The sequence below is a fragment of the Mobula birostris genome, chromosome 10 (genome assembly GCF_030028105.1).
Source record: "Mobula birostris isolate sMobBir1 chromosome 10, sMobBir1.hap1, whole genome shotgun sequence".
Taxonomy (NCBI): domain Eukaryota; kingdom Metazoa; phylum Chordata; class Chondrichthyes; order Myliobatiformes; family Myliobatidae; genus Mobula; species Mobula birostris.
Window position 1 is genome coordinate 19,414,484 of NC_092379.1, and position 250,957 is coordinate 19,665,440.

The 250,957-nt window shown below is 44.8% G+C and overlaps 2 protein-coding genes, 1 long non-coding RNA gene and 2 gene segments (V, D, J or C); 1 reads left to right on the top strand and 4 right to left on the bottom strand.

Moving 5' to 3' along the window:
- Positions 1-9,084: 9,084 nt before the first annotated feature.
- Positions 9,085-24,630, bottom strand: LOC140203880 (Ig heavy chain C region-like). The segment is given in 7 exon segments: positions 9,085-9,785; positions 10,439-10,759; positions 12,109-12,426; positions 12,515-12,817; positions 16,361-16,672; positions 23,270-24,332; positions 24,442-24,630. Coding segments are annotated over 6 exon segments (1,677 nt in total).
- A 49,491-nt stretch (positions 24,631-74,121) lies between these two features.
- Positions 74,122-157,685, bottom strand: LOC140203881 (immunoglobulin heavy constant gamma 2-like). The segment is given in 4 exon segments: positions 74,122-74,143; positions 154,522-154,664; positions 156,631-156,954; positions 157,038-157,685. Coding segments are annotated over 4 exon segments (744 nt in total).
- A 3,268-nt stretch (positions 157,686-160,953) lies between these two features.
- On the bottom strand, positions 160,954-169,966 carry LOC140203882 (uncharacterized). Of its 2 annotated transcripts, XR_011887408.1 has the most exons (3): positions 169,566-169,966; positions 168,475-169,456; positions 160,954-162,241 (listed from the first exon to the last, which is right to left on the bottom strand). XR_011887408.1 is itself a non-coding variant. In XM_072270029.1 (2 exons), the coding sequence occupies exons 1-2, from the start codon at positions 169,609-169,611 to the stop codon at positions 168,822-168,824; spliced, it is 681 nt and encodes a 226-aa protein (XP_072126130.1). In that variant the 5' UTR covers positions 169,612-169,966; the 3' UTR covers positions 168,143-168,821. The 2 variants fall into 2 exon arrangements, 1 of the variants encoding a protein (XP_072126130.1); XM_072270029.1 differs by lacking the exon at positions 160,954-162,241 and having other exon boundaries at positions 168,143-169,456.
- On the top strand, positions 166,172-224,284 carry LOC140203883 (uncharacterized). Its single transcript, XR_011887409.1, has 3 exons — positions 166,172-166,258; positions 175,044-175,123; positions 221,630-224,284. It is a non-coding gene; the product is annotated as an uncharacterized lncRNA (long non-coding RNA).
- LOC140203878 (uncharacterized) lies at positions 199,440-241,501 on the bottom strand. 4 transcript variants are annotated; one of them, XM_072270024.1, is made up of 18 exons: positions 241,321-241,501; positions 240,461-241,212; positions 234,594-234,893; positions 233,429-233,728; positions 229,620-229,922; positions 229,215-229,532; positions 227,245-227,547; positions 226,840-227,157; positions 224,843-225,145; positions 224,438-224,755; positions 220,542-220,844; positions 220,136-220,453; positions 214,886-215,188; positions 214,480-214,797; positions 206,177-206,479; positions 205,770-206,087; positions 202,513-202,655; positions 199,440-200,075 (listed from the first exon to the last, which is right to left on the bottom strand). In XM_072270024.1, the coding sequence occupies exons 3-18, from the start codon at positions 234,697-234,699 to the stop codon at positions 200,064-200,066; spliced, it is 4,287 nt and encodes a 1,428-aa protein (XP_072126125.1). In that variant the 5' UTR covers positions 234,700-234,893; positions 240,461-241,212; positions 241,321-241,501; the 3' UTR covers positions 199,440-200,063. The 4 variants fall into 4 exon arrangements, with proteins under 4 accessions (XP_072126125.1, XP_072126128.1, XP_072126127.1 ...); XM_072270027.1 differs by lacking the exons at positions 229,215-229,532; positions 229,620-229,922; XM_072270026.1 differs by lacking the exons at positions 226,840-227,157; positions 227,245-227,547 and having other exon boundaries at positions 199,441-200,075; positions 241,321-241,500.
- Positions 241,502-250,957: the final 9,456 nt, after the last annotated feature.

Genomic DNA, 250,957 nt, shown 5'->3' on the forward strand with positions numbered 1-250,957 from the left:
GACTTTCGAATCTCCCATGAAAAATCTCTCTTTTCATTTCTGTAACTTGCCTGCCCTAGTCAATGATCTCACTTTGTTCCAGTTGTCCTATTCACTTCATCTATTTCCATCTCTACACTTTAAACCTCCCTGCCATTCTATTTCCTGTGGAGTCTGCTTTTCACTTGCTGGACACTCATAGACATGGCTTTGTGTCCCATCATCCACATCATTAGTAATATCAGTGAATAGTTGCAGGGCGGACAAAGATCATTGCAGGGCACTGCTCACGATTAAATCCTGCTGAGTTCAGTCCCCTGTCACATGACACAGTGATAATGGAGTTGTTGATGAATGATTGCAAACAATTTCAGTCCATTAGTCTACAGCAGATCCAGGCATGGTGTGGGGCAGCCACCTCAGGCCAACATCGGGCAGTCACTGGAAGAGCTGAGCGCCGTGATCAGTAAACACGAAATAGCACACCCGGATATGAACCAGGACATCTTGAGGAAGTCTCTGAACAATGACCACTCACATATCTCCTGTGGAACCAGACGAGCCAACACTTGACCACTGTGATACCACCATCAACAACGGTTACCGTGCCAGCACATGGCCACACTTTGGTAAGGCTGATCACCTGGATGTACTTCAACTCCCAGCATATAGGCAGAGACTAAAGACCACAGCGTTGGTAGCAAGGACCAAGAAGATATCGTCAAGGAAGACAGAAGTGCGCCGACAGGACTTTTGAGTTGGTGAACTGGATAATATTACTGCACAACAATTTTTTCAAAAATGTTGCTTCCTCAGAGTTTTTTTTATTTATGATAGACTGCTTGAAGATGAACACAAATATAATTTCAGACTACTTGGATCACGTAGGAATTTGGAGAAACAACAAATTAACTTTTATTGAATATAATGTGTTTAATTGCATAATGGTGCTGATGCTTTGCAATAGTTCAACTAAGATGAAAATATTTTGTTAATGATTTTCATTTGTGCTCAATGTCTGCGGCTTCTTGCTTAACTGTCCAAAAATAATCCACCAGCATTGATGGATTCCAGTTGCCCTGATATCTTTTCTCCATGACCGCAACGTCCTGGTGAAACCTCTCACCATGCTCGTCACTAACAGCACCAAGATTTGCAGGGAAGAAGTCTAAATGGGAGTGGAGAAAATGAATCTTTAGTGACATGTTGCATTTCAAGGTTTTGTATGCTTGAAGCATGCTTTCAACCAGCTGCATGTAGTTTGGTGCTCTATAGATACCGAGAAAAGTTTCAACAACTTCCTTGAATGACTTGTGATTTTCTCCGGTCCCACTAGAAATTCTTCAAATTGCCTGTCATTGATGACCTGTTTGATTTGTGGACCAACAAAAATGCTTTCCTTAATCTTGGCATCAGTTATTCTGGGAAGCATCTGTCTCAAATATCAAAATCCTTCATAGAAATGTTTGTGCCTGGTGATAGCAAATTCCATCCTTACAGTCCTGAACCCAAAAATTATTACTAAAACCTGTCCTGCCATGCAGCAGCCGTGCCGCCTAAGCATGCCCAAGCATGCCTGGACAAGATAGGAATCTTTCCAGCTTACATTGTAGGCAACATTTTAATTGACTTGAATTATGAATTGAAATAATAAACATAAGTGACTTCAAAAAATGGTGCGTGATAGGGAAATTTCATGATGATTTTCATGATCGGTAGCCCAAAATTCAAAAGATACAGCTAAAGGTATTCAGGAAGCAAGATCTTTGTTGTCCAGTGTATTCAGAGACTTATCTTCAAATCGGAATGAATATGCCACAGTTGTCACCAACTTTGTCAAACCCTGTGTGGATAAGTGTGTGCCTTCAAGAACATACCGGACATACCCAAAGCAAAAGCTGTGGATGGACCAGGAGATTTGTAGTCTGCTGAGGGCTCGATTTATGGCAGTCCAGGCTGGTGATCTAGCATTAGACAAGAAGCCCAGGTACGACCTGCGGAAGGCTATTTTAAGAGTGAATAAACTCATCTTGGTCAAGATGATGCCAGAATGCAATCCTCGCTCGGTCAACCTCTTCCAGATTGCTCATGAAGATATCCTTTTTTGGTCTTTTATGTCTGTTTTTCTCCTTAAATATGTTTCTGGGACTGTTAGAGTTAGAGACTGCGATTTTGATTGGAGATTGTTTCAGTGATCCAGTACCTTGCTGACTCTGAGAAGATTCTGAGCATGTACTCAGATCACCTCGATGCAATGAAACTTCAAGACAGGGTGCGAGCCGACGATTGACTCCATTTCGCCATTTAAAGCATTCATTAAGCGAGTGAACGTTTTGGCGCCGATGCCTGTCTTTTGATCACTGCTGGAGATGGATTCTGTGAGCGGCCTTTTGCTTTGTGTCTTGCTGTGACAGGCGGGTCGGCCTCTCTGCCTCGTGTGGTGTCCCTCTCCTGTCTTTCAATGAATGTCGGTGATATCGGAGATGGTATTGTGGTTCTGTATTTGTGGATTCGACTGTTGTGTTTATGGACTGTGGACATTTTCAGACTTATATTCTGTGTTTTTTATCGCCCGTTCCTTTTCTGTTTTGTAGTGTGACGGGAGGGTGTTTGGGGGTCGGTGTTCTGTTAGCTTTTTGTGTGGGGGAGGGGTTGTTTTGTGGGGTCGGTGTTACTGTTCTGTTTTGTGAAGGGGGGTATCGGGGGGGGATTGATGATTGGGATGCCATTTTTGTCAGTGGGGGGATGGGGTGAGTTTCATGTTTCTCTCTGAACGACTTTCATGTTCTTTCTTGTTTTCGTGGCTATCTGGAGAACACAAATTTTAAGTTGTATGTGGATACAGGCTTTGATAATAATGAACCTTTGTACAATTCCAATTGAACTTAGTGAAGGAATCAGATACCCTTCAGCTCTGGCAGACTTTTCAGGCCATTACTTCCTACAAGGTGAAACCTAACAACATGAATGGCAGTGATGCTTCATTCCCAGATGAGCTGAACACCATTTAAGCACACTTTGAAAGGGAGAATGAAACTACATGTGGGTGAATCCCTGCAGTGTCTGGTGACCCTGTCATCTCTGTCTCGGATGCCAACGTCAGAGCAGCTTTCAAGAGGGTGAATCCTCACACTGAATCAGGCCCTGATGCTGTGCCTGGTACGGAATTGAAAACCTGTGCAACCAACTGGTGGGAGTGTTCAGGAACATCTTCAATATCTCACTGCTGCAGTCAGAGGTTCCCATCTGTTTCAAAAGAGTGAGAATCATACCAGCGCCCAAGAAGAGCAGGGTGAGCTGTCTCAATGACTATCGCTCAGTTGCACCCACATCTACTGTGAGGAAATGCTTTGAGAGGTTGGTCACGGCCAGAATCAACTCCTGCTTAAGCAAGGACCTGGACCCCTGCAATTTACCTGTTGCCACAATAGGTCTACAGCAGATGGAATCTGACTGGCTCTCCACTCGGCCTTGGATCACCTGGACAATAACAATACCTGCTGAACATCAGGATGTTGTTTACTGATTACAGCTCAGTGTTCAACACAATCATAACCTCAGTTCAAATCAACAAACTCCAAAACCTGGGCCTCCAGACCTCTCTCCACAACTGGATCCTTGACATCCTCACTGGGAGACCACAGTCAGTGTGGATCTGAATGAGCATCTCCTCCTCACTGACAATCAACACTGGAGCACCTCAAGGATGTGTGCTTAGCCCACTGCTCTACTCTCTCTGCACCCACAACTGTGCGACTAGGTAGAACTCAAGTGGCGTTTATAAACTTGCTGATGAACTATTGTGGGCAGAATTTCAGGGTGATGAGGAGGCATACAAGAGCAGGATAGAGCAGCTGGGTAAATGGTATCACAATAGTATCCTTGCATTCAATGTCAGTGAGATGAAGCAATTGATTGCAGACTTCAGGAAGGGTAGGTTGTGGGAACACACGTCAGTCTTCATTGTGGGATCAGCAGTGGAAAGGGTGAGCAGTTTCAAGTTCCTGGGTGTCAATATTTCCGAACATCTATCCTGGGTCCAACTTATTGATGCAATAACAAAGAAGGCATGGCAGTGGCTATATTTTAATTGGAATTTGAGTAGTCTGGGTATGTTGCTAAAGACTATCGCAGATTTCTATAGATGTACCATGGAGAGTATTCTGATTGCATTACCATCAGGAAAAGCTGCAGGAAGTTGTAAACTCAGCCAGCTCCATCATGGACACCAACTTCCCCAGTATCAATGACACCTTCAACAGGCGATGGCTTGAGAAGGCAGCATTCGTCATTAAGGTCTCCCACCACCAAGGACCTGCCCCCTTCTCATTGCCACTTTCAAGCAGGAGGCACAAGAGCCTGAAGACACACTCAACATTTGAGGAACAGCTTTCTCCCCTCCTAAATGGACAATGAAGCCATGAACATTACCTCACCATTTTTTCTTCGTTTTGCACTACTTATTTAATTTATTTTTTATATTTACTTCATATAGGAATTTATTGCTTTTTATTATTAAGTATTTCAATGTACTGCTGCAGCAAAACACCAAATTTAATGACAAATGACAGTGATATTAAAGCTAATTCTGATTCTGGTCGAAGAGGTTGGTCACCATGGACTCAAAATCACCAACCACACCTCACGTCTGTACTTATGAAATACTGTCTCTCTAAACATACCAGCATTGTGGAATACTCACAATGATACCTTTTTGTATTTCCTCTATTCATCTTTGATTGGTAACACTGACACTTACACACACTAATCCTCTCATTGGGATGACCTGGGAGGAACATGTGTTCTCAGTCACCATCGGGAAATAACGTCTAATCTCTGACCCAACAATAAAGCTGCTGTGTTTGACTCAAGTGAGAAATACAAAACACTTTACACTGAATCAGAACTGGTGTCAGGGTTCCAGTCGCTTGAGCACAAACTGTGTGTGAGGAGTACAAGAATACAAGAGCAAGAATGTGATGCTGAGGCTTTATAAGGCACTAGTGAGGCCTCACCTTGAGTATTGTGAACAGTTTTGGGCCCCTCATCTTAGCAAAGATGTGCTGGAATTGGAGAGGGTCTAGTGGAGGTTCACAAGGATGATTCCAAGAATGAAAGGGTTATCATACTAGGAACGTTTGATGGCTCTGGGTCTGTTCTCACTGCATTTCAGAAGGATGAGGGGGGATCTCATTGAAACCTTTCGAATGTTGAAAGGCCTAGACAGAGTAGATGTGGAAAGGATGTTTCCCCATGGTGGGAAAGTCTAGGACAAGAGGGCACCCCAGCCTCAGGATAGAGGGGCGCCCTTTCAAAACAGAGATGTGGAAAAACTTCTTTAGTCGAAGTGTGGTGAATTTGTTGACTTTGTTGCCACATGCAGCTGTGGAGGCCAAATTGTTAGGTGTATTTAAGGCAGAGATTGGAAAGTTCTTAATTGGACATGGCGTCAAAGGTTACGGGGAGAAGGACAAGAGCTAGGGTTGAAGAGGAGAAAAAAAATGATCAGCCATGATTGAATGATGGAGCAGACTTAATGAGCCAGATGGCCTAATTCTGCTGCTATGTCTTATGGTCTTAAGGTCTTTTGGAGTTCCGCAAAATGTTAGGCATGTCGTGGATCACGTAACGTGTTCTGTGTCCTGCATAGAGTAAGGGTGATTTTGTTGAGACACACTGAGGTTGAGGTCCTGTTCAAAGGGCACCGACACCAATGATTCCTTTGAAGACCTCCCTATGTCTCTTTCTAGGTCTGTCTGTCTCTGCTTTAGCCACTCAGATTGTCCTCTGCCTTCTCTCTTCAAACATCCACACAGTTTTTTTATTTGCATAGTTCTGATCTCATCCTTTGTCTCTTCTTGCAATTCTCTCTGTCTCTGTCTCCACTGAACTCACAAGAAGAAAAGAAAACAGGAGAAAGAGTAGACCACCAGATTCCATGCTCTGGGCTGAGATTTCTGGGGATTCGTTCCCTCTGAGAGAAGAAATTTCTCTGCACCTCAGTTTCAAATGTCTGGCTCCTTATTTCGTAACTATGTCCCCTTGCTTGTGACTCTCTGATGGGTGACAATCTCTCAACATCAACCCTCTTGTGCCCCTTTTGTATCTGAAATGTTTGAGTCCAGAAATCCTGGATTCTTCTCAACTGCAAGCAATGCAGACACTGACAGTCTGGCCTCGGTCACTGTCTGACAGTCACTTCAGTTACAGAGACAGGCCCTTTGGCCCATCTAGTATTTAAACTGCCTAGTCCCATTGAATTTCACCTAGACCATAGTCATTCATACCCCTCCCATTCATGTACCTACACTCCAAATTTAGCCTCAGGAATGTCTTATACAACTTCAACATTACATCCAATCTCCTGTACACAATACCTAGATTTGTGAAGGCCAATTGCAACACATCTCACTTAAATTCCATCTGACATTTTTCTGCCCATTGAGTCATAAAGAAGTACAGCCCAGAGACAGGCCTTTCAGCCCATCTAGTCATTGCTGAGCCATTTAAACTGCCAAGTCCCATTGACTTGCACCCAGACCATCGCCCTCCATACCCCTCCCATCCATGTAACCATCCAAACTTCTCTGAAACATTGAAATCGAGCTTGCAAGCACCACTTGCTCTGGGAGCTCATTCCACACTCTCATAAATCTCTGAGTGAAGAAGTTTACCTCATGTTCCTCTTCAACATTTCACCTTTCACCCTTAACCCATGATCTCTAGTTGGCGTTCCTCCCAACCTCAGTGGAAAAAGCCTGCTTGCATTTACCCTATCTATATCCTTGATAATTTTGTATACCTCCATCAAATCTCCCCTCAATCTTCTACGTTCCAGGAAATAAAGTCCTAACCTATGTAATCTTTCCTTTTGACACAGTTTCTCCAGTCCTGGTAGAATCCTTTTAAACTTTCTCTGTACTCTTTCAATCTTATTTACATCTTTCCTGTAGGTTAGTGACTGCACACTGTACTCCCAAATTAGGCCTCACGAATGTCTGATACAACTTAAAGATAACTTCCCATCTCCTGTACTCAGAACTTTGATTTATGAAGACCAATGTGCCAAAAGTTTTCTTTATGATGCTATCTACCTGTGCCCCCATTTTCAATGAGTTATGAACCTTTGTTGTACTGCAATCCTCAGTGTCCTATCGTTCACTGTGTAAGACCTACCCTGGTTGGTCCTACCAAAGTGCAAAACCTCACGCTTGCCTGCATTAAATTCCATCTGCCATTTTACCATCTGGTCAAGATCCCACTGCAAGCTGTGATAGTCTTCCTTGCTGTCTACTCCACCTCCCAGTCTTGGAGTTAATTACAAATTTGCTGATCCAGTTAACTATATTTTCATCTAGATCATTGATTCAGATGACAAACAACAATGGACCCAGCACCAAGCCCTGCGAAACTCCATTAGTCACAGGCCTCCAGTCAGATAAGCAACTATCTACTACCATCTGTGGCTTCTCCCACAAAGCCAATATCCATTCGAAATTACTACCTTATCTTGACATATCTGTAGAATCCTAAAGGATTCTCCTTCACTTTGCCTGCTAGGGCAACCTCATCCATTCTTTTATCCCTTCTTATTTCTTTCTTAGGTGTTTTCTTGCATTTCCTATACCCCATAAGTACTTCATTTGTTCCTACCTGCCTGACCCTGCTGAGACTTCCTTTTCCTTCTTAATCAGGGCCTCAAGATCTCTTGAAGACCAAGGCTCCCTGAATCTGTCATTGTTGCCTTTTAATCTGACAGGCACATACAGCAATGTGCTCTCAAAATTTCATATTTGAAGGTTTCCCACTTACCAAGTACGCCTTTGCCAGAAAACAGCCTGTCCCAGCTCACACTTGCCAGATCCTTTCTGATACCATCAAAATTGGCCTTTCTCCACTTTAGCATCTGAACCTGTGAACCAGATTCATCTTTTTCCATATTTATTTTGAAACTAATTGCATTTTGATCAGTAGATGCAAAGTGTTCCCTTACACTATCTTCTGTCAGCTGCTCTGTCTCATTCCTTAAAAAGGCATGAAGTATTCCACACCGTCTTGTTGGGACCTCTCCGTAATGATTAAGGAAACTTTCCTGTGTACATTTCACGAGATCCATCCCTTTTATAGAATGGGAGTTCAAGTCAATATGTGGAAAGTTGAAATAACACACAATCACAACCTTATGTTTTTTGCAGCAGTCTGTGATCTCCCTACAAATTTGTAGCTCTAAATCCTGCAGACTGCTGGGTCGTCTACAATATGGCCCCATGAACAAGGTCATACCTTTCTTATTCCTCATTTCCACCCATAAAGCCTAACTAGAGAAGTTCTCCAGTCTCTCCTGACTGATCACTGCTGTGACAATTTCCCTGACGAGCAACGCTATCCCTCCTGCACTGATGTGTCTAAAACAATGGAACCCTGGAATACTGAACTGCCATTCCTGCCTCTCCTGCAGCCAAGTCTCACTAATGTCTACAGTATCAAATTCCATATGTTGATCTATGACATGAGCTCATTTGCCTTTCCTACAATAATACTTGCTTTGAAATATACGCAACTCAGAACATTACTCACACCATGCTCAACTGTTTAATTCCTGACATCTGTCTCCACAACCTCTCCACTATCTGTCCTGACTCTCTGGTTCTCATACCCTGCAACTCAAGTTGCATCCCCCACCCCCGCCATGCAGCACAAGCAAACCTTTCCGTAAGGATATTAGTCCCACTTCACTGCAGATGCAAACCATCTGCCCTGACAGACAGACGTTTAACTGCGAAGTTGCAACAGAACAGTTCCCAACAATGACCAGGTGAGGAGCAGCGAGGTTAGTGGGAACAAGGAACCCTCATACAGTGATCCGACATCTTCAACACTGATATGACATTTGGTCAGTGGTTTCAACTCTGAACTCTTCGTCAGATGGCCGTAGGTTCTAATTTCTCTGACCATTAGTTGACAGCTGATCACTGGGACTCATGATGCAGGAAGGGTTTAGACACCATAGATACAAAGACACCTATTTCTCCCCGAATGTGCGCCACCTACCACACCACATGTTGAAGGTTCCTTGTTTCCCGTCTCCAAAAATCACAGCTAGAACATTTTCAAATCATATTTATTGAACTTGGATCGGTACATTGACACAAACAAAGATTTATTACATTGTGGAGTCCCACACAGGGTTGAAATCCATTCAATCATGGCAGAAGAAGGTCTTAGGATGTACGTACAAACTCAGGGATTTGAGGTGAATCATGTTTGTTCCTTAATTTGGTTCTTGATCATAATTTCATTCTTAATTATTTTAAAAGGTCTAGATTTTAAACATGTTTTAATCAGCTAAATAATCCTCTGTTATAATTAATAATCATAAAACTAACAAAACTGGGGTTTCATGGATTGAATCACACAGTATTACACACAAGATTTAAAACTATCAGTCAGAATGAGTGAGACATTGACCAGGGTGGGTTTGCTGTGAGATTTATTGATGCTTCGGAACAGGTTGGTTGGGAGCGACTCATGACCCACCACACAGGAGAAAGTGGTGCCACTATTCCACTCCTCAGGAGAAACCTTCAGCTGACTGGTCATTGTGTTCCAGCCATTTCTGGGGTCCTTGGTCACTGGCTGATTCACAAACCCTGTCTTCAGAAGGGTGTCATTGACCATCCAGGCCACATAGATCTCAGTGGGAGAGAACTTGGTGACCAGGCACATCAAGGTCACAGTCTGATCGGTGACTACCTCATCCGATGAAGGGGGAAGGAGGTAGACATGAGGACGAGTCACAACACCACCTGGAACAGAGAGAATCTCAGTTAGAATGAATCTTACAATAATTCCCTACGTATCCAACACATTCTGGTCTTGCATCAACATGAACAATTTCTAAATCTGAGAGGTTTCACTTTATCTGAAACTAAAGGCTTTTCCCTTTCAGCTCGTCGTTGGGATTTGTGGAGTGGAAATCTTGAACCTGCTGCATTTTACAGCTTCCAGCGAGGTTAGTTTATTCAATTTAATCAACGGGAGTCACTGAACACAGCAACTCGACAGAAAGTGGAACTCAGCCCCTGGACTTGCATTATCCTGTGCTGTTTGTTCCATCTCCCCTGGAGCAGGGGTGGCAGTCTAAGCTGTGTACCTGTGAGAGGGAGTGAGAACCTGTGGAACTCTTTCCCACAGAAAGCACTTGAAGACATCATCTAATATATTCAAGAATGGGTTGAATATACTTCTTCGGGTGAATGGGTCAAAGGATACCTGGAGAAAACAGGGAAAGGGATTGAATTTGGATGATCAGCTGAGACCAGATTGAATGGTTGAGCAGATTGAGAGACCCAGTTACCTGCTCCTGTTCTCATTTTCTATAGTCTATCACAGTGCTGGATGTTGATAAATCTGTCCAGTTGCTAAGATCAGACTCACACTGAATTCTGTCTGCACGTACCTGAGTTCTTCCTGATGGATTTCTTCACTGGTGTTGGCAAACTCTTGTCCTCTATCACACATGAGTACTCAGCCCCACTGTTCCACTCTGCAGCAGGGACTGTCAGTCTGCTGGTGATCATGTCTTCACCTCCGTTGCTGTCTGGACCCAGAATCCTCACCCCATCTTCCCTCTTCCTTCCGTCCACCTGCCAGATTACACTGAATCCCTGTAAATCACTGTGAACCACCTCACACAGAATAGTCGCTGTCCTCTTTGTCCAGACCTCTTCGAAGGAAGGTTTGCTTAAAGTGACAGAGGGGCGGGTGTCTGGACAGTCATCTGGGAGAAATGTCACAATTATTATTTTACCATTCCCCAATGGACGAATTTCTCACTGACAAGACCAGCATTTCTGTTCATCTCTGGTCAACGATTTGCCAGTCCCATCAAGACGAGATGAGACCAATCTACATTGGTGAAGAAAGGAATCTCCCCTTTTGAGCAGACAGGGTAAACACCATGAGGGAACGTAAATGAACAAGATTGGCCCTTACATTGTTTTTGCAGTTTCATAGTCACTTAAACTGTTCCCAGATACTTATTAAAACAAATACAGAAAATCCCCAGTATTTCAGAGTGTGTCGGTGGCACAGGAAACAGAGCAAAGTTTCACATGAAAATCTTCCAGAAAATACACTTCATATTTCAAAATTTATGAGAAATATTTAGTTTCTGTCACAAATATTAAAATACACTCTTTTTCTCTATAAGGTGTAACGAAAATTTGCTGCTGCTTTGTCAGAACGTTGTGTGTTCAAGCTGCCCTCCAGAGGCTTCTACACATTGTCCAGGCTGACTATTCCCACACAGGAGCAGAGGGAGAGCTGCTCTGCTGGAAATTCAGTCACAACTGAGACACTGATTGGAGGCATGGGATAATGTTCAAAGGCAGATGGAGAGAACATTTTGAAGCCGCGTATCAGCGATTTCCAGAGTGCCTGTCCAGTGAAATGGTCGGGATTCTCCTCCAGTTATGAAAGTATTTTCTGGGATACTCTTATTTCTGTGGTGGAAGTGTGGATTATGTTGGTTGAGAGTGGAAAACAAACCCATGATTGGCCGTTTTAAGTGCTAAGAGTGATTAAAAAGATGAAGGCATTGAGGCTGAGTCAATGGACAAACCGGTATTCGGCTCACTTCTCGACGAGGCTTCACTCGCCTCAGCACTGACCTGACTCTGCAGCTGCGGCCTGCAGCCATCGGCACTCACCTCAGCACTGAGCCTGGCTCCACGGCCGTGGCCTGCAGCCATCGGTCTCCTGGACCGGCTGCAGTGCTGAACTGGCAACGTGGCTGTGGATTTACTTCAGGGGGCTCTGCGGTTCAGGTTCTGTAGATTGTTTGTTTGGATTTTTTTTATTGTTTGCACAATTTGTTCTTTCTCTTTCACGCATTGGATGTTTGACCCTGAATTCTATTGTATTTCTTTGTTTTGTGACTGTCTGCAAGAAGAGAATCTCAAAGTTGTATATGGTGCACATACTTTGATAATAAATGTGCTTTGTACTTTCAACTTTATCAGTTCACTCACAAAACTAAACCAGGACTGCACCGTGATTCAGTGCTGACCTTGAATTCATTGCACAATGTAAACAATTTCAATAATGGGTTGAGTCCCAGGACCCTACCTTGGACGTTCTTCACTTGCTTCTTGATACTGCTGTTGGAGGGAGGATGAGTCACTGTACAGCTGAAGACTGATTCTGTCTTCCACTCCTGTAAACTCACGGTCAGGAAGCGTCCGGCACTGAAAGTCCACCCCTGCTCCAGAGCGGTCGGTGTCGCGCTGGTGTTGGAGGTGATCACGGTGCTGCCTTTCTCCCAGGTGACATTTATTTGATCCGGGTAGAATCCAGAGACCACACACTCCAGTGTGGCTGTTTTCCAATTCTTTATCTCTTCCTGAGCTGGAGGCAGCAGTCTGACCTTGGGACTTCTTATCTCAACTGGAATAGAAAAGAAAACAAAGGAAATGTCAAACATTTTGACTCAGGTAACTAATGCTGGCCATTTAATCACTGGTCTCTTGCCCACCTTTGGTGCTATTGGTCCGTGCTGACACTGGGGAAGCTGAAGGAGATTCCTGAGCAGAGCACTCATACTCCACCCCACTGAACCACTCCTCCACACTGATCTGGAGTTCGCTGAGCACTCTGTATCGGGACCCGTCCCTCTCCGCTTGATGGGTGTGAATTCCTTTAGTTTTCTCCTTCCCGCCCACGTGCCAAGAGACGTGGATGTCTTCGGGATCTGTACAGATAACTGTGCACCTCACGGAAGCAGACTTGTCGATCCACATCTCTTCAATGTCGGGATTTTGAATAAATACAGACAATTCTGTGGGTTAGAAATGGAAATGCTCAGAATCTTACTGGAGATATTTCCATTGGTTGTGTTAGGTCCAGGGCTAAATCATGTGTCTCATAATCCTGTTAGCTTTGATTAAGAAGAGAAAATCAGAACAAAAGATGTGCTAACTAAATTTCGAATCCCTTTCTAATAACTGTACCAATCGGTTCACTGTGAGACGGAGCTCTGTGAGACAGAGAAGCATGCAGATTTCTCAGCAGAGACACAGCTCAGTATATTCTTTGCTTGGAGACTCAGTGCCATTGATTAGTAACAATGAACACTGTGAATCAATGAGAATTCCTTTCTCCATCTGAGCTGAGCCTGGGATTCACTCAGTTTAATAACTTCACATCCCGACATTCCAGTCTCACTGTGGCTGTGCCTCTCCTCATCTCTGCAACCTTCACCACCCACACAAGCTTCAGACAACATCGTATTCTTTCAACTCTGCTCACTCATACACCTGCACTACTTCTGCTGGTGCCTGTGGTTTTAGCATTCTTGCTGACAAACACTGAAGTCTCTGTCTCACTTGAAATGAGCAGCTGTGGTCGGAGTGTATCCATAAATTAGGGACTGATGAACTGGCAACAGGGGTTCAAATCCCAACCCGGTGGATGGAAGTTTATATTCATTTCATCAATGCTTCTTGGAATAAAAGAAGACTACAGAGGTATTTGTAGTGTTATTCTCTGTGGTAACTTCCGGAGAGAAGCCTCATCTGGTCTGGCTGGTTTGTGATTCCAGCAACACGGCTGGAGCTGAATCACCATCAGGAAGGAGGCAGCAAGTCCCTCAGTTCCAGAGAGATCAGTGATCGATGGGAAATGATAAATGAATAAAACAGCTCTTTGATCAAGTGTTGGGTCACCTGTACTCTGGTTAGAGTCAGTTTTGTGTGATTGCACTCAAGTGAAGTTGTTGAGGTCGTCTCCCAATGCACGATCGTCAGTTCACTTACATTGCAGCTCTCTGCACTTTGTGTTCACCATTTACACACTCGGTCACCTTCAGGCCCGTGGGGTGTTTTTGCTCTTTGACATTTAGTGTGGAGGCGGATTGTGTTTGTGTCATGGCTGAGACCTTCAATGAGACTATGAGTCACTGTCTTTGTCTGAAGAAAGAGCAGACGCAACACACACGGTTCCAGTCTGACTGGGTCGGATCATCCGACAAGGTATGATGTGTATTTCTTAACCTTTCTCATTTCAGTAAGATTATGAGCAATTTTCTTTTAAAACAGAAAGTCCGTTGGTGTGGTCCAGATGATCATTGTTGTCATGTAATATCATAAATATGCAAACCTAGGTGTACACTGAAGAGTCACTGAATTGTGAATCGCAGTTTAATCAGCACTGTGATGTTGTTAAACATGTTTTTTGCAGGTTTCTCAGTTATGTCCCATATCAGCACTGTCTTGATGTTCAGCAGTCACTTGGAAATGTTCCCTTTATTGCTGAATGCTGGTGTTATTCCACAAGAAGTATAGAATTCTGTCAATGCTTGAGTAATTCTAACAAAACATTCTCCTTTCTGATATTCCTTGGGATCACTGAGTTGCCCTCTTGGACTGAATTCAGTGTCCGGCACGTGGACCAATGTAACTTTAGCAATTTGTCTGATCCAGGATTTAAACACAAAGCATAACAGATTGGACAGGAGACTGGTTAGACCCCTGTGTCTTGTCTCACCGATTTGTCTTGTGCCCAACATTATCAAAGGGTCATCCGTCCTTTGACAGAGTCAATTTAGAATTTCAGCCCCGTTCACCTTCATCACCTCATGCCTCACAGCCATTGGGTGAAAAACAGGTTCCAGTTCTTGCTGACTGGAGTTAGACAACAGGGAATCTGGCCAAAGAAACTGGAATTGGGATCTGAGTCACACTGAAGCAACAATGTACACAAATGAATGAGTGTATGGACAACCAGAAACACAGGAGATTCTACAGATGCTGGAAATCTTGAACAACACACACAAAGTGCTGGAGGAACTCGGCAAGTCAGGCAGCATCTATGGATGGAAATAAACAGTCGATATTTTGGGCTGAGAGATTTCACTGGTACAGGAAAGGAAGTGGGCAGAAGCCAGAATAAGAAGGTGGGAGGAGTAGAGAGGAATACATTCTGTCAGATGAGAGGTGAGACCAGGTGAGGGGGAAAGTGTGTGGATGGGGGAGGCAGTATGAAGTAAGAAGCTGGTAGGGCATAAGTGGAAGAGATAAATGGCTGAAACAGAAGGAATCTGAGAGGACAGTGGACCATGGAGGGAAGTGCAGGAGAAGGGGAACCAAATGGAAATGATGGGAAGGTGAGGAGAAACGAAGGGATGAGGGTGTATCTAGTATGAGGAATAGAATAAAAGGGAGAATAAAGGAGTGGGGGATCATTACTGGAAGTTAAAAAATAAGTATTCATGGAATCAGTTTGGCAGGTACCTGGATGGAATATGAGGTGTTGCTACTCCAACCTGACTTTGGCCTCACCATGGCAGTAGAGGAGCCCATGGACAGACATGACAGAATGGGAATGGAAAGTCAAATTGAAATAGGTGGCCACGAGGATAATAGAAATGTGATTGGAGAGGTAGTCAGTTTCAATCGTGTTTTATTCTCTCTCTGTTAAACTTCAATCCCAATGGATACCAGAGGCAGGTCTAGAATCCAGTAAGTGGATAGCAATAAAATTCATTGATGAATTGTATACACAGCCAATCACTTTATTTCACACTTTCCTGCTGAACAATGATACTGTTGGGTAGAACCATCGGAGAATGTTGCATTGAGATTACTCTGGTAAAAGAACTTTGGCACAGGCTCCGAAAAACAGCTGGGACATTTTCCACCTGGAAATGGAAGATTCATAGATTTAAGTGTTAGATATTTTTTACCTTTTTTCCCATGCTTGGAAAAAAGGGAGCCCCACATATTCCCACTCTGTATCCTTTGTATGTCACATCCTATCAGGATGAGGTTTTGTCAGCCATGATAAATGAATGTGCTCTCTGAACCTGGTCAAGGATCTGAGGACACAAGGTCACAACATTCACTTGAGGATTGGGCATCAATTCAAAATTAATCCCGCCACCTACATTTCAGTGAGTGGACAATCGACAGAAGAGTCTCTCAGGAAACACTGGAAATAGACTCTGGAGACTGAAACAAATGCAAAATTGCAGAGATATTTTTTTGAGGAACTAACACTGAGAAGACAGTGAAAAGGGAACAGGGAGATTTTCTCTAGAAGGTAAAACATGGGACGTGAGCTTTGCTCACTAAATTATTTTCATTATAACTACAAACATAGACAACTAAAATTATTGAGACGGAATGGACAGGTGACCTGATCTTACACCTTTCCTGCCCAGTAGATGGGGTTAAAGCTGCTGGTGATATGAGTTGATTCAAAGTGCAAGACTCATCTGTACATCACTCAACAAGATCGACAGTAGGGACAGGAATTGGGTGGGAGTATCAGTTAAGTAGTTTAGTATTGTAAGATAATTAATTTTTCTTCAGACATCACTCACCCTCTTGATACGTCATGTTGACCTGACCACTGAAACTGGAAGGTGCGTGATTCACTTCACAAATATATTTCTGTTTCTTGGTCCATTCCTGCACAGGCACTGTCAGGTAAGCGATTGTTTCAAATCCACCATCAGATCTCGGAGTGGAAGGGAGAATGATGCCTTTTTGGGCAGATCCAGCTTTTTTCCAGGATACTTTAACGTTGTCAGGAGCGAATCCAGATATCACACAGCCCAGGACAGCATTTGCTTGACTGTGGATTGCCTCCCGGGATGGAACAAGGGAGCTGAGCTTCGGAGCTTTAGGAAGATCTGTAACACATTTAATATCTGTCAGTACATGATTGCTTTGCCCATGTTTTTGACTTCATTCTCCCTCATCCCAGGCAAGTTCCCCAATTCCAGCCCTCTCAAGAATGTTGTTAATTTACAGCTGATCTGATGATCTGATGGCTCACACCAGTGAGTGGGAGGGCTGGGTGTATAACTTGGGCCTCCCAGCAGTGTGTCCCACTGTGCTATGATATTGCAGAGAGGTGGGTCATGGGGCTGAGGTGCAGACCTGCCATATCTAATTGTTTAATGGAGAATGACTGATACCAGCTCCTGTGAGCAGCAGTACATGGTGTGGTACAGTTTCCACTGGCAAGTTTGGGAAACACAATTTTACTTTCAATGAGAAAGAAGAACAGATGGACAGGAGGAAATTATTTTTTTTTGTAACTGCAAAGGCTTGTTCAGATCTGTGAGAAACTGGTTAAAGAAGGGCAGTGGAGTGGATTCCTCCATCACATTCACAAGGGATTGCTTTTACCAGAAGAAGGGCAGCTGCAGGGTGGAGGGGGAAAGTGCGGAGGAGTGGGGTAAAGTTTAAATTGTTGTTCTGTGTGCAGGGGCACGATGGGCCAGCGGTCTCTGTATGTGTACAGGAGCTGATCTGTAGGGAGGGTTTAGTGGGAGGGGGTGGTGGAGAGGCTCCTGAAATTAGACAATGGAGCGGATACAATGGAGGCAGATCCTGATACTGAGTTTCACTGCCCATATTGACTGTTATACATTTTCTCACTGCTGTTGTAAGAGCAGAAGAAAGGAGTTAGTTGCCATGCTCCTGCATTATCTGACAAAGCTTCCTACTCCAGATTTATGCTCTGACATCAGTGCAGCTTTCGATATAAATTATTTCTGATACTAACGTTGAGGTTGAGGTTTCTGCCACTGCGATGTCACACTCCCTGCCTTGCAGGAGTAGACTTTATTCTTCTTCTAGTCCGCCGCAGAGACTTCAAGCAAGCTGCTCATTATGTACTTAGAATTTTGCCCCAACACCGCCGGGTATTTCTTATTTTTTTTTTAGCATGTCATACCAGACGTTCAGCCATTCTTGTCTGGCACGTGGTGTCAGGATTAACCGGGTCATGTTATGAACGTTCCTGACTTGACCCTTATATATTTCTTACGAGGCCAAGTGGCTATCTCGACACTCAACCGGGCACGGATGGACAGTGTGCTCGGGAGTGGGGAAAGCGTGCTAGGGAGTGGCCTAACCAGGATTTGAACTCGGGAACATTCGCTCCAGAATCTGGTGCTGATCTCACTGCGCCACCAGCCGGCCTGGAATTTCTTAATTCCAGTGGTGATGTCCCCACTGTTAGTGGACCATGTCTGACTGATGCTCTCAGGCTGATAGTCCTTGACCAGACAGAGGAGGCTGATGCCTTGGTCAGATTCTGTGTTGCAGGAAGGAGTGATGTAGACTGATGGTGCGGACTTGACCTCTGAAATGGAAAGAAATTCACAGGCGGTTCTCTGAATAAATGCATTACTGGCAGAGAAAGGAGACGTTTTATAAAGCAGTAATTTTCAAAATTATTCACCTCATGAAACAAAGCTGATATCACTTTAACACTCAGCTGTGAGTCTGTGTTGCTGAGGTAGGAGGGTGTGGATCAATCCCACAGTGGCAACTTGGACTCACAATCCAGGCCAACACTTCAGTGCAGGACTGAGGCAGTGACCCAATGTCCGATTGGTGGAATTTCAGCCAAAATACCAAAGTGACAATCTGTCTCTCCTCCAAATACAATTCCTGATTCTGAGAAGTCTGTTAGCACTTGATCAATGAAGTTTACAAAAAAAGTAAGATTTAGAAGTATCTTATGGAATAATTCTGATGTGTTCAGTGTTGCTGTTGATGAGAGGAGTGATTGGTGTGGATATAGTGGTACCCAGTCTCCAGCACCATGTGTGCAGTATAGTGGAGGTTGGGAAATGGACTCTGCTTCTGAAATTCAACTCAACAGACTACATGATGCAGCTGACACTGCCTCACATATTTACCGTGTGTGACTGAGCAAGAATTCCAACCCCACTGAGTCTGTGGAAACTACTGGCTAACTGGGAGGGAATGGTAACTTGCATCAGAAAGGACAGAGGAACTGTGGAAATACATTAGCCCAGACTCTGTGGAGAAGTGTCGGCCAACACAACCGACAGTGACGATGAGATTCCTGGGGAGATGGAGAATTCTCAAAGTGTTGTTAGATGTAGGTGATATTCTCACTGAACGACCAGCCCAGAGAGGAAATGCAGGTTGTAGCAATTCCCAACCACTTAAGGTGTGAAATACACTTGAAAGCACTGTTTCTTAATTCATTTCACAGGAAAAGGAGACGTGTTGACTTACTAAGGTAGGTAAAGGTGCGAAGATCAATTAGCTAATTGACCAATTGACAGCTTTGACAGGTGGATATGTGGTTTGACCAGTTGTCAGAATTACCTTGAACAGTGTTGTGGACGGGGTTTGTTCTGACCCACTGACGTGACATCATTCACCTCATGATTGACACTGTCAATGACAGATTGTTGCTGGTGGATGAGGTTAAAATCACCCAAAAAGACTGTGTGGACACAGCAGGAGCTCTGGGAGTAGGAGACTAGCGGGAGGGTATGTGTTAGACAGTGTGAATTGCAGTAGATGAGGGCTTTGTTGCCCAACAGTAAGATGGTCAACAGACACACACAGGCTTCAGATTGATTCTGCTATTGGAAGGGCAGCAAATTCAACATTTGGAGTGGAAGTGCAGTGGTGGGAAGGTCACAATTTCATTCAGGGGCAAAATAATGAAATATTCACTTCACAGTCATCACTCTGGGACAAAAGGCATAAAATATTGAAACCTGGGTTTCAAATAGAATGAATATAAATCAATAACTATCTCAAGTAGATAGGAATCGATATAATGTAACTGGTCAGTAATGACAGCTGCATTGTTTTGAACCATTTCAAGGTGACACTGGGGACTGTGAACTCAGAATATTTGCCTTCCTGAGTAAACACAGGTGATTCAGGTTGACAGGACAGGCAGAGCAGAGAAATGGTCCCTTTCTCATTCCTTTCAGACTGGGCCTGAAACAACCAGTGAAATGCTGACGTCAGACTCCCCATCGGGGACACAACTTCTGTCAAACAGTGGGACAAGCTGACCTGTGCTGTGATTGAAGTGTCACAGGAGAGAAAGCACAGGGCACGGTGCCAGCCGGACCATGTCCACACAGACCGGGCTGAATGGTGCTGGTTCAAACCTACTGGGACTCTCCCCACACTCCTAACACTGGGAAAGGTGGGACCTCACTGGGTTTCTGGATGCTGGCGGCTTGTGTTGAGGTGTATCAGGGCCTCAGCATTAAATAGCCTCAGACAACACCCTGCTGGGACTCTGGGTCCAGAACACCCTGATAGGAGGGCTTTGTCTTGTGTTAATGCTGTCATGTAATTTAACAGGTTCAAAATGACTTGGAAACATTAAAGTTAATGTAAATTCCTGTGGCAACAATTAACTTTGCATATTTTGTTTAAAATAATAAATCTGAAATGCATTAAAACATAATAATCAGACAGAAATCATTCCTGGATAAATCCCTTCCCAAGGCCCAGAATCCCCAGTCAGATGAATGGAAAATGTGATCCTTTGTCAGGTCCGGCCTGTGAGGGAAACGTGGAGGTGGATTTCCCAGTGTTACCCTGGGAATTCCAGCAGGACCTGGTGCCATGTGGTAGTGTGTGGTCACTGCTCTGGAGGCATATGTCACTCAGTAAATCCTGGGTTACAGTGGTCTGTGGAACTGTGAGATTGACTCCAGTGTAAGTGACTGAACACTAGTTGTCTCCTTCAGACTGCCAGCCACAACCAGCACCATTTCACCCACACTATCCTCAGCTTCCCAGGTAGACAGTACCTCAGGAAAGGGCTGGTCAGCTGTAGTCTGAGGAGCCTTACTGCTCTTTATCAGTGTCAACCCCTGACAGCAGGGGAATTGCTGGACCAAAGACTAGGGACCATATGGATGGCCTATAACTAACTAGTGTTTGTCTATTCATCTACTGCATAGTCAGAATTCAGCTGAGGACTTCTCAGTGGTGGGGAGCTTTAGGAATTGTAGGCTGAAAGTGACCATTCCCTTCCAACATCACCCAAACGGACGAGATTGTCATGTCGTAGTTCAGTTTGTGGGAACAAGATGCAGACAAGTTGGAGGTTTAGTCCCCCACATGAAGTGACACACTGCAGAAGTACTTGCTGGGTTGGAAAAGGCTCTGGGATGTTCTGGGGTTGTAGAAGTCAATGAAAAACAGATTGTTTTCTTGAAAATAAATTCTGTAAAATAACACTGGAAACAGCGTAGTTGCCAGAAATCAGACTGACGGAGTCTGGTGAAAGGTCACTGATGTGAAACATTCACTCTGCTTCTCACCCACAGATGGTCCCTGAGCTGCTCAGTGTCGGCAGTGCAGGAGGCACAATAATGTCAGTCGGTGAGATTTGCAGCTGAGGATCTTTTACATCCCGGGACCAGCAGGTGGTAAGTACAGTTCTGTCTGGATCAGTGTTCCTCTGGGTCTTTGTAAAAACACCCAACGAACTGACTGCAGGGTGCTGGGGTGAAGAGAGGAACTGGATCTGGGTGGGTCACAGGGTGCGGGGGTGAAGAGGGGAACTGGATCTGAGTGGGTCACAGGGTGCTGGGGTGAAGAGGGGAACTGGATCTGGGTGTGTCACAGGGTGCTGGGGTGAAGAGGGGAACTGGATCTGGGTGGATCACAGGGTACTGGGGTGAAGAGGGGAACTGGATCTGGATGGGTCACAGGGTGCTGGGGTGAAGAGGAGAACTGGATCTGGGTGGATCAGCTCAGAAGAAATTTGCAATGAAATAACACTTGGGAATTTGTACGAAATGATTGCCCAGAATCAGCAGATTGGGGGAGACTCAGTCTGATTTTAGTCTGTATTGTACTAAGTGGATAGAATATCGGGTAGTATGAACGAAAGGTGGGCAGTTTTATTTATTCATCCTTTGGGATCTGGGCTTTGCCGGTAAAGTCTGAATGAATTACGCATCTGAGCTGCTATTCAGAGGGCATTTGGAGACAAACACATTGATGGATCAGGAGTCATAAATAGGCTCGAAGGGTCAGGATGACAGATCTCCTTCCCTGAGGGACATCAGTAAAACTGAAGGGTCATCATTACCAATGATTGGATTTAAAAACAATACCAATTATTAAAATCTTGGAAATCCGACCACAGATCCAAATCTGTATTATGAACTGAGTATAAATTTGTCAATTTTGTTATGGTGGTATCCGTGGACTGTTCATCCATCCCTCTGCACTACTCATTTGCTTTGATGTACTGTCCTGTTTCCAATCACTCCAAATCCAACCTTGTGCCTGTCCATTGGATCACTGTGTCCACGGTGTCCTGGACAATATTTCTCCTTCAATAACATCACCAGAACAGACTGTCTGATCGTTCTCGCCTTGCAGTTTGTGGATTCTGCTGTATGCAGAGTGGCTCCACATTCCCGACTCTACAACAGGGCTGTACTTTGAAACAACTTCATTGCCTGTGAAGACCTCGGGGGCACCATGAAAGGTGCTCTGTAAATGTCAGCACTTTATCTCACAACCACTTTTACTGAATCACCAGCAACACTGGTTAACGTAGGAAAACACTTGTTAAACAAACCCAGTCGGGGGATGGAGGAGGACAAGAAATTAGATGAGTTGCTCTGTCTGTGAACTAAGAATAAACAGTTCATTTGAACAGTAAAGTTCAACTCGTGTCCCGTGAGTGTGTGATGGGACAGGTTGGGGGAAGCTTCACTCTGTGTCTAATCTCTGCTGCCCCTGTCCTGGGAGGGATGGGACAGTGCAGAAGGATCTTTGTATCTAATCCGTGGCTGCCAGGACAGGACATGGGAGCTGTGATCTGCATTTAACTCATGCTCTGTGTACTCTGGGGTGCTTGTTGGAATCCCTTTGAGGAAGAATTTCCCAGATTTACAAGATAAATACTGATTCCATTGAATGATAGAGCAGAGAGTGAGGCCGTTCATCCTATTGTTTCTGTGCTTCATTTAGCTGAGCAAACCCAATAGACCCATTGGTCTCTCTGCTCTTCCCTGTATCCCTACAAAAGGCGGATCTCATCCTGTTCCCTCTCCACACTCACTATTGGCCATCACCATCATTCAGGCAGTGTGTCCCAGATCACAAACCTTCATCAACAAACCTTCCCTTAAATGCTCCCCTATTACACATTATTGAATTGAACGCTTCCCTCCCCACCCCACCTGCACCACTCCCCACTCCCCCACCCAACAATGCAAGGCTGCCCGGAACGTGTGAAGGAATTGAGATTTCAGTTCCCCGCCTTACCTTTCCTGCACCACTTCCCCACTGCCTTCCCAACTCCAAAAATCTTCCCCACAGTACCCCACCTCCTCGCCCATCAGGGAATAAAACTAAAACCTCAATTCCATCAATTAATCCTGGGATATCGCCGATACTTTTGCTGTATCCCAGGACGGACCTCATGCCGGACATTACATGATGGGACTGACACCCACCTGTACCCTGGGGATATTGAGACATCAACCAGATCATACATGTGTACACCGTTCCCTCAGATTATGTCTGAATCCCATTACCTTCAACATGAAAGCAGCCGACAGTAAAACCCAATCCCAGTAATTTGACACCGAACAGATCCATTGTTGTCACTGACAGGGAACAAGTTCAACTGCACTGAAACGCTCAGCCCCTGAACGTGGCTTCAGTCGGTGCTGAGGATCAGAAGCCAGACTTGAACCAAACACTGAGCTCACTCAGCACAATCGGCCGGTGTCAAGGCACAGTCTGGTGACAAGATCCGACCCCATTCCCCTGAGCCTGTTCCCGGTCTGTGGACAGTGCACTGGTGGGTGGGGTGTGTACCCTTGTACTGTTACTGTGCTCTAGAGAAACCCGCCGGTTCGGGGAGATTCATGTACTTTCTCTAAATATCAACATGATCCCTGTCCGGACCGGGAGCAGCCGCTTCCAGGATTTCCATCCCAAACTCTGTCCTTGTCTCTTGTTGGCGTGTGAGTAAAGGCATTTTCACAATTTCCCTGTCTGCGGACACCGGCTCCCGCCATCCCCCAGAATCAGAGTCAAATCCTTTTGGGCTTTTAATTGTCCAGAAATGGGCATTTGCGCCCAGCAGTCCGAGTAAGGCTTCAGGGATTTGACTCTGGGAAGCAGCAATGCGGAATCCGTGGAGACAGACTGCGCTGCAGACGCTCCTTTGTCGGGACCAATTTCTGTTCAGCTCCCCATCACCGTGCTCCCACCCTCTCGCACAGTAATAGGTGGCAGTGTCGTCCAGTCTCAGGTTGTTCATTTGCAGATAGACGGTGCTGCTGTCCTTGGAAACAGTGAACCGGCTCTGGACTCCAGGCGCGTTGTACTTGTTACCACCACTCGATATGTCTGCCAGCCACTCCAGCCCTTTCCCGGAGACCTGTCTCACCCAGTCCATGCTATAGCTGCCGAGGCTGAACCCACTGACCGCACAGTCAGTCTGTGAGAATGTCCGGGCTTTACCACAAGCTGACTCGGGCTGTGTCAGCACGACGGCGGACCGCACGCCTGTCAATAAAAAAGAGCAGAAATTAATAAAATGTTCCACGGTCAGGGGTTCACAAAGCCTCTGAGAAACAGCCGGTCCCGGTTGAGCGACAAGCGGCGGGACACCCACCTGCCAGACAAGACAAGGGAAGACAGAAATAAGGCACGACCCCCATCGCCCTGAACACTGAGCCGGACTTGGACACTTTGAGATCGGCGGCTTCAGCTCAGGCCGGCTTTGTCCGGAGTCGCAGTGAGCGCTGTTTAGATAGGGACGTGGGCTGTGAGTGAGAGAGGGAGCCGCGGTTTGAACAGGCTCTCACACACTGAAACCAGAGGCGCAGCTTCCTGTCCCCACCCACAGCAGCGATTTCAATTCCCCAAAAGATGTTTGTCTCTGCAACAGGCGGCAGGTCAGCGGCAGTGACCAGATCCGGATTAAAGATCGGTCACTCTCTGTTCGATTCATCAATTTCAGCGATGAACAGTTTGTTTAAACTGAAACACACAGAATCCCAGCGAGAGAGAATGAGAGACACCAGTCAGTGGACGGATATCCCCCGGGAGACAGGGACTGAGAGACCAGTCAATGGACAGATATTCTCCTTAGAGACATAGGCTGAGACTGTCTTTGCAGGAAAATGTATGAAGCAACAAAAAGAGTTACCACACAATCTTCTCACTGCTCCCACACCACAAGAATCAATGCTAAACAGCGATTCCTGGTGGAAATGGGTGGAATTTACACTTATAAGGTATTTTCTCTTTCAGGGACTTGGCACCATGAATTTCAGTGCCAAGCCCTCAGCAGTTCTCCCCACAAAATCTTTTTAACCTGTTTCAGTGTGATACTGGTTGAGGGATCAATGTCGGAACAGATAGTGGAGAACTTTCCAAACCTTTTATGTCCACCTGACACAACAACCCCACCATGGCACCAGTCAAAATAGTGAAACTTCTTTTTACCCCCAAGAGGACCACAATCTTGTCAAAGAGTATCGTGGCTTGTGTGCCTCAGTGAACCAGAGATCTATGTTGGCTTACATCGGGGTCTTGTGCTTTAACTCTAGGTAGGGTCACCCATGCCAAACATGTTAAAGGATAGAGACTGAACAAAGAACGGTTCACCGTTCCTCCAGGTTTGGAGTTTCAGGTCAGGGTTAGTGAACCTGACTTATTATAAAGAAAATTGTAATTGTTACGAGATGCTCCCAACTGTGCCAGCTTCCAGGATTTAGACTCTCCAACTCTCTGGAGCACAGATAGCCGGTAGCAGCCCCTTTAAGGTTCAGGATGATCCCGCTAATTGATAATCATGTTTTGGGCACCAAGAATTGAGTATGAAAGAACACCTGAACTGATGTTCAGTGCTCAATGGTAAACCCTACTAGTGATATTGTCTAGCATTCGTTTTGTGCTCAGACCTGGATCCAGTTTGATACCGTGTCTCGATCTTTGTTTCGGATACTCCAGCATTTGGGTCCAAAGCATCTTCATCAAAGACTCTTGTCGCAATTACGGAAACAGCAATGAAGAATCCTTCTACATCTGAGTGTGATAGTGTTCCCTAGTCACCACCCGGGACTTGCATGGCTGACAGGAGTGAAAACAGAGAGGAAACTATGGGTATGGTGAAGGGAGCCATGAACTTTGCCAAGACCAAGACCAAAAATGTTTTTTGGAATTGTCAAACCATGTACAACACTGTCAAGCTAGCACAAATAACTACGGTAATGTGTCATTACAGCCAACGTACACTGGCATCAGTGAAAGCAGATGGTCAGGGTCTGGCAGACTAAAGGCAGCAGCTGGTGCAGCAGTTTTATATTCAGGAAGGGAAGATGGTCAACGTCATGATGGATTAGCTGTCATTTTGAAGAAAGGCATTGAGAAGTGCCCAGTGGAATGAAAACCAATCAACAGTCGGCTGGTGAGAGTCAGGCTGAGAGTGAAGCAAGTGAACATGACTGTGATCCAGTGTTATGCTCCAAATAACAATAGTGACATTGAAGAATAGGATATCTTCTACAAATGGTGGAGTTAGAGTTAACACCACGCCGTGACATAATCATCATCATTGGAGATCTAAATGGCAAAGTGGGAAATAACAACTCACACTTCATTAGGGCCATGGATACGCAAGGATATAGGATGATCAATAACAATGGTGTTAAGTCTGGTGGAATTCTGTGCCATGAACAATCTGGTCACAGGAGAGACCCTCTTTCCACACCATGAAATAAACAAACTGACATGGAGCTTACCCAATGGATGTGACAAGATCCAGATTGACCATTTGATGATAAATGGTATGTGGAGACGATCCTTGCAGGGTGTAAAGGTGAAGAGAGGAGCAGATACAGGAAGTAATCATCACCTTGCTGTAGCAGTGATGAAACTCATGCTGAGAAGCACTGGGACCACAGCACATGTACAAAGATGTTTTGATGTTGAGAAACTTAAGAACATCAGTGTGAGATCTGCCGTCACCATTCAGCTTAAGGAGGGCTTTCAGACATTGGCGGGGATGTGTCAGTGGACAAGATCAACACGATGTAGAAACAGATTGCATCAGTGTTCAACAAGAGCAGCGAGGCTTGTCTACATTACAGCGCTGGAAAAAATAACAAAGCATGGATACAGCAGGAAACATGGACAGACTTAGAAGAAAGATGGAAAATTAGGAAGAAAATGTTCAATGCAAAGTCAACACGAATTAAGGTGAAACTTTAATTGGCATTCACTGAAGCTAGCAAGAAAGTGAAGAGCTTCTAAGAGTGGATAAGAGAGTCTACATAGAAGACCTTGCACTGGCAGCCACAAGAGCGCCAGTCGATGTGATCAGGAAAATATATACAAGATTTCAAAACTGGTATGTGGAATGTTCCAAGCCAGATCCAGTAGCCCCATGAGAGGCAAGAAGGGTCTGCTTTTGACAAGAGAATGGAGCACGATGGACAGGGTATTTCAGAAATTTACTGAGTAGACGCAGAGGACCTCTGGAAGGCCCCCTGTTCAGATTAAGTCAAGCCACATCTCCGACAGGAAGCTGAGAAGGAAATATCCCAATATCACTGTCCAGTTTCACCCACCTGTCAAGAATGAGAATATGAAATGTGTTTCTAGTAAATCAACAGCTGCACACAGAGATCCTGTTCAAATTTATCCCGTGCACTGAGTGTCAGAAGGAGGTTGTTCAGCCCTTCCGTCTATTCCCTCCAAAGCTGACCTATGTCCGATCTCCATTTACCCTCCTTGGCTCATATTTTAATAATTGAACTCAAACAAAATTCTATTAATTTTGAAATTTCAACTGACACCTCCTCCCACCGCCCCTCACCCCAGTCTTGACCAGTTCCCAGGAAGAGATCCAGATTTCCAGTGCCCTGTATATCCTGAAGTAACAGATTCTTTGTGTTATTCTTCTGCACCATTCTTGAAAGTTTTTAAACTCCCCAATTACACTGGCCTTCAATTTTCCACACTTCGGGGAACAAGAGACCAGACCTAATATTCTATCCTAGTCCCACTAGCACTTCACTGGCCCTGGTCCACACAACCCCTTCTCCAAGGGGTGATGCCAAGAATCACAGCCAGTGCTTCAGATGTGGTCTAATTAGAACATAGAATACAGCACATTACAGGCCCTTCAGCCCACAATGTTGTGCCAACCCTTAAACCCTGCCTCCTATATAGCCCCCCACCTTAAATTCCACCACGCACCTGTCTAGTAGTCTCTTAAACTTCACGAATGTGCCTGCCTCCACCACTGACTCAGGCAGTGCATTCCACGCACCAACCACTCTCTGAGTAAAAAGCCTTCCCCCTTGAACTTCTCACCCCTTACCTTAAAGCCATGTCCTCTTGTATTGAGCAGTGGTGCCCTGGGGAAGAGGCGCTGGCTATCCACTCTATCTATTCCTCTTATTATCTTGTACACCTCTATCATGTCTCCTCTCATCCTCCTTCTCTCCAAAGAGTAAAGCCCTAGCTCCCTTAATCTCTGATCATATTGCATACTCTGTAAACCAGGCAGAATCCTGGTAAATCTCCTCTGTACCCTTTCCAATGCTCCCACATCCTTCCTATAGTGAGGTGACCAGAACTCCAATTGTGGCCTAACCAGAGTTTTATAGAGCTGCATCATTACATCGCGACTCTTAAACTCTATCCCTCGACTTATGAAAGCTAACATCCTATAAGCTTTCTTAACAACCCTATCTACCTGTGAGGCGACTTTCAGGGATCTGTGGACATGTACCCCCAGATCCCTCTGCTCCTCCACACTACCAAGTATCCTGCCATTTACTTTGTACTCTGCCTTGGAGTTCGTCCTTCCAAAGTATACCACCTCACACTTCCCCGGGTTGAACTCCATCTGCCACTTCTCAGCCCACTTCTGCATCCTATCAATGTCTGTCTGCAATCTTTGACAACCCTCTACACTATCTACAACACCACCAACCTTTCTGTCATTTGCAAACTTGCCAACCCACCCCTCCACCCCCACATCCAGGTCGTTAATAAAAACACGAAAAGTAGAGGTCCCAGAGCAGATCCTTGTCGGACACCACTAGTCACAATCCTCCAATCTGAATGTACTCCCTCCACCACAACCCTCTGCCTTCTGCAGGCAAGCCAATTCTGAATCCACCTGGCCAAACTTCCCTGGATCCCATGCCTCCTGACTTCCTGTACAAGCCTACCATGTGGAACCTTATCAAATGCCTTCCTAAAATCCATATAGATCACATCCCCTGCATTACCCTCATGTATATGCCTGGTCACCTCCCCAAAGAACTCCATCAGGACTGTTGGACATGATCTGCCCTTCACAAAGCCATGAAATCTCTACTCCACAGTAGTGTAATTTCCACCCCTCTGTATCCCTGTTTTCCCCATTAACTGCAGCACATTAAGACCTTTAGCTTAAATTCATCCTTAGGATTAATTAGAACCCAAACCTGCCAGTGGTCTCTCATCTTTCACATTCCCTCTCTGTCCGCTGGGATTGGTCATTCCCTTATGGAATCTGAGTCAGTCAGCTGACACAGCAGAAACAAGACCTGTCCAAACAACAACCTCTGTGACTGTGGGCAGTTTACCTCCTTATGTTTCTCACCACCCCTGAGTATTTTCATACGTACCTGCCTCGACCTAAAGAGAGTGGGAGAAGAACATGGTGAAGGAAAGGAAACTCAATAGATTTTGTTTCTCTCCCGTGACTCTGGTAGTACACAGAGTTAAATGAAACGTACAGCACAGCAGCAGATTCAGACCAATTATTTCATGCCATTGTTTATTTTCTGCAGGAACCTCCAGTCACTCCATCTTTGTGCATCTGGGTTAACTTCCTCTTCTGTTCCCTTTCACAACATTCACTTCTGTGGGAGAGATCTATATTCTCCCATCCTCTGGATGAATAATCCAAGTTGGATGATTAGTGATTATTTACAATAGTTTTAATCCCCCTGAAGACTTTCTCCTCCAACCTATCAGGTATTTTTCTCATCTGTGAGGTGGAAATATGCTTTACCCTTCAACCTTCTCATGACCCGCCTTTCCAGGGTGTATATGAGCATCTAAACCTCTCACATATTACTAATGAGTCCAACAATGTCCCCCTTTTTTCACAGGAAAGAGCCCAAAAGTCAAATCCAGTACATTCCAGCATCAAGGAGGCAGTGTCCCTGCTGGGAGAATTCCATGGGACTGGGTAAGAGGAGAGTACAGATTGCTTTTTGTCCAAGTTGAAGCACAGGTTTTCATGCCTGCATTAATCTGGGTGAAACTTCATGAACCCTCAGTTCTGGTTGCTCCATTGTAAGGATGTGGTGGATTTGGAGAGGATGTAAAAGATGTTCACAAGCATGTTGTCTGGATTAGAGAATATTAGCTGTAAGGAGAGGTTGAACAATCTTTGACTGTTTATTCTGGAGCGTAGGCTGAGAGGCAACCTGATAGAGGCTTATAAAAGTATGAGAGTTATTGACAGGGTCGACAGTCAGAGTCATTTTTCCAGGTTAAAATGTCATTTCCAAAAGGACAGAGATTTAAGGTGAGGGGTATAACATTCAAAGGAGATTTGTGGGTTGTATTTTTACACACAGAGTGATAGGTGCCTGGAATGCACTGGCAGGAGTGGGGTGAATCAGCATGATAGGACAGTTGAGATACATTTGAAAAAGCACATGACCATTCAGGATATGGAGGGATATGGATTCTATGCAGATAGTTCGGTTTAGATTAATTTGGCGTTGTGGTTGTCACAGTCATCATGGGCTGAAGGGCCTGTTCCTGTGCTCTGCTGTTCTGTGTTGTAGGTTTACTTGAAGCTCAGTAACATTTGTGATTAATAGCTGACAGATGTCTGAAACCCTGTGATAACATTAACACTCAGTCCTTACACTTCCTCTCAGGTTTCACAGGCAGGTTTAATTTGAGCAGGGGGCCCTCCCAGTGGAGCTGTGTTACTAAAAAGAATAAACACACTGCTTTACATATGGAAATACAATTCTAACGTTGTGCTTTGCACCAGCCTACGTTTATCACACAGAATGAGACAAAATGAATCGAAACCGAAGGGCAAAATATGCAGAGACAGCAAGACCCTCTCTTCATTACAGAGCATTTGTCTCGTGTCAGAAACAGGCTCACTGTAATGATGATTGACTGTTACTGATTGATTTATTGATTATGTTATGGGAATGAGCAGTTCAAATGTAGGTATACCTGCACTTTATGTTCTGAAGCAGTTGGGAAACTCCCACCAACAACTGAAAGTGTGTTTGCTCAGACTGAGCACAGAAGCTCATCCTGATGACTGTAGCTCAGGTGATCAGATGATTGTGAATTGGCAGCAATAAAGTGGAAAATAAGGAGAAACTAAAAGATGCCACGGACTGCCTTGTCAATGTTCCATCGATGGGCAGAATCTCGGTGTGACATGCTGGAGCTCACGTTTGTTGATGAGAATGAAGGCTGCCCGGTGAATCAACTTTAGACTGAAACAGCAACACAGACAACAATCTCCGTGGGAGCTGGGGGGGTGGGGGCGATGTTATCAGTGGCCTGGAAACTCTCAGGCCCTGAAGATCAGGGATAATCAACTTGCGTATTCAGAGAGAATCGATAATCTGTCATTGCAACATTGTCAGATAATGAGGTCTGCAATTATAGGTATCTATTAAACCTTTCTTTCTGTCATCTGGACAATAAAATGTGTAGTTTTATTCCTATAAGAGCCTTGGGCCAGTAGATTGCTATTTGATTTTTGTGATTACCTTGAATAAAATAACATCACCTGAATTGGATTTGTGTCTCTTTAAACTCTGATTGATAGATCTCACAATACCTGCAAATAACTGTCCTGAGGAGGGTAGTGTGATGGTACTACCTTATTATTTGGGGAATTTTGACCTTTCAGGTGTTGGATTGGACTGTATAATTGTTATTTGGCTTGTAGTTTAACTTTCTTATGTTTGTTTGTTTTTAAATAATTACCTACATAGATGTAACAGTGGGTTGCCATTCCATGCATCTCCTGGAAACTCCCAATTTCAGTGGCAGGTATCACATTGCTTGAATAGGGACTATCTCACTGATTAATTTAAGCAGTGGGATTTGAATGGAATGTCCGCTACCAGTTTTCAACAGTTATAAGCAATGGGTTTTAATGCCCCTTCTTGACCTCTGAAGAACTCTTCATCAGGACATCAGGACCCAACACAAGTTTAAGTTTTGATCAACAAATCCATCAGACAGGCTGGGGAATCCAGCATTTGGGGTGGCATGGTAGTGGTGAAGTATGTAAAAGGTTAACACCGTCAGTTAAGCATAGCAGGCTGTTTTCTCTGAAAGAACCGTTGATGATCGACAGATGTGCCATTCAATGCTGATCAATATTTCTTCTCGAAGTTAGCCAGCTGGTGTTTCAGGGTCCTTGTCCTTGTGCAATTATGTGCAGAGATAAGACCAGCCTGTTCTGTGTATGAGACCTTATGCCTATTCTGTAATTTGTCTTTCGGGAATGTCATGTAGTAGATAAGTTTGGCTCCAGCCTGTCTTGTGTGGGGGTATCTGAATGAATATACTCATGTTGTAAGGGGAATTGTGAGTTAGTTGGTGGACTGTTCCTGTTTGGGCGACTAACTGAGTAAGCCCTGGGTGCTTTGAATAAAGAATTTGTACTTATACTGTCTCTGAGTGACTTTATGCAGATTCCACTTCCACAGTAGTGTAGTGGTTAGCAGAATGCTTTCCAGTGCAGGTGACCTGGGGTTCAATTCCTGTCACTGCCTGTAAGGAATTTGTAATTTCTCCCCGAGAATGTGTGGGTTTCCACCGGGTACTCCAGTTTCCTCTCACAGTCCAAAGACAAACCGGTTGGTACTTTAATTAGTCATTGTAAATTGTCCTGTGATTAGACTAGGATTAAATCAGGATTCCTGGGCAGTGTGGCTCGAAGGGCCAGAAGGGCCTATTCCATGCTTTATGTCAGTAAATAAATGAATTAAATAATTTACATGGACTTTACTGACCTTTTGTCAGGAATTCATTCTGAAATGATTCGTGAGTTTCCTCTCACTCTCCTCCATATGGGAGTCCACTCTACTGTCAATTACTCTATCTGAGGAGCTTCCTTAACGAAGTCCACAGATTCATTCTAATGAATTTAAACCTGCAGTACTGTCTTTCTCTTCCTCTTTAATTTAAATCTATCTTATGGATGTCATTTCCATTCCCTTCACTCCTCCATCTCTCTATGTCTGATGTCTCATTGAGCCAGGAAATTGTGGTGCAAACCATTTCAGCACATCATCCCGTTGGACTGAGGCATTGCTTCCAGATTCCTCCTCTGACCAGACATTTCCTTACCTGCCATTCCCTCTCCTTCTATGATCTGACATCTGATTTATGCCCTGATGGGTCATCCCACACAGCAGTATCCAAAGAGGTGTACTTGTTGCTGAGGAGAATGGCTACAGCGGAACCTTGCAATGACTGCTGAATCCCCTTACCTCTTCTGTTGGTCACCCATCTACTGTGTGAAGCCCATACTCTGGGTGTGACCACCTCTTCAATAGTCTCATCTATAATGTCTTCAGCCTCCTGGATGATCCTGAGTACATCCAACTCCAGCTCCAGTGGAGTATTACACTGGGGTAAAGGAAATTACAGAGTCATGAGAGAGGAGTTAGCCAACGTTGAATGGAAGGGGACACTAACAGAGATGATGGCAGAGGAGCAATGACAAGTATTCTGGAGGCAGGATGACATTCCATGGCTGACAAGGGAAGTCAAAGACAAAGTATAAACAAAAGAAAGGGCCTATAATAGAGCAACAACTAGTGGGGAGTTAGAGGATTGGGATGCTTTTCAAAACCAACAGAAGGCAACTAAAAAAGCTGTAGGGAGAGAAGAGATGAAATATGAAGGTCAGCTCGCCAATAATATCAAAGGGGATACCAAAAGGTTTTTCAGATATATGAAGTGCAAAAGTGAGGCGAGAGTAGATATCGGACTGCTGGAAAATAACACTGGAGAGGTAGTAATGGGGGAACAAGGAAATGGTGGATGAATTGAATAGATATTTTCCATCAGTCTTCACTGTGGAACACGCTCACAGTTTGCCGGAGGTTTGAGAGTGTCACGGGGCATAAGGGAGAAGGTGCTTGGGAAGCTGAAAGGTCTGAAGGTAAATCAGCCACCTGGACTAGATGGACTACACCCTAGATTTCTGAAAGAGGCAGCTGAAGAGATTGTGGAGATATTAAGAATAAGTTTTCGAGAATCACTAGATTCTGACATGGTTCTAGAGGACTGGAAAGTTGAAAATGTCATTCCACTCTTCAACAAGGGAAAGAGGCAGAAGAAAGCATATTATAGATCAGTTAGCCTGACCTGAGTGACTGGGAAGCTGTTGGAGATGATTGTTGAGAATGAAGTTTCAGGGTCCTTGGAGTCACATGAGAATTAAACGGGAGGAGCAGATGGCAGCCCAGCGCAGCGCGCGCAGCTGTCTGGTGAAATGATATCGTATTTGTAAGTAGGATGCCGTGCACAATCCTGATTTGATGGAGACAGACGTTGGAAGGCACAGAGGAACATATGGAGAAATTTCTGAAATGCTCGGTTCGCTGCCGCTGCTACTGTGCGATCGAGAATCTCTGGAGGGAAGGCCCCAAAATCCCGGCTTTGCCTGCTGCTGGCGACCGTGGCTGGGGTCGAAGCGTTCGGCAGAGGTGGTGCTCGGTACTCGGTGTTGGAGGGCTGATCGGAGCTCGAAGTTTTCGGATGACTCAGAGTTGGACTGTGGTCAGGCATGGCAGGGAGAGTTTTCTTCCTTTTCCCATCTGTGTGAGATGTGGGACTTTCGAGAGACTTTGAACTTTTTTACTGTGGCATGGCCTGTTCTTCATCAAGTTATGGTCTTGTTGCACTGTTGTAACTATATGTTAAAATTATGTGGTTTTTGTTAGTTTTTCAGTCTTGGTCTGTCCTGTGTTTCTGTGATATCACACCGGAGGAATATTGTATCATTTCTTAATGCATGCATTACTAAATGACAATAAAAGAGGATTGCGTGTCCTCATGATCTAATCTAATCTAAATGGCCAAGTCAACATGGTTTCCTTCAGGGGAAATCTTGTCTGACAAACCCATTGGAATTCTTTGAGGAAATAACAAGCAGGATAGACAAAGGAGAGCTGGTGGATATTATGTGCTTGGATTTTTAAAAAGCCTTTGACAAGATGCCACACATGAGGATGCTTAACAAGATAAGAGCCCATGGTATTACAGGAAAGATACTAGCATGGATAGAGCATTGGCTGAATGGCAGGAGGGAAAGAGCAGGAATAAAGGGAACCTTTTCTGATTGGCTGCCGGTGACTAATGGTGTTCCACAGGGGTCAGTATTGGGACCGCTTCTTTTTACATTTGGATGACAGAATTGATGGCTTTTTGGTCAAGTTTGCGGACAATATGAAGAAAGGTGAAGGGGCAGGTGTTGTTGAGGAAGCAGGTAGGCTGCAGAAGGACTTAGATTAGTGAATGGACAAACAAATGTCAGATGGAATATACTGTTGGGAAGTGTATAGTCATGCACCTTGGTAGAAGGAATAAAAGCGTAAACTATTTTTAAACGGGGAGAATACCCAAAAATCCAAGATGCAAAGGGACTTAGGAGTTCTCGTGCAGAATTCCCTGAAGTTTAAATTGTAGCTCAGTGGTGAGGAAAACAAATGCAATGTTACCATTCATTTCAGAGGACTAGAATATAAAAACAAGGATGTAATTCTGGGTTTTTATAAGGCATTGGTGTAGTCTCACTCGGAGAGTTGAGAGCAGCTTTGGGCCCCTTATCTAAGTAAGGATGTGTTGACATTGGGCAGAGTTCAAAGGAGGTTCATGAAAATGACTCTGGGATTGAAAGGCTAATCATATTTGGAGCATTTGATCGCTCTGGGCCTGTACTTGCTGGAATTTAGAAGAATGAGGGGGATCTCATTGAAACCTATCGAATGTTGAAAGGCCTAGATAAGAATGCATGTGCAGAGAATGTTCCCCACGGTGGGGGAGTCTAGGACCAAAGGGCACAACTTCAGAATAGAGGGACGCCCTTTTAAAACAGAGATGAGGAACAATTTGTTTAGCCTAAGGGTGGTGAATCTGTAGAATTAGTTTTCACATGCAGTTATGGAGGCCAGGTCACTGAGTGTATTTAAAATGGAGGTTGATAAATTCTTGATAAGTCAGGGTGTAAAAGATTATGGGGAGAAGGTAAGAGAATGGGGTTGAGAGGGAAATGGATCAGCCATGATCAAGTAGCGGAACAGACCCAATCAGCTGAATGGCCAAGTTCTGCTCCAATATCTTATGGTCTATATGGTCACTGAAAGTGGAGTCACATGTAGACAGGGTGGTGAAGAAGACTGTTGGTATTGTGTGTAAAAATTGGGAGTACATGGTGGGATTGTACAAGGTGCTGGTGAGATTGCATATGGGGTATTGTGTTCAGTTTTTATTCGTCCTGCTGGTGAAAAGATGTTATTAATCTGGAAAGAGTGCAGAAAAGATTTACAGGGATGTTGCCATGACTGAGTTAAAGGGAGAAGCTGTCTAAACTAAGACTTTCCTTGGGGTGAATATACAGATTGCAGAACATATAATTTATTTACAGTTACTGAGGGGAGTCAAAATAACAGTGAGATGGATGTCTTTCTGCTACTGTACTTGATTATTAAATCTCTAGCAACCTCCAGCTTAGATCTGGTGAAAAGCTCTGGCTTGCAGGAGACCGAGTGGAGATTTTGTAGAGATGCAAAAAATGAAGAGGGCAATGGATAGGAAAAGTTCCCACAAAATGCTGTCAATGTGACGAGCTTGGATGGGCATCTTGGTCAGCATGGACGAGTTGGGCCGAAGGGCCTGTTTGCCTGATCCTTGACTCTCTGACTCTCCAAATGCAAGTGCAATTTACCGTGGGCAATTAACCTACCAACAATCCTGTAGGATGTGGAAGAAAGACATATTTCAATGTGACATATTCATCTGAAAAGCTCCGGCAGACTCAGGAACTCCCGATGGTCTGGAATCCTCCTGTGCACTGTTTTACCCACATCCTCCACACTCTCAGTCTGACTGATACACTGACACCCAGTGGCTGTCGGTCGGTATTACAACAATCAGTTTGACTGAAGCCTGAATATTTGGAGGTGTTCCTCTGACCCCCAGTGGTTACAGTTTATCACTGCAAGGTAACAAATGCTTCCCGTCAAATTGTCTTCAATCCAGACACAAGAGTCTGTAAATGCTGGGATCTGGAGCTACACACAATCTACTGGAGGAACTCAGCGGGTTGAGCAGCATCGGTGGACAGAAGCTGTGGAATCCCTGAATGAGGACAGTCCATGAGCATCTGGGTAACAACAGACAGAATGAAATTACCTAAGTAAAGAAAACCTGCTGATGTTGAAAATCAGAAGGAAAAACTCTTGGAAGCACTGGACAGGCAATATAGATTGTACATCAGTGGTGGCGGGAAAGAAATGGAGTGTTGGTGATTAGACTATATACATCTCCAAATATGCCAACTTATGTATGTCAGTCAATGATCATCAAAACAACTGTAAAATAGCAAAAGCAGAGTCCAATGAACAAGAGCTCAAATCAAGCTCTATTGAAGATACTGTATAAATGCAAATTATTGCAAGGTAATGATATATTAACAGAAAAAGCCAGCGAGGGAAAGCAGGGATTGTATAAAATGTCCCATCAGTGAGAAACTGATGAAAGAAAACCCTCTCCTTTCCCTGTCTGTCACTTTCAATGTGACAAATTCATCTGAAGAGCTCCTGTAGTCTCAGACCCTTCTGGCACAATGGAATCCTCCCGTGCACTGTTTCACCCACACCGTCCAGCAGTGTCTCTGTGCCTGACTGTTACACTGACACTCAAGAGACTATTACTGCAGCCAGTTTAACTGAAGGCTCAGGATCTGGAGGTGGTCCTCTGACCCCTAGTGGGTGTAGTTAGTATTGCAGGGTAACAAATTGTTTGAATCACGAGGAAATCTGCAGATGCTGAAATTTCAAGCAACACACATCAAAGTTGCTGGTGAACGCAGCAGGCCAGGCAGCATCTCCAGGAAGAGGTACAGCCGACGTTTCGGGCCGAGACCCTTTGTCAGGACTAACTGAAAGAACAGATAGTAAGAGATTTGAAAGTGGGAGGGGGAGATCCGAAATGAACTTCTCACCCTCTGAAACTTTTTGATGATTTTAAGTTCCCTGGCCCCCACCGCTTTATTTTCACCATGGATGTCCAGTCCCTATATACTTTCATCCCCCATCAGGAAGGTCTCAAAGCTCTCCACTTCTTTTTGGATTCCAGACCTAACCAGTTCCCCTCTACCACCACTGTGCTCTGTCTAGCGGAATTAGTCCTTACTCTTAATAATTTCTCCTTTGGCTCCTCCCACTTCCTCCAAACTAAAGGTGTAGCTATGGGCACCCGTATGGGTCCTAGCTATGCCTGCCTTTTTGTTGGCTTTGGAACAATCTATGTTCCAAACCTAGTCTGGTATCTGTCCCCCACTTTTCCTTCACTACATCGACGACTGCATTGGCGCTGCTTCCTGCACGCATGCTGAGCTCATTGACTTCATTAACTTTGCCTCCAACTTTCACCCTGCCCTCAAGTTTACCTGGTCCACTTCCGACACCTCCCTCCCCTTTCTAGATCTTTCTGTCTCTATCTCTGGAGACAGCTTATCTACTGATGTCTACTATAAGCCTACTGACTCTCACAGCTATCTGGACTATTCTTCTTCTCACCCTGTCTCTTGCAAAAATGCCATTCCCTTCTCACAATTTCTCTGTCTCCGCCGCATCTGCTCTCAGGATGAGACTTTTCATTCTAGGATGAGGGTGATGTCCTCCTTTTTTAAAGAAAGGGGCTTCCCTTCCTCCACCAACAACTCTGCTCTCAAACGCATCTCCCCCATTTCACACACATCTGCTCTCACTCCATCCTCCTACCACCCCACTAGGAATAGGGTTCCCCATGTCCTCACCTACCATCCCACCAGCCTCCGGGTCCAACATATTATTCTCCGTAACTTCCGCCACCTCCAACGGGATCCCACCACTAAGCACATCTTTCCCTCCTCCCCTCTCTCTGCTTTCCACAGGGATCGCTCCCTACGCGACTCCCTTGTCCATTTGTCCCCCCCATCCCTCCCCACCAATCTCCCTCCTGGTACTTATTCTTGTAAGCGGAACAAGTGCTACACATGCCCTTACACTTCCTCCCCCCGGACAGTCCTTCCAGGTGAGGTGACACTTCACCTGTGAGTCAGCTGGGGTGATATACTGCGTCCGCTGCTCCCGATGTGGCCTTCTATATATTGGCGAGACCCGATGCAGACTGGGAGATCATTTCGCTGAACACCTACGCTCCGTCCGCCAGAGAAAGCAGGATCTCCCAGTGACCACACATTTTAATTCCACGCCCCATTCCCATTCTGATATGTCTATCCACGGCCTCCTCCACTGTAAAGATGAAGCCACACTTAGGTTGGAGGAACAACACCTTATATTCCGTCTGGGTAGCCTCTAACCTGATGGCATGAACATTGACTTCTCTAACTTCCGCTAATACCCCACCTCCCCCTCGTACCCCATCTGTTATTTATATATAAACACATTCTTTTTCTCTCTCTCTCCTTTTTCTCCTTCTCTCCCTCTTACTATACCCCTTGCCCACCCTCTGGGCTTGTTTTCCCCCCCTCCCCCTTTTCTTTCTCCCTAGGCCTCCCATGATCCTGTCACATCCCTTTTGCCAATCAACTTTCCAGCTCTTGGCTCCATCCCTCTCCCTCCTGTCTTCTCCTATCATTTTGGATCTCTCCTTCCCCCTCTCACTTTCAAATCTCTTACCATCTCTTCTTTCAGTTAGTCCTGACGAAGGGTCTCGGTCCGAAACGTCGACTGTACCTCTTCCTAGAGATGCTGCCTGGCCTGCTGCTTTCACCAGCATCTTTTATGTGAAGTGTTCGAATCAAATTGCCTTCAGACAAAATTGGCATCTGAACTCCAACAGGAAGAATGAAATCATCACTGAAAGACAACTAACTGCACATGTTGCAAATAAGAGATAGAAACTACTGAAATTACAGGACAGGCAGTATCTGTGCATAGAAACAAACTAATATCACAAGCCTTTCATCAGAGCTGTTGAAATTAGACATTTTAAGGTTGAAAACTAAGTACAGTATCAGAAAAAAATCCACCTCACTCTAATGTCCGCTCTCCACGATGACCAAGAGACCATGGCACTGCTGCTTGATCTCCCTTAAAATTTGCTTGTCAGAACTAAACAATTCCCCTGGGGTCATGTTGGGGTTGGGGAGTTTGGAAAGAATGATGTGTATGAGAGGATCTGGGTAGATCAGGATGACAGAGAAAAGGGGACAGAGGAGGAGAAGTTGACCTGAAATTGGAGAATTCAATATTTGGGATATCGGACTGTAGGTAACTCAAGTGGAATATGAGGTTCTATTCCACTGGCTTGCTTTTAGCCTCTCTGTTGCACTGAATGATGCCAAGACCAGATGGCTTGATGTGGCAATGGCCAGAGGAATTAAAATGGCTGCAAGTGGGAGCTATCGATGGCCATTGTGTCTGGAGTGCAGGTGTTTGTTAAAGTGGTTCCCTAGTCGCTACTTGTGTCACCTTGAGAGCAACAACGGATGAGGTGCCTGGAAATCTGAGCCTCACTGGAAAGACTGTTTCGGTGATTGAATGGTGGTGAGGAGGTATAGCGGCAGGTGTTACACCATCATCAATTGTAGGGGAAATTCCTGTTGAAGTCGAGTTATCAACAAACCAGTGAATCACAGAGAGGGTGGTCCCCGTGGAAAGTAAGTTGGTGGGCAGGGGATGATGTAACTAATGGTGGGATCACATTGTAGCTTTTGGAAATGTCAGTGAATGAATTACTGGATGTGAAGGCTGGAGGGATGAAAGGCGAGGAAGCTCACTCCCTATTCTGTCTGAGGGAGATGGATTCAATGTAGAATTGTTGTAAGAGGAGATGTGGGTCAGGTCTCTATCAACCACAGCATGAGAGCGCGTTGAAAGTTGCTGTTCCTTCTGAAAAGACGACATTCCAGATGTCCTGCTTTGGAAGGCCACTTCTCGAGAACAGATGCAGCAGAGACAGAGAAACTGAGAGAAAGGAATGGCATCCTTACATGAATGAATTTGAGAGCAAGTGTTGTCCTGATAGTTATGGGAGTCAGTGGTTTTGTAGTATTCTAAATGGACCAAGAAAGGGGAAGTTGGTGCCGGAAATGGTCCAAGTGAATCTGAAGTTTTTGAGGGAAATGGGCAATCAACATTTTGGATGAAGGCTCTTCACCTTAACTGGAAGTGTAGAACAGAGATCACCAGTATAAAGAGGTGAGAGAGTGGGCTGGGACAAGAGCTAGTTATCTTTGTATCTCCTTTAGTGAAGTGAGGTCCCAGACTTCTGCAAAATTGCTAAATGTTTTTCTTTGTATAAGGACAATCTGTTTCTCTGGATCACTTACCCATACTCTCTATTACCATTGCAAAGTCAGAGCTACAGTGCCTCAAAAAATTTTATTCACAGCAAATTATAGGTCATGAGCCTCCCATGAAATGTAGGAAAATGATGGGAGAAGATTCTCAGGGACAGGATTGACTCACTTTTGGTGAGTATGGACATATGAGGAACCATCAGCCAGGCTTTGTGCATCAGAATTCCTGCCTTATGAACAACTGAGATTTTTTTGGGAGGTGATGAAGCTGATTGATGATGACAGGGAAATGGATGTTGTCTACATGGGCTTTAGTAAAGGATTCAACATGGTCACTCATGCTTGACTTATCCAGAAGATTCAGACACTTGGGACCCATGGAGACATGGGAGATTAGAGTTAAAATTGTCTTAAAACAAACTGCTGGAGAAACTGAACAGGTTTGACAACACCACTGTGGGGAATGTACAGTTGATACTGCAGGTCAAGATCCTGCATCTGGGCTGCAAGAGTAGAGGGCAGACAGAGCAAGAGCTGGTTAGTGATACGTGAATCCAACTGAGGACTGGTACAAGGCAGGTGGAGGGAACAATAGGGTGTACATGATGAAATCTGATAGGAATGGAAGGTAAAACCAAATAAGGGAGATGGGTGGGCAGATAAGAAAGTTGGGGGGGCGGGGAGTGAACTCAGTAGCAGAAGTGTGAGAGTGATGACAATTGGAGTAGGTGCAAGAGGGGATGGACACAGTGTGATCAAGAGTTGGCAGTGGTGTCACTGGCTGGATGAGTATAGGAGGATCTGGGTAGACCTGGAGGCCATAGAAAGGGACAGAAGTGGCTATATTAACTGAAATTTGAGAATTCAATGTTTATGCCGTTGAACTGTAGAATTTTTCTACCTAGGCATCTGTTTTATAACCTAATTCTGCATATATCCTATCTCCCTCTCTCTCTTTCTCCCTCCTTCCTTCTATGCACGTATGATTTATCTACCTCTACAATCTTTGCATTTTCATGCTAATTAGTGTCTAACACTGCTGACTAAATGAAGTGACATGAAGCAGTTTGCAACAGCAGGACTGCAAATCCAAGTCATCTGTCTCTCACCATTTCTCCGTGTTTTATCGGCTGATTGCAATCTTGTTGAAGGATGTGTGTTTTATGGATCAGCTTTTCAGAGCTGGGAAAAACAGAAACATGGAACGATTCTGGGAGAAGACACCAGTGCTGACAGCATAAAAGGTTGAAACTATGGCTGCAGTGGAGGGTGCAGGAGACATAGAAATGGGCAAGGGATCTGAGTTGAGGATAACAGTTGTAGTAAAAAGAGAACTTGTACTTTTGCAGCATCTTACTCAATCTCAGGACACCAACAGGACTTCATAGTCAAACACAGTTTTCTTTCTGAAGTCTCTTGCAGGATCAGAACAAGAAGGAATGACACTTTTCCCTCCCTGAATGGCAGAGTGGACCTGATAGATTATAACAATTCAGTGGTTTCACATCATCATTTTCCACAATTTATGGCATTTGAATTCCAGGTTACTTTAATGTACCAAAGCTAATTGTCCCCAGGTATGGTGGGTTTTTAAGCTGTTTCTGTAGATCACTTACCCGCACTCTCAATTACTGTTGCAAAGTCAAAACTACAAAGCATTAAAAAATTTTATTCACAGCAAATTCAAACTAACTGGAAAAACATCCAACAGTGAACTGTTATTTGCAGCCTAACGAACAAAGCCACCCACTGGTGAGGGGTTAACATACACACACTGAAGGATCAGTCCAGGTACACTGTGAAAGTCTGCAGTACCCTAGCAAGTTGCACAGAATCCCCTCACTTGACCTGATGGAGAGTATCCTGAGGAGGAAGCCCAAGAAATTCAAATCTCTCAGGGAATGGAGGCACACAACCTGTTTGTAATCCTGACAAATCATTAAGCAACACACACAAAATGCTGGAGAAACTCAACAGGTCACGCCCATTGATGCTGCCAGGTACTCACTACTCTCAGTGTAAAGTTAACCCTCAGATCTCTTATTAATCTCTGCCCTCTTATCTTCTATTAGTACCCTCCCAAGTTGGACTCCCAACCCTGAGGAAAAGCCTATGACCATCCACCATTCCGTACCCCTCATGATTTTACAAACTTCTGAGGTTGTCCCACATTCTCCTGTGCTCCAGATAATAATGAACCAGTATGGCTTACCTTGCCCTATAACTCAGGCCCTCTAGTCCAGGCAGCATCCTTGTACATCTCTTCTGTACCATTTCCAGCCTGACAATGCCTTTCCTATATCAGAGTAACCAAAACCGTACACAATACTCTAAGTGTGACCTCAACAAATAACGTAACTGCCACATAATCTCCCCACTCCTGAACTCCATGCCCTGACTGGTGAAGGCCAGCATGCTAAACACATTCTTCACCACCCACCCTGTCATCTCCTCACAAACTCCATCAGCACAGTTGCACCACAAGGCTGTGTGCTTAGCCCTCTGCTCTACTCGCTTTATACTCAGCATAACTTCAATGCCATATTTAAGTTTGCTGATGACTCCACTGTCGTAGACTGAATCAAGTGTGGTGATAAATCAGCATATAGGGGAGAGATTGAAAATCTGGCTGAGTGGTGCAACAACCACCACCTATCACTCCATGTCAACAAAGTCAAGGAGAGTATTTGCATTCAGGAGGAGGAAACCAGAAGTCCAAGAGTCCTCATCAGGGGATCAGAGGTGGAGAAGTTCAGCAATTTTAAATTCCTCAGTGTCAGTGTCATTATGAAGGCGGCATGGCAGCGTCTCCACTTTCTTAGCAGTTTGCAAAGATTTGTCATTTCATTGAAAATGTTGACAAATTTCTATAGATGTGTGGTGGAGAGTATATTGACTGGTTGCATTATAGCCTAGTATGAAAACACCAATCCCCTTGAATGGAAAAGCCCAGTCCATTATGGGTAAAGCCCTCCCTACCATTGAGCACATATACAAGGAGTGCTGTCGCAGGAAAGCAGCCTCCATCATTGAGGACCAATACACCCAGACGATGTTCTCTCCTCAGAAAAGAGGTGCAGGAATCTCAGGATCCGCACCACCAGGTTCAGGAATAGTTATTAACACTCAACCATCAGACTCTTGAATCAGCGAGGATATCTTCACTTAACTTCTCTTGCCCCATCACTGAACTGTTCCCTAAACTTTGGCCTGACTTTCAAGGACTCTTAATGTTCTCAATACTTATTGCTTATTCATTATTATATTTTTTATTATTTTTTTTCCTTTCAGTATTTGCACACTTGTTGTCTTTTGCACATTGGTTGTTCGTCTGTCCTGTTGGATGCAGTCTTTCATGGATTATGTTTTGTTTCTTGTACTTACAGTGATTACCTGCAAGAAAATGAATCTCTGGTTGCTAATTCTGACATGTCTGTACTTTGATAATAAATTTACTTTGTACTTTGAACTTGTGTGGCTGATTTCAGTGAACTGTGTACTTGGACTTGCAGGTCCCTTTTCCACAATACTCATCAGCGCCCTGTATGTCCTTCCCTGTTTGACCGTCAAAAAATGCATTACCTCACTTTGCAATTCCTTAGCCCGTCTCCCTAACAGATCAGGATCTTTTTGCAAATCAAAGTAATTTGCTTCACTATCAACAAGACCCCTTCATTTAGTATCATCAGCAAACTTAAACTGTGCCTTATATATATTCACATTCCAAATAATTTACACCAATCATGAATAACAGAGGTCACAACACTGACTAATCACTATCCTCCAGTCAGAGAATCGATCTTCAACCACCACCCTTTGCTTCCTCTCATCATTAAGTACACAGGTGATCATGATGGTCTCTCAAAAGACAGTCTCCCCATAGTCAACCTTTTACTGTTAAGGTAGCTGCAGAACCTCTGTCTGAAACTTGCCTGCCAGGTCTATCACCTACCCTCTTTTTGTCCTCCTGCTTTCCCTCTTAAGCCTGGTCTTAAAATTTTTATATTCATCAAAGGATTCATTCACACCCAGCTGCCTAAACACATTGTACAGTTCCTTCTTTTCTTTATCATAGTCTTGGTATCTTTTGCCAGCCAGGTTTTCCTGAACTGGGTGTGTCTACCATTCACACTAACAGAAACATGCTGCCCCCTGGACTCTCGATATCATTTTAAAATCTCCCACTTGCCAAATATTTCTTTATCTTTATCTTGTCAGCCTTGGTGCAGTTAAGGACTTTACTATTTGGACCTAGCCAATAAAAAAATGATAAATCCTATGGTTCTTTCTTTCTTTTCGATTACTATTTTAAAATTGGAATTCTAGAACTGTGGTCACTAGACTCCCCAACTTATACTTCAGTTACCCCACCTTTTGCCGAAGAGAAGGTTCAGTGGTACTCCTTCCCAAATACGGTCCTCTATATAAGGTATAAGGGAACTGTCTTGGACACTCCACACAAATTCTTTCCTCATCCAGGCCCTTTGCACTCGGGGTGACCCAGGTGACACCAGGAAATGTGATATTTCCTTTGAGCACTTCTCTACTATTCTCACAATTTCTCCATATGCCTGCTCCTCCAGTTCCCACTGACTACTGGGGAATCTGTAATTAGCCAGACCAGGGTGACTATCCTCTTCTTATTTCTAAGTTCTACCCAAATGCCCTTGCAAGATGACCCCTCAAGAATGTCCTAAGCACTGCTGTTATGTCCTCTGTTTTCAAAGGACAATATCCTCTCCAGTCTTATCTGTCCTCTTGCCCTGTATCAGTATCCCTGAACACTGAGCTGCCCTTCTCTCAGCCACATTTCTGTTATGGTCACAATATTCCAGTTACTAGAAGCAATCAACACTCCTCTCATTTCATCCATCCTACCTGTTAAGATAAGTGTAGGTGTAACCCTCAGGCTCAGCCAGCATGTGTTCATCCAGGGGAAGACAGCTTCTGGCCCTGCCAAACTAAGAAATCTCATTTGTGTGGATGTTGTGTGATGTGTCGCCCAGTTACAAATCCACACCGCAAAATTTCAGATAGTACATCATATGCAATTAAATGATTTAACTTTATAAATCTTAATCTGAATACAGGGTTAGTATAGAAAATAAAAAGAAAAAAGGTCCATTTTAAGGAAAAAGTCAAAAGTACACGTTGGAGCTCACTGAACCATTGACCTCCTCTGGGCGTCGCTGACCTTCGGACCCCCCGCTCCCAGTCCACTCCATCCAGCGGTCTACCAGCTTTCTCCACACGTATCTTCCTTCTTCCTCACTCACCGACAAGAGACCGCAAAAATCCCTCTTCCAGACCCACCAGAAAGAACAACATTCCTCTCATTGGATAGCCCCACATTCCAAAGCCCTGTTATCTCCAGTCATAACCCAAACATTGCTGCTACAGAGAAACCAGTAGATTAGCAGTGAAACATTACAGAGAGGCCATTATGTTAGCAGTGAAACCTTATAGCGTGTTACATATGGAACTAGATTCGGGCAGGTGGGACTCATCAACCCCGGGACGGCAGCCCACCTAGGAGAAGGAAAACTGATTTTAAACCCCTGCTACCTTGTGGCCGTACCCACCCATGGGTAAGGCTTCGGAACTAAATCCTGAGGAAGAAATCTGGAGCAGGGGACCCGAAGGCAGCTTGATGTTGTTTACAACTTCACTCTGGCAACCTCTGCGACAACACTGGTGCCAAGCTGTATCAGCGCTTGCCCTTCCATAAGATATAGGAGCAGAACTAGGCCATTCAGCCCATCAAGTCTGCTCCACCATTCAATCATGGGCTGATCCAATTCTTATAGTCATCCCCACTCCCCTGTCTTCACCCCATACCCTTTGATGCCCTGGCTAATCGAGAACCTATCTATCTCTGCCTTAAGACTCAGCCTCCACAGCTGCTTGTGGCAACAAATTCCACAGATTTACCACATTCTGACTAAAGTAATTTCTCTGCACCTCAGTTCTAAAAGGACGTCCTTCAATTTTGAAGTCGTGCCCTTTTGTTCTAGAATCCCCTACCATGGGAAATAACTTTTCCATATCTAATCTGTTCAGGCTTTTCAACATTCGGAATATTTCTATCAGATTCCCCCTCATTCTCCTGAACTCCAGGTAATACAGCCCACGAGCTGCCAGACATTCCTCATATGGTAACCCTTTCATTCCTGGAATCAGTTTCATGAATCTTCTCTGAGTCCTCTCCAATGTCAGTATACCTTTTCTTAAATAAGGAGCTCCGGAGGGGAAGGCCCCAAATCCTCGGCTTTGCCTATTGCTTGTTGCCGGGGCCGGGGTCGAAGCGCTCGGCAGAGATGGTGCTCAGTGTTGGAGGCTCGAAGTTTTCAGACGGACTCAAGAGTCGGCTGTGGTCAGGTACTTCCAGGGTGCTGCATCGGCAAGTTTGCGGCGCTGGAGGTTCAGGGCAGGAAGAGTTTTTTTCCTCTTCCTTCTACCGCCTGCGTGAGATGATGGGACTTTCGAGAGACTGAGACTTTTTTTTTTTTTTTTTACCATGCCCATGGTCTGTTCTTAATCAAATTACGGTATTGCTTTGCACTGTTGTAACCATATATTATAATTATGTGGTTTTTGTCAGTTTTTCAGTTGGTTTGTCTTGTGTTTCTGTGAAATCATTCTGGGGGAACATTGTATCATTTCTTAATGCATGCATTACTAAATGACAATAAAAGAGGACTACGTGTCCTCATAATCTAATCTAAAAATTGAACACAATACTCCAAGTGTGGTCTCACGAGTGCCTTACAGAGCCTCAATATCACATATCTGCTCTTGTATTCCCTTGGACTACATCAGTGATGTGGAGAGGGGGACTTGCTACATGGGCAACAGCTGGTTCTTCAAATCTTCCCACCCAGGCCCTGGAGAGGACACAGTCCATCAGAGGTGTGAATCCATGATCCCCTGGGATCAACAGCTACCTAATATGGAACTAGATATAATGTATATCAGGGGTCTTATCTGCCACTTCATGGTAAACATGCCTATCCTGATTGCTGGGCGAACACGCTTTGGTTGCTGAATATACCCCTGCCTTATCACTGACTTCACTCTCTTATGTCCCACACACCTGCCAATCTAGTTTAAACCCTCACTTGTTGTCACCATATACTACCCCAAGATTCATTTTCTTGAGGCATTCAGAGTAAATACAAAGAGAGACAATCATATCAATGAAAAACCACACACATGCCAGACAAGCAACCGATGAACAAAATACAGCAAATTACAAATAATCTTCTTCTTGTGCCTTGCGCGTTACACGCTTGGGCAATCATGGCACTCCACATCGAATGATCCCTCGCAGCGTCAATGATACCTCGCACACTTAGATCTGTTAGTTCTTTCAGTGTCCACATATTTTCTTTGCCTTCCTCTTCCGCATTTCCCAGGCATACAGCTTTGTAATGTAAAGCATTCTATTTCTCCCTTTCTGATGACATGGTCCAGGAATTTAAGTTTCCTCGCATTTAACGTTCTCATTAAAGATCTTTTTTTATGCGTACATTAGAGTACTAAATAAAAAAACAGAAATAATAACAATAACTATAAATAAATAAGCAAAAATATCAAGAACTTGAGATGAAGAGCCCTTGAAACTAAGAGCATAGGTTGTAGGAACAGTTCAGTGTTGGGGTGAGTGAAGTTATCTCATCTGGTTCAGGAGCCTGATGGGTGAGAATTAATAACTGTTCCAGGACTTAGTGGTGTGGGTCTTGAGTGTCCTGTACCTCCTCCATGAAGAGAACATGACTGGTATGGAGCAGGTCCTTGATGTTGGAGCTGCTTTCCTGAGACAGCACTCTTGTAGACGTGCTCAATGGTGAGGAGGGCTTTACCCACAATGGACCACGTTGTTTCTACTACTTTTTGCAGGCTTTTATGTTCAAAGGTATGTGTTCCCAAAATAGGCCATGATGCAGCCAGTCAGTATTGTGTCCACAGCACAGCTATAGAAGTCTGACAATGTTTTAAGATGACACTGAATTTTCACAGACTTCTCAGTCTTTTCAGTATCCTGTCCTGATGCCCAGTATGCCTGCATGCTCACCCTCTGAGCCTAAGAGCCAGAGACCTGACCAGTTCTGCTAGCCCTTAAAAGAACATCCCCCTCGACAGTATCCAAAGACATGTACCTATTAGTCAGGGGAATGGGTACAGGGGACCTTTGCATTGATTGCCTTCTCCTCTTCCTTCCCCATCTATCTGAAGTGTGTACTTTAGCTGTGTCCATATCAGTAACAGTCTCATCTCTGAACCCCTCAGCTTCCCTAATGATACCAAATACCTGCAGGTCCAGCCCCAGTTCCTTGACCTAGTATGCAAGGATGAACTGCCTACAAATGTAGACCATGAGGCTCCCTGAATTCCCACGTCTGGTAGGAGGAGGATTTCACTATCCTGCATTGACTGAAAAACGAAATAAAACTTTACCTGTGCCTTCTCAGTGAAGCCTTTTTAGAAATCTATTTTCATTCCCCAAATCTGAACCACTTACTCCACCCCTTCATCACAAAACCTCTTGAGTCAAAGCCTCTGCTCTCTTCCAGTCCACTGACTCACTGTCACAATGGCCATTCTGCTTGACCCAAACTTCTTGTATTGGCTGCTGTTAATTAGCTCATAACTAATCAACTATTAACTCACAAATTGTAAACGTTGCACTTTTGGAGCCATTTAAATGAAGCTCACCAGCAAGCCTTGGGACCAACCTCCTTTGGACTCTCAGGCTTCCTGCGCCAAGTCCCAGCTTCTGGTAAGTGAAAATCATCCAATTCCTTTCTGCAATTCATCATGAATGATAACTGAGTGCTCCTCTGTGATCTGTATACCCATGGAGACCAGGTTTGCATGAATACTAGAGATGAATTGTAGGACAGACTCATTGAGTTTGAGGAAGTTTGAAAACATAAAGAATGTAAGAGTGAATAACAGAAAACAGTCAGACATTATCACATTTTCTGCATTGAATTAACAGAAATTAACAGATGCAAAAGAAAACAAGATGAATTATACATCAAAACACAGTGAGAGAGATGTTGGGATTGGGCAGGGACAGTTGATGTACTTCCCTGGTGTTAGCTTTCCACCAAGAGTCTGAAATGGATGGATGCTGTGCTGGGAACACATGTATGTCCACAGTGCTTGGTTGTGGTGAAATGATTGTGAGCCGCCTTGGCCAGAGGTTTAGGATGCTCATTCACAGGTGTTTATAGTTACATCAGAAATCATGTAATCTCCATTTAATGTCTGGCTACCCACCATGCAATCAAAGTCCTGTCTTCAGCTTTAACCAACTCTTTATACTCCACACTAGTCCACCAGTCATACAATGACCTCTCTCAGTTCCACCCACCATGTCTGATTTCTTATCTATACATCAAGCAATCAGAACCTCCCCCAATACCACTCTCCAGAGTCCTTCCTGCACCACACCTACTATCTGGTGCCCCACTCACACTTCACCCACCATCCAGTCCTAACCTGCACACCACACAGACATTGACACAATCACAATCACCATCAAGACTTTCACTCTCATCAATGTGACCAATGTCCCACCATTCATTCCAGCAGACCATGGCCCTATCTACACATCACAGTGTCAAAAGCCAGTCAGCCAGAGCCCAATGCCCATCCCAGTGACACACACAGAATACAGACATAACCAGTCTAATGTCAATTCCACCATTAAACCAGATTCAATCCTCCCTTTCTACTTCCTGAAAGGATTCCATTACATTCTGTTTCCCTGGGTCCACTGTATTTGATCTGATGGTACCTTCATATCACTGTTTACAAGATGACCTTCTTTTCTCTAAAACATGGTTTCTCCTCCACTATAGTTGGCCAAACTCTCAACCATGTCTTTTCCACTTACAGCACTCCAACTCTCACTCCATTATCACCTCCCACTCATCAGCAGGTCCTCAAGCGCCCACAATTCATTAATTATTCTCTGTCATTTCCACCACCTCCCAGGTCATATCATAGAAAGATAAATCTTCCCTCCCCTTCCATGAAACAATCGATCAAGATTATTTCCTCCACAGCTGCTCAATTCACTGTTCAGCACTGATAAGCTGTTACTGTGTAATATTTGCTGTCCTTCTCACAAATGTAGGAGATCAAACAACTTCCTTTTTAACTTGTTCCCATCTCAACTCCCAGAGATGCAAAGGCTCCTTTTAGCTGAGACAGTGTTTCATTTGCACATTTCTGAATTACTGTAGTTGATTCCCTGCTCAAGATGTGGCTTCCTCTACACCCGGGAAACCAGAAACCCAGTAACAACTTTCAAAAATTCTTCATTCAGACACATTCCACTTTGTTCTGACATGCATTCAACACCCCACTCTCATCATCCTTACTATGACAACTCAAGATGAAGCTTGAGGAAAGGCATATCTTCCACCTTGGCAGATTACAGCCCCTGGCTCTGAGAGATGTCAAGACAGTCTCAGATAACCAACCATTCCAGTTTGTGACAGAACCGGCCAGGTCCAATGAAGAACATTCACCAACCTATAATATAAATTCTCTATCTCCACAGATGCTGCCCAACCTACCCTTTTCACTCCTATCACCCTTTTCTATGCCCGGCCATGCTCTGGACATTGGCTATTTCACACACCACCACTCCCATCATGTGCTCTATGACCTGCTCATCCAGCTCAAATTGCTCATACACCCTCTATGCCTGCACCATATTCGTCCACCCACAAACACTGCTCAAACCGCTAAGTTTATCCAGCAGACTACTTGTTGCCCCAGATTCCAGCATCTGCAGTATCCCGTGTCTCCTGCTCACCCTCATGTTGATTCCTTGTTTCTTATTTGTGTTCAGCTGATAGTCTGTGTTCGAGTGAACAGTTAGTTGTTGATGGACTGTAGTGTAGACCATGATCTCTCTTTGGGGGCTTTGCTTTTGTTTGTATGGTGGGTGGTGGGAATGCTGACGCTTTATGCTGGAATAAAAGGGGGGGGTGGGGTGGGAGGGTTGATGCTGCTTATGCGTGGGAGGGGCAAGGAACTTTGGGGCTCATGCTTTTTTTTGTCATTCATTCTTCGGGGGATTCTTCTGTTTCGAGGATGTCTGCAGAGAGTAAGAATTTCAGGTTATACGTTGTATATTTTGTGGTCAGGGGAAAAATACACACGCAGGACAACAAATACTTTTCCGGGTCTTAAATTCCTTTATCTGTTTTAGATGTTTTATTGCAGAAAGAGGGTATCAAAATAAAAACGACAAAATAAATTGAAAGTGTCCGCTATTACAAACTCAGTTTAACTTCAGACCACACCCTTGTAACGTATGCAGTATGAAAATAGCTAAAAAATATCCTAAACCAATACAGTAGAGACAAATCTAAAAAAAAATACAATGTTAGAATCCCACCAAGCCTGTACCTTATGCACAACATCAAAAATATGAATAAATACATCTCATCTCAACTAAGAGATATACTTACATTTGGAACACACGTGCTTAACTTCCAAACACATATAGGCTAGAACGTGAATTGAATTTTCCTTGCTCATGCTACATGAACAGAGATTAACACATTCACATTACTCCATTACATTCACATTTGGTCATGAAACAATAAAGAAAAACAAATAAACTTTTACTAGATATTGCCTTGTAATTGAATTACTAAAAAAAAATAACCTGGTAGGCCAGTTAAGGAACTTAGCAATCACACTATCCAGCACTGACCAATTTACTCACTACATTTGTTACTCACGAAAATTTTTCCTCATCAAACCTGGGAAAAGCATTCAAACGTCGTCCTTTCTAGAACATGGCAACTCTTCGTTCTACTCCACCCATGCAAAATGACACCACCGTTTTCTGCATTGGCAGCTATTTGAGCATAACCAAGCTGAAAATATAAGTGCACTTTAACAATTAAAAGATGCATATTCAACCACTACCTGGTTACATTGTCCCCTGCACACGAGTAAGCGTCCTCGATTACTCATTCACTGCAAAAGTACCTTTAACTCTTTAACTGCTTCTCTGAATAGGACTGAACTTAGACTGGCCAGTATCTGTGACACTGCTGCACGACTTATGGAGGCCACATCTGGAAGTGACCTTGGTTTGTGATGTGGGTTAGAGTGCGGTCTAGCATTTACTCCTTTACTCCTGCGGGATGCTGCAACAGGAAGATTAACAACATCTGACCCTGGATCGGCTGTCACAGGCACAATGGTCTCAGTTCCAGAAGTTTTACTGTCAAGACTAGGATCGGGATTCGGTACACCCTGTTCTGACACATCTTTTCCCAATATCACACCATTCTCTGAATCCTCAGAATCTGATTCATGTCCCGGGGAAGGACTACCCTGAATTACAGGAGCTTTCAGTCTCCTCTGAGGAACTGGGGTGGGAACGCTCTCACAGGGCCCGATGTCTACCCCGTTTACCCTCTTGATAGACCCTCCCTCCAAAGGATCAACAGTGTATGTGTTGTCTAGCACCTCTACCACTCTGTACAGTTGATTTCCAAGCATTCTAGATCTTACTACAGCCTACTGGTCTGTTCCAGAAGTAAACTAGTGCATTTACGTCAATCTGGGGACAATGAATTTTATCCTCCTGTCAGGCAATACGTTCTGCTGCCTTCTGTTCAGAGTATTCTTTTGCTCTGGCATGAGCATCACTCAGTCGTTTCTAGTGAACAGCTGACCAGTCATACCTCCTGTTCACAGACTGTCCTTGCCCCAGCAGAGCATCCACTGGCAAGTGGGGATCAACACCAAACAGTAGGTAATAAGGGGAATATCCAGTGGTTGCATGAAGTGTCACATTGTATGCATACACTAACTCGGGTAAATGCTCTGGGCACCTGTGCTTCTTTTCTAGAGGCAATGTACACAACAAATCATGCATCGTCCTGTTGAAACGCTCACACTGAATGTTGCCAGTAGGGTGATGGGGTATAGTACGACTTTTCTTTACCCCGTACAGTTTGCAAAGCTCATTTATGACCTCACTTTTGAAGTTACAGCCCCGGTCAGAATGCAACCTCTCAGGAATCCCATACTTCATAAACCATTCCCTCAAGAGTACCTTTGCTGTGGTATCTGTCTTTTGATCCCGAGTGGGAATGCTTGGGTGAATTTTGTAAAGGTTGGGGTGTTTCGTTACATCAGATCACTTACATCACTAGTACCAGCTTCAAGAGTTCAAATTTGCCTAACCTCACAGCTTTTAAGACCAGCTGTAACCAGTGACGGATTTAGGGCAGTGCCTTGATTGATCAGACTACAGATCACCACGGATCCGTCAAAGTCAGCAAAGTCAGCTGAGATAGGCTCAGGATCCCCTGCAAATGGCTGCCTAGAGAGGGCATCAGCCATAGTATTACTCTGACCTGGATGGTACTTTGTCTCTCCCTGTTGCTGGTATAAAACAGCTCTTAGTCTGTGACTGCTTGCATCAGTCTCCACTATGAAAGGCTGTGTGAAAGGTCTATCATTGAGAAAAACTGCGCTTCCCGCAAAGCATCAAAACTTTCATCAATCTGCGTGAGCGGGAACACATCCACTTCAGTCTTAGGATTCAGTCTCCGATAGTCTACACACAGCCTTAAGCTACCATCAGCCTTCCATACCAACAACACAGGTGAGGTATATGCACTATTGCTCTCCTGAATCACACCGTTCTTCAACAACTTTGAGATGTGCTCTTTCACTTCACTGTACTGATTGGGCAGAATGCGACAGTACAGCTGTGAAACAGGCTCATCCTCATTAAATGAATCTCATGCTTAATCTCGTTAGTTTACCCAAGGTCTTCATCTTTGAATGCACAGATATCCAGGTACTTAGCCAGTAAAGCTCTTAGCTGAGCTTGTTGTTCTTCACTACCCCCAATGTCGAGTTTGTCAAGAGTTGATTCTAACTTGGGGTTACTATCCTTCTCCTTTACACCAACAGTCACTTGTTCAATGCCAGCTGAGATCCACTGCAATCTTACAGCACCTTCCTGATCGCTATCTATGCATTCTACCTTTGATAGTATACCCAGCTGGATCCTAGGTGAGAGCCATACATCCTCTTGAGAGAGATTTGAAACCTGTACTGGCAGTGTACGGAAACAAGAGTCAATGAGCATGGGAATAAGTTCAAGACCACCCGGTAGAGGGGTGTTATGTAGCTCAAGTACCATCTTATGGTCAGTACCAGCATCTCCAGTGGCTTTCCTAGTCACAATGGTAACCACAGTAGGTATGTGCTCAGTATCTTTTCCCAATACTCGGACTATCACTTTCTTTTCAGTACTGTGCATTTGCACTTTCTGGAAAACATCTCTCCAATCAGAATCCAACTTTCCTTCTAGGGTCATGTCAAATTCAGCGTAGACGAGTTGTCCACATTGGCTTATAATGTTCATACCTGCAATGCATGGGACAGGTTGTTCAGTGTTAACAGAATCCCTGACTACTAGAAAGCCACAACTGGGAATCTTCATGCCCATTGCTTGAACCTCTAGCTCTAGATACCCAAAGTAAGGAATATCAAGACCGTTAGCAGCTGTTAACCTAAGCCAGCCAGCAGTGGACAACATATCCTCATCCTCTCCATTCAAGTATTCTCGAGAGAACTGCTCAGTCATGGTGCTCCCTTGACTACCTGTGCCTAACAGACAATGGGCAGAGACACCCGATATCTTAAGCTCAACAACAGGACATGTTCCTACGGTATGTTGCAACACATGGTCACAGGATGGCTGTACATTATCTGAGTCTGTGCGGTTCCGGCGAATTGCCCGTCTCACAGCAACCTGAGGGGTGGAGGATTCAGGCTCTACATCCTTTGCACTTTGCTTCTGTGGTCAACTATTTGCTACCTGTCCTCCCACCTGACACTTGAAACATATTGGTTGTCCATCCTTTGTGAACCTAGGCTATACCTTAGGTCTAATGCTAGTAGAATGTGCAACACCTCTGGATCACCATCACAGTTCTATGTCCTGGCGTCAGTCCCGAAGTCCCAGCTCGGGCTCAAGGCTCTACCGCAGTCTTGGTGCAATAATATGCTCTCCCTCCGGCTGTCTTGTTCTTCACCACTACTGCATAATGTAGTGTATATTGTTCTGCATACAAAAATCAAAAACCCTCGAAACTGGCTTGGAATTACCCCACTCCTGGTACCAAATTTTGTAGCCTGGAGAAAAATGCACACGCAGGACAACAAATACTTTTTTGGGTCTTAAGTTCCTTTATCTGTTTTAGGTGTTCGGCTGCAGAAAGAGGGTACCAAAATAAAAACGACAAAATAAATTGAAACAGTTCCCACTATTACAAAGTCAGTTTAACTCCAGACCACACCCCTGTAACATATGCAGTACAAAAATAACTGAAACAAAATATATAGAACCAATACTGTAGTGGCAAATATATACAGTATAAAAAAACAAAACAATGTTAGAATCCTACCAGACCTGTACCCTATACACAACATCAAAAATATGAATAAATACATCTCATCTCAACTAAGAGATATACTTACATTTGGTGCACACGTCCTTAACTTCCAAACACAAACAGGCTAGACCTTGAAATGAGTTCTCCTCGCTCACGCTACGTGAACAGAGACTTACACATTCACATTACTCTGTTACATTCATATTCGGTCATGAAACAATAAAGAAAGACAAATAAACTTTTACTGTATATTGCCTTGTAATTGAATTACTAGAACCATAGAACATTAAAGGCCAGAAAACAGCCCTGCTGTGCTGGTCCGATACACGAGGAAGCCAACGAGTTTCACAGCCCTGCCTCTCCCCTTACCCTGCAATGTGTTGTCCCGTTGGCCGCTGATCTCCCCTCCGGTGAGGCCCAGCCTCAGGCTCCTCCACTCACGGACTGCGGACTACCGGACACGAAAGCTGGGCGCTGGCGCCTCCTTTCTCCCGCCGCTCGCGGTTGCGCTGTCGGAGGGATGCGCGCGCTCGACGCCTCGTCACGTGCGCTCACCCGTCAACCAATCGGAGCCTCATTTTCTCGCGCTCTCCTCCCGCGGACCGGAGCCTTTTCCGCGCGCGCGCGCTCGTCCCTCGCCAGTCGCGCGGGCACCGGGAGACTGATCAGCGCTCAAAGCCTCTGACAAGTGCGAGTCGGAGGAGGCCGTATGTCACCTTCTGTCCGTCCCTCCAGTCAGAGCTTTTACCGTATCTCGTGTCCACAACCCCACTCTCTCCCCGAATCACCTCCTGCCGGCTGCCCCGACCTCCGGTGAGAACCTCGACCAGCCCACACTCGGGCGCCGACCATTGAGAATCAAATTCGCTGCTCGAACAGCTCCCGACCCCCCTCTCATCACGTGACGGCCGATCCTCCAATCACAGCTTGTCATTCTTCCCGCCCGCGCTTCGGCTGTTGGGTTTTGAACGCAAAATCCCGCCCCAGGTCATAGAAAAGATCGGTCGGTGTTTGGTTGGTGCTGCAGGGTCTGCGCTGACAGGACAGGCAGTGTCAGTAGTTCTGATATCCACAGATTTTCCAGTTGATTTACCGAAACAAATGCAATAATTCCTCAATGTAGTTGAAAAAAATGTAATGGGTAGCTGTAAATACCCCCCAGGCCATTCCTCAGAGAATTTACATCCACTTCTGCGATACCAGAGACAAGAGGCGCATGTGGCAAGAAACTCAGAGGATTACAGACCACAAGGCTACCCTGTGCGTCAGAGACCAGGATGCTTCACTCGCTGAGAGGCTGAGTGTCTCCTACGCCTGGTTTGATGGGTAGAACAAAGTTCTGACGAGGAAGGCACCCGTCCTCCCTCGGGAGCAGACGCTGCGTCTGGCTGAAGCTGAGATGCGGAAAACCGTGACCAGAGTCAACCCACGCAAAGCTGCGGGGCCCGATAGTATACCAGGTCGGGTTCTGAAAGACTGAGCAGCCCAGCTAACAGTGTTACTGACGGATATATTCAACATCTCTCTGGAACAGCCAATTGTTCCCTCGACCTTTAAGGCGACAACAATCATTCTAGTGTCAATGAAGGCAACAATAACCTGCCTGAATGATTATTGTCCGATGGCATTAACGTCAACCATCATGAAATGCTTTGAGCAGCTGGTCATGGAGCAGATTAAAGCCTTTCTCCCAGCTACATTGGACCCTTTCCAGTTTGCTAAATGCTCAATCGATCCACTGATGATGCAATAGCCTGTGTTGTCCACTCTCTCCTGTCCCACCTGGAAAATGGGATATCATCTGTCAGACTTCTGTTCATAGACTTCAGTTCGGCATTCAATACCATCATACACCAGAAACTGGTGGGGAAACTGTTCTCGCTGGGTTTCCACAACCCAGGGGCGGCACTAAGGTAGTGCTAGCTGGGGCTATAGCCCCAGCAGAAATTGCATATAGCATCACCATAGCACCACCAAGAAATTAACTGCAGCTGCTTTGCTTTCTCTATAGTTTTGAATATAGCTTGTTTCTCCAGTTGATCTAGTGAAACAGCACCCCCAATTACCACAGCACCCACGCAGCAATAAAGTTATAAACTGTCAGATTCACTCTACACTTCTGCTTATTTGTTTGTTGTCAATGTCTCGCCGTTGCTGTCCTCAGATCTGTTAAGCTGCTCTAAGATCACTTAAGGTGGTAATGTCACTCACTCTCACGCGAGAGATTGGTAGTATACATCCAGGCGCAGATCCGTGGTCTCGCGAGACTAACGGATGCCACACACACACATTGTGCTTTTACAAGCGAGCGTGGGCCTGACACGTGCATTATTTTGGCCGGTGTGAAAAATGGATCGATTTTTAGTCAGAAAACGACCTTATCCAGAGGAATCAGTGGTGTCTCAGAAAACGACCTTATCCAGAGGAATCAGTGGTGTCTCAGCCTGAGCATGTCTTAATTGAAAGTGACATGCAGAAAGAAATAAGTGGGGATGAGGGCAACAGCATTTCATCAAAGGAGTGTGAGGGTGAAGTAGAGGAACAAGAAATGGAGTGGGATTCGCAAGAGAACATGGATGAAGCTGCTCTTAGTGCGAGTGGGAATACTGTTAGCGATGTTAGCCAGCAGCCTGAGGAAGGACCCCTTTGGCCAGCATTGAAAAAGTACCCTTCGCAACAGTTTGGCAATCAGCAAAGGAGTTTTATTCGTGGCTGGTTTGACCTGTACTCCTGCCTGGAATATTCAATCAAAAGATGCTACATTCTGCTTCGCATGCAGGCATTTCCTCTGTGGAGGACATGGTTTCCATTCTGAGTCTACCTTCACTGTCACTGGTTACCGCAACTGGCGGAAAGCTACAACAGCTTTCAAAATCCACCATGTAAGTGTTGCTCATAAGTTTGCTATGGAGGCATGGGCCGAATTCAGATTGAGAAAATAAGACGGGTCAAGATTGGGAAATATGCTTGATAAAGGACTTGCAAAGATTGTCCAAGAAAATCGTGAGTATATGAGAGCAGTGGTTGAGTCTCTACGCTATACTGCGTGCCAAGGCATTGCCCAGTGAGGACACCGGGAGAATGATGGATCTGGCAATAGGGGAAACTTTGTTGAGTTGCTCAGTGTAATTGGGAAGTTTGATAAGACTGTAGCTAAAAAAATAGAGGACAATCCTGGAAATGCAAAAAACACCCATCACGATATCCAAAATGAAATTATGGGTATTATGGCAGATACGGTCAGACGTCAAATAAGTGCAGAAATCAAGGAGGCTGGGCATTTTACCATATGGTGGATGAAAGTAAAGACTTGAGTAAAAAGGAGCAAATATCAGTGCTGGTGCGGTATTTGAATAAGGAAACAATGCTTGAAGAATTCTTGCACTTCACTCCAGCAGAAGGGTTGGACGCAGAGTCGCTTCTTAAAAGCATTGACCAGACACTTGCCCAGTGTGTTATTGATAAGAACGCGCGTATAGGTCAGTGTTATGACGGGGCGGCAGTGATGTCCGGGTGCAATAACGGGGTACAAGAGAGATTCAGGAAAGAGGTCCCACAGGCATTATATATACACTGCCATGCTCACAGACTTAACCTTGTTTTAGTGGATGTTGTGAGCAATGTACAACAAGCAGGAAGGGTGAGTTTTTTGAAACTGTGCAGCTGCTTTACAACTTCTTTTCAAACTCTGTTGCCCACGATCTTTTCATGAAGAAACACAGAGAACTGGAATCAACTGCACAGCCCATGGAGTTGAAGAAATTGTCAGATACACACAGGGCATGGCAGTATACAGCTTTGTGGGCTATAAGGAAATCACTGCCTGCCATTCTAGCTACACTACAGGATATTATGGGTCAACCAAATGCACGGAGGAAAACGGAGGCCAGAGCTGTAAATGGACTGATTGACGAGCAGTTTGCTTTACTTCTTGCTCTGTTTGAGGATTTATTCCGAGTCACCAAGTTCATGTCAGGCCAGCTACAATCTCCCAGTTTGGAGCTTTCATCCGCTGTGGACTTGGCTCAGTCTGTTATCGATGCACTCACAGCAAAATGGGGAGAGGAATCATGGAGTGAAGTTCAGACAAGAGCTAGGGACCTGTGTGTCAAGGCAGGTATACAGAGCAGACCACATGAAAGGAGACAGGCCCAGCCACCCCGCCGCCTACATGATTTTGTTGTTGAGGCCCAAACTAAATGCACACCTGTCACATCCTCTGATGACCTTCGCAACCACTGTTTCTATCGGGTTATAGACAGACTTCTGACTGAAATGAAAAGACGGTTCTCAGTTGAGACTGGGAGTGTTCTCACTGGAGTTTCAGCATTGAGTCCCAAACACGAGTTCTTCCTTGACAAGAATTGTCTTTGGCCAATGGCCCAATACTGTGGAGTAACTGAAGTGAACCTGACTGCAGAGCTACATCAGGTTTGGTGTCTGCTGGAAGCAAAACAAAAGTAAGGACAGACGGTGAATGACACAGTGGAATTTCTAGCTCTAATTAGACCCTACTGCGATGCATTTATAGATTTATACAAACTAATCTGCATATCACTGACTCTGCCTGTTACATCTGCCTCACATGAACGGAGTTTCTCTTGCCTCAGACGCCTCAAAAACTACTTAAGGAATAGAAGCGGCGATGCTCGGAACAGCAACTTGGCCCTATTGGCCATAAACAGCCTGAGGACCAAAGCACTTGACATCCAGAAAATCATTGATGCTTTTGCCACCAATCACAACGGACGGATTATGCTTCTCTGAAAACATTAATGGTGAGTGCAGTTGATTTTTAAAAAATTTGGGCCAAGACTAATGCTGATTATTATTATTATTTTGTGGTGGATACCCCAAAGTCCTTATGTTTCCTGCAAATCCTAAAATATTACATTTACTGCTATTAAGCCTACTGGTTTTGCTTAAACTTCCAAGCGGTGATTCTGTTGATTTTTGTTTTAAATTCAGTAGCCAAATTAATTGAGGTATTGCATGGTCAGAGTACGATTTGTCCAACTCCTGATAAAGCCTTGCATCTGTTGTTTGCCTTATTTGACTTTAATAATGATGTATCTTTTGACATTGCTGTCTATGTAATGCAAATAGCAGTGGGTTCGTTTTGTGTTTTTCAGTTGAAAAGCATGCATTTGACGCCGATTGCGGGATTGGTGCGTGATTCACGTTGTCCACTGTTGCTCGGATGCTCTGCTTTTTTTTTGTTTATGCTCCATATAGCCCAGGTTGTCTCTGATGCTGTTGACACTGTAACAGTTCACTTCTATATTAGATCTATCAATTGCTGTTGCTTGTGAATCAACAGAGGCATTTATAGTAGGCACATAATGCTTGAAACTGACTTTTTAATGCCATACGTCTGGCCTTGCGAATACATATTACCATACAGTGCATCCCTCAGCACCATCACTGAATAATTCAGCCCCTCCGTAGCATCAGCAAGAAAAAATCTCTGGCGCTGCCACTGCCACAGTCCCTCAGCAAGTGGAAACTGGGCTTCTTAACAGTAAGGCCACAGTCAGTCCGTGTGGGCAGCAACATCTCTAGTTCCATTGTGCTGAGCACTGGCACTTCCCAAGGATGTGTGTTCATCCCACCGCTGGCGCAGGATCCAGCTCACCTGGGTCATCAAGTTTATGGATGATACAACAGTGGTTGGCCTCATCAAGAACGATGACAAGACCGAATATAGAGAGGAAGTGGAGCGGCTGGTGGATTGGTGTGAGAAGAACAACCTAAGCCTGAACGTGGAGAAGACATTGTGGACTTCAGGAAGGTGCAGACAAACCATCCCCCTCCCGAATACATGGCTGCTCCGTAGAGAGTGTTATGTGCACCAAGTTCCTGGAAGTTGACATCATGGATGACCTCACCTGGTCCCTTAATATCACTTCCCTGAGCAAGAATGCATAGCAGTGTCTCCAATTCCTAAGCAGATTGAAGCAACCAGGCTCCTCCACGTCTTAACTGATCTACAGGCGTACCATCGAGAGCGTCCTGACAAATTGCACCTGATATGGGAGTAGTCGAGCATCGGACAGGAATTCCCTACAAAAGACTCTGTGACAAAGGCTGAGAGGATCAAAGGGGTCTCCCGACCATCCATCGGGGGAATTTATCAGGATCTCTGCATACGCAGAGCCCTAAGTATTATTAATGATCCCACTCATCCATCCAGTATATTCCTTGACCTTCTACCATCAGGCAGGAGACGACGATGCATAAAAACAAGAACGGTCAGGATTTGTAAGAGCTTTCTCCCCCAGGCCATTCAGCTTCTGAGCTCCCTGTCGCATTGAATTCGAAGTGTCACTAGTTAATCTGTTCCAGTACAATATTTAATATTAATGCAATTTAGTTTGTTATTTATGTGTGATTCATCTGTAGATTTGATCCTTACCTTCATAAATCATCGCGTGTTATGTGCACTACTGTGATTTACACCCTGGTTCAGAGAAACGTTGTCCCATTTCAATATACATTATATGGTTATATACGATATATACATGTATATAGTTAAATGACAATAAACTTGATGCGACTTGATGAAGTGAAGTTGAGTCGCTGGAATGTGAGAACCCATGGAATCTCCAACAGCGAAAGATATGGGTGTCCCAATGTTGTTTTAGTCTCGAACACAGACATTGATGTTGCCACCCTAGTGAGGGGTTCAGGAGAAAGTCAGCTGAAGGAACAAGGTAACAGGTACACATTATGGAAGGGACATCTGGAAGGAAAACCTCTTCTACCTGGGTTTGGATTAGCTGTGAAAAATGAGATGTCTGTCCCAGTGGTGTCAATCATGTTGAAAGGCAGCGAATACAGAAACAACAGCATCTCGGGAACTCCAAGGAACTGCAAAGTGATACTGACTCAACAGAGACCTCTAGTGGCTTAAGTGATGATGGCAGTAATGAGGTAATTGGCCTGGCAGCCATGTCAGGACTTGCCCCAATAAAAACGAAGAGAGTGAAAGCACACAAGACTGATTGATGGTGAGTATGAAAGGAAACAGGAGGTCTGTCATTAACCAGCAGATCCAGAAAAAACTGATGAATGATCCAGGGAACTTCTTGGGCTAAACTTCAATAAATTAAGAGTATATACAAATTGTATCCATATGTGGGCATTTAAATTTTAGTTACTATGCTAACAACTTAGCAAATAAACAATTTGACATCATTTAGGAGAGGATAAGCAGAATTTACCAGCCAGTTGGGAAACAATTAAGGCGTGGTTGGAGGGACAAACCCCAAACCAGCTTGACTGGAAGACCATGAGACCATAAGACAAAGGAGCAGAAGTCGGCCATTCGGCCCATCAACTCTGCTCCGCCATTCTATCATGAGCTGATCCAATCGCCCATTTAGTCCCACTCCCCTGCCTTCTCATCATAACCTTTGATGCCCTGGCTACTCAGATACCTATCAATCTCTGCCTTAAATACACCCAATGACTTGACCTCCAGTGCCACCCGTGGCAACAAATTCCACAGATACACCACCCTTTGGCTGAAAAAATTTCTTCACTTCTCTGTTCTGAATGGGCGCCCTTCAATCTTTAAGTCATGCCCTCTCGTACTAGACTCCCCCACCATGGGAAACAACTTTGCCACATCCACTCTGTCCATGCCTTTTAACATTGGAAATGTTTCTATGAAGTCCCCCCTCATTCTTCTAAACTCCAAGGAGTACAGTCCAAGAGTGATCAAACGTTCCTCGTTTGTTGACCCTCTCATTCCCGGAATCATTCTAGTGAATATTCTCTGAACCCTCTCCTCAGCACATCCTTTCTTAAATATGGAGCCCAAAACTGCCCACAGTACTCCAAGTGAGGTCTTACCAGTGCCTTATAGAGCCTCAACATCACATCCCTGCTCCTATACTCTGTTCCTCTAGAAATGAATGCCAACATTGCATTCGCCTTCTTCACCACCGACTCAACCTGGAGGTTAACCTTAAGGGTATCCTGCATGAGTACTCCCAAGGCCCATTGCATCTCAGAACTTTGAATTCTCTCCCCATTTATGCCAAAGTGCATAACCATACACTTTCCAACATTATATTTCATTTGCTACTTCTTTGCCCATTCTCCCAATCTATCAAAGTCTCTCTGCAGACTCTATGTTTCCTCAGCACTACCGGCCCCTCCACCTGTCTTTGTATCATCAGCAAACTTAGCCACAAAGCCATCTATTCCATAATCCAAACCGTAAGAAGCGGCCCCAACCATGGAAACCATGCTGAGTATGGCCTATTTTGTCATGTGACCCCAAGTACCCTGAGATCTCATCTGCGATAATCAAATCCAACATCTTCCCGACCACTGAGGTCAAACTAACTGGCCTATAATTTCCATTCTTCTGCCTCTCTCCCTTCTTGAATAGTGCAGTGACATATGCGACATATGCAATTTTTCAGTCTTCCATTCCAGACTCTCGTGATTCTTGAAAGGTCATTGCTAATGCCACTACAAACTCTTCAGCCACCTTTTTCTGAAACCTGGGGTGTACACCATCTGGTCCTGGTGACTTATCTACCTTCAGACCTTTCAGTTTCTCAAGCATCTTCTCTCTAGTATTGATAGCTTCAAACACTTCATGACCCCGGATTCATGGAACTGCTAGTGTCTTCATCAGTGAAGATTGACGCAAAGTATTTGTTCAGTTCATCTGCTATTTCCTTATCTCCATTACTACCTTGCCAGCATCTTTTTCCAGCGGTTCAATATACACTCTTGCCTCTCTTTTACATTTTATGTATCTGATGAAACTTTTTATATCCTCTTTAATATTATTGGCTAGCTTACTTTTGTATTCATCTTAACCATCTTTCTGACATGTCTAGTTGCCCTCTATTGATTTGTAAAACCTTCCCAATCCTCGAACTTCTCACCAATTTTTGCTCAATTATATGCTCTCTCTTTGGCTTTTATTTTGGCTTTGACTTCACTTGTTCGCCATGGTTGCATCATCTTGCCTTTAGAATACTTCTTCCTCTTCGGGATGTATATATCCTGTGCCTTCTGAATTGCTCCCAGAAATTCCAGCTGTTGCTGCTCTGTCGTAATCCCTACCAGTGTTCTTTTCCAATCAATTCTGGCAATCAACTCCTCTATCATGCCACTGTAATTTCCTTTACTCCACTGTAATACTGATACATCTGACTTTACCTTCTCCTTCTCAAATTTCAGGTTGAATTTGATCATATTATGATCGTTTTCCCTAAAGGGTTCTTCTATCTTCAGCTCTCTGATCAATCCAGTTCATTGCACAACAGCCAGCCTGCCCTCAATGATATTGGACCTCCTCGGGTTCAGGTGTAACCTGTCCCTTTTGTAGAGGTCATACCTTCACCAGAAGAGATCCCAATGACCCATAAATCTGAACCCTTGCCCCCTGCATCAGTTCAGGACCTCCACAGAACCTCCTCACCTTGTCTACCCATGTCATTGATGCCAATATGTACCAAGATTGTAACTAGAGTCCTTGATGATGATGGTTTGGACTCAGATGCTGGGATATGCGAAGCAAAGTTCGAGACACGGTATCAAACTAGATCTGAGCACAGAACAAATGCTGGACGATATCACAAGTAGGGTTATGATTGAGCACCAAATCTCTGTTCAGCTGTTCCTTAAATACTCAATGCTTGGCACCCAAACCATGATTACCAATTAGCAGGACTATCTTGATCCCTGAAAGAGGCCAAGTCAGCTACTCGTACTCTGCAGAGTTAGATCATCTAAATCCCGGAAACTGGTGTGGATGGGAGCTTTTTATAATAGGAACCCCTGGCTGATTCCTCAATTCATGTGGGTACTTGCAGCTCGGAGAAGCGGGGATGATAATCATGGATGAGGGCCGGTTCTAAAATCAGGCACTCAGTAACTGGGTGGTGGCGGGGCTGATGGTGGTGGTGCTCAGGGGCTGATGCAGACAGGCTTTAATTTAAAGGTGTGGAAGGTGGGATTGATCTTTAGGGTCTCAGGGAGCTGCAAGGTATAAGCCACTGGGTTTACTTTCCTCAGGACTTTGAAGGTTCCCATGATCTTGGGTGGCACCCAGATTCCACCCCACCCAGAGATGCAAATCATGAGAGGACAGCCAGTCCCGGTGCTCAGGCTGTAAAGTGGGTCCTTATCTTATCTTTTGTTTCACCTTGGTTTCCACCCTCGGGGTAGAGGCCAGCAAAATTTCTCTTGCGCTATTCCATCTCTGTTTGCAGCATTGGATGAAATCTTCAGCTGCAGAGATCCCAACCTCGGCCTACTGTTCCAGAAAAAGAGGCGGAGGATAGCCAGACTGATATCCCATGTGCTGAATGCTGTAAGGTGTTCTGAGTGACCTCTGCCCACATCAATGGTCACAACACTCATCAGGTCTTTCCGAGGCCAGGCATCTTGGGTCAGTTCTTGTTTGGTCAGCTCGGTCTGACCATTGGATTGGAGTGAAACCCAGAGGAAAGGCTTACTGTTGCCCCTATCAGTTTACAGAATGCCCTCCAGAGATTTGATGTGAATTGTGGACCACGATCCAAGACAATGTCCACCGGGAATCTGTAGATCCTGAAGACTTGGTCCAGGACAATTTCATCCATCTCCACTGCAGATGGTAGCTTCTCCAAAGTAATGGACTTGCAGGCTTTCGAGAACCAATTGACAATTACGATGATGACTGACTTCCCCCTGGATGGTGGGAGACCCATGACAAGGTCCATGGAGATGTGTGTCCAGTGTCTTTCTGGAACAGGTAGTGGGTGGAGGAGCCCTTGATGTGTGGGTCTGCTCAATGAATATCCCCATTGGAGTACCTGGGACCAGACAGAATGTGGGACAAACAGCTGACCCAGAAGGTCATTCTCAGAAATTCCCCCCTGTGCTTTGGCCTATTGAACAAGAGTGTTGATTCCCCAATGAATTGGTTCTGCTACTCTGGCTTGTGGTAAAATGGTGGTAGGCTGCTCCTCTCGTTTGGTTCATCAAAATGACAGGACTGGGCATCTGGCTTCTGGTTCTTTGACTCTGGTCGATTGGTCAGGATGAATTCAAAGCAGTTAAAGAACAAACACCACCTGGCCTGCCTCGAATTCAACCTCTTGTCCTCCTGAATATAAGCCAGGTTTTTGTGGTCAGTCCAATTGATAAAAAGGTTCATGGTCCCCTTGAGCCAGTGACTCTATTCCTCCAAAGCTAACTTAACTGCAAGGAGCTCCTGATTCCCATTGTCATAGTTCCTCTCTGCCGGAGACAGCCACCCAGAGAAGAGTACACATGGTGCAGTTGACCATCCAAAGGTGATCGTTAAGACAAGATGGCACGCACTCCGATGTCTGAGGTGTCCACCTCCAAGATGACAGCAATGTCCGGGTTAGGAGACACCAAGGTGGAAGCTGTTGTGTGCCACTGTTTGAGCTCATCAAAACCAGCCTCTGCCTCAGCAGTCCTGACTTAAGGGTCTGTGGAATTTTTAATTAGTGACATCATCAGAGCTGCCACTGAGCTGAAGTTCCTGATGAACTTCCAGTAGAAGTTTGCAAACCCCAGGAATCTTTGGACATGTTTGATTCTAGATGGTGGTTGCCAGTCTCTGACAGCCTGAGTCTTGGTAGGGTCCATCTTGAGATTGCCATTGGAGATGATGAGCCCCAGAAATGAAACAGTCATCATGTGCAACTTGGATTCTCCAACTTGAAGACTCTTTAACATCCCTGACATGGACAAAATTCTCCTCCATGAACTTCGTGAAGATAAGGATATCATACGAGTAGACGACAGCATACTTATGTAGGGTATCATGGAGCATGTTGTTTATAAAGGCCTGGAAAATAGCTGGAGCATTCACAAGGCTGAAGGGCATAACCAGGTACTCGTAGTGCCCCATCAGTGTATTGAATGCAGTCCTCCACTCATCGCATCACTTATATGGACCAGACTGTATGTGATCCGTAGGTCTAGTTTAGAGAATACTCTTGTTCCTTGGAGCATCTCGAAAGCTATATTAATGAGTGGTAGGGCTTAACGAATTTTGGCCATTCGGAAATTTAATCCCCTATAATCAATGCACAGCTGCAGGGTCCTATCCTTCTTTTGTATGAAGAAACCTGCGCTGGGGGTTGAAGTGAGGTGGAGGGCAGAATGAAGCCTTTGGTAAGAGCCTCCTCAACATACTGTTCCATTATGCTTTGCTCTGGGCCCGAGAACGCATACAATCAACCCCACGGGGGACAAGTACCGGACAACAGATCTATCAGATAGTCGTATGGTCAGTGCACTGGAAGAGTTGAGGCCTTTTCCTTGCTTAAGACCTCCTTGAAGTTCTTGTAGACTGAAGGAGTTTCAACCTGTTTGTGTGTTCCTATCTCCTCCGGATCTTCCTTCGAGGATGACCGCTGAAGCTTATTTGGGGGCAGGAGTGATTCCGAAGACCTCAGAGTGCACTCTCTCAGCTCACAAAGCTCACTCATGGAAGTGGGGCAAATCAGAGTCCAAATCCTTGTCTGCATTCTCAGATGATGACAGCGAGGCATTATAGAGAGTTATTTCCCCCTGGAAATAGGCTTCAAGGTTCGGTGTAGAGGAGTCTTTTCCCTTCCTTGAGAACTGACAGCTGGATTCCTTAAGCTTGGCTAGCTTACTTTCGTATTCCATCTTCTGCTTCTCTTTTTAATTGCCTTCCGGTGGTTTTTAAAATCTTCCCATTCTAACTTCCCCCTGATTTTTGCTCTATTATATTAACTTCCTTCCACAGATATTGGGTTCAGAAGTCCATAGTTCCCAGCATTTTATTTTTAGCTTTAAGTTCCTCAGGGTCAATATCGCAAATGACCTGACTTGGTCCAACCAAGCAGAGTTCACTGCCAAGAAGGCCCACCAGTGCCTTTACTTCCTGAGAAAACTAAAGAAATTTGGCCTGGCCCCTAAAACCCTCACTAATTTTTATAGATGCACCATAGAAAGCATTCTTCTAGGGTGCATCACAACCTGGCATGGAAGTTGTCCTGTCCAAGACCGAAAGAAGCTGCGGAAGATCGTGAACATGGCGCAGCACATCACACAAACCAATCTTCCGTCCTTGGACTCACTTTACACCGCACGCTGTTGGAGCAGTGCTGCCAGAATAATCAAGGACACGACCCACCCAGCCAACACACTTTTTGTCCCTCTTCCCTCCGGGAGAAGGCTCAGGAGCTTGAAGACTCGTACGGCCAGATTTGGGAACAGCTTCTTTCCAACTGTGATAAGACTGCTGAATGGATCCTGACCCAGATCTGGACCGTACCCTCCAAATATCCAGACCTGCATTTCAGTTTTTTTGCACTACCTTACTTTCCATTGTTCTATTTTCTATTTATGATTTATAATTTAAATTTTTATATTTACTCATTTTTACTATTTTAAATACTTTTAATATTTAATATTTGTAATCCAGGGAACGGGAAGCACAGAATCAAATATCGCTGTGATGATTGTACATTCTAGTATCAATTGTTTGGCGACAATAAAGTATAAAGTATTTGCAGCCCTTCTTAAATTAAGGGGCAAAATTATCCGTACATATCACGTCTGTCCCAGAAAGCATGTGAAAGGTCCAGAGAACTGAATTCCTGCACCCTGTGCAAGGTTTCAGCAATGTACGATATGTTCAATTTTTAGCTCACCAGGACATAGCTCTGGGAATAATCCAAAGATTACCACTTAAATTATAGCCCTATAACTCCTGCCCTCAAACTTCTGCCCTGAAACTCGACCCCTGAAACTCCTGCCTTGAAACTCGACCCCTGAAACTTCTACCCTGAATCTCATGCCCTGAAACCCCTGTCATGAAACTCCTGCCCTGAAACTCGACCCGTGAAACATTTTAACTCTTTTCTAACTCCCTTTATTCACTCCGCAGCAGCACATCCATTTTTCTGCCTATTGTCATTTGAACCAATGTGTGCAACCACTTCTGTCTGCTCACCCTCCTCGCTGAGAATGTTCTGCAATCGCTCAGAGTCATCCTCATCTGAATTATACTCTATTTGTAATTCCTCAGCCCACCTACCCAGCTGATCAAGATCCTACTGTAATAGTTGCTAATCTTCTTCCCTCCCTACAATACCATCTATTTTAGTGTCACCTGTCATCTAATACTCGGGAACATGGGATTGATTCCCATCAATGAGAGGACTCCTTCATCCAGGTATCAGCAGTCATTTGGATAAATCCCCAGGATAAGATTCAAAGGAACAATTCTCAGTCCGTCTCTGTAGGAATACCCCCTAATTCTGTGTTGTGTGAAAATATAATTGGATCAGTTTTTGGAGACTCACACATTCACATAATGGAGGAGATTTCTCGTGCCAAAATACAGGTTGCAGAGCAAGAAGTGAAGTTCTTTGCCACGATATGGACATTTGTCCACTTGCCTGGCCTTAGAGATGGCAGAGACTCCTTCCTTTCCCCTTCTCTCCCTCTTACTCTGTGATCTCTCCCTCCTTGCCCTTCCTTGCTTAGCTCTCTCTCTACCTGTCCTTTCTCTCCTTCCAGCTTCCCTGTGCTCATTTTGGACTGTTAGAATTACAATTTGCTGTTTCATTTCTCCCCCCGCCCCACCCCAAAGTTCATGGAGTCAGAAGCTGGCTCTGACAAGCTGCCTGCACTTTGTGCAAACAGACTGTCGGAGCCATTAGCTGAGAGAGAGAGAGAGAGAGAGAGAGAGAGAGAGTAGCAGAGACACAAACAGGAAGCAGAAGGCAAAGCTGTTACTGTGAGCAATGGAGGATGTAAAATATACTGGAGGACTGGCAGCATGTGCTCATGGAGGGAAAGGAGAGGCCAGGCCTGTGTCAGGAATCGACACTTCTGGAAGGGAGCAGACTTCAGTGGCAAGGTAAGGTCCTCAGTTGTTGCACATCCTGGATTTGCAGATGGCTGAAATGTCAATGAAATTAATTCACTATTTTACTGTTTATTATTTAACATAGTTATGTTGTGATATTGTATTGAGTTGTTTCCATGGAAATTCCATTGATAATTGTTTCTAATTGTATAAAACTGCATGTGATAGAATTCCCCCAGATATGGCATTGGGAATGACTCTGTCAATAATTGTGTTGGTCAGTGCTGCTTACACATGCACTCCAGGTTATGGGCACAGGCGATCGCCTCCAATACGTGATTTTGGGTGCAGTCTTTAAAATCTGATCTGTATATATTTTCCCATATGACTGAACGTGGTGCATTCCCTGAGGTGTGGAGTTGGGAATCTGATTCTTGGATTCTTCCAAATAACGGATTTTAATTTTTTTTTCACACATGGGAATCACAACCTTTCCGAAGATCAATCACAATTGATTCAATTCAATTTACCACTATTTCTGGTCCTGTGAAGGGGTATTTTTCCCATTGTCTGGTCTTTCATAGTTTTCCCCAAAGTCTATTTCTAGGGTATATTCCTTCAATATCTGGTCCTGTGTTCCTTGGACTTACTCTGCTCAAATCAGCTGCTGGTGTCCGTTGTATTCTATTCTATTCTTGGTTTGCATTAATCTAGTACCTGTTTATGTTTTCTACTGGTGTGTTTTACCACAGTATCTGGTGTATTTTCCTGCATTGGAATATTTTCTCAAAATGATCTCTTGCTGACATCACCTTAAAACATTTACATGGTCGATATCCAGTTCTGTGTCACCTGTACTTGTACCAACACCTCCACACTCTCTGATGGGGGATGCTGCAGGATGCATAAAGTTTCCTTCAGCTAAACACTGGGAAGACCAAAAGGTTTGGTCCCCACAGTGATTTCTGTTCCAGGGCATTGATGCTGTTAAGTGCCTTTTCAGTGACCTGAGAACAAAAATTGAGAGTGAATTTGCTCACTTTACACCGCACACTGTCGGAGCAGTGCTGCCAGGATAATCAAGGACACGACCCACCCAGCCAACACACTTTTCGTCCCTCTTCCCTCCGGGAGAAGGCTCAGGAGCTTGAAGACTCGTACGGCCAGATTTGGGAACAACTGTGATAAGACTGCTGAACGGATCCTGACCCAGATCTGGCCGTACCCTCCAAATATCCGGACCTGCCTCTCGTTTTTTTTGCACGACCTTACTTTCCATTTTTCTATTTTCTATTTATGATTTATAATTTAAATTTTTAATATTTACTAATTTTTAATATTTTTAATATTTAAAATCCAGGGAGTGGTAAGTGCAGAATCAAATATCGCTGTGATGATTGTATGTTCTAGTACCAATTGTTTGGCGACGATAAAGTATAAAGTATAAGTAGTACAGAGGGACAGAGGTGCTGCCTTTCAGCTGAGACATTGAAGGGAGATTGTGTGTGCAATGGAGAAGCTCCTGTACCCACAGCTTTATGGGACGTGGAGTGTGGAGATTAGGATAATGTGTTGAAATTTGGGATTGGGACACTCATTGTGAAACATTCCATCAATATCTGGCTCTGGGATGCTCTGAGAAACTCTTCCAATGAGCCTCTGTGTTTTCCTGAATATCTTTCTCGGGGTGCAGCACCCCAGTATTCCCACTGTGGGAAATCCATTATGAACATGAGCAGTACGTGTTGGACTATACTCTTATAAAACAGGCTGGAAATCTCTCCGATATTTGTCCCGGGATGCATTACCCACTTGTTGTACTTGGAGGCAGGTGAAGTCACTGCAGTGATGAAGGAACTAAGGTGGGCTGAATGGCTTCCCTCAGTTTTATCAAATCCAGTCACTTAATTTTCTCATTTTCTTTGTTTTCAATTAATACAATTTCAAATCATGACATAAACTCCAATGGAAAATGGAAAGAAAAGCTATAGGCAATGTTTTCCACAACTTTTAATTTATAAAATTTGGCAGAGCAAGATACGAAATGCACCCTCCACCACACTCCCCATCCCCATGTCACCTTCAAGCTCCATAACAATCATACCCACTTCCTCACCTCCCTCTTCTCCTTCACTGACCACACCCCCATTCCCCTGTTCCCCATTCCCAAGCCTTAACCCTGCCTTCCTCTCCCCTCCTGTATACCCCCTCCAGTGTCACATATCCTGCCATTTTCCCAATGTATCATCCATTGCTGTCCCTCCGCCCACTGAACCGGCTCTGTGCCCCCATTTCCCATCTGTCATCCCCGGTACATTTAGAGGTTTATTTTCTGAAATGAGCAGTTGCAGTGCAGTAGCCTCGGATTACCGAGTGAATGAGATGGAGACTCCATTTCCAAACATCGCAGCCACACGGGGATCTCTTGACTGAATGTGGGGCGTGCGTCTGCTGGTCACTGCTGAACCTGAAATATAGACAGGAGAGTATGATATTGTGTGTGACAAGGTGCAGCACAGACATTAACCTGTGAGGACAGGTGAACTAAATAACAGACGGTCTGTCCTCATTCAAGGAGATGGAGCCCCATGAAGAGGTGTCTGTCAGTATTCTCCGAGGTCACTCCAAAACAAAAATCTGAGTATCAGTTCAGAACTTTAGGGTGATCCATAGTTTGGCTAATGTTTTAGGTCCTGAGTAAGACCATAAAATAAGATATAGGGGCAGAATTAGGCCATTTGGCCCATTAAGTCTGTTCCAGTATTTCATCGTGGCTGATCCAATTTCCCTCTCAGCCCCAATCATGTGCCTTTTCCCAGTATCCCTTCATGCCCTGACTAATCAAGAATCTTCCATCCTCTTCCTTAAATGTACCCAATGACTTGGGCACTACAGTTGCCTGTGGCAACAAAGTACACAGATTCTCCACTCTCTGGCTGAAGAAATCCCTGCTCATCTCTGTTCTAAATGGACGACCCTCTATTCTGAGGCTGTGTGCTCTGGTCTTAGACTCCCCCACCAGAGGAAACATAGGAAACATCCTCTCCATATCCATTCTATCGATGCCTTTTATCATTTGGTAGGTTTCAATGAGATCCCTACCTCATTCTTCTGAATTACAGTGAATACAGGCCCACAGCCACTAAACACTTCTCATATGATAAGCCTTTCAATCCCGGAAACATTTTTGTGAGCCTCCTTTGAAACTTCTTCAATATCAGCACATCCTTTCTCAGACAAGGTGCCCAGAACTGCTCACCATACTCCAAATGAGGCCTCACCAGTGCCTTGTAAATCCCCAACATTACCCAACATTTTATATTTTTGTGTCAGTCTTCATGGTGGAGTACACATCAAACATCCCAAAGAGAGATGTTATGGTGCAATAGGAGGTATAGACCTCAACACAATAGCTATCACTAATGAGGTAGTGCTGAGTAAACTTGTGGGCCTGAAGATCCCTGATGGAATGCATCCCAGGGTACTGAAAAATATGGCAGAAGTTATAGTAGAGGCTTTGGTGATGACTTACCAAAATTATGTGGACTCTGAGCAGGTCCCCACGGATTGGAAGATGGCAAATGTCATGCTACACTTCAAAAAAAGATGTAGGCAAAAGACAGCTAACTATAGGCCAGTTAGTTTAACATCTGTAGCTGGGAAAATGCTTAAAGCTATCATTAAAGAAGAAATAGTGAGGTTTCTTGAAAGAAGTGGATCCATCAGGCAGACACAGCATGGATTCAGCAAAGGCAGGTCCTGTTTGACAAATTTAATGGAGCTTTTTGAGGATATAACGAGTGCAGTGGATGGGGGGAACAGATGAAATTTATTTACTTGGATTTTCAGAAGTGCCACAAAACAGACTTATCCATAAGATAAGGATGCACAGAGTTGGGGGTGATGTATCAGCATGGATAGAGGATTGTTTAACTAATAGAAAGCAGAAAGTTGGGATACGTGGGTGTTACTCTGGTTGGCAGTCAGTGGTGAGCGGTGTGCCGCATGGGTCGGTGTTGGGCCTGCAACTGTTCACGATATACATTAACGATCTGGAAGAGGGGAGTGAATGTAGTGTATCTAATTTTGCTGATGATACTAAATTGACTGGAAAAACAAATTGTGCAGAAGATACGGAGAGTCTGCAGAGAGATATAGATAGATTCAGTGAGTGGGCAAAGGTCCAGCAGATGGAATTCAATGTTGGTAAATATGAGCTCATTCACTGTGCAGAGGGACTTGGGAGTGCTTGTGTGTGAATCACAAAAGATTAGTTTGCAGGTGCAGCAGGCTATCACAAAGGCAAATGGAATGTTGGCCTACATTGCTTGAGGGATTAAATTTGAGAGCAGAGAGGTTATGCTGCAACTGTACAGGGTACTGGTGAGACTGCACCTGGAGTTTAGTTATGGTCTCCTTACTTGAAGGAGGATATGCTGACTTTGAAGGTGGTGCAGTGAAGGTTCACCAGGTTGATTCCAGAGATAAGGGGGTTAGACTATGTGGAGAGATTGAATCGCCAGAGACTGTACTCATTGGAATTCAGAAGACTGAGAGGAGATCTTATATAAATTTATAACATTATGAGAGGGATAGATAAGATAGAGGCAGGAAAGTTGTTTCTGCTGGTAGGTGAGACTAGAACAAGGGGATATGGCCTCAAGATTCGGGGAAGTAGATATAAGATGGAGATGAGGAGGAACTGCTTTTCCCAGAGAGTGGTGAATCTGTGGAATTCTCTGCCTGATGAAGCAATGGAGGCTACCTCAGTAAATATATTTAAGACAAGGTTGGATCAATTTTTTGATTGAATTTTTTGAGGATGTGTCTAAACGTATTAATGAAGGTAGAGCAGTGGATGTCGTGTATATGGATTTCAGCAAGGGGTTTGGTAAGTTACCCCATGCAAGGCTTATTGAGAAAGTAAGGAGGAATGGGATCCAAGGGGACATTGCTCTGTGGATCCAGAACTGGCTTGCCAACAGAAGGCAAAGTATGGTTGTAGACGGGTCATATTTTGCATGGAGGTTGGTGACCAGTGGTATGCCTCAGGGATCTGTTCTGGGACCCCTACTCTTCATGATTTTTATAAATGACCTGGAAGAGGAAGTGGAGGGATGGGTTAGTAAATTTGCTGATGATACAAAAGTTGGGGGTGTTATGGATAGTTTGGAGGGCTGTCGGAGGTTACAGTGGGACATAGGTAGGATGCAAAACTGGGCTGAGAAGTGGCAGATGGAGTTCAACCCAGGTAAGTGTGAAGTGGTTCATTTTGATAGGTCAAATATAATGGCAGAATATAGTATTAATGGTAAGACTCTCAGCAGTGTGGAGGATCAGAGAGATTTTGGGGTCCGAGTCCATAGGACACTCAAAGCTGCTACACAGTTTAACTCTGTGGTTAAGAAGGCATATGGTGCATTGGCCTTCATCAATCATGGGATTGAATTTAGGAGTTGAGAGCTAATGTTGCAGCTATATGGGACCCTGGTCAGACCCCACTTGGAGCACTGTGCTCAGTTCTGGTTGCCTCACTACAGGAAGGATATGGAAACCATAGAAAGGGTGCAGAGGAGATTTACAAGGATGTTGCCTGGATTGGGGAGCATGCCTTATGAGAATAGGTTGAGTGAACTCGGCCTTTCTTCCTTGGAGCAACAGAGGACGAGAGGTGTCCTGTTAGAGGTGTATAAGATGATGAGAGGCATTGATCATGTGGATAGTCAGAGGCTTTTTCCCCAGGCTGAAATGGCTAGCACAAGAGGGCACAGTTTTAAGGTGCTTGGAAGTAGGTACAGAGGAAATGTCAGGGGTAAGTTTTTTATGCAGAGAGTTGTGAGTACGTGGAATGGGCTGCCTGTGACAGTGGTGGAGGCAGATACAATAGGGTCTTTTAAGAGACTCCTGCATAGGTACCTGGAGCTTAGAAAAATAGAGGGCTATGAGTAACCCTTGGTAATTTCTAAGGTAAGGACATGACCAGCACAGCTTTGTGGACTGAAGGGACTGTATTGTGCTGTAGGTTTTCTATGTTTCTATTTTTGCATAGATGGGATATTAAGGGTTTTAGGGAAAAGGCAGGTAGGTGGAGATGAGTCCATGTCCAGATCAACCATGATCTTATTGAATGGCGGAGCAGGCTTGACGGGCCTGATGGCCAACTCCTGCTCCTACTTCTTATGTTCTTATGTCCTCTCGAGATGAAGGCAAACTTCGCATTTGCCTTCCTTACCACCACTTCAACCTGCAAATGTACCTTAATGGAATCCTGCAGAAGCACTCCCAAGTTCCTTTGCATCTCAGATTTTTGAATTTTCTTTCCATTTAGAAAATAGTCTACACTTTTATTTCTCCTACCAAAGTGCATTACCATACAATTCTCAACACTTAGTTCTATCTGCCACTTCTTTGCCTATTCTCCAAATCTGTCTGTAGCCTCTCTGACTCCAACTCTACCAGCCCCTCCACCAATTTTTGTATCATCCACAAAGTTGGGCATAAAAGCCATCACTTCCTTTATCCAAATCATTGACATCTTACGGGAAAAGAAACAATTGCAACACAGACCTTACTGGAACACCACTATTCACCGGCAGCCAACCAATGAAAACTCCCTTTGTTCCTTCTCTTTGCCTCCTGCCAATCAGCCAATGGTCTATCCATGCTTGGAGCTTTTGCTGTAATAACCATGGGCTCTTAGGTAACACACAACAATACTGGAGAAGCTCAGCGGGCCAGGCAACATCTATGGAAAAGAGTAAATAGTAAACTTTTTGGGCTGAGACCCATCATCAGACTGATGAAGTGTCTTGGCCCCAAATATTGTTTGTTTACTCTTTTTCATAGATGCTGCCTGGCATCATCCTGCCTTTAGAATACTTCCTCTTTGGGATGTATCTGTCTTGTGCCTTCTATATTGTTCCCAAAAACTCCAGTCATTGCTGCTCTGCTGTCAGCCCTCTGAATGTCCCCTTTTCTCAAGAATCTTCTCCATAGTAATAGTATCTTCACACATTTCATGACCTCTGACACCTGGAGCTTGTACCAAACTGCTGGTGTCTTCCTCAGTGAAGACTGATGGAAAATATTCATTCAGTTCATCCGCCATTTCCTTGTCCCCCATTTCTACCTTCCCAGCATCGTTTTCCGGTGGTCCGATATCTACTCTCTCCTCTCTTTTACACTTCATGTTTCAGAAACACTTCTGATGTCCTCTTGGCAAGCTTACTTTTGTATTCCATCTTAATCTTCTTACTAACTTTTTTAGTTACCCTCTGTTGGTTTTTAAAAGCTTCCCAATCCCAATTTCAGGCTGAATTTGATCATATTGTGATCACTTACTCCGAAGGATTATTTTACCTTAAGCTCTCTAAGTAATTCCAGTTCATTGTACAACACCCAATCTAGAATAGCCAATCTGCCTGCAAGCCTATTGGACCTCCTCAGGTTCATGCGTAACTTGTCCCTTTTGTACAGGTTATACCTTCTCCAGAAGAGATCCAATGATCCATATATCTCAGCCTCTGCCCCCTGCACCAGTTCCTCAGCCAGGCATTCACCATCCAAATCATCTGATTCTGACCTTCATTGCCATGTGGCAAAGTCGGAAATCTAGAGATTACTACCCTGGAGGTCCTATTTCTCAGTTTCTACCTTGAATCCTAAAATCATTTCACCTTGTCATTGGTGCCAATATGTACCAAGACTGTGATGATAGTGATGATAGTCATGGATGAGGGCTGGATCTGAGATATATCTTTCAGGCACATAGCACCTTGCCTAGGTCCGAATCCTTCCCAGCCCATGAGATATTGCCGAGCACCCTGAACAGTATGCGAGTCCAAATATCTTTTACCATGAAGACCTGTTCCCCCTTCAATAAACCTGGGTGGCGGCAGGGCTGATGATGCTGGGGATAAGGGGTTGATGCAGACAGGTTTTAATTTACAGATGTTAGGGTGGGATTGACCTTTAGGGTCTTGGGGAGCTGCAAGGTATAAGGCACTGGATTTAGTTTCCTCAGGACTTCGATGGGTCCAGCAAACTTTCTAGATTTCACCCAGGGACGCAAATCATGAGTGGACAGCCAAACCTGTTGCCCAGGCTGTAAAGTGGGACCCCGTCTCCTTCTTCAGTTTACCTTGGTCTCCGCCCTCTGAGTAGAGGCCAGAAAAAATTTTCTTGCCCTAATCCATTTCTGCTTGCAGCATTGGCTGAAATCTTCGGCCAAAGGGACCTCAACCCTGTCCTCCTGTTCTGGAAAGAGAGGCGGAGGATAACGAAACTGGCACTCAAACTATGTGCCAAATGCTGTAAGGTGTTGTGGAACTCTGCCCACATCAAATAATCACACCACTCATCAGGTCTTTCTGAGACCAGGAATCTTAGGATACGTTCTAAATCTTGACTGGTCCACTCTGTCTAACCTTTGGCCCAGAGGAAAGGCTTGCTGTTGCCCCTATCAGTTTAAAGAATGCCCAGCAGAAAAGTGGGGTGTATTGTGGACCACAATCCTTGACAATGTCCACCAGGAATCTGTGGATCCTGAAGACCAGGACCAGGACAATTTGGGCCTTCTCAGCTGCAGATGGTAGCTTTTCCAAGGCAATGGACTTGCAGGCTTTTGAAAACCAATCGGCAATTACCATGATGACCAACTTCCCCTCAGATGGCAGGAGGCTCGCGACAAGGTCCAGGGGGATGTGTGCCCAAGACCTTTCTGGAAAAGGTAGAGGGTGGAGGAGCTCTTGAGGTTGGGTATGCGCCTTCTGGTTCTGGGCACAAACCTCAATTGCTTACTGTACTGCCAAACCTCTTTCATCATTCTGGGCCACCAATACCTCCTCTTGATAAACATGAGAGTCCTGCCAATCCCCGGCAGTGTGGTCATTCTTGACGAATGTCCCTACTGGATTACCTGGGACCAGAAGGAACTTGGGACAAACAGCTGACCCGGAGGGCCATTCTTAGAAATCCCCCCTTGTGCTTGGGCCTTGTGAACAAAAGCACTGATTCCCCGACATATTTCCACGACCACCCTTGCTTGGGGCAAAACGGTGTTCGGCTGCTCCTCTTGTTCCAACTCATCAAACTCATGGGACAGGGCATCTGGCTTCGGGTTCTTTGACCTCGGTCGATTGGTCGGGATGAATTCAAAGTGGTTAAAGAACAAAGACCACCTGGCCTGCCTGGAATTCAGCCTCTTGGCCTCCTGAATATAAGCCAGGTTCTTGTGGTCAGTCCAAATGATAAAAGGGTTCCTGGCTCTCTCGAAGCAGTGATGCCATTACTCCAAAACTAACTTAACTGGAAGGAGCTCCTGATTTCTGTTGTCATAGTTCCTCTCTGCCGGGGTAGCCGCCTAGGGAAGAATGCACATGGGTGCAGTTTACTGTTCGAAGGTGAGTGTTGAGACAAGATGGCACCCACTCCAATGTCTGAGGCGTTCACCTCCATGATGAAGGGTAAGGCCGGCTTAGGAGAAAACAAGATGGGAGCTGTTGTGAACTGATGTTTGAGCTCAACAAAAGCAGCCTCTGCATCAGTAGTCAGACGAAAGTGTCCATGGAATTCTTCATTAGTGACATCAGTGGAGCTGCCACTGAGCTGAAGTTTGCAAACCCCAGGAATCGTTGGACTTGATTGATGCTAGGTGATGGTGGCCAGTCTCTGCCTGGGTCTTGATAGAGTCCATCTTGAGATTGCCATTGGAGGTGACAAACCCCAAAAATGAAACAGTCGTCACGTGGAACTCAGACTTCTCCAACCTGACACAAAGTTCATGCTCTAGAAGACTCTTGAAAATGTCCTTGACATAAACAACGCTCTCCTCCATGGCTCTGAGAAGATTTAGATATCATCCAAGTCGACAAAGGCCTACTTATGGAGAGTATCTTGGAGCCTGCCATTTATAATGGCCTGGAAAATGGCTGGAGCATTCACAAGGCTGAAGGGCAGAACCAGATACTCGTCATGCCCCATCAGTGTATTGAATGCAGCCTGTCACTCATTGCCTTCCTCTACATGGAGCAGATCGTATGCATCTGTTGGTCTAGTTTTGTGAACATGCTCGCTCCTTGGAGCATCTTAAAGGCCATATTCATGAATGGTAGGGGGTAGTGATTTTTGGCTATCATGTGGTTTAATCAATGCATAGTTGCAGGCTCCCATCCTTCTTTTGTAAGAAGAAGAAACCTGCCCAGGCAGATAAGGTAGAGGGCTGAATGAAGCCCGTGGCAACAGCCTCCATAACATAGTCTTCCATTACACTTCTCTCTGGGCCTGACAGCACATACAATTGACCCTGCGTGGGACAAGTACTGTGCAGCAGGTCTATCGCACAGTCGTAGGGTCAGTGCAGGGGAAAACTGGAGGCCTTTCTCTGCCAAAGACCAGGTCCTTGTAGAATGAAAGGATCTCGACCTTTTTGGGTGTTACTATCTCCTCCCGACCTTCCTGCAAGAACAACTCCTCAGGCTTCTTAGGTAGCAGGGTAATTCAACCGACCTCAGAGTTCGCTCCCTCGGTTCACAAAGCTCCTTCATGGAAATGAGCCAAATCAGAGTCCAAATCCCCGCCTGAATCCTCAGGCGACGTCAGTGAGGCATTACAGAGGGTTCTTTCCCTCGTGGAAATAGGTTTCATGGTTCAGTGTAAAGCCGTCTTTTCCCTTCCTTGAGACCTAGTGGTGGCTGGATTCCTTAAGATTGTCTGTGAGCTCCACTGACTGTTTGGGATCTCTTTGGTCCTCTCCTGAACTAGAGATTCCCTCTCTCTAGTTCCTGTGTGATCCCGACTAGAGAGTGTCAGGACTCACTCAGTCCTATTGGCTGGAACCGGCTTGTCCATCCTTGAGGGCAGGACTAGGTGTCCAGAAGGTCTGAGGCTGCCCCATTACTGGTCGTTGGTCACAGGAGAGTCTGGGACTTGGAACACCATGCCACAAACAAACTATCTTACAATGACTGGACCAAGCAATGATTCTCTCTCCCTCCAGTTCATGGATGGGTTATTCTGGGACAGCCAAGATAACCGAGAATCAGGGGTATGAGTGGAGAGTCCATAATGTCTTCCACAAGAAGGGCCAGAGTTACTTCTACTTCCTGAGGAGAGTGAGATCCTTTGGAGGATGCAGGCCTTTCCTTCACATGTTCTACCAGTCTGTTGTTGCCAGCACAGTCTTCTGTGGGGTGGTGTTCTGGGGCAATGACATCAACACGGGTGATGATAACAGGCTAAATAAACTGATTGGGAAGGCTGGCTCTGTTATAGGAGTCAAACTGGATATACTGGAGTTTGTGGTCGAACGAAGGACCATACAGAGAATCCTGGCAATTCTGGACAATGTTTCTCACCCTCTGCATGCCACCTTGGCTGAACAGAGGAGCACTTTTAGTGATAGACTGAGACAAGTGTGCTGCTGTAAACAGAGCTACATGTGGTCATTCTTACCCTTCACCGTTGGGCTCTATAAAGAGTCAGCCTATTGCCAGGGAAGTGATGACCCCCTCCTGTTAGACTGTTGGAGGTAACTCATTTTTTATTCTTTCTATTTCTAGTATTTATATCTGTGCACTTGTAATGCTAATGTGACACTGTAATTTCCTTTGGGATCAATAAAGTATCTATGTATTTATCCTCATCTGCAAATCCACAGTCTGTTGCTGGATACATCTAGAACCTAGAGGGCAACCGTCCAAGATGGTTGCGGACATGGGTTGACTCAACTCTTGGAATAGTATGTCGAAACAATGGGCTGTTGTTAAATCCAGAAAATTACCTGCTGCCCCATAGAACACAAAAGCCCTCACCTGCCTTAAGTTGTTACCCTGGAAAACTCTGCCTTCAGCACGAACCCAGAATCAATGGGAAGGGAGCAGTGACTGCTGCCATCACAGTCCTCCCGATACTGGACGGTCTTAGCCTGGAACATTGGGCCCGCTGGTGACATATTTCCCTGCAGTTAAACCAGCGATCTTGATTCCAATGCTGGATCTCTCATCGACAGAGAGAAGCACAGTCGACCTGTGTGAGTTCAACTGGATCTTGAGCAGGCGACTGGCTGATTATGGTCCGAGGTTGGGAGTGGAACTGCGGTGTGTCGGGACCAGCTCTCTTCACTTTCCTGAAGTGGTCCCACTTTCGCTCTCCAAGACGATTATCGAGATGGGTGGACTGGTCAATCAGACCCTCTGAGTTCTTTGCTGGCTCTCCTAAGGCAAGCGAATCCTTCAATTTATTTTGGAATCCATGGTGTTATAGCATGGCCAAAACCTTCCAGTTCCAACGACTGTCCTGAGCCAAAGTCCAAAATTCAGTTGTATAGTCAGCCGCAGACTATACCACCTGTTGAATCTTCATCGGGCGGTCCGAGGCTTGCTGGCTCTGGTGAAGTAATTAAGCACCTTCCTCATGGCTGCCATGAATTACTTTGAATCCGAGCAGATTTCTGACCAATGTTCCCAGTGCGCAGTAGCCCAGGCCGGGGTCTTCCAGTCAGGAGAGAGATAATGAAGGCCACTTCTCCGTGCTCTGAAGGGAACGGGGATGGCTGTAGTTTAAATACTCATGAGTATTGTGTGAGGAAGCCGTGGCAAGAACCTGGGTACTATCGAATCTCTCCGAGGTTGGAAGAACCGACTGGCTCTCCTGAGTAACCTTGGCTTCCTACTTGTGAAAGTTGATGAACGGCTACCTGGAGGTTATGAATCTCCAGGACTTGTCTGGAAATCCTTTCAGTGTGGCTGACCAGAGTGGACGAAAGATTCTGATATCCCACTGGGTACATGTTGGCTTAATCGTACTGTGATGAGAGTCCTTGATGAGGACGGTTTGGACCCAGTTGCTGTGGTATGTGTAGCAAGGTTCAAGACACGGTATCAAACTAGATCTGAGCACGAAACAAACACTAGATGATATCACGAGTCAGTTTACGATTGAGCACTGAAGCTCCAACCCGTTGTTCCTTACAAACAAGAGAAAATCTGCAGATGCTGGAAATCCAAGCAACAGGCACAAAATTCTGGAGGAACTCAGCAGACCCCTCATCGTGATGAAGGGTCCTGACCTGAAACATTGACTATACTCCTTTCCATAGATGCTGCTTGGCCTGCTGAGTTCCTCCAGAATTTTGTGTGTGTTGCTTGATGATATCACAAATAGGCTTACGATTGAACACCAAACATCTGTTCAGCTGCTCATTATATCGTCAATCCTTGTCACCAAAACCAGGATTACCAATTAGTGGGACTATCCTGAACCTGAGCCAGCTATCCATTCTCCAGAGTGTTAGCACATTTAAATCCCAGAAGCTGGTGAGCTTGGGAGTGTCTCATAACAAAAACTTCTGGCTACGCACACTCACCCTTGAGAATGCCATGTTCATAATCTGAGACATCCCTGATCCTGGCAGCAAGGATGCAACATACCATCTGTGTGTCTCTATCGCACCCGTAGAAACTCATCTCTGTTCCTCTGACCAAGGAATCTCCTATCATAACTGCAGCCCTTTTCACCTCTCTGCTCTTCTGAGCCACATCACCAGACTCAATGCCAGAGGCCTGGTCACTTTGGCTCTCCCCCAGTAGGTCGTCCCCCTCAATACTATCTAAAGGTATACTTACTATTGAGGGGAACAGCCACAGGTGTTCTCTGCACTGGCTGTACATTTCCCCTCCTTCTCCTGACAGTCACCCAGTTACATGTCTCCTGCAATTTTCAGGTAATTACCTCCGTGTAGCTCCTGTCTGTCACCTCCTCATTCTCCTGTATGAGTCGAATGTCATTGAGCTGCAGCTCCAGTTCCTTAATACATTCTCTCAGTTGCTGCAACTTGGTGCACTTGGTGCAGGTGTGTTCACCTGGGAGACTGGAGTCTCCCAGACTTCCCACATCCCACACAGGCTGCAAAACCCTGTCCTTGGAGCCATTCTTACTAAACTACCATGCCCTAATCGATGAGGAATGAAAAAATGAGAATGGAAAGAGAGAAACTGTATGATCTTATGGAAGCTGGAGCAGGGACGAAATGGAGGAAATTCATGAGATATAATCTCCCACACACACAGCCTTGCTGATTAATCCTAACCTACCCCATTTTTTTGAAATTTCTCTTAATCCTCAGAACTCCTCCATTAAAACCATAAGGTATAGCCGTCGAATTATGCCATTTTAGCCCATCGAGTCTGCTTCACCTTTTCATCTTGGTTAATCCATTTTCCCTCCCAGCCCCAATCTCCTGCCTTCTCCCCATATCCCTTCAGGCCCTGACTAACCAAGATTCTATCAACCTTTGCCTTGAATATACCAAAAGACTTCGCCTCCGCAGCCACCTGTGGCAGTGAATTCCACACATTCACCACTCTCTGCTGATAGAAATTCGTCCTCATCTCCATTCTAAAAGGGTACCCTTCTATTCAGAGGCTGTATCCTCTGGTCTTAGTCTCTGCCACCATAGGAAACATCCTCTCCACATCCACTCCATCGAGTCTTTTCAACAATCGTCCTGTTTCAATGAGGTCACCTCTCATTCTTCTCAATTCCACTGGCCACAGGACTGAAGCCATCCATGGTCAACGACAAGCCTTTCAATCCCGGAATAATTTTCATGAATCTTCTTTGACCCTCTCCAATATCACCACGACTGTTCTTAGATAGGGGGCCTAAAATTGCTGACAATACCCCAAATTGGCCTCACCAGTGCTTTCTGAAGTCTCAACATTACATCTTTGCTTTTATAAGACCATAAGACATGGGAGCAGAATTAGGCCATTTGGTCCATTGAGTCTCCTCCGCCATTCAATCATGGCTGATCATTTTTTCCCTCCTGCCCAACACTAGTTCCCAGCCTTCTCCCTGTAACCTTCGATGCCATGGACAAGCAAAAACCTATCAATCTCTCTCTTAAATAGACCCAACAACCTGGCTTCCACAGGTGCATGTGGCAACAAATTCCACAAATTCACCACCCTTTGGTGAAAGAAATTTCTCTGCATCACTGTTTAGAAAGGGCGCCCCTCTATCCTGAGGCTGTGCCCTCTTGTCCTGGACTCTCCCACCATGGGAAACATCCTTTCCACATCTACTCTGTCTAGGCCTTTCAACATTCAAAAGGTTTTAATGAGATTCCCCCTCATCCTTCTGAACTCCAGTGACTACAGACCCAGAGCCATCAAATGTTCCTCGTATGATAACCCTTTCATTCCTGGAATCATCCTTGTGAACCTCCTCTGGACCCTCTCCAATGCCAGCACATCTTTTCTAAGATGAGGGGCCCAAAACTGTTCACACTACTCAAGGTGAGGCCTCACCAGTGCCTTATAAAGCCTCAGCATCACACACTGGCTCTTGTATCCGAGACATCTTGAAATGAATGCTAACATGGCATTTGCCTTCCTCACCATCATCTCAACCTGCATGTTAACCATCAGGGTGTTCTGCACAAAGACTCCCAAGTCCCTCTGCATCTAGTTTCCTGGATTTTCTCCCCATTGTGAAAATATTCCACACATTTATTTCTACTACCGAAGTGCATGACCATGCATTTCCAACATTGTATTTCATTTGCCACTTCCTTGCCCATTCTCCTAATCTGTCCAAGTCCAGCATCCCACCTGTTTCCTCAACACTACCTGCCCCTCCACCAAGCTTCATATCATTTGTAAACTTGGCAACAAATCCATCTATTCTATCATCTAAATCATTTATATACAGCATAAAAAGGAGTGTTCCCAACACGGACCCCTGCGGAACACCACTAGTCACTGGCAGCTAACCAGAAAAGGATCCGTTTCTTCCCACTCGCTGCCTCCCTATCTATCAGCCAATGCTCTAACCATGTTTGTAACTCTCCTGAAATACTATGGGCTCTTAACTTGGTAAGCAGCTTCATATGCGGCACCTTATCAAACTCCTTCTGAACGTCCAAATATACAACATTCATTGCATCATCCCCTTTATCTCTCCTACTCATAATCTGCTCAAAGAATTCCAACAGGTTTGTTGAGCAGGATCTTCCTGGAATGAAACCATGCTGACTTTGTACTATTTTGTCTGTGTCGCCAAGTACTCCATCACCTCATCCTTAACAATTGACTCTAACATCTTCCCAACCACTGAGGGATATAATTTCCTTTCTGTTGCCTTCCTGCTTTCTTAAAGAGTGGAGTGACATTTGCAGTTTTCCAGTCCTCTTGCACCATGCCAGAGTCCAATGATTTCTGAAAGATTATTTCTAATGCCACCACAATCTCTAACGCTACCTCTTTCAGAACCTTAGGATGCAGTTCATCTGGTCTGGGTGACTTATGTAGCTTCAGGTCTTTCAGCTTTTCGAGCACCTTCTCTCTTGTAATTGTAACTGCACCCAGTTCTCTTCCTTAACACACTACAACATCAGGCATACTGCTAGTGTCCTCTACAGTGAAGACTGATGCAAAGTATCTAGTTCATCAGCAATCTCCTTGTCCCCCATTTATACTTATCCTGCCTCATTTTCTTGTGATCCTAAATAGTCATAGTCATACTTTATTGATCCCGAGGGAAATTGGTTTTCGTTACAGTTGCACCATAAATAATTAAATAGTAATAAAATAAAATAAAAATAAAATCCACTCTCATTTCTCTTTTATTTTTAAAATACTTGAAAAAACTTTTCCTATCCACTTTGATATTATTTGCTAGCTTGCTTTCATATTTCATCTTTTCCTTCTCATGATTTTTAGTTGCTCTCTGTAGGTTTTTAAAAATTTCCCAATCCTCTATCTTCCCACTAGTTTTTGATTTGTTGTATGCCCTTTCTTTTGCTTTTACAATGGCTTTGACTTCCCTTGTCAGTCACTGTTGTACTATTTTACCATTTGATTATTTATTCAGTTTTGGAATAGATGTGTCCTGCACCTTCCTCATTTTTCCCAGAAAGTCACTCCATTGCCACTCTGCCTGCAGCTCCTTCCAATTTACTTTGGCCAACTCCTCTATCATACCACTGTAATTTTCTTTACTCCACTGAAATACTGCTACATCAGACTTTACTTTATCCCTATCAAATTTCAAGTTGAACTCAATCATATTGTGATCACTGGTTCCTAAGGGTTCTTTTACCTTAAGCTCTCTAATCGCCTCTGGTTCATTACATAACACCCAATCCAGTATAGCTGATCCCCCAGTAGGCTCAGCTGCTCTAAAAATCTATCTCTTAGGCATTCGACAAACTCACTCTCTTGAGATCTATTACCAACCTGATTTTCCCAATCGACCTGCATGTTAAAATCCCTCAGACAATCACAACATTACCCTTTTGACTCGCCTTTTCTAGTTCCTGTTGTAACCTGTAGTCCACCTCTCAGCCACTGTTGGGAGGCCTGTATATAACTGCCATCAACGTCCTTTTACCCTTGCAGTTTCTTAACTCAACCCACAAGGATTCAACATCTTCCGATCTTATGTCACATCTTTACATTGATTTGATGTCATTCTTTACCAGTAGAACCACACCACCCCCTCTGCCTACTTTCCTATCCCTCCGATATAACGTGTAACCTTGGAAATTCAACTCCCAACTACAACCAACCTTCAGCCACGACTCAGTGATGGCCACAACATCATACCTAGCCATCTGTAATATTACGACAAGATCATCTACATTGTTTCTTATACTACGTGCATTTTGAGTACCGTATTTACTATCCTTTCTGATTCTGCATCCCTAAAGATTTGATACTCAGCCTGTTTGGTGCAACTACATCCCATCACCTTCCTGCCTTTCCTAACAGTCTGACTGCACGCAATCTTCACTTTTTTACCATCTGTCCTATCCTGAATCCCTTCACTCTGGTCCCCACCCTCCCTAACAGCTGTAACAAACCTGCCTGCGAGAATATGAGTCACCCTCGGGCTCAGGTGCAAGCCGTCACTTTTGAGCAGGTCATACCTACGCCAGAAGAGATCCCAGTGGTCCAAGAACCTGAAGCCCTGCCGCCTGCTGGCTGTGGATTACAGCAGGAATGGAGGCAGGCTAACCACTATTGACATCAATGGATCTGGGATTGAGAGGGTAAACAGCTTTAAGTTCCTCAGCACCCACATCACCGAGGACCTCACGTGGTCTGTACAGACCAGCTCTGTGGTGAAAAAGGCATTGCAGGGCCTCTTTCACCTCAGACGATTGAGGAAGTTTGGTATGGGCCCCCAAATCCTCAGAACCTTCTACAGGGGCACAATTGAGAGCATCCTGACTGGCTGCATCACTGCCTGGTATGGGAACTGTACCTTCGTTAATCGCAGGAATCTGCAGACAGCTCAGCGCATCTGCAGTTGTGAACTTCCCATGATTCAGGACATTTACAAAGCCAGGTGTGTGAAAAGGGCCTGTAGGAGCATTGGGACCTGAGTCATCCCAACCAGAATCAATTCCAGCTGCTACCATCCAGGAAACTGTACCGCAGCATAAAAGCCAGGACCAACAGGCTCTGGGACAGCTTCTTCCACCAGGCCATCAGACTGATTAACTCATGCTGATCTGAGTGTATTTCTATGTTTCATTGACTGTTCTATTTATTATAAATTATTATAAATTACTGTGATTGAACATTTCACATTTAGACAGAGATGTAACACAAAGATTTTTATTCCTCATGTATGTGAAGGATATAAGAAATAAAGTCAATTCAGTTCAATTATCAGCCACGCATTTATCTGCCAGATCATCCTGTTTCTACCCTCACTGACGTGTGGCACAGGCAGCAATCCAGAAAATACTACCTGGGAGGTCCTGCTTCTCAGCTTTCTACCTAGCTCTCTAAATTCTCTTTTCAGAATCAGAATCAGAATCAGGTTTATTATCACCAGCATGTGACATGAAATTTCTTAATTTAGCAGCAGCAGTTCAATGCAATACATAATCTAGCCAAGAAATAATAATATTTATTGTATTTTATTATTATTATAATAAGTATTATAATAATCTAAGTATTATATATTCTTTATACTTTATTGTTGCCGAACAATTGGTACTAGAACGTACAATCATCACAGTGATATTTGATTCTGTGCTTCACATTCCCTGGATTACAAATATTAAATATTAAAAATGTTAAAAATAGTTAAATTAGTAAATATTACAAATTTAAATTATAAATCATAAATAGAAAATAGAAAAATGGGAAGTAAGGTAGTGCAAAAAAACCGAGAAGCAGGTCCGGATATTTGGAGGGTTCAGCCCAGATCCGGGTCAGGATCCGTTCAGCAGTCTTATCACAGTTGGAAAGAATCCTTATACCGTTTATCGACCATTTCCTTGTCCCCAATTGTCCCCAAACCTCTTCAGCATTGTTTTCCAGTGGTCTGATATCCACCCTCACCTCTCCTCTACACTTTATGTATCTGAAGAAACTCTGGTAGTTTTTAAAATCTTCCCAATCTAACTTCCCACCAATATTTGCCCTATTGTATTAACTTCCTTCCAAAGACATTGGTTTACCAGTCTATAGTTCCCTGCGTTTTAACTTTATTTGCAGCCCTTCTTAAATAGAGGTGCAAAATTATGCATACATATCCTGTCTGTCCCAGAAAATGTCTGAAAGGTCCGGAGAACTGAATTCCTGCTCCCTGTGCAAGGTCACAGGAATGTACAATATGTCCACTCCCTACAATACCATCTATTTTAGTGTCACTTGTTATCTAATACTCGGGAATATGGGATCGATTCCCATCAATGAGAGGACTCCTTCATCCAGGTATCAGCAGTCATTGGACAAAGACCCAGGATAAAATTCAAGGGAACAATTCTCGGTCCATCTCCAGGGAAATGCCCCCTTATTCAGTGTTGTGTGAAAATATAATTGGATACGGTTTTGGAGACACACACATTCACATAGTGGGGGAGATTCCCAGTGCCAAAAAGCACAGTGAGGAACATGGCTTGGATTTGTACATTGGTCTAGTACACTGGTCTTGGAGGGTCTCTCTCCTTTTACTCTGTGATCTCTCCCTGCATGCCCTTCCTTGCTTCTTTCTCTCTACCTGACCTTTCTCTCTCTCCTTCCACCTTCTGTAAGCTCATTTCAGACTTTTCAAACCCCCAAATTGCTGCCTCATTTCTCTCTCCCACCCCATTGTGCATGGAGTCAGTAGCTGGCTCTGACAAGCTGCCTGCACTTTGTACAAACAGACTGTCAGAGCCATTAGCTGAGAGAGAGAGAGAAGCAGAGGCACAAACAGGAAGCAGAAAACAAAGCTGTTACTGTGAGCAGTGAAGAGTGTAAAATATACTGGAGGACTGGCAGCACGTACTCACAGAGGGAAAGAAGGAGAGGCAGGCCAGGGTTGGGAGCCGACATTCCCAGAGGGGAGCAGAGGCCAGTGGTAAGGTAAGGTCTTCAGTTGTTGCACATCCGGCTTTGCAGATGGCTGAAACATGAGAGTGCGTCTGGTTGCTGAGCAACAGATATGGTACCATGCGAGTGAGAGTTACTGAGAATATAATCAAGAAGCTGAGTGTGTGATGTAGATATACAAGTTCAGATCACATCACAGCAGCTGGGATGTTTAAAGTCAGTTCATTAAACATGTCACTGTGGCTTTGAGAAATGGATTAGTGTCCAAACTCATGACTGACGTGTTTCAGGGAAGGGAATCTGCTGACTTTACCTGGTCTGGCCTGTATATGTCTCCAAGCCCTCAGTAATGTAACTGACCTTTAACTGCACTGTGAAATCACCCAGTAATCCACCCAGTTCGAAAGCAGTTGGGATGGGAAAGAAATGTTGTTCTGCTCACATCCCATGAATGAATAACCAGAAGTCAACCACGGTTATGTTGTATCATGACGGATCATCACAGTATTGTTTTCAGATCGATCCAAAGGATTGGGATTGATTTTTAATTGAATTGCAATGAAATTAATTTAGTGTAATAATATTTCATGACTTTTTTTACTTTTTTTTATTTTATGTAGTTATATTACAATATTGTATTTAATTGTCTCCATGGAATTCCATTGACAAGTAGTTTCTGTTTGTATAAAACTGCATGTGATAGAATTCCCTCAGATATGGCTTTGGGAATGACTCTGTCAATAATTGTATTGATCTCTCCTGCTGACACATGCACTCCAGGTTATGGGCATGGGGACTTCATTCTATTCTATTCTTGGTTTGCATTAATCTAGCACTTGTTTAATGTTTTCTCTCCTTGTGTGTTTTACTCCAGTATCTGTTATATTTTCCTGCATTGGCATTTTTTTTCTCAAAATGCTCTCTCTTACTGACATCACATTAGAACATGTACATGGTTGATGTCCAGTTCTGAGTCACCTGTACTAGTACCAACACCTCCACACTCTCTGATGGGGGATGCTGCAGGATGCACGAAGTTTCCTCAGATGAACACTGCGAAGACCAAAAGCTTTTGTTCCCACAGTGAGTTCTGTTCCAGGTCACTGATGCTGTTGTCCCTTTTCACTGACCTGAGATCAAAAATACAGGCTGACTTGGCTGTTCACTGTAGTACAGAGGGACAGAGGTGCTGCCTTTCTGCTGAGACATTGAAGGGAGAACATAAGAAAATTAGCTGAATGTGTGGGGCTACACTCATATATTAGAGGCTGGAAATCTCTCCGATATTTGTCCTGGGATGCATTACCCACTTGTTGTACTTGGAGGCAGGTGGGCTGAATGGCTACCCTCAGTTTTATCAACTCCAGTCACTCAATTTTCTCCTTTTCTTTGTTTTAATTCACATAATTTCAAATTGTGACATAAACTCCAGGGGAAGATTGAAAGAAAAGCTACAGGCAATGATTTCCACAGCACCTGATTTACAAAATATGACGGAGCAAGATCCCGAGTCCACCACACTCCCCCTCCCCATTTCACCTTCTTGCTCTGTAACAATAATCCCCCTTCTCACTTCCCTCTTCTCTTTCATTGACCACTAGCCCATCCCCTGGTCCCCATTCCTAGGCCTTAACCCTGCCTTCCTCTCCCCTCTTGTATACCCCCTCCAGGGTCACATATCCTGCCATTTTCCCAATGTATCATCCACTGCTGTCCCTCCACCCACCTAACCGGCTCTGTGCCCCCATTTCCCATCTGGCATCCCCGGTGCATTTAGAGGTTTTTTTCCTGAAATGAGCAGTTGCAGTGCAGTAGCCTCGGATTGCCGAGTGAGTGAGATGGAGACTCCATTTCCAAACATCGCAGGCACACGGGGATCCCTTGATTGAATGTGCTGCAATATGTAGATCAGCCAACTGGAGGAGAGGCTGTACTTGATCTGGAATTTGGAAATGAACCTGGTCATGTGTCAGATCTCTTGGTGGGAGGGTATTTTGGAGGTAGTGATCACAACTCTATCTCCTTTACCATAGCGCTGGAGAGGGATAGGAGCAGACAATTTGGGGAAAGATTTAACTGGGGTAGGGGAAAATATGATGCTATCAGGTAGGAACTTGGAGCATAAACTGGGAGCAGACGTTCTCAGGGAAATTCATGGCAGAAATTTGACAAATGATCAGAGAAAATTTTCATGGTGCTCTGCATTGGTATGCTCCATTGAGGCAGGGAAAGGATGGTAGCGTAAAAGAACCAAAGGATGTGGAAAACCTAGTTAAGAAGGAAAGCTCAAAAACTCGTTTATAATAGAGTTCTAGAGAATTGCAAAGTTTCCAGGAAGGAGTTTAAGAATGAAATTAGGAGAGCTGGTAATAGATATTTCAACCCTGGGAAACAGATACTCTCCATCCACTCTGTCTATGCCTCCCATAATCTTGTAAACCTCCATCAGATCTCCTCTCAGCCACCAACGTTCCAGGGAATACAACCCATTTGAACAACCTCTCGTGATAGCACATGCCCTCTAAACCAGGCAGCATCCTGGTAAACCTCTTTTGCACCCTCTGCAAAGCCTCAACATCCTTCCTATAGTGGGGCAACCAGAACCGTACGCAATGCTCCAGATGTGACCTGACGTTGAGTTTCCAGGCAGCATCCTCACTTTTGAATGCAATGCCATGTCTAATAAAAGCAAGCATTCCATAAACCTTGTTAGCCACATTATTGACCTCTGTAGCCAGTTTCAAGGAGTCTGAACTTGGATCCCAAGATCTCTCTGCTCAGCAACACTGTTGAGGAACTTGCCCTGTACTGTCTGCTTGCATTTTCCCTCCCGAGGTGCAACACCTCACGTTTATCTGGGTTAAACTTCAACTGCCATTTCTCAGCCCATATCTGCAACAGATCTACATCATGCTGCATTCTTTGCCAGTTTTCTACATTATCCACAACTCCACCAATCTTGGAATCATCCACAAATTTACTAACCCAACGATATGCATTTTCATCCAGATCATTTATATACATTACAAACAGCAGAGGCCTCAGCACAGATCCCTGCAGCACTCCAGTAACAACAGACCTCCAGCTCAAATGTCTTTTCAACCACTACTCCTGTCTTCTATGCGCAAGCTAGTTCTGAATCGAAACACCCAATTTGCCGCGGATCCCATGCATCTTAATCTTCTGGATTAGCTTCCCATGAAGGACTTTGTCAAATGCCTTCCTAAGATCCATGTAGACAACAACCACTGCCCTCCCCTCATCAGCCTGTCTTGTCACCTTGTTAAAAAAATCAATCAAGTTGGTACGGCACGACCTGCCATACACAAAGCCATGCTGGCTCTCCCTAATTAGGCCATGGGTTTCCAAGTGTTTAGATATTTTATCCCTATGATTTTCCTTCAGCAATTTCTCTACAACTGATGTGTGACTCACCGGTCTATAGTCCCCAGAATTTGCACTTCTTCCCTCATTAAATACAGGTGCAACATTGGCCACTCTCCAGTACTCTGGGACCTCACCTGTGGTGGGAGAGGATGCAAAGATACTGGTCAAGACCTAAGTAATCTCACCTCTTGCCTCCTTCAGTAACCTGGGGTAAATCCCATCAGGCCCAGAGGCCTTATCCATCTTAATCCTCATTAGGAGGCCCAACATTTCTGCTTCCTTTACTTCCAAATACCGTAATGTATTTATATACTCAGCATTGATCTCCTGGTCCTCCACATCCTTTTCCTTGGTAAATACTGAGGTGAAGTTCTCATTAAGTACCTCACTCACATTCCCTGCTCCAAGCAAATGTTCCCCTCTTTATTCTTGAGTGGTCCCACCCTTTCCCGAGTTAACCTCTTACTCTTAATGTATGTATAGAATGCCTTGGGATTCACCTTAATCCTACTTGCCAAAGACATTTAACGGCCCCTCCTAGCTTTCCTTAATTATTTTAATTCCTTTCTGGTTTCTTTATACTCCTCAAGTGCTTCATTTTGATCCTGATTTCTGAAGCTTTACATACTTTTTCTTTTTCTTCATGACTAAATTCATCACCTCTCTGGACAACCAAGGTTCTTGTATCTTTCCATCCCCATTCTTCCTTCTGACAGGAACATATCTTTCCTGTATTCTGTGCAATTGCTCTTTAAACACCCTTCATGTGTCTAATGTGGACTTGAGAGTGAAAATATGTTCCCAATTAACTCTTATTAGTTCCTGCCAAATGCCCTTGTAAATTGCCCGACCTCAATTTAAAACCTTTCCACAAGGACCATACCTATCCTTGTCTACAAACAGAATCACAATCAGAATCAGAATCAGGTTTGTTATCACCAGCATGTGTCATGAAATTCTTTACTTAGCAGCAGCAGTTGAATGCAATACATAATATAAAAGAAGAAGAAAAAAAAATCACGGTATCCATATATTGAATAGATTAAAACTCATGCAAAAACAGAAATAATGTACATTTTGTAAGTGAGGTAGTGTTTACGGGTTCAGTGTCCATTTAGGAATCAGATGTCAGAGGGGAAGAAGTTGTTCCTGAATCGCTGAGTGTGAGCCTTCAGGCTGCTGTATCTCCTACCTGATGGTAACAGTGAGAAAAGGTCATACGCTGGGTGCTGGTTGGCGTTAATAATGGACGCTGCCTTTCTAAGACACCACTCCTTGAAAATGTCCTGAGTACTTTGTAGGCTAGTACCCAAGATAGAATCAACTAAGTTTACAACCTTCTGCAGTTTCTTTCAGTCCTGTGCAGGAGCAACCGCCCACCCATACCAGACAATGATGCAGCCTGTCAGAATGCTCTTCACAGTACATCCACAGAAGTTTTCGAGTGTTTTTGTTGACATACCAAATCTCTTCAAGCTCCTAATTAAGTGTAGTCACTGTCTTGCCTTCTTTATAGCTGCATCCATATGTTGGGAGCAGGTTAGGTGCTCAGAGATCTTGACACCAAGGAACTTGAAATGGCTCACTGTCTCCACTTCTGATCTCTTTACGAGGATTGATACGTGTTTCTTGATCTTACCCTTCCTGAAGTCCACAATCAACTCTTTCATCTTACAGACACTGAGTGAAAGGTTGTTGCTGTGACACCACTCCACTAGTTGGCATATCTCGCTCCTGTACGCCCTCTCGTAACCACCTGAGATTCCGCCAATAATGGTTGTATCATCAGCAAATTTATCCATAGAATTTTTAGCTATGCCTAGCCACACAATCATGGATATAGACAGAGTAGAGCAATGGACTAAGCACACACCCCTGAGGTGCACCAGTTTTGATCGTCAGTGAGAGGAGATGTTATCACCAATTGTGGTCTTCCAGTTAGGAAGTCAAGGATCCAATTGCAGAGAGAGGTACAGAGGCCCAGGTTCTGTAACTTATCAGTCAGGATTGTGGGAATGATGGTGTTAAATGCTGAGCTACAGTCGATGAACAGCATCCTGAAATAGGTGTTTGTATTGTACAGGTGGTCTAAGGCCACATGAAGAGCCACTGAGATTGCATCTGCCGTTGACCTATTGTGGCAATACTCTGGAGTAGAAGTACAGTCAGGTGATCTGACTTCCTGAAGTGAGGGCGTGGAATAGCACAGTAGGCTGAAAGATCCTGAAAGATTAGGAATTGTGGTCACTGTTCATCCACTGAAAGGTCAATCACTTGGTCAGGATCATTACCCAACTCTAGGTACAGTATGGCCCCTCCTTTCATTGGACTGTGCACATATTGATTTAAGAAACCTTCCTGGATGCACTAAACAAATTCAGCCCCGTCTGAACCCCTCACACTAAGAAGGTCCCAGTTTATATTCGGGAATTTTAAATTTCCCACGACAACAACCCCATTATTTTTACACATTTTCTTAATCAGATTACATATCTGTTCCTCAATGTCCTGGTGGCTATTAGGGGGTCTGTAGCACATAACACATAGGGGCTGGAGTGGGCCATCTGGCCCGTCGAGCCTTCTCTGCCATTCAATAAGATCATGGCTAATCTGGCCATGGACTCATCGCCACCTACCTACCTTTTCTCCATAACCCTTAATTCCCCTACTATGCAAAAATCTATCCAACCTTTTCTTAAGTATATTTACTGAGGTAGCCTCCACTGCTTCATTGGGCTGAGAATTCCAGATTCATCACTCTCTGGGAAAAGTAGTTCCTCCTCACCTCTGTCCTAAATCTGTCTCCCCGAATCCTGAGGTTATGTCCCCGAGTTCAATCCCATCAGTGTGTTTGCACCCTGCCTGTTCTTGAGTTTCACTCAAATGGACTCAGTTTCTGACCCCTCCGTTATGTTTCCTCTGAGTGCAGCTGTGACATTGTCCCTGATTGGTAATGCAAACATCCCCCCCTTTTACCTCCTCCTCTATCTTTTCTAAAACTTCAAAAACCTGGTACATTAATCACCGATTCCTGCCCCTCTGTCAACCAAATTTCAGCGATAGTTACAACATCGTAGTTCCATGTACTGATTCATGCTCTAATTTCATCACCCTTACCCATAATACTCCCAGCATTAAAATATACACACTTTAAACTATCTGACCCATCATGCCTGTTATTTCAGTTTTGCCTTTCAATACCTTCACTGACATCTAACTTAAGGTCAGATCCTTTCCCCTGCTGTCCAGGGGCTCTGGTTCTCACCTCGTGCAAAACTAGGTTAAACTCTCCCAAGTAGCATCAGCAAAGCCAGGATGTTGGTTCCCCTTCAGTTCGGGTGCAACCCGTCTCAATCTACCTGTATATTGAAATTCCCGATGACTATCTTATCATTGCACTTTTGACACACATTTTCGATCTCCTGTTGTAATTTGTAGACCACGTCTTTGCTGCTGTTTGCAGGTCTGTACATAACTCCCATCAGGGTCTTTAACCATTGCAGTTTCTTAGGTATACACAGAACAATACTGCATCTTCCAATCCTATGTCACTTCTTTCTAATGATTTGGTTTAATTTTTTATCAACACAGCAACACCACTCTCTCAGCATACCAGCTTGTCTTTTCAATATAACGTGTGTCCTTGGACATCAAGCTCCCAACTATAATCTTCTTTCAGCTACGATTCAGTGATGCCTACAATATCATACATGCCAGTCTGTAGCTGTGTTACAAGTTAATCTACTTTATTCTGTATACTGAGTGAATTCAAAGATAACACTTTCAATCCTGTATTCAACACCCTTTTTGTTTTCTGACTCCCTTTTACATTGCAACTCATCCCATTGACTGCAGTTTTGCCCTGTCATCAGCCTCGGCTTGCTCGCAGTCTCACTACACACTGCCTTTGTTTGTTTGTTTCATGTTGATATTAAGGGAGAGGAGGTGTCATGTCGATATTAAGGGAGAGGAGGTGTTGGAGTTGTTAAAATACATTAGGACGGATAAGTCCCCGGGGCCTGACGGAATATTCCCCAGGCTGCTCCACGAGGTGAGGGAAGAGATTGCTGAGCCTCTGGCTAGGATCTTTATGTCCTCGTTGTCCACGAAAATGGTACCGGAGGATTGGAGGGAGGCGAATGATGTCCCCTTGTTCAAAAAAGGTAGTAGGTATAGTCCGGGTAATTATAGACCAGTGAGCCTTACGTCTGTGGTGGGAAAGCTGTTGGAAAAGATTCTTAGAGATAGGATCTCTGGGCATTTAGAGAATCATGGTCTGATCAGGGACAGTCAGCATGGCTTTGTGAAGGGCAGATCATGTCTAACAAGCCTGATAGAGTTCTTTGAGGAGGTGACCAGGCATATAGATGAGGGTAGTGCAGTGGATGTAATCTACATGGATTTTAGTAAGGCATTTGACAAGGTTCTACACAGTAGGCTTATTCAGAAAGTCAGAAGGCATGGGATCCAGGGAAGGTTGGCCAGGTGGATTCAGAATTGGCTTGCCTGCAGAAGGCAGAGGGTCATGGTGGGGGGAGTACATTCAGATTGGAGGATTGTGAGTTGTGGTGTCCCACAAGGATCTGTTCTGGGACCTCTACTTTTCGTGATTTTTATTAACGACCTGGATGTGGGGGTAGAAGGGTGGGTTGGCAAGTTTGCAGACGACACAAAGGTTGGTGGTGTTGTAGGTAGTGTAGAGGATTGTCAAAGATTGCAGAAAGACATTGATAGGATGCAGAAGTGGGCTGAGAAGTGGCAGATGGAGTTCAACCTGAAGAAGTGTGAGGTGGTACACTTTGGAAGGACAAACTCCAAGGCAGAGTAAATGGCAGGATACTTGGTAGTGTGGAGGAGCAGAGGGATCTCGGGGTACATGTCCACAGATCCCTGAAAGTTGCCTCACAGGTGGATAGGGTAGTTAAGAAAGCTTATGGTGTGTTAGCTTTCATAAGTCGAGGGATAGAGTTTAAGAGTCGTGATGTAATGATGCAGCTCTATAAAACTCTGGTTAGGCCACACTTGGAGTACTGTGTCCATTTCTGGTCTCCTCACTATAGGAGGGATGTGGAAGCATTGGAAAGGGTACAGAGGAGATTTACCAGGATGTTGCTGGTTTAGAGAGAATGCATTATGATCAGAGATTAAGGGAGCTAGGGCTTTACTCTTTGGAGAGAAGGAGGATGAGAGGAGACATGATAGAGGTGTACAAGGTAATGAGAGGAATAGATAGAGTGGATAGCCAGTGCCTCTTCCCCAGGGCACCACTGCTCAATACAAGAGGACATGGCTTTAAGGTAAGGGGTTGGAAGTTCAAGGGGGATATTAGAGGAAGGTTTTTCACTCAGACAGTGGTTGGTGCGTGGAATGCACTGCCTGAGTCTGTGGTGGAGGCAGATACACTAGTGAAGTTTAAGAGACTACTAGACAGGTATATGGAGGAATTTAAGGTGGGGCCTTATTTGGGAGGCAGGGTTTGAGGGTCAGTACAACATTGTGGGCCGAAGGGCCTGTACTGTGAAGTACTATTCTATGTTCTGTGTTCTATGTTCTATGTAAACCAACAACTTGATCTTCAGCCTTATCACTCCACTTAATTGATTATAGATTAGAATTAGAAACTGCAGATACCTTTAAATTTTTAAGAAATTGGTTTGATAAAAATCTCATATGGTCAACACATATTAAAGAAATAATAACCAGAAGTAAGAAAGTGCTAAATATTATGAGGTGTTTAACAGGAACGGAGCAGGGAGCCGATAGGAAATCGTTGAAAGCAATATATAGGACTAATAAGATCAATATTGGACTATGGAAGTATGGTATATGGACCAGCATCACACTGTGTGCTCAATAAACTGGATATAATTCAAATTCAAGCATTAAGCTTAATCAGTGGGGCAATGAGGACAACACCAGTGGCTGGCAATGCAGGTGGAGTTGGGAGAGACACCTCTGGAACTGAGAAGATCACAGCTTGTGGTAACATATTGGGTAAACCTACAAGGGCCTGGAGAAAATCATCCAAGTGAACAGCTTCTAGATCGATGCTGGGAAAAGGAAAGAAGGAAATTCAGAAGTTTTGCACGGACTATTGAAGGGAAAGCAGAAAGGACAGGAATTAGTAATAAGGCAGAATAGGTACGGAGCATAGATTGTTCCACAAAGCCAACAGAAAGGCAGGCATAGCTAGGACCGCTTCTTTTTGGATTCCAGACCTAATCAGTTCCCCTCTACCACCACTTTGCTCCGTCTAGCGGAATTAGTCCTTACTCTTAATAATTTCTCCTTGGGCTCCTCCCACTTCCTCCAAACTAAAGGTGTAGCTATGGGCACCCGTATAGGTCCTAGTTATGCCTGCCTTTTTGTTGGCTTTGTGGAACAATCTATGTTACAAACCTATTCTGGTATCTGTCCCCAACTTTTCCTTCGCTACATCAATGACTGCCTTGGCGCTGCTTCCTGCATGCATGCTGAGCTCATTGACTTTATTAACTTTGCCTCCAACTTTCACCCTGCCCTCAAGTTTACCTGGTCCATTTCCAACACCTCTCTCCCCTTTCTAGATCTTTCTGTCTCTATCTCTGGAGACAGCTTACCCACTGATGTCTACTATAAGCCTACTGACTCTCACAACTACCTAGACTGCCACCCTGTCTCTTGCAAAAATGCCATCCCCTTCTCGCAATTCCTCCGTCTCCGCCGCATCTGCTCTCAGGATGAGGCTTTTCATTCCAGGATGAGGGAGATGTCCTTTTTTAAAGAAAGGGGCTTCCCTTCCTCCACCATCAACTCTGCTCTCAAACGCATCTCCCCCATTTCACCCACATCTGCCCTCGCTCCATCCTCCCGCCACCCCACTAGGGATAGGGTTCCTCTTGTCTTCACCTACCACCCCACCAGCCTCCGGGTGCAACATATTATTCTCCGTAACTTCCGCCACCTCCAACGGGATCCCACCACTAAGCACATCTTTCCCTCTCCCCCCTCTCTCTGCTTTCCGCAGGGATCACTCCCTACACGACTCCCTTGTCCATTCGTTCCCCCCCATCCCTCCCCACTGATCTCCCTCCTGGCACTTATCCTTGTAAGCGGAACAAGTGCTACACATGCCCTTACACTTCCTCCCTTACCACCATTCAGGGCCCCAGACAGTCCTTCCAGGTGAGTCCTTCACCTGTGAGTCGGCTGGGGTGACATACTGTGTCCGGTGCTCCCGATGTGGCCTTTTATATATTGGTGAGACCCGACGCAGACTGGGAGACCGCTTTGCTGAACACTTACATTCTGTCCGCCAGAGAAAGCAGGATCTCCCAGTGGCCACACATTTTAATTCCACATCCCATTCCCATTCTGACATGTCTATCCACGGCCTCCTCTACTGTAAAGATGAAGCCACACTCAGGTTGGAGGAACAACACCTTACATTCCGGCTGGGTAGCCTCCAATCTGATGGCATGAACATTGACTTCTCTAACTTCTGCTAATGCTCCACCTCCCCCTTGTACCCCATCCGTTACTTATTTTTATACATACATTCTTTCTTTCTCTCACTCTCCTTTTTCTCCCTCTGTCCCTCTGACTACACCCCTTGCCCATCCTCTGGGTTCCCCCTCCCACCTTGTCTTTCTCTCCGGACCTCCTGTCCCATGATCCTCTCATATCCCCTTTGCCAATCACCTGTCCAGCTCTTGGCTCCATCCCTCCCCCTCCTGTCTTCTCCTATCATTTTGGATCTCCCCCTCCCCCTCCCATTTTCAAATCTCTTACTAACTCTTCCTTCAGTTAGTCCTGAGGAAGGGTCTTGGCCTGAAACGTCGACTGTACCTCTTCCTAGAGATGCTGCCTGGCCTGCTGCGTTCACCAGCAACTTTGATGTGTGTTGCTTAAAAAGTCCTGGATACAGACCAGACCATCACAGGTAAAGCCCTTGTTGTGACTGTGAACAGGGTCACCAGAGAGACTGAAGCTGGTGGAGATAGAAGTCCATTCAGCAAAACAAGCAGCAGGCATTATATTCCAGACACTCTTGGAAGAAGAGGCCTGCCTGACCCTATATTACATGACATTTTTATATGCTAAAAATCAAATGTAACAGCAGGACAATGCTGTAGTTATAAAGTATCCAGAATGCTCCTTTTGAATTACATATAATTTTCAAATACCTCCACCTTCACATCCACACCCAAGACACCCACAATGAATTGTAACTCTCAGGTTTGGCTGGCCACGTTAGTCGAGGGAAGACAGTCTCTGGCCCCACCAAACGTGTGAAATCTGAGGTGCCAAACCTCTTGTTTGCGTGGATGCTCATGATGTGTTCCCTTGTTACAAATCAATACCAAGAAATAACAAATGGTACACCATATACAATTAAATGATTTATCTTTACAATTCTTAATTTGACTAGAGGGTTAGTACAGGAAAACAAAAAGAAAAGGGCCCACTTTAATGAAACAGTCTAACGTGCACGTTGGAGCTCACAGTTTCCCATCCATTAGCCCTCCACTGATTTCCCCCAGGTGTCGTTCACTCCCAGCCCCATTCCAAGTCCACTCCGTCCTGCAGTCTACGACCTCTCTGTTCTGGCATCTTCTCTCTCCATCTTTCGCTGAACGAAAGACCTCGAACCACTCACTCTCAGGCACACAAGAAAAAACACTCCCTTCATTAGATGGCGCACATTTCAAAGCCCCGGTTATCTCGACTCATAACCCAAACACTGCTGCTACAGAACAACCATTACATTAGCAGTGAAACATTTCCCAGGACGTTACACTCTCCCCCCACCAAATTTAGTCATGTCCTTCCTGCAAAACACAAAGTCCAACCGGGCTGTAAAAGGCAGTGACATAGCTCCCCAAAGTGGTAGGGACACACTCTGCTCCCTGGTGCGACATAGGCCAGCCTATCCGGTGGGATCCTGATTTTTTGAGACCTCCATACCCCCTCACCTACCTCTTCATGTTCCAACAGTACTGGGGATACTTCTGGTCTACCTGGCGCGGCCTTCCCCGGTCTATCACTCCTGCTCTCCTGCAACTCGGACCCCTCTGTCACTTGGCCGAGTCCTGCTTCATCCCTTGCAGGGTCCCGCTGAACCCCCAGCTGTCCACGGATAGCACCCCACCCGCCCGATTTCACCCGACTCAATGGGAGAAGGGTTGGAAATCTCTTCTTCAATCAGCAGGGAGTTAGCAAAAGATGGCATATACCACACCCCTATTTCCTCATCCTCCAAGTCTGTACCCCATTTAGGGGTGGGGGCCGGTCTAATCTCTCCTGCTGTTTGCCCTTCAGTCACCCAGCGATACCACAGAGTCCTCTTACTATGTTTGGTCTCCAGGTTGGGCTCTGGGTCAACCCACACGTCTTATCCCAGGGGCAGAAGGAGGGTCTGATGGAGAATCTTGACCAGCCCATTCCCATCCCCTGGTTTCACCTGGAAAACTGGTACATTTGCCACCTGGCTCTCCACTACATAGGGCATAGCCAGCCAGCGGTCAGCCAACTTATGCTTTTCAGGTAGCCCCCAATTCTTTATGAGGACTCAGTCTCCCGGCATGAGTTGCGAGATCCTCACCTTTTGACGATACCTCCTCTTATTTCCTTGATTCTGCTGGGCAGCCGGGACCCCAGCTAATTCATAAGCCCTTTTCAGCTCCCTTTTCATGTCAGACACATACTTCAAATAAGTCTTCGGTGGTAGGTCATCCTCGTCCACCCCAAAACAAAGGTCAATGAGCAACCTCACCTCGCGCCCAAACGTCAGATAGTATAGCAAGTACCCAGTAGTTTCATTTTGGGTACAGTTGTAGTAGTGGGCCGGATGTCCAGTATGTTGACTCCACCTGCTCTTCTTGCTGGCCTTCAAGGTTCTGAGCATGTCTAGCAAGGTCGATTAAACCTCTCAGGCTGGGGACCACCCAGCGGGTGATAAGGAGTAGTCCTCGACTTTGCGACTCTGAGCATGCTCAGGAACTCATGGACGAGCCTACTCTCGAAATCCCATCCCTGATCACTATATATCCCCCTGGGGAAGCCATAATAAATGAAATACTTTCCCATAACACTTTGGCCACCGTGGACACCCTCTGATCCTTGGTAGGGAAAGCCTGCACATATCTGATGCAGTGATCCATGATGACTAAGACATTCGCCATGTTGCTGGCATCTGGCTCTATTGACAGGAAATCCATACCAACCAGGTCAAGGGGCCCCGCAATCTGCAGTTGGGACAAAGGAGCTGCCTCGTAGGCAGTGTCTTCCTCCGTATGCGTCGGATGTATGAATTGTAGTTTTCTTCAACCTCCAGCTTCATTTAAGGCCCGTAAAACCGATCTCTGAGCAATCCACAGGCCTTTTCAAACCCCAAATATCATGAAGTTACTTCAACACCATCCTCCTATACTTCTCAGGCAGAACCAGCTGGGAACGTCGAGGTCGTTCCGGAGGTGACATGACCTGGTACAGGATCCAGTTCCTCAACTCCAATCTGGGCCATGCTCTCAGTAATGGAGGCGCAGTGTGTTTCGTCTTCTCCACTTGGACCGGGTCTCCCTTTTCGACCGCTGACCAAATAGTACCGATGCCCGGGTCATCTCGCTGAGCAGCTGCCACTTCCCCAGGCCTCAATTCCGGTAACTGGTTTGTCTTCAGAGCCGTCAAGTGACAGTGAACTTGTGGAATGACACCATCAGAAGCTCCGATCGATCTACTGCTCGATCCTGCCTTCACTGCCATGGCAAACTGGCATATGGCTTTTACCCCTAGGGCAGGAACGCTCTCCCACTCCTCATCCCTGTCCAGACCTTCATGTGCACGTCGGGACAAAGCATCAGCATCAATATTCCTACTTCCCAGCCGGTACTTCAGGCTGAAATCATCGGCAGACAACGCCACCAACCATCAATGGCCTGTGGCATCCAATGTCGCCGAGGTTAGGAATAAGTTAGGGGATTGTTGTCCGTCCTCACCTCAAACTTGGCACCATAGAGGTAGTCAGTCAACTTATCAACAGGCCAGTTCAACACTAGAAACTCCAACTTGTGCATGGGATAGTTTTTCTCAGAGGGTGACAGACTTTGGCTGACTAATGCAACAGGTCTCAACCTGGTGCCCTGATTTTGATACAGGACTTCTCTGCTGGCATCTTTTCGAACTCGAAGAATCCCAGTGGACAAATAAATGCCGTCTTCTCTTTGTCAGCCTCACTCACGGGGATCTGGTAATATCCACTCCTCAAGTCCAGCACACTGAACCATTTAGCACCACTCAGACAGGCCAGCGCATCTTCGATCTCTGGGACCATATACTGGTCAGGGATGGTACACCTATTCAGGGTCCTATAGTCCACACACATCCATACCTTTCTATTCTTCTTTCTGGCCACTACTATTGGGAATATATAGGGGCTTCTGGACTCAGTGATGATCCCAGCTTCCTTCGACTTCCACAAGTGCTGCCGAACATCTTCCACCTCTGCAGGGGCCAGTTGCCGCGACCTTTCTCTGAACGGGGTGTCCTCGGTCACCCAGATACTGTGACGAGTACTCTTGGAACAACCCACATCAAACTGGTCAGTGGAAAAGACACCTTCCAGCTTTAACATCTTCTCTACCAACCTCCTCTTCCAACCTGCACATAGCAGGGAGATGACGAAGTTGAATGACTCAGCAGTCAACTTTCCCCCTTTTTCCAGTAGTTTCTCCCTGGCTTGTCACACAGGGACTCTAGACATTACCGTCACCAGGAAAAGATGCACCAGGGCATCCCCCACTTGAAGGTGACCTCCCTCTTCGTAGTATTCCTGACAATCACTTCCATCCTGTTCACCTGTACAACCGAGGGCTTCTGCTGTTCTCAGCTCTGCCACAATCTCTACCACCCCCCGGGGCAGGCTATCCATGGTCACTTCACCACAGGGGACCACTATTGAGGACTCTACCCTGCTGATGGAAGCCTCCCGTGCCTCTGACACATTCTCCTCCTCTTGTACTTCTCTGATCAGCTCAACAAACGCGGGGGGGTGGGGGCGCATCTTACGAGATAGTGAGAAACCTCAAGCGATCAGGTCCTGGGACTGGGCGCCCTTTGCTATCTGGTCCATTCTTAACTGATCCACCTCAGCCGCCTGAATTGCCCCTCTGCACTGCAAGCAATTTAGCTGCCTGTCTGGTCGAAAGATGTAGGCACAAAGCTCTCCCCCTTCTCCTGACACATGTTCTGAAACCCTGTTATGAGCTCCATTGGGCTTACTGTCATGCCAAATGCATTTTCCAGTGCTCGCATGTAAGTGGCAGTAGTGGCAAGGGGGTACTGGGACTTTACGGCTCTCAAAACGTCAGCAGCCCACCCCCCTCAAACTTTCAACAAATCGCTGTTGTTTTATGTCATCAGGGCCCTGCCACTCATCTAACAACTGAGAGATCTGCTTCGCCCAAGTCTCACACTTCTCTTCCCCTTTAGGGGTGGGCTTCATTCCTGAGAACAGGCGGAGCCTACCATAGCTGGGACTTTGGACCTGGGCATTTTTCCATTTATTCGCCAGGGAGGTAAGGGCGGATACTAACTCAGTATTCTCACACTTCCCTGGAGGACAGGGACTCATTAGACATTCCAAATCAGACCACTCCTTCCCCTCCCTAAGTAGAAATGAGAGAACCCTGTCTCTGAAGTTTCCTCCCCCAGCAACGGGAGACTGGACTTGCGCTTCGGCTGGCTCACCTACACTCTCCTCCCACGGAAAGTATGGACAGTACATACTGCACCCCCCCCACCCCCTCCTGGGGCCCGAATAGGACCAGGCAGTCCTACTGTCGTTACGTCAGCGCTAATCTGAACTAAAACAAAGTCTGTGTCTGCCATTTTATTAAATCTCCACCCCACAATCGTAACTTTGCCTACCGCTTTAACAGTACTTAAAAGTGGAATAACAATTCATCAGGATTACGAATATCTGCCCCACCCAACACACACGCATTAGTTACCAGTAACCCCATGGATGAACACCACTGCTCAACCCCGGCAGCATCCATACTAGCACACACTTAAACACACAATCCACTGGTTCAATGCTCAGGGCAATCACACAGCCTCCAACAGAATCAATCCCGAGCAATAACCCCTCAGGTTCGGCCGGAGGCTTTAGTCTAGGGAAGACAGTCTCTGGCCCTGTCAAATGTGTGAAATCTGAGGTGCAAGACCAAAAATGCAAAAGAGCATGACTTCCTGACATTGTATTCCACCTATCACTTATTTGCCCATTCTCCTAATCTGTCCAAGTTTTTGTGTGGATGCTGCGTGATGTGTTCCCCTGTTACAGATCAGTACCATGAAATAACAGACAGTACATCATGTACAATTAAACAATTTAGCTTTATAATCTTAATTTGACTGGAGGGTTAGTAAAGGAAAACAAAAAGAAAAGGGCCCATTTTAATGAAACAGTCTAATGTGCAGCGTGGAGCTCACGGTTTCCTGTCCGTTAGTCCTCCATCGCTTCCGCCCCAGGCGTCGTCGACTCCCGGCCCCATTCCAAATCCACTCCCTCCTGCGGACTACAACCCCTTCATCCTGGTATCTTCTCTCTCCATCTTCCACTGAACAAGAGACCTCGAACCACTCGCTCTCAGGCACACAACAAGAAAAAAACACTCCCTTCATTCGACTGTGCAAATTCCAAAGCCCCCCTTATCTCTAGTCGTAACCCAAACACTGCTGCTACAGAATGACCATATTAGCAGTGAAATCTTTCCCAGGACGTTACAGAATGTTAATCCCCACTGACTCTGGGTCGCATCATGCATATGCAGGTATCTGGAGTTGAATGGTGAGTTTCTCTGTTTGCAATGGACTCCATTCCGCAGCTCCAAGAACACTATTGTTAGGGGTGCATTTTAAACTGAATCTACAATCCACATTCAGGTATGAAGGCTGGTTGTTGTTGAAATTAGTATTTGAAATATAACAAAACTCCAGAATACACCCTAACAGCTCTCCACACTTCTACAAGGGGTGCTGTTGCAGGAAAGCAACATCTATCATCGAGCACATCCACCATCCAGGACATGCTCTCTTCTGACTGCTGCCATCAGGAAGAAGATACAGAATCCTTGTGTCCCAGACCACCAGGTTCAGGAACACTTATTACCACTCAACCATCATGCTCTAGAACTAGGGTTAATAATTTCACTCACCCCAACACAGAACTGATTCCATAAGACCATAAGATATAGGAGTAGAATTAGGCCATGTAGTCCATCGAGTCTGCTTCACAACCAAGGGACTCACTGTCAAGGGCTCTACAGCTGATGTTCACAATATTATTTATATATTATTATTTTGATTTATTTTTCATATTTACACACTTTCTTGTATTTTGCACATTGGTTCTTTGCCCATCTTCATTGTGTGCACTAAGAAAATGAATCTCAGTGTAGTATATAGTGACGTCAATGTGCTTTGGTAATAAATTTACTCTGAACTTTGTACTTTTGGTGATGTGCTGATGCAGAGGGTGGAGGAGGAGAAAGAGATGGTGTTGGAGGCCAGGTAGATCAGGAGGCAGAAGGTAAGTGATAGAGGGGGAGCAGTTACTGGATGCTGAAGAATTTAATTTTAAGGCTGTCGAGGTGCAGGCTCCCCTAGAGAATATCAGCACACTCAGCACCCTATCGTTTACTGTGAAAGACTTTGCCTGGTTTGACCTCCCAAATTGGAACACTTCATGCAGATTCATAGAGCATGGAAATAGAATTCTTGGCCCAAATGGTCAAATTGGACCAAGTTTCTTATCAAAGCTGCTCATTTGCCAGTGTATACCCAACATCCCTCAAAAACAGTTGTTTCCAACCCTTTAATGCCATGGACCAATACTATTAAGCAAGGGATCCACGGAACCCAGGTTAGGAGTCCCTGCTCTAAGTCGTCCCTATCCACGTACCTGTCCAAGTGTTTGTTTGTTCAAATGTCTGCCTCACCCACTTCATCTGGCAGCTGTGCAGACCATCCTCTGGGTGAAAAAGTTGTTTCTTCTGTTCCTATTAAGTCACTTCTTCTCCCAAAGAGCATGACTTCCTGACATTGTATTCCACCTATCACTTATTTGCCCATTCTCCTAATCTGTCCAAGTTTTTTGTTGCCTCTCTACTTCCTGACAGCTTTCTTCCCCTCAACCTAAGATAAACTGGGTAATGATTTCTTTTCTTTAGCTTCTCTCCCTTCTTGAAGAGTGAAGTGACATATGCAATTCTCCACTATTCTGGAACCATTCCATAATCTAATGATTCTTGAAAGATCATTATTAATGCCTCTATAATCAATTCAGCCACCTCTTTCAGAACCCTGGGGTGTAGACCATCTGGTTCAGGTGACTTATGTACCTTCAGAACTTTCAGTTTCTCAAGAATCTTCTCTCTAATAATGGTGGCTTCACAAACATCATGACCCTTGACACCTGGAACTTTTACTATTCTGCTCGTGTCTTCCACAGTGAAGACTGATGAAATATATTTATTCAGTTCATCTGCCATTTCCTTGTCCCTCATTACTACCTTTCCAGCATCCTTTTCCAGTGGTCCGATATGACCTCTCACCTTTCTTTTACACTTCATGTATTTGAAGAAACTGTTGGTATCCTCATTAAATTTATTGGCTAGTTTACTTTCATATTCCACCTTTACCTTTTTACTGACTTTCTTAGTTGCCTTCTGTTGTTTCTTAAAAGCTTCCTAATCCTCTACCCAATTGCTGCTCAGGTATATGCCCTCTCTTTGGCTTTATGTTGGCCTTGACTTCCCTTGTTTGCCATGGCTGTGTCATCTTGCCTTTAGAATACTTTTTCCTTTCAGGGATGTATATATTCGGTGCCTTCTGAATTGCTTCCAGCTATTGCTGCTCTGCCATCATCCCTGCCAGTATTCTTTTCCAATCAATTCTGGCAATCAACTCCTCTCTCATGCCTCTGTAACTTCCTTTACTCCACTGTAATATTGATATTGTCATGTATCCCATGACAGGTTAAAGATCCAGCAGAAATGGAAAACACTTTGGAGTCCAGTATTGCTATTAACTAATGGTATTTATTAGTAACTACGCAATACAGTAATATAAATGCAGATATATCAAACAGGATTGCAATGATTATATCTAGGTAAGTGTGGAAATATATGAAAACCAAACTTCCTCAGGTCCAGGGGTAAATAGATAGTCTTATGATGATGAGTAAAGTTCAGTTCAGTTCATAGTCTTGAGTTGAGTAGTGATGGAGCGAGAGAGAGGGAGAAATTTGAGTCTTCAGGTGAGCTGACGCCGTCAATCTTCTCATTGTCCTCCGAAATCCTTTAGAAGTTACCGACTGTGACCACAACAAAGGGGACCATTCTTCTGTGGTGGAATTATCAACCCAAGCGAGGGTTGGGCACACAAATAACTCCCCACCGGTCACTCCCTTTTCACACTGCGAGAGCCACTGATTGATCTGCCTGATTGATCCTCCAAAACCCACCTTTTCTGTGGGTACAACAAAGCTCATTCAGTGTCCAAAACCATGTGTCTTCAGGTCTAACAGTTGACCTTCTATTTATCTCACTGTGCTGAATACTAGCTGTCCATCAAGCAGCTCCTCCCTCCTCTCTCTGTAAGAACACAGAAGCTGCCAGTATCCTTGTAGAAAGTATAAACAAACTGTGAGTAGTCTTCGCCTCTCTCCCTCTTTCTTTCTCTTTTTAACAAGGTGTCTGGTGTTGAACAACTCTCTCTCTCTTTTCAAAAGCACAGTTCATTGGGGTAATTCAGGACCCTGTCACACCCCCTTCCTTTTAAAAAAAATGATGCAGGCAAAATTTTTAGTTTAAATGTAAATTATAAAGTTGAAACAATACATATATATTCATCAGATAACAGAGCAAAAACGTGTACCATTTCTAACTGAACATCTGGATAAACAATCAGCTATAATATTGTCTATACCGTTCACATGTTTGATTTTCAGATCATATTCTTGCAATATCAGACTCCAATTTAATAACCTTCTATTCTTATCCTTCATCTTAGTTAGAAACACCAACGGATTGTGATCCGTGTAAACCACAAGTGGTCTCTGGGCAGGACAAACATAGACCTCAAAATGTTGTAAAGCCAGAATAAGTGCTTGTAATTCCTTTTCAACAGTGGAATAATTTTTCTGGTGCCCATTAAATTTCTTTGAGAAATATGCTACTGGGTGTTCAATGTCATACACACCTTTCTGTAACAATACTGCCCCAGCAGCTTTGGCACTAATGTCTGTTGCTATAGAAAATGTCTTGGAAAAATCAGGTGCTTTGAGCACAGGATGATAACACAGGATGGTTTTCAGGTGATCAAATGCCTCCTGGCAAAGATCACTCCATACAAATCTTTCACTCTTCCCTAGGAGCTTTGTTAGGGGGAGAGTGATATCTGCAAAGTTCTTACAAAACTTATGATAATACCCAAACATTCTCAAAAACCTTCTCAAAGCTTTCTCGCCCGTCAGAATGGGAACCTCGGCAAAGCTTGAACCTTGGCCTGTATAGGAGCCATTTGGCCCTGGCCTACTACGTAGCCCAGATAAGTAACTGTGGCATGACCAAACTCACTTTTATCCAGGTTTACAGTAAGATTGGCTTTGGACAGCCTTTCAAACAATTTTTCAACAGCCACCATATGCTCTACCCACGTGTCATTCCAGACCACTAAATTATCTATCGTGGTCCCTTCTGGCAATCCCCCACCTTGCCATTTGCCTCAAGAATTGAGCCTTAATTACCTCATTTAGATTTCAATCATTCCCAGGTTGCACTAACTACATGCACCTGCTTCCCATCAGAAACGACAGGATAAATACCCTGTGACCACAGCAAGAAGCCGCCAGTTTGTTGGTTGACTCTTGAGAGAGTAAACCTTGTTTCCTATTCCTGAGAACTGTTAGTTCTAAGTTTTGCATTGTCTCCTGGATATCGGCTCCCCGTTCGCGATGGCGCTATGCCTAACAACTCTGCCTCAGCATCTGTGTCCTGCACGTGGGTTCATCCCCAGCCACGCCTTTGCAACAGAATGAACTTACCAAGCATGAACCCAGTGGACATGGACCCCGTGCAACAGGCCCTGGCCAGCCAGGGCTATCTATTGGGCGCCCACGATCAACTACTTCAGGAGATCACAGAAAACCTTCAGACACTGTCCATGAATGTGCAGAAGGTCAGTGAACAAGCAGACCGGCTCTCTGCTTCTTTTCCTCTGTTCCCTCCAAGAACCCTGGCTACCCAAACCGCACCGCTTGGGATGGCTTCACCCCTGGAATCAGCAACGCCACCCCCTCGAGAGCCGTATGTACCCAAGCCCGAACCCTACGCCGGGGACCTAGGTAGGTGCCGGGCCTTCCTGTTACAATGCTCCCTAGTCTTTGAGCTGCAGCCACGTACCACACTTCTGATAAGTCAAAGATTGCGTACATCATGGGGCTGTTTCGAGGGGATGCCTTGGCTTGGGCAACTGTGATATGGGACAACTGACTGGAGATTTGTACCTCCTACTCCTCCTTTGTCGCTAAACTGAGGAAAATATTTGAGTAATCCATTCGGGGTAAGGACGCCGTGAAACGGTTGCTTACTCTTCGTCAAGCTTCGCGAAGTGTGGCCAAGTATGCCATTGAGTTCCGGACCTTGGCCGCAGACTCCGGGTAGAATGACGAGGCCCTACGGGAGATGTTCCGACAGGGCCTCTTGGACAAGATAAAGGATGAGTTGGCCGCGAGGGACGACACAGACAGTCTGGACTCGTTGGTATCGCTAGCCATTCAATTAGTTTATCGACTTCAGGAACGTCTGAGAGAAAAGCCCAGTCGCCCCACTCCTCGGGTCAGCCCACGTCCCACCTTACCATCTTCTATCAGCACTAACTTCTCTCTTCCCACTATTCCTGGCAGAGATTCCGCTCCTACTGGCCTGGCGAATCAAACGAACCTCCCTTCCACAACCCAGACTCCGATGCAGATCCCAGCAACCGTGAATTACCAACAACTGTCCCTGTCCCTATCCGCTTTGGTGGATTCCGGTGCTGAGGGCAATCTGCTGGACGAAGAGATAGCCACCCAGGCCGGAATACCTCGTGAGCCGCTAACCACCCCCCTGGAGGCCCGGGCCCTGGACTGAAAACTGCTGGCTCGGGTGACCCGCTGTACGCCGCCTCTGACCTTGATCCTATCCGGCAACCATCGGGAGGAGGTAAGATTCAGCCTCATTCATTCACCTCAAGCCCTGGTAGTTCTAGGGTATCCATGGCTGACCCAACACAATCCCCACATCAACTGGTCTATCAGGAGGATAGCAAAATGGAGCCCGTCTTGCCATGCCAACTGTCTGTGGTCTGCCCCTTCCCCCAGAGAGGCTACCGCGACCCCGCCTGTGTTGGAACCCCTCGACTTGTCCCGCGTCCTCACAGAGTATCATGACTTGGGACAGGTGTTCAGTAAACAACGGGCCCTTCCCCTGCCTCTGCACCGCCCATATGATTGTGCCATTGACCTTCTCCCCGGGGCCTCGCTACCCACCAGTCGCCTTTTTAACCTCCCCCGACCGGAGAGAGAGGCCATGGAGAAATATATGTTAGCGAGTCCCTCGCGACGGGCATTATTAGGCCTTCATCCTCCCCGGTAGGCGCCGGTTTCTTTTTTGTGGAAAAGGAGAACGGGACGCTTCGCCCTTGTATCGACTACTGAGGCTTAAATAATATAACAGTTAAGAACAAGTTCCCTCTACCACTCATTAGTTCGGCTTTTGAGCCACTGCATGGAGCCACCATCTTTTTGAAGTTGGACCTTTGCAACGCCTACCATTTAGTCAGGATAAGGGAGGGGGACAAATGGAAGATGGCCTTCAATACACCTCTGTGTCACTTTGAATATTTGGTCGTGCCGTTTGGCCTCACTAATCTTCCCGCTGTTTTCCAAACTCTGATCAATGACATACTGAGGGACTTTATCAATCGATTCGTATTTGTTTACCTTGACGCTATCCTGATATTTTCTAGCAGCCCCCAAGAACACATACGCCATGTCTGTCAAGTCCTCCAGAGACTGTGGGGAAAACCAGTTACTTGCTAAGGCGGAGAAATGCGAGTTCCACATTCCTTTGGTCAGCTTCCTAGGCTATATCATTGAAAGCGGGCAGGTAAAAGCAGACCCCGAGAAGATCCGGGCAGTGGAAGAATGGCCTCGACCCACGACACGTAAACAACTTCAACGATTCCTAGGGTTTTCAAACTTCTATCGTAGATTCATCAGAAACTACAGTCGAGTGGCGGCACCCCTTACCCGGTTTACCTCGCCATTTTGCTGGGACTCCGAAGCAGACTCGGCATTCACTGACCTGAAGAGACGTTTCACCACCGCTCCCATTCTGGTCCATCTAGACCCATCACATCAATTCATCATTGAGCTGGATGCCTCAGACTCTGAGGTAGGAGCAGTCCTGTCCCAATGATCAAGTTTGGAGGAAAAGCTTCACCCCTGCGCCTTCTATTCTCTCCGACTGTTCCCCACCGAGCGGAATTACGAAGTGGGAAATCAGGAACTGCTGGCGGTCAAACTAGCGCTGGAAGAGTGGAGGCACTGGCTGGAGGGGGCGGAACACCCGTTTGTGGTATGGACTGATCATAAGAACCTGGGGTATATTCAGACCGCCAAACGATTGAACTCCCGCCAGGCACATTGGGCATTGTTTTTTGATCGGTTCAAGTTTACCCTCACATACTGTCCAGGATCCAAGAACGGGAAGCCGGATGCGCTAACCCGCCAGCATGACTCCAAGGATGACACCTCCAAGTCCCGAGACTATCCTCCCACCTTCCTGCATGGTTGCCACCCTCACTTGGGAGATCGAGGCTAAAGTAAAGGAAGCCCAGCGGGATGACCCCGACCTGGGAAATGGACCCGGCGATCACCTGTACGTGCCCACCTCCATCAGGTCCCAGGTTATCCAATGGGGGCACACCTCCCGGTTCGCCTGCCACCCCGGGAGTGATCGGACGCTAGCTCTCCTGAGGAAGCACTTTTGGTGGCCGACCATGGAGGGGGACACCCGTTCTTATGTCTCAGCTTGTTCCATCTGTGCCTGGGGGAAGGTCTCTCATCGACCACCTGCGGGGCTACTTCATCCTCTACCTGTCCCTGGTCGTCCCTGGTCACACATCGCCTTAGACCTTGTCACCGGTCTACCCCCTTCCTGCGGAAACACCACAGTCCTCACCGTGGTAGACGGCGATTCTCTAAGGCAGTGCACTTTGTGGTCCTCCCTAAACCCCCTTCCTCTCAGGAAACCGAAGATCTCCTTGTCCGCCACGTCTTCCGCCTCCTAGGAATCCCTGCTGACATTGTCTCTGTTTGAGGTTCCCAGTTTGTCTCGCAAATATGGAAGGCCTTCTGCCAAGCCTTGGGCGCATCGGTCAGCCTGTCATCCGGCTTCCACCCCCAGACGAACGGGCAGACGGAACGGGCAAACCAAAACATTATATTCACACTGTCACAATGGTGGGGGCGTTGATGGTGGACCCAAATGCAAGACACAGGGACTGAAGTACTAGGAACAGGACAAGGATGCAGGACCTGGGCTAGGACATGGACAAGAAACAGGGGAACTGGACATGGAACTATGAACTAGGAGCCTGGGCTTGAACCCCAAGCCAGAGACTGGACAAGGACCCAGAACCTGGGTCTTGCCTCGGGCTCAGGCCCCAGAATCAGGCAAGGCAAGGACATGACATGACTGCAGGACTGGAGGCTGGGGTCTTGAGGCTTGAGCTTGGAGACAGGCTCGGGGTCTTGGGTCGTGGGTCTAGGGTACTTTGAGGTTTGTGTATGGACTCCGAGCCAGAGACAGGGCAAGGATCCAGAACCTGGGACTTGACTCGGGCTTGGACTCCAGAACTAGGCGAAGACTCTGGCTCGGACTCCAGAACTAGGTGAGGACAAGATGAGGCTACAGGACTGGACATGGCTTGGGTGAGGAATTCTTGGGTAGGGCGAGACACAAGGACAGGTAAAAGCACATGGACAGAACTCGGATAGGACTGGACTAGGCACGGACTGGACGAGGGCCTTCAGGAGCACGGAGCCTTGGACTAGAAGAGACAGGAGCACAGAACACAGAGCCGGCAGCCCTCCTTGGGAATAGGACGTAGAGCCGGGACTCATACACAGAACGCTGAACATGAAGAGATAGATCCCAACAGAAGGTGGTGGCAAACGGCTGGACCCACCTAGCGAAGGTGTGGACACAGAGACAGTTCTCAACACTAGGTAGTGGCAAACAGCCGGACCTGCCTAGTGAAGGCGTGGACATGGAGAGACAATTCCACACAACGAAAGACAGTCCCTTATCTTGACCTAACAATGTTCCGGTCTCGCTCCGGCGGTAAAACTTAAGCGATACAGGTGGGTTATACAGGTGGGGAATCCAGACTAGGTGAGCAGATAAAGAATCAGGCGAGGTATCCAGGCAGACAGTCAGGTGGGGGGTGGGGGGGGGCGGGTAAAGCAAGGAGGGGAACAGAACAGTCCAGCAGGGGATCCCTGATTTGCAGAGGTATTTATGTCTCAGCCGCAATACGAGAATCATGTGCCTACAACAGAAACTGGGGAGAAACCCTGGAATAAGGAACTATGGACCGGACCGTGAACTGGAATATGGACTTCACGGACTGGACCATGACACATACAGTCAAGATGGTGTCACAAATGCTGATATCTCTCTAGCCCTCTCTGTTAAAGGAACGCACCAATATCCCTTTAACAGGTCAATCTTTGTAAGGTATTTAGCCTTCCCCACTTTATCAATGCAGTCATTCACTCTCTTTCCTTGTTCTTTCTTGTTTCCAGCTTCTTGTTCAACCATCTTACTTTCCTCTAAATTCTTTCTGTAAGAATGCTCCTTGATTGGCTGGGCTGAATTTACAATGATGTCATGCCCTGCAGCCATACACCATCTTGGAATGTCAGAAAATAAATCTTTATGTTTGCTAGTTAATTTTTCAACTGTTTTTGCAGTGTAGGTTCCAAATGATGGACCTTGTCAGTGATATTTTTCAAAACAATGGAACTCTTCAATCTTGTTGATACTAGATTCAGTGGGTTAAAATGATTTTTCACCTCATTCCCAGCCTCTGCCACCACGACTGTTTTCCTAACTACCCACAGGTGCTACCCTATCAAATAAGTGTTTATTTTAATTTGAACATTCTGCAAACTTTCCTTTGCAAGGTCACAAACATTGTTAAGTCTTTTCCACACATTGACCCATATTTCCAAATCAGACCACAGTTCTCTGAGTAGGGTCAAATGTCCTTTTCATCTGTGACCGAACACAGGTTCAAATAGACTACACTCCAATGATTTTTGAATTATATCTCCAACAGCAAATAAGAGTAGGGAAACCCCCTCATCTCAGTTTTGTTCCAATTTTTAACACAATGTTGTATCATTTCTTAATGCATGTATGCATTTGTAAATGACAATAAAAGAGGACTGAGTGTTCTCATAATCTTAAAAAAATATATTTTTATCATGGTCTTAAGAGTGGAGTTGAACCGTTCCAAGGCTCTCTCGGACTCTGTGTGATGTGCAGATGACCCAATGTGCTTAGCTCCAAATTCTCCAATTATCCCTGGAATGTTCTCAAAGTAACTGTATGCTGACAGACCGACTCGGGGGAGTGCCATACTAGATCTAGTATTAGGTAACGAACCGGGTCAGGTCACAGATCTCTCAGTGGGTGAGCATCTGGGGCACAGTGACCACCAGTCCCTGGCCTTCAGCATTATCATGGAAAAGGATAGAATCAGAGAGGACCGGAAAATTTTTAATTGGGGAAGGGCAAATTATGAGGCTATAAGTCCAGAACTTGTCGGTGTGAATTGGGATGATGTTTTTGCAGGGAAATGTACTACGGACACGTGGTCGATGTTTAGAGATGTATTGCAGGATGTTAAGGATAAATTTGTCCCAGTGAGGAAGATAAAGAATGGTAGGGTGAAGGAACCATGGGTGACAAGTGAGGTGGAAAATCTGGTCAGGTGGAAGAAGGCAGCATACATGAGGTTTAGGAAGCAAGGATCAGATGGGTCTATTTAGGAATATAGGGTAGCAAGAAAGGTGCTGAAGAAGGGGCTGAGAAGAGCAAGAAGGGGGCATGAGAAGGCCTTGGCAAGTAGTGTAAAGGAAATCCCCAAGGCATTCTTCAATTATGTGAAGAACAAAAGGATGACAGGAGTGAAGGTAGGACTGATTAGAGATAAAGGTGGGAATTTGTACCTGGAGGCTGTGGAAGTGAGCGAGGTCCTCAATAAATACTTCTCCCTGGTATTCACCAATGAGAGGGAACTTGATGATGGTGAGGACAATATGAGTGAGGTTGGTGTTCTGGAGCATGTTGATATTAAGGCAGAGGAGGTGTTGGAGTTGTTAAAATACATTAGGATGGATAAGTCCCCGGGGCTGATGGAATATTCCCTGGGCTGCTCCACGAGGCGTGGGAAGAGATTGCTGAGCCTTTGGCTAGGATCTTTATGTCCTCGTTGTCTACGGGAATGATACCGGAGGATTGGAGGGAGGCGAATGTTGTCCCATGTTCAAAAAAAGTAGTAGGGATAGTCCAGGTAATTATAGACCAGTGAGCCTTACGTCTGTAGTGGGAAAGCTGTTGGAAAACATTCTTAGAGATAGTATCTGTGGGCATTTAGAGAATCATGGTCTGATCAGCATGGCTTTCTGAAGGGCAGATCATCTCTAACAAGCCTGATAGAGTTCTTTGAGGAGGTGACCAGGCATATAGATGAGGATAGTGCAGTGGATGTGATCTATATGGATTTTAGTAAGGCATTTGACAAAGTTCCACATGGTAGGCTTATTCAGAAAGTCAGAAGGCATGGGATCCAGGGAAGTTTGGCTCAGTGGTTTCATAATTGGCTTGCCTGCAGAAGGCAGAGGGTCGTGGTGGAGGGAGTACATTCATATTGGAGGGTTGTGACTAGTGGTGTCCCACAAGGATTGGTTCTGGGACCTCTACTTTTCGTGATTTTTATTAACGACCTGGATGTGGGGGTAGAAGGGTGGGTTGGCAAGTTTGCAGACGACACAAAGGTTGGTGGTGTTGTAGGTAGTGTAGAGAATTGTCAAAGATTGCAGAGAGACATTGATAGGTTGCAGAAGTGGGTGGAGAAGTGGCAGATGGAGTTCAACCCGGAGAAGTGTGAGGTAGTACGCTTTGGAAGGACAAACTCCAAAGCAGAGTACAAAGTAATTGGCAGGATACTTGGTAGTGTGGAGGAGCAGAGGGATCTCGGGGTACATGTCCACAGATCCCCTAAACTTGCCTCACAGGTAGGTAGGGTAGTTAGAAAGCTTATGTGGTGTTAGCGTTCATAAGTCGAGGGATAGAGTTTAAGAGTCGCGAGGTAATGATGCAGCTCTATAAATCTCTGGTTAGGCCACACTTGGAGTACTGTGTCCAGTTCTGGTCGCCTCACTATAGGAAGGATGTGGAAGCATTGGAAAGGGTACAGAGATGATTTACCAGGATGCTGCCTGGTTTGGAGAGTATGGATTATGATCAGAGATTAAGGGAGCTAGGGCTTTACTCTTTGGAGCGAAGGAGGATGAGAGGAGACATGATAAAGGTATATATTAAGAGGAATAGATAGAGTGGATCACCAGTACCTCTTCCCCAGAGCACCACTGCTCAATACAAGGGAACATGGCTTTAAGGTAAGGGGTGGGAAGTTCAAAGGGGATATTAGAGGAAGGTTGTTTACTCAGAGAGTGGTTGGTGCATGGAATACACTGCCTGAGTCAGTGGTGGAGACAGATACACTAGTGGAATTTAAGAGACTACTAGACAGGTATATGGAAGAATTTAAGATGGGGGTTTATATGGGAGGCAGGGTCTGAGAGTTGGCACAATAATGTGGGCCGAAGGGCCTGTAATGTGCTGTACTATTCTATGTCTATGTTAAAGTTAATACCCTGGTCAAATTGAATTTCTTTGGGCAGACCTACCAGTGTGAAAAACTTACTGAATGCTTTTACTACAGTCTTTGCCTGGATGTTTCCGAGTGGCAAGGCTTCAGGGAACTGAGACACAGCACACATAATTGTTAACACATACTGATGACCAGCTGCAGTCTTTGGCAATGGGCCTACACAATCCACTGTGACCCTTGAAAAAGGTTCACCAAAAGCAGGTATCAGTTTAAGTGGTGCTACTTGAATAACCTGATTAAGTTTCCCATCAACTTGGCTGGTGTGTCAAGTCCTGCAATAATTCACACCATCCTATCTTAAACTAGACCAGTAGAATTCCTTCATAATCCTATTCACTGTCTTTCTCTCTCCAAAATGTCCACCGAAAGGCATGTTTAAAATTTCATCCCTGTAAAGTTTCGGAACTACTACCTGATGCTCAATGGCCCAATCCTCACTTGCAGGCACAGTGGCTGGTCTCCACTTTCTCATCAACATCCCATCTTTAAGGTAATATCTCACTGACTCTCTCTGAACCTTCTCTTCTGTGAGAGCTGTCTCCTTTAAAGCCACCATATCTGAATCTTTATTCTGTTCCTCCATAAATTCCTTCCTCGATAAGGACAAACCTTTTGTCATACATCTTACTCTCATCAGCTTTACTACCCCCTAAGTCCTGCTGGAATATGAAAGGTAGAAAAGTCGATGACACATCATCCTGGAGAGGTGTCAACCTCCCCCCATTGTTTACTAAAGTTAGCATTATCAATAGACTTATAAAAAACATGTGTATATTGTGGAAGAGGCCAAACAATCCATTTATCTCATTCCTACGACCTTTATTCTGACCTGTCTCCTTAGCAACTTCCACCAATGGCGTCTCAAAACCATATCAATTCTCCTTTTTCTCCACAACATCGTCATGCATAACATCATAACCTTGAAGGTGTTTACCTCCAAATGTCAAAACAAAATTCAACAGAGTGGCACATACTTCCTCAGCAGGCCTTTGTCCTGCAAGCACGGTCAAATGTCGTGAAACCAATCTAACTTTCACAATTACTTTATTCAAAAGTCCGGAAACAACACCTTTCCCAATATCTTCAGTAACATTTACCTCACCGATTTCTATCTTATTACTAACTTTTAAACCTTCCCTCCCCCCCCCCCCCCCCACCAATACAAGTGACTAAGAATTCTCAATTTCCACTGGTACCAAGGTTAACCGCTTATTCACTGAGCCATAACCATCTGACACAAAAGAACGGCATTCCTTTCCAACCAAGTCGGACACCTCAGACCTTAACTGAGCTTCAACACAAGGTTCAGTACCCTGTGAATCCACAGATACTTCAACAATCTGAACACAGGCAATTGGGACAGCTGCCTCTTCTGGGCCTTCATCACTTGCCCCAGTTTCAAATTCAAGGTCACCCCGAACCTCCCAGCTACTCTCTGGGTAACTCTCATCTGGAGTAGACTCAACCTCGTGGGATAAACCAACTTCATCTGCTGTCTTAGCAGACCCCTGCAAGGTGGCGGCATCCTCTTCAACTAGGTATGCATTTACATCAGCAGGAACACAATTTTTAAATTCTTCAAACAAAACAAGCTCTTCCGAGCTGTAAAAATCATCAGGGTCTGACACTAAACCTCTCAGCTGCCACATCTCCCTCTTGAACTGTCTCTGTCTTTCTACCTCTTCTCTCTGTTTTTCTGCCTCTTCTGCCTTGAGCTGTTTCAGTTGCAACTCATGTTCCCTTTTTAATTTTTCCAACTGAAGCTGAAGCTCAGCCTCAGTAAGTACTTTATCTTCAGCAAACATTTTCAACACATCCTCAGTAAATTGTGTCGTTGAAATATAATATTCAATTTTTTTTGAATTTCTACCTTAGCCATACCCTTCTTTACCGTCTTAAGTTTCAGCTCCTCAACAATTGTCTGCAATTCATCCTTTTTAGCTCTCTTCAAAACCACAGGGTTTGACAATGCCAGAAATTTCCTAACATCCATTTCTGCTGTTTTCCCACATGACCAAATCAAAAGGGATTTTCCCCAATCAATTCCAAATAAGCCCCAACCAATTTGTTCATATCCCAGACGCAGGCCCCAATTTTGATAGGGACCCAGGACGGGCTAAAGTTCCAGCAGAAATGGAAAACACTTTGGAGTCCAGTATTGCTATTAACTAATGGTATTTATTAGTAACTACAGAATACAGTAATATAAATGCAGATATATCAAACAGGATTGCAATGATTATATATAAGTAAGTGTGGAAATATATGAAAACCAAGCTTCTTCAAGTCTAGGGGTAAATGATGATGATGTGTAAAGCTCAGTTCAGTTCGTGGTATTGAGTTGAGTGTTGATGGAGAGAGGGAGAGGGAGAGATTTGAGTCTTCAGGTGAGCTGATGCTGTCGATCTTCCCATTGTCCTCCGAAATCCTTTAGAAGTCACCGACTGTGACCACAACAAAGGGACCATTCTTCTGTGGTGGAATTATCAACCCGTGTGAGGGTTGGACACACAAATGTCTCCCCACCGGTCACTCCCTTTTCACACTGTGAGAGCCGCTGATTGATCCGCCTGATCGATCCTCCAAAACCCACCTTTTCTGTGGGCACAACAAAACTCATTCAGTGTCCAAAACCATGTGTCTCCAGGTCTAAGAGCTGACCTTCTATTTATCTCGCTGTGCTGAATACTAGCTGTCCATCAGGCAGCTCCTCCCTCCTCTCTCTGTAAGAACACAGAAGCTGCCAGCGTCCCTGTAGGAAGTATAAACAAACTGTGAGCAATCTTTGCCTCTCTCTCTTTCTTTTTAACAAAGTGTCTGGTGTTGAGCAACTCCCTCTCTCTCTTTTCAAAAGCACAGTTCATAGGGGTAATTAGAGACCCCATCACAATATATCTAACATGATTACCAATTTGCGGGACTGTCCTGAATCCTTAAAGGAGCTGCACCAGCTATCCGCACTGCGAAGAGTTAGAGTGTCTAAGTTCCAGAAGCTGGATCTGTTGGGTGCGTCTCTTAACAGGACCCATCACCTATGGCTGACTGCTGACAATCCTGGCTGTTTGTAGAGACAGTGATGATAGACGTCAAAGAGGGCCAGATCTAAGATGTCTCTATCAGGCACCCAGCACCTCTACTGTGGTCCGAATTCTTCCCAGTCCACGAGGTATTGTTGAACACCTGGAGCAGTACGCAAGTACAGAAGTCTTCTCACCGTGAAGACCTGTTCCCCCTCAATAAACCAGAGTGGCAGCAGGGCTGGTGGTGGTGGGGCTAAGGGACTGATGCAGACAGGTTTTAATTTATAGATGTGGAAGGTGGGATTCATCTTTAGAGTCTTGGGGAGCTGCAAGGTATAAGCCATGGGGTTTACTTTCCTTAGGACTTTGATGGATCCAGTGAATTTGCTTGCCAACTTTCTAGATTCCACACAGAGATACGAATTATAAGTGGACAGCCAGACCTGTTGCTCAGGGTCTAAATTGGGTCTGTCTTCTCCTTCAGTTTGCTTTGGTCTCTGACCTCTGGATGGAGGCCAGAAAAGTTTCTCATGCCCTAATCTATTTCTGCTTGCAGCATTGGATGAAATCTTTGGCTGCAGGGACCCCAACCTCTGCCTCCTTGCATGGAAAGAGGGGCAGCGGATAACCAAACTGTCACTTGAATAGTGACATCCCATACGCTGAATGCTGTAAGATGTCCACTCATAAGGTCTTTCTGAGGCCAGGCATCTGAAGGTACATTCTAAATCTTGTTTAGTCCACTCCATCTGACCTTTAGATTGAGGGTAAAACCCAGAGGAAAAGCTTACTGCTGCCACTATCAGTTTACAGAACACTCTCCAGAAATATGATGTTTATTGTGGACCACAATCTGAGACAACATCCACCAGGAATCTGTGGATCCTGAAGACCAGCACCAGGACTATTTTGGCTGTCCCCCCTGCAGATGGTTGCTTCTTCAAGACAATGAACTTGCAGGCTTTCAAAAACCAATCGAAAATTACCATGATGACCGGCTTCCCCTTGGTTGGCAGGAGACCCATGACAAGGTCCATGGAGGTGTGTGTCCAATGTCTTTCCAGAACAGGACGGGGGTGGGGGAGCCCTTGAGATCAGGAATGAGGCTCCTTGTTCCAGTCACACACCTTACATGCTTCCACGAAGGACCGAACCTCTTTTGTCATTCCAGGCATCCAGTACCTCCACTTGGTAAACCTGAGGGTCCTGGCAATCCCTGGCAGTGTGGTCATTTTTGACGAATGACCCCATTGGAGTACTTGTGACCAGAATGAAGTTGGGACAAAGAGCTGACCTAGAAGGCTGTTCTTAGAAATTCCCCCCAATCGCTTGGGCCTTGTGATCAGGATCGTCGTTTGCTCATCCAATTGCTGTGACCACACTGACTTGCGGCAAAATAGGGGTAGGTTGCTCCTCTCATTCTGGTTCGTCAAACTCACGGGACAGGGCTTCTGGCTTCTGGTTCTTTGACCCCAGTCAATAGAACAGGATGAATTCAAAAAACAAAGACAACCTGACCTGCTCGGAATGCAGGCTCTTGGCCTCCTGAATATAAGCCAGGTTCTTCTGGTCAGTCCAAATGATAAAAGGGTTCCTGGCCCCCTCAAACCAGTGACGCCATTACTCCAAAGCTAAGAACTGCAAGGGGCTCCCAATTCTCGTTGTCATAGTTCCTCTCTGCCGGGGATAGCCACCTGGAGAAGAATGCGCACAGGTTTAGTTTACCATCCAAAGGTGATCGTTGAGACAAGATGGCACCCACTCCATTGATTGAGCTGTCCACCTCCATGATGAAGGGGAGGTCCCAGTTAGGAGAAACCAAATTAGAAGCTGTTGTGAACCACTGTTTGAGCTCAACAAAAGCAGACTCTGCTTCGGTAGTCCAGACGTAAGGGTGTGTAGAATTCTTAATTAGCAAAGGCAGCAGACCTGCACTGAGCTGAAGTTGCTTATGAACTTCTGGTAGAAATTTGCAATCCCCAAGAAACATTGGATTTGTTTGCTGCTAGATGGTGGCGGTCAGTCTCTGACTGCCTGGGTCTTGGTAAGTCTTGGTAGGCTCCATCTTGAGATTGCCATTGGAGATGATGAACACCAAAAATGAAACAGTCGTCACGTGAAACTCAGACTTCTCCAACAGAACATCAACTCCATGCTCTAGACGCCTCTTTAAAATGTCCCTGACGTTAACGTCGTTTTTCTCCATGGACTTTGAAAAGGTTACGGTATCATCAATGTAGATGAAGGAATACTTATCAAGAATATCCATAATGGCTGGAGCATTCACGAGGCTGAAGGGCATCACCAGATACTCGTAGTGCCCCGTTGGTGTATTGAATGCAGTCTTCCACTCATCACATTCCCTTATATGGACCAGATGGTACACACTCTGTCATTCCAGATTTGTGAATACTCTCAGTCTTGGAGCATTTCGAAGTCCATGAATGGCAGTGGGTAGTGATATTTGGCCATCATGCAGTTTAATCCTCTATAATCAATGCACGGCCAAGGGCTTCCGTCCTTCTTTCGTATGAAGCAGAAGCCTGTGCCAGTGAGTGAGGTGAAGAGCCGAATGAAGCCTGTGGCAAGAGCCTCCTTAATATACTCTTCCACTACACTTCTCTCTGGGCCCAAGAGTGCGCTTAATCAACGCTGCAGGGGACAAGTACCAGGCAGCAGGTATCGCACAGTTGTGGGGTTGGTGTGTTGGAAGAGTTGAGGCCTTTCCCTTGCTGAAGGCTTCCTCCATGTCCTTGTAGATGGATGCACTTTCAATGGGTTTGGGTGTTCTATCTCCTTGGACTCTCTTTCGAAGATGATCCCTGAGGCTTTTTAGGCGGTGGGGTGATTCAACTGACCTCAGAGTCCGCTCCCTAGGCTCACAAAGCTCATTCATGGAAACGAGCCAAGTCAGAGTCTAAATCCCAATCAGGATCCTCAGTCAGCGGCAGCGAGGTGTTACAGAGGGTTCTTTTCCTCCTGGAAACAGGTTTCAAGGCTCGGCATAATGGAGTCTGTTCCATTACTCGAGACCTGGTAGCTGTGTTCTTAAGGTTGGCTGCAAGTTTCCCAGAGAGTTCGGGCATCTCTTTGGTCTAGTTCCTGTGGGATTCAGACTCGATAGTGTCAGAACTCATACAGTCTCATCGTCTGGAATCAGTTTCTCCATCCAGGAGGGCAGGACTAAGTCACCAGAAGGTCTTGGATTACTTCGCACTGAGGCTGCACCCTTTTTGGTCATTTCTCATGGGAGTGTCTGAGTCTTGGAACACCATGCCACAAACAAACCCTCTTACAATGACGGACCAAGAAATTGAGGGGTAGGGCCAGGAGGGGATTTGGTACTCGAATTAGTGTAGTAAAGGGAACAGATAATATTAGTGTGAGGAATGTGAAACCAACGTTTTGTTTCAATGATTCTCCCCTCCCTCCAGTCCATGGAGGATTATGCTGGGATAGCCAAGGGTACTCGAGGATCAGGGGTACGTGGAGAATCAATTATGTAGAAACTAATATCATCCCCATGATCTGCTATCCTCATCTGCAAATCCACAGTCTGTTGCTGGATCCGCCCGGAACTGAGTGGGTGACTGTCCAAGACAGTTGCAGGCATGGCTTGGCTCAACACTCACAGCGGGCAGTAACTTACAGATAAGTTACAGTACCTGGGCCTTTGTCCCTCCCTCTGCAATTGGATGCTCCGGTTAGGAAGACCACCATTCGTGATAATATCTCCTCCTTGCTGACGATCAACACTGGTGCACGTCAGGGGTGTGTGCTTAGCCCACTGCTTCTCTCTCTCTATACCCATGACTATGTGGTTGGGCATAGCTCAAATACCATCTATAAATTTGCTGATGATACAACCGTTATTGGTAGAATCTCAGATGGAGATGAGAGGGCGTGCAGGAGGGAGATATACCAACTTGTGTCGTGGTGCCACTGCAACAACCTTGCACTCAATAACAGTAAGACAAAAGAGCTGATTGTGGATTTCAGGAAGGGCAAGATCAAGGAACACATACCAATCCTCATAGAGGAATCAGAAGTGGAGACAGTGAGCCATTTCAAGTCCCTGGGTGTCAAGATCTCTGAGCACCTAACCTGCCCCCAACATATCGACGCAGCTATAAAGAAGGCAAGACAGTGACAATACTTCATTAGGAGTTTGAAGAGATTTGGTAGGTCAACAAAAACACTCAAAAGCTTCTATAGATGTACCATGGAGAGCATTCTGACAGGCTGCCACACTGTCTGGCGGGGGGCGGGGTTGGGGTGTTGGGTGGCTACTGCACAAGACCGAAAGAAGCTGCAGAAGGTCATAAATTTAGTTGGCTCTACCGGGGGTACTAGCCTACATAGTACCCAGGACATCTTCAAAGAGAGGTATCTCAGAAAGGCAGCGTCCATTATTAAGGACCCCCAGCACCCATTCCCATCAGATAGGAGGTACAGAAACCTGAAGGCACACACTCAGCGATTCAGGAACAGCTTCTGCCCCTCTGCCATTTAATTCCTAAATGGATATTGAACCCATGAACACCCCCTCACTTTTTAAATATATACTATTTCTGTTTTTGCATAATTTTTAATCTTGTTCAATATATGTAAACTATAATTTATTTATTTATATATTTTTCTTTTTATATTATGTATTGCTTTGAACTGCTGCTGCTAAACTAACAAATTTCATGACACATGCTGGTGATAATAAACCTGATTCTGGATGTTGAACCAACCAGTGAATCAATGGGATTGGGATTAGTGACTGCTACGGTTATAGTCCTCCTGATACTGAACGGTCTTAGCAGTCCTGACTGTTCCAGCCTGGGATGTTCAATCATGCCCACAGAACCTGGTCTTAGACTCTCCCAGTATAGGAAAAATCCTCTCCACATCCACTCTTATCAAGGCTTTTCAACATTTGATCAGTTTCAATAAGGGCACCACTCATTATTCTGAATTCCAGCAAGTACATGAAATTCTCTCCTTATGACAAGCCTTTCAATCTCAGAATGATTTTTGTGAACTCTCCTCAATGTGACCACATTCTTTCTTAGATAAGGGGCCCAAAAGTGCTCACAGTACTTCAAGTTGGGCCTCACCAATGCTTTCAAAGACTCAACGTTACATCCCTGCTCTTATCTTGTAGTCCACTTGGAATGAATGCTGACATCACATTTGCCTTCCTCACCACTGACACAACCTGCAAATTAACCTTTAGGAAATCCCGCACAAGGACTCCCAAGTTCCTCTGCACTTCAGATTTTTGAAATTTCTGTCCGTTTAGAAAACAGTCTGCCCTTTTATTTCTTCTTCCAAAGTGCATGACCATACAATTCCAAACATTGTATTCCATCTGCTGCTTCATTGCCCGCTCTCCCAATCTGTTTTAGTCCTTCTGTAGCCTCTCTACTTTCTCAAAACTACCTGCCCCTCCACCCATCTTGATTCATGTGCAAACTTTGCAACAAAGCCAACAATACCATCATCCAAGTCATTGACATTTTTCATTAAAAGCAGTCCCACCACTAGTCATCGGCAGCCAAACAGAAAAGTCTCCCTTTTATCCCATTCTTTGCCTTGTAGCAATCAGCCACTTTATCCATGCTAGTGTCTTTCCTGTAATACCATGGGCTCTTAACTTGTGAAGCAGCCTCGTGTGCGGCGCCTTGTCAAATGCCTTCTGAAAATCCAAGTACACAATATCCACCGATTCTATTCTGCTTGGTAACTCTTCAAAGAATTCCAACAAATTTCTCAGGCAGGCTTTTCCTCGAGAAAACCATGCTGACTGTGGCCTGCTTTATGATGTGCCTCCAAGTACCCAGAAACTACAACCTTAACAATCAACTCCAAAATCTTCTCAACCACTAAGATCAGATTAACTGGCCAACAATGTCCTTTCTTCTGCCTCTCTCCTTCTTAAAAAGAGGAGTGACATTTCCAATTTTCCAGTCTTCTGGAACCATTCCAGAATCTAGTGATTTGTGAACAATCATCACTAATGCCTTCCCAGTCTCTTCAGTCACCTCCTCCAGAACCCTGGGGTGTACACCATCTGGTCCAGGTGACCTACCTACCTTCAGACCTTTCAGTTTCTCAAGAACCTTCTCCCTAGTAATGGCAGAGTCTCCCACTTCTGCCCCCTGACACTCTCGAAATTCCCATACAGCTCGTGCCTTCCACAGTGAAGACTGATGCAAAATACTTCTTTAGTTCTTCAGTTTGTCCACCATTTCCTTGTCCCCTATTACTATCTCTCCAGCATCATTGTCCAGTAGTCTGATATCCATTTTCTTCTCTCTTTCACAATTTATGTATCTGAAGAAACCTTTGGTATCCTTTTTAACAGTATTGGCTAGCTTACTTTTGTATTCCATGCTTTTCTTCTGTAAGGCCTTTTTCATTGCCTTCTGGTGGTTTTTAAATTCTTCCCAGTCTAACTGCCCACCAATTCTTGCTCCATTATATTAACTTCCTGCCATAGGGATTGCGTTTACCAGTCTATAGTTTCTGGCATTTTATGGGATCGATTCCCATCAATGAGAGGACTCCTTCATCCGGTTATCAGCAGTCATTTGGACAAAGCCCCAGGATGAGATTGAAAGGAAGAAATCTCAGTCTGTCTCTGTGGGAATGCCCCCAAACGCAGTATTGTGCAAAAATATACTTGGATCAGAATTTGGAGAGTCACACGTTCACAAAGTCGAGGAGATTTCCAGTGCCTAGAACACAGGGTGCAGAGCAGGAAGTGAGAAACATGTCCCGGATTTGGATATTAGTCCAGTACACTGGCCTTTGAGGATCTCTCCCTCGTACTCTGACCTCTCCCTCCTTGTCCTTCCTTGTTTCCCTCCCTCTTTCACCTTCCACCTTCTCTATTCATTTCATCAAGGGGTTGAGTTGGTGATGCAGATACGCAAGTTCAGATCACATCACGGCAGCTGGGATGTTTAAACTCAGTTCATTAAACATGTAACTGTGGCTTTGACGAAATGGATTGATGTCCGTGTTTCAAGGAAGGGAATCTACTGACTTTACCTGGTCTGGCCTGTATATGTCTCCAGGCCCACGGTAATGTAGTTGACCTTTAACTGCACTGTGAAATGACCCAGTAATCCACCCAGTTCAAGAGCAGTTGGGATGGGAAAGAAATGTTGTTCTACTCACATCTCATGACTGAATAACTAAAAGTCATCCACGGTTATATTGTATCATGACGGATCCATCACAGTTTAGATTTGTGATCAATCCCATGAGATTGGGATTGATTTTAATTTAAATTGCAGATATAGCATTAGGAATGACTCTTGTCAATAGTTGGATTGGCCAGTCCTGCTTACACATGAGTGACCAGTGTAAGTTCAGGTTATGGGCATGGGAAATCTCCACAGGATCTGGTCCTAAGTCATCTCCTTAGCTGCAATAACTTCCCCAGTATCTGAGTCAGTGCCATGCCCCCTCATGACATGCTCTGCACTCCAGGTTATGGGCACAGGGAGTCTCCTACAATACATGATTGTGGGTGCAGTCTCTAAAATCTGCTCCATATATATTTTCCCAAATGTCCGAACATGGTGCATTCCTCAGATATGGGGTTGGGAATCTGATACTCGGATTCTTCCAAATAGCTGATTTTAAATTGCTTCTCAAACATGGGAATCACCACCCTTCCCGAAGATCATTCGTGCATTCCCAAGCTCTTGTCATACTTCCTCATGAATGATGTTGAGAATTAACCACAATTTCTGGTCCTGTGGAGGAGTATTTTTCTCATTGTCTGCTCTTTCATAGTTTTCCCCAATGTCTATTCCTGGAGTATATTCCTTCAATATCTGGTCCTGTGTGCCTTCCTCTAATGTCTGTCCCTTGGACTTACTCTGCTCAAATCAGGTGCTGGTGTCCATCACACAAACATCTGTTGTATTCTATTCTATCTTGGTTTGCATTAATTTCGTACCTGTTTATCTTTTCTACTCCTGGTGTTGTATTTTCCTGCATTGGCATATTTTAAAAAAAATGCTATTTCTTGCTGACATCCCATTCAAACATGTGTCTGGTCGATATACAGTTCTGCTTCACCTGTACTTGTACCAACACCTCCACACTCTCTGATGGGTTTCCTTCAGCTTAGCACCGAGCAGGCCAAAAGCTTTGGTCCCCACAGTAAGTTCTGTTTCACGGCAGTGATGCTGTTAAGTGCCTTTTCAGTGGCCTGAGAACAAAAATTCAGGGTGACTTGACAGTTCACTGTAGTGCAGAGGGACAAAGGTGCTGCCTTTCAGCTGAGACATTGAAGGGAGATTGTGCATACAATGGAGAAGCTCCTGTACCTACAGCTTTATAGGACATGGAGGGTGGAGATTAGGATAATGTGTTGAAATATGGGATTGAGACACTCATTATTAAACATTCCACCAATATCTGTATCTGGGATGTGTAACACGGTTCTGAAAAACTCTTCCAATGGGCCTCTGTGTTTTCCTGAATATCTTTCTCAGGGTGCAGCACCTTGGTATTCCTACCATGGGAAATCCATTAAGAACATGAACAGTATGTGTGGGGCTACACTCATATATCACAGGCTGGAAATCTCTCCGATATTTGTCCCGGGATGCACTACCCATTTGTTGTACTTGGACGCATGTGAAGTCACTGCAGTGATGAGGGAACTAAGATGGGCTGAATGGTTTTATCAACTCCAGACACTTCATTTTCTCATTTACTTTGTTTTTTAATTCACATAATTTCAAATCATGATATAAACTTCAGCAGAATAATGAAAGAAAAGCTACAGGCAATGATTTCCATAATGTCTGATTTCCAAAATATGACAGAACAAGATCCCAAGCCCCCTCTCCACCACAATCCCCGTCCCCATGTCAACTTCTTGCTCCATAACAATAATACCCATTTCCTCACCTCCCTCTTCTCTTTCACTAAGCACACCCATATTCCCCGCTCCCCATTCCCAAGCCTTAACCCTGCCTTCCTCTCCCCTCCTGTAAACCCCCTCCAGTGTCACATATCCTGCCATTTTCCCAATGTATCATCCACTGCTGTCCCTCCGCCCACTGAACCGGCTCTGTGCCCCCATTTCCCATCTGGCATCCCCGGTACATTTAGAGGTTTATTTCCTGAAATGAGCAGTTGCAGTGCAGTAGCCTCGGATTGCCGAGTGAGTGAGATGGAGACTCCATTTCCAAACATCGCAGCCACACGGGGATCTCTTGACTGAATGTGGGGCGTGTGTCTGCTGGTCACTGCTGAACCTGAAATATAGACAGGAGAGTATGATATTGTGTGTGACAAGGTGCAGCACAGACATTAACCTGTGAGGACAGGTGAACTAAATAACAGATGGTCTGTCCTCATTCCAGGAGGTGGAATCCCATAAAGAGATGTCTGTCATTAGTCTCCGAGGTCACACCAAAACAAAAACCTGAATACCAGTTCAGACCTTTAGGGTGATCCACAGTTGGGCTAATGTTTTAGTTCCTGACTAAAACCATAAGATAAGACATAGGAGCAGAATTAGGCCATTTGGCCCATTGAGTCTGCTCCAGCATTTCATCATGGCTGATCCAATTTCCCTCTCAGCCCCAATTACCTGCCTTCTCCCAGTATCCCTTCATGTCCTGACTAATCAAGAATCTATCAACCTCTTCCTTACATATACTCAGTGAGTTGGGTACCACAGCTGCCTGTGGCAATGAATTATACAGATTTTCCACTCTCTGGCTAAAGAAATTCCCCTTCACCTCTGTTCTAAGTGGATGGCCCTCTATTCTGAGGCTGTGTCCTCTTGTCTTAGACTCTCCCACCACAGAAAACTCCTCAACACATCAACTCTATTGAAATTTCAACATTCGATAGGTTTCAATGAGGTCCCCCTCATCCTTGTAAATTCCAGTGAATACAGACCCTGAGCCATCAAACACTTGTCATATGATAAGCCTTTCGATCCCTGAATCATTTTTGTGAACCTGCTCTGAATCCTCTTCAATTTCAGCAAATCCTTTCTTAAAAAAGGTGCTCAAAACTGCTCACCATACTACAAGTGAGACCTCACTAGTGCCTTAGAAATACTCAACATTACATCCTTGCTTTTATATTTTATTTCTTTTGAAATGAATTCAAACATTGCATTTGCCTTCCTTGCCACAGACTCAACCTGCAAATTAGCCTTAATGGAATCCCACACAAGGACTCCCAAAGCCCCGCACTTCAGATTTTTGAATTTTCTCTCCATTTATAAAATAGCCTACGCCTTCATTTCTTCTCCTGAAGTATTTGACCATTCACTTCCCAACACTTTATCATATCTGCCACTTCTTCGCCCATTCTCTTAATCTGTCTAAGTATTTCTGTAGCCTCACTTCTTCCTCAACTCTACCAGCCCCTCCACCTATCTTTGGCCATAAAAACCATCAATTTTCTAATCCAAATCATTGACATTTTACATGAAAAGATGCAGTCCCAACACAGACCCTTGTGGAACACCACCAGTCACCAGCAGCTAACCAGAAAAGGCTCCCTTTATTCCTACTCTTTCCCTCCTGTCAATCAGAGAATGTTCTATCCATGCTAGTATCTTTCCTGTAGTACTATGGGTTCTTTGGTAACACACACACACACAATGCTGGAGGAGCTCAGAAAGCCTGGCAGCATCTGTGAAAAAGACTAAACATTCAAAGTTTCAGACTGATGAAGGGACTTGGCCCAAAACATCGTTTGTTTACTCTTTTCCATAGATGCTGCCTGCCATCATCCTGCCTTTAGAATATTTCTTCTTTGGGTTGCATCTATCTTGTGCCTTTCAAATTGCTCCCAGAATCTCCAACCATTCCTGCTCTGTCATCATCCCTGCTGGTGTCCCCTTCCAAATAAATTTTGGCCAGCTCCTCTCTCATGCCTCTGTCATTCCCTTTACTCCACTGTAATTCTGATCCATTGATTTTAGCTTCTCCTTCTCAAATTAATTGCAGGATGAATTAAATCATATTTTGATCATAGCTCCTAGCGTTCCCTTACTTTAAACTCTCCACTCCAGTTCATTGCACAACACCTAATCCAGAATAGCTAATGCCGAGTGGGCTCATTCATCACCTGCTCTAAAACAACCCATAAGCATTCTACAAATTCTTTCCCTTGGGATGCGGCACCAAAATAATTTACTACAGCATGGGCCATTTGGCCTGCACTGTTGTGCAGAACCAGTTATAAAGCAAATCGAAAGCACCCAAGCACCAATCCCTACCACCTACACCATGTCCATATCCCCCCTTCTTCCCTACATCCACTTGCCTATCCAAACATCTCTAATGTATTTGCCTCTACCATCACATCAGCCAGTGCATTCCAGACATCCTCCACTCTCTGAGTATAAAACTAAGCCCTCACATCCCCTTGATCCTATCCCCCTCACCTAAAATTCATGCTCTCTGGTAATACATATTTCAACCCTGGGAAAGAGATACTCTCTCTCCACTCTATCTTTGTCTCTCATAATCTTGTAAACCTCGAGTAGATCCCGCACCCCCCAGCCTCCAAAGCTCCAGAGAAAACAACCCAAGTTTATGTGGCCTCTCCTGATTGCATGTTCCCTCGAAACCAGGCAGCATCCTGGCAAACCTCCTCTACACCCTCTCCAAAGCCTCAACATCCTTCCAATAGTAGGGCAACCAGAATTGTCCGCAATACTTCAGTGTGGTCTAACCTGAGTTTTATAAAGTTGTAACATAACCTCCTGACTTTTGAACTCAATGCCTCGATTAATAAAAGCAAGCATTCCTTAAACCTTGTTAACCAATTTATTGACCTGTGTAGCCACTTTCAAGGAGTATGACCTTGGATCCTATGATCTCTCTGCTTAACAATACTGTAAAAGACCTTCCCCTTAAAGGTGTACTGTCTCTTTACATTTGCCCTCCTGAGGTGTAACACCTCACATTTATCTGGATTAATCTCCATCTGCCATTTCTGAGTCCACATCTGCAGCTGATCAATGTTGTGCTGTATTCTTTGCCAGTCTTGCACACTATCCACAACTCCACCAGCCTTGGTATCATTCGCAAATTTACAAATCCACTCATCCACATTTTCATCCAGATTACTTATATACATTACAAACAGCAGAAGTCCCAGCACAGATACCTATGGGACTTCACTAATTACCGACCGCCAGCTTGAACAAATCCCCTAAACCATTAGCCTCTGTCTTCTATTCGCAAGCCAGTTCTGAATCCAAACAGCTGGTTTGCCACGGACCCCATGTATCTTAATCTTCTGGATTAGCCTCCCATGAGGGACTTTGTCAAATGCCTTACTAAAATTCATGTGGACAGCATCCACTGCCCTACCGTCATCAATCTGTCTTACCTTGTCAAAAAACTATCAAGTTGTAAGGCACAACCTGCCACGCATAAAGCCATGCTGGCTCTCCCTAATTAGGCCATGGCTTTCCAAAAGGGGATATCGAGGTACAACATTAGCCACTCGCCAGTCCTCTGAGAACTCACCTGTGGCAAGATAGGACACAAAGAGACTGGTCTCTTGCCTCCTTCAATAACCTGGAGTAAATCCCATCTGGGCTGTAGGACATCCATCTTAATCCTGATCAAGAGGCCCAACACTTCCTCCTCCTTGACTCTAAATGCCCAAATGTATTTATCTCCTCAGCACTGATCTCCATATCCTTTTCTTTGGTAAATACTGAAGCAAAGTACTCATTTGGCACCTCATTCATATTCTCTGCATCCAAGCAAATATTACCGCTCCCCCCATCCTTGAGTGGTCACATCCTCTCCTGAGTTATCCTCTTATTCTTGATGTATGTATAAAATGCCTTGAGATTCACCTTAATCCTACTTGTCAAGGACTTTTCATGGCCCCTCCTGGCTTCCGTCATTCCCTTTAGTTCCTTTATATAGAACATAGAACATAGAATTGTACAGCACATTATAGGCCCTTCGGCCCACAATATTGTGCCGACCCTCAAACTCTGCCTCCCATATAACCCCCCCACCTTAAAGTCCTCCATATACCTGTCTAGTAGTCTCTTAAATTTCACTAGTGTATCTGCCTCCACCACTGACTCAGGCAGTGCGTTCCATGCACCAAGCACTCTGAGTGAAAAACCTTCCTCTAATATCCCCCTTGAACTTCCCACCCCTAACCTTAAAGCCATGTCCTCTTGTATGGAGCAGTGGTGCCCTGGGGAAGAGGCGCTGGCTGTCCACTCTATCTATTCCTCTTAATATCTTGTACACCTCTGTCATGTCTATGGGAGAGTATAGGAGCAGGGATGTGATGTTGAGGCTCTATAAGGTGCTGGTGAAACCTCACTTGGAGTACTGTGGGCAGTTTTGGTCTCCTTATTTAAGAAAGGATGTGCTGACGTTGGAGAGGGTACAGAGAAGATTCACTAGAATGATTCCGGGAATGAGCGGGTTAACATATGAGGAACATTTGTCTGCTCTTGGACTGTATTCCTTGGAGTTTAGAAGAATGAGGGGAGACCTCATAGAAACATTTCGAATGTTGAAAGCAACGGACAGAGTGGATGTGGCCAAGTTGTTTCCCATGATGAGGGAGTCTAGTACGAGAGGGCATGACTTAAGGATTGAAGGGCGCCCATTCAGTACAGAGATGCAAAGAAAATTTTTTAGCCAGAGGGTGGTGAATCTATGGAATTTGTTGCCACGGGCAGTAGTGGAGGCCAAGTCATTGGGTGTATTTAAGGCAGAGATTGATAGGTATCTGAGTAGCCAGGGCATCAAAGGTTATGGTGAGAAGGCGGGGAGTGGGACTAAATGGGAGAATGAATCAGCTCATGATAAAACGGCGGAGCAGACTCGATGGGCCAAATGGCCGACTTCTGCTCCTTTGTCTTATGGTCTTTTGTCTCTTGTCATCCTCCTTCTCTCCAAAGAGTAAAGCCCTAGCTCCCTTAATCTCTAATCCATACTCTCTAAACCAGGCAGCATCCTGGTGAAACTCCTCTGTACCCTTTCCAATGCTTCCACATCCTTCCTATAGTGAGGCAACCAGAACTGTACACAGTACTCCAAGTGTGGCCTAACCAGAGTTTTACAGAGCTGCATCATTACCTCGCGACTCTTAAACTCTATCCCTTGACTTATGAAAGCTAACACCCCATAAGCTTTCTTAACTACCCTATCAACCTGTGAGGCAAATTTCGGGGTTCTGTGGACATGTACCCCCAGATCTCTCTGCTCCTCCACACTACCAAGTATCCTGCTATTTACTATGTACTCTGACTTGGAGTTTGTCCTTCCAAAGTGTACTACCTCACAATTCTCCGGGTTGAACTCCATCTGCCACTTCTCAGCCCACTTCTGCATCCTATCAATGTCTCTGCAATCTTCGACAATCCTCTATACTATCAACAACACCACTAACCTTTGTGTCATCTGCAAACTTGCCAACCCACCCTCCTACCCCGACATCCAGGTCATTAATAAAAATCACAAATAGTAGAGGTCTCAGAACCAATCCTTGTAGGACACCAAAAGTCACAACCCTCTAATCCAAATGTTCTCCCTCCACCATGACCCTCTGCCTTCTGCAGGCAAGCCAGTTCTGAATCCACCTGGCCAAACTTCCCTGGATCCCATGCCTTCTGACTTCTGAATAAGCCTACTGTGTGAAACCTTGTCAAATGCCTTACTAAAATCCATGTAGATCACAACTGCACTACCCTCATCTATATGCCTGGTCACCTCGTCAAAGAACTCCATCAGGCTTGTTGGACACGATCTGCCCTTCACAAAGCCATGCTGACTGTCCCTGATCAGACTATGATTCTCTAAATGCCCATAGATCCTATCTCTAAGAATCTTTTCCAAAAGCTTTCCCACCACAGACGTAAGGCTCACTGGACTATGATTACCTGGACTATCCCTACTTCCTTTTTTGAACAAGGGGACAACATTCGCCTCCCTCCAATCCTCCGGTACCATTTCCGTGGACAACGAGGACATAAAGATCCTTGCCAGAGGCTGAGCACTCTCTTCCCTCGCCTCGTGGAGCAGCCTGGGGAATATTCCATCAGGCCCTGGGGACTTATCCATCCTAATGTATTTTAATAACTCCAACACCTCCTCTCCCTTAATATCGACATGCTCCAGAACATCAACATCACTCATATTGTCCTCACCGTCTTCAAGTTCCCTCTCATTGGTGAATACTGAAGAGAAGTATTCATTGAGCACCTTGCTCACTTCCACAACCTCCAGGCACATCTTCCCACCTTTATCTCTAATCGGTCCTATCTTCACTCCTGTCATCCTTTTGTTCTTCACATAATTGAAAAATACCTTGGGGTTTTCCTTTATCCTACTCGCCAAGGCCTTTTCATACCCCCTTCTTGCTCCTCAGCCCCTTCTTTTGCTCCTTTCTTGCTTCCCTATATTCTTCAATAGACCCATCTGATCTTTGCTTCCTAAACCTCATGTATGCTGCCTTCTTCCACCTGACTAGATTTTCCACCTCACTTGTCAACCATGGTTCCTTCACCCTACCATTCCTTATCTTTCTCACTGGGACAAATTTATCCTTAACATCCTGCAAGAGATCCCTAAACATCGACCACATGTCCACAGTACATTTCCCTGCAAAAACATCATCCCAATTCACACCCGCAAGTTCTAGCCTTAATGCATCAAAATTTGCCCTTCCCCAATTAAAAATTTTCCAATCCTCTCTGATTCTATCCTTTTCCATGATTTATACTCCTCACGTGCTTCATTTGATTCAAACTTCTGAAGGTTTACATACTTTTTCTTCTTGACTAAGTTCATCACATCTCTGGATATCCAAAGTTCTCTTATATTTCCATCCCCATCCTTCCTTCTAACAGGTACATACCTTTCCTGTACTCTGTGTAATTGCTCTTTAAACATCTTCCACTCTTTAAGAAGGGAGGAAGGCAAAAAAAAGGAAATTATAGGTCAGTTAGCCAAAACTCAGTGGCTGGGAAAGTGTTGGAGTCTCTTATTAAGGATGAGTTTTTGGGGTATTTGGAGACTAATGATGATATAAGTCAAAGTCAACATCGTCTCTACAATGGGAAATCTTGCCTGACAAATCTGTTAGAGTTCTTCAAGGAAGTAACAAGCAGGGTGGACAAAGGAGAGGCAGTGGATGTCATTTACTTGGATTTTCAGAAGGCATTTGTTAAGGTGCCACACTTGAGGCTACTCAACAAGATAAAATCCGATGATGTTACAGGAAACGTACCGGCATGGATAGAGGAATGGCTGACAGGCAGCAGGCAGTGAGTGGGAATAAGAGGGGCCTTCTCTGGTTGGTTGCCATTGACGAGTGATGTTCCGCAGGGATCAGTATTGAGACCGCTACTTTTCAGATTGTTTGTTTATGACTTTGATAATGGAATTGATGGCTTTGTGGCAAAGTATGAAGATAGGTAGAGGGGTAGGTAGTGCTGAGGAAGCAATGCAATTGCAGCATGACTTAGACAAATTGGAAGATTTGGAAAAAAGTGGCAGATGAATTACAATCTAGGGAAATGTATGATAATGCATTTTGGTAAAAGGAACAATAGTGCGGACTATTATCTAAATGCGGAGAAGGTTCAAACATCAGAGGTGCAAAGGGACTTAGGAATCCTTGTGTAAGATTCCCAGAAGGTTAATTTACAGGTCAAGCCTGTGATGAAGAAAGCAAATGGAATGTTGGCATTTATTTCAAGGGGAATAGAATATCAAAGCAAGGAGATAACGCAGAGGCTTCATAAGACACTAATCAGGCCACACTTGGCATACTGTCATCGGTTTTGGGCCCAATATCTCAGAAAGGATGTGTTTTCATTGGAGAGTCCAGAGAAGGTTCATGAGGATGATTCCAGGAATGACGGAGTTAAGGTATGAGGAGCAAATGGCAGATTTGGGCCTGTACTCACTGGAATTTAGTAGAATGCGGGGGAATCTCATTTACCAAATGTTTACCAAACATCTACCAAATGTTGAAAAGACTAGATAGGATGGATGTGGAGTGTATGTTTCCTCTGGTGGGGGTATATGGAACAAGAGAGCACAGCCTCAAACTTGAGGGGCAATCTTTTAGAACAAAGGTAAGGAGGAGTTTTTTTAGCCTGAAAATGCTGAATCTGCGGAATGCTCTGCCACAAACTGCAGTAGAGGCCAAATCATGGATGTATTTAAGGTGGAAGTTAATAGTTTCCTAATCGGTCAGGGCATCAAAGAATATGGCGAGAAGGCAGGTGTATGAGGTTGAGTGGAGTCTGGGATCAGCCGTGATGGAATAGCAGGGCAGCCTTGATGGGCTGAATGGCCTAATACTGCCCCCGTCTCACGGTCTTATGTCTGATATGGACTTGCCAGAGAAAAGGTGTTCCCAATTAACGCTTCTTAGTTCCTGCCTAATGCCCTTGTAGGTTGCCCTGTGTCAATTTAAATCTCTTCCACAAGGACCATACCTATCCTTGTCGATAGCTATCCCAATCCCAATTTATCCGCATATTGAAATTCCTGATTACTCTCTTAACATTGCACTTTTGACATGCATTTTCTATCTCTCATTGTAATTTGTAGACTGCATCTTTGCTACTGTGCGGAGGTCTGTATATAACTCATATCAAGGACTTTACCCTTACTGTTTCTTAGCTCTACCCACAACAACTCTACAACTTCTGATCCTTTGTCACGTCTTTCTAATGATTTGATTTAATTTTTTTCCCAACACAGCTACACCACGCCTTCTACCTATCTCCCTGTCCTTTCAATTCAATGTTTTTTCTTTGGGCATCACCCCAAGGTTCATCACCCTTTTCCATTTCAACTCATCCCATTGACTGCAATTTTGCCCTAACATCAGCCTTTGCTTGCTAGCAGACTCACTACACACTGCCTCTGTTTGTAAACCAACGAATAGGTCCTCAGCTCTATCACTCCATTTTCCATCCCCTGCCAAATTAGTTCAAACCCTTCTGAACAGCTCCAGCAAACCTGCCCACAAAGATATTTATCTGCCTTGGATTCACGTGCAACCCATGAATATTCTTCCACCTTTTCCTTATCAAGACCCAGAAGACCCAGCATACTGATGCAGCTTCAGAGAAGGCACAACAGCTGCTGTATTTGTTTAGGAGCTTGAGGAGTTTTGGTATGTCACTGTGGAGAGCAGTCTCACTGCACACTGCTTCTGTTTGTAAACCAACAACAGAATATTATTTACTATCATGATAAATGATATATTTTCTAATAGAAATAGTAGTATTGGAATATCATTATTTGTGGATGATGGAGCTATATGGAAAAGGGGTGGGAATGTGGAATTTATAACACGGAAACTTCAAGAAGCAAATGTTAAGGTGGAAGATTGGGCATGAAAATAGGAATTCAGATTTTCAGCAGAGAAATCCAAAATAATGTTTTTCACTAGGGAGAGGACAGAACAACACTTGAAGCTAATACTTTATGGTATGGAATTAGAAAATGTGGATACCTTTAAATTTTTAGGAATCTGGTTTGATAAAAGACTCACATGGTCAACACATAGTAAAGAAATAATAACCAAAAGTAAGAAAGTGCTAAATGTTATGAGGTGTTTAAAAGGAAAGGAAAGGGGAGCTGACAGGGGCAATAAGGACAATACCAGTGGTGGCAATGCAGGTGGAGTTTGGAGAGACACCTCTGGAACTGAGAAGATCACAACTTGTGTTAACATATTGGGTAAACCTACAAGGGCCTGGAGAACATCATCCAAGTAAACGGCTTTTAGATTGATGCTGGGAAAAGGAAAGAAAGAAATTCAGAAGTTTTGCATGGACTATTGAAGGGAAAGCAGAAAGGACAGGAGTTAGTAAAAAGGCAGTGAGTGATACAATGCCTTTTCCTGAGCTGTCTCCATGACTGTGTGAAGCACCGGGGTGGATCCTAAATTATTCCAAAAGAGACAGAAAAATAGAGAGGTGATTTTAAATCAAGATATAGTTGAAACTTATGTAAATAATGGTCATTATGTATATTTACAAATGCAAACAAATGCTTCAAAACTGGCAATATTAGATTAGGGGTAGGATTGGTGGTGCCTGATTTTAACATGAAAAAGCAGGTGAGGATAGATGATGATTTCTCAGTGTATACAGATGAAATGACAGCTGGACTATTCACTTTGCAGTGGGTGGAGGGGGTAAGATCAATTAGATTTGCAATATTGTCTGATTCAAGGACAACAATCAGGAGTCTAAAAGATTTACATTCAGAGGCAAGACGAGACATTGTAAGTAAGGTAATACAAACCTTATTTCGACTATATAATAATATCCAGAAAGAAATGGGATGGTTGAGGAATGCAGGAAAGAGCAGGAGGCAGGAGGTGATAACATCAAAATTGAGATTTGGGCACACAGGATTAAAGTACATCGTTTTTCATGAAGAAACACAATAATGGGAGTTGTGATTATTGTAATCAACAAGACATAATCAAGAGAGTGGTTGGTTGATTTTAGAGTTATCACAGAATAAAATTCAATTTAAAATTAACAGCATTTTGCAGAAAGGATTGCAGGATTATTACCTTAAGTATATAGTGCAGTTCATTAAGAACACAGGTCTTTTTATAAATTTGATACAAATATAAATATGGGGTCAAATTTAAAAATGTGTGTCATGATATGTTGACCCACACTCTGGTTCAGTAGTGGCGGTAATGCACCCTCAAGCTTTTTGCCAACCACCATAAAAACGTTAGAACATTATCGACTATTGAAAGGCCCAGATGGGATTGATGGGGAAAGGATGTTTGCGAGAGTGTCGGGATGCCAGTATACACAGGCCACTCCCACCATAGGCTGTTTGCCAAGGGAAGACAGAAGGGAAACACCAGAGAAAAAGTCAGGTAGACACAGTGAACCAGACCTCCCACCTACCTGTTTCTATCCCTGCCGCCATTGGTTAAAAGGTCTGCTGGTCCTCCCACCCGTCTTTCATCTGGTTAGAGAAACATACAGACCATCTACCTCTATTGGTTGGAGATCTGCATGTTCCCACCCTCCCTTTTTATCTCCATTGGTTTGCGCACAGATCTGACATACGGCTTGCCCTACCAGTGGTCACATTTTTTAAAGTCGTTGTGGGGGTTGAATCGCATGAAAATTTTTCAGAAAGGTTCAATTCCTCGGCACAGATTCATCCTGCAAATTAACCATGAGAGAATCCTGCACAAGGATTCACAAAACCCTTTGCATCTCAGAGTTTTGTATTTTCTGTCCATTAGGAAAGAGTCAACCATTTCATTTCTTCTACCAAAGAGCATGACCATACAATTCCCAACATTGTATTCCATCTGCCTCTTCTTTGCCCACTCTCCTAATCTAATCTATTTAACTGTTTCTGTATTGTCCCTGCTTCCTCAAAACTACTTGCCCCTCGACCTATTGTCTGCAAACTTTCCAACAAATCCATCAAGTCCAACATCCAAATCACTGACATATAATGTAAAAAGGTAAAATCTTTCTGAATGTTGTGGTGTACACCATCTGGTCCATGTGACTTATTTACCTTCAGACCTTTCAATTTCTCAAGAATCTTCTCTGTAATAGTGGTAGCTTCACACACCTCATGACGCCGACACCTGGAACTTCTAACAGACTGCTAGTGTCATCCTCACTGATGCAAGGTATTTATTCAGTTTGTCCACCATTTTCTTGTCCCCCATTATTACCTCTCCAGTATTTTTTCCAGTGGTCCGATACCCACTCTCGCATCTCTTTTACACTTTATGTATCTGAAGCAAGATTTGGTGTTCTCTTTAATACTATTGGGTAGCTAACTTTAGTATTCTGTCTTACTCTTCTTACTGATGTTTTTAGATGCCTTCTGTTGGTTTTAAATGCTGCCCAATCCTCTAACTTCCCACCAATGCGAGCTCAATGATATGCCCTGTCTTTGGCTGTTATGTTGCTTTTGACTTCCATTGTTGTGTCATCTTGCCATGGTTGTGTCATCTTGCCTTTTGAACGCTTCTTCCTCCTCAAATCCCCGTCTGAATCCTCAGGCAATGGCAGCGAGGCATTACAGAGGGTTATTTCCCTCTCGGAAATAGACTTCGAGGTTCAGCGTAAAAGAATCTTTTCCCTTCCTTCATACCTAGTGGCTGGATTCCATAAGCTTGGCTGCAAGTTCCCCAGACTGTTCAGATATTTCCTTGGTCCTCTCCTGAACGAGAGGTCCCAACTAGATGGTGTTGGGACTTGCAGTGTATTGACGGGAAATGGCTTGTTCATCCTTGAGGGCAGGACTTGGTCACTCGAAGGTCTCAGGTTACCTCAAACGGAAGGCAGCCCTATTATTGGTTGTTGGTCACGGGAGAGTCTGAGTCTCAGAACACCATGGCACAAACAAACCCTCTTATGATGACTGGAGCAAGCAATGATTCTCCCCTCCCTCCAGTCCACAGCTGGGGACATTCGGCCCACCAGTGACAGTCTTTCTCACAGTAAAAGCAGCGACCTTGACTCTGACGCCGGGACCTTTCATCGGCGGAGACTCCAGTACAATCGACCTGCATGGGTCCAACTGGATCTTGAGTCGGCGACGGGCTGGTTATGGTCCGAGGTTCGGGGGTGAAACTGCGATGCGTAGGGACTGGGATTGGACCGGCTCACTTTGATTTCCTGAAGTGGTCCCACTTTTGGTCTGCCAGATGATTATTGAGATGGATGGACTGATCACTCAAAGCCTCTGCGATCTCAGTTGGCTTTCCCGAGGAGAGGCATCCTTCAGTTCATCCGTGGCAGTAGAACATGCCCACGGCCTCCCCATTCCAACCACTCTTCTGGGCCAAGGTCCAAAATTCGACTGCATTGCGGCCGCAGACCATACCCACTGTTGAGCTCGCTGGCACCGATGAGGTGATTAAACACCTTCCTCATGGCAGCCATGAATTCCTCTGAATCCGAAGAGGTCTCAGACCTACATTCCAAATGCGTAGTGGCCCAGGCCAGGGCTCTTCCAGTCCGGAGAGAGATAATGAAGGCCACCTTTCCTCACTCTGAAGGGAATTGGGACAGCTGTAGTTCAAACATGAATGAGCATTGGGTGAAGAGCCATGGCAAGAACCCGAGTCACTGTCGAATCTCTCTGGGATTGAATGATGTGCTGGCTCCATACAAGCATGAAATGGCTTTTCCAAACGACCTTGGCTTCCTCCTTGCAAAAGTTGTTGAATGGCTACCTGGAGTTCGTGAATCTCCAGGCCTTGTCTGGAAATCCTTGTCACCACAGTGGACGAAAGATTTTGATATCCCACTGGGTCCATGTTTGCTCAATTGTAATGTGACAAGAGTCCTTGATGAGAATGGTTTGGACCCAATTGCCGGGGTAAACGAAGCAAGGTTCTAAACACAGTATCAAACTAGATCTGAGCGCAAAACAAATGCTGGATGATATCACCAGTTGGCTTATGATTGAGCACCGAACCTCTGTTCAGCTGTTCCTTAAATACTTAATTCTTGGTGCCCAAACATGATTATCAATTAGCAGGACCATCCTGATTCCCTAAAGGGGCCATGCCAGCTATCCATACTCCCGGAAGTTGGTGCAGTTGGGAGTGTCTTGTAATAACAACTTCTGGCTAGTCACGCTTGCCGTTGAGAATACCATGGACACAATCTTTGATATCCCTGTTCCTGGCAGCAGGGATGCAACATACCATCTGGGTGTCTCTATCGAGCCCACAGAACCTCGTCCCTGTTCTTCTGATGAAGGAATCTCCTATCATAACTACATTCCTCTTCACCTGTCTCCTCTTCTGAGCCACATCACCAGACTCAGTGCCAGAGACCCGGTCATTCTGGCTCCCCCCAGTAGATGGATTCCTCTCCATTGTTTCTAAAGTTAAATGCTTGTTATTGAGGGGAACAGCCACAGGTGTTCTCTGCACTGGTTCTGCATTTCCCCTCAATCTCCTGACAGTCACCCAGTTACCTGTCTCCTGCAACCTTGGGGTAACTATCTCTCTGTAGCTCCTGTCTATCACCTCGTCATTCTCCTGTATGAGTCGAAGGTCATCGAGCTGCAGCTCCAGTTCCTTAATACATTCTCTCAGTTGCTGCAACTCGGCGCACCTGGTACAGATGTGTTCACCTGGGAGACTGGAGTCTCCCAGACTTCCCACATCCCACACAGAGTGCAAAACCCTGCCCCTGAAGCCATTCTCACTAAACTACCATGTCCTAATAGATGAGGAGTGAACAAATAGGAACAGAAAGAGAGAAACCTTGTGGTCTTATGGAAGGTGGAGCAGGGTTGAAATGGAGGAAATTCATGAGACATAATCTCCCACACACACAGCCTTGTTGACTAATCCTAATCAACCCAAGTTTTTTGAAATAGCTCTTAACCCTCAGGTCTCCTCCATTAAAACCATAAGATATAGCAGTAGAATTAGGCCATTTTGGCCCATCAAGTCTGCTTCACCATTTCATCATGGCTGATCCACTTTCCCTCTCAGTCCCAATCTCCTGCCTTCTCCCTGTATCCCGTCATGCCCTGACTAATCAAGAATCTATCAACCTCTGCCTTGAATATACCTAAAGAATTGGCCTCCACAGCTGCATGTGGCAGCAACTTCCACAGATTCATCACTCTCTGCTGAAAAAAATTTGTCCTGATATCCTTTCTAAAACAGGCCCCTCAATTTTGATGCTGTGTTCTCTGGTCATAGACTTTTCCACCATGAGAAGCATCCTCTCTATATCCACTCTATCAAGGCCTTTCAACATTTGATCAGTTTCAATAATGTCAGCCCTTATTCTTCTGAATTCCACTGAGCACAGGCCCAAAGCCATCAAACGGTCTTCATATGACATGCTTTCAATTCTGGAATCATTTACATGAATTCCTTTGAACCCCCTCCAATGTCAGCACATCCTTTCTTAGATAAGGGGGCCAAAATTGCTCACAGTAGTCAATGTGAGGCCTTACCAGTGCTTTTGAAAGCTTCAATATTACATCCTTGCATTTATCTTGTAGTCCCCTTGAAATTAATGCTGACATCACATTTGCCTTCCTCACCACTGACTCAACCTGCAAATTAACCTTCAGGGAATCCCACACAAGGACTCCCAAGTCCATTTGCACCTCAGATTTTTGAATTTTCTCTCTATTTAGAAAATAGTCTATGCTTTACTTTTACGAGTTCCTTTACTTTTAACTCTGGTTCATTGCACAACCCCCAATGCAGAATAGCTAATTGCCTGGTGGGCTCAATCACCAGCTGCTCTGAAAAAACAAGCTCGTAGGCATTCTACAAATTCCTTCCCTTGGAATCCGGCACCTTAATGATTTAGTACAGCACAGGCCGTTCAGCCCACAATATTGTGCTAAACCAGCTATAAAGCAAATCAAAACCATCCAGACATCAATCCCTCCTACTTTCACCATGTGCATAGCCCTCCTACTTCCTTACAACAACTGAGAAAGAGATACTCTCTGTCCACTCATATGCCTCTCATAATCTTGTACACCTCTATCTGATGCTCAGAGGAAACAAACCAAGTTTATCCAGCCTCTCATGATAGCACATGCCCTCTAAACCAGGCAGCATCCTGGTAAACCTCTTCTGCAACCTCTCCGAAGCCTCAGCATATTTCCTATAGTGGGCCAACCTGAACTCTACGCAATACTCCAGATGTGATCGAACCAGGCTTTTATAAAGTTGCAAAATAACGTCCTGACCTTTGAACTCAATGCCGCAACTAATACAAGCAAGCCTTCTGCAAATCTTGTTAAGCCCCTTATTGAACTGTGTAGCCATTTTCAAGGTGATTGAACCTGGATCACAAGATCTCTCTGCTCAGCAACACTGTTAAGAACCTTGCCATTAAAGGTGTGCCCTTGTTCCCTTCATAAACAGAGGTACAATATTAGTTCTGATGACTTATGCATCTTAATTCGGAGCAGGAAGGCTGCCAGTGAACGGCTAAGGATTTCTCGAGCGAAGGCATTTTGCTACTCGGGGTAAAAGAGAGGCAAGACTGCGCAAGCACATGACATCAACCAGTAGAGCAGGAAAAGTTCAAAAAGAAGACCGCCATATTCAGTGGGCAGCATTCAGAGCAGGCAACGGAGTGAGAAGTAGCAGAGTGAGAGGGCTTTAGCTCAATGGGCTTAGGCAGTAGCGAGGCAAGGTGGGTTTACCTGTGTTCATAGCGGAAAGGAAGTATGTGTGTGAGGCTGGTGTTCTGTGCTCGGTGTCAGATGTGGGAGGTCCTGGAGTCTCCTAGTCTCCTAGACAGCCATATCTGCACCCAGTGTGTCAAGCTGCAGCTCCTAAGGGACCGCGTTAGGGAACTGGAGATGCAGCTCGATGACCTTCGTCTGATCAGGGAGAGTGAGGAGGTGATAGAGAGGAGTTATAAGCAGGTGGTCACACCGGGGCCACGGGAGACAGACAAGTGGGTAACAGTTAGGAGAGGGAAGAGGAAGAGTCAGATACTAGAGAGTACCCCTGTGGCTGTACCCCTTGACAATAAGTACTCCTGTTTGAGTACTGTTGGGGGGGACAGCTTACCTGGGGGAAGCAACAGTGGCTGTGCCTCTGGCACAGAGTCCGGCCCTGTGGCTCAGAAGGGGAGGGAAAGGAAGAGAACGGCAGTCATGATAGGGGACTCTATAGTTACGGGGTCAGACAGGCGATTCTGTGGATGCAGGAAAGAAACTTGGATGGTAGTTTGCTTCCCAGGTGCCAGGATCCGGGATGTTTCAGATCACGTCCAAGGTATCCTGCAGTGGGAGAGAGAACAGCCAGAGGTCGTGGTACATATTGGTACCAATGACATTGGTAGGAAAAGGGAAGAGGTCCTGAAAAAAAGACTACAGGGAGTTAGGCTGTATTTGATTTGGTATTGGGAAATGAACCTGGTCAGGTGTCAGATCTCTCAGTGGAAGAGCATTTTGGAGGTAGTGATCATAATTCTATCTCCTTTACAATAGCATTGGAGAGAAATAGGAACAGACAAGTTAGAAAAGCGTTTAATTGGAGTAAGGGGAATTATGAGGCTATCAGGCAGGAAATTGGAAGCTTGAATTGGGAACAGATATTCTCAGGGAAAAGTATGGAAGAAATGTGGCAAATGTTCAGGGGATATTTGTGTGGAGTTCTGCATAGGTACATTCCAATGAGACAGGGAAGTTATGGTAGGGTACAGGAACCATGGTGCACAAAGGCTGTAATAAATCTAGTCAAGAAGAAAAGAAAAGCTTACAAAAGGTTCAGAGAGCTAGGTAATGTTAGAGATCTAGAAGATTATAATGCTAACAGGAAGGAGCTTAAAAAGGAAATTCTGGGAGCCAGAAAGGGCCATGAGAAGGTCTTGGCAGGCAGAATTAAGGAAAACCCCAAGGCATCCTACAAGTATGTAAAGAGCAAGAGGCTAAGATGTGAAAGAGTAGGACCTATCAAGTGTGACAGTGGGAAAGTGTGTACGGAACCGAAAGAAATAGCAGAGGTACTTAATGAATGCTTTACTTCAGTATTCACTATGGAAAAGGATCTTGGTAATTGTAGTGATGACTTGCAGCAGACTGAAAAGCCTGAGCATATAGATATTAAGAAAGAGGATGTGCTGGAGCTTTTGGAAAGCATCAAGTTGGATAAGTTGCCGGGACCGGATGAGATATACCCCAGGCTACTGTGGGAGGCGAGGGAGGAGATTGCTGAGCCTCTGGCAATGATCTTTGAATCGTCAATGGTGACAGGAGAGGTTCTGGAGGATTGGAGGGTTGCAAATGTTGTTCCTTTATTCAAGAAAGGGAGTAGAGATAGCCCAGGAAATTATAGACCAGTGAGTCTTACTTCAGTGGTTGGTAAGGTGATGGAGAAGGTCCTAAGAGGCAGGATTTTTGAACATTTGGAGAGATATAGTATGATTAGGAATAGTCAGCATGGCTTTGTCAAGGGCAGGTCGTGCCTTACAAGCCTGATTGAATTTTTTGAGGATATGACTAAACACATTGATGAAGGAAGAGCAGTAGATGTAGCGTATATGGATTTCAGCAAGGCATTTGATAAGGTACCCCATGCCAGGCTTATTGAGAAAGTCAGGAGGCATGGAATCCAAGGGGACATTGCTTTGTGGATCCAGAACTGGCTTGCCCACAGAAGGCAAAGAGTGGTTGTAAATGGGTCATATTCTGCATGGAGGTTGGTGACCAGTGGTATGCCTCAGGGATATGTTCTGGAACTCCTACTCTTCGTGATTTTTATAAATGACCTGGATGAGGAAGTGGAGGGATGGGTTAGTAAGTTTACTGATGACACAAAGGTTGGTGGTGTTATGGATAGTGTGGAAGGCTGTCAGAGGTTATAGTGGGACATTGATAGGATGCAAAACTGGGCTGAGAAGTGGCAGATGGAGTTCAACCCAGATAAGTGTGAAGTGGTTCATTTTGGCAGGTCAAGTATGATGGCAGAATATAGTAGTAATGGTAAGACTCTTGGCAGGGTGGAGGATCAGAGGGATCTTGGGGTCCAAGTCCATAGGATGCTCAAAGCAGCTGCCCAGGTTGACTCTGTGGTTAAGAAGGCATACGGTGTATTAGCCTTCATTAATCGTCAAATTGAATTTAGGAGCCGAGAGGTAATGTTGGACCCTGGTCAGACCCCACTTGGAGTACTGTGCTCAGTTCTGTTCGCCTCACTACAGGAAGGATGTGGAAGCCATAGAAAGGGTGCAGAGGAGGTTTATAAGGATGTTGCTTGGACTGGGGAGCATGCCTTATGAAAACAGATTGAGTGAACTCGGCCTTTTCTCCTTGGAGCGACGGAGGATGAGAGGTGACCTGATAGAGGTGTATAAGATGATGAGAGGCATTGCCCGTGTGGATAGTCAGAGGCTTTTTCCCAGGACTGAAATGGTTGCCACAAGAGGGCACAGGTTTAAGGTGCTGGGGAGTAGGTACAGAGGAGATGGTATGTTTTTTTTTATGCAGAGAGTTGTGAGTGCGTGTAATGGGCTACTGTCAACGGTGGTGAACGTGGATACGATAGAGTCTTTTAAGAGACTTTTGGATAGGTACATGGAGCTTAGAAAAATAGAGGGCTATGGGTAAGCCTAGTAATTTCCAAGTTAGGGACATGTTCAGCACAACTTTGTGGGCCAAAGGGCCTGTATTGTGCTGTAGGTTTTCTAAGTTTCTATGTTCCTATGTTAATCCCTTTACGGAGGCCCAATACTTCCTCCAACTTTACCTCGAAATGCCCGAATTTATTTGTACATTCAGCACTGATCTCTTGGTCATCCACATCTTTTTCCTTTGTAAATACTGAAGCAAAGTACTCATTAAGTACCTCACTCACATTCTCTGCATCCAAGCTGATATTCCCCCCTTTATCATTAAGTGGTCCCACCCTCTCCCGAGTTATCCTCTTACCCTTGACATATGTATAGAATGCCTTGGGATTCACCTTAATCTAACTTGCCAAGGACTTTTCATAGCCCCTGCTGGCTTTCCTAATTTCCTTTAGTTCCTTTCTGGCTTCTTTATACCCCTAATGTGCTTTGTTTGATTCAACCTTTACATACTTGATCTTTTTCTTCTTGACTAAACTCATCACCTCTCTGAACATCCAGGGTTCTCTTATCTTTGCATCCTCATCCTTCCTTCTGACAGGAACATACTTTTCCTGTACTCTGTGCAATTGCTCTTTAAACACCTTCCACATGTCTGATGTGAACTTGCCAGAGAAAAGGTGTTTACAATTAACAATTCTTGGTTCCTGCCAAATGCCCTTGTAAATTGCCCTATGCCAATTTAAAATTGTTCCACAAGGATAATACCTATCCTTGTCAATAGTTATCCTGAAAGTTAACGAGTTGTCACTCTTCCCTTACTGTTCACCCACTGAAAGATCAGTCACCTGGCCAGGCTCATTCTCCAGTACCAGGAGCAGTATGGCCCCTCCTTTCATTGGACCATACACATATTGATTTGAGAAACCTTCTTGGATGCACTTAAATTCAGCCCGATCAGAATCCCTTAAACTCTCCCATGTAGCATCAGCAAATCTTGAAGCCAGGTTAATTGTTCCCCTGCAGTTCAGGTGCAATCCATCTCAATCAACCTGCATACTGAAATTCCCATTGATTATCTTAACATTGCACTTTTGACATGCATCTTCCGTCTCCCATTGTAATTTGTAGACCACATATTTGTTATACTATTTGCAGGTCTGTTTCTAATTCCCATCAGGGACTTTCACCCTTGCAAATTCTTAGCTCTACCTAGAACGGTTCTATACCATCTGATCCCATGTCACCTCTTTCTAATCATTTAATTTAATTTTTTACCAACACAGCCACACCACACCTTCGGCCTACTTCCCTGTCCTTTCGATACAATATGTATCCTTGGACATCAAGCTCCCAGTTATACAGTAATCTTCTTTCAGCCACAATTCAGTGATACCCATAATGTCATACATGCCAATCTGTAGCTGTGTTACAAGTTCATCTAGCATAGTGTATTCCGTATACTATGTGCGTTCAGATATAACACCTTCAGTCTTGTGTTTATCACAGTTCAAAATTTTGTCTCCCTTTTACATTGTAACTCATCCCGTTGACGGCAATTTTACCCGAACATCAACTTCTTCTTGCTAGCAGTCTCACTACACACTGCTTCTGTTTGTAAACCAACAACTTGATCCTCAACCCTTTCACTTCATTTCCCATCCCCCTGCCAAATTTGTTCCAACCCTTCTGAACAACTCTAGCAAACTGGTCTGCAAATCTATTTGCCTCCATCGATTCAGGTGTAACCTGTCCCTTTTCTACAGGTCATAACTTCTGCTTATCAAGGCCCAGAGTCTTCGAGTAAAGAGGAAAGGTGTAAAGTTCCCAGGGGTTGTGAAGGGCTTCAGACTGCATTGTCTGTTGACTGTGCTGTCGTTGGGATTGCAGTGTCAGAGAATGCAATGTGAAGTAAGGAAGGTGAAAGTTTGGGTTTCATGGGAGTCTCTGTTAGTCACTTGGTTACCTTGATAACGGTGACGAAGGTGCTGTAGAGGAAACTGATGATGAACAGAATGGCAAAGGCAGCAACTGTAAGCACATTGTCATCTCCATCCACGTGTCCCTGTTCTTCCTTCCCCTCCTCTCCTGTCAAGTCTGTGCAGATTCCTGAAAGAATTGAGAAAGTGAGACTGTTAGTTTCTTGTCGATGTTTCTTGAAGATCAACATGGCAATAAACTTGAGTAAACTTAATGACTCAAGTCATGTTTCCCCACAGCATGTCATTTGTAACCAGGGAGCAGCTGGATAGAGCTAAATGAACTAGTTTCTCCGAAACGACTATGTTCGCTCCGTTAAAAATATTGACCAGATATTCACTTAGCGTTCATTAAACATCATCCCAGTTTGTAATTTACTCTGGGAAGTGCATGTATGTTCAGCAGTCCCTCCAAGACAGTTTATCCAAAGACCTGCTGTTAGTTCCTGCGTATTCATTTCATTGATTATTATCTCTGCAGTTAAAGCCTTTCAGACTGCTAACAGATCTGCCAGCCTTGTGTGAGTGGCAAAGTTTGTCATGTGTGTTTCTGCCCAATATCTAAACCATGAATAAATCTAGTGAATAGTGTCAGCACTGAACACATTGCTGCAGGTCACAGGGCATCACTGTCTACATATTGTCCCTTCTTTCTGTAGCTCTCCACTTTCTGAATGAGATCACTAAATGTCTTCACAAAGTTGATGAAATATCTTTCCCTGTCAATTACCTTTGTATATTTGAAACTGCGGACCAATCCAGAATGTTCTGTCATCTGTACAGTAGAAACTAGAATACACATACACCTATAACCATTTGAATGTCTGTCTGCCTGTCTATATAATGAAGGACAGAACCAACCAGGCAACACTTCCAGCCCCTCATGTTTGAGTCACACAGTTGTATCCCAAAACATACCGGCACGGAACACTGGCAGCCGAATGCTTTCCGTACCTTCTTTATTGAACTTTGATTGCACAAACACAGGCTGACATTCAACCTCTCATGTAGTCTACAGAAGTTTCCAACAGGATCAGACCTGACACTAGGAAGTTTTTAAAAAAAACTGCAGGATCTCAGACATGTTAGTAATTTATTTTGATGTATTTAATCATGGAAATATATATTTCCATTTTGAGCTAATGAGAAAGAACTTGCAGGTAACCTTGCTTGTTTCAGGGAGATAAACCACATTGTTGTAGGATCAGCCACCAACTGGAGGTTGACCAGTGGGGTAGCTGGCCACGGGAATCTCTGCTGCAAAGAACTCAGTGACCTGACACTTGTCCTTTTATCTGATGAGGAAGTGTAGCTTTAGAGGGTTCCTACTGGGAATGGACTTTTTTATTCATCTGAAGTTTTCCTGGAATATTCTGCTCTTACACCATTCAGGCTAATATTTACACCAGGAGTGATCTCTCCACATCTAAAATGTAAAGGCTTTTTACTTTTGGAAATGAAAGAGAAATTGTGGAAAGTGTTCAGTGGGTTAGAAAACACTTGTGAACAGAGAAAGGGATAACATTGAGAGAGCATCACAAGTGTACTCTGTACCATTGCTTCAGCACTAGTTCTGTGCCTGGCTGAGTACTGTGCATCTCTCTGGTTTACTGGAACTCAACAACTGTCTGGTGTCCAGTTACATTCCACGATGCCTGCTCCAGTGAAACTCAGTTCCTCCAGTTCTGCTGACAGATAGACTTGCTTCATGTTTCTGAGATGCTGGTGTGAGAACATTGACCCTGCAGTCATTATTTCATCATTCCCTCACTGACAAGGCCGGCATTCCTTGCTCTGCTCCAGCAGGTCCGTCACAGAGCAGTGAAGAGTTTGGTGTGGGAATTATGGATACAGGTAAACAGGGTAGGAAGGGCAGTGTCCTTCACCAAAGAACATCAGTGAAATAGTTTGTAATCTAAAACTGGCTTGAAGCATTGAATGAACTCTGATTCTTTCCCACTCTCTGCCTCTGCATTATTAATCCACTCACACAACTACAACAATGCCAGACTTGCCGTTACCTATTGACCTTGCTTGTCCCTGGGTTGTGGCTGTGGCAGAGGATGTCAACAGTACAGTGAATCTCAGAATCATACCTTGAATGTTTTTCACATCCTGCCTGACACTGGTGTTGGAGGGGGGATGAGACACTGTGCATCTGAAAACTGAGCCTTCCTTCCACTCCTCTGTGCTCACGGTCAGGTCGTAGCTGGCAATGAAAGTCCCTGCCTGTTCCAGAGCAGTTGGTCTCACACTGGTGTTGGAAGAGATCAGAGAGTCCCCTTTCTCCCAGGTGGCGGTTATTTGGTCCGGGTAGAATCCAGAGGCAACACACTCGAGGGTGACCGTGTTCCCACTGTTGGTCTCTCCCTCTGGCGGTGGCAGCAGTCTGACTTTGGGACTTTTTGTCTCCAGTGGAACTGATGGGCAAACAATGGAAATGTCAAACATTTTTACTGAGGTAACCAACGTTGTCCATTTTAATCGCTGACCTCTTGCCCACCTTTGGTACTTTTTGTCCGTGCTGATACTGGTGAGGTTGCAGAAGGTTGTTGGGCAGAGCAAGTGTACTCCACCCCACTGGTCCACTCCTCCACACTGGTCTGGAGTTGGCTGATCACTGTATCTTGGGTTCCTTCCTCTCTTGGTTTTTTGGTCACATTTGCTTTAACTTTCTCCCTCTCGTTCACCTTCCAGTGGATTTGGACCTGGCTCAGATCAGCACCCACAATCATACACACCAGAGTAGCGGTCTGGTTGATCCACATCTCTTCAATGGAGGGATTTTGGATAAAGACGGACAACTCTGTAGATGAGTAATAGAAAACTTACAAACTGGACGATATCTATTGTCAGCTGGCTTGACAACTTCAGCTCAGACTTATCCTGAAGCTCAACTTGTACATAATTGTACAATGGGGTGAAATCAGGTTTGTCTGCAGAGTGGGTTTGCTCATCTCTGTTTACAACCTTTGAATGAGAAAACAAAATCAAACATCAAGGAGCTTCTTTCCTTGGGACCCAGTTGGGTCACAACAGGGACTACAGGACAGTTGCCCAGCTACGTGACATTTAGCTGCTGCAATGCCAATCAAATGCACTATCAGAGCTGTCAATTGCAATGAGAGATGCAGTTTCTCATGAAAGATGACATTTCCTGAAATCTTCTTGTCTTGGAGCATGTGAGAGCCTGTAGATCCATTTGTGACATTGAGCTGAATCAATGAGCTGCCTCATATCTGTTAGGACTGAGCCTGAGATTCCTCCAGAATGAAAATTCTGATGCTGACTTTCGAATCTCCCATGAAAAATCTCTCTTTTCATTTCTGTAACTTGCCTGCCCTAGTCAATGATCTCACTTTGTTCCAGTTGTCCTATTCACTTCATCTATTTCCATCTCTACACTTTAAACCTCCCTGCCATTCTATTTCCTGTGGAGTCTGCTTTTCACTTGCTGGACACTCATAGACATGGCTTTGTGTCCCATCATCCACATCATTAGTAATATCAGTGAATAGTTGCAGGGCGGACAAAGATCATTGCAGGGCACTGCTCACGATTAAATCCTGCTGGGTTCAGTCCCCTGTCACATGACACAGTGATAATGGAGTTGTTGATGAATGATTGCAAACAATTTCAGTCCATTAGTCTACAGCAGATCCAGGCATGGTGTGGGGCAGCCACCTCAGGCCAACATCGGGCAGTCACTGGAAGAGCTGAGCGCCGTGATCAGTAAACACGAAATAGCACACCCGGATATGAACCAGGACATCTTGAGGAAGTCTCTGAACAATGACCACTCACATATCTCCTGTGGAACCAGAGGAGCCAACACTTGACCACTGTGATACCACCATCAACCACGGTTACCGTGCCAGCACATGGCCACACTTTGGTAAGGCTGATCACCTGGATGTACTTCAACTCCCAGCATATAGGCAGAGACTAAAGACCACAGTGTTGGTAGCAAGGACCAAGAAGATATCGTCAAGGAAGGCAGAAGTGCGCCGACAGGACTTTTGAGTTGGTGAACTGGATAATATTACTGCACAACAATTTTTTCAAAAATGTTGCTTCCTCAGAGTTTTTTTTGTTTATGATAGACTGCTTGAAGTTGAACACAAATATAATTTCAGACTACTTGGATCACGTAGGAATTTGGAGAAACAACAAATTAACTTTTATTGAATATAATGTGTTTAATTGCATAATGGTGCTGATGCTTTGCAATAGTTCAACTAAGATGAAAATATTTTGTTAATGATTTTCATTTGTGCTCAATGTCTGCGGCTTCTTGCTTAACTGTCCAACAATAATCCACCAGCATTGATGGATTCCAGTTGCCCTGATATCTTTTCTCCATGACCGCAACGTCCTGGTGAAACCTCTCACCATGCTCGTCACTAACAGCACCAAAATTTGCAAGAAGTCTAAATGGGAGTGGAGAAAATGAATCTTTAGTGACATGTTGCATTTCAAGGTTTTGTATGCTTGAAGCATGCTTTCAACCAGCTGCATGTAGTTTGGTGCTCTATAGATACCGAGAAAAGTTTCAACAACTTCCTTGAATGACTTGTGATTTTCTCCGGTCCCACTAGAAATTCTTCAAATTGCCTGTCATTGATGACCTGTTTGATTTGTGGACCAACAAAAATGCTTTCCTTAATCTTGGCATCAGTTATTCTGGGAAGCATCTGTCTCAAATATCAAAATCCTTCATAGAAATGTTTGTGCCTGGTGATAACAAATTCCATCCTTACAGTCCTGAACCCAAAAATTATTACTAAAAACTGTCCTGCCATGCAGCAGCCGCGCCGCCTAAGCATGCCTGGACAAGATAGGAATCTTTCCAGCTTACATTGTAGGCAACATTTTAATTGACTTGAATTATGAATTGAAATAATAAACATAGGTGACTTCAAAAATGGTGCGTGATAGGGAAATTTCATGATGATTTTCATGATCGGTAGCCCAAAATTCAAAAGATACAGCTAAAGGTATTCAGGAAGCAAGATCTTTGTTGTCCAGTGTATTCAGAGACTTATCTTCAAATCGGAATGAATATGCCACAGTTGTCACCAACTTTGTCAAACCCTGTGTGGATAAGTGTGTGCCTTCAAGAACATACCGGACATACCCAAAGCAAAAGCTGTGGATGGACCAGGAGATTTGTAGTCTGCTGAGGGCTCGATTTATGGCAGTCCAGGCTGGTGATCTAGCATTAGACAAGAAGCCCAGGTACGACCTGCGGAAGGCTATTTTAAGAGTGAATAAACTCATCTTGGTCAAGATGATGCCAGAATGCAATCCTCGCTCGGTCAACCTCTTCCAGATAGCTCATGAAGATATCCTTTTTTGGTCTTTTATGTCTGTTTTTCTCCTTAAATATGTTTCTGGGACTGTTAGAGTTAGAGACTGCGATTTTGATTGGAGATTGTTTCAGTGATCCAGTACCTTGCTGACTCTGAGAAGATCCTGAGCATGTACTCAGATCACCTCGATGCAATGAAACTTCAAGACAGGGTGCGAGCCGACGATTGACTCCATTTCGCCATTTAAAGCATTCATTAAGCGAGTGAACGTCTTGGCGCCGATGCCTGTCTTTTGATCGCTGCTGGAGATGGATTCTGTGAGCGGCCTTTTGCTTTGTGTCTTGCTGTGACAGGCGGGTCGGCCTCTCTGCCTCGTGTGGTGTCCCTCTCCTGTCTTTCAATGAATGTCGGTGATATCGGAGATGGTATTGTGGTTCTGTATTTGTGGATTCGACTGTTGTGTTTATGGACTGTGGACATTTTCAGACTTATATTCTGTGTTTTTTATCGCCCGTTCCTTTTCTGTTTTGTAGTGTGAGGGGAGGGTGTTTGGGGGTCGGTGTTCTGTTAGCTTTTTGTGTGGGGGAGGGGTTGTTTTGTGGGGTCGGTGTTACTGTTCTGTTTTGTGAAGGGGGGTATCGGGGGGGGATTGATGATTGGGATGCCATTTTTGTCAGTGGGGGGATGGGGTGAGTTTCATGTTTCTCTCTGAACGACTTTCATGTTCTTTCTTGTTTTCGTGGCTATCTGGAGAACACAAATTTTAAGTTGTATGTGGATACAGGCTTTGATAATAATGAACCTTTGTACAATTCCAATTGAACTTAGTGAAGGAATCAGATGCCCTTCAGCTCTGTCAGACTTTTCAGGCCATTACTTCCTACAAGGTGAAACCTAACAACATCACTGTGATGTTGTTAAACATGTTTTTTGCAGGTTTCTCAGTTATGTCCCATATCAGCACTGTCTTGATGTTCAGCAGTCACTTGGAAATGTTCCCCTTATTGCTGAATGCTGGTGTTATTCCACAAGAAGTATAGAATTCTGTCAATGCTTGAGTAATTCTAACAAAACATTCTTCTTTCTGGTATTCCTTGGGATCACTGAGTTGCCCTCTTGGACTGAATTCAGTGTCCGGCACGTGGACCAATGTAACTTTAGCAATTTGTCTGATCCAGGATTTAAACACAAAGCATAACAGATTGGACAGGAGACTGGTTAGACCCCTGTGTCTTGTCTCACCGATTTGTCTTGTGCCCAACATTATCAAAGGGTCATCCGTCCTTTGACAGAGTCAATTTAGAATTTCAGCCCCGTTCACCTTCATCACCTCATGCCTCACAGCCATTGGGTGAAAAACAGGTTCCAGTTCTTGCTGACTGGAGTTAGACAACAGGGAATCTGGCCAAAGAAACTGGAATTGGGATCTGAGTCACACTGAAGCAACAATGTACACAAATGAATGAGTGTATGGACAACCAGAAACACAGGAGATTCTACAGATGCTGGAAATCTTGAACAACACACACAAAGTGCTGGAGGAACTCGGCAAGTCAGGCAGCATCTATGGATGGAAATAAACAGTCGATATTTTGGGCTGAGAGATTTCACTGGTACAGGAAAGGAAGTGGGCAGAAGCCAGAATAAGAAGGTGGGAGGAGTAGAGAGGAATACATTCTGTCAGATGAGAGGTGAGACCAGGTGAGGGGGAAAGTGTGTGGATGGGGGAGGCAGTATGAAGTAAGAAGCTGGTAGGGCATAAGTGGAAGAGATAAATGGCTGAAACAGAAGGAATCTGAGAGGACAGTGGACCATGGAGGGAAGTGCAGGAGAAGGGGAACCAAATGGAAATGATGGGAAGGTGAGGAGAAACGAAGGGATGAGGGTGTATCTAGTATGAGGAATAGAATAAAAGGGAGAATAAAGGAGTGGGGGATCATTACTGGAAGTTAAAAAATAAGTATTCATGGAATCAGTTTGGCAGGTACCTGGATGGAATATGAGGTGTTGCTACTCCAACCTGACTTTGGCCTCACCATGGCAGTAGAGGAGCCCATGGACAGACATGACAGAATGGGAATGGAAAGTCAAATTGAAATAGGTGGCCACGAGGATAATAGAAATGTGATTGGAGAGGTAGTCAGTTTCAATCGTGTTTTATTCTCTCTCTGTTAAACTTCAATCCCAATGGATACCAGAGGCAGGTCTAGAATCCAGTAAGTGGATAGCAATAAAATTCATTGATGAATTGTATACACAGCCAATCACTTTATTTCACACTTTCCTGCTGAACAATGATACTGTTGGGTAGAACCATCGGAGAATGTTGCATTGAGATTACTCTGGTAAAAGAACTTTGGCACAGGCTCCGAAAAACAGCTGGGACATTTTCCACCTGGAAATGGAAGATTCATAGATTTAAGTGTTAGATATTTTTACCTCTTTTCCCATGCTTGGAAAAAAGGAAGCCCCACATATTCCCACTCTGTATCCTTTGTATATCACATCCTATCAGGATGAGGTTTTGTCAGCCATGATAAATGAATGTGCTCTCTGAACCTGGTCGAGGATCTGAGGACACAAGGTCACAACATTCACTTGAGGATTGGGCATCAATTCAAAATTAATCCCGCCACCTACATTTCAGTGAGTGGACAATCGACAGAAGAGTCTGTCAGGAAACACTGGAAATAGACTCTGGAGACTGAAACAAATACAAAATTGCAGAGATATTTTTTTGAGGAACTAACACTGAGAAGACAGTGAAAAGGGAACAGGGAGATTTTCTCTAGAAGGTAAAACATGGGACGTGAGCTTTGCTCACTAAATTATTTTCATTATAACTACAAACATAGACAACTAAAATTATTGCACCAACACCGCCGGGTATTTCTTATTTTTTTTTAGCATGTCATACCAGACATTCAGCCATTCTTGTCTGGCACGTGGTGTCAGGATTAACCGGGTCACGTTATGAACGTTCCTGACTCGACCCTTATATATTTCTTACGAGGCCAAGTGGCTATCTCGACACTCAACCGGGCACGGATGGACAGCGTGCTCGGGAGTGGGGAAAGCGTGCTAGGGAGTGGCCTAACCAGGATTTGAACTCGGGAACATTCGCTCCAGAATCTGGTGCTGATCTCACTGCGCCACCAGCCGGCCTGGAATTTCTTAATTCCAGTGGTGATGTCCCCACTGTTAGTGGACCATGTCTGACTGATGCTCTCAGGCTAATAGTCCTTGACCAGACAGAGGAGGCTGATGCCTTGGTCAGATTCTGTGTTGCAGGAAGGAGTGATGTAGACTGATGGTGCGGACTTGACCTCTGAAATGGAAAGAAATTCACAGGCGGTTCTCTGAATAAATGCATTACTGGCAGAGAAAGGAGACGTTTTATAAAGCAGTAATTTTCAAAATTATTCACCTCATGAAACAAAGCTGATATCACTTTAACACTCAGCTGTGAGTCTGTGTCGCTGAGGTAGGAGGGTGTGGATCAATCCCACAGTGGCAACTTGGACTCACAATCCAGGCCAACACTTCAGTGCAGGACTGAGGCAGTGACCCAATGTCCGATTGGTGGAATTTCAGCCAAAATACCAAAGTGACAATCTGTCTCTCCTCCAAATACAATTCCTGATTCGGAAAAGTCTGTTAGCACTTGATCAATGAAGTTTACAAAAAAAGTAAGATTTAGAAGTAACTTATTGGAATAATTCTGATGTGTTCAGTGTTGCTGTTGATGAGAGGAGTGATTGGTGTGGATATAGTGGTACCGAGTCTCCAGCACCATGTGTGCAGTATAGTGGAGGTTGGGAAATGGACTCTGCTTCTGAAATTCAACTCAACAGACTACATGATGCAGCTGACACTGCCTCACATATTTACCGTGTGTGACTGAGCAAGAATTCCAACCCCACTGAGTCTGTGGAAACTACTGGCTAACTGGGAGGGAATGGTAACTTGCATCAGAAAGGACAGAGGAACTGTGGAAATACATTAGCCCAGACTCTGTGGAGAAGTGTCGGCCAACACAACCGACAGTGACGATGAGATTCCTGGGGAGATGGAGAATTCTCAAAGTGTTGTTAGATGTAGGTGATATTCTCACTGAACGACCAGCCCAGAGAGGAAATGCAGGTTGTAGCAATTCCCAACCACTTAAGGTGTGAAATACACTTGAAAGCACTGTTTCTTAATTCATTTCACAGGAAAAGGAGACGTGTTGACTTACTAAGGTAGGTAAAGGTGTGAAGATCAATTAGCTAATTGACCAATTGACAGCTTTGACAGGTGGATATGTGGTTTGACCAGTTGTCAGAGTTACCTTGAACAGTGTTGTGGACGGGGTTTGTTCTGACCCACTGACGTGACATCATTCACCTCATGATTGACACTGTCAATGACAGATTGTTGCTGGTGGATGAGGTTAAAATCACCCAAAAAGACTGTGTGGACACAGCAGGAGCTCTGGGAGTAGGAGACTAGCGGGAGGGTATGTGTCAGACAGTGTGAATTGCAGTAGATGAGGGCTTTGTTGCCCAACAGTAAGATGGTCAACAGACACACACAGGCTTCAGATCGATTCTGCTATTGGAAGGGCAGCAAATTCAACATTTGGAGTGGAAGTGGAGTGGTGGGAAGGTCACAATTTCATTCAGGGGCAAAATAATGAAATATTCACTTCACAGTCATCACTCTGGGACAAAAGGCATAAAATATTGAAATCTGGGTTTCAAATAGAATGAATATAAATCAATAACTATCTCAAGTAGATAGGAATCGATATAATGTAACTGGTCAGTAATGACAGCTGCATTGTTTTGAACCATTTCAAGGTGACACTGGGGACTGTGAACTCAGAATATTTGCCTTCCTGAGCAAACACAGGTGATTCAGGTTGACAGGACAGGCAGAGCAGAGAAATGGTCCCTTTCTCATTCCTTTCAGACTGGGCCTGAAACAACCAGTGAAATGCTGACGTCAGACTCCCCATCGGGGACACAACTTCTGTCAAACAGTGGGACAAGCTGACCTGTGCTGTGATTGAAGTGTCACAGGAGAGAAAGCACAGGGCACGGTGCCAGCCGGACCATGTCCACACAGACCGGGCTGAATGGTGCTGGTTCAAACCTACTGGGACTCTCCCCACACTCCTACACTGGGAAAGGTGGGACCTCACTGGGTTTCTGGATGCTGGCGGCTTGTGTTGAGGTGTATCAGGGCCTCAGCATTAAATAGCCTCAGACAACACCCTGCTGGGACTCTGGGTCCAGAACACCCTGATGGGAGGGGTTTGTCTTGTGTTAATGCTGTCATGTAATTAACAGGTTCAAAATGACTTGGAAACATTAAAGTTAATGTAAATTCCTGTGGCAACAATTAATTTTGCATATTTTGTTTAAAATAATAAATCTGAAATGCATTAAAACATAATAATCAGACAGAAATCATTCCTGGATAAATCCCTTCCCAAGGCCCGGAATCCCCAGTCAGATGAATGGAAAATGTGATCCTTTGTCAGGTCCGGCCTGTGAGGGAAACGTGGAGGTGGATTTCCCAGTGTTACCCTGGGAATTCCAGCAGGACCTGGTGCCATGTGGTAGTGTGTGGTCACTGCTCTGGAGGCATATGTCACTCAGTAAATCCTGGGTTACAGTGGTCTGTGGAACTGTGAGATTGACTCCAGTGTAAGTGACTGAACACTAGTTGTCTCCTTCAGACTGCCAGGCACAACCAGCACCATTTCACCCACACTATCCTCAGCTTCCCAGGTAGACAGTACCTCAGGAAAGGGCTGGTCAGCTGTAGTCTGAGGAGCCTTACTGCTCTTTATCAGTGTCAACCCCTGACAGCAGGGGAATTGCTGGCCCAAAGACTAGGGACCATATGGATGGCCTATAACTAACTAGTGTTTGTCTATTCATCTACTGCATAGTCAGAATTCAGCTGAGGACTTCTCAGTGGTGGGGAACTTTAGGAATTGTAGGCCGAAAGTGACCATTCCCTTCCAACATCACCCAAGCGGACTAGATTGTCATGTCGTAGTTCAGTTTGTGGGAACAAGATGCAGACAAGTTGGAGGTTTAGTCCCCCACATGAAGTGACACACTGCAGAAGTACTTGCTGGGTTGGAAAAGGCTCTGGGATGTTCTGGGGTTGTAGAAGTCAATGAAAAACAGATTGTTTTCTTGAAAATAAATTCTGTAAAATAACACTGGAAACAGCGTAGTTGCCAGAAATCAGACTGACGGAGTCTGGTGAAAGGTCACTGATGTGAAACATTCACTCTGCTTCTCACCCACAGATGTTCCCTGAGCTGCTCAGTGTCGGCAGTGCAGGAGGCACAATAATGTCAGTCGGTGAGATTTGCAGCTGAGGATCTTTTACATCCCGGGACCAGCAGGTGGTAAGTACAGTTCTGTCTGGATCAGTGATCCTCTGGGTCTTTGTAAAAACACCCAACAAACTGACTGCAGGGTGCTGGGGTGAAGAGAGGAACTGGATCTGGGTGGGTCACAGGGTGCTGGGGTGAAGAGAGGAACTGGATCTGGGTGGGTCACAGGGTGCGGGGGTGAAGAGGGGAACTGGATCTGAGTGGGTCACAGGGTGCTGGGGTGAAGAGGGGAACTGGATCTGGGTGTGTCACAGGGTGCTGGGGTGAAGAGGGGAACTGGATCTGGGTGGATCACAGGGTACTGGGGTGAAGAGGGGAACTGGATCTGGATGGGTCACAGGGTGCTGGGGTGAAGAGGAGAACTGGATCTGGGTGGATCACAGGGTGCTGGGGTGAAGAGGGGAACTGGATCTGGGTGGATCAGCTCAGAAGAAATTTGCAATGAAATAACACTTGGGAATTTGTACGAAATGATTGCCCAGAATCAGCAGATTGGGGGAGACTCAGTCTGATTTTAGTCTGTATTGTACTAAGTGGATAGAATATCGGGTAGTATGAACGAAAGATGGGCAGTTTTATTTATTCATCCTTTGGGATCTGGGCTTTGCCGGTAAAGTCTGAATGAATTACGCATCTGAGCTGCTATTCAGAGGGCATTTGGAGACAAACACATTGATGGATCAGGAGTCATAAATAGGCTCGAAGGGTCAGGATGACAGATCTCCTTCCCTGAGGGACATCAGTAAAACTGAAGGGTCATCATTACCAATGATTGGATTTAAAAACAATACCAATTATTAAAATCTTGGAAATCCGACCACAGATCCAAATCTGTATTATGAACTGAGTATAAATTTGTCAATTTTGTTATGGTGGTATCCGTGGACTGTTCATCCATCCCTCTGCACTACTCATTTGCTTTGATGTACTGTCCTGTTTCCAATCACTCCAAATCCAACCTTGTGCCTGTCCATTGGATCACTGTGTCCACGGTGTCCTGGACAATATTTCTCCTTCAATAACATCACCAGAACAGACTGTCTGATCGTTCTCGCCTTGCCGTTTGTGGATTCTGCTGTATGCAGAGTGGCTCCACATTCCCGACTCTACAACAGGGCTGTACTTTGAAACAACTTCATTGCCTGTGAAGACCTCGGGGGCACCATGAAAGGTGCTCTGTAAATGTCAGCACTTTATCTCACAACCACTTTTACTGAATCACCAGCAACACTGGTTAACGTAGGAAAACACTTGTTAAACAAACCCAGTCGGGGGATGGAGGAGGACAAGAAATTAGATGAGTTGCTCTGTCTGTGAACTAAGAATAAACAGTTCATTTGAACAGTAAAGTTCAACTCGTGTCCCGTGAGTGTGTGATGGGACAGGTTGGGGGAAGCTTCACTCTGTGTCTAATCTCTGCTGCCCCTGTCCTGGGAGGGATGGGACAGTGCAGAAGGATCTTTGTATCTAATCCGTGGCTGCCAGGACAGGACATGGGAGCTGTGATCTGCATTTAACTCATGCTCTGTGTACTCTGGGGTGCTTGTTGGAATCCCTTTGAGGAAGAATTTCCCAGATTTACAAGATAAATACTGATTCCATTGAATGATAGAGCAGAGAGTGAGGCCGTTCATCCTATTGTTTCTGTGCTTCATTTAGCTGAGCAAACCCAATAGACCCATTGGTCTCTCTGCTCTTCCCTGTATCCCTACAAAAGGCGGATCTCATCCTGTTCCCTCTCCACACTCACTATTGGCCATCACCATCATTCAGGCAGTGTGTCCCAGATCACAAACCTTCATCAACAAACCTTCCCTTAAATGCTCCCCTATTACACATTATTGAATTGAACGCTTCCCTCCCCACCCCACCTGCACCACTCCCCACTCCCCCACCCAACAATGCAAGGCTGCCCGGAACGTGTGAAGGAATTGAGATTTCAGTTCCCCGCCTTACCTTTCCTGCACCACTTCCCCACTGCCTTCCCAACTCCAAAAATCTTCCCCACAGTACCCCACCTCCTCGCCCATCAGGGAATAAAACTAAAACCTCAATTCCATCAATTAATCCTGGGATATCGCCGATACTTTTGCTGTATCCCAGGACGGACCTCATGCCGGACATTACATGATGGGACTGACACCCACCTGTACCCTGGGGATATTGAGACATCAACCAGATCATACATGTGTACACCGTTCCCTCAGATTATGTCTGAATCCCATTACCTTCAACATGAAAGCAGCCGACAGTAAAACCCAATCCCAGTAATTTGACACCGAACAGATCCATTGTTGTCACTGACAGGGAACAAGTTCAACTGCACTGAAACGCTCAGCCCCTGAACGTGGCTTCAGTCGGTGCTGAGGATCAGAAGCCAGACTTGAACCAAACACTGAGCTCACTCAGCACAATCGGCCGGTGTCAAGGCACAGTCTGGTGACAAGATCCGACCCCATTCCCCTGAGCCTGTTCCCGGTCTGTGGACAGTGCACTGGTGGGTGGGGTGTGTACCCTTGTACTGTTACTGTGCTCTAGAGAAACCCGCCGGTTCGGGGAGATTCATGTACTTTCTCTAAATATCAACATGATCCCTGTCCGGACCGGGAGCAGCCGCTTCCAGGATTTCCATCCCAAACTCTGTCCTTGTCTCTTGTTGGCGTGTGAGTAAAGGCATTTTCACAATTTCCCTGTCTGCGGACACCGGCTCCCGCCATCCCCCAGAATCAGAGTCAAATCCTTTTGGGCTTTTAATTGTCCAGAAATGGGCATTTGCGCCCAGCAGTCCGAGTAAGGCTTCAGGGATTTGACTCTGGGAAGCAGCAATGCGGAATCCGTGGAGACAGACTGCGCTGCAGACGCTCCTTTGTCGGGACCAATTTCTGTTCAGCTCCCCATCACCGTGCTCCCACCCTCTCGCACAGTAATAGGTGGCAGTGTCGTCCAGTCTCAGGTTGTTCATTTGCAGATAGACGGTGCTGCTGTCCTTGGAAACAGTGAACCGGCTCTGGACTCCAGGCGCGTTGTACTTGTTACCACCACTCGATATGTCTGCCAGCCACTCCAGCCCTTTCCCGGAGACCTGTCTCACCCAGTCCATGCTATAGCTGCCGAGGCTGAACCCACTGACCGCACAGTCAGTCTGTGAGAATGTCCGGGCTTTACCACAAGCTGACTCGGGCTGTGTCAGCACGACGGCGGACCGCACGCCTGTCAATAAAAAAGAGCAGAAATTAATAAAATGTTCTACGGTCAGGGGTTCACAAAGCCTCTGAGAAACAGCCGGTCCCGGTTGAGCGACAAGCGGCGGGACACCCACCTGCCAGACAAGACAAGGGAAGACAGAAATAAGGCACGACCCCCATCGCCCTGAACACTGAGCCGGACTTGGACACTTTGAGATCGGCGGCTTCAGCTCAGGCCGGCTTTGTCCGGAGTCGCAGTGAGCGCTGTTTAGATAGGGACGTGGGCTGTGAGTGAGAGAGGGAGCCGCGGTTTGAACAGGCTCTCACACACTGAAACCAGAGGCGCAGCTTCCTGTCCCCACCCACAGCAGCGATTTCAATTCCCCAAAAGATGTTTGTCTCTGCAACAGGCGGCAGGTCAGCGGCAGTGACCAGATCCGGATTAAAGATCGGTCACTCTCTGTTCGATTCATCAATTTCAGCGATGAACAGTTTGTTTAAACTGAAACACACAGAATCCCAGCGAGAGAGAATGAGAGACACCAGTCAGTGGACAGATATCCCCCGGGAGACAGGGACTGAGAGACCAGTCAATGGACAGATATTCTCCTTAGAGACATAGGCTGAGACTGTCTTTGCAGGAAAATGTATGAAGCAACAAAAAGAGTTACCACACAATCTTCTCACTGCTCCCACACCACAAGAATCAATGCTAAACAGCGATTCCTGGTGGAAATGGGTGGAATTTACACTTATAAGGTATTTTCTCTTTCAGGGACTTGGCACCATGAATTTCAGTGCCAAGCCCTCAGCAGTTCTCCCCACAAAATCTTTTTAACCTGTTTCAGTGTGATACTGGTTGAGGGATCAATGTCGGAACAGATAGTGGAGAACTTTCCAAACCTTTTATGTCCACCTGACACAACAACCCCACCATGGCACCAGTCAAAATAGTGAAACTTCTTTTTACCCCCAAGAGGACCACAATCTTGTCAAAGAGTATCGTGGCTTGTGTGCCTCAGTGAACCAGAGATCTATGTTGGCTTACATCGGGGTCTTGTGCTTTAACTCTAGGTAGGGTCACCCATGCCAAACATGTGAAAGGATAGAGACTGAACAAAGAACGGTTCACCGTTCCTCCAGGTTTGGAGTTTCAGGTCAGGGTTAGTGAACCTGACTTATTATAAAGAAAATTGTAATTGTTACGAGATGCTCCCAACTGTGCCAGCTTCCAGGATTTAGACTCTCCAACTCTCTGGAGCACAGATAGCCGGTAGCAGCCCCTTTAAGGTTCAGGATGATCCCGCTAATTGATAATCATGTTTTGGGCACCAAGAATTGAGTATGAAAGAACACCTGAACTGATGTTCAGTGCTCAATGGTAAACCCTACTAGTGATATTGTCTAGCATTCGTTTTGTGCTCAGACCTGGATCCAGTTTGATACCGTGTCTCGATCTTTGTTTCGGATACTCCAGCATTTGGGTCCAAAGCATCTTCATCAAAGACTCTTGTCGCAATTATGGAAACAGCAATGAAGAATCCTTCTACATCTGAGTGTGATAGTGTTCCCTAGTCACCACCCGGGACTTGCATGGCTGACAGGAGTGAAAACAGAGAGGAAACTATGGGTATGGTGAAGGGAGCCATGAACTTTGCCAAGACCAAGACCAAAAATGTTTTTTGGAATTGTCGAACCATGTACAACACTGTCAAGCTAGCACAAATAACTACGGTAATGTGTCATTACAGCCAACGTACACTGGCATCAGTGAAAGCAGATGGTCAGGGTCTGGCAGACTAAAGGCAGCAGCTGGTGCAGCAGTTTTATATTCAGGAAGGGAAGATGGTCAACGTCATGATGGATTAGCTGTCATTTTGAAGAAAGGCATTGAGAAGTGCCCAGTGGAATGAAAACCAATCAACAGTCGGCTGGTGAGAGTCAGGCTGAGAGTGAAGCAAGTGAACATGACTGTGATCCAGTGTTATGCTCCAAATAACAATAGTGACATTGAAGAATAGGATATCTTCTACAAATGGTGGAGTTAGAGTTAACACCACGCCGTGACATAATCATCATCATTGGAGATCTAAATGGCAAAGTGGGAAATAACAACTCACACTTCATTAGGGCCATGGATACGCAAGGATATAGGATGATCAATAACAATGGTGTTAAGTCTGGTGGAATTCTGTGCCATGAACAATCTGGTCACAGGAGAGACCCTCTTTCCACACCATGAAATAAACAAACTGACATGGAGCTTACCCAATGGATGTGACAAGATCCAGATTGACCATTTGATGATAAATGGTATGTGGAGACGATCCTTGCAGGGTGTAAAGGTGAAGAGAGGAGCAGATACAGGAAGTAATCATCACCTTGCTGTAGCAGTGATGAAACTCATGCTGAGAAGCACTGGGACCACAGCACATGTACAAAGATGTTTTGATGTTGAGAAACTTAAGAACATCAGTGTGAGATCTGCCGTCACCATTCAGCTTAAGGAGGGCTTTCAGACATTGGCGGGGATGTGTCAGTGGACAAGATCAACACGATGTAGAAACAGATTGCATCAGTGTTCAACAAGAGCAGCGAGGCTTGTCTACATTACAGCGCTGGAAAAAATAACAAAGCATGGATACAGCAGGAAACATGGACAGACTTAGAAGAAAGATGGAAAATTAGGAAGAAAATGTTCAATGCAAAGTCAACACGAATTAAGGTGAAACTTTAATTGGCATTCACTGAAGCTAGCAAGAAAGTGAAGAGCTTCTAAGAGTGGATAAGAGAGTCTACATAGAAGACCTTGCACTGGCGGCCACAAGAGCGCCAGTCGATGTGATCAGGAAAATATATACAAGATTTCAAAACTGGTATGTGGAATGTTCCAAGCCAGATCCAGTAGCCCCATGAGAGGCAAGAAGGGTCTGCTTTTGACAAGAGAATGGAGCACGATGGACAGGGTATTTCAGAAATTTACTGAGTAGACGCAGAGGACCTCTGGAAGGCCCCCTGTTCAGATTAAGTCAAGCCACATCTCCGACAGGAAGCTGAGAAGGAAATATCCCAATATCACTGTCCAGTTTCACCCACCTGTCAAGAATGAGAATATGAAATGTGTTTCTAGTAAATCAACAGCTGCACACAGAGATCCTGTTCAAATTTATCCCGTGCACTGAGTGTCAGAAGGAGGTTGTTCAGCCCTTCCGTCTATTCCCTCCAAAGCTGACCTATGTCCGATCTCCATTTACCCTCCTTGGCTCATATTTTAATAATTGAACTCAAACAAAATTCTATTAATTTTGAAATTTCAACTGACACCTCCTCCCACCGCCCCTCACCCCAGTCTTGACCAGTTCCCAGGAAGAGATCCAGATTTCCAGTGCCCTGTATATCCTGAAGTAACAGATTCTTTGTGTTATTCTTCTGCACCATTCTTGAAAGTTTTTAAACTCCCCAATTACACTGGCCTTCAATTTTCCACACTTCGGGGAACAAGAGACCAGACCTAATATTCTATCCTAGTCCCACTAGCACTTCACTGGCCCTGGTCCACACAACCCCTTCTCCAAGGGGTGATGCCAAGAATCACAGCCAGTGCTTCAGATGTGGTCTAATTAGAACATAGAATACAGCACATTACAGGCCCTTCAGCCCACAATGTTGTGCCAACCCTTAAACCCTGCCTCCTATATAGCCCCCCACCTTAAATTCCACCACGCACCTGTCTAGTAGTCTCTTAAACTTCACGAATGTGCCTGCCTCCACCACTGACTCAGGCAGTGCATTCCACGCACCAACCACTCTCTGAGTAAAAAGCCTTCCCCCTTGAACTTCTCACCCCTTACCTTAAAGCCATGTCCTCTTGTATTGAGCAGTGGTGCCCTGGGGAAGAGGCGCTGGCTATCCACTCTATCTATTCCTCTTATTATCTTGTACACCTCTATCATGTCTCCTCTCATCCTCCTTCTCTCCAAAGAGTAAAGCCCTAGCTCCCTTAATCTCTGATCATATTGCATACTCTGTAAACCAGGCAGAATCCTGGTAAATCTCCTCTGTACCCTTTCCAATGCTCCCACATCCTTCCTATAGTGAGGTGACCAGAACTCCAATTGTGGCCTAACCAGAGTTTTATAGAGCTGCATCATTACATCGCGACTCTTAAACTCTATCCCTCGACTTATGAAAGCTAACATCCTATAAGCTTTCTTAACAACCCTATCTACCTGTGAGGCGACTTTCAGGGATCTGTGGACATGTACCCCCAGATCCCTCTGCTCCTCCACACTACCAAGTATCCTGCCATTTACTTTGTACTCTGCCTTGGAGTTCGTCCTTCCAAAGTATACCACCTCACACTTCCCCGGGTTGAACTCCATCTGCCACTTCTCAGCCCACTTCTGCATCCTATCAATGTCTGTCTGCAATCTTTGACAACCCTCTACACTATCTACAACACCACCAACCTTTCTGTCATTTGCAAACTTGCCAACCCACCCCTCCACCCCCACATCCAGGTCGTTAATAAAAACCACGAAAAGTAGAGGTCCCAGAGCAGATCCTTGTCGGACACCACTAGTCACAATCCTCCAATCTGAATGTACTCCCTCCACCACAACCCTCTGCCTTCTGCAGGCAAGCCAATTCTGAATCCACCTGGCCAAACTTCCCTGGATCCCATGCCTTCTGACTTCCTGTACAAGCCTACCATGTGGAACCTTATCAAATGCCTTCCTAAAATCCATATAGATCACATCCCCTGCATTACCCTCATGTATATGCCTGGTCACCTCCCCAAAGAACTCCATCAGGACTGTTGGACATGATCTGCCCTTCACAAAGCCATGAAATCTCTACTCCACAGTAGTGTAATTTCCACCCCTCTGTATCCCTGTTTTCCCCATTAACTGCAGCACATTGAGACCTTTAGCTTAAATTCATCCTTAGGATTAATTAGAACCCAAACCTGCCAGTGGTCTCTCATCTTTCACATTCCCTCTCTGTCCGCTGGGATTGGTCATTCCCTTATGGAATCTGAGTCAGTCAGCTGACACAGCAGAAACAAGACCTGTCCAAACAACAACCTCTGTGACTGTGGGCAGTTTACCTCCTTATGTTTCTCACCACCCCTGAGTATTTTCATACGTACCTGCCTCGACCTAAAGAGAGTGGGAGAAGAACATGGTGAAGGAAAGGAAACTCAATAGATTTTGTTTCTCTCCCGTGACTCTGGTAATACACAGAGTTAAATGAAACGTACAGCACAGCAGCAGATTCAGACCAATTATTTCATGCCATTGTTTATTTTCTGCAGGAACCTCCAGTCACTCCATCTTTGTGCATCTGGGTTAACTTCCTCTTCTGTTCCCTTTCACAACATTCACTTCTGTGGGAGAGATCTATATTCTCCCATCCTCTGGATGAATAATCCAAGTTGGATGATTAGTGATTATTTACAATAGTTTTAATCCCCCTGAAGACTTTCTCCTCCACCCTATCAGGTATTTTTCTCATCTGTGAGGTGGAAATATGCTTTACCCTTCAACCTTCTCATGACCCGCCTCTCACATATTACTAATGAGTCCAACAATGTCCCCCTTTTTTCACAGGAAAGAGCCCAAAAGTCAAATCCAGTACATTCCAGCATCAAGGAGGCAGTGTCCCTGCTGGGAGAATTCCATGGGACTGGGTAAGAGGAGAGTACAGATTGCTTTTTGTCCAAGTTGAAACATAGGTTTCATGCCTGCATTAATCTGGGTGAAACTTCATGAACCCTCAGTTCTGGTTGCTCCATTGTAAAGATGTGGAGGATTTGGAGAGGATGTAAAAGATGTTCACGAGCATGTTGCCTGGATTAGAGAATATTAGCTGTAAGGAGAGGTTGAACAGTCTTTGACTGTATACTCTGGAGTGTAGGCTGAGAAGCAACCTGATAGAGGCTGATAAAAGCATGAGACTCATCGATAGGGTCGACAGTCAGAGTCATTTTCCCAGAATAAAATGTCATTTCCAAAAGAGATTTAAGATGAGGGGTATAACATTCAAAGGAGATTTGTGGGTTGTATTTTTACACGCAGTGATAGGTGCCTGGAATGCACTGGCAGGAGTGGTGGTGAATCAGCATGATAGGACAGTGGAGATACATTTGAAAAAGCACATGACCATTCAGGATATGGAGGGATATGGATTCTGTGCAGATAGTTCGGTTTAGATTAATTTGGCGTTGTGGTTGTCATAGTCATCATGGGCTGAAGGGCCTGTTCCTGTGCTCTGCTGTTCTGTGTTGTAGGTTTACTTGAAGGTCAGTAACATTTGTGATTAATAGCTGACAGATGTCTGAAACTCTGCGATAACATTAACACTCAGTCCTTACACTTCCTCTCAGGTTTCACAGGCAGGTTTAATTTGAGCAGGGGGCCCTCCCAGTGGAGCTGTGTTACTAAAAAGAATAAACACACTGCTTTACATATGGAAATACAATTCTAACGTTGTGCTTTGCACCAGCCTACGTTTATCACACAGAATGAGACAAAATGAATCGAAGCCGAAGGGCAAAATATGCAGAGACAGCAAGACCCTCTCTTCATTACAGAGCATTTGTCTCGTGTCAGAAACAGGCTCACTGTAATGATGATTGACTGTTACTGATTGATTTATTGATTATGTTATGGGAATGAGCAGTTCAAATGTAGGTATACCTGCACTTTATGTTCTGAAGCAGTTGGGAAACTCCCACCAACAACTGAAAGTGTGTTTGCTCAGACTGAGCACAGAAGCTCATCCTGATGACTGTAGTTCAGGTGATCAGATGATTGTGAATTGGCAGCAATAAAGTGGAAAATAAGGAGAAACTAAAAGATGCCACGGACTGCCTTGTCAATGTTCCATCGATGGGCAGAATCCCGGTGTGACATGCTGGAGCTCACGTTTGTTGATGAGAATGAAGGCTGCCCGGTGAATCAACTTTAGACTGAAACAGCAACACAGACAACAATCTCTGTGGGAGCTGTGGGGGGGGGGGGGCGAGGTTATCAGTGGCCTGGAAACTCTCAGGCCCTGAAGATCAGGGATAATCAACTTGCGTATTCAGAGAGAATCGATGATCTGTCATTGCAACATTGTCAGATAATGAGGTCTGCAAGTATAGGTATCTATTAAACCTTTCTTTCTGACATCTGGACAATAAAATGTGTAGTTTTATTCCTATAAGAGCCTTGGGCCAGTAGATTGCTATTTGATTTTTGTGATTACCTTGAATAAAATAACATCACCTGAATTGGATTTGTGTCTCTTTAAACTCTGATTGATAGATCTCACAATACCTGCAAATAACTGTCCTGAGGAGGGTAGTGTGATGGTACTACCTTATTATTTGGGGAATTTTGACCTTTCAGGTGTTGGATTGGACTGTATAATTGTTATTTGGCTTGTAGTTTAACTTTCTTATGTTTGTTTGTTTTTAAATAATTACCTACATAGATGTAACAGAGGGTTGCCATTCCATGCATCTCCTGGAAACTCCCAATTTCAGTAGCAGGTATCACATTGCTCGAATAGGGACTATCTCACTGATTAATTTAAGCAGTGGGATTTGAATGGAATGTCTGCTACCAGTTTTCAACAGTCATAAGCAATGGGTTTTAATGCCCCTTCTTGACCTCTGAAGAACTCTTCATCAGGACATCAGGACCCAACACAAGTTTAAGTTTTGATCAACAAATCCATCAGACAGGCTGGGGAACCCAGCATTTGGGGTGGCATGGTAGTGGTGAAGTATATAAGGGGTTAACATGGTCAGTTAAGCATAGCAGGCTGTTTTCTCTGAAAGAAACCATTGATGATCGACAGATGTGCTATTCAATGCTGATAAGTATTTCTTCTTGAAGTTAGCCAGCTGGTGTTTCAGGGTCCTTGTCCTTGTGCAATTATTTGCAGAGATAAGACCAGCCTGTTCTGTGTATGAGACCTTATGCCTATTCTGTAATTTGTCTTTCGGGAATGTCATGGAGTAGATAAGTTTGGCTCCAGCCTGTCTTGTGTGGGGGTATCTGAATGAATATACTCATGTTGTAAGGGGAATTGTGAGTTAGTTGGTGGACTGTTCCTGTTTGGGCGACTAACTGAGTAAGCCCCGGGTGCTTTGAATAAAGAATTTGTACTTATACGGTCTCTGAGTGACTTTATGCAGATTCCACTTCCACAGTAGTGTAGTGGTTAGCAGAATGCTTTCCAGTGCAGGTGACCTGGGGTTCAATTCCTGTCACTGCCTGTAAGGAATTTGTAATTTCTCCCCGAGAATGTGTGGGTTTCCACCGGGTACTCCAGTTTCCTCTCACAGTCCAAAGACAAACCGGTTGGTACTTTAATTAGTCATTGTAAATTGTCCTGTGATTAGACTAGGATTAAATCAGGATTCCTGGGCAGTGTGGCTCGAAGGGCCAGAAGGGCCTATTCCATGCTTTATGTCAGTAAATAAATGAATTAAATAATTTACATGGACTTTACTGACCTCTTGTCAGGAATTCATTCTGAAATGATTCGTGAGTTTCCTCTCACTCTCCTCCATATGGGAGTCCACTCTACTGTCAATTACTCTATCTGAGGAGCTTCCTTAACGAAGTCCACAGATTCATTCTAATGAATTTAAACCTGCAGTACTGTCTTTCTCTTCCTCTTTAATTTAAATCTATCTTATGGATGTCATTTCCATTCCCTTCACTCCTCCATCTCTCTATGTCTGATGTCTCATTGAGCCAGGAAATTGTGGTGCAAACCATTTCAGCACATCATCCCGTTGGACTGAGGCATTGCTTCCAGATTCCTCCTCTGACCAGACATTTCCTTACCTGCCATTCCCTCTCCTTCTATGATCTGACATCTGATTTATGCCCTGATGGGTCATCCCACACAGCAGTATCCAAAGAGGTGTACTTGTTGCTGAGGAGAATGGCTACAGCGGAACCTTGCAATGACTGCTGAATCCCCTTACCTCTTCTGTTGGTCACCCATCTACTGTGTGAAGCCCATACTCTGGGTGTGACCACCTCTTCAATAGTCTCATCTATAATGTCTTCAGCCTCCTGGATGATCCTGAGTACATCCAACTCCAGCTCCAGTGGAGTATTACACTGGGGTAAAGGAAATTACAGAGTCATGAGAGAGGAGTTAGCCAACGTTGAATGGAAGGGGACACTAACAGAGATGATGGCAGAGGAGCAATGACAAGTATTCTGGAGGCAGGATGACATTCCATGGCTGACAAGGGAAGTCAAAGACAAAGTATAAACAAAAGAAAGGGCCTATAATAGAGCAACAACTAGTGGGGAGTTAGAGGATTGGGATGCTTTTCAAAACCAACAGAAGGCAACTAAAAAAGCTGTAGGGAGAGAAGAGATGAAATATGAAGGTAAGCTAGCCAATAATATCAAAGGGGATACCAAAAGGTTTTTCAGATATATGAAGTGTAAAAGTGAGGCGAGAGTAGATATCGGACTGCTGGAAAATAACACTGGAGAGGTAGTAATGGGGGAACAAGGAAATGGTGGATGAATTGAATAGATATTTTCCATCAGTCTTCACTGTGGAACACGCTCACAGTTTGCCGGAGGTTTGAGAGTGTCACGGGGCATAAGGGAGAAGGTGCTTGGGAAGCTGAAAGGTCTGAAGGTAAATCAGCCACCTGGACTAGATGGACTACACCCTAGATTTCTGAAGAGGCAGCTGAAGAGATTGTGGAGATATTAAGAATAATTTTTCGAGAATCACTAGATTCTGACATGGTTCTAGAGGACTGGAAAGCTGAAAATGTCATTCCACTCTTCAACAAGGGAAAGAGGCAGAAGAAAGCATATTATAGATCAGTTAGGCTGACCTGAGTGACTGGGAAGCTGTTGGAGATGATTGTTGAGAATGAAGTTTCAAGGTCCTTGGAGTCACATGAGAATTAAACGGGAGGAGCAGATGGCAGCCCAGCGCAGCGCGCGCAGCTGTCTGGTGAAATGATATCGTAATTGTAAGTAGGATGCCGTGCACAATCCTGATTTGTTGGAGACAGACGTTGGAAGGCACAGAGGAACATATGGAGAAATTTCTGAAATGCTCGGTTCGCTGCCGCTGCTACTGTGCGGTCGAGGATCTCTGGAGGGAAGGCCCCAAAATCCCGGCTTTGCCTGCTGCTGGCAACCGTGGCTGGGGTCGAAGCGTTCGGCAGAGGTGGTGCTCGGTACTCGGTGTTGGAGGGCTGATCGGAGCTCGAAGTTTTCGGATGACTCAGAGTTGGACTGTGGTCAGGCATGGCAGGGAGAGTTTTCTTCCTTTTCCCGTCTGCGTGAGATGTGGGACTTTCGAGAGACTTTGAACTTTTTTACTGTGGCATGGCCTGTTCTTCATCAAGTTATGGTCTTGTTGCACTGTTGTAACTATATGTTAAAATTATGTGGTTTTTGTTAGTTTTTCAGTCTTGGTCTGTCCTGTGTTTCTGTGCTATCACACTGGAGGAATATTGTATCATTTCTTAATGCATGCATTACTAAATGACAATAAAAGAAGATTGCGTGTCCTCATGATCTAATCTAATCTAAATGGCCAAGTCAACATGGTTTCCTTCAGGGGAAATCTTGTCTGACAAACCCATTGGAATTCTTTGAGGAAATAACAAGCAGGATAGACAAAGGAGAGCTGGTGGATATTATGTGCTTGGATTTTTAAAAAGCCTTTGACAAGATGCCACACATGAGGATGCTTAACAAGATAAGAGCCCATGGTATTACAGGAAAGATACCAGCATGGATAGAGCATTGGCTGAATGGCAGGAGGGAAAGAGCAGGAATAAAGGGAACCTTTTCTGATTGGCTGCCGGTGACTAATGGTGTTCCACAGGGGTCAGTATTGGGACCGCTTCTTTTCACATTTGGATGACAGAATTGATGGCTTTTTGGTCAAGTTTGCGGACAATATGAAGAAAGGTGAAGGGGCAGGTGTTGTTGAGGAAGCAGGTAGGCTGCAGAAGGACTTAGATTAGTGAATGGACAAACAAATGTCAGATGGAATATACTGTTGGGAAGTGTATAGTCATGCACCTTGGTAGAAGGAATAAAAGCGTAAACTATTTTTAAACGGGGAGAATACCCAAAAATCCAAGATGCAAAGGGACTTAGGAGTTCTCGTGCAGAATTCCCTGAAGTTTAAATTGTAGCTCAGTGGTGAGGAAAACAAATGCAATGTTACCATTCATTTCAGAGGACTAGAATATAAAAACAAGGATGTAATTCTGGGTTTTTATAAGGCATTGGTGTAGTCTCACTCGGAGAGTTGAGAGCAGCTTTGGGCCCCTTATCTAAGTAAGGATGTGTTGACATTGGGCAGAGTTCAAAGGAGGTTCATGAAAATGACTCTGGGATTGAAAGGCTAATCATATTTGGAGCATTTGATCGCTCTGGGCCTGTACTTGCTGGAATTTAGAAGAATGAGGGGGATCTCATTGAAACCTATCAAATGTTGAAAGGCCTAGATAAGGATGCATGTGCAGAGAATGTTCCCCACGGTGGGGGAGTCTAGGACCAAAGGGCACAACTTCAGAATAGAGGGACGCCCTTTTAAAACAGAGATGAGGAACAATTTGTTTAGCCTAAGGGTGGTGAATCTGTAGAATTAGTTTTCACATGCAGTTATGGAGGCCAGGTCACTGAGTGTATTTAAAATGGTGGTTGATAAATTCTTGATAAGTCAGGGTGTAAAAGATTATGGGGAGAAGGTAAGAGAATGGGGTTGAGAGGGAAATGGATCAGCCATGATCAAGTAGCGGAACAGACCCAATCAGCTGAATGGCCAAGTTCTGCTCCAATATCTTATGGTCTATATGGTCACTGAAAGTGGAGTCACATGTAGACAGGGTGGTGAAGAAGACTGTTGGTATTGTGTGTAAAAATTGGGAGCACATGGTGGGATTGTACAAGGTGCTGGTGAGATTGCATATGGGGTATTGTGTTCAGTTTTTATTCGTCCTGCTGGTGAAAAGATGTTATTAATCTGGAAAGAGTGCAGAAAAGATTTACAGGGATGTTGCCATGACTGAGTTAAAGGGAGAAGCTGTCTAAACTAAGACTTTCCTTGGGGTGAATATACAGATTGCAGAACATATAATTTATTTACAGTTACTGAGGGGAGTCAAAATAACAGTGAGATGGATGTCTTTCTGCTACTGTACTTGGTTATTAAATCTCTAGCAACCTCCAGCTTAGATCTGGTGAAAAGCTCTGGCTTGCAGGAGACCGAGTGGAGATTTTATAGAGATGCAAAAAATGAAGAGGGCAATGGATAGGAAAAGTTCCCACAAAATGCTGTCAATGTGACGAGCTTGGATGGGCATCTTGGTCAGCATGGACGAGTTGGGCCGAAGGGCCTGTTTCCATGCTCCTTGACTCTCTGACTCTCCAAATGCAAGTGCAATTTACCGTGGGCAATTAACCTACCAACAATCCTGTAGGATGTGGAAGAAAGACATATTTCAATGTGACATATTCATCTGAAAAGCTCCGGCAGACTCAGGAACTCCCGATGGTCTGGAATCCTCCTGTGCACTGTTTTACCCACATCCTCCACACTCTCAGTCTGACTGATACACTGACACCCAGTGGCTGTCGGTTGGTATTACAACAATCAGTTTGTTGTAATATTTGGAGGTGTTCCTCTGACCCCAGTGGTTACAGTTTATCACTGCAAGGTAACAAATGCTTCGTCAAATTGTCTTCCATCCAGACACAAGAGTCTGTAAATGCTGGGATCTGGAGCTACACACAATCTACTGGAGGAACTCAGCGGGTTGAGCAGCATCGGTGGACAGAAGCTGTCAAATCCCTGAATGAGGACAGTCCGTGAGCATCTGGTTTACAACAGACAGAATGAAATTACCGGAGTAAAGAAAACCTGCTGATGTTGAAAATCAGAAGGAAAAACTCTTGGAAGCACTGGACAGACAATATAGATTGTACATCAGTGGTAGCGGGAAAGAAACGGAGTGTCGGTGAGTAGACCAGATACATCTCCAAATATGCCAACTTATCTATGTCAACGATCGTCAAAACAACTAAAATAGCAAAAGCAGAGTCCAATGAACAAGAGCTCAAATCAAGCTCTATTGAAGACATCGGATAAATGCAAATTATTGCAAGGTAATGATATATTGACAGAAAAAGCCAACGAGGGAAAGCAGGGATTGTATAAAATGTCCCATCAGTGAGAAACTACTGAATGAAAACCCTGTCCTTTCCCTGTCTGTCACTTTCAATGTGACAAATTCATCTGAAGAGCTCCTGTAGTCTCAGGACCTTCTGGCACAATGGAATCCTCCTGTGCACTGTTTCACCCACACCGTCCAGCAGTGTCTCTGTGCCTGACTGGACGCAGTATATCACCCCAGCCGACTCACAGGTGAAGTGTTGCCTTACCTGGAAGGACTGTCTGGGGCCCTGAATGGTGGTAAGGGAGGAAGTGTAAGGGCACGTGTAGCACTTGTCCCGCTTACAAGGATAAGTGCCGGAGGGAGATCGGTAGGGAGGGAGGGGGGGGTGGCAAATGGACAAGGGAGTCATGTAGGGAGCGATCCCTGTGGAAAGCAGAGCAAGGGGGGTAGGGAAAGATGTGCTTAGTGGTGGGATCCCGTTGGAGGTGGCGGAAGTTACGGAGAATAATATGTTGGACCCGGAGGCTGGTGGGGTGGTAGGTGAGGACAAGGGGAACCCTATTCCTAGTGGGGTGGCGGGAGGATGGAGTGAGAGCAGATGTGCGTGAAATGGGGAAGATGCGTTTGAGAGAAGAGTTGATGGTGGAGGAAGGGAAGCCCTTTTCTTTAAAAAAGGAGTACATCTCCCTCGTCCTGGAATGAAAAGCCTCATCTTGAGAGCAGATGCGGCGGAGACGGAGGAATTGTGAGAAGAGGATGGCATTTTTGCAAGAGACAGGGTGAGAAGAGGAATAGTCCAGATAGCTGTGAGAGTCAGTAGGCTTATAGTAGACATCAGTAGATAAGCTGTCTCCAGAGATAGAGATAGAAAGATCTAGAAAGGGGAGGGAGGTGTCCAACATGGACCAGGTAAACTTGAGGGCAGGAGGAAAGTTGGAGGCAAAGTTAATGAAGTCAATGAGCTCAGCATGCCTGCAGGAAACAGTGCCAATGCAGTCGTCGATGTAGCGAAGAAAAAGTGGGAGACAGATACCAGAATAGGTTTGGAACATAGATTGTTCCAAAGCCAACAAAAAGGCAGGCATAGCTAGGACCCATACGGGTGCACATAGCTACACTTTAGTTTGGAGGAAGTGGGAGGAGCAAAAGGAGAAATTATTAAGAGTAAGGACTAATTCCGCTAGATGGAGCAGAGTGGTGGTAGAGGGGAACTGGTTAGGTCTGGAATCCAAAAAGAAGCGGAGAGCTTTAAGACCTTCCTGATGGGGGATGGAAGTATATAGGGACTGGACATCCATGGTGAAAATAAAGTGGTGGGGGCCAGGGAACTTAAAGTCATTGAAAAGTTTCAGAGGGTGAGAAGTGTCACGAACATAGGTAGGAAGGGATTGAACTTCTCACCCTCTGATACTTTTCGATGATTTTAAGTTCCCTGGCCCCCACCGCTTTATTTTCACCATGGATGGAGTTCAAACCAGAGAAGTGTGAGGTGGTACACTTTGGAAGGACAAACTCCAAGGCAGAGTACAAAGTAAATGGCAGGATACTTGGAAGTGTGGAGGAGCAGAGGGATCTGGGGGTACATGTCCAAAGATCCCTGAAAGTTGCCTCACAGGTAGATAGGGTAGTTAAGAAAGCTTATGGAGTGTTAGCTTTCATAAGTTGAGGGATAGAGTTTAAGAGTCGTAGGGTAATGATGCAGATCTATAAAACTCTGGTTAGGCCACACTTGAAGTACTGTGTCTAGTTCTGGTCGCCTCACTATAGGAAGGATGTGGAAGCATTGGAAAGGGTACAGAGGAGATTTACCAGGATTCTGCCTGGTTTACAGAGTATGCATTATGATCAGAGATTAAGGGAGCTAGGGCTTTACTCTCTGGAGAGAAGGAGGATGAGAGGAGACATGATAGAGGTATACAAGATATTAAGAGGAATAGATAGAGTGGACAGCCAGCGCCTCTTCCCCAGGGCACCACTGCTCAATACAAGGGGACATGGCTTTAAGGTAAGGGGTGGAAAGTTCAAGGGGGATATTAGAGGAAGGTTTTTTACTCAGAGTGTGGTCGGTGCGTGGAATGTACTGCCTGAGTCAGTGGTGGAGGCAGATACACTAGTGAAATTTAAGAGACTACTAGACAGGTATATGGAGGAATTTAAGGAGGGGGGTTATATGGAAGGCAGGGTTTAAGGGTCAGCATAACATTGTGGGCCGAAGGGCCTGTACTGTGCTGTGCTGTATTGTTCTATTGTTTGTCCATATATCTGTGATTCCACTTTCAAGGAATTATGGATCTGTATTCCTAGATCCCTTTGTTCTGCACATCTCAGTTCCCTATTGAATTGCATTGACTTTATTCTTTCATCCTTCACATACGTGAGGAGTAAAAATCTTTACATTACATCTCCATCTGAATGTGCAAATTATAGTAATTTGTAAAAAGTAGCATGTTCAGTATGATATACAACAGAACAGTCAATATAGCTTAGAAATACAATTGTGTCAGTGTGAATTAATCAGTCTGGTGGCCTTGTGGAAGAAGCTGTCCTGGAGCCTGTTGTCCTGGCTTTAATGCTGCGGTACTGTTTCCCGGATGGCAGCAGCTGGAGCAGTTTGTAGTTGGGGTGACTCGGGTCCCCAATGATCCTTTGGGCCCTTTTTGTAAATGTCCTGAATAGTGGGAAGTTCACAACTGCAGATGTGCTGGGCTGTCCGCACCACCTGTGCCCTGTGATTGAGGGAAGTACAGTTCCCATACCAGGTAGTGATACAGCCAGTCAGGATGCTCTCACTTGTACCCCATGGAAAGTCCTTAGGATTTGGGGACTGATGCCAAAGTTCTTCAACCATCTAAGGTGAAAGAGGTGCTGTTGTGCTTTTTTCACCACGCAGCTGGTATGTACAGACCAAGTGAGATCCTCGGTGATGTGTATACTGAGGAACTTGAAGCTGTTCACCCTCTCAATCCTACCATTCACTGTGTTCTTGTCCTGGATTGTCCTGCCAAAGTGCAACACTGTACACCCATTGGCATTATTCCCCTCTGCCGTTATTCAGTCCATCTTCCCACTGGTTCAGACCATGCTGCAATCTTGCTGCATTGGTTTATTTTGATCGTACTGATGCTTACCAGAAGCTCCCAAATAATTCTTATCAGTGCTCCGTTATCCTTCCAGAACTCTGAGATCTATCAGGTCCCCAGTGAATTGTTTTGAGCAACCTGTCATCTTTCTTTCCAGACCAGATGAAGGGTCTCAGCCCAAAATGTTGACTGTTTACTCTTTTCCATAGATGCTGCCTGACCTGCTGGGTTCCTCCAGCATTTTGTCTGTGTTGCTTTGGATTTCCAGCATCTGCTGTATTTCTCTTGTCTGTGATGCTGCGATCTTTGTTAGCCTCCCCTACTACTTTCCCGTACTTGATCTCTTCTTCAAATTTGCTGATGCAGTTTCTAAACAGATGATGATCAATGTCACGTGATCGGCAACAATGAATATATCGAGTCAGGATTTATAAACAAACAAGCATTTATTAAACCCTGATAAACAATGAAAAAAACCGAAAACCCTAACTGGAAGTAAACGGCTATACAGCCATTCAGTAAACCGCTACTCAGTACTAGTTCTTAAAGCAATAAATGCCAAACCAGTTCTTAAAGCGATACATTCAAACACAGTTCCTCGAATGGTAAATTTTAAAGTCCAAGAGATTTATATAGTCAATTAGGAGAGACTTTCATGAAGTAACGAATTCCTCGAAGACACGACGTCACTGCCACTCCCAGTCGGATCCTGCCTTGTCTACAGGATTCACGACGACGGAAATAAAATGGTTTTAAAGGCACTGACATTCCTCCGTAGAATAGATCCTGCTCAGCCTTTTCTACCACTTTTGGCAAAGGCTATCTCATGCAGATCACTCTTTCTTGAATGAATTCAATAATGGTTGATCCTTTCCAAACCCGTCGAACGTCTCCTTCAGGGTCCCGTCTTCACTGTCCAATGTTACTGAAAAGATACATTAACAAACCTGGCAGCGATTGATCAAACTACCGGTCCAGACTTCTGTACCTTACAATAGAACATAAAACTCCGTTTAAAATCAAAACTGCGTCATAATGCAAATACGCAGCGGAGCTGAGTATCTCATTGACGTTCTAACTGGAAAAACTAACTGCGTCACCAGGGGTCTTCCCTTTTATACCCGTGGTGAACTCACATCGGCAGGAAAATTACATCAGGTGACCTTCAAAAGACCATTACATCATCCTCACAAGACAGTCACAAGATCTCCATGAGGTATGTAACAATCAACAACAGATCCAACGCTGACCCCTGCTGCACACCCCTAGTCACAGCCCTCCAGTCAGAGAGACTTGTGTACTTCCACTCTGTCTTCTCCCGCTAAGACAATTTACTACTGCAACTTCAACACCAAGTGACTTAATCTTCAGGACGAGCCCCCTATGTGGTACTCTGTCAAAGGCCTTGCTAGAGTCCATGTAAACAAGGTTTTCCCTTCATCAACCTGCTCGGTTCTACAGACTTACCATGGGGAACATCCTGACAGGCTGCACCACTGTCTGATATGGGTGGCGGCAGGGGCACGACTGCACAGAAGTTACAGTAAGTTGTAAAATTAGTCAGCGCCATCTCGGGTACCACCCTCCATAGTATCCAAGACATCTTCAAGGAATGGTGCCTCAGAAAGGAGCCAACATTAAGGATATCACTCAGGACATGCCCCCTTCTCATTGTTACCGTCAGGAACGAGGTACAGAAACCTGAAGGCACACACACAGTGATTCAGGAACAATTTCTTTCCCTGTCATCTGATTTCTGAATGGACATTGAACCCATGAACATTACTTCACTACTTTTTTATATTATTTCTGTTTTGCACTTTTAAAATCTATTTAATACACATGAAACACTCCGGTTCCGTCGGCTGTGTAAGCCTAGGGAAGACAATCTCCGGCCCCGCTAAACGTGTGAGATTGAAGCGCAAACCCCTCAAATCCCTCTGTTTGTGTGGATGCTGTGTGATTCGTACCCCGTTACAAATAAGTACCAGAAAATAACAGACAGTACACCCCATACAATTAAATGATTTAGCTTTATAATTCTTAATTTGACTAAAGGGTTAGTAAAGAAAAAGCAAAAGAAAAAGAAAAGGGCCCATTTTAATGAAATAGCCTAATGTGCACAAGTTGGAGCTCATGGTTTCCCCTTCGCTGATCCTCTTTTGATCTTCCTGGGCTTTGTCAGATCATGGCCCCGCTCCGGGTCGAGTCCTACGACCTCTTCTCTCCGGCGTCTTCTCCCTTCATCTCCCACTGAACAAAAGACCCAGCTCACACCGGTGTCAGGCACACAACACGAAAAACACACTCCCTTCATTGGACATCTCACATTCCAAAGCACCCGTTATCTCTAATCATAACCCAAACACTGCTTCTACAGAAAGACCATTATGAAACATTTCCCAGGGTGTTACACATATGTATACTTTAATTGATTTACTTATTTATTTTTTTCTTTCTATATCATCATGTATTGCATTGTACTGCTGCTGCTAAGTTAACAAATTTCACGACACATGCCAATAGACAATAGACAATAGGTGCAGGAGTAGGCCATTCAGCCCTTTGAGCCAGTGCCCCCATTCACTGTGATCATGGCTGATCATCCACAATCAGTACCCTTTTCCTGCCTTCTCCCCATATCCCTTGACTCCTCTATTTTTAAGAGCTCCATCTAACTCTTTCTTGAAAGAATCCAGAGAATTGGCCTCCACTGCCTTCTGAGGCAGAGCAATCCACAGAACCACAACCCTCTGTGTGAAAAAGTTTTTCCTCAAATCCATTCTAAATGGTCTACCCTTTATTCTTAAACTGTGGCCTCTGGTTCTGGACTCCCCCAACATCGGGAACATGTTTCCTGCCTCTAGCGTGTCCAATCCCTTAATATTCTTATATGTTTCAATCAGATACTAAACCAATGATAATAAACCTGATTCTAATTCTGATTCTGGTAATGTCCTCAAAAAACTCTTTTAAGATCGGTTCAACACAATGTACCACGCACAATGCATGTTGACTGTCCCTAACCAGGCCCTGACTATCCGGATGCTTATACATCCTGTTCAGTAGAATACCTTCCAATAATTTACCCACAATTAATATCAGACTCACTGGCCCCTAGTTGCCTGGCTTGTTCTCAGAGCCTGTCTTGAACAATGGAACAGCATTCGGTATCCTCCAGTCCTCCGGCACATTGCCCGTGGTTAAGAATGTTTTAAGTAACTCTGTCACGGCTGCTGTGGTTTCTGAACTTGTCTCCCGTGAGGACCAAAGGGACACCTTGTCAAGCTCTGGGGATTTTTCCACCCTAACTTCCCTCAAGTAAACACCCCCTCATCTGTTATCTGGATACAGTCCATGGCCCCACTATTGTTTTTCCTCAGTTCTATGGAGTTTGTGTCTGTCTGCTGAGAAAGTACAGATGCAGAGAATTCATTTGAGATCTCATCCATCTTTTCCTGTTCCACACACAGATGACCATGCTGATCTTCAAGAGAAGCAATTCTGCCCATTACTATCCTTTTGCTCTTAACATATTGATGAAATCCCCTGGGATTTTCTTTCACCTTGTCTGTCAGAGCAACATCATGTCTCGTTTTAGTTCTCCTGATTTCTGTCTTACATGTTCTTTTGCATTTCTCATACTGAAGTGCCTCATTTGATCCTAACTCCCCATGTGTAATCTTCACCTCCTCCTTCTTCACAAGTGCCCCAATACCCTGAAAAACTAAGCTTCCCTAAATCTTTTAGCTGTGCCTTTATTCCTAGCAGGAACATACAGATCCTGGACATTCAATCTTTTTCTTTTGAAGACCTTCCACTAACCAAGTATCCCTTTGCAGGAAACCAACCTATCCCAGTCCATGTCTGCCTGATCTCTTCTGATGCCATCAAAATTGGCCTTCCTCCTGTTTTCAATGTCCACCTGAGGACCAATCCTGTCCTTCTCCATAATTATCCTGAAAACGATCAGTAGAGCAAAACAGTTTTCGCCTGCACACACGTCTGTCACCTGCCCTGTCTCGTTCCCTGAGGAGATCCACTATCCTGACCTCTGCATTTTGATTAAAGAATCTTTTAAGAACACATCTGACAAACTCTATCACATGCATCGCATTTAGAGTAGGCACAGTGTCTGTATTCCTTCCACATCCGTCCCCACTCCATGGCAGCATATTACCTTCCTCCCGTACCCCCTTCAGGCCCTGCCCCTCCTCAGAATAACGACAAACCATGCAGATGGTAAAAACTATCATGGGGAATCTGATCAGGTTACGCTGTGCTCTTTTGCTAGGGTTGCTTGAGCTGTTGGGGAGCATCTAAAATAACTTGCCAGGGAGATGGGAACTAGAGTGACAGGGCCGAGGATGGGGTAGTTGGTGTCCAACTAGATCCCGTGTGTGATGAGACTGTGAGGAAGGACAGGCAGATAGCAGGGCAAAATTGCATTCAGAATCAGGTTTATTATCACCAGCGGGTGTCGTGACATTGGTTAATTTAACAGCAGCAATTCAATGCAATACGTGATAATACAGAAAAAAATAAGCAGATCAATCAAAGTAAATATATATATAAAATAGTGCAAAACAAAAATGCTATTAAAATAGTGAGGTATTGTTCATGAGTTCAATACCAATTTTAAAATCGGTTGTCAGAGGAGAAGAAGCTGATCCTGAATCACTGAGTGTGTGCCTTCTGACTTCTGTACCTCCTTCCCAACGGTAACAGTGAGAAGTGAGATGGGTTAAAGTGAAACGGGGCAAAATCGAAAAGGGTGATGAATACAGGAGTGAAGGTGTTATATTTGAATGCACTCACAGTTTACAGAATAAAGGCTGATGGTCTTGTAGGACAATTAGAGATTGGCAGATACACTGTTGTGGGCATCGCTGAGTCATGGCTGGAAGGTGATAATAGTTGGGAGCTTAGCATCCAAGGATACACATGGTATTGAAAGGACAGGCAGGTAGGCAGAGGGTTGGAGTGGCTTTGTCGGTAAAAAAATGAAATCAAATCCCTAGAAAGAGGTCATGTGGGACTGGAAGATAAGACCATAAGACACAGGAGCATAATTAGGCTATTTAGCCCATTGACTCTTCTCTGCCATTTCATCATGGCTGATTTATTTTCCATCTCAGCCCCAATCTCCTGCCTTCTCTTCATATCCCTTCATGCCCTAATGAATCAAGAATTTATCAAACTCTTCCTTAAGTATACCCAAGGACTTACACATACACTCCAGGATATGGGCATGGGGAGCCTCCACAGGACCTGGCCCCAAGTCATCACCTGTTCCTGGATCATTTCCCCAGTATCTGATTCAGTGCCATGCCCCCTCACGACCTGCTCTGCACTCCAGGTTATGGGCACAGGGAATCTCCTCCAATACGTGATCTTGGGTACAGTCTCTAAAATCTGCTCCATATATATTTTCCCAAATGTCTGAACGTGGTGCATTTCTGAGATGTGGGGTTGGGAATCTCATTCTCTGATTCTTCCAAATAACTGATTTTAAATTGTTTCCCTAAGATCAGTCGTACATTCCCAAGCTCTGTCGTATTCCCTTATGAATGAGGTTGAGAATTAACCACAATTTCTGGTTCTGTGGAGGGGTATTTTTCCCATTGTCTGGTCTTTCATAGTTTTCCTCAATGGCTATTCCTAGGGTATATTCTTTCAATATCTGGTCCTGTGTCTACCTCCAATGTTCGTCCCTTGGACTTACTCTGCTCAAATTAGGTGCTGGCTGTTGTATTCTATTCCCTTCTTGGTTTGTATTAATCTAGTACCTGTTTATGTTTTCTACTCCTGGTGTGTTTTCCTCAGTATCTGTTGTATTTTCCTGCATTGGCATATTTTCTCAAAATGTTCTCATGAAAACTGTAATGGTCGATCTCCAGTTCTGAGTCACCTGTACTTGTACCAACAGCTCCACACTCTCTGATGGGGGATGCTGCAGGATGCACAGAGTTTCCTTCAGCTAAACACCGAGCAGGCCAAAAGCTTTGGTCCCTGCAGTGAGTTCTGTTCCAGAGCACTGATGCTGTTGTCCCTTTTCACTGACCTGAGAACAAAAATTCTGGCTGGTGTTGCTGTTCACGGTAGCAGACTCCCCATTAGCACTTATTGTGGGGTCCTTGTGTTTCAATAATGATTCGTCTCGTAGTGTCACTCAGCCAAGACATTGATGTTCTGTTGGAATTCCTATGGATAAACACTTGTTTCTGTCTCTGCGTGAGATTCACTCGTTCTTCCGCTCCTGATTCAGTCGTCTGTCAGTGCATACTGTGTCAGTAGGACCCGAACATAAGTGGACCCAGCAGAGGTTCAACAGCAGCTTGGACATCGGTCGGTCAGAGACAAGGGTGCCTGCTATTCTCATTGATTGTCCAGAGGCTATGTTCCAAGTTTCTCACTGCAATGTTCTGAGTTTCTCTAGTGTATGTTCTGAGCTTCTCTGGTCTATGTTCAAGGTCTCCCATGGCCCTTCAGGTTTCCGAGGACTATTCCAGGTTTCTGAGTTTGATTCCATATTCCTGAGTTTACCATCCCTGTCTCGGGTTCTCCACAGCTCCCTGGCTGCCTTCGGGATGGAGGTACTGTCATGTCCCCTGTGGGCCTGTGCAACATATTTGTTAATTGCGAAGTTCTTGTGCATTCTGTTTAGTCTTGTCAAGTGTATTTTGACTGGCACTGATTTTCCTCATACTGTGATTATTTAAAGCAGACTCCCAATTACTGGTTATCATGGGATCCTTGTGCTTCAAGAATGATTTATCTCACTGTGTTGCTTAGTCAAATCACTGATGTTCTGTTGGGATTCCTAGGAATAAACTCTTATTTCTGTCTTTGCATGGGGTTCAGTCAGTCATCTGCACTGGGTTCAGTCATCTGTCAGCGCACCCTCGTAACTCCTCTGTTAACTTCCTTCCATAGATATTGGGTTTACTGTGTCCATAGTTCCCAACATTTTATTTGTAGCCCTTCTCAAATAAAGGAACAGATCACAGATCTCCCAGAACGTATCTGAAATGTCGACAGAACTGAATTCTTGCTCCTAGTGCAAGGTTTCAGCAATGCATTAATCTACAACGTCCTCCAATTTTTAACCTCACCAGCACATGGCATTGGGAATAATCCAGAGATTACCACTGTTGGGGTCTTACATTTTAACCTCTTTTCTAACTCCCTATTTTCACTCCACAGCAGCACATCCATTTTTCTGCCAATCGTCATTTGAGCCAATGTGTGCAACCACTTCTGTCTGCTCACCCTCCCCACTGAGAATGTTCTGCAATCGCTCTGAGACATCCTCATCTGAATAATACTCTATCTGCAATTGCTCAGCCCACCCACCCAGCTGATCAAGATCCCACTGTAATTGTTGCTAACCTTCTTCTCTCCCCACAATACCATCTGTTTTAGTGTCACTTGTCATCTAATACTCAGGAATATGGGAAAAATTCCCATCAATGAGAGGACTCCTTCATCCAGGTATCAGCAGTCATTTGGACCAGAATAACATTCAAAGGAACAATTCTCAGTCCGTCTCCAGGGAAATGCTCCCTAATTCAGTGTTGTGTGAAAACATACTTGGATCAGATTTTGGAGACACATAGTGGGGGAAATAACACAGGGTGCAGAGCAGGAAGTGAAGAGCATGGCCCGGATTTGGATATTGGTCCAGTAACCTGGCCTTAGAGGTGGCAGAGACTCCTTCCTTTCTCCTTCTCTCCCTCTTACTCTACGATCTCCATGTGATGTATTTGCATGGATAAAGAATTGGTTAATTAGTAGAAAACAGAGTCGGGATACGTGGATGTTACTCTGGTTGGCAATCAGTAGTGAGCGATGTGCCACAGGGGTCGGTGCTGGGCCTGCAACTGTTCACGATATACATTAACGATCTGGAAGAGGGGACAGAGTGTAGTGTATCTAAGTTTGCTGATGACACTAAATTGAGTGGAAAAGCAAATTGTGCAGAAGTTACAGAGTCTGCAGAGAGATATAGATAGGTTAAGTGAGTGGGCCAGAGTCTGGCAGATGGAGTACAATGTTGGTAAATGTGAGGTCATCCACTTTGGAAGGAAAAATGAAAGAGCAGATTATTACTTAAGTGGTGAAAATTGCATCATGCTGCTGTGCAGAGGGACTTGGAAGTGCTTGTTTGTGAATCACAAAAGGTTGGTTTGCAGGTGCAGCAGGCTATCAAGAAGGCAAATGGATTGTTGGCCTTCATTGCTAGAGGGATTGAATTTAAGAACAGGGAGGTTATGCTGCAACTATACAGGGCACTGGTGAGGCCGCACCTGGAGTACTGCGTGCAGTTCTTGTCTCCTTACTTGAGGAAGGATATACTGGCTTTGGAGGTGGTGCAGAGGAGGTTCACCTAGTTAATTCCACTGTTGAGGAGAGATTGAGTCGCCTGGGACTGTACTCACTGGAATTCATAAGAATGACAGGAGATGCTATAGAAACATTTAAAATTATGAAAGGGATAGGTAGAGGCAGGAAAGTTGTTTCCACTGGTGGGTGAGACTAGAACGAGGGGACGTAGCCTCTAGATTCAGGGGAGTAGATTTAGGACGGAGATGAGGAGGAACTGTTTTTCCCAGAGAGTGGTGAATCCGTGGAATTCTCTGCCCAGTGAAGCAGTGGAGGCTACCTCAGTAAATATACTTAACACAAGGTTGGATAGGTGTTTGCATAGTAGGGGAATTAAGGGTTCTGGGGAAAAGGCAGGTAGGTGGTGGTGAGTCCATGGCCAGATCAGCCATGATCTTATCAAATGGTGGAGCAGGCTCGATGGGCTGGATGGCCGACTCCTGCTCCTATTTCTTGTGTTCTTATCTCTCCCTCCTTGACCTTCCTCGCTTCTCTCTTTCTCTCTATCTGTCCACCCCCCTCTCTTTCTGCCTTCTCTAAGCTCATTTCAGACCTTCAAATCTCCAATTTGCTCCCTTATTTCTCTCTCCTACCCCACAGAACATGGGGTCAGAAGCTGGCTCTGACAAGCTGCCTGCACTTTGTACAATCAGACTGTTGGAGCCATTAGCTCTGTGTTTGTGTGTGTGTGTGTGTGTGTGAGAGAGAGAGAGAGAGAGAGAGAGAGAGAGAGAGAGAGAGAGAGAGAGAGGGGGGGGGGGGAGGGGGGCAAGAGAGAGAGAGAGGGAGGGACAGGAGAGAGAGAGAGAAAATAAAAAGAATATTGTGAGCAGTGAAGAGTATAAAATATACCGGAGGACTGGCAGCACGTGCTCACTGAGGGAAAGAAGGAGGGAGCAAGCCAGTGTCGAGAGCTGACATTCCCAGAGGGGAGCAGAGGCCAGTGGCAGGGTAAGGTCCTCAGTTGTTGCACATCCTTGATTTGTAGTTGGCTGAAATGCAAGAGTGAGAGTTAGTTTGGCTGCTGAGCAACAGGTATTGTTTATTGGCACAAAGGAAGTTGCCATGGTGGGGTGGAGGGAGGGGGAGTGGGGTGGGGGGGGCGGAGAGGAGAGGGGGAGAAGCTGCATTGACAAACTGGAAAGAAGGAATAAAGCTACTGAAGGAGGAATGGTGTTAAAATGTCAAGGGCAGAGGAATCAAATGAAAGTTGTGTGTACAAGCTGGGGAAAGAGGTTTCACGAGGGGGTAGATTGAATGAATGTGTTGGAGAATGGCAGAGTGTGTGAGTGAGATGGGTACTGTGGCTGGAAATAAACACTGGACTGTCATTGTTGATCTCTCTGTAATATGAAGCAGTACGGGCACATACAGACACAGTTTATGTTACTGAGAGTTTAATTGAGAAGCTGGGTTCGTGACATAGATACGTGAGTTCAGATCACATCACGGCAGCAGGGATATGTAACTGAAGTCCTGTGTCAGTGACCGTGACTGAGAGAAATGGATTGGTGTCTAAATGCATGACTGACGTGTTTCAGGGAAGGGAATCTGCTGACTTTACCTGGTCTGGCCTGTATATATCTCCAGGCCCTCAGTAAAGTAACTGACCTTTAACTGCACTGTGAAATGGCCCAGTAAACCACCCAGTTCAAGAGCAGTTGGGATGGTAAAGAAATGTTGTTCTACTCACATCCTGCGAATGAATAACTAAAAGTTATCCACAGTTATGTTGTATCATGACTGATCTATCATTGTTTTGTTTTTAGATCTATCTACATGATTGGGATTGATTTTTAATTACTTCGCAATGTAATTAATTCATTATTAAGAATATTTGCCCTCCCCTTGGACAACATTGGTGTCGTGGAGAGGGGGGACTTGCAGCATGGGCAACTGCTGGTCTTCCATACAACCTTGCCCAGGCCTGCACCCTGGAGAATGAAGACTTTCCAGGCGCAGGTCCATGATCTCGCAAGACTAACGGATGCCTTTACTTTAATAATATTTAGAAGGGGGAGGAGAAGATGGCAGCGCGACGCAGCGCGCGCGGCCGCTACAGAATGATATCTGTATTTGTTAAGTAGGGTACCATGCACAATTCTGATTTGATGGAGGCAGACGTGAGCAGCATGGAGGAACATCTGGAGAAACTTCTGAAATGCCTGCTTCGCTGCCGCTGCTACTGTGCGATTGAGAATCTCCGGAGGGGAAGGCCCCAAATCCTCGGCTTTGCCTGTTGCTTGGCGGCCGGGGCCGGGGTCGAAGCACTCGGCAGAGATGGTGCTTGGTGCTCGGTGTTGGAGGCTTGAAGTTTTCGGACGGACCCAAGAGTCGGCTATGGTCAGGTGCCTCCAGGGTGCTGCATCGGCAAGTTTGCGGCGCTGGAGGTTCATGGCAGGGAGAGTTTTTCTTCCTTCTACCGTCTGCGTGAGATGATGGGACCTTTGAGAGACTTTGAGACTTTTTTTTACCATGCCCATAGTCTGTTCTTTATCAAATTGCGGTATTGCCTTGCACTGTTGTAACTATATGTTATAATTATGTGGTTTCTGTCAGTTTTTCAGTCTTGGTCTGTCTTGTGTTTCTGTGATATCATACTGGAGGAACATTGTATCATTTCTTAATGCATGCATTACTAAATGATAATAAAAGAGGACTGCGTGTCCTCATAATCATATTTCATGCCTGATTACTCTTTATTATTTTAGATTGTTATATCATGATAATGTAGTGAATTGTTTCCATGGAAATTCCATGGATAAGTTGTTTCTTTTTATAAAACTGTGTGTGGTAGAATTCCCTCAGAGACGGCACTGGGAATGACTCTGCCAAAATTCTATTGGTCAGACTTGCCATTACATGTGACAGGTAATCTCCATAGAATCTGGTCACAGTTATCACCGGTTCCTGCAATTACATTCCCCAGTACCTGAGTCAGTGCCATGTCCCTCACAACCTGCTCTACATTCCAGATTATGGGTGCAGGAGTTTCTTCCACTACGTGATTTTGGTTCCAGTCTCCAAGCACAGTTCCATATATATTTTCCAAATTGACTGAAGGTGGAGCATTCCCTGAGAATCTAATCCTCAAATCCTTACAAATAAGAGAATTTCTTGTATAAATTGTTTCTCATACATGGGAATCACAACCTTCCCGAAGATCAATTGTGCATTCCCAAGCTCTGTTGTATTCCCTCAGGAACAATGTTGAGAATTAATCACAATTTCTGGTCCTGAGAAGGGGTATTGTCTGGTCTTTCATAGTTTTCCCCAATGTCTCTTTCCATATAACCATATAACAATTACAGCACGGAAACAGTCTATCTCGGCCCTTCTAGTCCATGCGGAACTCTTACTCTCACCTAGTCCCACTGACCTGCACTCAGTCCATAACCCTCCATTCCTTTCCTGTCCATATAGCTGTCCAATTTAACTTTAAACGACGACTTCGTACCTGCCTCAACCACTTCTGCTGGAAGCTCATTCCACACAGCTACCACTCTCTGAGTAGAGAAGTTCCCCCTCATGTTATCCCTAAACTTTTGTCCTTTAACTCTCAACTCATGTCCTCTTGTTTGAATCTTCCCCTCTCTCAATGGAAAAAGCCTATCCACGTCAACTCTATCAATCCCCCTCATAATTTTAAACACTTCTATCAAGTCCCCCCTCAACCTTCTACGCTCCAAAGAATAAACCTAACTTGTTCAACCTTTCTCTGTAACTTAGGAGATGAAACCCAGGCAACGTTTTAGTAAACCTCCTCTGTACTCTCTCAATTTTATTGACATCTTTCCTATAATTTGGTGACCAGAACTGTACACAATACTCCAAATTTGGCCTTACCAATGCCTTATACAATTTCAACATTACATCCCAACTCCTATCCTCAATGCTCTGATTAATAAAGGCCAGCAAACCGAAAGCTTTCTTCACCACCCTATCCACAGGAGATTCCATTGTAATGGAATTGCACATCAAGCATTTTTATGATTTATAATGGACATAAATAATCATCACAAACATCAGTAACAACTGCTTACAAGTGGCTTAAGTTCCAATAGCCAGAACTCAGCTTTCACAGGTGCTGAACTCAATCAAATTAATATATTAAAGGACCACTTCTGATGGCTTCATTCAGTGGCCACTTTATTAGGTACACTTGCTCTTTTCTGTAAATATCAAATCAGCCAATCATGTGGCATCAACTCAATGCATAAAAGCATTCAGACATGTTTGTTGTTCAGACCAAACATCAGAATGATGAAGAAGTGTGATCCAAGTGAGTTTGACTGTAGAAAGGTTATTGAGGCCAGATGGGGTGGTTTGAATATCTCAGAAACTGCTGGCCTACTGGGATTTTCACACACAACAGTCTCTAGAGTTCATGGAGAATGGAGCAAAAAACAAAAAAAAAATCAATGGACGTCAGTTTTGTGGGTGAAAATGCCCTGTTAACGAGAGAGGTCAGAGGCTGATGGCCAATATATACCCATTTCAGGGGTATATTCCTTCAATATCTGGTCCTGTGTGCATTCTTCCAATGTCTGTCCCTTGGAGTTACTCTGCTCAAATCAGGTGCTGTTGTCCATCAATGTATTCTATTCAATTCTTGATTTGCATTAATCTAGTACCTGTTTATGTTTTCTACTCCTGGTGTGTTTTACCCCAGTATCTGGCATGTTTTCCTGCACTGGTATATTTTCTTAAAAATGCTTTCTCTTGCTGACATCACATTAAAACATGTACATGGTCGATAGCCAGTTCTGAGTCACCTGTACTTGTACCAACAGCTCCACACTCTCTGATGGGGGATGCTGCAGGATGCACAAAGTTTCCTTCAGCTAAACACCGAGCAGGCCAAAAGCTTTGGTCCCCACAGTGAGTTCTGTTCCAGGGCACTGATGCTGTTCAGTCGATTTTCAGTGACCTGAGAACAAAAATTCAGACTGACTTGGCTGTTCACTGTAGTACAGAGGGACAGAGGTGCTGCCTTTCAGCTGAGACATTGAAGGGAGGTTGTGTGTGCAATGGTGAAGCTCCTGTACCCACGGTTTTATAGGACATGGAGTGTGGAGATTAGGATAATGTGTTGAAATATGGATTGAGACACTCATTATGAAACATTCCATCAATATCTGGCTCTGGGATGTATAACAAGGTTCTGAGAAACTCCCCCAGTGAGCCTCTGTGCTTTCCTGAATATCTTTCTCGGGGTGCAGCACCCCAGTGTTCCCACTGTGAGAAATCCTTTATGAACATGAGCAGTACGTGTGGGGCTACACTCATATAGTACTGGCTGGGAATCACTCCGATATTTGTCCCGGGATGCATTACCCACTGGTATGTGGAGGCAGATGGAATCTCTGCAGTGATGAGGGAACTAAGATGGGCTGAATGGCTTCCCTCAGTTTTATCAACTCCAGTCACTTCATGTTCTCCTTTTCTTTGTTTTTAATGAATAAAATTTCAAATCATGACATGACATAAACTCCAGCAGAAAACTGGAAGAAAAGTTATAGGCAATGATTTCCACAACATCTGATTTACAAAATTTGACAGAGCAAGATCCCAAACCCACTTTCCACCACATCCCCCTCCCCACGTCACCTTCTTGCTCCATAACAATAATAACCACTTCCTCACCTCCCCACTCTCCATCACAAACTACACCTCCATCCCCTGCTCCCCATTCCCAAGCCTTAATCCTGCCTTCCTCTCCCCTCCTGTATACCCCCTCCAGTGTCACATATCCTGCCATTTTCCCAATGTATCATCCACTGCTGTCCCTCTGCCCACTGAACCGGCTCTGTGCCCCCATTTCCCATCTGGCATCCCCGGTACATTTAGAGGTTTATTTCCTGAAATGAGCAGTTGCAGTGCAGTAGCCTCGGATTGCCGAGTGAGTGAGATGGAGACTCCATTTCCAAACATTGCAGCCACAGGGGGATTTCTTCATTGAACGTGGGGCGTGTGTCTGCTGGTCACTGCTGAGCCTGAAATATAGACGGGAGAGTATGATATAGTACGTGACAAGGTGCAGCACAGGGGTTAACCTGTGAGAACAGGTGAACTAAATAACAGACGGTCTGTCCTCATTTGAGGAGATGGAGCCCCATGAAGAGGTGTCTGTCAGTATTCCCCGAGGTCACCCCAAAACACGAATCTGAGTATCAGTTCAGACCTTTAGTGTGATCCATAGTTGGGCTAAAGTTTTATGTCCTGAGTAAGACCATAAGATAAGATATAGGAGCAGAACCCCCCCCATCTTTAACTATCGACTGCAACATCTTCCCAACCACCGAGGTCAGGCTAACTGGGCTAGAATTTCCTTTTGTCTGCCTCTCTCCCTTCTTGAAGAATGGCGTGACAATTACAATTTTCCAGTCCTTCAGAACTGTACCAGAATCTAGTGATTCTTGAAAGATCATTACTAACGCCTTCATAATCTCTTCAGCCACCTCTTTCAGAATCCTGGAGTGTAGACCATCTGATCCAGGTGACTTATCTACCTTCAGACCTTTCAGTTTCCAAAGCACCTTTTCCCTGGTAATAACATCTTCACTCACTTCTTCCCCCTGACACTCTTGAACTTCCGTCATACTGCCAGTGCCTTCCCCAGTGTAGTCTGATGCAAAGTGCTTATTCATTTCCTTGTCCCTTATTACTACCTCTCCAGCATCATTTTCCAGCACTCCAAAATCTCCTCTCACCTCTCTTTTACACTTTATGTATCTGAAGAAACTTTTGGTATCCTCTTTAATATTATTGGCTATCTTACCTTTGTATTCCTTCTTTTTCTTTCTGACTTTATTTAGTTGTCTTCTGTTGTTTTTTAAAAGCTTCCCAATCCTCTAACTTCCCACTAATTTTTGCTCTATTATATGCCCGTTGTTTGGATTTTATGTTGGCTTTGACTTCTCTTGTCAGCCACGGTGTCTCATCCTGCATTTTGAATACTTCTTCTTCTTTGGGATGTGCCTTCTGAATTACTCCCAGAAACTCCAGCCATTGCTGCTCTGCTGTTATCCCTGTCAGTGTCCCCTTCCAATCAATTTTGGGCAGTTCCTCTCTCATGCCTCTGCATTTCCCTTTATTCCACTGTAATACTGATACATCTGACTCTAGCTTCTCCTTCTCCATTTGCAGAGTGAGTTATATCATATTATGATCACTGGACCCTAAGGGTTCCTTTAGCTTAAGCTCCGTAATCAATTCCAGTTCATTGCACAACACCCAATCCAGAATAGCTAATCCCCTGATGTGCTCGACCATGACCTGCTTTAAAAAGCCATCTTGTAGGCATTGTACGAATTTCCACTCTTGAGATCCAGCACCAACTTGATATTCCCAATCTACCTGCATATTGAGATTCTCCCATGACTATTGTAACATTGCCCTTTTGACATGCATTTTCTATCTCCTGTTGTAATTAGTAGACCAAGTATTTGCCACTGTTCATTATAGGGTCTTTTTACCCTTGCAATTCCTTAATTCTACCCACAATGATTCTACACCTTCCGATCCTATGTCATCTCTTTCTATTGATTTGATTTCATTTTTTACCAACAGAGCTAATCCACCCCCTCTACCTACCTGCCTGTCCTTTTGATGCAATGGGCATCCTTGGACATTAAGCTCCCAGCTGTAATCTTCTTTCAGCCGTGATTCAGTGATGCCACAACATCATGCATTCCAATCTGTAGCTGTGCCACAAGTCCATCCACATTATTCCATATACTGTGTGCATTGAAATGTTACACCTTCACTTTTGTATTCATCACCCTCTCCTATTTTGTCCTCCTTTTACATTGCAACTCATCCTGTTGACTGCATTTTAGTCCAATCATCAGTCTCTGCTTGCTAGCAACCTCGCTACATACTGCCTTTGTTAGTAAACCAATGACTAGATCCTCTGCCCTATCACTCCATTTCCTATCCCCCGTCAAATTAGTTTAAATGCACTCGAACGGCTCTAGCAAACCTGCCCACTTGATATTTGTCCCCCTAAGGTTCAGGTGTTATCTGTCCCTTTTATACAGGTCACACCTTCCCCAGAGGTGATCACAGTGATTCAGAAATCTGCCCCCTGCCCCCTACACCAGTTCCTCAGCCACACATTCATCTGCCAAATCATCCTCTTCTGACCCTTACCCTGCTGTTCTCTCAATACAACTCTTGCTTGATTTCCTTGTTTAAGTTCACAATTGTTGCTCTAAATACCCTTTCACATTCTGCCACCTTCTGCTTATCAAGGCCCAGAGGCTCGGAGTAAAGAGGAAAGGTGTAAAGTCCCAGGGGTTGTGAAGGCCTCAGACTGCGTTGTCTGTTGACTGTGCTGTCGTTGGGATTGCAGTGTCAGAGAATGCAATGTGAGATAAGGAAGCTGAAAGTTTGTGTTTCATGGGAGGCCTCTGTTAGTCAATTAGTTACCTTGACAACGGTGACGAAGGTGCTGTAGAGGAAACTGATGATAAACAGAACGGCAAAGGCAGCAACTGTAAGCACATTGTCATTTCCATCCACGTGTCCCTGTTCTTCCTTCCCCTCCTCTCCTGTCAAGTCTGTGCAGGTTTCTGAAAGAATTGAGAAAGTGAGATAGTTGATGTTTCCTGAAGATCAACAACATCTTAATCACATGAAGACAACAGGAAGACAGGAAAACAGGAGGCCTGAGTCAGTTCCACCATTCAATGACATTGTAGTTGATCTTTGACCAACTGCATTGACCTGACTTTTGCCCAGATCCATTAATCCCAGTGATTATCCAAGCCACTAAATCTCATGTTTAAAATGACCTTCAGACCTGACACTGTGGAAGACTGTACTGAACTTCCATGAACCTCTTCAAGTTGAATGTCTGTTTTTCTTTGCATTTCCGGCACTGTTTTTTTCTCTTCCTTGTCTTGCATGATTTATGTAAAATTAGGATGTAGCGCGTTGTCTGAAGCTACATGCCTGTGATGCTGCAAGCAAGTTTCTGATTTTACCTGCCCCTCAAGGTACTTGTGCACATGACAATAAACTCGACTTAACTTGTTTCCTTACAGCATGTCATTTGTAACTTGGGAGCCCCTAGACAGAACTCAATGAACTAGTTTTTCCTCATCGACTATGTTCACTCCGCCGAAAATATTGACCAGATCTTCCATTAGTGTTCTTCATTACAGATGCTACACTCTCATTTAACATTATCCCAACTTGTAATTTGCACTGGGGAGTGCATGTTTGTTCATCACTCTCTTCAAGACAGTTTGTCCTTTCCTGGATGTGGTCCCAAAACCTTGAATTGGTTCTTGCCTATTCATTTCATCGATTATTATCTCTGCAGTTAAAACACTACAGATTGCTGATAGATTTGTCAGCCTTGTGTGAGTGGCAAAGTTGTCACGTGGGTATCTGCCCAATATCAGCGCCGACTGCCTGTCTTTTGATCGCTGCTGGAGATGGATTCTGTGAGCGGCCTATTGCTGTGTGTCTCGCTGTGACAGGCGGGTCGGCCTCTCTGCCTCGTGTGGTGTTCCTCTCCTCTCTTTCAATGGATGTCGGTGATATCAGAGATGGTATTGTGGATCTGTGTTTATGGATTGGACTGTTGTGTTTATGGACTGTGGACATTTTCAGACTTATCGTTTTATATTCTGTGTTTTTTTTTTCGCCCGTTCCTTTTCGGTTTTGTTGTGTGAGGGGAGGGTGTTTGGGGGTTGGTGTTCTGTTAGTTTTTTGTGTGGACGAGGGGTTGCCTTTTGGGGTTTGCTGTTTCTGTTCCATTTTGTGTGGGGGAGGGTGTTTTTGGGGGGGGTTTGATGATCGGGTGTTGTTCTTATTTATATGGGGGGTGGGTTTGCTGTTTCTCTGTGAACGATTTTCATATACTTTCTTTGTTTTCGTGGCTACCTGGAGAATCAAATTTCAGAGTCGTATATGGATATAGTATATTGATAATAAAAGAACCTTTGAATCTTTGATCTAGTGAATAGTGTCAGCACTGAACACATTGCTGCAGGTCACAGGTCATCACTGTCTACATATTGTCCCTTCTTTCTGTAACTCTCCACTTTCTGAATGAGTTCACCAATTGTCTTCACAAAGTTGATGAAATACCTTTCCCTGTCAATTAACCTTAGAAACTGTGGACCAATCCGGAATGTTCTATCATTTCCACAGTGGAAACTATAGTACACATTGACCAAAATCTACTTGAATGTCTGTCTGTCTGTCTATACAATGAAGCACAGAACCAACCAGGCAACACTTCCAGCCCCTCAGGTTTAAGTCACACAATTGTATCCCAAAACATACCGGCACGGAACACTGGCAGCCGAATGCTTTCCATACCTTCTTTATTGAACTTTGATTACACAAACACAGGCTGACATTCAACCTGTCAAGTAGTCTACACAAGTTTCCAACACCATCAGACCTGACACAAGGAAGTTTTAACAAGAGCTGCAGGATCTCAGAAATGTTAGTAATTTATTTTGATGCATTTAATCATGAAATATATATTTCCATTTTGAGCTAATGAGAAGGACTTGCAGGTAATCTTGCTTGTTTCAGTGAGGTAAACCACACTGTTGTAGGATCAACCATCAATTGAAGGTTTGCAATTGGTGTTGTTGGCCACTCTGTCCATGGGAATCTCTGCTGCAGAGAACCCAGTGACCCAACTTCTTTCCATCTCATCTGGTGGGGAAGGGTAACTTTAGAGGGTTCCTATTGGGAATGGATTTTTTAATCATTTGTTGTTTACCTGGAGTATTCTGCTCTTACTCCATCCAAGCCAATGTTTATACCACTAGCGATCTCACCGCATCTAAAATATGAAGGCTTTTTACTTTTGGAAATGAAAGATAAATTGTGGAAAGTGTTCAGTGGGTTAGAAAACACTTGTGAACAGAGAAAGGGATAACATTGAGAGAGCATCACACGTGTACTCTGTACCATTGCTTCAGCACTAGTTCTGTGCCTGGCTGAGTACTGTGCATCTCTCTGGTTTACTGGAACTCAACAACTGTCTGGTGTCCAGTTACATTCCACAATGCCTGCTCCAGTGGAACTCAGTTCCTCCAGTTCTGCTGACAGATAGACTTGCTTCATGTCTCTGAGACGTTGGTGTGTAAACATTGACCCTGCAGTCATTATTTCATCATTCCCTCACTGACAAGGTCGGCATTCCTTACTCTGCTCCAGCAGGTCCGTCACAGAGCAATGAAGAGTTTGATGTGGGACTGATGGATATGGGTAAACAGGGTAGGAAGGCCAGTGTCCTTCACCAAAGAACATCAGAGAAATAGTTTGTAATCTAAAACTAGAATCCGGCACAGTCACCTCCAGTTATGTGTTCACGCCATTGTCCTGAGGCTTGGGAACAGACTGTAGGTCAATGATCCTGGTGCTAGTACTGAGGGAGTGCTGCACTCTTGCACATCTGTCTGAGATGCGAAAGAGGGGCCCAGATGGGTATTTACTGATGGACAGACAGACCTTGTGTTGGTAGTTTAGAAGAGAGTTAAGTTTTGAAAGCATCGGATGAACTCTGCTTCTTTCCCACTCTCTGCCTCTGCATTATTAATCCACTCACACAACTACAACAATGCCAGACTTGCCGTTACCTATTGACCTGGGTTGTCCCTGGGTTGTGACTGTGGCAGAGGATGTCAACAGTGGAGTGAACCTCAGAATCATACCTTGAATGTTTTTCACATCCTGCCTGACACTGGTGTTGGAGGGGGGATGAGACACTGTGCATCTGAAAACTGAGCCTTCCTTCCACTCCTCTGTGCTCACAGTCAGGACGTAGCTGGCAATGAAAGTCCCTGCCTGTTCCAGGGCAGTTGGTCTCACACTGGTGTTGGAAGAGATCAGAGAGTCCCCTTTCTCCCAGGTGATGGTTATTTGGTCCGGGTAGAATCCAGAAGCAACACACTCGAGGGTGACCGTGTTCCCACTCTTGGTCTCTCCCTCTGGCGGTGGCAGCAGTCTGACTTTGGGACTTGTTATCTCCACTGGAACAGATAGGCAAACAATGGAAATATCACACATTTTTACTGAGGTAACCAACGTTGTCCATTTTAATCACTGACATCTTGCCCACCTTTGGTACTTTTTGTCCGTGCTGATACTGGTGAGGTTGCAGAAGGTTGTTGGGCAGAGCAAGTGTACTCCACCCCACTGGTCCACTCCTCCACACTGGTCTGGAGTTGGCTGATCACTGTGTCTTGGGTTCCTTCCTCTCTTGCTTTTTTGGTCGCATTTGCTTTGACTTTCTCCCTCTCGTTCACCTGCCAGTGGATTTGGACCTGGCTCAGATCAGCACCCACAATCATACACACCAGAGTAGCGGTCTGGTTGATCCACATCTCTTCAATGGAGGGATTTTGGATAAAGACAGACAACTCTGTAGATTAGAAATAGAAAATTTACAAACTGGACAATATCTGCTGTTAGCTGGCTTGACAACTTCAGCTCAGATTTATCCCAAAGCTCAATTTGTACATAATTGTACAACGGAATGAAATCAGGTTTGCTTACAGAGTGGGTTGCTCATCTCTGCTTCCAACCTTTGACTGAGAAAACAAAATTAAACATCAAGGAGCTTATTTCCTTGGGACCCTTTCGGGTCACAGCATGAACTGTGGGACAGTTGCCTAGCTACGTGACATTTAGCTGCTGGAATGCCAATAAAATGTGCTATCAGAGCTGTGAATTGGAATGAGAAATTCAGTTTCTGACCAAAGACAACATTTCCTGTCTCAGGAAGGGAATTTGTGGGAAGACACACCAGTCTTCATTGAGGGATCAGCAGTGGAAAGGCTGAGCAGTTTCCAGTTCCTGGGTGTTAATATCTCTGAAGATCTATCCTGAGTCAACATATTGATGCAATAACAAAGAAGGCATGACAGTGGCTGCATTTCATTTGGAGTTTGAGTACGTTGGTATGTCGGTAAAGACTCTCTCAGATCTCTACAGGTGTACCGTGGAGAATATTCTAACTGTTTCACAATCGGAAAAAGCTGCAGGAGGTTGTAAACTCAGCCAGCTCCATCATGGGCACCAACCACCCCAGGGTTGATGACACCTTCAACAGGCGATGCCCCAAGAAGGCGGTGTGGTTTATTTGCAACCTATCTTAGTATTAATTAGACAGTGCATATATCACGACTCGATGCTTTATGCTCTGAGTGTGTTTTTATTTCTCATTCTCGCTTCCATGTTCCCTCAATCATGTGATGTTCTGTCCCAGAGTGATGACATCACTGAACTTGACAAGTGTCAAAACTACATTAACTGACCTTACCATTTCAATACATGACATTGCTGCTTTCCTGAGAAATGAACTGCAGTGTTTCAGAACACATTCAACTCACAGATTTAATTATTTCAATTCAACGGTACTCTCTGAAATGCATGACTATAACCAACACATTTTCTGTTTCAACTTAATAACTCTGGAACTGAAAACTTCATTTTCAACTTACAACAGTCTACATTGTTTCAAACCCACAACTTAAGCTCTACTTCAATACAATAATGTGAAACTCCAGAGGTTGTTTCCTAACCCTTTGAGGTCTCTCTTTGAGTTTCTCTTTGCTTTCAATGTCTGGTAATGGCTTTTGCTCACAGTGAAGCTGATCTTATCCATAACTGTCCATCATATTGTTCTTCTGTCCCAGTATCTCATTGTGAAATCCTTGAATTTCCTCCTGTTTGCCAAAAGTCCTTCTTGTGTTGAACTTTTTCCATGTGTGGTGTTCCTTGCATACTGCACTCCAGTTGGAGATTCAACTATCACTTGATTTCTTGTTTTCCTTACCACCCTGTGTGTTGTGTTGAAAGGTGTGGCGAACTTGTCCATTTTTTCTTGCTGGATAAGCGCAGTGTCTCCAACTTTCACAGTAGACTTTTCAGCTCCCTGTGGCCGTCTGCAAACAGCTTGCAATTTCCTTTTCGTTCTGCATCCTGATCCCGTACTTCCAGTTCTGTTGTGTGTACCTCCTTGATGTCTGGTAACTTCCCCCTCATTTTGTGGTTGTAGAGAAGTTCAGCAGGACTTTTCCCTGTGGTAGCATGTTCCACACATCTGTACACAGTCACATACTTTCTCAGTTCACGTTTCCAATCAAGTCCTTCTGCTCAAGCAGTCCTCATCCTTTCCATCAGTGATGCATTTTGGTATTCCACTTCACCATTTGCCTGAGCCCACTTTGGGCATTGTTCTCAGTCGTTTTCCCTGTAATGTTCAGATCTGAATTGAGGTCCATTGCCTGATTTGATGGATATGGGCAGGCCATGTCAACTGAAAATATTCTCCAGACTGTCAATAACTCCAAGTAATGTAGACACAGTCTGTCTGGTCTTGGTCACTGTCAGACAGTCATTGAGTCATAGAAAGCAGGCACATCTAGTCACTGCCAAGCCATTTAAACTGCCAGGTCCCATTGACTTGCACCTGGACCATAGCCCTCCATATCCCTCCCATCCATGTACCTATCCAAACTTCTCTTAAAAGTTGAAATTGAGCTTGCATTCACCACTTGCTCTGGCAGCTCATTCCACGCTCTCACAAACCTCTGTGAAGAAGTTTCCCCTCATGTTCCTTTTAAACATTTCATCTTTCATCCTTAACGCATGATCTCTAGTTGTGGACTCAGCCAACCTCAGCGGAAAAAGCCTACTTGCATTTATCCTGTCTATACCCCTGATAATTTTGTATATCGCTATCAAATCTTCCCCCCAATCTTCTATGCTCCAAGGAATAAAGTCTTTACCTATGCAATCTTTCCTTATAACTCAAGTTCTCCAGTCCTGGTAGCATACTTTTAAACTTTCTCTGTACTCTTTCAACCTTATTTACATCTTTCCAGTAGGTAAATGACCAAAACTGCACATAATACTCCAAATTATGCCTCACCAATGTCTTGTACAACTTAAACATAACATCCATCTCCCAAGTAAATGCAGATGCAAAGAAATCCATTTAAGATTTCCCCATCCCTTTTGTCTCCATGCATAGATTACCATTCTGATCTTCGAAGGAACCAATTTTGTCCTTTGCAACTGCAGCCCCCCTGGCCACCCTCAGGGTCGCTCAGCTCGCTGTCGTCTAGGGAAACAGCCTCGGCCCCGCCAAACTGGGTAATTCGTTTGTGTGGATGCTGTGTGAGGTACCCCACCCCGCCCAAATAACAGACATTACACCAGATGCAATTAAATGATTTACAGTTTATAGATATTACTGGAACTATATAATTAAAAGAGAATAAAATATAAAAGGAAAATAAAAGGCGCCACACTAATCAAAGTTCAATCTTTTCGTGCACAAAAACCGTTGGAGCTCAAGGACCTTCTTCTTCACCCTGTGACCCCTCGGACCACCTCGACCGGCCGCCTGGGACCAACAACGGTGGTGGACCAGACGCTCCACACGAGTCCGTCTCCGTCTCCTCGCCGAACGTCCCGCTCGGGGTCCGACCCCGTTAGCGGACTCACAGCACCTGGTCCATCCTCTGTCTCGCTCTCCGGCCTTCTGCCCCCAAACCTCCTCGCACACAGTATCCTCAAATACACCAAAACCATAACAACTATCCCAATTGGTTAATAGCACCCTCTTATCACCCTCTAAACCACAATAAGCTGCTAGCGCAAACCTTCTCAGCGTTAAAGCACAACAAAGCCGCATTCCCCAGATTAACATAACAAAAACGCCATTTTAATTAGCCTCCGCAGTAACATAAAAATCGAAACCCCCTTACATAACCATTATGCTCTTAACGTATCTGTAGAATCCCTTAGGATTCTCCTTCATTTTGTCTGCTCGGGCAACCTCGTCCATTCTTTTAGCCCTTCTTATTTCTTTTTAGGTATTTTCTTGCATTTTTTACACTCCATAAGTACCTCATTTGTTCATACCTGCCTATACCTGCTGTGCACTTCCTTCTTCTTCTTAATCAGGGCTTCACTATCTCTTGAAGACCAAGACTCCCTAAATCTGTCATCATTGCTTTTTATTCTGACAGGCACATACAAGCAATGTGCTCTCAAAATTTCACTTTTGAAGGCTTCTCACTTACCAAGTACACCTTTGCCAGAAAACAGCCTGTCCCAATTCATGCTTACCAGATCCTTTCTGATACCATCAAAATTGGCCTTTCTCCAATTTAGAATCTGAACCTGGGAACCAGATCTATCTTTTTCCCTATTTATTTTGGAACTAATGGCATTATGATCAGTAGATGCAAAGTGTTCCTGTATACAATTTTCTGTCACCTGCCCTGTCTCATTCCTGAATAAGAAATCAAGTATTGCACATACTCTGTTGGAATTTCTATGTACTGATTAATGAAACTTTCTTGAATACGTTTGATAGACTCCATCCCTTTTGTAGTCTGGATGTCCAAGTCAATATGTGGAAAGTTGAAATCACCTACTATCACCACCTTATGTTTCTTGCAAAAGTCTGTGATCTCCCGACAAATTTATACCTCTGAATCCTGCAGACTGTTGGGTGGTCTATAATATAGCCCCATTAATGTGGTCATACCTTTCTTATTCCTCATTTCCACCAATAAAGCCTCACTAGGGGAGTTTTCCAGTCTCTCCTGACTGAACACTGCCGTGACAATTTCTCTGACTGGTTACACCATCCCTCCCCTCTTTAATCCCTCCTGCACTGACGTGTCTAAAACAATGGAACCCTGAAACATTGAGATGCCAGTCCTGCCTCTCCTGCAACCAAGTCTCACTAATGACTACAATATCATAATTCCATGCGTTGATCCATGACATGAGCTCATTTGGCTTTCCTAAAATACTTCTTGCATTGAAATATACGCAGCTCAAAACATTACTCACACCATGCGCAACTTTTTAATTCCTACCATCTGATTCCACAACCTCTCCACTATCTGTCCTGACACTCTGGTTCTCATCCCCTGTAACTCTAGTTTAACCGGCCCCCACCCCCGCCATGCAGCATTAGCAAACCTGTCCGTGAGGATATTAGTCCCCTTCTGTACAGATGCAAACAGTCTGCCCTGACAAACAGATGTTTAACTGCACCATTGCAACAGAACAGTTCCCAACAATGATATGTTTTGTTTAGTTAGCGACACACAGGCACCAGATGAGGAGCAGCAGTGTTAGTGGGGACAAGGAGCCCTCAAACAGTGATCCGACATCTTTGACACAAAGATATTGTCTGGTCAGTGATTTCAACTCTCAACTCCTTGTCAGATAGCCGTAGGTTCTAATTTCTCTGACTATTAGTTGACAGCTGATCATTGGAACACCCGAAGTGGGAAGGGTTCAGATACCAGAGATACAAAGATTACTATTTCTCCCTGAGTGTGCGTCATATGCCACGCTTCATGTTGAAAGTTCCTTATTTCCCGTCACCAAACGTCACAACGAAGACATATTCATGTCATATTTATTGAACTTGGATCGGTACATTGACACATACAAAGATTTAATACATTGTGCAGTCCCACACAGGGTTGAAATCCATTCAAATGTGGCACAGGAAGGTTTGAGAATGTACACACAAACTCAGAGATTTGTGCTGAATCATGTTTGTTGTTTAATTTGGTTCTTGACCTTATTTTCATTTTTAATTATTTTAAAAGGCCTAGGCTTTTATCATGTTTTAATCAGTTAAATAATCCTCTCTGATAATTAACAATCATAAGACTAACAAAACTAGGGTTTCATGGATTGAATCACACAGTATTACACACAAGATTTAAAACTATCAGTCAGAACAAGTGAGACATTGACCAGGGTGGGTTTGCTGTGAGATTTATTGATGCTTCGGAACAGGTTGGTTGGGAGCGACTCATGACCCACCACACAGGAGAAAGTGGTGCCGCTATTCCACTCCTCAGGAGAAACCTTCAGCTGACTGGTCATTGTGTTCCAGCCTTTTCTGGGGTCCTTGGCCACTGGCTGGTTCACAAACCCCGTCTTCAGAAGGGTGTCATTGGCCATCCAGGCCACATAGATCTCTGCGGGAGAGAACTTGGTGACCAGACACATCAAGGTCACAGTCTGATCGATGTCTACCTCATCCGATGAAGGAGGGAGGAGGTAGACCTGAGGACGAGTCACAACACCACCTGGAACAGAGAGAATCTCATTTAGAATGAATCTTCCAATAATTCCCTACTTACCCGGCACATTGTGGTCTTGTACCAATATGAACAATTTCTAAATCTGAGAGGCTTCACTTGATCTGAAACTAAAGGCTTTTCCCTTTCTGCTCATTGTTGGGAGTTGTGGAGTGGAAATCTTGGACCTGCTGCATTTTACAACTCCCAGTGAGGCTGGTCTATTCAGTTTAATCAGTGGGAGTCACTGAACACAGCAACTCAACAGAAAGTGGAACTCAGCCCCTGGACTTGCATCATCCTGTGCTGTTTGTTCCATCTCACCTGGAGCAGGGGTGGCAGTCTAAGCTGTGTACGTGTGAGAGGGAGTGAGAACCTGTGGAACTGTCTCCCACAGAAAACACTTGAAGAATTATCATCTAACATATTCAAGAATGGGTTGTATATACTTCTTCAGGTGAAAGTGTCAAAGGATATCTGGGGATAACAGGAACAAGGATTGAATTTCGATGATCAGCCGAGACCAGATTGAATGGTTGAGCAGATCGAGAGACCCAATGGCCTGCTCCTGTTCTCATTTTCTATAGTCTATCACAGTGCTGGATTATGATAAATCTGTCAAATTGCTATCAGACTCACACTGAAGTCTGTCCACACGTACCTGTGTCCTTCCTGATTGATTTCTTCACCGGTGTTGGCAAACCCTTGTCCTCTATCACACACGAGTACTCAGCCCCACTGTTCCACTCTGCAGCAGGGACTGTCAGTCTGCTGGTGATCACGTCTTCACCTCCGTTGCTGTCTGGACCCAGAGTCCTCACCCCATCTTCCCTCTTCCTTCCGTCCACTTGCCAGGTTACACTGAATCCCTGTAAATCACTGTGAACCACCTCACACACAATGGTCGCTGTCCTCTTCGTCCAGATCTCTTCGAAGGGAGGTTTACTTAAAGTGACTGAGGGGCGGGTATCTGAACAGTCATCTGGGAGAAACATCACAATTATTATTTCACCATTCCCCAATGGATGAGTTTGTCACCGACAAGACCAGCATTTCCTGTTCATCTCTGGTCAATGATTTGCCAGTCCCATCAAGATGAGATGAGACCAATCTACATTGGTGAAGAAAGGAATCTCCCTTATTGAGCAGACAGGGTAAACACCCTGAGGGAACGTGAATGAACAAGATCGACCCTTAGATCGTTTTTGTACTTCCATGGTCACTTAAACTGTTACCAGCAACTTATTAAAACAAATACAGAAAATACGCAGTATTTCAGAGAGTGTCTGTGGAACAGGAAACAGAGCAAAGTTTTCCATAAAAATATTGCAGAAAATACACTTCATATTTCAAAATTTAAGTATGAGAAATATTTAGTTTCAGTCACAAATATTGAAAAGCACTCTTTTTCTCTATTAGGTGTACTAAAAATTTGCTGCTGCATTGTCAGAATGTTGTGTATTTAAGCCGCCCTCCAGAGGCTTCTACACATTGTCCAGGCTAACAATTCCCACACAGGAGCAGAGGGAGAGCTGCTCTGCTGGAAATTCAGTCACAGCAAAGGCACGAGTCAGAGGCTGGGATTATGTTCAAAGGCAGAGGGAGAGAACATTTTGAAGACAAGTATCAGGGATCTCTAGAGTACCTGCGCAATGAAATGATCTGGATTCCCCTCAAGTTATTAAAACATTTTCTTAATACAATTATTTCTGTGGTGAAGTTCTGAACGATGTTGGTTGAGAGCAGAAAACAACCAATAATTGTCCGATTTAAGTGGGAAGCAAGATTAAAAAGATGAAGACGTTGAGGCTCAGGCAATGGAAGTTCCGGTATCCTGCTCACTACTCTATGTGGCTTCACTCGCCTCGGCGCTGAACTGACTCTGCAGCTGCGGCCTGCAGCCATCGGCACTCACCTCAGCACCGAGCCTGGCTCCATGGCCGTGGCCTGCAGCCATCGGTCTCCTGGACCAGTTGTAGTGCTGAACTGGCAACGTGGCTGTGGATTTGTTTGAATTTTTTTTATCGTTTACACAATTTGTTCTTTCCTTTTCACACATTGGATGTTTGACTCTGTATTCTATTGTGTTTCTTTGTTTTGTGGCTGCCTGCAAGAGGAGAATCTCAAGGTTGTATATGGTGCACAGACTTTGATAATAAATGTACTCTGTACTTTGAACTTTATCAGTTCACTGACATAACTAAACCAGGGCTGCACCACGATTCAGTGCTGACCTTGAATTAATAGCACAATGTAAACAATTTCAATAATGGGGTGGGTCCCAGGAACCTACCTTGGACACTTTTCACTTGCTTCTTGATACTGCTGTTGGAGGGGGGATGAATCACTGTACAGCTGAAGACTGATTCTGACTTCCACTCCTGTAAACTCACGGTCAGGAAGTGTCTGGCACTGAAAGTCCACCCCTGCTCCAGAGCGGTCGGTGTCGCGCTGGTGTTGGAGGTGATCACGGTGCTGTCTTTCTCCCAAGTGACAGTTATTTCATCCGGGTAGAATCCAGAGACCACACACTCCAGTGTGGCTGTTTTCCAATTCTTTGTCTCTTCCTGAGGTGGAGGCAGCAGTCTGACTTTGGGACTTTTTATCTCAACTGGAATAGACAAGTAAACAAAGGAAATGTGAAACATTTTGACTCAGGTAACTAATGCTGGCCATTTAATTGCTGGTCTCTTGCCCACCTTTAGTACTATTGGTGCGTGCTGACACTGGGGAAGATGAAGGAGATTCCTGAGCGGAGCACTCATACTCCACCCCACTGAACCACTCCTCCACACTGATCTGGAATTCACTGAGCACTCTGTATCGGGACCCGTCCATCTCCACTGGGTGGGTGTGAATTCCTTTAGTTTTCTCCTTCCCGCCCACGTGCCAAGAGATGTGGATATCTTCGGGATCTGTACAGATAACTGTGCACTTCAGGGTAGCAGTCTCGTCGATCCACATCTCTTCAATGTCGGGATTTTGAATAAATACAGACAGTTCTGTGGGTTAGAAATGGAAATGCTCAGAATCGTACTGGAGATATTTCCATTGGTTGTGTTAGGTCCAGGCAGATCATCAGTACTTGACAGCTGCATTTAATGCAAACAGAATAACAGAAACACCCGGGGCTGAGTCACGTGTCTCATATTCCTATAAGTTTGATTGAGAAAAGAAATTCAGAACAAAGGATATGCTAACGAGGTTTCGAATCCCTTTCTAATAACTGTACCAATCGGTTCACTGTGAGATGGAGCTCTGTGAGACAGAGAAGCATGCAGATTTCTCAGCAGAGACACAGCTCAGTATATTCTTTGCTTGGAGACTCAGTGCCATTGATTAGTAACAATGAACACTGTGAATCAATGAGAATCCCTTTCTCCATCTGGGCTGAGCCTGGGATTCACTCAGTTTAATAACTTCACATCCCGACATTCCAGTCTCACTGTGACTGCACCTCTCCTCATCTCTGCAACCTTCACAGCTCATACAAACTTCAGACAGCATTGTATTCTTTCAACTCTGCTCACTCATACACCTGCACTACTCCTGCTGGTGCCTGTGGTTTTAGCATTCTTGCTGACAAACACTGAAGCCTCTGTCTCTCTTGAAATGAGCAGCCATGGTCAGAATGTATCCATAAGTTAGGGACTGATGAACTGGCAACATGGGTTCAAATCCCAACCCGGTGGATGGGAGTTTAAATTCAATTCAGAAATGCCTTCTGGAGTAAAATGAAGACTCTGGAAGAATTTGTAGTGTTATTTGCTGTGGTAACTTCTGAAAAGAAATCTCATCTGGGCTGGCTGCTATGTGATTCCAGACCTGCAGCAATACAGCTGAACCTGAATCACCATCAGGAATGAGCCAGCAAGTCCCACTGTTCAAGAGCAATCAGTGATTGATAGGAAATGGTAAATTAAATAAATAGCCCTTTGTTCAGGTTACTGTCACTCTTGTGTGATTACACTCAAGTGAAGTTGTTGAGGTCGTCTCCCAATGCACTGTTGGCCAGAAAGAACTACCATCTATAGATCAGTGAATTTGGACCAGGGATCATTTCCAAATAAGAAGACACATGCGAGATGTTCTTTGGTTGGATATAACATGCAGGTCTGTGACTGTTGGGGTCTGTCTCTGCCTTGTGTGATCAAGCTGATTGCCGATTGAGAACAAAGAGCCATAGATTACTAGATGTCATTCCTCGATCAGAGCCAATAAGAAGGTGTTAGAGGTCAATCAGGTGACTATAGCCAATATCACTGGAATGTAACATTTGAATTAGTAAGGAATGAACTTAAAAGCAGGTGCTTCAAGTGTGCTGGCAGCAGTGGCTCTGTAGGAGATTCACTTTCGTGGATATGAGGTGCCTCACGGATGTGGAGATTCAAAATGGGGCACCAAGGAACACGTGGCTAGCAGTAAAATCTCCTTTTTGACTGGTATAATCTTTTTAATATTTGACTGTTCATGGAAGGTCAGGGAAACTCAGCAGGTGTGCACACAGGTATTGGTTGTGTAAGTTCACATGTTCTTGCATTGAGACAATAAAGGTATTTGTCGGTAAATCCAATTCTCTCTGTGCCTCCCTGATCATTATTACAAGAGATGATATTTGTAACATCACTATTGTCTGTTGACTTACATTGCAGCTCTCTGCACCTTGTGTACACCATTTACACACTCGGTCACCTTCAGGCAGGTGGGGTGTTTTTGCTCTTTGACATTTAGTGTGGAGGCTGATTGTGTTTGTGTCACAGTTGAGACCTTCAATGAGACTGTGAGTCAGTGTCTTTGTCTGAAGAAAGAGCAGATGTAACACACACGGTTCCAGTCTGACTGGGACGGATCATCTGACAAAGTATGATATGTATTTCTCAACATTCCTCATTTCAGAAAGATTATGAGCGATTTTCTTTTAAAACAGAAAATCTGTGGGTGTAGTCTAGATGATCATTGTTGTCGTGTAATATCATAAATATGCAAACCTAGGTGTACACTGAAGGGTCACTGAATTATGAACCTCAGTTTAATCAGCACTGTGATGTTGTTAAGCGTGTTTTCTGCAGTTTTCTCAGTTGTGTCCGATATCAGCACAGTCTTGAGGTTCAGCAGTCCCTGGGAAATGTGATCCCCACATAAAACCTGACAGAGTCAGGATCGCTCCCCTTATTGCTGAATGCTGGCATTATTCCACAAGAAGCATATAATTCTATCAATGCTTGGGTAGTTCTAACAAAACATTCTCCTTTCTGACATTCCTTGGGATCACTGAGTTTTCCTCTTGGACTGAATTCGGTGCCCGGCACGTGGATCAATGTAACTTCAGCAATTTGTCTGGTCCAGGATTTACACACAGAGCATGCCAGATTGGACAGGAGACTGGTTGGACCCCAGTGTCTTGTCTCACCAATTTATCTTGTGCACAACATTTTCAAAGGGTCATGGTCCTTTGACTGAGCAAATTTGGAATTTCAGCCCTGTTCACCTTCATCACCTCGTGCCTCACAGCCATCGGGTGAAAAACAGGTTCCAGTTCTTGCTGACTGGAGTCAGACAGGAGGGAATCTGGCCAAGGAAACTGGAATTGGGATCTGAGTCACACTGAAGCAACAATGTATACAAATGAATGAGTGTATGGACAACCAGAAACACAAGAGATTCTACAGATGCTGGAAATCTTGAACAACACACACAAAATGCTGGAGGAACTCGGTAAGTCAGGCAGCATCTGTGGATGGAAATAAACAGTCAATATTTTGGGCCGAGAGATTCCACTGGTACTGGAAAGGAAGTGGGCAGAAGCCAGAGTAAGAAGGTGGGTGGAGCAGAGAGGAATACATTCTGTCAGATGAGAGGTGAGACCAGGTGAGGGGGAAAGTGTGTGGACGGGGGAGGCAGTATGAAGTAAGAAGCTGGTAGGGATAAGTGGAAGAGATAAATGACTGAAACAGAAGGAGTCTGACAGGATAGTGGACCATGGAGGAAAGTGCAGGAGGAAGGGAACCAAATGGAGATGATGGGCAGGTGAGAAGTGTAGGGATGAGGGTGTATCTAGTATGGGGAATAGAACAAAAGGGAGAATAAAAGAGTTGGGGGGGGGTGTTACTGGAAGTTGCAGAAATCTGTATTCGTGCCATCAGGTAGGCAGGTATCTGGATGGAATATGAGGTCCTGACTTTGGCCTCCCCCTGGCAGTAGAGAAGGAAATGGACAGACATGTCAGAATGGGAATGGGAAGTCAAATTGAAATAGCAGGACACAAGGATATTGAAAAGTCAAATTGAAATGTGGAGGGGAGAGGTAGTCATTTTAAATAACGTATTTTCATCACTGTCTGTGAAACTTCCATCCCAATGGATACCAGAGACAGGTCTGGAATCCAGTAAGTGGATTGTAAAAGAATTCATTGATGAATTGTACACAGCCAATCACCTTATTTCACACTTTCCTGCTGAACAATGATACTGTTGGGTAGAACCATCGGAGAATGTTGCATTGAGATTACTCTGGTAAAAGAACATTGGCACAGGCTCCGAAAAACAGCTGGGACATTTTCTCACCATGTCAGCAGAGGAGGCCATGGACAGACATGTCAGAATGGGACTGGGAAGCCAAATTGAAATAGATGGCCATGAGGATATTGGAAAGTCAAATTGAATTTTGGAGGGGAGAGACAGTTTAAATCACGCGTTTTCTTCTCTAGCAAACGTCCATTCCAAAGGATTCCAGCGGCAGGTCTGGAACCCTGTAAATGGATTGTAAGGAAATTCATTGATGAATTTTATAGAGAACCAATCACTTTATTTCACACTTTCCCGCCGAACAATGGTACTGTCGGGTAGAACCATCTGAGAATGTGGCATTGAGATTACTCTGGTAAAAGAACATTGGCGCACTCTCTGAAAAACAGCGGGGACAGTTTCCACCTGGAAATAGAAAATTCATTAATGTCAGCATTAAATATTTTCACCTCTTTTCCTGTGCTTGGAAAAAAGAGAGCCCCACATATTCCCACTCTCTATTCTCTGTATTGCATCCTATTGGGATGAGGTTATGTCAGCCATGATAAATGAATATGCTCTCTGAACCTGGCTGAGGATCTGAGGACACAAGATCACAATATTTACTTGAGGATTGGGCATCAATTCAAAAATAATCCAGGCACCTACATTACAGTGAGTGGACAATCGACAGAAGAGTCTCTCAGGAAACACTGGAAACAAGACTCTGGAGAGTGAAACAAATACAAAATTGCAATGATATGTTTTTGAGGAACTGACACTGAAGAGACAGTGAAAAGGGAAAGTGGAGATTTTCTCCAGATGGTAAAGCATGGGCGTGAGCTTTGCGCACTAACTTATTTTCATTATAACTGGAGAGACAACTAAAATTATTGAGACAGAATGGGCAGGTGACCTAATCTTACAACTTTTCTGCCCAGTAGATGGGGTTAAAACTTCTCGATGAGGCTTCACTCACCTCAGCACTGAACTGACTCTGCAGCTGCGGCCTGCAGCCATCGGCACTCACCTCAGCACTGAGCCTGGCTCCACGGCCGTGGCCTGCAGCCATCGGACTCCTGGACCGGTTGCAGTGCTGAACTGGCAACGTGGCTGTGGATTTACTTCAGGGGACTCTGCGGTTCAGGTTCTGTGGATTGTTTTTTTGAATATTTTTATTGTTTGCACAATTTGTTCTTTTTTTTCACACATTGGATGTTTGACCCTGAATTCTAGTGTATTTCGTTGTTTTGTGGCTGCCTGCAAGAAGAGAATCTCAAGGTTGTGTATAGTGCACATACTTTGATAATAAATGTACTTTGTACTTTGAACTTTATCAGTTCACTCACATAACTAAACCAGAACTGCACCGTGATTTAGTGCTGACCTTAAATTAATTGCACAATGTAAACAATTTCAATAATGGGGTGAGTCCCAGGACCCTACCTTGGACGTTCTCCACTTGCTTCTTGATACTGCTGTTGGAGGGGGGATGAGTCACTGTACAGCTGAAGACTGATTGTGACTTCCACTCCTGTAAACTCACGGTCAGGAAGTGTCTGGCACTGAAAGTCCACCCCTGCTCCAGAGCGGTTGGTGTCGCGCTGGTGTTGGAGGTGATCACGGTGCTGCCTTTCTCCCAAATGACATTTATTTGATCCGGGTAGAATCCAGAGACCACACACTCCAGTGTGGCCGTTTTCCAATTTTTCATCTCTTCCTGAGCTGGAGGCAGCAGAGTGACCTTGGGACTTCTTATCATGACTGGAATAGAAAAGAAAACAAAGGAAATGTCAAACATTTTGACTCAGGTAACTAATGCTGGCCATTTAATCGCTGGTCTTTTACCCACCTTTGGTACTATTGGTCCGTGCTGACACTCGGGAAGATGAAGGAGATTCCTGAGCAGAGCACTCGTACTCCACCCCACTGAACCACTCCTCCACGCTGATCTGGAGCTCACTGAGGACTCTGTATCGAGCTCCGTCCATCTGCGGTGGTTGTTCGACAATTCCTTTAGTTTTCTCCTTCCTGCCAACATGCCAAGAGATGTGGATATATTCTGGATCTGTACAGATAACTGTGCACTTCACGGTAGCGGTCTTGTGGATCCACATCTCTTCAATGTTGGGATTTTGAATAAAGACAGACAATTCTGTGGATTAGAAATTGAAATGCTCAGAATCTTACTGGAGATATTTCCATTGGTTGTGTTAGGTCCAGGCAGATCATCAGTACGTGACAGATGCATTTAATGCAAACAGGATAACATAAAAACCCAGGGCTGAATCACTTGGCAGTCTGCTGGTGATCATGTCTTCACCTCTGTTGCTGACTGGACCCAGAGTCCTCACCCCATCTTCTCTCTTCCTCTGTCCAGCTGCCAGGTGACACTGAATCCCTGTAAATCACTGTGAACCACCTCATACAGAATGGCTGTTGTCCTCTTCGTCCAGATCTCTTCAAATGAAGGTTTACTTAAAGTGACTGAGGGGTGGGTATGTGAACAGCCATCTGGGAGAAATTATTATTTCACCATTCCCCAATGGCTGAGTTTGTCACTGACAAGACCAGTATTTCCTGTTCATCTCTGTTCAACGATATGCCAGTCCCAAGAAGATGAGATGAGAATAATGTACATTGGTGAAGAAATGAATCTCCCCTGTTGAGCAGACAGGGTAAACACCCTGAGGGAAAGTAAATGAACAAGATTGACCATCACATTGTTTTTGCAGTTTCATGGTCGCTTAACTGTTACCGGACGCTTTTTAAAACAAATACAGAAAATACCCAGAATTTCAGTGTGTGTCTGTGGAATTGGAAATGGAGTAAATTTCATGTAAAAAATTCCACAAAATTCACTTCTTATTTCAAGTTTTAAGTATGAGAAATATTTAGTTTTTGTTACAAATATTAAAATGCACTTTTTTTCTCCATTAGGTGTATCTAAAATTTGCTGCTGCTTTGTCATCGGGCCAACTCAGAGCAAGACAGCACCATTGAAAACTATAACAGGCGAGACCATCAATGACAAAGGCAAGTAGATGGAGAGATGGGTGGAGCATTACTTTGAACTCTTCTCCAGAGAAAACAGCATTTCAGACAGCACGCTAGATGCTGTGGAATGCCTGCCTGTCATGGAGGAACTTGATGCATTGCCGACTGCCGAAGAGTTGAGTAAAGCCATCGACAGCCTGCCCACTGGGAAGGCACCAGGATTGGGTGGCATTTCACCAGAGGCCATCAAATGTGCAAAGGGTGTCCTGCTAAACCACCTGCATAAACTACTGTGCCAGTGCTGGATAGAGGGAGCAGTGCCACAAGACATGGGAGACTGCAACGTTGTCACCATATATGGGAACAAAGGGGACAGAAGAGACTATAACAACTTCAGGGGAATCTCCTTGCTGAGCACCGTTGGGAAGGTCTTCGCCCGTGTGGTCCTGAACAGACTGCAGAAAATAGCCAAAAGGGTATATCTCGAGTCTCAGTGCAGTTTCAAGTCAGAACGCTCCACAATCGACAGGATCTTCTCCCTTTGACAATAACAAGAGAAATTGCAGAGAGCAAAGACAAACACTCTACGTCTCTTTCATTGACCTTACGAAGGCCTTCGACCTTGTGAGCAGAGACGGCCTGTTCAAAATCCTTGCCAGGATTGGTTGTACCCCGAGGCTCCTCAGGATAGTTCAGTCATTCCACACAGACATGAAGAGCATTATTCAGTTTGACGGCTCTTCTTCGGAGGCCTTCAACATCCACAGCGGTGCGAAACAAGGCTGTGTGCTTGCCCCCACCCTGTTTGGCATCTTCTTCGTAGTCATGCTGAAGCACGCCTTTGGAACATCAACTGATGGTATCTACCTCCACACCAGATCGGACTGGAGGCTGTTCAGTCTGTCCCGGCTGAGGGCGAAAGCCAAGGTTCGTTAAGTACTCATCAGGGACATGTTGTTTGCAGACGACGTGGCACTGACAACACGCTCTGAAGAGCAATTGCAACGCCTCATGGACAGCTTCTCAAGAGCTGCCAGGATTTCAGCTTGACCATCAGCCTGAAGAAGACCAACATGTTGGGCCAAGGCGTTGAGCACCCCTTGCCATTACCATCAACAACTACGAGCTGGAGGTAGTTCACAAGTTTACATTTCTAGGCTCCACCATCACGGACAGTCTCTCCCTAGACCCCGAGATCAACAGATGGATTGGACGAGCAGCCTCAACATTCACCAGGCTGACAAAGGGAGTCTGAAAGAACAGAAAGCTGATGACGCACACCAAGGTTGCAGTCTACAGGGCCTACATCCTCAGCACACTGCTTTACGGCAGTGAGACCTGGAGCCTCTACTACAGACAAAAGAGGCGTCTCAATGCTTTCCACCTTCGCAGCCTGAGATCCATCCTGGACATCAAGTGGACTGACCTAGTCACCAACAATTAGGTCCTGGCCCACGCCCAGATACCCAGCCTCTTCACCCTGCTACAACAACGCTGTCTCCGCTGGCTGGGCCACGTACACCGCATGTCAGACGGGAGGATCCCGAAAGACCTGCTGTATGGGGAACTGGCCTCCGGCAAGAGAGCACAAGGGTGACCCCATCTTCGTTTCAAAGATGTCTGCAAGAGAGACATGAAGTCACTGAACATGAACGTCGAGAGGTGGGAAATCTACGCAGAGGTCTAAAAAGAGGAGAGAGAAGCTGAGGCTTGCTGCTGAAGAAAAGTGCACTCGTCGGAAAAACAGCACCAAGACAATACTAGAGGACAGTGCCTTCAAGTGCAGTCGCTGCCGCTGAGACTGTCACTCCCGTGTGGGCCTCTACAGTCACAACAGACACTGCTCTACCAACACAGACTAAAGCAATACATTCCGGGCGCAGATCCAAGGTCTCGCGAGACTAACGGATGCCACCAATTGTCAGGATGTTGTGTGTTCAAGCCGCCCTCCAGAGACGCATTGACCAGGCTGACTATTCCCACACAGGAGCAGAGGGAGAGCTACTCTGCTGGAAATTCAGTCACAACTGAGGCACTAATTGGAGGCTGGGATTATGTTCAAAGGTAGAGGGAGGGAGAATTTTGAAGACAAGTATCAGGAATCTCCAGAGTGCCTGTCAGTGAAATGATCCGGATTCCCCTCAAGTTATGAAAGTATTTTCCGGGATACAATTATTTCTTTGGTGAAAGTCTGGATTATGTTGGCTGAAAGTGGAAAACAAACCTAAGAGGGGATAATTTTATCACCTAAGCAGATTAAAAAGATGAAGACTTGACACCAAAAGTGAAGGCCGAACTGCCGTTCATCTTACTACTCTATGAGGCTTGACTCGCCTCAGCACTGAACTGACTCTGCGGCTGTGGCCTGCAGCCATCGGTCTCCTGGACCGGTTGCAGTGCTGAACTGGCAACCTGGCTGTGGATTTACTTCAGGGGGCTCTGCGGTTCAGGTTCTGTCAATTGCTTTTTTGAATATTTTTATTGTTTGCACAATTTGTTCTTTTTTTTTCACACATTGGATGTTTGACCCTGAATTCTATTGTATTTCGTTGTTTTGTGGCTGCCTGCAAGAAGAGAATCTCAAGGTTGTATATGGTGCACAGACTTTGATAATAAATGTACTTTGTACTTTGAACTTTATCAGTTCACTCACATAACTAAACCAGAACTACACTGTGAATTTAGTGTTGACCTTGACTTCATAGCACAATGTAAACAATTTCAATAATGTGCTGAGTCCCAGGACCCTACCTTGGATGTTTTTCACTTGCTTCTTGATACGAGTGTTGGAGGGGGGATGAGTCACTGTACAGCTGAAGACTGATTCTGTCTTCCATTCCTGTAAACTCACGGTCAGGAAGTGTCTGGCACTGAAAGTCCACCCCTGCTCCAGAGCGGTCGGTGTCGCGCTGGTATTGGAGGTGATCACGGTGCTGCCCTTCTCCCAGGTGACACTTATTTGGTCCGGGTAGAATGCAGAGACCACACACTCCAGTGTGACCGTTTTCCTATTCTTGGTCTCTTCTTGAGGTGGAGGCAGCAGACTGACCTTGGGACCTTTTATCTCGACTGGAATAGACAAGAAAAGAAAGGAAATGTCAACATTTTTGCCCAGGTAACTAATGCTGGCCATTTAATCACTGGTCTCTTGCCCACCTTTGGTAGTATTGGTCCGTGCTGACACTCGGGAAGATGAAGGAGATTCCTGAGCAGAGCACTCGTACTCCACCCCACTGAACCACTCCTCCACACTGATCTGGAGTTCACTGAGGACTCTGTATCGAATCCCGTCCGTCTGCGGTGGTTGTTCGAAAACACCTTTAGTTTTCTCCTTCCCGTCCACATGCCAAAAGATGTGGATATATTCTGGATCTGTACAGATAACTGTGCACTTCACGGTAGCAGACTTGTCGATCCACATCTCTTCAATGTCGGGATTTTGAATAAAGACAGACAATTCTGTGGGTTAGAAATGGAAATGCTCAGAATCTTACTGGAGATATTTCTATTGGTTGTGTTAGGTCCAGGCAGATCGTCAGTACGTGACAGATGCATTTAATGCAAACAGAATAACAGAAACACCCAGGGCTGAATCACTTGGCAGTCTGCTGGTGCTCATGTCTTCACCTCTGTTGCTGACTGGACCCAGAATCCTCACCCCATCCTCCCTCTTCCTCTGTCCAGCTGCCAGGTGACACTGAATCCCTGTAAATCACTGTGAACCACCTCATACAGAATGGCTGTTGTCCTCTTCGTCCAGATCTCTTCAAATGAAGGTTTACTTAAAGTGACTGAGGGGCAGGTATCTGAACAGCCATCTGGGAGAAATTATTATTTCACCATTCCCCAATGGCTGAGTTTGTCACTGACAAGACCAGCATTTCCTGTTCATCTCTGGTCAACGATATGCCAGTCCCAAGAAGATGAGATGAGAATAATGTACATTGGTGAAGAAATGAATCTCCCCTATTGAGCAGACAGGGTAAACACCCTGAGGGAAAGTAAATGAACAAGATTGACCATCACATTGTTTTTTCAGTTTCATGGTGACTTAACTGTTACCAGACACTTTTTAAAACGAATACAGAAAATAGCATTTCAGAGTGTGTCTGTGGAATTGGAAATGGAGCAAATTTTCACGGAAAAAAATTCCACAAAATACACTTCATATTTCAAATTTTAAGTATGAGAAATATTTAGTTTTTGTCCTAAATAATAAAATGCACTCTTTTTGTCTATCAGGTGTAACTAACATTTGCTGCTGCTTTGTCAGAATGTAGTGTGTTCAATCCACCCTCCAGGGGCTTCTACACATTGTCCAGGCTGACTATTCCCACACAGGAGCAGAGGGAGAGCTGCTCTGCTGGAAATTCAGTCACAACTGAGGCACTGATTGGAGGCTGGGATTATGTTCAATGTCAGAGGGAGAGAACGTTTTGAAGACAAATATCAGGGATCTCCAGAGTGCCTGTCCAGTGAAATGATCCGGATTCCCCTTAAGTTAGGATAGTATTTTCTGGGATACAATTATTTCTATGGTGAAAGTCTGGATTACGTTGGCTGAAAGTAGAGAACAAACCCAAGACTGGCTGATTCTATCACCCAGCCAGATTAAAAAAGATGAAGACATTGACAAAAAAACATGAAGGCCGAACTGCTGCTCATCTCACTACTCTCTGAGACTTCACTTGCCCCAGCACTGAACTGACTATGCAGCTGCGGACGCAGCCATCGGCACTCACCTCAGCACTGAGCCTGGCTCCACGGCCGTGGCCTGCAGCCATCGGTCTCCTGGACCGGTTGCAGTGCTGAACTGGCAACGTGGCTGTGGATTTACTTCAGGGGGCTCTGCGGTTCAGTTTCTGTGGATTGTTTGTTTGAATTTTTTTATTGTTTGCACAATTTGTTTTTTTCACACATTGGATGTTTGACTCTGAATTCTATTGTGTTTCTTTGTTTTGTGACTGCCTGCAAGAAGAGAATCTCAAGGTTGTATATGGTGCACATTCTTTGATAATAAATGTACTTTGTACCTTGAACTTTATCAGTTCACTCACAAAACTAAACCAGGGCTGTACCGTGATTTATATTGACCTTGAATTCATATCACAATGTAAACAATTTCATGAATGGGCTGAGTTCCAGGACCCTACCTTGGACATTCTTCACCTGCTTCTTGATACGAGTGTTGGAGGGGGGATGAATCACTGTACAGCTGAAGACTGATTCTGACTTCCACTCCTGTAAACTCACGGTCAGGAAGTGTCTGGACCTGAAAGTCCACCCCTGCTCCAGAGCGGTCGGTGTAGCCCTGGTGTTGGAGGTGATCACGGTGCTGCCTTTCTCCCAGATGACATTTATTTGGTCCGGGTAGAATCCGGAGACCACACACTCCAGTGTGGCCGTTTTCCTATTCTTGGTCTCTTCCTGTGATGGAGGCAGCAGAGTGACCTTGGGACTTTTTATCTCGACTGGCATAGACAAGAAAAGAAAGGAAATGTCAACATTTTTACCCAGGTCACGAATGCTGGCCACTTAACCGCTGGTCTCTTACCCACCTTTGGTACTATTGGTGCGTGCTGACACTGGGGAAGATGAAGGAGATTCCTGAGCAGAGCACTCGTACTCCACCCCACTGAACCACTCCTCCACACTGATCTGGAGTTCGCTGAGCACTCTATATCGGGACCCGTCCCTCTCCGCTTGATGGGTGTGAATTCCTTTAGTTTTCTCCTTCCCGCCCACGTGCCATGAGATGCGGATATTTTCGGGATCTGTACAGATAACCGTGCACTTCAAGGTAGTGGTCTTGTGGATCCACATCTCTTCAATGTTGGGATTTTGAATAAAGACAGCCAATTCTGTTGATTAGAAATTGAAATGCTCAGAATCTTACTGGAGATATTTCCATTGGGTGTGTTAGGTCCAGGCAGATCATCAGTACATGACAGCTGCATTTAATGCAAACAGAATAACAGAAACACCCAGGGCTGAATCGTTAGTCAGTCTGCTGGTGATCATGTCTTCACCTCTGTTGCTGACTGGATGAGCGTCCTCACCCCATCTTCCCTCTTCTTTCCGTCCATCTGCCCAGGTGACACTGAATCCCTGTAATTAATTCACTGTGAACCACTTCACACAGAATGGTCACTGTCCTCTTTGTCCAGATCTCTTCGAAGGGAGGTTTGCTTAAAATAACTGAGGGGTTTGGTATCTGAACAGTCATCTGGGAGAAATGGCTCAATTATTATTTCACCATTTCCCAATGGACAAGTTTGTCACTGACAAGATCAGCATTTGCTGTTCATTTCTGGCCAATGATCTGCCAGTCCCATCAAGACGAGATGAGACCAATCTACATTGGTGAAGAAAGGAATCTCCCCTATTGAGCAGACAGGGTAAACACCCTGAGCAAATGTAAATGAACAAGGTTGGCCCTTACATTGTTTTTGCAGTTACATGGTCACTTAAACTATTACCAGCCACTTATTAAAACAAATACAGGAAATACCCAGCATTTCAAAGTGTGTCTGTGGAACGGGAAATGGAGCCAAGTTTCACATGAATATCTTCCAGAAAATACACTTCATATTTCAAAAATAAGTATTAGAAATATTTAATTTTTGTCACAAATATTTAAATGCACCTTTTTCTCTTTTAGGTGTAACTAAAATTTGGTGCTGCTTTGTCAGAATGTTGTGTGTTCAGGCCGCCCTCCAGAGGCTTCTACACATTGTCCAGGCTGACTATTCCCACACAGGAGCAGAGGGAGAGCTGCTCTGCTGGAAATTCCGTCATGACTGAGGCACTGATCGGAGGCTGGAATATTGTTCAAAGACAGACTGTCCAGTAAAATGGTCTGGATTCTCTTCAAGTGATGAGCCATTTTCAGAGATGCAATTGTTTCTATGGTGAAGCTTCTGGATTATGTTGGTTGAGAGCAGAAAACAAACCAAAGATTGGCTGATTTTATTACTGAGCCAGATTAAAAAGATTAATGCGTTGAGGGTGAAGGTGAAGTAGGAACCAATATTCAGCTCACTTCTCGATGAGGCTTCACTCGCCTCAGCACGGAACTGACTCTGCGGCTGTGGTCTGCAGCCATCGGCACTCACCTCAGCACTGAGCCTGGCTCCACGGCCGTGGCCTGCAGCCATCGGTCTCCTGGACCCGTTGCAGTGCTGAACTGGCAACGTGGCTGTGGATTTACTTCAGGGGGCTCTGCGGTTCAGGTTCTGTAGATTGTTTGTTTGCATTTTTTTTATTGTTTGCACAATTTGTTTTTTTCACACATTGGATGGTTGACTCTGAATTCTATTGTATTTCTTTGTTTTGTGACTGTCTGCAAGAAGAGAATCTCAAGGTTGTATATGGTGCACATACTTCGATAACAAATGTACTTTGTACTCTGAACTTTAATAGTTCACTCACAAAACTAAACCAGAACTACACCATGATTTAGTGTTTACTTTGAATTCATAGCACAATGTAAACAATTTGAATAATGGGATGCGTCCCAGGACCCTACCTTGGACATTCTTCACTTGCTTCTTGATACGGGTGTTGGAGGGGGGATGAATCACTGTACAGCTGAAGACTGATTCTGTCTTCCATTCCTGTAAACTCACGGTCAGGAAGTGTCTGGCATTGAAAGTCCACCCCTGCTCCAGAGCGGTCGGTGTAGCCCTGGTGTTGGAGGTGATCACAGTGTTGCCTTTCTCCCAGATGACATTTATTTGGTCCGGGTAGAATCCAAAGATCACACACTCCAGCGTGGCCGTTTTCCTATTCTTGGTCTCTTCCTGTGATGGAGGCAGCAGAGTGACCTTGGGACTTTTTATCTCGACTGGAATAGACAAGAAAAGAAAGGAAATGTCAACATTTTTGCCCAGGTCACGAATGCTGGCCACTTAACCGCTGGTCTCTTACCCACCTTTGGTACTATTGGTGCGTGCTGACACTCGGGAAGATGAAGGAGATTCCTGAGCAGAGCACTCGTATTCCACCCCACTGAACCACTCCTCCACACTGATCTGGAGTTCACTGAGCACTCTGCATCGGGACCCGTCCCGCTCCGCTTGATGGGTGTGAACCCCTTTAGTTTTCTCCTTCCCGTCCACATGCCACGAGATGTGGATATTTTCAGGATCTGTACAGATAACTGTGCACTTCACGGTAGCAGTCTTGTCGATCCACATCTCTTCAATATCGGGATTTTGAATAAAGACAGCCAATTCTGTGGATTAGAAATTGAAATGCTCAGAATCTTACTGGAGATATTTCCATTGGTTGTGTCAAGTCCAGGCAGATCATCAGTACAGGACAGCTGCATTTAATGCAAACAGGATAACAGAAACACCCGGGGCTGAGTCACGTGCCTCATATTCCTATAAGTTTGATTGAGACAAGAAATTCAGAACAAAGGATGTGCTAACGAGGTTTCGAATCCCTTTCTAATAACCGTACAAATCAGTTTACTGTGAGACAGAGCTGGGTGAGACAGAGAAGCATGCAGATTTCTCAGCAGAGACACAGCACAGTATATTCTTTGCTTGGAGACTCAGTGCCATTGATTAGTAACAGTGAACACTGTGAATCAATGAGAATCCCTTTCTCCATCTGGGCTGAGCCTGGGATTCACTCAGTTTAATAACTTCACATCCCGACATTCCAGTCTCACTGTGGCTGTGCCTCTCCTCATCTCTGCAACCTTCACCACCCACACAAACTTCAGACAACATCGTATCCTTTCAACTCTGCTCACTCATACACCTGCACTACTTCTGCTGGTGCCTGTGGTTTTAGCATTCTTGCTGACAAACACTGAAGCCTCTGTCTCACTTGAAATGAGCAGCCATGGTCAGAGTGTATCCATAAGTTAGGCACTGATGAACTGGCAAAGTGGGTTCAAATCCCAACCCGGTGGAAGGGAGTTTAAATTCAATTCAGAAACGTTTTTTGGAATAAAAAGAAGACTACGGAGGTATTTGTAGTGTTATTCTCTGTGGTAATTTCTGGAGAGAAGTCTCATCTGGTCTGGCTGGTTTGTGACTCCAGACCTGCAGCAACACGGCTGGAGCTGAATCACCATCAGGAATGAGGCAGCAAGTCCCTCAGTTCCAGAGAGATCAGTGATTGATGGGAAATGATAAATGAATAAAACAGCTCTTTGATCAACTGTTGGGTCACCTGTCCTTTGGGTTAGAGTCAGTTTTGTGTGATTACACTCAAGTGAAGTTGTTGAGGTCATCTCCCAATGCACTATCGTCAGTTCACTTACATTGCAGCTCCCTGCACTTTGTGTTCACCATTTACACACTCGGTCACCTTCAGGCCCGTGGGGTGTTTTTGCTCTTTGATATTTAGTGTGGAGGCTGATTGTGTTTGTGTCATGGCTGAGAACTTCAAGGAGATTCTTTGTCTGAAGAAAGAGCAGATGGTTCCACATGGTTCCAGTCTAACTGGGCCGGATCATCCAACAAGGTATGATGTGTATTTCTTAACCTTTCTGATTTCAGTAATATTATGAGCAAGTTTCTTTTAAAACAGAAAGTCCGTGGGTGTAGTCTAGATGATCATTGTTGTCATGTAATATCACAAATATGCAAATCTAGGTGTACACTGAAGGGTCACTGAATTGTGAATCTCAGTTTAATCAGCACTGTGATGTTGTTAAACATGTTTTCTGCAGGTTTCCCAGTATGTCCGATATCAGCACGGTCTTGATGTTCATCAGTCTCTGGGAAATGCGATCCCCTCATAAAACCTGACAGAGTCAGGATTGCTCTGCTTATTGCTGAATGCTGGTGTAATTCCACAAGAAGCATATAATTCCCTCAGTGCTTGGGCAATTTGAACAAAACATTCTCCTTTCTAACATTCCTTGCAGTCACTGAGTTTCCCTTTTGGACTGAATTCAGTGTCCGGCACATGGATCAATGTAACTTTAGCAACTTGTCTGGTCCAGGATTTACACACAAAGCATGTCAGATTGGACAGGAGATTGGTTAGACCCCTGTGTCTTGTCTCACCAACTTGTCTTGTGCCCAATGTTATCAAAAGGTCATCCATCCTTTGGCTGAGTCAATTTGGAATTTCAAACCTGTTCACCTTCATCACCTCGTGCCTCACAGCCATTGGGTGAAAAACAGGTTCCAGTTCTTGCTGACTGGAGTCAGACAGGAGGGAATCTGGCCAAGGAAACTGGAATTGGGATCTGAGTCACAGTGGAGCAACAATGTACACAAATGAATGAGTGTATGGACAACCAGAAACACAAGAGATTCTACGGATGCTGGAAATCTTGAACAACACACACAAAGTGCTGGAGGAACCTGGCAAGTCAGGCAGCATCTGTGGGGGGAAAAAACAGCCAATCTTTTGTGGCAAGTGGTTTCACCGGTACTGAAAGGAAGTGGGCAGAAGCCAGAATAAGAAGGTGGGTGGAGTAGAGAGGAATACATTCTGTCAGATGAGAGGTGAGACCAGGTGAGGGGGAAAGTGTGTGGATGGTGGAGGGGTATGAATTAAGAAGCTGGTCGGGGATAAGTGAAAGAGATAAATGGCTGAAGCAGAAGGAATCTGACAGGACAGTGGACCATGGAGGAAAGTGCAGGAGCAGGGGAACCAAATGGAGATGATGGGCAGGTGAGGAGAAGTGAAGGAATGAGGGTGTATCTAGTATGGGAATTAGAAAAAATGGGAGAATAAAGGAGCGGGGTGGAAACTGCTGGAAGTTGCAGAAATAAGTATTCATGCCATCAGGTTGGCAGGTATCTGGATGGAATATGAGGTCCTGACTTTGGCCTCACCCTGGCAGTAGAGAAGGAAATGGACAGACATATCAGAATGGGAATGGGAAGTCAAATTGAAATGTGGAGAGGAGAGATAGTCATTTTAAATAACATATTTTCATCACTGTCTGTTAAACCTGTATCCCAATGGATACCAGAGACAGGTCAAGAATCCAGTAAATGGGTTGTAAAAGAATTCATTGATGAATTGTATTCTTTATTTCACACTTTCCTGCTGAACAATGATACTGTTGGGTAGAACCATCGGAAAATGTTGCATTGAGATTACTCTGGTAAAAGAACATTGGCACAGGCTCCAAAAAACAGCTGAGACAGCTTCCACCTGGAAATGGAAGATTCATAGATCTGTACATAACATCCTATTGGGATGGGGTTGTGTCAGCCATGATAAATGCATGTTGTCCCTGAACCTGGCTGAGGATCTGAGGACACAAGGTCACAACATTCACTCGAGGATTGGGCATTAATTCAAAAATAATCAAGGTACCTACATTTCAGTGAGTGGACAATCGACAAGAGAGTCTGTCAGGAAACACTGGAAACAGACTCTGGAGACTGAAGCAAATACAAAATATGCAGAGATATTTTTTGAGGAACTAACACTAGGCAGACAGTGAAAAGGGAACAGGGAGATTTTCTCCAGATGGTAAAGCATGGGATGTGAGCTTTGCACAGTAACTTATTTTCATTATAACTACAAACAAAGACAACTAAAATTATTGAGACAGAATGGTCAGGTGACCTGATCTTACACCTTTCCTGCTCAGTAGATGGGGTTAAAGCTGCTGGTGATATGAGTTGATTCAAAGTGCAAAGATCAGCTGTACGTCACTCAACAAGATTGACAGTAGGGACAGGAATTTGTGGGAGATTCAGTTAATTAGTTTAGTACTGTAAGATAATAAATTTTTCTTCAGCCATCACTCACCCTCTTGATACATCATGTTGACCTGACCACTGAAACCGGAAGGTGTGTGATTCACTTCACAAGTATATTTCAGTTTCTTGGTCCATTCCTGCACAGGCACTGTCAGGTAAGCGATTGTTTCAAATGTACCACCAGATCTCGGAGTGGAAGGGAGAATGATGCCTTTTTGGGCAGATCCAGCTTTTTTCCAGGATACTTTAATGTTGTCAGGAGAGAATCCAGATATCACACAGCCCAGGACAGCATTTGCTTGACTGTGGATTGCCTCCCGGGATGGAACAAGGGAGCTGAGCTTCGGAGCTGTAACACATTTAATATCTGTCAGTACATGATTGTTTTGCCCAAGTTTTGGACTTCATTCCCCCTCATCCCGGGCAAGTTCCCCAATTCCAGCCCTCTCAAGAATGTTGTTAATTTACAGCTGATCTGATGATCTGACAGCTCACACCAGTGAGTGGGAGGGCTGGGTGTATAACTTGGGCCTCCCAGCATTGTGTCCCACTGTGCTATGATAATGCGGAGAGGTGGGTCATGGGGTTGAGGTGCAGACCTGCCATGATCTAATTGTTTAATGGAGAATGACTGATACCAGCTCCTGTGAGCAGGAGTACATGGTGTGGGACTGTTTCCACTGACAAGTTTGGGAAACACAATTTTACTTTCAATGAGAAAGAAGAACAGATGGACAGGAAGAAATTATTTTGTTGTAACGGCAAAGGCTTGTTCAGATCTGTGAGAAAGTTGTTAAACAAGGGCAGTAGAGTGGATTCCTTCATCACATTCACAAGGGATTGTTTTTACCAGAAGAGGGGGAAGCTGCAGGAGGAGTGGGGTAGTAAAGTTTAAATTGTTGTTCTGTGTGCAGGGGCATGATGGGCCAGCGGTCTCTGTATGTGTACAGGAGCTGATCTATAGGGAGGGTTTAGTGGGAGGGGGTGGTGGAGAGGCTCCTGAAATTAGACAGTGGAGCGGATACAATGGAGGCAGATCCTGATACTGAGTTTCACTGCCCATATTGACTTTTATACATTTTCTCACTGCTGTTGTAAGAGCAGAATAAAGGAGTTAGTTGCCATGCTCCTGCATTATCTGACAAAGCTTCCTACTCCAGATTTATGCTCTGACATCAGTGCAGCTTTCGATATAAATTAGTTCTGATACTAACGTTGAGGTTGAGGTTTCTGCCACTGCGATGTCACACTCCCTGCCTTGCAGGAGTAGACTTTATTCTTCTTCCAGTCTGCCGCAGAGATTTCGAGCAAGCTGCTCATCGTGTACTTTGAATTTTTCCCCAACACTGCTGGGTATTTCTTGATTCCAGTGGTGATGACCCCACTGTTAGTGGACCATGTCTGACTGATGCTCTCAGGCTGATAGTCCTTGACCAGACAGAGGAGGCTGATCTTTTGGTCAGATTCTGTGTTGCAGGAAGGAGTGATGTAGACTGATGGTGCGGACTTGACCTCTGAAATGGAAAGAAATTCACAGATGGTTCTCTGAATAAATGCATTACTGGTAGAGAAAGGAGATGTTATATAAAGCAGTAATTTTCAAAATTATTCACCCGATTGTACAAAGCCGATATCACTTTTAACACTCAGCTGTGAGTCTGTGTCGCTGAGGTAGGAGGGTGTGGATCAATCCCACAGTGGCAACTTGGACTCACAATCCAGGCCAACACTTCAGTGCAGGACTGAGGCAGTGACCCAATGTCCGATTGGTCGGATTTCAGTCAAAATACCAAAGTGACAATCTGTCTCTCATCCAAATACAATTCCTGATTCTGAGAAGTCTGTTAGCACTTGATCAATGAAGTTTACAAAAAAAGTAAGATTTAGAAGTATCTTATGGAATAATTCTGATGTGCTCAGTGTTGCTGTTGATGAGAGGAGTGATTGGTGTGGATATAGTGGTACCCAGTCTCCAGCACCATGTGTGCAATATAGTGGAGGTTGGGAAATGGACTCTGCTTCCGAAATTCAACTCAACAGACTACATGATGCAGCTGACGCTGCCTCACATATTTACCGTGTGTGACTGAGCAAGAATTACAACCCCACTGAGTCTGTGGAAACTTCTGGCTAACCGGGAGACAATGGTAACTTGCATCAGAAAGGACAGAGGAACTGTGGAAATACATTAGCCCAGACTCTGTGGAGAAGTGTTGGCCAACACAACCGACAGTGACTATGAGATTCCTGGGCAGATGCAGAAATCTCAAAATGTCATTAGATGTAGGTGATATTCTCAGTGAAAAACCAGCCCAGAGAGTCCAGTGAGGAAATGCAGGTTGTGGCAATTCCCAAACACTTAACATGCAAAATACACTTGAAAGCACTGGTTCCTAATTCATTTCACTAGAAAAGGAGAAGTGTTGACTTACCACGGTAAGTAAAAGTGTGAAGATCAATTAACTAATTGACTAATTGACAGCTTTGAGAGGTGGATATGTTGAGGGGATGTGGTTTGACCAGTTGTCAGAATTACCTTGAACAGTGTTGTGTCATGATTGACACTGTCAATGACAGATTGTTACTGGTGGATGAGGTTAAAATCACCCAAAAAGACTGTGTGGACACAGCAGAACATGCAGGAACTCTGGGAGTAGGAGACTAGTGGGAGAGTATGTGTCAGACAGTGTGAATTGCAGTAGATGAGGGCTTTGTTATCCAACAGTAAGATGGTCAACAGACACACACACAGGTTTCAGATTGATTCTGGTATCCGCAGGGCAGCAAACTCAACATTTGGAGTGGAAGTGGAGTGGTGGGAAGGTCACAATTTCAATCAGGAGCAAAATAATGAAATTTTCACCTCACAGTCATCACTCTGGGATGAAGGGCATAAAATATTGAAATCTGGGTTTCAAACAGAATAAATATAAATCAATAAATATAACAAGTAAATAGGAATCGATATAATGTAACTGGTCAGTAATAACAGCTGCATTGTTTCGAACCATTTCCAGGTGACACTGGGGACTGTGAACTCAGAACATTTGCCTTCCTGAGCAAACACAGGTGATTCAGGTTGACAGGACAGGCAGAGCAGAGAAATGGTCCCTTTCTCATTCCTTTCAGACTGAGCCTGAAACAACCAGTGAAATGCTGACAACAGAATCCCCATCGAGGACACAACTTCTGTCAAACAGTGGGGCAAGCTGACCTGAACTGTGGGTGAAGTGTCACAGGAGAGAAAGCACAGGGCACGGTGCCAACTGGCCCATGTCCACACAGACCGGGCTGAATGGTGCTGGTTCAAACCCGCTGGGACTCTCCCCACACTCCTACACAGGGAAAGCTGCAACCTTACTGGGCCTCTGGATTCTGAAGACTTGGGGTGAGATGTATCGAGGCCTCAGCATCAAGTAGCCTCAGACACAAAGTAAACCTGGGGTGGAGGCTGTCTTGTGTCAAAGCTGTCATGTAATTAACAGGTTTTAAACGTCTTGGAGACATTGAGGTAAATTTCTGTAGAACAGATAATTTCTTTTGTTTAAAATAATAAATCTATATGACATTTAAAGCACAGAAATAACTCGTAACTAATTACTTTCCCGACACACCCAGCTGAGAATCCTCAGTTATTTGAATGGGAGCTGTGATCTTTGCCAGGTCCGGCCTGTGAGGGAATTGTTGAGGTGGATTTCCCAGTGTTACCCTGGGGAGTCCAACAGGGTCTAGTACCATGTGTTAGAGTGTGGTAACAGCTCTGGAGGTATCCATCACTCAGTAAATCCTGGGGTACAGTGGTCTGTGGAACTGTGAGACTGACTCCAGGGTACGTGGCTGAACACTGGTGTTTCCCTTTGGAATTGCCAGCCACAGCCAGCACCATTTCACCCACACTATCCTCAGCCTCCCAGGTACACAGCAGCTCAGGAACGGGCTGGTCAGCTGAGGTCTGAGGACCCTCATTGCTCTTTATCGACGTTAATCCCTGAAAACAACGGAATTGCTAGATCAAAGACCTGGGACCATTTGGACGACCTACAACCAAATAGTGTCTGTCTATTCATCAACTGCACAATCAGGATTCAGATGAGGAGTTCCCAGTGGTGGGGAGCTTTAGGAATTGTAGGCTAAAAGTGACCATTCCCTTCCAACATCAACCAGACTAGATTGTCATGTTGTAGTTCAGTTTGTGGGAACAAGATGCAGACAAGTTGGATGTTTAGTCCCGCATATGAAGTGACACACTGCAGAAGTACTTGCTGGGTTCAGAAAGGCTCTGGGATGTTCTGGGGTTACAGAAGTCAAAGAAAAACACTTGTTTTCATCAAATTAAATTCAGTAAAATAAAACCTGAAACAGCGTAGTTGCCAGAAATCAGACTGACAGGGTCTGGTGAAAGGTCACTGATGTGAAACATTAACTCTGTTTCTCACCCACAGATGTTCCCTGAGCTGCTCAGTGTCGGCAGTGCAGGAGGCACAATAATGTCAGTCGGTGAGATTTGCAGCTGAGGATCTTTTACATCCCAGGACCAGCAGGTGTTAAGTACAGTTCTGTCTGGATCAGTGTACCTCTGGGTCTTCATAAAAACACCCATCAAACTGACAGCAGGGTGCTGGGGTGAAGAGGGTAACTGGATCTGGGCGGGTCACAGGGTGCTGGGGTGAAGAGGGGAACTGGATCTGGGTGGGTCACAGGGTGCTGGGGTGAAAAGGGGAACTGGATCTGGGTGGGTCACAGGGTGCTGGGGTGAAGAGGGGAACTGGATCTGTGTGGGTCACAGGGTGCTGGGGTGAAGAGAGGAACTGGATCTGGCTGGATCAGCTCTGAAGAAATTTGCAATGAAATGACACGGGTATTTGTATAAAATGATTGATGTTGAATCAGTAGATTGGGGGATACTCGGTCTGATTTTAGTCTGTATTGTAGTAAGTGGATACAACATCGGGTAGTATGAACAACAGATGGGCAATTTTATTCATTCTTCTTTTGGGTCTGGGCTTTGCTGGTAAAGTCTGAATGAATTACACGTCTGAGCTCCTATCCAGAGGCATTTGGAGACAAACACATTGATGGGTCAGGAGTCAAATAGGCTCAAAGTGTAAGGATGAGAGATCTCCTTCCCTGAGGGACATCAGTAAAACTGAAGGGTCATCATTACTAATGACTGGATTTAAAAACAATACCAATTATTAAAATGTTGGAAATCTCACCACAGATCCAAATCTGTTGCAGATTATTATGAATTGAGTTTAAATTTTTCGGTTTTGTTGTGGTGGTATCCGTGGACTGTTCATCCATCCCTCTGCACTACTCATCTGCTTTGATGTACTGCCCTGTTTCCCATCACTCCGAATCCAACCTTGTGCCTGTCCATTGGATCACTGTGTCCACAGTGTCCTGGACAATATTTCTCCTTCAATGACATCACCAGAACAGACTGTCTGATGGTTCTCACCTTGCAGTTTGTGGATTCTGCTGTGTGCAGAGTGGCTCCACATTCCTGACTCTACAACAGGACTGTATTTTGAAACTACTTCATTGCCTGTGAAGAGCTCGGGGACACCATGAAAGCTGCTCTGTAAATGTCAGCACTTTATCTCACAACCACTTTTACTGAATCACCAGCAACACTGGTTAATGTAGGAAAGCACTTGTTAAACAAACCCAGTCGGAGGATGGAGGAGGACAAGAAATTAGATGAGTTGCTCTGTCTGTGAACTGAGAATAAGCAGTTCATTTGAACAGTAAAGTTCAACTCGTGTCCCGTGAGTGTGTGATGGGACAGGTTGGGGGAAGCTTCACTCTGTGTCTAACCTCCGCTGCCCCTGCCCTGGGAGGGATGGAACAGTGCAGAAGGATATTTGTGTCTAATCCATGGCTGCCAGCACACGACATGGGATCTGTAATCTGCATCTAACTCATGCTCTGTGTACTCTGGGGTGCTTGATGGAATCCCTTTGAGGAAAAAATTCCCAGATTTACAAGATAAATACTGAATCCATTGAATGACAGAGCAGAGAGTGAGGCCATTCATCCGATAGTGTCTGTGCTTCCCTTTAGCTGAGCAAACCCAATAAACCCATTGGTCTCTCTGCTCTTCCCTGTATCCTGACAAAAGGCGGATCTCCTCCTGTTCCCTCTCTACACTCACTATTGGCCACCACCATCATTCAGGCAGTGTGTTCCAGATCACAAACGTTCATCAACAAACCTTCCCTTAAATGCTCCCCTATTACACATTATTGACTTGAACGCTTCCCTCCCCACCCCACCTGCACCACTCCCCACTCCCCCACCCACCAATGCAAGGCTGCCCGGAATGTGTGAAGGAATTGTGATTTCAATTCCCTGCCTTACCTTTCCTGCACCAATTCCTCACTGCCTTCCCAACTCCAAAATTCTTCCCCTCCTCATCCATCAGGGAATAAAACTGAAACATTAATCCCATCAATTAATCCTGGGTTATCGCCGATACTTTTGCTGTATCCCAGGACGGACCTCACGCCGGACCTCACGCCGGACATTACATGATGGGACTGACACCCACCTGTACCCTGGGGATATTGAGCCATCAACCAGATCATACATGTGTACACCATTCCCTCAGATTATGTCTGAATCCCATTACCTTCAACATGAAAGCAGCCGACAGTAAAACCCAATCCCAATAACTTGACACTGAACAGATCCATTGTTGTCACTGACAGGGAACAAGTTCAACTGCACTGAAACGCTCAGCCCCTGAACGTGGCTTCAGTCGGTGCTGAGGATCAGAAGCCAGACTTGAACCAAACACTGAGCTCACTCAGCACAATCGGCCGGTGTCAAGGCACAGTCTGGTGACAAGATCCGACCCCATTCCCCTGAGCCTGTTCCCGGTCTGTGGACAGTTCACTGGTGGGTGGGGTATGTACCCTTGTACTGTTACTGGGCTCTAGAGAAACCCGCCGGTTCGGGGAGATTCATGTACTTGCTCTAAATATCTCACTGATTTCAGATGAATCATCGAATTCGCCAAAACCGTAAATAAATAAAATACTAGCGCGTGAAGATACGATTGAGAAGTTGGTCTTACCTGAAGTCACTGTCAGCGAGGTTCCTCCGCCCCAGTAGGCAAGATAGTCACAGTGCTCCGTCTCCCCATTCACCCAGTGCAGTAATTTCACTTGCCCGTCACATCCAATAATCTCAGCAAAATGTCAACATGATCCCTGTCCGGACCGGGAGCAGCCGCTTCCTGGATTTCCATCCCAAACTCCGTCCTTGCCTCTTGTTGGTGTGTGAATAAAGGCATTTTTTACAATTTTCCCGTCAGTGGACGACGGCTCCCGCCATCTCCCGGAATCAGAGTCGAATCCTTTTGGGCTTTTAATTGTCCAGAAATGGGCATTTGCGCCCAGCAGTCCGAGTGAGGCTTCAGGGATTTGACTCTGGGAAGCAGCAATGCGGAATCCGTGGAGACAGACTGCGCGCCAGACGCTCCTTTGTCGGGACCAGTTTCTGTTCAGCTCCCCATCAGCGTGGTCCCATGTCTCGCACAGTAATAGGTGGCCGTGTCGTCCAGTCTCAGGTTGTTCATTTGCAGATAGACGGTGCTGCTGCCCTTGAAAACTTCGAATCGGCTCTGGACTCCAGTCGCGTAGTTTTTGCTACCACCACCCCATACAACGGCCAGCCACTCCAGCCCTTTCCCGGAGACCTGTTTCACCCAGTGGATGCCATAGCTGCTCATATCGAACCCACTGACCGCACAGGTCAGTCTGTGGGACTGTCCGGGCTTTACCACCGCTGACTCGGGCTGTGTCAGCACGACGGCGGACCGCACGCCTGTCAATAAAAAAGAGCAGAAATTAATAAAATGTTCCACCGTCAGGGGTTCACAAAGCCTCCGAGAACAGCCGGTCCAGGTTGGGCGACAAACCGCGGGACACCCACCTGCCAGACAAGACAGGAGGAGACAGAGATAAGGAACGACCCCCATCGCCCTGAACACTGAGCCGGACTTGGACACTTTTGAGATCGGCAGCTTCAGCTCAGGCCGGCTTTGTCCGGAGCCGCAGTGAGCGCTGTTTGATAGGGACGTGGGCTGTGAGTGAGAGAGGGAGACGCGGTTTGAACAGGCTCTCACACACTGAAAGCAGAGGCGCAGCTTCCTGTCCCCACCCACAGCAGCGATTTCAATTCCCCTAAAAATGTTTGTCCCTGCAATAGGCGGCAGGTCAGCGGCGGTGACCAGATCCGGATTAAAGATCTGTCACACTCTGCTCGATTCATCAATTTCAGCGATGAACAGTTTGTGTAAACTGAAACACACAGAATCCCAGCGAGAGAGAGAGAGATTGAGACACAAGCTCCCGGTCTGGACATAAAGAGGGGGGAAGAGGGGAGAAATGTGGTAATTAGGGATAGTATAATCAGGGAAATAGACAGTTCCCTGTCGTGAGCGTCCCTTAGGCTGTGCTGCCCGCCTGATGCCCGAGTTTGGGACATCTTTATCTGACCTACAGAGGAATTTGCAGTGGAGAGAAAAGATCCAGTTGTTGTGGTCCATGTGGGTACCAAATACATAGATAGAACGAGGAAAGAGGTTCTGCGGAAGAATTTGAACAGTTTGGGACTAAATTAAAGGACAGAACTAAAAAGGTGGTAATCTCCGGATTACTACCTGAGCCATGTGCAAATTGGCATAGGGTCAAGAAGAATGGAGAGTTAATGTGTAGCTCAAGGATTGGTGTGGAAGAAGTAGGTTTGAATTAATGGGAAATTGACAGCAGAATTGGGAAAGGAGGGAACTGTACCAATGGGATGGGCTCGACCTGAACCATGGTGCGACCTGGATCCCAGCAAGTCACATAATCAGGGCTGTGGATTGGGCTTTGACCTAAATAGTAGGGAGAGGGTGGGTTCAACAGATTGGAGAAGTATGGATAAAGTAAAAGAAAAAAAGTGTCGATAAAGATAAAGTAAAAGCAAAAGATAAAAAAGAGGAAAGTAAGAGTGGAGTGAAGAGAAGTCAGGTGCAAAAGAGAAAAAGATTACAAGATTTTAAAAACACAATGAGTGTAAGGTCACTTTATTTGAATGCCTGTAGTATTCGAAACAAGGTCGGTGAACTTGTGGCACAAATCACTACAAAAGGGTATGATTTAGTGGCCATTACAGAGGTTGCAGGGTGGAGAGGATTGGGAATTAAATATCCAAGTATATCAAGTAATACGGAAAGATAGGCAGGAAGGTAAGGGAAGTGGAATATCCAAGTATATCAAGTAATACGGAAAGATAGGCAGGAAGGTAAGGGAAGTGGGATAGCACTCTTAATTAAAGATGAGATCGGGGCATTAGTGAGAGTTGATATAAGATCTAAGGAGCTGAATGTTGAACCCATCTGGGAGAGATTAGGAATAGTAAAGGGAAAAAATTACTGGAGTTGTCTATCGGCCAGTGAATAATAACATTACAGTGGCTTAGGCAATCTTATGTATCTGAGGTACATAAGAATGGAACAGCAGTTGTCATGGGGGACTTTAACTTGCACATCGATTGGGTAAATCAAGGTGGTCGAGGCAGTCTTGAGGAGGACTTCAGAGAATACATCCATGATTGCTTTCTTGAACAGCATGTTACTGAACCTACAAGGGAACATGCTATCTTAGATACGGCCCTGTGCAATGAGACAGGTAAAATTAGTGATCTTGTTGTTAAGGATCCTCTTGGAAAAAGTGATCACAGTATGATTGAATTTTTCATACAAATGGAGGGTTCAGTAGTTCATCTGAAAACAGTGTATTATGCCTGAACAATGGAGACTACAATGGGATGAAAGGAGATTTGGCTAGTGTAGATTGGGAACACAGGCTATATGATGGGATGGTTTAAGAACAGTGGGAGACTTTCCAAGATATTTTTCACTTGCTCAACAGAAGTATATTCCAGTTAAAAGCAAGGACAGTAAGGGTCGGAAGAGCCAGGCTTGGATACTAAGGAAATAAAAGAAGGTATCAAACTAAAAGCTTGTTTGTACAGTCACCAAGAGTAGTGGGAACATGGAAGATTGGGAAAACTTAAAAAAGCAACAAACAACCACTAGGCAAGCAATAAAGAGAGGGAAGCTGGATTATGAAAATAAAATAGCACAAAATATAAAAAAAGGATAGTAAAAATGTTTTATAATTATATAAAGTGGAAAGGGGTGGCTAAAGTGAATGTAGATCCCTTGGAGGATGAGAAGGGGGAATTGATATTGGTTAATGAGGAAATGGCCGAGGCTTTAAATGACTATTCTGTGTTGGTCATCATGGTGGAGGACACGTTTAACCTGCCAAAGAGAGATGTTATGGATGCTATGGGAGGTGAAGACCTCGATACAATAACTATCACTGAAGAGGTAGTGCTGAGCAAACTTGTGGGCCTGAAGATAGATAAGTCCCCTGGTCCTGATGGAATGCATCCCAGGATACTGAAAGAAATGGCAGAAGCTACAGTAGAGGCTTTGGTGATAATTTGCCAAAATTCTGTGGACTCTAGGCAGGTCCCGGTGGAATGAAAGATGGCAAAAATCACATCACTGTTCAAAAAAGGATGTAGGCAAAAGGCAAGTAACTATAGGCCAGTTAGTTTAACATCTGTAGTTAGGAAAACGCTTGAAGCTATCATTAAAGAAGAATTGGCAAGGCACCTGGAAAGAAATGGATCCATCAGGCAGATGCAATATGGATTCAGCAAAGACGAGTCCTGTTTAACAAACTTACTGGAGTTCTTTTACGATATAGCCAGCAATATAGTAATAGAGGGGAGCAGATGGATGTTATTTACTTGGATTTACAGAAGGTGTTCGATAAGGTGCTGCATGAAAGAATAATTCATAAGATAGGGATGCATAGAGTGGGGGAGGGAGCGGTGATGTATTAGCATTGATAGAGGATTGGTTAAATAATAGAAAGCAGACAGTTGGGATACATGGGTGTTATTCTGGTTGGCAATCAGTGGTGAGCGTTGTGATGCAGGGGTCGGTCCACGATATACATTAACGATTTGGAAGAGGGGACCGAGTGTAGAGTACCTAAGTTTGCTGGTGGTACTAAATTGAGTGGAATAGCAAATTGTGCAGAAGATACGAAGAGTCTGCAGAGAGATATAGATAGTTTAAATGAATGGGCAAGGGTCTGGCAGATGGAGTACAATGTTGGTAGATGCGAGGTAATCCACTGTGGAAGAAAACATGGAAGATCAGATTTCTACTTAAATGGTAAAAAATTGCAGCACGCTGCTGTGCAGAGTGACTTGGGAGAGCTTGTACATGAATCGCAGAAGGTTGGTTTGCAGGTGCAGCAGGCTATTGAGAAGTTAAATGGAATGTTGGCCTTCATTGCTGGAGGGATTGAATTTAAGAGCAGGGAGGTTATGCTGTAACTGTACAGGGTACTGGTGAGGCTGCATCTGGAGGACTGTGAGCACTCTGGTCTCCTTACTTGAGGAAGCATATACTGGCTTTGGAGGTGGTGCAGAGGAGATTCACTAGGTTGATTCCAGAGGTGAGGGGATTAGACTATGAGGAGAGATTGAGTCACCTGGGATTTTACTTTCTGGAATTCTAAGAATGAGAGGAGGTCTTAGAGAAACATATAACGTTATGAAAGGGATAGGTAAGAAAGAGACAGGAAAGTTGTTTCGACTGGTAGGTGAGACTAGAACTAGGGGACATAACCTCAGGATATGGGGGAAGTAGATTTAGGATGGAGATGAGGAGCAACTGCTTTTCCCAGACAGTAGTGAATCTGTGGAATTCTCTGCCCAATGAAGCAGTGGAGGCTACCTCAGTAAATATATTTAAGACAAAGTTGGATAGATTTTTGCATAGTAGGGGAATTAAGGGTTATGAGGAAAAAGCACGTAGGTGGAGATGAGTTCATGGTCAGATCAGCCATGATCTTATTGAATGGTGGAGTATGCTCAATGGGCCAGATGGCCTATTCCTGCTCCTTATGTTTTTATGTTCTTACATCAGTGGACAAATATCCCACCGAGAGGCAGGGACTGAGATACACCAGTCAGTGGTCAGATATCCCCCAGAGAGACAGGGACTGAGAGACACCAGTCAGTCCATAAACCATAAGACCATAAGATATAGGAGCAGAACTGGGCCATTTGGTCCATCAAGTCTGTTCCAACATTTCATCACGGCTGATCCAATTTTCCTCTCAGCCCCAATCATCTGCTCCTCCCCTTATCCCTTCATTCCCCGACCAGTCAAGAAACTATCAACCTCTACCTTAAATATACAAAAAGAATTGGCTTTCACAGCTGCCTATGACAAAGAATTCCCCAGAATCTTCATTTTCTGGCTCAAGAAATTCCCCTCCATCTCCATTCTAAAAGGACAGCTCTCTATATCCTCTCTACATCCACTCTATCAAGGCCTTTCACCATTTGATTGGGATCGATGAGGTCACATCTCATTCTTCTGAATTCTAGTGAATATAGGCCTAGATCCATCAAATGTTCTTCATATGACAAGCCAGTCAATCCTGGAATCATTTTCATGAACCTCCTTTGAACTCTCTCCAGTTTCAGCACATCTTTTCTAAGAAAAGGGACACAAAACTGCTCACAATACTCCAAATGATGCCCCACGAGTGCTTTATAGAGTTTCAATGTTACATCCTTGATTTTAGATTCCAGTCCTCTTGAAATGAATGCTAACATTGTATTTGCCTTCTTTGCCACAGACTCAACCTGCAAACTAACCTTTAGGGAATCGTGCACAAGAACACCCCAATTCCCTTGCATTTCAGTTTTTTGTATTTCCTCTCTATTTAGAAAATTGTCAACCCTTTCATTTCTTCTAGCAAAGTGCATGACCATACACTTCCCCACTTTGTATTCTATCTGCCATTTCTTTGCCCATTCTCCTAATCTAAATCCTTCTGTAACCTCTCTACTTCCTCAAAATTGCCTGTCACTCCACCTATCTTCACATTGTCCACAAACATTGCAGCAAAACTATCAATTCCATTATCCAAATCATTGACATATTATCGGTCCCAACACAGACCCCTGTGAAACACTGCTAGTCACCAGCAGCCAACCAGAAAAGGTTTCCTTTATTCCCACTCTGTGCCTCCTGCCAATTAGTCATTGCTTTAGCCATGCTAGAATCTTTCCTCTAATAACATGGGCTGACAACTTGTTAAGCAGCTTCATGTGTGACACCTCGTCGAAGACCTTCTGAAAGTCGAAGTACACAACATCAACAGATTCTCCTTTTCCTATCCTGCTTGTTATTTCTTCAAAGAATTCCAAAAGATTTGTCAGGCAAGATTTTCCCTTGAGGAAACTATGCTGACTATGTCTTATTTTATCATGTGCTTCCAAAGACCTCATCCTTAATAATCGACTCCAACATCTTCCCAACCACTGAGATCAGACTAACTGGCATGTAGTTTCATTTCTTCTGCCTCTCTCCCTTCTTGAAGAGTGGAATGACATTCACAATTTTCCATTCTTCCAGATCCAGTCCAGAATCTAGTGATTCTTGAAAGATCATTACTAATGTCTCCGCAATCTTTTCAGCCACCTCATTCAGAAAGCCTGCTTGTGTACATCATCCAGTCCAGGTGACTTATCTACCTTCAGACCTTTCAGTTTCCCAAAAACCTTCTCTCTAATTGTGGTAACTTTACACACTTCATGACCCCTGACACCTAGAACTTCCACCATACTGCTAGAATCTTCCACAGTGAAGACTGATGCAAAATACTTATTCAGTTCATCTGCCATTTCCTTGGCCCCAATTACTACCTCATCGTTTTCCAGTGGTCCAATATCCACTCTCGCCTTCTTTTACACTTTATGTATCTGAAGAAATTTTGATATCCTCTTTAAAAATGTTGGTTGGCTTACTTTTGTATTCCATCTTTACCTCCTTAATGACTTTTTTAGTTTCCTTCTGTTGCTTTTTAAAAGCTTCCAAATCCTTTAACTTCCCACTAATTTTTGCTCTATTATATGCCCTCTCATTGGATTTTATGTTGGCTTTGACTTCTCTTGTTAGCCATGGTCATGTCATCTTTCCTTTGGCAGACTTCTTCCTCTTTGGGATGAATATCTCCTGTGCCTTTCGAATTGCTTCCAGAAATCCCAGCCATCGCTGCTCTGCCGTCATCCCTGCCAATGTTCTTTTCCAATCAGTTCTGCCCAGCTCCCCTCTCATGCCTCTTTAATTCCCTTTGCTCCACTGTAATACTGATACATCAGACCTTAGCTTCTCCTTCTCAAATTTCATGTTGAATTTGATCATATTACGATCACTAAACAATTCTGGTTTATTGCATAAAACCCAATCCAAAATATCCGATCCCTTCATGGGCTCAACTACGAGCTGCTTTAAAAAGCCATCTCATAGGCACTCTTGAAATCCCTTCTCCTGGAATCCAGCACCAACTTGATTTTCCCAGTCCACCTACATATTGATATGCCCCATGACTATTGTAACATTGCTCTTCTGGCATGCATTTTTTATCTCCCTTTGTAATTTGTAGGCGACATCCTTACTGCTGTTTGGGGGCCTGTACACAACTCCCATCAAGGTCTTTTTATCCTTACAGTTCCTTAGTTCTATCCACAACGATTCAACACCTTCCAACCCTTCATCATCTCTCGCTAATGATTTGATTTCATTTTTTACCAACAGAGCAAAGTCCCTCCATCTGCCTTCCTGTCTGTCCTTACGATACAATGTGTATCCTTGGATATTACGTGTCCAGCTAGAATCCTCTTTCAGCCACGATTCAATGACGTCTATAACATTATTCCTACCAATCTGCAAATGTGCTGCAAGTTCATCTACCTTATTCCATAAACTGCACATATTCGAATATAACACCTTCAGTCCTGTATTCACCCTTTTTGATTTTGTCTGCATTTATGTTGCAACTCATCCTTTTGACTGAAAGTTTGCCCTATCAAGAGCCTCTCCTCACTACACATTGTCTCTGTTTGTAAACCAACTACCTCATCTGCAGCACTATTATCCACCTTTTGTATGATACTTCTTGCATTTAAATATAGGCAGCCCAGGACACTAGTTGCACCATGCTCAACCTTTTGATTCCTAACTACGTCTGAGGTCTTACCAACATCTGCCTTCACAACCTTTCCATTAACTGTTTTGGCACTCTGGTTCCCATCATCTGCAGCTCGGGTTGAAACCCCACACTGCAGCATTAACAGACCTTCACACTAGGATATTAGTCCCCCTCCAGTTCAGGTGCAAACCATCCCTTCTATTCAGGTCCCACCTTCCCTGGAAGAGTGCCGAATGATCCAAAACTCCTACCTCTCTCCTACACCAACTCCTTAATCTTCCTAGCTCTGGCCTCACTTGCATGTGGCATGGGTAGCAATCCTGAGATCACAACCCTGAAGGTCCTGCTATTTAACTTAGCACCTAACTCCCTGAACTCCCTATGCAGAACTTTGCCATTTGTCCTACCCATGTCATTGGACCACGACTTCTGGCTGTTCACCCTCTCACTTAAGAATGCTGAGGACTCGGTCCAAGATATCTCAGACCCTGGCACCCAGGAGGCAACATACCATCCCTCGAATCTCGTTCTCGCTCACAGAACCTACTCTCCATTCCCCTGGCTAATGAATCCCCTATCACCACAGCGTGCCTCTTCTGCCCCCTTCGCTTCTCAGTCACAGAGACAGGCACAATACCAGAGAACTGATCACCATAATTTTCCTCTGTTAAGTCTCCCCCCCCACCCCCACCCAACAGGATCTAAAGTGATATACCTGTTGATGAGGAGAATGGCCACTGGGGTACTCCATACTGGTTCCTTAGCTCCTTTCCCCTTCCTGACTGTCACCCAGTTTCCTATGTCATGCACCTTGACTGTAACTACCTCTCTGTATGTCTTATCTTTCAGCTCCTCAGCCTCCTGAAGGATTCAGAGTTCATCCAGTTCCAGCTCAAACTCTTTAACGTGAATTGTTAGAAGCTGCAGCTGGATTGACTTTTCACAATTGTAGTCATCAGGAACATCCCTGCCTTTCCACATCCCACATGAGGAGCATTCAGCTTCAGCCTGGCTTCTCTACTGTCCTAGCTGAACAGATGTAAAGAAGGGAAGGAAAAAAACCTATATTTTTTCTTTTCTTTGCCTTCTTTGTCTGAAGCCTCCCTTCGTAGAAGCCTCAAAGAGTTAAAGCCTCCAGATCACCACTTTGACTCTGTCCACTCCAATGATGGCCATTGATCTTCCACCTGCCTTCCTTTAATTTGGTTTCGCTAATCAAACCCAAATGCTGACTGGTCACTGGTCAAAGCTCTTTTCCACTGTAGTAACCTGCTGCTGCTTTTTTACCCAGGCAGTGGACCTGATTGAAGTTCCCTCCTCTCAAAAGTTTCAATGTCCCGATTGGCCGATGGTCAAAGTTGTCAGATATCCTGAGACACAGGGGCAGAGGGACACCAGTGAGTGGACAGATATCACCCTGTGAAACAGGGACTGAGAGACAGCAGTCAGTGGACAGATATCCACCCCGAGAGACAGGGACTGAGAGATACCAGTCAGTGGACAGATCCCCCTGAGAGACAGGGACTGAGAGGCACCAGTCATTGGACAGATATTATCCTGAGAGACAGGGACAGAGAGACACCAGACAGTGGACAGATATACCCCATAGATACAGCGATGGCAAGATACTGGTCAGTGGAAAGACATCTCATGAGACACAGGGACTGAGAGATACCACTCAATCGATAGATGTCCCATAGAGTCACTGTGGCAGAGAGACACCAGTCAATGGACGGATATTCTCCTGAGAGACACGGGTCTTTGCAGGAAAATGTATTAAGCAACAGAAGGAGTGACCACACAATCTTCTGACTGCACCCATACCACAAGAATCAATGTTAAACAGGGATCCCTGGTGGAAATGTACACCAATAAGTACATTTCAGCACCAAGTCCTGGTGTCTCTTAGTCCCTGTCTAGAAGGGGGACATCCGTCCACACACTGGTGTTTCTGAGTCCCTGCCTCTAAGGGGGATATCTGTTAGTAGACAAGATTACCAAAGTGCGGAAACAGATTGCCTTAGTGTTAAGGAGAGCAGTGAGGCTTGTCCAGGATACAGAGCTGGAGAGAAGATCACAGAATGGATACAGCAGGAAACATGGACATTCTTCGAAGAAAGACTGAAAATTAAGAAGGAAGTGTTAGATGCAAAGTCAACACAAATTAAGGTGAAATTTCAACTAGCATACACTGAAAATAATAAGAAAGTGAAGAGACTTGTGAGAAAGGATAAGAGAGTCAACATGGAAGACCTTGCAGTGCAGGTGGAAGTAGCAGCCAATCAAGGTTACCACAGAAATATATAGAATATTTCAATATTGGTATGTAGAAAGTTCCAGATCAGACCCAGTGGTCCCATATCAGATAAGAGAATAATCTTTTGACAACTGAGAAAGAGCATGAAGCACAATGGATAGAGTATTTCAGAGAATTACTGAATGGACCACCACCAGAGGAAAAACCTGACAATAATCTGGGAATGGAGACA

Bases quoted from the DNA above. Each gene is read 5' to 3' on its own strand.
- LOC140203882 (XM_072270029.1), bottom strand. From the start codon at position 169,611: ATGGGGGTCGTGCCTTATTTCTGTCTTCCCTTGTCTTGTCTGGCAG. The intron at 169,457-169,565 runs GTGGGTGTCCCG...TTTTATTGACAG, and splicing joins TCCCTTGTCTTGTCTGGCAG to GCGTGCGGTCCGCCGTCGTG.
- LOC140203878 (XM_072270024.1), bottom strand. From the start codon at position 234,699: ATGAGCAGCTTGCTCGAAATCTCTGCGGCAGACTGGAAGAAGAATAAA. The intron at 233,729-234,593 runs GTTAGTATCAGA...AATGTGTTACAG, and splicing joins GCAGAAACCTCAACCTCAAC to CTCCGAAGCTCAGCTCCCTT. The intron at 225,146-226,839 runs GTAGGGTCCTGG...TCTAACCCACAG, and splicing joins GCAGGTGAAGAATGTCCAAG to AATTGTCTGTCTTTATTCAA.